At 48.4% G+C, this 270,729-nt stretch overlaps 5 protein-coding genes, 1 long non-coding RNA gene and 1 other non-coding gene across 11 annotated transcripts in view; 4 read left to right on the top strand and 3 right to left on the bottom strand.

Moving 5' to 3' along the window:
* The window catches only part of sde2 (SDE2 telomere maintenance homolog (S. pombe)), a 92,230-nt gene extending 52,230 nt beyond the window's left edge, over nt 1-40,000 (top strand). Inside the window, exons 4-7 of the mRNA XM_038798995.1 lie at nt 374-543; nt 2,553-2,664; nt 7,106-7,454; nt 39,446-40,000. Coding sequence (XP_038654923.1) covers nt 374-543; nt 2,553-2,664; nt 7,106-7,454; nt 39,446-39,661 — 847 coding nt within the window. The 3' untranslated portion in view covers nt 39,662-40,000. The remainder of the gene's footprint in view (nt 1-373; nt 544-2,552; nt 2,665-7,105; nt 7,455-39,445) is intronic.
* On the bottom strand, nt 9,437-19,259 carry LOC119967007 (left-right determination factor 2-like). The gene is made up of 4 exons (XM_038798996.1): nt 18,158-19,259; nt 16,287-16,530; nt 12,668-12,904; nt 9,437-10,456 (listed from the first exon to the last, which is right to left on the bottom strand). The coding sequence occupies exons 1-4, from the start codon at nt 18,450-18,452 to the stop codon at nt 10,135-10,137; spliced, it is 1,098 nt and encodes a 365-aa protein (XP_038654924.1). The 5' UTR covers nt 18,453-19,259; the 3' UTR covers nt 9,437-10,134.
* Nucleotides 40,001-78,185: 38,185 nt separating the features above from the next.
* LOC119967008 (left-right determination factor 2-like) lies at nt 78,186-89,328 on the top strand. Its single transcript, XM_038798997.1, has 4 exons — nt 78,186-79,676; nt 83,656-83,899; nt 85,711-85,947; nt 88,245-89,328. Exons 1-4 carry the CDS (start codon nt 79,373-79,375, stop codon nt 88,573-88,575), a joined length of 1,116 nt encoding a protein of 371 aa, XP_038654925.1. The 5' UTR covers nt 78,186-79,372; the 3' UTR covers nt 88,576-89,328.
* A 14,578-nt stretch (nt 89,329-103,906) lies between these two features.
* LOC119967010 lies at nt 103,907-137,116 on the bottom strand. The gene is made up of 2 exons (XR_005460898.1): nt 136,985-137,116; nt 103,907-104,176 (listed from the first exon to the last, which is right to left on the bottom strand). It is a non-coding gene; the product is annotated as an uncharacterized LOC119967010 (long non-coding RNA).
* On the top strand, nt 107,963-240,142 carry LOC119967009 (CSC1-like protein 1). Of its 3 annotated transcripts, none has more exons than XM_038798999.1 (23): nt 107,963-108,142; nt 140,545-140,738; nt 155,505-155,584; nt 161,087-161,165; nt 164,487-164,524; nt 166,636-166,778; nt 168,855-168,906; nt 172,032-172,140; nt 179,960-180,030; nt 182,391-182,471; nt 188,457-188,580; nt 195,888-196,021; nt 198,686-198,823; nt 208,979-209,132; nt 209,692-209,798; nt 216,303-216,389; nt 218,980-219,045; nt 219,816-219,978; nt 221,905-222,010; nt 228,399-228,566; nt 229,713-229,822; nt 230,624-230,686; nt 239,647-240,142. In XM_038798999.1, exons 2-23 carry the CDS (start codon nt 140,550-140,552, stop codon nt 239,836-239,838), a joined length of 2,454 nt encoding a protein of 817 aa, XP_038654927.1. In that variant the 5' UTR covers nt 107,963-108,142; nt 140,545-140,549; the 3' UTR covers nt 239,839-240,142. The 3 variants fall into 3 exon arrangements, with proteins under 3 accessions (XP_038654927.1, XP_038654926.1, XP_038654928.1); XM_038798998.1 differs by lacking the exon at nt 107,963-108,142 and adding an exon at nt 130,047-130,074; XM_038799000.1 differs by lacking the exon at nt 107,963-108,142 and adding an exon at nt 130,268-130,346.
* Nucleotides 195,197-195,390, top strand: LOC119968104. Its single transcript, XR_005461125.1, has one exon. It is a non-coding gene; the product is annotated as a U2 spliceosomal RNA (small nuclear RNA).
* Nucleotides 240,143-259,243: 19,101 nt separating the features above from the next.
* The window catches only part of LOC119967011 (CSC1-like protein 2), a 235,052-nt gene continuing 223,566 nt past the window's right edge, over nt 259,244-270,729 (bottom strand). For all 3 annotated transcript variants that reach the window (XM_038799002.1, XM_038799003.1, XM_038799004.1), the window contains 2 exons: nt 265,855-265,932; nt 259,244-263,008 (listed from right to left, as the gene is read on the bottom strand). In XM_038799002.1, coding sequence (XP_038654930.1) covers nt 262,853-263,008; nt 265,855-265,932 — 234 coding nt within the window. In that variant the 3' untranslated portion in view covers nt 259,244-262,852. The remainder of the gene's footprint in view (nt 263,009-265,854; nt 265,933-270,729) is intronic.

Raw genomic sequence — 270,729 nt, forward strand, 5'->3', positions numbered from 1 at the left:
GCTGCACTGTCAGAGATGCTGTGTTACAGATGAGAATTTCATTTAAGGCCTGGACTGCGCCCTCGTGCTGTTTGTGGGGGCTTACTGTGCAAAATGGCTGCTCTGTTTCCTCTATCACAACAATGATTCCAGTTCAAAAAGTACATCATCGGATGGAAAGTATTTGATCATGTTCTCAGTTCAGGAAAGGTGCTGTAGAAAGTCTAGACTTTGAGTTCGGATGCTCAAACATGGAGGTTTATTGATGTGTCAGAGAGCTGCACTACTCGTGTACAGTCAGGAATCAACAGCACACGAGAGGAGAAAGGGAAGCCTAACTTGCCTCTGTCATTGTGATGTTGGAGAAACCTGCAACAATTGTTTCTTTGTACAGCATGGCTGAATGGATAAAGAAGCAGGCCGATCGAGAAGCAGAGAAAGAGCAGAGGCGATTGGAGCGATTACAACGCAAGCTCGCTGAGCCCAAGCATTATTTCTCTGACCCACAGTACGAGCGGCAGCTGGATGAGATGTCTGAACGCCTTGAGGATTCGGTGCTTAAAGGTACAGCTATATTCAGAAACTATGCTCTACTGGTGCCCAACATCGCTCCTGTGTTATCAAAAGAACTGTCATTTGGAGTGATTGGCTCATGGGACAGGTCCTTTTCCAAGTCTAATTCTTTTTTTTTTTAAATCTTTTTATTGGCTTTTCTCATATTTATAAACATTTATGTATATACATTGCATTTTTCTTGCCCGCGCTAATTTATTTTATTTTACAGAGAGGTTTGTTTTGTCCTTCCCCATGTGTTACTCTGGCTGCTCCAATACCCCGAAGATTGCCACTATTGGGCATGGCTTCACCCTCACCCCCACAACCTTGGACATTGCCTTGGAGAAGACTGCCCAGAACCCACCAAGCTTGGGGCAAGACCAAAACGTGTGGGTGTGGTTGGCCGGGCCCCTCTGGCACTGCTCACATTTGTCCTCCACCTCCGGGAAGAACCTGCTCATTCGGGTTCTGGTCAGGTGCGCTTTGTGCACCACTTTGAGCTGCATTAGGCTTAACCTTACGCAGGAGGAGGTGGAGTTCACCCTGCTCAGTGCTTCGCTCCATTTTTGTCTGGTCCTGTCCAGTGGTGTTCGAGCTCTACCCAGTAGCTGTCTGTATATTTTCCCACATAGTCCCCCTTCTCGCTGATTGTGCCTCTAGTGTTATGGGCCAGGGTTTAGAGAACCCCAAAGTGTAACATGGCGTTCACCTGACCCACCACTTTTAATAGATTGTGGTATGGGGAGCACACGGCCCACTCTACAGGTGTGGTACTGCAGAAATGGAAAAGTATTTTTTAAAGTAAAACAATGTTTATCCTATGAACTCAAGTTAACCTTTTCAAAACATACAGTGAACATCTTAGCAACCATCAATTCAAATACAACCCCAAAGAATACAACACTAAGTAATCCTTAATAACTTCCCAAACAACATCCAGAAGACAAAAGAAACACCTTTTAACAGAAGCACATCAGGCTTACATTCACTACTGAGAACATTGATAATTCTGAATTCACCAAATGATCAAGAGATAGTCTTTTCATGACAGAGAGAACAGCAGTACACCGGCTTGGTCTGGCTTCAGCTCCGACACTGAAACAAAACCAAAAAGACACAGACACACCCAAGCTTTTCTCAAAGTGAAACTAAAAAGCAGAGCCCGAGCTCGGCTCCACCCACACTCTGACATCACTGCAGTAACATGAGCAGCCAAACATTTCTTAAAGTGACATACTCATAACACTAGTTTTCCTCGTCCAATTCTGAACATTAGCCTTGCTTTGAGAAAGTAGCCGACATGGTGCAGTGCTCAACAGTGGAGGCAAAGCAATTCCTCACAAGTGATCAGAATCAGCCGCTTTTGGAGTGCTCAAAGTGACTGGCCATGACAGGTTGATGTCTGGGATCGCTGAGATGTGGGGATGGATAATCGAGCCTCTCTCCTGACTGGGTGCTGCTATGAAATCTGAGGAGGACACTGAGTTGAAATGGAGTAAAGGAAGCTAAACTATTGAGTGGAGCGGCATTGGTTTCTTTACTTTCAATGGCAATGCTTTGGAAACGTGTCACAACGAGGGCAGCCGTCCGCTGTTTATTTGAGAGTGCTTAAGATTGAAGTGATCCGAGGGCAGCACGGTTAGCACTGCTGCCTCACAGTGCCGTGGACCCGGATTCGACCTGGGCCTCGCGTCACTGTCCGTGTGGAATTTGCACATTATCCCCTCGTCTGTATGGGTCTCACCCCCACAACCCAAAGGATGTGCAGAGTAGGTGGATTGGCCACAATAAATTGCCCCTTCATTGGGGGATTAAAAAAAAGAATTGGGTACTGTAAATGTATAAAAGAAAAGAATAGAATGTGTACTCATGGGCTGGGAGTGATTGCAGATCTACCCCATACTGGACCATTTACACAATTGTACCACAAATTTTAAGAAGTGACATCCTTCCAAGAATCTTTCTCAATGTGCATATCGTTGTCTGTGAACATTTTATAACCCCGTATTTCTGTCCAGGCTTGCAAGCATCTTCGAGTGCTGTGGTGTCAGCAGAAGGTAGCGCCGTTCGAAAACGTGCACACCCTGCCACAAATACAGAAGCAAAGGAGGGAAAGAAAAAATGTCTTTGGTAAATGCACGCAAACTTTCTTTTACCCTTTATCTGCTGCACCTCCCTGCTGATTGCTGCTGTAACTATGCATTTTCCCTCTGCTATCCACGTGCTGGACGGCTGCCCAAAGTGTTTGCGGCCTTTGGGTTTCGGGCCATGTGGGGACGATGAGTAGCATTAGGTTGAGCCAGATTCTGCCCTTGTTTTGTGTTAACCCGCGCCAAAACGTTTGGAACATAGACCAAGAATTGGGGCGGCACAGTGGCACAATAGTTAGCCCTGCTGCCTCACAGCGCCAGGGACCCAGGTTCAATTCTGGCCTTGCGTCACTGCGCATTCTCCCCGTGTCTGCGTGGGTTTCCCCCCACAGTCCAGGGATGTGCAGGTTAGGTCATGGGGTTACAGGGGTAGGGTTGGGTGGGTGGGTGAGTGGACATGAGCTCTGTCGAAGGCTCGGTGCAGACCCGATGGACCGAATGGCCTCCTGCAATGTAGGGATTATATGGTAATTGAACAGCAATCTTCCTGCATGGCACACAGCCAATGAGTGCATTGCTGTGATATTTTTATTTTAGGGGAGAGTACAGAATGAGGTCATTTGGCCCATAATGCCCGCACTAGCACCTTGGAACAATCAATTTAGCCCCATTCCAGTGTCTTGCCCATAATCCTACAAATTAGTCCTCAACAAGTGCAAGTCCAGTTGCTTTTTAAAAGTTAGGAAGGAATCGGATTCCATCATGATTTGCAGGTAGAGTGTTCTAGATTTTAACACTTGTGTGGATAAATTTATCCTCATCTAGAACATAGAACAGTACAGCACAGAACAGGCCCTTCGGCCCTCAATGTTGTGCCGAGCCATGATCACCCTACTCAAACCCATGTATCCACCCTAAAGCCGAAACCCAACAACCCCCCCTTAACCTTACTTTTTGTAGGACACTACGGGCAATTTAGCATGGCCAATCCACCTAACCCGCACATCTTTGGACTGTGGGAGGAAACCGGAGCACCCGGAGGAAACCCACGCACACAGGGGGAGGACGTGCAGACTCCACACAGACAGTGACCCAGCCGGGAATCGAACCTGGGACCCTGGAGCTGTGAAGCATTTATGCTAACCACCATGCTACCCTGCTGCCCACCACTATCTCCAGTTCACTTATTTTAAATCTATCACCTTTGCGAACGAAAACATTTGTCATAGGATCGCGATCAAAATTGATTTTGAAAACCTCTTACTGCTCTCCTCATCTCAAAGATCCTGCTTGTTTTATTGCAGTGTTAATGTAAACCTACTTGTGACACTAATAAAGATTATTATTAAAACAAGCAGGATCCTTACTCTAGCACTTCCCTGTCAAGATCTTTTAACATGGCTTTCACCCCCTCCTTCCCCTGCCAGAAATATTAAACAGTTGCCCTAAATTTAATCCCATCTTTCTGCTGTATTCATAATATCATCCATTTTTTGCTCCATTAATACTAGTCATTCATTAGTATTGACTGTTCTCATTGACAGCATTTTTTGATTAACTGTTCTGTTGACAAGGTGTTAATGGTCGTTTTTCACGTATTGCTGCACGACATCAGTAATAAAGCCACAATCAGCACATTTTGATGAATAGTGTAGAAATAACAGCGCAGGATCAGGGCATTCAGTCTAACCAGCCCATGCTGGCTTTTATATTCCCTATGAACCTCCTTTCAGTTTATTTCATCATGCCCTGTCAGTATACCCTTCATCGAGCCCCGTCAGTATACCCTTCATCGAGCCCCGTCAGTATACCCTTCATCGAACACCGTCAGTATACCCTTCATCGAGCCCCGTCAGTATACCCTTCATCGAGCCCCGTCAGTATACCCTTCATCGAGCCCCGTCAGTATACCCTTCATCGAGCCCCGTCAGTATACCCTTCATCGAGCCCCGTCAGTATACTCTTCATCGAGCCCCGTCAGTATACCCTTCATCGAGCCCCGTCGGTATACCCTTCATCGAGCCCCATCAGTATACCCTTCATCGAGCCCCGTCAGTATACCCTTCATCGAGCCCCGTTAGTATACCATTCATCGAGCCCCGTTAGTATACCCTTCATCGAGCCCCGTCAGTATACCCTTCATCGAGCCCCGTTAGTATACCCTTCATCGAGCCCCGTCAGTGTACCATTCATCGAGCCCTGTCAGTGTCAGTGTACCGTTCATCGAACACCGTCGGTGTACCCTTCATCGAGCCCCGTCAGTATACCCTTCATCGAACACCGTCGGTATACCCTTCATCGAGCCCCGTCGGTATACCCTTCATCGAGCCCCGTCAGTATACCCTTCATCGAGCCCCGTCAGTGTACCATTCATCGAGCCCCGTCGGTATACCCTTCATCGAGCCCCGTCAGTGTACCGTTCATCGAGCCCCGTCAGTATACTCTTCATCGAGCCCCGTCAGTATACCCTTCATCGAGCCCCGTCAGTATACCCTTCATCGAGCCCCGTCAGTATACCCTTCATTGAGCCCCGTCAGTATACCCTTCATCGAGCCCCGTTAGTATACCCTTCATCGAGCCCTGTCAGTGTACCATTCATCGAGCCCTGTCAGTGTCAGTGTACCGTTCATCGAACACCGTCAGTATACCCTTCATCGAGCCCCGTCAGTATACCCTTCATCGAACACCGTCAGTATACCCTTCATCGAGCCCCGTCGGTATACCCTTCATCGAGCCCCGTCAGTATACCCTTCATCGAGCCCCGTTAGTATACCCTTCATCGAGCCCCGTTAGTATACCCTTCATCGAGCCCCGTCAGTATACCCTTCATCGAGCCCCGTTAGTATACCCTTCATCGAGCCCCGTCGGTATACCCTTCATCGAGCCCCATCAGTATACCCTTCATCGAGCCCCGTCAGTATACCCTTCATCGAGCCCCGTCAGTATACCCTTCATCGAGCCCCGTTAGTATACCCTTCATCGAGCCCCGTTAGTATACCCTTCATCGAGCCCCGTTAGTATACCCTTCATCGAGCCCCGTCGGTATACCCTTCATCGAGCCCCGTTAGTATACCCTTCATCGAGCCCCGTCGGTATACCCTTCATCGAGCCCCGTTAGTATACCCTTCATCGAGCCCCGTCAGTGTACCATTCATCGAGCCCTGTCAGTGTCAGTGTACCGTTCATCGAACACCGTCGGTGTACCCTTCATCGAGCCCCGTCAGTATACCCTTCATCGAACACCGTCGGTATACCCTTCATCGAGCCCCGTCGGTATACCCTTCATCGAGCCCCGTCAGTATACCCTTCATCGAGCCCCGTCAGTGTACCATTCATCGAGCCCCGTCGGTATACCCTTCATCGAGCCCCGTCAGTGTACCGTTCATCGAGCCCCGTCAGTATACTCTTCATCGAGCCCCGTCAGTATACCCTTCATCGAGCCCCGTCAGTATACCCTTCATCGAGCCCCGTCAGTATACCCTTCATTGAGCCCCGTCAGTATACCCTTCATCGAGCCCCGTTAGTATACCCTTCATCGAGCCCTGTCAGTGTACCATTCATCGAGCCCTGTCAGTGTCAGTGTACCGTTCATCGAACACCGTCAGTATACCCTTCATCGAGCCCCGTCAGTATACCCTTCATCGAGCCCCGTCGGTGTACCCTTCATCGAGCCCCGTCGGTGTACCCTTCATCGAACACCGTCAGTATACCCTTCATCGAGCCCCGTCGGTATACCCTTCATCGAGCCCCGTCGGTATACCCTTCATCGAGCCCCGTCGGTATACCCTTCATCGAGCCCCGTCGGTATACCCTTCATCGAGCCCCGTCGGTATACCCTTCATCGAGCCCCGTCGGTATACCCTTCATCGAGCCCCGTCGGTATACCCTTCATCGAGCCCCGTCGGTATACCCTTCATCGAGCCCCGTCGGTATACCCTTCATCGAGCCCCGTCGGTATACCCTTCATCGAGCCCCGTCGGTATACCCTTCATCGAGCCCCGTCGGTATACCCTTCATCGAGCCCCGTCGGTATACCCTTCATCGAGCCCCGTCGGTATACCCTTCATCGAGCCCCGTCGGTATACCCTTCATCGAGCCCCGTCGGTATACCCTTCATCGAGCCCCGTCGGTGTACCCTTCATCGAGCCCCGTCGGTGTACCCTTCATCGAGCCCCGTCGGTGTACCCTTCATCGAGCCCCGTCGGTGTACCCTTCATCGAGCCCCGTCGGTGTACCCTTCATCGAGCCCCGTCGGTGTACCCTTCATCGAGCCCCGTCGGTGTATCCTTCATCGAGCCCCGTCGGTGTACCCTTCATCGAGCCCCGTCGGTATACCCTTCATCGAGCCCCGTCGGTATACCCTTCATCGAGCCCCGTCGGTATACCCTTCATCGAGCCCCGTCGGTCTACCCTTCTATTTCCTTTTCCCTCATGGACCCCTGTAGCTTGCCTTTATGTACGTTCAGTTTTGTTTCTTACAGGATGGGGACGGAGGATTTAGAAGAGTCTGGGAGCTCAGATGAGGAGAGCACAGCAGACAGCCATTCCTCTGATGATGCTCCGTTGAAGTCCGAGAGCTCCCTGGAGGGTGCAGATGTGGAGAACGGTAGCATTGACGACGAGAGGGAATCGCTCTCCGGGCCCCGTGTTGATAGCTGTGTGCCGGAGTCAGCTTCATTAAACCAAGTCGAACTGGGACCCAGCAATGAAGCAGAAGCAAAAGTTTCAAGTACACAGGATAGCCACAGGCTTTTAACAGAGAAGGATGTCGGAGAAAGCTCTGCAGACAAGATAGCAGATACAAAAGATGCTCATGCACCAACGGCTAATGTAAGTATTGATAACTTTTACCGTTTCCTAATATTTGTAATGGTGATTATTTCAAGGTAATTATTCCGGGTAATATGATGGTGGATTGAAGAAGCTGTTGTAATATTTTTAAAAGCTCAAGAATCCACATCTTGTATTTGCACAGCAATTTGAAAAATACTTTTATTTATATGGCTGTTTCTGACATTTCACCATCTCTTAAGTGCTTGGCGATTGCTTTGAGATAGAGTGACAGAGCACATGGACCAGCTAGTTTTCATCTTGCACAGCACGGTCCCACAAAAGGCAGATGAGTGGCCAGTTCATTTTCAGTTTTGCGGTTTGAAGGCAGACTGAACTCCCTGCTCCTCCTCGAATAGTGCCCTTTAATCTTTAAATGTCCACATGAGGAACGAGCCATTGGGGCCATGCAGTAAGGCGCGCGCGCGCGCCCCCCCCCCCCCCCCCCCCCCCCAGCTGAAGCCAGGCCCCTGCATCAAAGCAATAGCACCACAGTGTCGGCCTGAATCAATTCCTGGTGTGTGGTTTGAATTTTAGATGATGCAGTGAATATTGATCATTTACACAGATGGTGTATTTATAATGAGACCCTAACAGAAAAAGCTCAGCAGATCAGCTGTGGGGAGAGAGGAGAGGGAAGAGGGTAATGTTTTGGGTTGCTGACCTTCCATCAGACAGGAAAGACGCAGCTATTGTACTGCCGAGTCTGTCTGTCTTAGCAAACTCAGTAAATTTAGCGCGGAGTTGGCATAGGTTGTGTGAAGCTCACAGATGGGGTGCCAGGGAATTAGCTGAATATACAAGCAGTTCTCTGGTAAACAGAAATGGTGGTGACTGGATTAGCTGTCGTGCTGCTCTGCTGGGATGGCTTTGCAGACTCTGCATGTACAAACCTACTGCTGTTTATCATGTGAGTCCAGTTATCTGTTTCCTACACGTGTAGAAAACTGCAACACAGCACAGGGCTGCCATGACTAAATGGCAGACAGGATTTGCCGGATAATTCATTCCTTTCGTTAGTAAAAATGTTGGGGCCACTTGCATGTCTGAAGAATGGGTATAATAGTGTTGTGGTTATGATATCGGGTGAGTAACCCAAAGCTTAATAAAGTTCAAATCTAGCATTGTCAAATAGTTAAATTGAATTCAGTGAATCTGCTGATGTGACCCAGCTCCAGTAAAATAAATGACCCAAAACAAACAATCTGCTGGGTTACAGAGATAGGGAGGAGGCATGGTCTTTGGGTAGGGTGCTCTTTCCAAGGGCCGGTGTAGACTCAATGGGCCGGATAGCTTCCTTCTGCACTGCAAATTGTATGATTGTAAAATGCCAGCATATTCAGTAATGAACTTGAGGGAAAACCATCCACTATCCCTCTGGTCTGGCCTCAATGTGACCATAATCCCACATTATAGTTAGTTGTGTTCAGTCAATCATTTTTCAGACTTTGCCTGTCTTCTGCTGGGTTGTTGTGTGATATCCAGGTGGTTTGAACGATTGTGTCGTTCTGTGCTGTTTGTTTTTAAAATTTAGAATACCCAATTTTTTTTCTCCAATTAAGGGGCAATTTAGCGTGGCCAATCCACCTACCCTGCACCTCCCTTTGGGTTGTGGGGTGAGACTTGCTCAGGGAGAATGTGCCATTCTGCGCTGTTGTGAATTGCCACCATCTGTGTCGCGGCAGCTCTGAAGAAGCTGGACTTGGGCAGTGCCTCTTAACTGGAGGAGTAATAAAATTGCTGATCTTCCCCTCTGTGGGGAGACTTTTATCATCTTTCTTTACCCCTCCGTTATTAAATCTTGCATAGGCGAGTCCATCAGCCATACCTCCTTCCAGTTGGCACGGGTTTCCTTGCACTCTATTAAATAATTTTAGAGTACCCAATTATTTTTTGCCAATCAAGGGGCAATTTAGCGTGGCCAATCCACCTACCCTGCACATCTTTGGGTTGTGGGGGTGAGACCCACACAGACACGGGGCGAATGTGCAAACTCCACACGGACGGTGACCCAGGGCCGGGATCAAACCCGGGTCCTCAGCGCCGTGAGGCAGCAGTGCTAACCACCGCCACCGTGCCGCCCTGCTTTTTAGCACATATTGCAAATTATTATACCGCTGTTTCCCCTTTGATTTTGTAATGTCAACCATTGTGACCGAGGCCAGAGCATGTTTTTGAAGCCTCCCTCCCAACTCCCGTTACCACCCTGTATGTGAAAAAGCTTGAAGAATGAAGGGGCTGGTTTAGCTCACTGGGCTAAATCGCTGGCTTTTAAAGCAGACCAAGCAGGCCAGCAGCACGGTTCGATTCCCGTACCAGCCTCCCCGGACAGGCGCCGGAATGTGGCGACTAGGGGCGTTTCACAGTAACTTCATTGAAGCCTACTCGTGACAATAAGCGATTTTTCATGAGCCCAGGGCAGGGCCAAGAGGGGAAGTTTACTGCTGTAATATAAATCCTGCCTGCCCCTTCGTAACCCTGCAGGAATTAAAAGGCAAACTTGTAACTGAATTTAATGTGATTGACATCACTGTCCTTGGTGAAAAGGAAGAAACAGAAAAGGCAAAAATAGACATTTTCAAGTTAGTATTTACATAAAGTGCTTTGGTTGTGCATCTCTGCATTAGAATTTTAAGCGAAGCGCATTCTCTGAGGAAATATTGATCCACGGAGGTCGCTGTTACATCACTGTGACATTGTCCATGGTGCAGCCACACTTCTCAGTGATCATGTTGGGGAACTCTGCCACCTCGATCTCGGTGTAGTCCCCCTTCTTCACCAGGTACATCACGGGCAGGGAGGCGCTCTCCACCACCGCACAGCTCCTCTCGCCATAGTCGAAGGGCCACTGTGGCTGTTTGCAGCCCCCCACACAGTGAAAGGCCTGGTAGCCGGAGGGCTCGATGATCCAGTACTGCGTCCAGGTCAGCTCCCTGAAGTTGATGAAGTATTCCTGCCTGCAGCAGCTCCCACTTTGCTTTCCACCACAATCCCCAGTACTCCTAGACATTGAAAAAAACAGCAAGAGATTGAGTTGAAAAACTACCTGCCAGGCAAGGCAGCAATAAATCGTATAGAAGGTACTTGTTTTGATAGCTTGATGTTAAATATGAAATAAAGAGTACAATATTTAGTGACTACAATTGAAATTTGCTGTTCTTTGATTTAAGAGGAGGCCCTTTAATACCAAGAAACCCCCAATACACATAAGAAATATACAATAATGGCTGGTTTAAATGACCCAAAAAGCTGTCATTCAATAAGATGCAAGTGACATCCCAAACTGCAGGAGGGAAGATTTGGTAGCTCAGATCTCTTAATTGGATTGTGACTTTGAAATTGCTGCTAGCTAGCTGCCTGCTGCTAAGATTTAATGTATTGTGGAGGACGGTTGAGATTCAGTTTCTCAGTCGGTAGCTGCTGATTGGAGCTGGTCACTAAAGCTTGCAGAGTTGTGTTGCTGTACCGTTTTACTGTAGTTAAACTAAGATGAAGCACATTAATCAATATGAAACCCTGCTGCTCTACAGTGATTAGCTGCTAATCCAGTCCCACTGTGAAAGGTTATTCCATAAAACACAACAGACACACTTTTTAAAAAAAAAACACTTCAGAAGTGAAAGAACCACTTATACGTTTGTATAGGTTTTTTCTACTTCTGCATTTCGGATGAAAGGGTTGACGTACGAGGAGAGATTAAACAGTTTGGGCTTGTACTCACTGGAGTTTAGAAGGATGAGAGGGGATCTAATCCAGGTATAGAAAATACTAAAAGGGATTGTAAAGTAAACAGTGGACCAAATGTTTCCCTCTTTTGGGGCAAACTTGAATAAGGGGGTCACAGATATACAGGTTGAGAGATTTAGAACTGAGATGATGATACTTCTCGCAGAGGATGGTGAAGTTGTGGAACTTGCTGCCCCATAGTGCGGTGGAATCCGAGTCATTAAACGGTTTCAAGAAGGAGATGGATATATTTCTCATTTTTAAAAAACAGGTTGGGGCAGCACAGTGGCCCAGTGGTTAGCACTGCGGCCTCACGGCGCTGAGGTCCCAGGTTCGATCCCGGCTCTGGGTCACTGTCTGTGTGGAATTTGCACATTCTCCCCGTGTTTGCGTGGGTTTCGCCCCCACAACCCAAAAACGTGCAAGCTAGGTAGATTGGCCACTCTTAATTGCCCCTTAATTGGAGAAATGATTGTGTACACTAAATTTTTTTTTTTTAAACAGGTTAAAGGGATCCTGCAGGTAGGTGGATTTCAGACCAGAAAGAGAAAAGCCAGGGCGGCACTGGTTGGCACTGCTGCCTCTTGGCGCCGAGGTCCAGGGTTCGATCCTGGCCCTGGGTCACTGTCCATGTGGGGTTTGCACATTCTCCCCATGTCTGGGTGGGTTTCATCCCCACAGCCCAAAAAAATGTGCAGGTTAGGTAGATTGGCCCCTTAATTGGGGAAAAAAGAATTGGGTACTCTAAATTTATTTAAAAGAAAGAGATCAGCCATGATCTGATTGAACAGCGGAGCAGGCTTGAAGGCTGAAATGCATACTTCTCCTAATTCCTACGTTCCTATGCTCGTTGCAGTCTATCCGTCATTTGGCCCATCGAGTCTGCACCAACCCTCCAGAAGAGCACCCTCCTAGGCTCATTCCCCTGCCATATCCCCGTAACCCCACCTAACCTTGGACACTAAGCGGCACCTAATCCACCTAACCTGCACATCTTTGCACTGTGGGAGGAAACCGGAGCACCCGGAGGAAACCCACGCAGACACACGGAGAAAGTGCAAACTCCACACACAAGCACAAGGCTGGAATTAAACCCGGATCTCTGGCACTGTGAGGCAGCAGTGCTAAGCACTGTGCCACGCTGCCGCCCCACTACAGTAGCTGTTGGAATTTAATTAAATAAAATCTGGAATAGAAAGCAAGTTTCAGTAATGGTGACCAAAAGCAACTACAATGGTTTGACGTCTTAGTTACCATTACTGATTGTAAAAACCCATCTGCTTCACTAACCTGGTCTGGCCTACATGTGACTCCAGATCCCCAGCCATGCAGTTGACTCCTACCTGCCCTCTGACATGGCCTGGCAAGCCACCCGGCTCGCGGGCACTTGGGGATGGACAGCAAATGCAGGCTGGTGGTTCGAGTTGTGTGGGCGACAGGATTGGTTGTTACTCCAGAAAAATGGCTTTAAATGAAGGCATACTCACCCGTAATGCTCGAGGTTGAGAGTGTAGAGGACTAATTCTGGTTTCCCCAGGACTTGGCCAAAGGGGCTCTGTGTGCTGAAGTGCACCAGTTTGGCCAGTTCAGCGGCGTAGCTGCCCATTCGCTCCGCCTCGATCCAGATCTCCAGGTACATGGGCATATCTGCAGTCTTCATCCAGTAGTGCACGGCCTGAGTGACATCAAGGCTTTTCCACCCAGAGTCGAGGATCGGAACCAACCTGCAAATTGCAGCAAAAGCTGTTTAGTCGATTCTTTCCCTCTCGCCTTTCCAGTGTGAAAAAAAACTCAACTGATCAGCAACCAAATCCTGCTCCGAATTACTGAACCAGAGAGAATATCCGATTCATCAAAAAGGATATAAGCAACAATTCAGTATTCCATGTCACACTCTAAAGTTGTGTAGCCGGATTAAGAACATGGGTAAAATAAGGGCGGGAAAGGATTACGTGGCTCACTGAACTTTGTCTGCGTCTCGTTCTGATTTCTGTGGCTTACATTTACCCTTTTGTATCTATGCCAGCACTTTGAAAGCACTATCTAATTAGCCCTACTCCCCAGAACCTGCAGATTTCCTTCCCTCTCAAGTATTTATCCAGTTCTCTTTTGGTTTTTAAAAATAAATTTAGAGTAGCCAATTCATTTTTTCAATTAAGGGGCAATTTAGCGTGGCCAATCCATCTAACCTGCACATCTTTGGGTTGAGGGGGCGAAACCCACGCAAACACGGGGAGAATGTGCAAACTCCACACAGACAGTGACCCAGAGCCAGGATCGAACCTGGGACCTTGGTGCTGTGAGGCAGCAGTGCTAGCCACTGTGCCACCGTGCTGCCCCAGTTCCCTTTTGTGACTTACGAATAAATCTGTTTCCAAGATCCTCTTAACTCACAACACAATCCTCCTCACCTCACCTCTAATTCTTCTGTTTTTAAAAAAAAGTTTATTTTCACAAGTTTATACTTGCAGCCTATTCCCCTTCCACATTTTAAAGTGATTCTCGGGATTTACCTCATGTAAACTATACACTTGTGTATTTTTAAAATACCAGGCCCAGCTTATCATCTTATTTACCTTTGTGTTCTCGCTGTAAATGAAAAGCTGTCTACAGATCTTTCCCTGTAACTCAGGCACAAGCTCTTTCGTCAAAATAAGGTGACATTTTCGGTCTGATTTGTGCTGAGTTAGGTGATCGCTAGGGGCACTTACTGGTCTTGCGTGGCCCCAAGCTAGGAAGGGGCATGTACTTACCCAGAGTTCCAGCTCCTGCTTGCTTTTCCATGACCCTGCCTGTAGACGAGCAAAAACTCTAATGCAAAACTTCTAAATACAAGTTGTGTGCAGGTAGTGGGGAAAACAGATTGAGGAGTGTTCGTGTACTGGATTATGCTCTGTGGATCTTACTGAAGTATGTAAGGAGAAGTGGGACCGAGGACCTTCTCGGGGTATGATTGAACTCTGCTAATCAGACCACTGCTGGTCTGGGGAGGAGAAAATAGAGTTTTACAGTTTGAATGGGGTCTTTTGGCCCAGGTACTTATTTTTTATTTTATTTTAAATTTAGTGTCCAATTCATTTCTTTCCAATTAAGGGGCAATTTAGCGTGGCCAATCCACCTATCCTGCACATCTTTTGGGTTGTTGCGGCGAAACCCGCGCAAACACGGGGAAAACGTGCAAACTTCACATGGTCAGTGACCCAGAGCTGGGATCGAACCTGGGACCTCGGCGCCGTGAGGCATCCGTGCTAACCACTTGCGCCACCGTGCTGCCCTTCCACGGACTTATTGAAAGGGTATCTCTACTAGGTCCCATTCTCATGTCCTGTTTTGAGTATTTCTCCAAAGCCATTTTAAATGTACATGTTCCTACTTTTTAGTTGCTTTCGAAGAGGAAAGTGAATCTAACCTATTCCGGTTGAAGTTAGAAAGCGAGTTGGGACAATGAGGTGCGAGAAGAAAAGGGACAGGAGATGGAGGCTGGTTCGGTCATTGGACAGGAGGTAGCAGAGGGAGTATAACATGGAAAAGTATGAAATCATATCCAGTAGGAAAAGTGGAAACATGCAGAATTTTAATTTGGGTATTCAGAGGGATTTGTGTGTCTTTGTACACGAATCACAAAGTAAATGTGCAGATACAGCAAGCAGTTAGGAAAGCACATTTAATTTAACGTTTTATTGCAAAGGGTTGGAGTGCGAAAGTAATAATCTTTATATGTCACAAGTAGGCTTAGATTAACACTGCAATGAGGTTACTGCGAAAAGCCCCTAGTCACCACATTCCGGCGCCTGTTCGGGTCACAGAGGGAGAATTCAGAATGTCCAAATTACCCCGAACAGCACGTCTCTCGGGACTTGTGGGAGGAAACCGGAGAACCCGGAGGAAACACATGCAGACACGGGGAAAATGTGCAGGCACCGCACAGACAGTGACTCAAGCCGGGAATCGAAGCAGGGTCCCTGGCGCTGTGAAGCCATAGTGCTAACCACTATGCTACCATACTGAGTACTGTGAGCGGTTTTGGCTTACCTGTGGAAGGATAAACTTGCCTTTGAAGGCAAAGTTGTAACAAAGGTTCACTAAGTTGATTCCTGGGAGGAGAATGTTGTCCTATAACAGGAGATTGAGTCGAATGGGCCTATATTTAAAAGAATGAGAGGTGGTCTCATGAAAAAATATAGAATTTCTAAAGGGCTTGTAGGGTAGATGCTGAGAGATTGTTTACCTGGCTAAGGAGTCTAGGATTAGGGGTCACCGCCTCAGACTAAGGGTCATTTTGGACTGAGATAAGAAAGGTATTTCAGGGGCAGCATGGTGGCACAGTGGTTAGTGCTGCTGCCTCACGGCGCCACGGTCCCAGGTTCGATCCCGGCTCTGGGTCATTGTCCGTGTGGAGTTTGCACATTCTCCCCGTGTTTGCGTGGGTTTCACCCCCACAACCCTAAAGATGTGCAGGCTAGGTGGATTGGCCACGCTAAATTTCCCCTTCATTGAAAAAATTAATTGGGTACTTCAAATGTTAAAAAAAGAGTGCAAACTCCACACAGTCTCCCAAAGCGGGAATTGAATCCATGTCTCTGGCGCTGTGAGGCAGCAGTGCTAACCAATGTGCCGCCCTCGGTTCTCTGTTGCAAATACCAATACTAAACCATTGTTTACCATGTGTGCCATTTTCTTTTTTCATTGGTGATCTCAGTGTTATCTTTTTTCAAATTGCACCTGACCTTTGTTCTAATATAATTGTAAAGATTATTTGGCGTGATTTTTGATTCTCTAGCAAGTATTGTATCGTTCAATCCATTATCATCCTTTCCTATTCTTTGTAAACTGTGGGAGACTCAGAGACTCAAAAAAGTGGCTCATCACTTGGGCATCAAGGATGGGCAATAATTGGCAGTGGTGCCCACTATCCGATCATTAATATATTTTTTAAAAAAGGAATTTTCAAAAATTGCCAAGCACAAAATGAGTCATAAGTGATTGATTGAAACCACCTGTGACAGCTTTCATGACAAGTCTTTTTCTTTTAAAAGAACAAAATTGACTTTTGTGGGAAAGGTCTGCCGAAACCAGATTATATTCTCACATTAATCCTGTTCTTACCTGGAGTCTATGAGGGAGGTCCTGTTACTGCCGTCAGCCAAAATCTTGACCCAGTACACACTGACCCTGGCGTTGTTCACTGGCCTGCTGTGTCTCCTGGGAGGGAGCGCTCCCTTGTGGACGCCTTTCTTGAAGAGCTTGAGCTCGGCCATGGTCACCTCACTGTTTTCAGGGATCAGCCCCTTCATATGAAAAACCAGCCTCTGCCTGCTGGGGTCCGAATACAGCACCTCTCCTGTTGTATCTGCAGGAAGGGGGCAGAGCACAGATAAGGTGGTTTGTAATCTCGTTTCCACTCGATTGCCTGAGAATATTAGTCCTCAAAAGATTTCTGAGAATCCACTGTGTGTATTCCAGACAGTGTGAAATCGGCTGTTGCCTTTGTAATACACACAGCTGTGAATCTCACATCAATTTGCAGCTCTAATTGTAAAGCTCTTCCACAACTCTTGCCCCTAGACAAGGCTGTAGAGCTCTTGAATAGGTGGTTTGTTATAAAAACATTGTAATCCTGGCAGTATAGAAAAAGAAACTTAACGTACACACTTATTTTTAAATGCTGAGTAACTTCATTGTTGATGGCTAATTTATGCTGGCAAATTTCAGTCAGAGATCGCATCCTTAACCATTTTGCTGTGGACATCCGTGAGAATACAAGATAAGAGCTAGGAGCAGGAGTCGGCAGTTCAGCCCCTCTAGATCATGGCTGAACTCCCCTCGGCACTTTCTATAATCCTTCAACCCATTACTAATTAAAAATCTGTCTATCTCTTCCTTAAATGTGATCAATGTTCAGGCATCCACTGCACTCTGGCGTAGTGAATTCCACAGGTTCCTGACCCTTTGAGAGAAGTAATTTCTTCTCATCCCTGTTTTCAATCTGCTATCCCCAATCCTAAAACTGTGACCTCCCGTTCTAGAATGCCCCACAAGAGGAAGCATTCGCTCTACGTCTACCTTGACAATACCTTTTATCATATATACCTCAATTAGATCTCCCCTGGGGGCAACACGGTGGTATGGTGGTTAACATTGCTGCCTCACGACGCCAAGGTCCCAGGTTCAATCCTGGGTCTGGGTCACTGTCCGTGTGGAATTTACACGTTCTCCCTGTGCCTGCGTGGGTTTCACCCCCACAACCCAAAGATGTTCAGGGTAGGTGAGTATAGGCTTAAACTACTCAAACTCTCTTCATAAGGCAAACTCCCCCAACTCTGGAATCAACCCAGTGAATCTCCTCTGAACTGCCTTTAATTCAACTACTGAAGCATTCTGAAATCTTTCTCCCCATTTAGATAATAAAAGCTGCCTTTCCATTTTCCGACCAAAATGGATAACCTCACACTTATCAACGTTAAGCTCCATCTGCCAAAATCTGGCTGCCTCACCTAACGTATCTATATCCATTTGTAATGTGGCCAGTTGTGATGCCTTGCACAGTTCAGCAGACCTAGGAACTGATTTTTAAAAATGTCTTCACTCCTTCCTACATTTCTTTCTGCTTCTTAGGGAAGTGATGGGCATTACTGTGGGCTGTGCAGTGAAGGAACCAGGGTGCTGACTTTCCATATCTGCTCAAACTGACTGTCTAACACCCACTATATGTATTGTGAGGTTATGCTGGACTCTTTCCTTGTGTTTATGCAGTGGTGTGCAGTTGACAGTGGGGAGACAGCCACAGCGTAACCCAAGGAATGATCTCCCAGGATACACCCAATATATTCATCCCCCTTCGCTGGCTGCATTTCTATAATATAAGCCATTTCTCAGTGTAAGGCAGTGCCCGTGGGAAAAGTGTGTGTGTCGGTGACGGAAGATGCAGTTAATGTCCTCCGATCCAGAAATAAACCAGTGAATTAAAACCAGTTTACCTGCATTGCCTGGAACTCCTCGTAGGATGCCGGCCAGGCTGGGCAGAGCTCTCCGCTTCCTCTCCTTGTCCTTGTGGAGCTGCACCATGGCGATGTACTTGTTCCTCACGTGAGCCGGGACCACCGTGTTCTCCAGGTCTCCCTTTTCGATCTGCGGCACTTCCCTGAGCCCCAGTTTGTGAAGCATGGCATACTTAATGTTGTCGTGCGCGATTCCACTTACCTGGCTTGCCTGAAGCATGAACAGGACAAAGCCGAGCAGTACAACAGTCGAGCTGCCGTTGGTTCTGGCCATGTTCTTGCAGGGTCTGATATGACTGAGTCTTTCACCACCCCGTCCCTGCCCCCCCTCAACTTAAAGTGCTGGTTGCCTTCTCTTTCAAACTGATTGATGCCCTTGAGTTTTTAAAGGAACCAGACCAAACAAATTGTATAACGAGACCAGACATCAAAGACCATGCAGTCAAAGTCACACCCGTTAAATTTGATTGACACCTTCTAACCCCTGGAAATTGCAAACCAAACTGGAATGGGCTAATTAAAAAACACACAAAATGTTTACAAAGGACTGAGCTAACCCGTGTGAAATTTATAACAAATAGTGACGCAGGAGCGGCCAGCCCTCCAGTACCTTCTTTGCAGTATCACCCCTGTCTGTGCTGTATCTACCCCTTCAAGCATCCGTGATTAATGTGTGATCCTGGTCAGTGAGTGTTCACCAGCTACAAAGAGGGCAGTTGCGTTAGATCTGCCCTATCTGTAACTGATGACATTTGAGTCAGATTTCTCCCATCTGTAACCAGTGTTAACATGCACGCAGTTTTCAGCAAAGTTCCTGGGTTGTGACCAGAAGCCAGAACTTGGACTGTTTAATTTCTCTCCTTAATTAACTAAGGCCAATTGTATTGTCATTGTCTAATTCAGACAAATATGGGAAATTCAGTCGACAGAACAGCTTCGCACTCAGCAGCAGGCACAAAGAACAGAAAGATTTAACGTCAGCGTTCTGAAGAAGTCATACTCATAGAATCTACAGTGCAGAAGGAGGCCATTCGGCCCATCGAGTCGCCACCAGCCCTTGGAAAGGGCACCCCAATTAAGCCCACACCTCCACCTATCCCCATAACCCCACCCAACCTTTTTTGGTCACTAAGGGCAATTTATCATGGCCAATCCACCTAACCTGCACATCTTTGGACTGTGGGAGGAAACCGGAGCACCCGGAGAAAACCCACGTAGACACGGGGAGAACGTGCAGACTCCGCACAGACAATGACCCAGCGGGGAATCGAACCTGGGACCCTGGAGCTGTGAAGCAAGTGTGCTAACCACTGTGCTACCGCGCTGCCCATACTGACTCAAAACATTAACTCTGCTTTTATTTGCCCATACTGTGGTGACCCGTTAGTGACCTTAGCATGAATGTAGCTTACACTACATTCTGCATGCGATTAAATTAAAGGCTTAATTTTGCTGTGTGCACAATTGCATCTTCTGCCTAGGTAGCTGTGATCTGATGGGAACTGGGGAGAGGTAGTTGAAGATGAAAGCTGCTGAATATTTTTATATCAATGCTATGCTGATGTGTAAATATCTTTGCAATCAATAGTGATGAAAATTCACTTTGAGTGCTGCCTTGTCAGTGAGGGGCTGAGAATTGCAGAGAATTATACTGCAGCTACAGTGTTAAAACTGGCCATAGGTTCAACAGATCAGGGCTGGGGTTTATACTTCACACAAGACTCTCGCTACCCTACTTCATATAATCCCATCATCATAACCTTCTATTCCTTTCTCCCTTGTGTGCTTATCCAGATTCCCCTCAAATGCTAGTAACTACTCGTGGTCGAGAATGTGGGGAAGCCAACTGCAGCTTCCATGATATGTCTGACCCAGGAAAGGAGTGGAATATACAGTCACATTCAGCCAATTTATCAGTTGAACGTGGTGCTAATGTTGTCAGACTCTTAATGCTTCATTAAAATAATTAAAAATAGGGCAGTAGATGACTGGCAATGAATTAGGAAGTAGCAAATCAATGTACCATAATTAGAATTGCTGCTTTAGACTGGCTACCCACTGTTTAAATATACATTGTCATAAAGGGAATGGCTTTTGTCAGTCAGGCAGAAATGATCGACAGTGCTGTTAATGAAAGGGTAATAAAGATAAATTCAACACTGCCAGGATCTGAGCTTATCCAACAAAGAGCTGCATAGCACAAGGCCAAGAAGATCCTAGATTGACCTCCAAGCCAGTGTGTGATGGGTTAACTGATCTCATCTGGGACAGCATTCCAAGTACTGTGATTGTCCTCAGAACCACTGGCCTAGCTAAACCAGTGAGGATGGCTCAAGGATGCTGTCTGACTAGGCTTCCAGCCTGGGGGTCACTTGCATTTTGAAACTCCCGGCGTTATTTTCAAATCCCTCCATGCCCTCACACCTCCCTATCTCTGTAACTTCCCCCAGCCCCACAACCCTTTGAGATTTCTGCGTTCCTCGAATTGTGATATTATCTCTGATATTAATAGTCGTCTGCGCTGCTAGCTCTGGAATTCCCTTTCCTTTTAAAACACAACTCGGAACCTCTTTGATCAAGTCTTTGATCATCTGCCATGTACTTCCAGAGGTGGCTTTGTGTCAAATTAAATTTGGTAGTCACTTCTATGAAGCGCCCCGGGGCACTATGTTAAAGGTGATATAAATGCAAGGTGTCCTTGACACTTGGCTGTGGTAAAAGTTATCTTTATTTCTCCATGGGATGTCAATGGCAAGGGCAGCACTTGTTGCCCATCCCTAATTGCCCTGAGCTGGGTGGCCTGCTAGACCATTTCAGAGGGCAGTTAAGAGTCATATGAGCAGGAGTGGGCCATTCAGGCCCTTGAGCCTGCTCCACCATTCAATATGATCATGGCTTTTGCCCATTCTCCCCATGTTTGCCTGGGTCTTTGCCCATTCTCCCCATGTTTGCCTGGGTCTCGCCCCCATAAACCAAAGATGTGCAGGTTAGGTGGATTGGCCACGCTAAATTGCCCCTTAATTGGAAAAAATAATTGGGTACTCTAAATTTATAGAAAAGATATGATCATGGCTGATTCCATGGTGAAATTCAAAGTGAAAAGACACTGATACACCCACTATCCCCATAACCCCATAACATTATTGTTAATCAGAAATCCATCAATCCCTACTTTAAATATATCAATGTTTTAGCTTCCTCTGTAATAGAGAATTCCAAAGATTCACAACCCTTTGGGGAAACAAAATTTCTCCTCATCTTGGTCCCCAGTGGCTTCCCTTATTTTGTGACCACCCCACCCCTGTTCTACTCTCCCCAACCAAGGGAAACCTGTCACTGCATCTCCCTTGTCTATTCCTTTAAGTATTTTATATTACTGGAGTCACGGGTAAGGACAGCAGATTTCCTTCCCTAAAGGACATTAGTGAGCCAGATGGATTTTTACAACAATCCACAATGGTTCCATGGTCATCGTTAGACTTTTAATTCCAGATTTCTATTGAATTCAAATTCCACCATCTGCTGTAGTGGGATTTGAACCCGGGACCCCAGAGCATTACCCTGGGTCTCTGGATTACTAGTCCAGTGACAATGACACCATGCTACTGCCTTCCCTTGTATATTGCAGCCAAAGGTCTGGTGTGGGCGAAATACATGAGATTAGGATCTTTAAAAACAATGGCTCATCACAATGGCCAAAGTGAGACTTTGAGCAGGATGAAGAGAAGATTTAATGGCGGTACTTGAAACATCTTCAATGCAGTGCTGAGGGAGTTCTGCAATGCTGAGGGAGTTCTGCAGTGCAGTGATGGAGGTGCTATCCTTGGATAATATGTTATCTAGGGCCCTTTTTTTTAATATAAATTTAGTGCACCCAATCATTTTTTTTCCAATTAAAGGGCAATTTAGCGTGTCCACTCCACCTAACCTGCACATCTTTGGGTTGTGGGGATGAAACTGATGCAGATACAGGGAGAATGTTACCAGGGCCCTTTCTAAGTGTCCTGGCCAATATTTAACGGGGGCACAATAGCACAGTGATTAGCACTGTTGCTTCACAGTGCCGGGGTACCTGGTTCGATTCCCAGCTTGGGTCACTGTCTGTGTGGAGTCTGCACATTCTCACCGTGTTTACGTGGATTTATTCTGGGTGCTCCGGTTTCCTCCCACAAGTCCTGACCCTCGGTGTACCCGAACAGGCGCCGGAATATGGCGACTAGGGGATTTTCACAGTAACTTCATTGCAGTGTGAATGTAAGCCTACATTAGTGTGACACTAATAAAGATTATTATTATCTGTCAACCACCATCATTTGAAAACAGATGACCTGGCCATCATCTCATTAGTGTGTGTGGTAGATTCTGTCTGTGTGTAGTGCTCATTTTCTAGGGTTTGTTAATTGTGGCTTATGCCACAATATCACTGTGACATGGCAGGCCTAAAAACTACCTCAGTTGGTATGATCAAAGAACATTACAGCACAGGAATAGGCCCTTTGGCCCTCCAAGCCTGCACCGAACATGTTGCCTGTCTAAAGTAAAACCTTCTGGACTTCTTGGGTCCGTATCCCTCTATTCCCATCTTATTCATGTCTTCGTCAATATGCCTCTTAATCATCACTATTGTACCTGCTTCCACCACCTCCACTGGCAGCGAGTTCCAGGCACTCGGCACCCTCTGTGTAAAAAAAAAAACTTGCCTCACCCATCTCCTAAACTTTGCCCCTCGCACCTTAAACCTATGTCCTTTAGTAAATGACTTTTCCACACTGGGGGAAAAAATCTGACTATCCACTCTGTCCACGCCACTCATAATTTTGTAGGCCTCTATCAGGTTGCCCCTCAACCTCCATCGATCTAGTGAAAGCAATCAGAGTTTATCCAACCTCTCCTCATAGCTAATGTCGCTGGTAAACCTCTGCACCCTCTCCAACGCGGCCACATCCTTCTGGCAGTGTGGTGACTAGAATTATACGCAGTATTCCAAATATGGCCTAACTAAGGTTCTGTATAGCTGCATGACTTGCCAATTTTTATACTCAGTGCCCTGACCGATGAGGATAAGCATGCCGTATGCCTTCTTGACTACTTTATCCACGTGCGTTGCCGCTTTAAGTGATCTGTGGACCTGTACATCCAGATCTCTCCACCTGTCAAGACTCCTAAGGGTTCTGCCATTTACTCTATAATTGCCACCTGTATTAGACCTTCCAAAATATATTACCTCACATTTGTGCGGATTAAACACCAACTACCATTTCTATGCCCAAGTCTCCAACCTATCTATATCCTGCTGTATCCTCTGCCAATCTTCTTCACTATCTGCAACTCCACCAATCTTTGTGTCGTCTGCAAACTTACTAATCAGACCAGCTACATTTTCCTCCAAATCAACTACAGAGGTCCCAGCACTGATCTTTGCGGAACACCACTAGGCACAGCTTTCAATTAGGAAAAGCAACCTTCCACTGCTACCCTCTGCCTTCTATGACTTAGCCAGTTCTGTATCCATCTTGCCAGCTCACCTCTGATCCCGTGTGACTTCACCTTTTGTACCAGTGTGCCATGAGGGACTTTGTCAAAGGCCTTACTGAAGCCCATGTAGACAACATCCACTACCCTCGCCTCAACTTTGTCACTTCCTCAAAAAACTCGATCACGTTAGTGAGGCAGGACCCCCCCCCCCCCCCACCTTTCACAAAGCCATGCTGCCCATCGCTAATACGTCCATTTGTTTCGAAACGTGAGTGAATCTTGTCCCTAAGAATCTTTTCCAATAATTTCCCTCCCACTGATGTAAGGCTCACTGGCCTTTGTTTTGCTGGATCATTCCAGCTATCCTTCTTAAACAAAGGAACAGCATTGGCTATTCTCCTGTCCTCTGAGACCTCACCTGTAGCCAGTGATTTCTGTCAAGGCCCCAGCAATTTCCTCCTTGCCTCCCTCAGTATTCTGGGCAGAACTCATCAGACCCTGAGGACCTATCTACCCTCTGAAGGAGCACCCCACTCTCCCACTATACCCCTATAACCTCACCCAACCTGCACATCTATGGACACTAAGGGACAATTTAGTAAGTAGGCAGCAGTGCTAACCACTTTTTGCAGTATCTAAAACTTCATAGAATTTACAGTGCAGAAGGAGGCCATTCGGCCCATCGAGTCTGCACCAGCTCTTGGAAAGAACACCCTACCCAAGCCCACACCTCCACCCTATCCCCATAACCCAGTAACCCCACCCAACACCAAGGGCAATTTTGGACACTAAGGGCAATTTAGCATGGCCAATCCACCTAACCTGAACATCTTTGGACTGTGGGAGGAAACCGGAGCACCCGGAGGAAACCCACGCACACACGGGGAGAATGTGCAGACTCCGCACAGGCAGTGAAACGAGCCGGAATCGAACCTGGGACACTAGAGCTGTGAAGCAACAGTGTCAACCACTATACTACCGTGCTGCCCTAAATTATTTTTAAAATTTAGAGTACCCAATTATTTTTTTCCAATTAAGGGGCAATTTAGCGTGGCTAATCCACCTACCCTACACATCTTTGGGTCGTGGGGGGGCGAAACCCACGCAAACACTGGGAGAATGTGCAAACTCCACACAGACAGTGATCCAGAGCCGGGATTGAACCTGGGACCTAGGGCCCGTGAGACTACAGGGCTAACCCACTGCGTCACCGTGCTGCCCCCAAAAAACTCATGTGTACAGAAGCTTTTGCCAGAAACAAGTGTTTCTCTAACTTGTCTAACAAATGGGATCAGAATACAAGCAGCATTACTTGGCTGCACACACACACAGTAAGTAGTCGCGACATGATTATAAATTCTTGACCTTTTCATTTGCATTACAAAGAACTACTTACAAATCCTGCAATCAAAAAGGATAATCACCACCCTGTGAAAGCCTGCAATCCACATTCCTGCTCCTGGGAATTATCCCTGTCTAACTTGGGAGCTCCTGGAATACACATCCGCTGGGTACACTTGTGTTTGATGAGAGGCTGAGAGACATCAGCAATTGGTCTGGCGTTTTGATGCTAACTTCTCCGACTTGACTTTGGGATGCAGAGTGAAAACTAACGTGTGCAAACAAGTGTCCTGAAAAAGAACCAGCTTGTGCACCATGGTAGGGAGGTTTTCTACTGAGGGGATTTTCACAGTAACTTCATTGCCGTGTTAATGTAAACCTACTTGTGAACTAATAAAGATCATTATTATTATTATTATTAAACCCCTTTAAACAAATGAGTAGGATAGGGTAGATAGATAGAGAATTTATTTCCTGTCGTGGTGGTGTGGGAAATCCAGAACAAGGGGTCATAATCTTAAATTAGGGTTGGATCATTCAGTAGTGAAGATAGGAAGCATTTCTTCATGTAATTACAGTAAGAACACCTGTTTAAAGTCCAACATGTTTGTATCAAACACTAGCTTTCGGAGCACTGCTCCGAATAATTCACCTGAGGAAGGAGCAGTGCTCCGAAAGCTAGTGTTTGAAACAAACCTGTTGGACGCTGTAAGACTTCTTACTGTGCTCACCCCAGTCCAACGCCGGCATCTCCACTTCATGTAAGTGGAAATCTGGCAATCTCCCCCCAAAAAAGCTGATGATCATTTGAAAATTTCCAATAGGAAAACGGTGGCTGGCACAGTGGTTAGCACTGCTGCCTCACCGCGCCAGGGACCCGGGTTTGATTCTAAATTTAGGTGGCGTTTGTGTGGAGTTTGCACATTGTCCCCGTGTCTGCGTGGGTCTCACTCCCACAGCCCAAAAGATGCGCAGGGTAGGTGGATTGCCCACATTAAATGGCCCCTTAATTGGAAAAAGAATTGGGTATATCAAAACATCTTTTTTTATTCTATCCCCTTCACAGTAGAATTCTGAGTACCATTGACAACACTGAGCTATCTCTCAGTTTAAAAAGGTGGAATCAAGACTTCAATAGTGCCCACATCTGCTTTTGAAGCACAGCCTCTGAATGTGGGCATCATGGTAAGGCTGCCAATCATTGACAATCTCTAGGTGGTGCAGCAGTTAGGTTTCCCCCAAGGGGCTATGAGGAAGAACATTTCCAAATTTGGGCTCCATGACAATAATGGGATGGTAAAGGGAGTGAGAAGGTACTGGAGGTTTTTTGCAGGCTTGAAAGTTGACACATTTCAAGGTCCGGATGTGTTGTATCCCAGGCTGCTGTGGGAGACGAGGGAGGAAATTACAGGGGCTCTAACACACATTTTTAATTTCTCTCTGGCCACACGGGAGGTACCAGAGAACCAGAGAACAGCTAATGGGGTCCCACTTTTCAAGAAGGCCAGTAGAGATAAACCAGGGAATTACAGGCCAGTGAGTTTCACATCAGTGGTAGGGAAACTATTGGAGAAAATTGTGAAGGAGAGAATCTATCTCCACTTGGAGAGGCAAAGTTTGATCAGAGATAGCCAGCTTGGCTTTGTCAAACTTGATTGGATTTTTTGAGTTGACCAGGTGTGTAGATGAGGGTTATGAGGTTGATGTCGTTTACATGGATTTCAGCAAAGCCTTTGACAAGGTCCCACATGGGGGATGGATAAAGAAAGGATCAATGGTAACGTGGCAAGTTGGATCCAAAATTGGCTCAGTGATAGAAGGTGGTGGTAGAAGGCTGTTTGTGTGACTGGAGGCTGGTGTCCAGTGGTGTACCACAGGGATCAGTGCTGGGTCCCTTATTGTTTATGTGGTTGACAGTGAAGAAGGTGGTCTTGGGTTACAGAGAGATATAGATGGGTTGGTCAGTGGCAGATGGAATTTAATACTGAAAAGTGTGAAGTGATGCACTGTGGAAGGATTAATGCAATAAGGGGGCACTCAATGAATGGCAGGATACTGTGAAGCTCAAAGGAACAGATGGATCTTGGGGTGCTTGTCCCCAGATCCCTGAAGGTGGCAGGACAGGTTAATGGGGTAGTTAAGGCATTCGGGACACTTCAGTGATGCCATAGATTCTAAGAGCAGGGAGGTTATGTTGGAGCTGTACTGGGCTTTGGTTAGGCCTCGGCTGGAGCACTGTGTTCAGTTCTGGTCACCACGCTAGAGGAAGGATGTGATTGCACTAGAGAGTGTGCAGAGGAGATTCATCAGGATGTTGCCTGGGATGGAACATTTCAGCTATGAAGAAAGACTAGATAAGCATGCATTGATAGGGGCGACATGGTGGAATAAATTGCCCCTAGGTGGGGTTACGGGGATAAGGTGGGGTGGGGGGGGGTGGCCTAGGTAGGGTGTTCTTTCAAAGGGTTGGTGAAGATTTGATGGGCTGAATGGCCTCCTTCACTAATAATAATAATGATCACTTGTTGCCACAAGTAGGCTTCAATGAAGTTACTGTGAAAAGCCCCTAGTCACCACATTCCGGCACCTGTTCGGGGAGGCAGGTACGGGAATTGAACCTGCACTGCTGGCATTGTTCTGCATTTCGAGCCAGCTGTTTAGCCCACTGTGCTAAACCAGCTCCTATAGTGACTATAGGGATTCTATGATTTCTTTGGAGCAGAGAAGGCTGAGAGGGGACCTGATCGATGTGTATAAGATTGAGGGTCATGGGCAGGGTGGATAGAAAGCAGCTGTTCCCCTTAGTTGAAGGGTCAGTAACAAAGGGGCATCATTTTGAGGTGAAATGCAGGAGGTTTCGAAGGGGTTTGAGGAGAAGATTTTTCACTTGGTGGTGGGAATCTGGAACGCACTGTCTGGGATGGTAGTTGAGGCAGGAAACCTCACAATCTTTAAAAAATACTTGGATGAGCACTTGAAATGGCATAACATTCAAGGCCATGGGCCAAGTGCTGGGTAGTGGGATTAGTGTAGGTGAGAGTCGGTCTTCGTATCGCAGCAGGCTTGATGGGCCGAAGGCCTCTTCTGTACTGTGTGATTCTCTGCCTATTCTATATTTACAAACCACCATGGTTTGCCCTTGTGCCTGCTGCCCTTGTTCTTCAAGGCGGGAGAGATCGCAGCAAGTACCTGGCTTGGTCGACTTTATGCCTCCTCCAGCACAGCAATGGATTGTCCTCACTGTTAACATGTGCTGAATCCAGAGTGTTGGTCTGACTGCAGGCAGGTCGAGTATTTGGCACATTAACAATGATGAGAATACCACATGGAGAGACAGATAACTGGCCCTCGCGCTCAGCTTGTATACTGCCAAAACGCGGTGCCCAATTTCCAAAAGACTACATCAGCTAACCAAATAAGTAAAACTGCATCATTGCAGAAAGCCAATGTAAATACTGTAATGAACACAGAAATCTGATTCCCTGGAGTTCACGGTGTGAGGATTAAAATCCTGTGTACAACAGTGAGCCCCATCTATAATGTATTTAGTGTTAGTGCAAGATGAATGTTATACCGTTGTGCTCTCGTAATATTATTGACCCATTGGTTTAGCTCACTGGGCTAAATCGCTGGCTTTTAAAGCAGACCAAGCAGGCCATCAGCACGGTTCGATTCCCGTACCAGCCTCCCCGGACAGGCGCCAGAATGTGGTGACTAGGGGCTTTTCTCAGTAACTTCATTGAAGCCTACTCGTGACAATAAGCGATTTTCATTTCATTTTTCACATGGCCATGAGGCACAGCCTCAAACAGTGTCCAAATACTATTCCACAAAGGTTACAAAAGGTGCAAAAACTCGTGTGCTTACTATTATAATAGGGACCATAAGACGATAATAATAATCGCTTATTGTAACAAGTAGGCTTCAATGAAGTTATTGTGAAATAAGACAAGGAGCAGAATTAGGCCACTCGGCCCATCGAGTCTGCTCCGCCGTTCAATCATGGCTGATATTTTCTCATCCCCATTCTCCTGCCTTCTCCCCATAACCCCTTATTCATCAAGGGGAGGCGGTGGGGTAGTGGTATTGTCACTAGACTAGTAATCCACTGACCCAGGGTAGTGCTCTGGAGTTCGAATCCCGCCAGGGCAGATGGTGAAATTTAAATTCAATTAAAAATCTGGAATTAAAAGTCTAACGATGACCATGAAACCATTGTCGATTGTCGTGAAAATCCATCTGGTTCAGTCATGTCCTTTAGGGTTGGAAATCTGCCGTCCTTACCCAGCCTGACCGACATGTGACTCCAGATCCACAGCAACATGGTTGACTCTTGGCTTTCCCCCACTGAAATGCTCTAGCAAGCCACTCAGTTCAAGGGCAATTAGGGATGGGCAACAAATGCTGGCCCAGCCAGCGACCCCCACATCCCAAGAAAGAATAATGAAAAAAAAAGGACTTGAGGTTCAAACTGGACTGGATTATAGTTTTGAATTCTGAGCACAGCACTTTAAGAAGGATGTGACGGCTTTAGAGAGAGAGTACAGGAAAGGTTCACGAGAATGGTTCCGGTGACGAGGGACTTCAGTAACATCGATAGATTTGTGAAATTGGGCTTGCTTTCCTTATGAGCAGGGAGGATTAAGAGATTTGATAAGAGGTGTTCAAAATCATGGAGTAAACTCATCAAAAGCAAACATAGAACGTGCAGTGCCGAAGGAGGCAATTCGGCCCATCGAGTCTGCACCGACCCACTTAAGCCCTCACTTCCACCCTATCCCCGTAACCCAATAACCACCCCCTTCTAACCTTTTTGGTCACATGGAGCTTTTCCAAGAACCAAAACATTACAAAGCAAATAGCCAATAAAATGGCACTGTGCAATTCCCAGTGCCTTTTTAATTACTTTATCAACCCTACCCTTCCACCTTCATTGATTTATTTTTACTAAGATTGAGAGACATTGATCCTACAGGTGGAAGGGTCAGGACGTCAAGAAGATAGATTTGCGATGAAGGCGAAAGAATCAACAATGTCTCTATAGCAAGTGGTTTAGGGTGTGGAATACACTGCCTGAGAGTGTGGCAGAGGAAGATTCAATCCCATCTTTCCAAAGGGAATTGGATGAATATCTGCAGAATTATACAGGGCTATGAGGAAATGGTGGGGGAATGAGATCAGTAAATTGCTCTCTTGCAGAGTGCTGGCACAGATACAATGGACTGAGTGGCTCCTCCTGTGTTATAACCATTCTGTGATTCCACAACTGTAATACCTTGTGTCGTAAAATATCCCACAGGCCAAGTGGGACTGGATTTAAGTTTAGTGGCAGATTGTGAGAAGGCTTTTAAGGATGGACAGAAACATGACAAGCTGAAGAGGTTTAAGGAGTGAGGACTGGAATGTCTATCTGAAGGCTCCCTTTTCCTCATTTTCTTTTCCCTCTCCGCCTGTTGCCTCCTTTCTGGTCTACGATGCCGTAAGCACCAGTACCCCACCTATCTGGGCCATTCTTTATGTGGGGCTATGGGCAAGCATACTGGCAGGCAGTTCAACTACATGGGCCATCGCAACTCTTGAGTTTAGCCCTATCCTCGGGCGTCGCTGGAAGCATCCGAACAGTTAACCTGTGAATGAGCTGTTTCCATGCTGGTGCTTGACCTTGCAAAGTGGGTGGAATTTGCAGCGTTTACATCTTGTGGCAGTGCTTCTAGGAGCCGCACCCTAAATGGTGCCTGTGTGAGGGTCGGAGCTGCTTTCAGCTAGGCTGACTGATGTACGTAATGCTGCATAACTTGACAATGCTGCAGTCCAAAAAAACAAAATTTTTAGGGTACCCAATTCTTTTTCCCCAATTAAGGGACAATTTAGCTTGGCCAATCCACCTAACCTACGCATCTTTGGGTTCTGGGGGTGAGAGCCACGCAGACACAGGGAGAATGTGCAAACTCCACACGGACGGTGACCCCGGGCTGGGATCGAACCCGGGACCGTGGTGCTGTGAGGCAGCAGTGCTAATCACTGCCACCGTGCTGCCCCCAGACAGGGCTGTGAGGCAGCAGTGCTAATCACTGCCACCGTGCTGCCCCCAGACAGTGCTGTGAGGCAGCAGTGCTAATCACTCTGCCACCGTGCTGCCCCCAGACAGTGCTGTGAGGCAGCCGTGCTAATCACTGCCACCGTGCTGCCCCCCAGACAGTGCTGTGAGGCAGCGGTGCTAATCACTGCCACCGTGCTGCCCCCAGACAGTGCTGTGAGGCAGCAGTGCTAATCACTCTGCCACCGTGCTGCCCCCAGACAGTGCTGTGATGCAGCAGTGCTAATCACTGCCACCGTGCTGCCCCCAGACAGTGCTGTGAGGCAGCAGTGCTAATCACTCTGCCACCGTGCTGCCCCCAGACAGTGCTGTGAGGCAGCAGTGCTAATCACTCTGCCACCGTGCTGCCCACAGACAGTGCTGTGAAACAGCAGTGCTAATCACTCTGCCACCGTGCTGCCCCCAGACAGTGCTGTGAGGCAGCAGTGCTAATCACTCTGCCACCGTGCTGCCCACAGTGCTGTGAGGCAGCAGTGCTAATCACTCTGCCACCGTGCTGCCCCCAGACAGTGCTGTGAGGCAGCAGTGCTAATCACTCTGCCACCGTGCTGCCCACAGACAGTGCTGTGAGGCAGCAGTGCTAATCACTCTGCCACCGTGCTGCCCACAGACAGTGCTGTGAAACAGCAGTGCTAATCACTCTGCCACCGTGCTGCCCCCAGACAGTGCTGTGAGGCAGCAGTGCTAATCACTCTGCCACCGTGCTGCCCACAGTGCTGTGAGGCAGCAGTGCTAATCACTCTGCCACCGTGCTGCCCACAGTGCTGTGAGGCAGCAGTGCTAATCACTCTGCCACCGTGCTGCCCCCAGACAGTGCTGTGAGGCAGCAGTGCTAATCACTCTGCCACCGTGCTGCCCCCAGACAGTCCTGTGAAACAGCAGTGCTAATCACTCTGCCACCGTGCTGCCCCCAGACAGTGCTGTGAGGCAGCAGTGCTAATCACTGCCACCGTGCTGCCCACAGACAGTGCTGTGAAACAGCAGTGCTAATCACTCTGCCACCGTGCTGCCCCCAGACAGTGCTGTGAGGCAGCAGTGCTAATCACTGCCACCGTGCTGCCCCCAGACAGTCCTGTGAAACAGCAGTGCTAATCACTGCCACCGTGCTGCCCCCAGACAGTGCTGTGAGGCAGCAGTGCTAATCACTGCCACCGTGCTGCCCCCAGACAGTGCTGTGAAACAGCAGTGCTAATCACTGCCACCGTGCTGCCCACAGACAGTGCTGTGAGGCAGCAGTGCTAATCACTGCCACCGTGCTGCCCCCAGACAGTGCTGTGAGGCAGCAGTGCTAATCACTGCCACCGTGCTGCCCACAGACAGTGCTGTGAGGCAGCAGTGCTAATCACTGCCACCGTGCTGCCCCCAGACAGTGCTGTGAGGCAGCAGTACTAATCACTCTGCCACCGTGCTGCCCACAGACAGTGCTGTGAGGCAGCAGTGCTAATCACTGCCACCGTGCTGCCCACAGACAGTGCTGTGAAACAGCAGTGCTAATCACTGCCACCGTGCTGCCCCCAGACAGTGCTGTGAAACAGCAGTGCTAATCACTGCCACCGTGCTGCCCCCAGACAGTGCTGTGAAACAGCAGTGCTAATCACTGCCACCGTGCTGCCCACAGACAGTGCTGTGAGGCAGCAGTGCTAATCACTGCCACCGTGCTGCCCACAGACAGTGCTGTGAGGCAGCAGTGCTAATCACTGCCACCGTGCTGCCCCCAGACAGTGCTGTGAGGCAGCAGTGCTAATCACTGCCACCGTGCTGCCCACAGACAGTGCTGTGAGGCAGCAGTGCTAATCACTGCCACCGTGCTGCCCCCAGACAGTGCTGTGAGGCAGCAGTACTAATCACTCTGCCACCGTGCTGCCCACAGACAGTGCTGTGAGGCAGCAGTGCTAATCACTGCCACCGTGCTGCCCCCAGACAGTGCTGTGAGGCAGCAGTGCTAATCACTGCCACCGTGCTGCCCCCAGACAGTGCTGTGAAACAGCAGTGCTAATCACTGCCACCGTGCTGCCCCCAGACAGTGCTGTGAAACAGCAGTGCTAATCACTGCCACCGTGCTGCCCACAGACAGTGCTGTGAGGCAGCAGTGCTAATCACTGCCACCGTGCTGCCCCCAGACAGTGCTGTGAGGCAGCAGTGCTAATCACTGCCACCGTGCTGCCCACAGACAGTGCTGTGAGGCAGCAGTGCTAATCACTGCCACCGTGCTGCCCCCAGACAGTGCTGTGAGGCAGCAGTACTAATCACTCTGCCACCGTGCTGCCCACAGACAGTGCTGTGAGGCAGCAGTACTAATCACTGCCACCGTGCTGCCCCCAGACAGTGCTGCAGTCCTGTTGACATTTGCATTTGTTTGGAGCAGTGAGGCTTTAGGGAATGAATGAGGACAAAGTTAATGTGAAAGGAAGTTGCTAATAACCATCCTTGTCAGATGTTTTGGAGCTTTGGAGCTGTTTATCATATCCTTAAAGTGGTTATCTTTGCACACTTGTATTGATTAGTGTGGCGTTCCACTTTACAAACTCATGTTTCATTCATTCTTGGCATTGGTGCATGTGATTGTTTTTGTTTTAGTTTCTGTTGATCACTGATTTCATATGATTCTCTGGATCTTTATGTCCTGTCTACTGCCTCATTAAACCCCCTTAAAGATTCACCCTCACAGTCTAAGTCCATAGTCTCAGACTGTGTCTTATTAGCTTGTGCCTTAAAGGTGGAATCAGTGCACAATATATACTAGTGTATTCATCAGTCAGATGTCTGAAAACTGTTTCTCTTTCTGTTTCGTGGGGAAGGTGCTTTTTAAAAATATATATATATATTTTTAAATTGCAAAAGTTACAAGGAAACATTCTGCCCAACACCACTCCAGGCTGGTGCTGCCTGTAGGTAAGGTAAAGTTGCCATAGTCCCAGATGACCAGAGGCTGCTTTCCCTTTTGAGGGGGCGAGCTGACTCACTGTAGTGTAGTGGAAGGTGTTTTTAAAAAAAAGAAATTCCAATTAAGGGGTAATTTAGCGTGGCCAATCCACCTACCCTGCACATCTTTGGGTTGTGGAGGTGAGACCCATGCAGACGAGGGGAGAATGTGCAAACTCCACACGGACAGTGATCCAGGCATGGGATTGAACCTGGGACCTCAGCGCCGTGAGGCGGCAGAGCTAGCCACTGTACCACCATGCCACCTGTGAAAGGTGGATTAACCAGATGATCACTATGCCTCAGGTGAGGTGCAAGTTTGAGAAGGTGGGGCCTTCATGAATAACCTCAGCCGGTACAGGAATTGAACCCACGCTGCTGGCCTTGTTCTGCATCACAAATCGGCTATGTAGCCCACTGAGCTAAACCAGCGCTCATACAAGATGAGTGACTCTCCGAAATCTCTCAGTTTTTTAGCGCATGAGGCATTGAGCTGGTTCCCTCCGTGGACCGGTTGCAATGCAGGTCCGAGCAGGCCAGAAAGCTCCTTTGACAACAATACATTGGATTGTCTTGGCTGTACTGCATCAGCAAGGGGAAGTGTCCGTTATTTCTATCATCTAGTTCTTTGATTTTGGTTTAGCACAGGGCTAAAGAGCTGGCGTTTAAAGCAGATCCAGGCAGGCCAACAGCGCGGTTCAATTCCTGTACCAGCCTCCCCGAACAGGCGCGGGAATGTGGCGACTAGGGGCTTTTCACAGTAACTTTATTTGAAGCCTACTTGTGACAATAAGCGATTTTAAGTCTCTTAATTTCTGTATTTCCTCACTGTAGACAGAATTTCGCCGAGTCTTTATTATACTGAAGCCTCAATATCCTTCCTATGGTGTAGAGCCCTATATTCCACACATTGATTGTTAAAAAACATGGGGAGAATGTGCAAACTCCACACGGACAATGTGCAAACTCCGCACGGACAGTGACCCGGGGCCAGGATCAGTCCACACACTGATCTAACTGAAGTCTCATAAATATACATTTATATAGTATAATCATTGCCTTTTTTATATTCTTCAGCTCCATTAGGGACAGGAGAAGGCCATTCAGCCCCTTTAGTCTGTTTCCTTGTTCAGTTAGATCATGGCTGACCCCTATATCTTAGTTCCAGCTGTCTACCTTGACTCTGGTAACCTTCAATATCATTGGGTGGCACGGTGGCGCAGTGGTTAGCACTGCTGCCTCACAGCGCCAAGGACTTGGGTTCGATCCTAGTCACTGTCTGTGTGGAGTTTGCACATGTTCCCTGTGTCTGCGTGGGTCTCACCCCCCACAACCCAAAAATGTGCAGGGCAGGTGGATTGGCCACGCTGTTGCCCCTTAATTGGGAAAAATAATAATCGGGTTCTCTAAATTTATTTTAAATTCGCAGAGGGAGAATTCAGAATGTCCAATTCACCTATCAGCACGTCTTTCGGGACTTGTGGGAGGAAACCGGAGGAAACCCACGTAGATAAGGGGAGAACGTGCAGACTCCGCACAGACAGTGACCCAAGCCGGGAATTGAACCTGGGACCCTGGCGCTGTGAAGCAACAGTGCTAACCACTGCTACCGTACCGCCCAGTTATGCTTCTGACAAAATATACACTTATCAGAGTAGACCGGCTCTCCAAGGGGCTGAGTGTTCTCAGAGAGAGGACTTTGCCAATAGGGCAAAGTTATGGAGCCATTTACGGGTACTTGGGAAATGTTCTGAATTCCTCTGTGTATAGTTCAAGATATGCTGAGGCTTTCACTGTAGGGAGATATTCAGGAGGCATTTAGCAGGCTTCTGTGTGGACCAGTTATAATGCAGAAACCAAGGAGAGCAGAAAGCTCACTCAACAGCATTAGACTGTCTTGGATGAGTTGAACAGGCACAGTGATTGTGTTCCTGCATCAACAAGGGGCAGAAGTGTTAACGCTACAGTCTCACACAAGATGTTTTCTTTTTTAAAAAGGTCTTCATTTAGAAAACTGAGCAAATGATCAGAGTAATATCCCTTGTGTTGGAATGTAACAGAAACTAGCTTTTCCCAAAAGTTCCCCAAATGTGCCAGGGGGTATTTCCGAGCCTCTCAAAAGTGGAAGGATAACAGTAGGCACCCTGTACCCCGGGTGCAGCTTTGGGGAGGGTGATTAGTGGGGGAAACTCGCGAGAGTTTATTCTCAGACTCTCCACTAGGTGGTGGTGTGCACTTCAAGGTTAGTGGAAAGCTCTGGCCCTTCTGATGTGTATAATTCAGCAAAGCTATGACAGCTGGAGAAACTGGGAGCAGCACTCACCAACATGGTTTTTTAAAAAACCTCTGACCCCCGGCACATACTAATTTCCATGTGTTTCTCCCCCAGTCCCATCCTACCTCGATCCCAGACCAAACTTAACTAACTCCCCACAGACAATTGAATTCCGAGCCCCTCTGTGGTCTGTGGGCTCGCCTATTCCCTGAATAGATTACTCCAGGGAAACTGTTGTGCATTATTCTGAAAATTCTTCCACCTGTATGCATGGAAACTCATGATTACACTCGGGAGGGTTCAGAGGAGATTCACCAGGATGTTGCCTGGGCTGGAGCGGTTCAGCTACGAGGAGGGGCTGGTTAGATTGGGGTTGTTTTCCTTAGAGCAGAGAAGACCATACGATACAGGAGCAGAATTGGGCCATTCGGCCCATCGGGTCTGCTCCGCCATTCGTTCGTGGCTGAGAAGGACCTGATTGAGGTGTACCGATTTAAGGTAGCGGGCAGGAGATTTCAAGGAAAGTCTTTTTCACCCAGAGGTTATTTAGAATCTGGGACTCACTGGCTGAAAGAGCGTTAGAGGCAGGAACCCTCAACTTTTAAGGAGCATTTAGATGAGGACATAAAATGCCATAGTTATACAAGGGTGGCTAGCTCGTGAGTCTCAAAGACGGGGATCTGTGCCCCACTCCAGCCCTGAACTCCGGAGTGCAGGGCTGAGAGAGCACTGCAGTGTCAGAGCTGAGAGAGCACTGCAGTGTCAGAGGTCTCTCAGCCCTGAACTCCGGAGTGCAGGGCTGAGAGAGCACTGCAGTGTCAGAGGTCTCTCCAACCCTGAACTACGGAGTGCAGGGCTGAGAGAGCACTGCAGTGTCAGAGGTCTCTCCAGCCCTGAACTCCGGAGTGCAGGGCTGAGAGAGCACTGCAGTGTCGGAGGTCTCTCCAGCCCTGAACTCCGGAGTGCAGGGCTGAGAGAGCACTGCAGTGTCGGAGGTCTCTCCAGCCCTGAACTCCGGAGTGCAGGGCTGAGAGAGCACTGCAGTGTCGGAGGTCTCTCCAGCCCTGAACTCCGGAGTGCAGGGCTGAGAGAGCACTGCAGTGTCAGAGGTCTCTCCAGCCCTGAACTCCGGAGTGCAGGGCTGAGAGAGCACTGCAGTGTCAGAGGTCTCTCCAGCCCTGAACTCCGGAGTGCAGGGCTGAGAGAGCACTGCAGTGTCAGAGGTCTCTCCAGCCTGAACTCCGGAGTGCAGGGCTGAGAGAGCACTGCAGTGTCAGAGGTCTCTCCAGCCCTGAACTCCGGAGTGCAGGGCTGAGAGAGCACTGCAGTGTCAGAGGTCTCTCCAGCCCTGAACTCCGGAGTGCAGGGCTGAGAGAGCACTGCAGTGTCAGAGGTCTCTCCAGCCCTGAACTCCGGAGTGCAGGGCTGAGAGAGCACTGCAGTGTCAGAGGTCTCTCCAGCCCTGAACTCCGGAGTGCAGGGCTGAGAGAGCACTGCAGTGTCAGAGGTCTCTCCAGCCCTGAACTCCGGAGTGCAGGGCTGAGAGAGCACTGCAGTGTCAGAGGTCTCTCCAGCCCTGAACTCCGGAGTGCAGGGCTGAGAGAGCACTGCAGTGTCAGAGGTCTCTCCAGCCCTGAACTCCGGAGTGCAGGGCTGAGAGAGCACTGCAGTGTCAGAGGTCTCTCCAGCCCTGAACTCCGGAGTGCAGGGCTGAGAGAGCACTGCAGTGTCAGAGGTCTCTCCAGCCCTGAACTCCGGAGTGCAGGGCTGAGAGAGCACTGCAGTGTCAGAGGTCTCTCCAGCCCTGAACTCCGGAGTGCAGGGCTGAGAGAGCACTGCAGTGTCAGAGGTCTCTCCAGCCCTGAACTCCGGAGTGCAGGGCCTGAGAGAGCACTGCAGTGTCAGAGGTCTCTCCAGCCCTGAAACTCCGGAGTGCAGGGCTGAGAGAGCACTGCAGTGTCAGAGGTCTCTCCAGCCCTGAACTCCGGAGTGCAGGGCTGAGAGAGCACTGCAGTGTCAGAGGTCTCTCCAGCCCTGAACTCCGGAGTGCAGGGCTGAGAGAGCACTGCAGTGTCGGAGGTCTCTCCAGCCCTGAACTCCGGAGTGCAGGGCTGAGAGAGCACTGCAGTGTCAGAGGTCTCTCCAGCCCTGAACTCCGGTGCAGGGCTGAGAGATCACTGCAGTGTCGGAGGTCTCTCCAGCCCTGAACTCCGGAGTGCAGGGCTGAGAGAGCACTGCAGTGTCAGAGGTCTCTCCAGCCCTGAACTCCGGGGTGCAGGGCTGAGAGAGCACTGCAGTGTCAGAGGTCTCTCCAGCCCTGAACTCCGGAGTGCAGGGCTGAGAGAGCACTGCAGTGTCAGAGGTCTCTCAGCCCTGAACTCCGGAGTGCAGGGCTGAGAGAGCACTGCAGTGTCAGAGGTGCTGTCTTTCAGGTGAGATTTTAAATTGAGACCGCCTGCTTTCACAGGATGATGTAAGATATCCCACGGCACTATTTTGGGGAAGAACAGAGAATACCTCCAGCCTCTCTGGGTCAATATTTAACCCTCGGTCACTTATGACTGAAGCAGATGATCTGACCATTGAGGTCACCTAATCACTCCACACAAACACAGGATTAAATTTGGTGCATTCCTAGTCCCTTGTCCCACATAAATCCCTGAATACATTCGCTGTGTCGTCAGCAAACTGTTCTATTACTCTACAATTCCTTTTTTTTAAATTTAGAGTACCCAATTAATTTTTTTTCCAATTAAGGGACAATTTAGCTTGGCCAATCCACCTAACCTGCACATCTTTGGGTTGTGGAAGTGAGACCCACGCAGACAGGGGGAGAATGTGCAAAATCCACACAAACAGTGACCCAGGGCCGGGATTGAACGTGGGTCCTCGGTGTCTTGAGGCAGCAGTGCTAACCACTGTGCCACCTACTCCACAATTTCTAATGGTCCTGGCTCAAAGCAGATGAATCTACTCTGGTGACAGTATCAATCCTTGCGCAAAATCGAGAGTTCCTAGTGTTTTCCATTTCTGGCATTATACACTGAATTTTGAATTTGTTCAGGAAGCACCAATGACATCCCTTCCTGTGATCCTCATCGTGAGTTTTATTAACTGACTGACCAGTGCTTTATTTTTCTCCCACCCCACCCCTCAGGAGCCTGAAGTGGAGAATTGGACGGTGCTTAACTCTGTGGAGGAGCTTGAAAGTTTAGGACTGGACAGACTCAAGGCTGAGCTGATGACCCTGGGGTTAAAATGCGGGGGCACCTTACAGGAGCGCGCAGCGAGGCTCTTCTCCGTGAAAGGACTGTCCAAGGAACAAATTGACCCAACGTTGTTCACTAAGTCAGCCAAAGGAAAGAAGAAATGACAGCGACAAATTATTATATATTTTTTTGAAGGCTTTCATATTTTCCCGCTGAGGTGGCCTGAATAAATGACAAGTTGAAGAAGAATCAAATTTATTTCCACACCAGAATCCTTGTGGATAAGTGTTTTTGTTCAGGAATTCAGAATCTCCCGAGCTGCCGTCCAGGATGAGAACTGGGTTTTCACAATGAGCTTGTTGACAATTCTGTATCTCAATGTCTCTGTCTCTTCGCTGTGGGCTGGGTTTGGAGCTGGGGTCAGGTGGAAGCTCTGGGTTAAGACTTGTTATGGGGCCATGTTTTTTCATTTTGTTTTATAAAAGTGCTGTAAAGAAGCAAAAGTTTATTTTTCTGTCTTCTGCCTTTCCCATCTCTCCACCTTCAGTGATTCGGTGGTTGTGAGCAGGTTCCACAGGTGCCTGCTCCTTGATGGGTACTTTCCCTATCCGACAGACTGCAGCCTTGCTGGGGTGAGCTCACTGGTTTGGTTTTGAAGGCTTGTGTGGTGATAGGTCAAAGATCTAGCTGACCTCTCCCCGCTGCACGTGGAAATAATGGAGGAAATGGAGATGTAACTTGGGAAGGAATACAACACCTCCTTTTGTATGTTAAAGAAATTCAACAGTGGTTGGCCAATTTCCCCCTTTACCTGTGTCGTTATCCCAAAAAGCCTGCATCTGCGAGTGAGCTGTATTAATGCACAAGAACAGTTCCAGGGTCCCACGTTCAATTCCGGCCTCAGGTCACTGTCTGTGTGGAGTCTGCACGTTCTCCCAGTGTCTGTGTGGGTTTCCTACGGGTGCTCCGGTTTCCTCCCACAATCCAAAAATGTGCAGATTAGGTGGATTGGCCATGATAAATTTCACCTTAGCGCCCAAAAATGTATAGGTTATACAGTAATCATCTTTATTAATGTCACAAGCCGGCTTACATTAACACTGCAATGAAGTGACTGTGAAAATCCCCTAGTCGCCACACTCTTACTCCTGTTCGGGTACACAGAGGAAGAATTCAGAATGTCCAATTCACCTGGCATGTATTTCGGGACTTGTGGGAGGAAACCGGAGCACCCGGAGGAAACCCACGCAGACACGGGGAGAATCGGCAGACTCCGCACAGACAGTGACCCAAGCCGGGTCCCTGATGCTGTGAAGCATATGTGCTACCCTGCCGCCCTAGGTGGGGTTACAGGGCTATAGCTGCGGATTGTGCCTAGGTAGGGTGCTCTTTTAAAGGGTCGGTGCAGACTCGATGGGCCAAAGGGGGCTGGTTTACACAGTCGGCTAAACAGCTGGATTGTAATGCAGAACAATGCCAGCTGCGCGGGTTCAATTCCAGTACCAGCCTCCTCGAACAGGCGCCGGAATGTGGCGACCAGGGGCTCTTCACAGTAACTTCACTGAAGCCTACTCGTGACAATAAGTGATTATTATATTATTATTCTGCACTGTAGGGATTCTACGGTACAGCAGTGGGGAAGGATCCAAATAAAGCTGCCTTGTAGAAAGATTACCTCCTTACAGTGTGATTGTTGTGCTAAATGAATCATAGAATTACAAAGTTTGTTAACTCTACTTAATTTTTGTTTGAGATTGAGGGATGTTTGAGAGCTGTGTTACAGAGAGGCTGAGATGTGATTAAGTTGGTGTTGATTGGCACTTCACACCTCCTTAGGGAGCACTTTGATCATTGAGTTATCGAGATGCTTCAAGAGACCAGTATCACTGCTGGTGTTCACAAGCTGCACCTTAGCAAACTGTCCTGTGTTTACTGAGGCGGACCCCTGGGCACACAGGGAGGGTCTCCCCCAAAATCGGGTTTTATACCAGTGTGACGGGATTGCTGGAGCTACCAGTTTCTGGGCTACTGGGGTCTCGTATGACTGCCGATATACCCATCATCCACTTTGCCAATTTCCCCGCTTTACTTGTGTGTTTATCCCAAAAAGCTGCCTCTGTGCGAGAACTATGATAATACCCAAGAGCAGCTGAAAACTTGCTGACTGATACGGGTCCCCTCCAAACCCACGTTAAAATAACACTCAATATAGAAGCGGCCTTAAACTTAAAACTACGCATTTTGTTTCCGGTTTTGACAAGGTCCCACACGAGATTAATGAACATAATTAAAGCTCATGGTATTGATGTGGATAGAGAGAGGGTTGGCAGTCAGGAAGCAGAGAATGGGAATAAACGGGCCCTTTTCAGAGTGGCAGGCAGTGGGGTACCACAGTGCTGGGACCCTAGCTGTTCACAATATGCATGAATGATTTGGAACAAAGGAATATCTCCAAATTTGCAGACGACACTAAGCTGGGTGGCAGTGTGTGCTGTGAGGAGGATGCAAAGAGGCTGCAGGGTGACTTGGACAGGCTGGCTGAGTGGGCAAATACTTGGCAAATGCAATAGAATGTGGGTAAATGTGAGGTTGTCCACCGGGGGAAAAAGCAGGAAGGCAGATGATTATCTGAATGGTGACTGTTTAAGAAAAGGGGAAGTGCAACGAGACCTGGGCATCATGGTGGGACAGTCGCTGAAGGTTGGGTTGGCATGCAGGTACAGCAAAGAACAAAGAAAATTACAGCACAGGAACAGGCCCTTCGGTCCTCCCAGCCTGCGCCGATCCAGATCCTTTATCTAAACCTGTTGCCTATTTTCCAAAGTCTACTTCCCTCTGTTCCCCGCCCGTTCATATATCTGTCCAGATGCATCTTAAATGATGCTATCGTGCCCGCCTCTACCACCTCCGCTGGCAAAGCGTTCCAGGCACCCACCACCCTCTGCGTAAAAAAACTTTCCATGCACATCTCCCTTAAACTTACCCCCTCTCACCTTGAAATCGTGAGCCCTTGTAATTGACACCCCCACTCTTGGAAAAAGCTTGTTGCTATCCACCCTGTCCATACCTCTCATAATTTTGTAGACCTCAATCAGGTCCCCCCTCAACCTCCGTCTTTCCAACGAAAATGATCCTAATCTACTCAACCTTTCTTCATAGCTAGCTCCCTCCATACCAGACAACATCCTGGTGAACCTCCTCTGCACCCTCTAAAACATCCACATCCTGGTAATGTGGCGACCAGAACTGCACGCAGTATTCCAAATGTGGCCTAACCAAAGTCCTATACAACTGTAACATGACCTGCCGACTCTTGTACTCAATACCCCGTCCGATGCTGTATGCCTTCTTGACCACTCTATCGACCTGCGTTGCCACCTTCAGGGTACAATGGACCTGAACTCCCAGATCTCTCTGTACATCAATTTTCCCCAGGACTCTTCCATTGACCATACAGTCTGCTCTTGAATTTGATCTTCCAAAATGCATCACCTCGCATTTGCCTGGATTGAACTCCATCTGCCATTTCTCTGCTCAACTCTCCAATCTATCTATATTTTTCTGTATTCTCTGACAGTCCTCCTTGCTATCTGCAAGCGGTGAGGAAAGCTAATGGCATGCTGGCCTTCATAGCCAGAGGATTTGAATATAGGAGAGGGATGTCTTGCTGGATTGGATTTTGTTTATTGTCACGTGTACCAAGGTACAGTGAAAAATACTTTTCTGCGAGCAGCTCAACAGATCATTAAGTACATGAAAATACAAGAAAATACATAATATGAAACACAAGGTACACAATGTAACAGATAACGCCGGCATCAGGTGAAGCATACAGGTGTGCAGTGTTAACAAAGTCTGACCATAAGAGGGTCGTTTAGGAGTCTGGTAGCAGCAGGGAAGAACATTACAGCGCAGTACAGGCCCTTCGGCCCTCGATGTTGTGCCGACCTGTGAAACCACTCTAAAGCCCATTTACACTATTCCCTTATCGTCCATATGCCTATCCAATGACCATTTGAATGCCCTTAGTGTTGGTGAGTCCACTACTGTTGCAGGCAGGGCATTCCACGCCCTTACTACTCTCCTGAGTAAAAAACCTACCTCTGACATCTGTCCTTTCTCTATCTCCCCTCAATTTAAAGCTGTGTCCCGTCGTGCCAGACGTCACCATCGGAGGAAAAAGACTCTCACTGTCCACCCTATCTAATCCTCTGATCATCTTGTATGCCTCAATTAAATCACCTTCTTCTCTAACGAAAACAGCCTCCCTCAGCCTTCCCTCATAAGATTTGGGCAGCACGGTAGAATGGTGGTTAGCCTCAATGCTTCACAGCTCCAGGGTCCCAGGTTCGATTCCCGGCTGGGTCACTGTCTGTGCGGAGTCTGCACGTCCTCCCCGTGTGTGCGTGGGTTTCCTCCGGGTGCTCCGGTTTCCTCCCACAGTTCAAAGATGTGCGGGTTAGGTGGATTGGCCAGGCTAAATTGCCCTTAGTGTCCTAAAAAATATAAGGTTAATGGGGGTTGTTGGGTTACTGGTATAGGGTGGATACGTGGGCTTGAGTAGGGTGATCATTGCTCGGCACAACATCGAGGGCCGAAGGGCCTGTTCTGTGCTGTACTGTTCTAATTCTAATCTTCCCTCCAGACCAGGCAACATTCTGTTAAATCTCCTCTGCACCCTTTCCAATGCTTCCACATCCTATAATGTGGCGACCAGAATTGCATGCAATACTCCAAATGCGGCTGCACCAGAGTTTTGTACAGCTGCAACATGACCTCATGGCTCCGAAACTCAATCCTTCTACCAATAAAAGCTAACATACCGTACGCCTTCTTAACAACCCTCTCAACCTGGGTGGCAACTTTCAGGGATCTATGTAGCTCAGATTGTAGCTCAAAGTCCTCTCAGACTTTTTATCTCCTGCCCGATGGAAGAAGTTGGAAGAGTGAGTAAGCCGGGTGGGAGGGGTCTTTGATTATGCTGCCTGCTTTCCCCAGGTACCGGGAGGTGTAGATGGAGTCAATGAATGGGAGGCAGGTTCGTGTGATGGACTGGGCTGTGTTCACGATTTTCTGAAGTTTTTTGTGGTCTTGGGCCGAGCAGTTGCCATACCAGGCCGTGATGCAGCCCGATAGGATGCTTTCTATGGTGCATCTGTAATAGTAAGAGTTAATGTGGACATGCCGAATTTCCTTAGTTTCCTGAGGAAGTATAGGCGCTGTTGTGCTTTCTTGGTGGTAGTGTCAACGTGGGTGGACCAGGACAGATTTTTGGACATATGTACCCCTAGGAATTTGAAACTGCTAACCATCTCCACCTCGGCCCCGTTGATGCTGACAGGGGTGTGTACAGTACTTTGCTTCCTGAAGTCAATGACCAGCTCTTTAGTTTTGCTGGCATTGAGGGAGAGATTGTTGTCGCTGAACCACTCCACCAGGTTCTCTATCTCCCTCCTATATTCTGACTCGTCGTTATTCGAGATCCGGCCCACTATGGTCGTATCGTCAGCAAGCCTGTAGATGGAGTTGGAACCAAATTTTGCCATGCAGTCGTGTGTGTACAGGGAGTAGAGTGGGGCTAAGTACGCAGCCTTGTGGGGCCCTGGTATTGAGGAGGAGGTGTTGTTTGTTTATTCTTACTGATTGTGGTCTGTGTGTTAGAAAGTCAAGGATCCAGTTGCAGAGTGAGGAGCCAAGTCCTAGGTTTTGGAGCTTTGATATGAGCTTGGCTGGGATTATGGTGTTGAAGGCAGAGCTGTAGTCAATAAATAGGAGTCTGATGTAGGAGTCCTTGTTGTTGAGATGCTCTAGGGTTGAGTGTAAGGCCAGGGAGATGGCGTCAGCTGTGGACTGGTTGTGGGATGCGATCGCGGTATGCGATTTGCAGTGGATCAAGACTCTGCGGATATGGAGGTGATTCGCTTCATGATCAACCTCTCGAGGCACTTCATTACGACTGAAGTCAGGGCCACCGGACAGTAATCATTGAGGCACGTTGCCTGGTTCTTCTTTGGCACTGGTATGATGGTGGTCTTGAAGCAGGTGGGGACCTCGGAGCGGAGTAGGGACAGATTAAAGATGTCCGCAAACACATCTGCCAGCTGGTCCGTGCAGGCATCCCGTTCGAACCTGTCGCCTTCAGAGGGTTCACCTTCAGGAAAGCCAATCTGACTTCGGAAGCTGTGACAGTGGATATGGATGTGTTATAGGCTGCTGGGGCACTCAACAGCAGAACGTTGGTTTCCTGCTCGAACCAAGCATAGAATGCATTGAGTTCATCGGGGAGGGGTGCGCTGCTGCCGGAGATGCTGCTCAGCTTTGCTTTGTAACCCGTTATGTTGTTTAGGCCTTGCCACGACCGCCGAGAGTCTGTAACGCTAATCTGTGATTCTAGCTTGGTCTGATATTCTGCAGTTATACAGGGCCTTGGTGAGGCCACACCTTGAGTATTGTGTGCGTTTTGGTCCCCTAGTTTGAGGAAGGACATTCTTGCTATTGAGGGTGTCCAGCGAAGGTTCACCAGACTAATCCTCGGGATGGCAGGACTGACATATGGAGAAAGACTGGATTGACTGGACTTGTGCTTATTGGAGTTTAGAAGAATGAGAGGGGATATCATGGAAACATATAAAATCCTGATGGGATCGGACAGGTTCGATGTGGGAAGAATGTTCCTGATGTTGGGGATGTCCAGAACTAGGGGTCACAGCCTAAGATTAAGGTGTAAACCATTCAGGACTGAGATGAGGAAGAACCTCTTCTCAGAGAGTTGTGAACTTGTGGAATTCTCTACCACAGAAAGCTGTTGGGGCCAGTTTGTTGGATATATTCAAGGGGGAGATGGACGTGGCCTTTGTGGTTAATGGGATCAAAGTGTATGGAGAGAAATCAGGAGTGGGATACTGAATTTGCATGATCAGCCATGATCATTTTGAATGGTGGTGCAGGCTCGAAGGGCCGAATGGCCTCTTTCTGTGCTGTAAAACTCTTGACACTATAGCCATCTCTGCAGCGCATTCTTCCATTTGAAGTTTCTTCTTGGGTGCCAGAGTTGTCTGTGAATGGGAGACACAATTGTAGAGGAGCGCAGGACCTGAATTGATGGGGTACTTATTGCTTAACTGTTATTGTGACTTGCGGTTTGCTGCCTATTTCCAGGTTTGAGCAATAGTGACTTTGTAGGGAAATCATGAGATCAGAAATGAAACCCATTGGTGGAAACAAACAGTCCCGGAATTTAACCACAACTTTTCATAATATACATTCATGATCTGAAAGAAGGAACTGAAGGCACTGTTGCTAAGTTTGCAGATGATACAAAGATCTGTAGAGGGAAAGGAAGTATTGAGGAAGCAGGGGGGCTGCAGAAGGACTTGGAGAGTGGGCAATGAAGTGGCAAATGGAATACAATGTAGAAAATGTATGCACTTTGGAAGGAGGAATTTAGGCATAGACTATTTTTCAAATGGGGAAATGCTGAGGAAATGAGAAGCACAAAGGGACTTCGGAGCCCTTGTTCACGATTCTCTTCAGGTTAACGTACAGGTTCAGTTTCAGTTAGGAAGGCAAATGCAATGTTAGCATTCATTTTTCTTTTTTAAATAAATTTAGAGTACCCAATTCATTTTTTCCAATTAAGGGGCAATTTGGCATGGCCAATCCACCTACCCTGCACATCTTTGGGTTGTGTGGATGAAACCCACGCAAACATGGGGAGAATGTGCAAACTCCACACGGACAGTGACCCAGAGGCAGGATCAAACCTGGGACCTCGGCGCCGTGAGGCAGCAGGGTTAACGCACTGCGCCACCGTGCTGCCCCAATGTTAGCATTCATATCGGGGGGGCTAGAATACAAGACCAGGGATGTACTTCTGAGGCTGTATAAGGCTCTGGTCAGACCTCATTTGGAGTATTATGAGCAGTTTTGGGGCCCGTATTTTTTTTTTTATTTTTTATTTTTTTAATAAATTTAGAGTACCCAATTATTTTTTCCAGTTAAGGGGCAATTTAGCGTGGCCAATCCACCTATCATGCACATCTTTGTTTGGGTTGTGGGGGTGAAACCCACGCAGACACGGGGAGAATGTGCAAACTCCTCACGGACAGTGACCCAGAGCCGGGATTCGAACCCGGGTCCTCAGCGCCGTAGGCAGCAATGCTAACCACTGTGCCACCGTGCTGCCCCCTTGGGGCCCGTATTTAAGGAAGGATGTGCTGGCCTTGGAAAGGGTCCAGAGGAGGTTCACAAGAATGATTCCTGGAATGAAGAGTTTGTCGTATGAAGAACTGGGTCTGTACACGTTAGAAGGATGAGGGGAGATCTTATTGAAACTTACACGATAACTGAGGCCTGGATAGAGTGGTCGTGGAGAGGATGTTTCCACTTGTAGGAAAAAGTAGAAGCAGAGGACACCATCTCAAACTAAAGGGACAATCCTTTAAATCAAGAGATGAGGAGGAATTTCTTCAGCCAGAGGGTGGTGTATCTGTGGAACTCTTTGCCGCAGAAGGCTGTGGAGGCTAAATCACTGAGTGTCTTTAAGACAGAGATAGATAGGTTCTTGATGAAAAAGGGGATCAGGGGTTATGGGGAGAGGCAGGAGAATGGGGATGAGAAAAATGTCAGCCATGATTAAGGCCGAGTGGCCTAATTCTGCTCCTATGTCTTATGGTCTTAACTCGTGTGAAAGAAAGTTTCACAATCGGGTTACGCAAACTTCTGACATATTCCAGTCGCCGATTCAGATTGATGAGTTTTACCCCTTCCTTCCCCACCCAAAACTCTAAGAATAATAAAATATTAAAGTTCTAAAGGTTTTGGCACATAATGAAGATATTCAGTTCATCAGACCAATGTTAACTCCACACTAGAATTCATCACTTCACCAAGGGGCTGGTTTAGCACAGTGGGCTAAATAGCAGGCTTGGAATGCAGAACAAGGCAGCAGCGAGGGTTCAATTCCCGTACCGGCCTCCCCAAACAGGCGGCAGAATGTGGCGACTCGGGGCTTTTCACAGTAACTTCAATGAAGCCAACTTGTGACAATAAGCAATTATTATTATTACTATTATTTATTCCCAGTTCTAGCTCCACACTGGAGCTCTTTCAAACGTTGATTTGGGGGGGGGGGGGGGGGGTGCCTATTTGCCGGCAAGGGAACAGCTGGTAAGTGGGAGTCTTTCAAAAAGGTGTTAACTAGGGGTCAGGGTGAGCACGTTCCTCTTGGAGTGAAGGGTTAGGCTGGTAAAAGGAGGGGAACCCTGGATGACTTGGGATATTGAGGCCATGGTCAAAAGGAAGAAGAGGGCATATGACATACATAGGCAGCTGGGATCAAATGGATCCCTTGAAGAGTATAGAACTTGTCGGAGTAGAGTTAAGAGAGAAATCATGAGATTGTCTCGGCAGATGAGGCAAAGGAAAATTCAAAGGGCTTTTACAGATACATAAGGGTAAAATGGTGACTAGGGAGAGGGTAGGGACCTCAAGTATAAACAAGGTCATCTCTATGCAGACAAGGGATGGGAGAGGTCCTAAATGAATATTTCTCGGCAGTATTTACTGTTGAGAAAGGCCACGAATGTTAGGGAAATTGGGGAAATAAAAAGTGATGTCTTGAGGAGTGTACATATTACAGAGAAGGAGGTGCTGGGAGGTATTAAAGGGCATCAAGCTAGATAAATCCGAGGGCAGTACGGTGGGCAATGAGTAGAATTGCAGTCTCACGGCACCGAGGTCCCAGGTTCGATCCCTGCTCTGTCTGGGTCACTGTCCATGTGGAGTTTGCACGTTCTCCCCGTGTCTGCGTGGGTTTCACCCCCCACAACTCAAAAGATGTGCTGATTAGGTGGATTAAACACGCTAAATTTCCTCTTAATTGGAAAAAAATGAATTGGGTACTCTAAATTTACAAAACAAGATAGATAAATCTCTGGGACCTGATGAAATGTATCCCAGGATGTTGTGGGAGGCGAGGGAGGAAATTGCCGGTCCCCTAACTGAGAAATTTGGGGGCAGCACGGTGGCCTAGTGGTTAGCACAGCTGCCTCACGGCGCTGAGGTCCCAGGTTCGATCCCGGCTCTGGGTCACTGTCCGTGTGGAGTTTGCACATTCTCCCCGTGTCTGCGTGGGTTTCACCCCCACAACCCAAAAATGTGCAGAGTAGGTGGATTGGCCATGCTAAATTGCCCCTTAATTGGAAAAAATAATTGGGTAATCTAAATTTTTTTTAAAAACTGAGAAATTTGAATCATCGACAGCCACAGGAGAGGTGCCCGAAGATTGGAGGGTAGCAAATGTTGTGCCCTTGTTTAAGAAGGGCTGGAGGCATAAGCCTGGGAACTACAGACCAGTTAGCCTTCTGTACTGGGTAAATTGTTGGAAGATATTCTGAGATGCAGGATCTACAGGCATTTAAACAGGCAAGTGCTAATTAGGGAAAGTCAGCACGGCTTTGTCAGGAGTAATTTGATTGAGTTTTTTGAAGGGCTAACCAAGAAGGTAAATGAGGGAAGTGTCGTCGACTTTAGCAAGGCCTTTGACAAGGTACCACGTGGTAGGTTGCTGCAAAAGGTTAAATCTCACAGAATCCAGGGTGAGGTAGCCAATTGGATACAAAATTGGCTTGACGACCTAGCCAAAGTGTGGTTGTGGAGGGTTCAAACTGGAGGCCTGTCACCAGCGATATGCCTCGGGGATCGGTGCTGGCTCCACTGTTATTTGTTATATATACTTTTTTAAACAAAATAGAGTACCCAATTATTTTTTTCCAATTAAGGGGGCAATTTAGCATAGCCAATCCACCTAACCTGCACATCTTTGGGTTGTGGGGGTGAAACCCACGCAGACATGGGGTGAATGTGCAAACTCCACAGGGACAGTGGCCAGAGCCAGGATTTGAACCATGGTCCTCAGCGCTGTAGTCCCAGTGCTAACCACTGTGCCACATGCTGCCATTTGTTATTTTAATGATTTGGATGAGAATGTAGGAGGCATGGTTAGTAAGTTTGCAGATGACACCAAGATTGGTGGCATAGTGGACAGTGAAGAAGGTTATATAAGATTGCAACAGCATCTTGACCAATTGGGCCAGGGGGCAGATGAATGGCAGATTGAATTTAATTTGGATAAATATGAGGTGATGCATTTTGGTAGATCAAATCAGGGGAGGACCTACTCAGTTAATGGTAGGGAGTTGCAGAACAAAGATATCTAGAGGTACACGTTCATAGCTCCCTGAAAGTGGAGTTGCAGGTGGACAGGGTGGTGAAGAAGGCATTCAGCATGCTAGGTTTTATTGGTCAGAGCATTGAATACAGGAGTTGGGACGTCTTGTTGAAGTTGTACAAGACATTGGTAAGACCACACATGGAATACTGTGTTCAGTTCTGGTCACCCTATTATAGGGAGGATATTGTTAAACTAGAAAGACTGCAGAAGAGATTTACGAGGATGCTACCAGGACTTGACGGTCAGAGTTATAAGGAGAGGCTGGATAGGCTGGGACTTTTTCCCTGGAGCACAGAAGGCTTAGGGATCATCTTATGGAGATCTATCAAATAATGAGGAGCATAGATAAGGTAGATAGTCACCATCTTTTCCCAAATGTAGAGGAGTCTAGAACTAGAGGGCATAGGTTTAAGGTGAGAAGGGAGAGATACAAAAGAGACCAGAGGGGAAATTCTTTCAAACAGAGAGTGGTGAACATTTGGAACGAGCTGCTAGAGGCGGATACAATTTTTTTCCTTTAAAAAAGTTGGCACTGGGACTACGGCGCTGACGATCCGGGTTCGAATCCTGGCCCTGGGTCACTGTCCCTGTGGAGTTTGCACATTCTCCCCGTGTCTGCGTGAGTTTCACCCCCACAACCCAAAAATGTGCTGATTAGGTGGATTGGCCATGCTAAATTGCCCTTGAATTGGAAAAAAGATTATTGGGTACTCTTAAAAAAAAAAAAAAATTTTAAATTTAGACAATTACATGGGCAGGGTGGGTATAGAGGGATATGGGCCAAATGTGGGCAAGTGGGACTAGCTTAGTGATAGAAACTGGGCGGCATGGACAAGCTGGGCCAAAGGGCCTATTTCCATGCTGTAAACATCTATGACTCTATGACAGTCCTAGCTCAGGACTATCTACTCCTTTCTGTTCTACCTCTACACTGGAGCTATCTGCTCCAGTCCCAGTTCTAGCCCCACACTGGAGCTATCTACTCCAGTTCTAGCCCCACACTGGAGCTATCTACTCCAGTCCCAGTTCTAGCTCCACACTGGAGCTATCTACTCCAGGCCCAGTTCCCTCCTGGATCTATCTACTCCAGGCCCAGTTCTAGCCCCACACTGGAGCTATCTACTCCAGTCCCAGTTCTAGCCCCACACTGGAGCTATCTGCTCCAGTCCCAGTTCTAGCCCCACACTGGAGCTATCTGCTCCAGTCCCAGTTCTAGCCCCACACTGGAGCTATCTACTCCAGTCCCAGTTCTAGCCCCACACTGGAGCTATCTACTCCAGTCCCAGTTCTAGCTCCACACAGGAGCTATCTACTCCAGTCCCAGTTCTAGCTCCACACAGGAGCTATCTACTCCAGTCCCAGTTCTAGCTCCACACTGGAGCTATCTACTCCAGGCCCAGTTCTAGCTCCACACGGGAGCTATCTACTCCAGTCCCAGTTCCCTCCTGGATCTATCTACTCCAGGCCCAGTTCTAGCTCCACACAGGAGCTATCTACTCCAGTTCCCTCCTGGATCTATCTACTCCAGGCCTAGTTCTAGCTCACTTTGGAGCTATCTACTGGCCCAGTTCTAGCTCCACACTAGAGCTATCTACTCCAATCCCAGTTCTACCTCCACACTGGAGCTATCTACTCCAATCCCAGTTCTAGCTTCCTCCTGGATCTATTTGTTCCTGTCCCAGTTCCAGTGACACACTGGATATATCTACTCCAGGCCCAGTTCCAGCTCCCTCCTAGACCTATTTACTCCTGTCCCTGTTCGAGCTCCCTATTGGATTATTCTCCCCTAATCACAGAACAGAATTTGTAAGCATTCACAACAGGGGATGACAAATCTCAGTTATGCAGATAGAATAGAGGTGTTTGGACTGTTCCTCGGAGAAGAGAAGATTGAGAGATTTTCTGGAGGTACTCCAAATCAGGAGGGGTCTGGGCAAAGTAGATGGGCATGAAAGCATTCTCATTAGAATGATCGAGAACACGAGGGCATCAATTTTTAAGTCTTTGGCAAAAGAAACAGTGAAGACATGAAAACCTTTTCACGCTGTGATGCGAAGGGTCTGGAATGCACTGCCTGAGACTTTGGTGGAAGGATCCCAGAGGAAAATGGGTTATTATTGGAAAAGGAATGTGCAGGGCTAAGGGAAACATCTTGTGATACTATTTTGAGACCAGAGGAGTTCACACCAATGCGTGGGTCCTTGTTGGCTCTGGAGCCTCCCTGCATTTAAACAGCAAATCACATTTCACAACATATTTTTGGCTGTGAAGTGTGTTGAGACACTGAAGTTATGAAAGACTGCAGCACGGTGGGGCAGTGGGTTAGCCCTGCTGCCTCAAGGCACCGAGGTCCCAGGTTCGATCCCGGCTCTGGGTCACTGACTGTGTGGAGTTTGCACATTCTCTCCGTGTCTGCGTGGGTTTCGCCCCCACAACCCAAAGATGTGCAGGCTAGGTGGATTGGCCATGCTAAATTGCCCCTTCATTGGAAAAAATGAATTGGGTACTTTTAATTAATTTTTTAAAAAGTTATGAAAGATATTACATAAATGTAAGTTTCTTCAACAGGTGCGATGTCCGGAATCTGGCTCCCTTGAGCCCGGGATGGCGCCCAGTTTGGGATTTTCCTGGTTTTTGGATTCCCAACCTGTAGAATGCCTGAAACTAGTACAAACTCCGAAATGAGTGCGTCATTTCAAAAATCTGTTTTTTAAAATTTTTTTAAATTTAGAGTACCCAATTATTTTTTCCAATTAAGGGGCAATTTAGCGTGGCACATCTTTGGGTTGTGGGGGTGATGACCTGCCAGCTTCTGTCCTATCCCGTTCATAATTTTATATGTTTCTATAAGATTCCCCCGCATCCTCCTAAATTCTAATGAGTACAGCCCCAGACTACTCCGTCTCTCCTCAAACTAATCCTCTCAACTCCAAATCAACCTTGTGAATCTCCTCTGCAGACCCTCCAATGCCAGTACATCCCTTCTCAAGTAAGGAGACCTAAACTGTACACAGTACTCCAGGTGTGGCCTCACCAGCACCCTATACCGCTGCAACAATTCTGAACTCTCCTGTGTACCCAAACAGGTGCTGGAATGTGGCTTTTCACAGTAACTTCATTGCAGTGTTAATGTAAGCCTACTTATGATAATGAAGATTATTATCATTACATAACCTACCTGCTTTAAACTCCATCCATCTAGCAATGAAGGACGAAACTCTATTTGCCTTCTTAATTACTTGCTGCACCTGCAAACCAACTTTTAATGATTCATGCACAAGGCCATCCAGGTCCCGCTCCACAGCAGCAAGCTGCAATTATTTACCATTTAAATAATAGTCCAATTTGCTGTTATTCCTACCAAAATGGATGACCTCACATTTACCAACATTGTGCTCCACCTGCCAGACCCTTGGACACTCAAACTATATATCTATATCCCTCTGCAGACTTTGAGTCCCTTGCACACTTTGCTCTACCACTCATCTGAACTCCATTTTCCTGTCTGCCCCTGTAACCCTTCCCTATCAAAAATCTACTGTACTCCACCTTGAATAAATTCAATGTCCCCTAGCTCCCACTGCTTTCAGGGGAGAAGAATTACACAGAATAATGACCCTCTGAGAAAAAGTCTCCTTATCTCCATCTTTTTTTTAAATTTAGAGTACCCAATGCATTTTTTCCAATTAAGGGGCAATTTAGCGCGGCCAATCCACCTACCCTGCACATCTTTGGGTTGTGGGGGTGAAACCCACGCAAACACGGGGAGAGGGTGGTGGGGTGGTGTGGGGGGGGGGGGGAGGGTGGTGAGGGAGGGGAGGGTGGTGTTGATTGATACGTGTCATGGGGAACCGCAACTAAACGGGGTCTCACGTCTTCGCCCATGACCGAGCTCGGCGATCTCCCGGCCCTCCTGGTTCCATGCTGCCGACCACATCCAGGGCCCTCTGCTCAGCCATGGTGAGGGGCCGCAAGTCTGGAAGCCCACTCCTATCTTAATAATAATAATAATCTTTATTGTCACAAGTAGGCTTACATTAACACTGCAATGAAGTTACCGTGAAAATCCCCTAGACTCCACATTCTGGTGCCTGTTCGGGTTCACAGAGGGAGAGTTCAGAATTCTCAGCCAGTACGGGAATTGAACCCGCGCTGCTGGCCTTGTTCTGCATCATAAACCAGCTGTCTAGCTCTCCCGCTCCCGGCAGTTGTGCGCTGCTTCCTCCTGGGGGACAGTTCGACACATGCAGCTGATGGCCTCAATGGCCAGGGCACCCAGCCATGGCGGCCGGTATGGGTGCCGCCATTGGTGCAGGGTGAGAGTTCAGCTGCCCTCTGAGTTGGGGGGGGTGTGGAGTTATGGACGTGTGGGAGGGGGGTTAGTGCCAGGGTCACAGTGTTGCCTACTCACCCTGGCTGCCCTAAGCAGGTCATGTAGTTTTTTTCCAGCAGTGCTGGCCAATCTAGATGGTGTTGCCCAAGGCACTGACCACCTCTGCCACCTGCGCCCAGGCACGGTGAACAGCGGCGGCTGGCAGCCTCCTTCCCGGGCTGGGGTACAGGGTCCCCCGCCTCTGCTCCACCAGGTCACGGCCTGTCCCACGGCAGCCTTTACGATTCTCTGCATTTGCGGAGAATCCCGCCCTTAGTCTCCGAAACGGAGAATCCGCCGCCTATCAAAGCCCCTCAGGATCGTGGATGTTTCAATAAGTTCAGTTCTCTTTCTTCTAAACTCAAATGGGTATGGGTATTCAACCTTCCTTCATAAGACAAGCCCTTCACCCCAGCAGTGGCTTCTTCTTGCTGCTCCCACACCCTTTACCTCTGGTGACCTTCAAGGATCTATCCTTGGCTCCCTCCTATTTCCCGTCTGTGTGCCGCCTCCTAGCGACACTGTCAAAAGCACAGTGTCAGTTTTCACATATATGCTGACGAAACCCAGCTCTACCCCACCACCATCTCTCAACTCCTCCATGGGGCTGGTTTAGCACAGTGGGCTAAACAGCTGGCTTGTAATGCAGAACAATGGCAGCGGCGTGGGTTCAATTCCCGTAATGGCCTCCCCAAACAGGTGCCGGAATGTGGCGACTAGGGGCCTTTCACAGTAACTTCATTGAAGCCTACTCGTGACAATAAGCGATTATTATTTCTGAATTGGCAGACTGCTTAGGAACATAGGAATTAGGAGCAGAAGTCAGCAATTCAGCCCTGTGAGCCTACACCACCATTCAATCAGATCATGGCTCATCTCTTCCTGGGCAGCACGGCAGCACAGTGGTTAGCACAGAGTCCCAGATTCGATTCCCGGCTTGCATCACTGTCTGTGTGGAGTCTGTACGTTCTCCCCGTGTCTGCGTGGGTTTCCTCCCGGTGCTCTGGTTTCCTCCCACAGTCCAAAGATGTGCGGGTGAAGTGGATTGGCCATGATAAATTACCCTTAGTGTCCAAAAAGGTTGGGTGGGGTTACTGGGTTAGGGGGATAAGGTGGAGGTATGGGCTTAAGTAGGGTGCTCTGTCCCAGAACTGGTGCCGAATTGATGGGCCGAATGGCCTCCTTCTGCACTGTAAATTCTATGACTCAAATCCACCTCCCCACCTGTTCCTCATATCCCTTTAACCCCTTATAATCAGAAATATATCCATCTCCTTCTTGAACCCATTTACTGATTCGGACTCCACCGCACTATGGGGCAGCGAGTTCCACAGATTCACCACCCTCTGCGAGAAGTAGTTCCTCCTCATCTCAGTTCTAAATCTATCGCCTCTCAACCTATATCTGTGACCTCTCGTTCTAGATTACCCTACAAGGGGGAACACTTTATCAATCACTTTTTAAATATTTTACATATTGCTTGTCCGACATCCAGTACTTGATGAGCAGCAAGTTTCTCTAATCAAGTTTTGTGAAGACCAAAGCCATTATTCCTGTTCGCCGTTGTTTCCACCCCTCCCCTGGCGACGCTCTTGTGAAGTGTGTTGGAACATTTCATTCCGTCAACGATACTATACAAATGTAAGTTTTTGTTAGCACCTCATTTAGACCACCCCTCAAGCTTTTGTACTCAAAGAAATACAAGTCTAGCCTACACAACGGTGTACCATTTTAGGTTGAAACAAGTATGTAACTGTATAAACTGACTAAAGCGACCAAAGAGCCCATCACCTTTGTGTTAAAATGCAGTGATAGAAGTGGATTGTTTTTGTAATGTCCCTTCATCGTTTTGCACAGCCGGTTACCCACTGTTTCCATCTTTTTACTGCAGCCAGCCATGGATTCAGACATCGCTTCTATCCCAGCACGTCAGGCACATGGGGCGCTAGTTTTAATCTGTGCCAAGCTCCTGTCTTTGTGCTTTCCGGTTCCACTTGTCTGCCTATAAAATGGATTAAGGACTGGTCTTTGTCACAGCAGCTTAGTGTGCAATTAGAGTCCAGTCTGTGATTATGTGGGGCTGGGCCAGACAGGCTTATAGTTGCTGGTCAGTTGTGTGGCTTTAAAAGCCAGAGATGAGACATCCTGGCAATATGCAAGTCAAAAGTCAGTCATCTAGAAGGACAAGGGTGAAGGTGACCATCACCTGGAGGTTCCCCCTCCAAGTTACACACCATCCTGACTTGGAAACATATCCCCGTTCCTTCTCTGTCACTGGGTCAAATTCCTGGAACTCGCTCCCTAACAGCACTGTGGGTGTACCTACCCCTCATTGATTGTACTGGTTCAAGAGGTGGTTCACCACTTGTTCCAGGGAAATTAGGGATAGGCAATAAATGCTGGTCTGCCTGTGACAACCCTAAAAAAAGCACAGCGTGCAGCATTCTGGGACAATGAGCTGCAGGATGCCGCTCTCCGGCAGGGTTAGCTGCTGTTGCCGCTCTCCGGCACGGTTAGCTGCAGGTTGCCGCTCTCCCGCACGGTTAGCTGCAGGTTGCCGCTCTCCGGCACAGTTAGCTGCAGTTTGCCGCTCTCCGGCACGGCTAGCTGCAGGTTGCCGCTCTCCGGCACGGCTAGCTGCAGGTTGCTGCTCTCCGGCACGGCTAGCTGCAGGTTGCTGCTCTCTGGCACGGTTAGCTGCAGGTTGCCGCTCTCCCGCACGGTTAGCTGCAGTTTGCTGCTCTCCGGCACGGTTAGCTGCAGTTTGCCGCTCTCCGGCACGGTTAGCTGCTGTTGCCGCTCTCCGGCACGGTTAGCTGCAGGTTGCCGCTCTCCCGCACGGTTAGCTGCAGGTTGCTGCTCTCTGGCACGGTTAGCTGCAGGTTGCCGCTCTCCCGCACGGTTAGCTGCAGTTTGCTGCTCTCCGGCACGGTTAGCTGCAGTTTGCCGCTCTCAGGCACGGTTAGCTGCAGTTTGCCGCTCTCCGGCACGGTTAGCTGTAGGTTGCTGCTCTCCCGCACGGTTAGCTGCTGTTGCCGCTTTCCGGCACGGTTAGCTGCAGTTTGCTGCTCTCCCGCACGGTTAGCTGCAGTTTGCCGCTCTCCGGCACGGTTAGCTGCAGTTTGCCGCTCTCCCGCACGGTTAGCTGCAGGTTGCTGCTCTCTAGCACGGTTAGCTGCAGGTTGCTGCTCTCCGGCACGGTTAGCTGCAGTTTGCTGCTCTCCGGCACGGTTAGCTGCAGTTTGCCGCTCTCCAGCACGGTTAGCTGCAGTTTGCCGCTCTCCCGCACGGTTAGCTGCAGGTTGCTGCTCACCGGCACGGTTAGCTGCAGTTTGCCGCTCCCCGGCACGGTTAGCTGCAGGTTGCTGCTCTCCGGCACGGTTAGCTGCAGTTTGCCGCTCTCCGGCACGGTTAGCTGCAGGTTGCCGCTCTCCGGCACGGTTAGCTGCAGGTTGCCGCTCTCCGGCACGGTTAGCTGCAGGTTGCTGCTCTCCCGCACGGTTAGCTGCAGGTTGCTGCTCTCCGGCACGGTTAGCTGCAGGTTGCTGCTCTCCGGCACGGTTAGCTGCAGGTTGCTGCTCTCCCGCACGGTTAGCTGCAGGTTGCTGCTCCCCGGCACGGTTAGCTGCAGTTTGCCGCTCTCCGGCACGGTTAGCTGCAGATTGCCGCTCTCCGGCACGGTTAGCTGCTGTTGCCGCTCTCCGGCACGGTTAGCTGCAGGTTGCCGCTCTCCGGCACGGTTAGCTGCTGTTGCCGCTCTCCGGCATGGTTAGCTGCAGGTTGCCGCTCTCCCACACGGTTTGCTGCAGTTTGCCGCTCTCCGGCACGGTTAGCTGCAGTTTGCCCCTCTCTGGCACGGTTAGCTGCAGGTTGCCGCTCTCCGGCACGGTTAGCTGCAGGTTGCCGCTCTCCGGCACGGTTAGCTACAGGTTGCTGCTCCCCGGCACGGTTAGCTGCAGGTTGCCGCTCTCCCGCACGGTTTGCTGCAGTTTGCCGCTCTCCGGCACGGTTAGCTACAGTTTGCTGCTCTCCGGCACGGTTAGCTGCTGTTGCTGCTCTCCGGCACGGTTAGCTGCAGGTTGCCGCTCTCCGGCACGGTTAGCTACAGTTTGCTGCTCTCCGGCACGGTTAGCTGCAGGTTGCCGCTCTCCGGCACGGTTAGCTGCAGGTTGCTGCTCTCCCGCACGGTTAGCTGCAGTTTGCTGCTCTCCGGCACGGTTAGCTGCAGGTTGCCGCTCTCCGGCACGGTTAGCTGCAGTTTGCCGCTCTCTGGCACGGTTAGCTGCAGTTTGCCGCTCTCTGGCACGGTTAGCTGCAGGTTGCCGCTCTCCCGCACGGTTAGCTGCAGTTTGCCGCTCTCCCGCACGGTTAGCTGCAGGTTGCTGCTCTCCCGCACGGTTAGCTGCACGTTGCCGCTCTCCGGCACGGTTAGCTGCAGGTTGCTGCTCTCCCGCACGGTTAGCTGCAGGTTGCCCCTCTCCGGCACGGTTAGCTGCAGGTTGCTGCTCTCCGGCACGGTTAGCTGCAGGTTGCTGCTCTCCCGCACGGTTAGCTGCAGGTTGCTGCTCTCCGGCACGGTTAGCTGCACGTTGCCGCTCTCCGGCACGGTTAGCTGCAGTATTCTGCTCTCCGGCACGGTTAGCTGCAGTTTGCCGCTCTCCCGCACGGTTAGCTGCAGGTTGCTGCTCTCCGGCACGGTTAGCTGCCGGTTGCTGCTCTCCGGCACGGTTAGCTGCAGGTTGCTGCTCTCCCGCACGGTTAGCTGCAGGTTGCTGCTCTCCGGCACGGTTAGCTGCAGTTTGCCGCTCTCTGGCACGGTTAGCTGCAGTTTGCCGCTCTCTGGCACGGTTAGCTGCAGGTTGCCGCTCTCCCGCACGGTTAGCTGCAGTTTGCCGCTCTCTGGCACGGTTAGCTACAGTTTGCCGCTCTCTGGCACGGTTAGCTGCTGTTGCCGCTTTCCGGCACGGTTAGCTGCAGTTTGCCGCTCTCCGGCACGGTTAGCTGCAGGTTGCCGCTCTCCGGCAAGGTTAGCTGCAGGTTGCCGCTCTCCGGCACGGTTAGCTGCAGGTTGCCGCTCTCCGGCACGGTTAGCTGCAGGTTGCCGCTCTCCGGCACGGTTAACTGCAGTTTGCCGCTCTCTGGCACGGTTAGCTACAGTTTGCCGCTCTCTGGCACGGTTAGCTGCTGTTGCCGCTTTCCGGCACGGTTAGCTGCAGTTTGCCCCTCTCTGGCACGGTTAGCTGCAGATTGCCGCTCTCCCGCACGGTTAGCTGCTGATTGCCGCTCTCCAGCACAGTTGCATTACCGTTACCCTTTACCATACTGTGCCTGTTGGCATTGGCGCTGGGTTGAGTTGGATTCTGGCCTGGTGCAGATGCTCTGGATGACCTCTCCCATATACTGCTCCGTTCTCTTGCTATGATGTGTTTTTGGCCTTTTCCTAGGGGTTATCCTGAGTTCCACATGAACATTTTATTTATTTTTAATTTAGAGTCCCCAATTAATTGTTTCCAATTAAGGGGCAATTTAGCATGGCCAATCCACCTACCCTCCACATCTTTGGGTTGTGGGGGCGAAACCCACGCAAACACGGGGAGAATGTGCAAACTCCACACGGACAGTGACCCAGAGCTGGGATCGAACCTGGGACCTTGGCGTCGTGAGGCAGCAGCACTGCGCCACCGTGCTGCCCTCACATGAGTATTTTAGCAGAGAAACAATAAGAAGTGGCAAAGGAAACAAATCCTCAAAAGACTCTGAGTTCTTCATTGTCCCAAGAAACACACTAAGATAATTAAAATTCACACTGTGCATGTGGATACGTGGGATCAAAGGATAGGGGGAGAAAGCGGGATTAGGCTATGGAGTTGGATGATCAGTCATGATCATAATGAATGGGGGAGCAGACTCAAAGGGCCGAATGGCCTCCTTCTCCTCCTATTTTCTATGCTTCTATCCCTCGAGACTCCAGGCCCTCCCTGGAGGCTTGGCATCCCCGGTTGTTTGTGCTGCTTTGCCGGGAAGCTGGCATCAACACCCCCCTATTTCCCCACTTTTCCGTCCAAAATTTCCTTTTTGCACTTTCTCTTTTTCACACCTGAATCTGACGCACTTCAAAAGACAAAGATGCGAGGCCGATGTGGGTGTGTGAGCATGATGCAGCGTGATTCACTAGTACTCTGCAAACGCCACACTTCCATCAAAAGCCTAACCGGCCTCAACATTACCTGCTGTTCAAGAGAACTTTGAAGGGAATGAAATCTCCCTCCCCGCCCAGAATAAACATTGATGGGGAGGTGAACCCTTTGGACTGGCCCATAATCTCCAATGCCAACAAAAACGTGCAACCGCACAGCACCTTTAACAGAGGTGATGTGAGGAAGGGTAGACGGCAATGCTGATCAGAGACCTGGGTTTTCAAAGGGACCTCAGGAGGGGAGAGAGAAAGAGGTGGGGGTGTTTCTGAAGGAAGGAATTTCAGAGCTTGGGGCTTTAACACCTGAAGCTGGTTACCAGATATCAGAATATTGAAATTGGGGGGATAAAGATTGACATTGTCATTGGCAATGTGACCTCAATACTTGTGGGTGGGTGTGTGAGCACTAACCTGTTGCACCAGCCTGTTAATCTCCCAGCCGCAAGATTCAGCAACACTGCACTTTTTCATCGACAAGGGAGTCAATGGCTATGGGATGGGGGGGAGGGGGGGGTGGTTAGCACAGTGGTTAGCACCGCTGTCTCACAGCGCCAGGGACCTTGGTACAATTTTGGCCTTGGGTGACTGTGTAGCGTTTGCACTTCCTCCCTGTGACTGCATGGGTTTCCTCCTGTGCTCCGGTTTCCTCTGGGTGCTCCGGTTTCCTCCGGGTGCTCCAGTTTCCTCCGGGTGCTCAGGATTCGTCCGGGTGCTCCGGTTTCCTCCGGGTGCTCTGGTTTCCTCCGGGTGCTCCGGTTTCCTCTATGTGCTCCGGTTTCCTCTGGGTGCTCCGGTTTCCTCCGGGTGCTCCGGTTTCCTCCGGGTGCTCCGGTTTCCTCCGGGTGCTCCGGTCTCCTCTGGGTGCTCCGGTTTCCTCTATGTGCTCCGGTTTCCTCTGGGTGCTCCGGTTTCCTCTGGGTGCTCTGGTTTCCTCTGGGTGGTCCGGATCCTCCGGGTGCTCCAGATGCCCCCCAGTTTGTTGCTCTCTGATACATTGCCGCTTAATGTCCATTCTCCGTTTCTGAGGCTAAGTGCCGGCACGAACGGAGAATCTGTGGGAATTTCACAACAGGAAAATCGGCACAAAGCGCTCACCAATACTGGTGAGGGGCTAGCACTGGTGCCACGTGAAACGCCCGTGGATCGCGCCAAAAACGCCAGGGCACGCGTAAAAAATGGTGGTGGCCGTGCTCGAACCCTATCCCACCAACCGCAGCCCCACAGCTAACCCCCTGGCCACACAGGATCAGTCCCCCGAGTCCTAGCAGAATCCCCCCGGCCAGTAGCACGGATCCCGGACGAGTGTGGCGGCGCTGGACACAGTCCGCAGCCGGCTCGCCGGGTTCCTGACCACTGGTACCACCTGAGCCCCGCGCCGTCGGGAACTGGGCCCATTGGGGGCGGGGTATCGCAGGCGGGCCGGCCTGTCACGTGTCTGGGCCCATTGGGGGAGGAGTATCGCAGGCGGGCCGGCCTGTCACGTGTCTGGGCCCATTGGGGGAGGGGTATCACAGGCGGGCCGGCCTGTCACGTGTCTGGGCCCATTGGGGGAGGAGTATCGCAGGCGGGCCGGCCTGTCACGTGTCTGGACCCATTGGGGGAGGAGTATTGCAGGTGGGCCGGCCCGTCACGTGCCAACAGCAATGCAACGGTGCCTGACGGGCATCCCGATGATGCCAGTTTGGAGGGGACAGAGTACGGTGGACCGGCGCCAAACTTGGCTGCCGCGATTCCGGCGTCGGAATCCATTCTCCGCCCAATCGACAATCCCGATTTCGGAGTCACACTACGGAGAATCCAACCCGTGCAGCTTGGGTGGGGTTACAGGGAGATGGTGGGGGAGTGGGCCTAGGTTGGGTGCTCTTTCAGAGGGTTGGTACAAACTCAATGGGCAGAATGGCCTCCTTATGCACTGTTCGGATTCTGTGGTTCTACTGCGGGGGGTGCGGGTGGCAAGAAGCTGGATTTGGGGCCACAATCGGATCAGCCATCACCTTGTTAAATAGTGGGACAGGCTGAATGGGCCGAATGGCCTACTCCTCCTATTTCCTCTGATCTGACAAGGTGCAGCCACCAATGCTGTATTTCAAAGGGGAACAGAGAGAGCCAGAGTTAAGCATTGGGGCAAAAGGAAAGTTCCCATTCCGTGCAATTCTCTTTGCCCAGCCGAATAAAGAAGAACTTGAGTTTCTTTTTTTTTTTTAAATTTAGATTACCCAATTATTTTTTCCAATTAAGGGGCAATTTAGTATGGGCAATCCACCTACTCTGCACATTTTTGGGTTGTGGGGGCGAAACCCACGCAGACACGGGGAGAATGTGCAAACTCCACACAGACAGTGACCCAGGGCCGGGATTCGAACCTGGGACCTCAGCGCCGTGAGGCGGTTGTGCTAACCACTAGGCCACCGTGCTGCCCCAGAACTTGAGTTTCTAAAGAGCTTTCTGCGCCCACAAGACATGCCAAGGCTGGCGCAGTGGTTAGCACTGCAGCCTCATGGCGCTGAGGTCCCGGGTTCAATCTCGCCTCTGGGTCACTGTCCGTATGGAGTTTGCACATTGTCCCTGTGTTTGCGTGGGTTTCACCCCCACAACCCAAAGATGCGCAGGGTAGGTGGATTGGCCATGCTAAATTGCCCCTTAATTGGAAAAAATGAATTGGGTACACTAAATTTATTTTAAAAAAAGACATGCCCAGATGCTTTACAGACAATGAAGTACTTCTGAAGAACAGTTGTTGTTGTAATATGAGAAAAGGCAACCAATTTGCACACAGCAAACTCTCACAGACTCCCTTTAAACCATATATTAAAGTAAAGACCAGTATCTAGAAATACACGTCACGTACAAAGGGGGTGATATGTGCTTTGAGCACATGGAAAGTCTGGAGTAGTTAATGAGTACTTTGTGGCAGTGTTTGCTAACCGGTGCAGACTCGATGGGCCGAATGATCTCCTTCTGCACTGTAAATTCTATGATTCTATGAAAGAAGATGCTGACAGTGTACCAGCAGCAGCAGAGATGGTCGAGGTAATGGATGGGGTGACAATTGAGAGGCAGGATGTACTGTATAAGGTGCTGGGCCTGGTTTTCCTCCCAGGTTGCTGAGGGAACTGTGGGGTAGAGGCAGTGGTAGGGCGTGCATTCTAACAGAGATTATCCTCCCAGAATTCACTGGACACGCCAGTTCGGCAAGGGACCAATATTGACACCCTTGTTCAAGAAAGGGTATCAGGCCATTTCTGCTAACTACAGGCCAGTTGGTTAAACATCAATGGTGGGCCAGGTTTTAGAAATGATAGGCAGGAAATAATCAACAGGAAGTAAGGTTTGAGTTGATTAAGGAGAGTCAACATGATTTGTGTTTGAAAAATCTAATTGATTTTTTAAATGAAGTTGATGAGTGGAATGCAATGGAACCCGCCTATCTGGGTTTTCAGAAAACAAAGTACCACATGAAAGACTGGTTAACAAAATTGAGGCTCTGGGCGGCAAGGTGACGCAGTGGTTAGCACTGGTACAATCCCGGTCCCGGGTCACTGTCCGTGTGGAGTTTGAACATTGGACTGCACAGTAGCACAGTGGTTAGCACTGTTGCTTCACAGCTCCAGGGTCCCAGGTTTGATTCTCGGCTTGAGTTACTTTCTGTGTGGGGTCTGCGCATCCTCCCGGTGTCTGCGTGGGTTTCCTCCGGGTGCTCCAGTTTCCTCCCACAAATCCAGAAAGACATGCTGTTAGGTGAATTGGACATTCTGAGTTCTCCCTCTGTGTGCCCGAACAGGCGACAGAATGAAATGAAATGAAATGAAAATCGCTTATTGTCACGAGTAGGCTTCAATGAAGTTACTGTGAAAAGCCCCTAGTCGCCACATTCCGGCGCCTGTCCGGGGAGGCTGGTACAGGAATGTGGCAACTAGGGGATTTTCACAGTAACTTCACTGCAGTGTTAATGTAAGCCTACTTGTGACAATAAAGATTATTATATTATTATTCTCCCCGTGTCTGCATGGGTTTCACCCCCACAACCCAAAGATGTCTAGGCTAGGTGGATTGGTCATGCTAAATTGCCCCTTAATTGGAAAAAAAAATAAAAAATTGAAGCTCATTAACTCAGTGTCGAACAGGATAAAAGAATTTGACAGAAGACTGTGCATCATGGGCTGGATTCCCCATTCCGGAAAGTGCTTCTGCCGGAGTAGAATCTCTCCTGGTCTCCACCGGCGCCAGGAGAGGCAGCCCAAAGCGAGTCCCTCTCCGTTTCCATGTACGTTTATACATGGAGGAGAGAATCCAGGATCAGGCCGTCAGTACTGGATTGTGGCGACTGGCCCCCTCCCACCCACAATGTAAATCATGAACCCCCCACCCCCCTGCTGACAGGTTGGGGCACCCTCAAGGCACCCTCCTAGCCCCCTGCTACCACCATGGGAATAATGCCCGTGTGAACCCTGACCGAGAGTCCTGGAGCATCACGGGGGGGGCGGGGGCGGGGGGGGGGGGGGGGGGGGGGGGGTCCACCCCATTGTAAATGTTTCCTCTTCTTTTTTTCGCTGGAGGACGGTATAAAGTGGTGTTTCCCATGGGGACGTGGATAGAAAATGCTGCTTTTCTGATGTATATGAATGATTTATATATTAGATTACAAAGTAAAATTTCAAAAGTGATAATACCAAACATGGAGGTGTGGCAAACAGGATTGTGCCTAATTCTGGTCACCATACTTTCAGAGAGATAGTTAAAGCAAACCTGCTGAGCATGAATTCACTCTGCAAGGCTGGATAGTGCAGCAATCTCGAGGAACAGTCGACACACTAGGCAGCTGCACTGCTTTGTCACTATAGGTCTGTTGGTAATTACTGGATAGGTTCAGCCTGGTGGCAGGCATGAGGGGCTGGATTTTACGCTGCCCAACGCTGGCATTTGCATGGATTTGACTGCGATTAGCGGGTTGGACGCCGCATGCTTCACCCCTTCATGATGCCCCACCCCTCTCCGACGGGAGTCACGTAGGCGTGAATTGGTGCGGGTACTTACAAGCGGGGCCTGGGGCGCCCAGTCCAAAGATGTGCAGGTTAGGTGGATTGGCCATGATAAATTGCCCCTAGTGTACAAAATTGCCCTTAGTGTTGGGATAGGGGGAGGTGTTGACCTTGGGTAGGGTGCTCTTTCCAAGAGCCGGTGCAGACTCGATGGGCCGAATGGCCTCCTTCTGCACTGTAAATTCTATGGCTGTTGAGGTGGAGTGAGAAGGTAAGGAGGCTCTCAGAAATTATCGGGCTTGCTGGGGGGGTGGGGAGGTGAGTAGCGGGAGCGACTTCCTGACAGCTCTGTGGATTCAGGGCGTTCCCCTCGGGATCGGGATGGCCTGGCTCAGGCTGCCATTGCTGCAGTATTTGTTTTAAACTCACCCATTTGGTACAAGTTCCAGGCCCCTGGCTGCTCACTCTGCTGACTGCTCACTGTGTCCTGTAAATGTTCACAGAGCCTCTGGTCATTTGGGAGCCCACCCAGGCCACCCCTCTGGAAACCCTCAGGCCCCAGCTGACCCGTCACCGGGATGGGCGTGGCCAAGCTCACTCAGTGTCACACCAGGTGCTGCCACTCCTCAGCGCCCTCATCAGAAGCTCAGCCCCACTGCAGGGGAAGCAGGGGAATAGCAGAGCTCACCCCAAACAAAGGACACATGTACCATGGCCTTTGGCACCCTCCCTGGCACACTGACCCTCTCAGGGCAGAGGCCTCACCAGTGACAGTATCAGCGAGCCCACTCTGCCGGCCAGCAGCGTCTCCAAGCCCTGCCTGCCCACCGCGCCCCTGCTCCCATCCATCCTGCCCCCAGACAGACTGTCACAACCTGTGTGTCACACCCAGGACCCACATCACACGGCAGCTACACTCCCAGCAGACGCACACTTCCATGCCTCACCCCCATCTGTAGGACCTGCCCACACACAAGCCTCTAACATGGGGGCGATTGGTGGCACACCGTTACCCTCTCCATCACACAACCAGGTGCCACCCTGCTGGTGGGATAATACACGACCCACCCAGTGAGGAGCCCCACAGTAGACCCCACTGTGAGAAACAGAACAGAGGCCACACTGTCCATCGCTGACACCGATTGCAGTAGGACTGGGTAGTGTGGACAGAGGCTCCCCACATCACAGGCCAGGTGCCAGTCACTGATGGGGACAGGACTGCAGTGCGGATGACAACCTATCAAAGGGGACGGTTGAGGGGTGGGGGGGATGTGTTGAGGGCGCAGCTGAAGGTGACCATGTGACCTGGTAGCTTTGAATGGTGAAGGGAATCTCGTCAACAGGGTAGCCTCAGGCGATACGGGAATTGAACCCACGCTGTTGGCATCACTCCACATCGTGAGCCAGCTGTCTAGCCAAGTGAGCTAAACCGGGCCCAATTATGGTATGCTTTAAAAAAAATCCAATTAAGGGGCAATTTAGTGTGGCCAATTCGCCTACCCTGCACATCTTTGGGTTGTGGGGGTGAAACCCACGCAGACACAGGGGGACTGTGCAAGCTCCACAGGGGCTTTGACCCGAGAGGCAGCAGTGCTAACCAGCGTGCCACCCTCAATTTTGGTGGAACACACCAAACTAGCTGATCCAGTGGTTACTGGGCAAGGGCAACAGGTGGGATGTCACAGCTGACCTGCCCTAGAGCTGGGAACCAGGTGCTGGGGTGAGGACAGAGGTGGGATGTCCCAGCTGACCTGCCCTAGAGCTGGGATCCAGGTGCTGGGATCCAGGAGCTGGGATCCAGGAGCTGGGATCCAGGTGCTGGGATCCAGGTGCTGGGATCCAGGTGCTGAGGTGAGGACAGAGTTGGGATGAAAGGATAAAGCTTACCATCTCTAGAAAGTGAAAATCATGGTGTGAGGCCAGCCTGTGAAGCATCTTGGGACATTTTACTATGTTAAAGGCACCTCGAGAGGCAGCGTCGCTCCTCAAGCTGCTGGTGCCTGTGGGAGAGGTGGATGGAGAAAGCTGCATTCATTAAAGAGTTTGGTGTTTTACAAATAAATGCTAGGATTTGCTGAGGTCACCCTGCCGCAGTCAGTCTGGCATCCCCGTGTGTAATGTGGCCTCAATACACACTGCCTCCAACAGCTGCCTTCAGTCTTGACTTTCTCTGTTTGCACTATAAAGAGTTTACTGGCAAATCCTTGCAATGGCAACGGATCAGCACCCGCCTGTGAAGTCAGCAATTCACATTCCTGCTTTTGGAAATTACCCCTGTCTGTTTGGGCAGCGTTCTGGTCTAGGCTGGGCTGGGCTGGGGTGGGGGAGTCACTGCTGGAATATCCGTAGGGGAGGTGGGCTTGATGAGGATGCTGGGAGACAGCAGGACCTCCCATCCCGTAACAGTGAAAGGCAAACACTTGGTGCAAATGAACCCAGTCACACTTTCACTATCAAAGGTTCGCTGTAACCATTGAACTCCAAAGATTCCCTTTCTGCTAATTAACCCCCCCCCCCGCATCCACCCCCAACACCCTGAAAACCCAGAGTGCGTTCTTCTCCATTCTCCACAAGACGGTTTGTCATGGGCACCTTGTTGCCCGTGGGACCGTGGCCAATTGTACCTTGTTTTAGCTTCAAAAGGCTTTGTGTTTAGGAAGCCTTCTCTCCGTGGTTAACCCCACAGACTGGCAGTGCAGCAGTGTCAGAAATGCTGTCTTTAGGTTGAAACGTTAAGTGGAGACCTGTCAGCCTTCTCAAGTGGACATGTCTATTGCGAAGAGTGGGGAGTCCTACCTGGAGTTGTGGATCGATAGTAACCCCAGGCTGTAACTGGCAGAGTATCAGAGGATCAACTGTTAACATAATGGGCCCGCTTCATCCAACAAATGACAATGATCTACCGAATGAGAGCGCAACACGACTGGTAGATGCCGGGAGAAACCGACCACGGGCTCTCCAATAGCCAGTGTGCCTCACGAGATCTACCCAGATCTCACAAGGCGTCAAGATCAGGATCCTGCCCACAACAGGTGGGACCAAGCCTCGCACACCTTGGTATGTTTAAAACCCGTTCAGGCGTGCTGACCTGTGATCTATCCAGCTCCAAGCCTCGCACACCTTGGTATGTTTAAAACCCGTTCAGGCGTGCTGACCTGTGATCTATCCAGCTCCAAGCCTCGCACACCTTGGTATGTTTAAAACCCGTTCAGGCGTGCTGACCTGTGATCTATCCAGCTCCAAGCCTCGCACACCTTGGTATGTTTAAAACCCGTTCAGGCGTGCTGACCTGTGATCTATCCAGCTCCCAGCATCTACCTGCCTCGGCAAGGAGACGCCAGCTGGACACTGTTCAGTACTGGTCCACACAGGGCGGCTTGGTGACACAATGGTTAGCACTGCTGCCTCACCGCTCCAGGGTCCCGGGTTCAATCCGGCCTCGGGTGACTGTGTGGAGTCTGCACGTTCTCCCCGTGTGTGCGTGGGTTTCCTCCGGGTGCTCCGGTTTCCTCCCACAGTCCAAAGATGTGCAGGTTAGGTGGATTGGCCATGGGGGCGGCACGGTGTCGCCGTGGTTGGCACTGCTGCCTCACGGTGCTGAGGTCCCGGGTTCGATTCCCAGACTGGGTCACTGTCCGTGTGGAGGTTGCACATTCTCCCCGTGTCTGCGTGGGCCTCGCCCCCACAACCCAAAGATGTGCAGGGTAGGTGGATTGGCCCCTTAATTGGAAAAAAAATAATTGGATACTCTAAATTTATTTTTTTAAAAGGTGGATTGGCCATGATAAATTGCCCCTTATGTCCAAAAAGGTTAGGTGGGGTTACAGGGATAGGGTGGAGACGTGGACTTCTATGAACAAACGTGAATTCCCTCTGTGGCCGGAGGTAGGCAGAATGCCACCAGTTGTATGGATGCACCCACCGGCCAGACCACCCCCCAGCCCATCAATGGGATGGGCATGGCCCAGCGCAGCCCATGGACCACCAGATGTTGACACAGCCCAGTGCGAGGCAGCGGGGCAGACGCGGAGCGTGCCCCAACTGGCGGACATGCACTGCGGCCGACGGCACCAACCCTGCACAATTCTTTTTTTTCCAATGAAGGGGCAATTTAGCATGGCCAATCCACCTACCCTGCACATCTTTGGGTTGTGGGGGTGAGACCCACGCAGACGGGGGGGGGGGGGGAAAGGTGCAAACTCCACACGGGAATCCAACCCAGATCCTCAGTGCCGTGAGGCAGCAGTGCTAACCACTGCGCCACGGTGCCGCCCTAGGTGGCCCTGTGCCACTGTGCTGCCCTAGGTGGCCCTGTGCCACTGTGCTGCCCTAGGTGGCTCTGTATGCTAATACATCCGCCACTGTGCTGCCCTAGGTGGCCCTGTATGCTAATACATCCGCCACTGTGCTGCCCTAGGTGGCCCTGTATGCTAATACATCCGCCACTGTGCTGCCCTAGGTGGCCCTGTATGCTAATACATCCGCCACTGTGCTGCCCTAGGTGGCCCTGTATGCTAATACATCCGCCACTGTGCTGCCCTAGGTGGCCCTGTATGCTAATACATCCGCCACTGTGCTGCCCTAGGTGGCCCTGTATGCTAATACATCCACCTGGATGTGCCACTGTGCCGCCCTAGGTGGCCCTGTATGCTAATACATCCACCTGGATGTGGACAGAGCCATCAGGATGCCCAGGGAGCAGGATTTGCCGCAATTGCAGTGAATCCCCAGGACCAGCGGGTGATCATTGGGACTTATGTCCCCCTCGGAGCACCGCTGCATGAGGGGGTGCCCTTCATGAACTGAAAGAGGTACCACTCGCTGAGTGTGCACTTGGTGTGTGCCCACTCTTACACTTCATGCATGTCTTTGCCCGATACCCGGGGAGCATGCCTAATGCCTTTATCCTGCCACACTTTTAAAAAATAAATTTAGAGTACCCAATTCAATTTTTCAAAATAAGGAGCAATTTAGCGTGGCCAATCCACCGAGCCTGCACATCTTTGGGTTCTGGGGGTGAAACCCACACAGACACGGAGAGAATGTGCAAACACCACACGGACAGTGGCCCAGAGCCGGGATCGAACTTGGGACCTCGGGCCGTGAGGCTGCAGTGCTAACCACTGCGCCACCTTGCTGCCCATAGATACATAGAATTTACAGTGCAGAAGGAGGCCATTCGGCCCATCGAGTCTGCACCGGCTCTTGGAAAGAGCATCCTACCCAAGGTCAACACCTCCACCCTATCCCCATAAGCCAGTAACCCCACCCAATACTAAGGGCAATTTAGCATGGCCAATCCACCTAACCTGCACATCTTTGGACTGTGGGAGGAAACCGGAGCACCCGGAGGAAACCCACGCACACACGGGGAGGATGTGCAGACTCCGCACAGACAGTGACCCAGCCGGGAATCGAACCTGGGACCCTGGAGCTGTGAAGCGATTGTACTATCCACAATGCTACCATGCTGCCCTAATAATCACTTGATAATCCTAACAAGAATCCATCTGGGGCTGTTTAGCACAGGGCTAAATCGCTGGCTTTGAAAGCAGACCAAGCAGACCAGCAGCACGGTTCGATTCCCGTACCAGCCTCCCTGAACAGGCGCCGGAATGTGGCGACTAGGGGCTTTTCACAGTAACTTCATTTCAAGCCTACTCATGACAATAAGCGATTTTCATTTCATTTCATTTCATCATCATTGGTCTTTCACATTTAGTTGACCTTCTCTAGCATCGACGTTCTGTCTGGGAATGAATCCCAGATTTCTACCGCCCTTTGTGTGAACAGTTGAGCTTTAATTTGAAGATCATGTCCCCTTCTTCTGGATTCTCCACCTGAGGAAACAGTTTCGCTCTGTCAGCCTTATCAAACCCCTTAAACATTTTAACCATATCACTTAAACTGAAGCCATGGCTGTGCAACCCAGCCCATAATTTACCCATTTTAGTCCTGGCTGGGGCGATGGAATATCAAAATTCACCAGGGTGTTTGCTAAGGCTCCTGCTTTCTCAAATGGCCGGCTCACCGCTGTTTTTCGGGAAGTGGGCGATGGGGGCAGGGGCGGCCGGAATGCCTGTTCCTGTGCGAGCTGTGGAGTGGCTGCCTTTAGTCAATCAAGCACAAACTGGTGAGCTTCCTCACCCCTCTGTAAGCTGGTGAACCTGGAGAGATCAAGGTGAGATTTACACAACACTTTCATCCAAAGTTTGTCTGTTTTAAGTGTGGTCACTCTGCATCTTAATAGGAATGAAGGAAGCTGGGAGTTTGACCTCACTGCTGGAAGGCCCAAGGGTGGCAGATATCGCTCCTTCCCCACCGGGAAGCAGCCAGCTCTCCCTCAACACCTCCAAGGCATCAAGGGGATGTCATGTGGGGTCCTTAAGAAGTACAAATAGTGCTCTTGCAGGGGCCTCATGAATAAACACAAGGTTGAGAAATAAGACCAGGCATCACCTCGATGGATCTCAGGCTTAAGAAATCAAAGTGTGCCTATTTACATAAAGTTTCATTGACTTTTTCTCTCCTCACCCTCCTACTGCTACCGTTCCCGCCCCATTTCATCGAGCTCGTCTCCTGACGGTGCCCACTCTAGCTGAGACACGGCTCCTGACGGTGCCCACTCTAGCTGAGACACGGCTCCTGACGGTGCCCACTCTAGCTGGGACACGGCTCCTGACCGTGCCCACTCTAGCTGAGACACGGCTCCTGACGGTGCCCACTCTAGCTGAGACACGTCTCCTGACGGTGCCCACTCTAGCTGAGACACGGCTCCTGACCGTGCCCACTCTAGCTGAGACACGGCTCCTGACGGTGCCCACTCTAGCTGAGACACGGCTCCTGACGGTGCCCACTCTAGCTGAGACACGGCTCCTGACGGTGCCCACTCTAGCTGAGACACGGCTCCTGACGGTGCCCACTCTAACTGAAACACGGCTCCTGACGGTGCCCACTCTAGCTGAGACACGGCTCCTGACGGTGCCCACTCTAGCTGAGACACGGCTCCTGACGGTGCCCACTCTAGCTGAGACACGGCTCCTGACGGTGCCCACTCTAGCTGAGACACGGCTCCTGACGGTGCCCACTCTAACTGAAACACGGCTCCTGACGGTGCCCACTCTAGCTGAGACACGGCTCCTGACGGTGCCCACTCTAGCTGAGACACGGCTCCTGACGGTGCCCACTCTAGCTGAGACACGGCTCCTGACGGTGCCCACTCTAGCTGAGACACGGCTCCTGACGGTGCCCACTCTAGCTGAGACACGTCTCCTGACGGTGCCCACTCTAGCTGAGACACGGCTCCTGACGGTGCCCACTCTAGCTGAGACACGGCTCCTGACGGTGCCCACTCTAGCTGAGACACGTCTCCTGACGGTGCCCACTCTAGCTGAGACACAGCTCCTGACGGTGCCCACTCTAGCTGAGACACGGCTCCTGACGGTGCCCACTCTAGCTGAGACACGTCTCCTGACGGTGCCCACTCTAGCTGAGACACGGCTCCTGACGGTGCCCACTCTAGCTGAGACACGGCTCCTGACGGTGCCCACTCTAGCTGAGACACGGCTCCTGACGGTGCCCACTCTAGCTGAGACACGGCTCCTGACGGTGCCCACTCTAGCTGAGACACGGCTCCTGCCCAACTGATTTAACACATCAGCAGACGGTTCATAAGCTGCTGCTCACTCCCACCGTCCGGCCTGACTAACTGTATTCACCAAACTCCAGTTCCCAATGGTCCGACACTTAAATAACCCACCTGACTTAACTTCATGTCCCGGCTTACACCGAGTGAGGTACTTCATTGGCCAGCAAATATCTGTGGAATTATACGCTAGCAGTGTCAAAACATATCTTTAACTGGTTCCAGGGGCCAGGTTGGTTAAGTCCCACTCCAAAGAGTTGAGCACGGTACAGTACTGAGGGAGTGCTGTACAGTTAGAGATACAAGCTTTGAGATGAGACATTACACTGGAAGATCCCACAGGTGTATTTTGAAGAAGGCAAGTTCTCCCCTGTACCCAGGCCATCATTGATTCCTCAATTAACATCACTAAAACAGATGATCGAGTTATTTAATTTTTTTGAATTCATATACGGGACGTGGGTGTCGCTGGTTAGGCCAGCATTTATTGCCCATCCCTAGTTGCCCTTCAGAAGATGGGGGTGAGTTGCCGCCTTGAACTGCTGATGTAGGTCCAGGAACTGCTGATTAGGGAGGGAGGTCCAGGAGTTTGCCCCAGAGACAGTGAAGGAACGCCGATATATTCCCAAGTCAGGCTGGTGGGTGACTTGGAGCAGAACCTCCAGGTGGTGGAGTTCCCAGGTGTCTACTGCTCTTGTAGATGATGGACAGGCTTTGGGGGGTCAGGAGGTGAGTTACTCGTCATAGAATTCCTAGCCTTTGACCTGCTCTGGTAGCCACAGTATTAGTATGATTAGTCCAGTTCAGTTTCTGATCAATGGTAACCCCCAGGATGCTGATTGTGAGGGATTCAGCGATGGTCATGCCATTGAACGTCAAGAAGCGGTGGTTAGTTCCTCTCTGGTAGGAGATGGTCATTGCCTGGCACAAATGTAACTTGCCACTTGTCAGCCCAAGCCTGGATATTGTCCAGGTCTTGCTGCATTTGGACATGGACTGCCTCAGTGTCTGACGAGTCACAAATGGTGCTGAACATTGTGCAGTCATCAGCAAACATCCCCACTTCTGACCCTATGATGGAAGGGAGATCATTGATGAAGCAGCTGAAGATGGTTGGGCCTAGGACCCTACCCTGAGGAACCCCTGCAGTGATGTCCTGGAGCTGAGATGATTGACCTCCAACCACCACAACCATCTTCCTTTGTGCCGGGTATGACTCCAACCAGCGGAGAGTTTCCCCCGATTCCCATTGACTCCAGTTTAGCTCGGGCGCCTTGATGCCACACTCAGTCAGATGCTGCCTTGATGTCAAAGGCAGTCACTCTCACCGTATCCGTACCTGTAATTGAAAATATCTATGTAAGCATATCACACTGTAGTTAGACCATCCCAGCAGAGGTGACACCATTCACATCAATTGCATATCTCCCAACTCCTCAACCACTGCTGCTAACAAACTCCTTCCCTCCAATAACTGTTTTATAAACTTCTGTATGAACTAAAAGTGATATGGGATAATGTGGGAAAAAGGCATTGATTTTTGAAAAGTTTTATTTTTAAAATAGATTTAATGTACCCAATTCTTTTTTTTTTCCAATAAAGAGACAATTTAGTGTGGCCAATCCACCTAACCTGCACATCTTTGGGTTGTGGGGGTGAGACCCACGTAGACACGGGGAGAATGTGCAAACTCCACACGGGCAGTGGCCCGGGGCCGGGATCGAACCTGGGACCTCAGCGCCGTGAGGAAAAAGGCACTGATGATCAACCAGGATGATATTGAATGGTCTACTCTTCACCTGTTCCTATGTAAGAATTACAAATATTACAAAATTGAAATACATCAGAGAAAACAGATGCAGAAGTTCAAAATGGGGGCTGGTTTAGCACAGTGGGCTAAATGAAATTAAATGAAAATCGCTTATTGTCACGAGTAGGCTTCAATGAAGTTACTGTGAAAAGCCCCTAGTCGCCACATTCCGGCGCCTGTTCGGGGAGGCTGTTACGGGAATCGAACCGTGCTGCTGGCCTGCCTTGGTCTGCTTTAAAAGCTAGCGATTTAGCCCAGTGAGCTAAACCAGCCCCTGGTTTACAGCTGGCTTGTAATGCAGAACAAGGCCAGCAGCGCAGGTTCAATTCCTATACCGGCTTACCCGAACAGGCGCCGGAATGTGGCGACTAGGGGCTTTTCACAGTAACTTCATTGAAGCCGAATTGTGACAATAAGCGATTTTCATTTCATTTCAAAAGGGAGATATGCGGTTTGATGAGAAAAAAGCGTGGTCAAAGAGGAAAGTTTTGAGGAACGGGTTAATGGAGGGCAGCGAGGTGTGGAAATTTAGGGAGGGAATTCCTGAATGAAAGGCCTTGGCAGCTGAAGCCACCACTATGAATGGTGGAGTGATTAAAAGCGTTGGACGAACGAGAGGTTGGAATTATTGAGGCGTAGGGATCTTGGAAGGTTGTTGGGTTTCAGGAGGTTGGGGAAATAAGGAGGGGACAGGCTGTGGAAGGATTTGAAATGAGAATTTCGGTAGGTGAGTGAGCACAGGGGTGATGTGTGATTAATACTGTTGTTATTCCTCACTCTGTGAGTTCCTGAAATCTCTCTTCCAATCCTGTCAACACCTTGTATATATGTATACACAGATATAATTTTCATCAATTGATTGTTGACTAGTATCAATTATCTGACATATTTCTGGCAGTCACAACAATCCATTCTTTTCAAGCAATGAATATGTAGAATCCTGATAGTGCAGAAAGAGGCCATTCAGCCCATCGAGTCTGCATTGACCCTCTGAAAGAGCATCCTACCTAGGCCCAAACCCCTACCCTATCCCCGTAATCCCACCCAACCTGTACAATTTTGGACACTAAGGGACAATTTATCATGGCCAATCCACCTAACCTGCACTTCTTTGAACTGTAGGAGGAAACCGGAGCACCCGGGGGAAACCCACGCAGACACGGGGAAGATGTGCAAACACCACACTGACAGAGGAGGAAAGGAAAGTAGGGGGCAGAGGGGTTTAAGGAGGGCATTCCAGAGTTTAGGACTACAGCAGCTGAAAGCACGGCCGTCAATGGCGGGGCGGTTAAAATCGAGGATACTCAAACAGGCCAGGACTAGAGAAACGGACATTTCATAGAGATTATCATAAGGCTGGATGATCTTGTCCCCAACCGCATGTTTCTTGGCCGTACGCAGCTCGCTGGCGGTGGGATTCTATCTTCCCACCTTTTCCCATTGAAACCACCTCACACCACCGGGAAACATGTGGGTGGGAGTGCGCTGCCAGTGGGAAAAGTGAATCGCAACGGCCAGAGAATTCCGGCCATAGAATCCCTACAGTCCAGAAGGAGGCCATTCGGCCCATCCAGTCTGCACTGACCCTCCGAAAGAGCATTCTACCTCGGCCCATTCCCCTGCCTACCTTGTTTCTATCCCCGTAACCCTGTAACCCCACCTGCACATCCCTGAGCACTAAGGGGCAATTTATCAAGGCCAATCCACCTAACCTGCACATCTTTCAACTGTGGGAGGAAACCGGAGCACCCGGAGGAAACCCACGCACACACGGGGAGAAAGTACAGACTCCACGCAGACAGTCACCCGAAGTGGGAATTGAACCCGGATCTCTGACGCTGTGAGGCAGCAGTGCTAACCACTGAGCCACCTCGCAGTGAGCTCCGCAGTTTTGTTGTGACTATACTTACCTGGATGTACATAAATAGGGAAAGATTAGATTAACATTTAACTGTGTTCCAGGATAACTGCAAGCTAAGTGGAATTAGATCCTCTCATAACTCTTAAGAATACAAGAAATAGTATCAGGCGCAGGACATTCAGCCCTTCAATAAAATCATGGCTGATCTCCCACCTTAGCCGCACTATCCCACATTAATCCACATTATCCATTATTCCTTTATGAGACAAAAATCCAAATATCTCTTTCTTGAATATACTTAACAACAGAGTGTGATGAATGTTATTACCTTTAATTTAAAAAAAAATAAATTTAGAATACCCAATTATCTTTTCCAATTAAGGGGCAATTTAGTGTGGCCAATCCACCTACTCTGCACATCTTTGGGTTGTGGGGGTGAAACCCATGCAGACACGGGGAGAATGTGCAAACTCCACACAGACAGTGACCCAGGGCCGGGAACGAACCTGGGACCTCGGTGCCGTGAGGCAGCAGTGCTAACCCACTGCGCTCTTTTCATGTACTTAATGATCTGTTGAGCTGCTCGCAGAAAAATATTTTTCACTGTACCTCGGTACACGGGACAATAAACAAATCCAATCCAATGATCTGCCATGTTACAGGCCCTATACAAATGTAAAGTTGTTGTTGTGGGACACCACTTCTCTGGGTATGTCCACAAGTCAGTAGGGGCTCCTGGTCGAGCCCCTTGCATGCAAACATACAAATATATGAATTAAGAGGAGAAGTAGGCCATTCGGCCCCTCAGGTCTGCTCTGCCATTGGATGATCGATCTGTTTGTGCTTCAAGTTCCACATTCTCATTGAGCCCTTGATTCCCTTCCCTATCTCCGCCTTCAAAGTATTCAATGCCCCACTCCCCCCCCCGCCTCTCCCGAATTCTGAGGCGGACAGTTTCAAAGTCGCACAGCCCTATCTGAGAGAAAATAATCCTCCTAATTTTTGTCCAGAAAGGGCGTGCCCTCATTTTAAAACTGTGCCCCCTTGTTCTGGACCGACCCGCAAGAGGAAACATCCTTTCCACGTCCACCTTGTCAAGATGGCCCAGGGGCTTATAAACTTCAATCAAGTCACCCCTCACAGTGGAAACAAGCCTAGACTGTCCAACCATTCCTCATGAGACAACCCACTCATTCAGCGTATCAACCTCAACGTCGCTCAACAAACGTGCAGCAGATTTGTCATAAACTGCAGACAGAGAGAGACAGAAAATTCAGCTTGCTTGACCAGACCACCTCTTAAAGCTTCCTAACAGAGAGCGATTGCTAAAAAGCATTTAAAACCTCCGGGAGTAATTTTTTAAATAAAAAATCTGCTTGGGGTTTCAGAGTTGTTAATCCGCAAGGTGAACACAGTGGAAAGGGATAGGTGATTGAGTTAATACTGGAGGATTTCTACAGAAGGTGAAAACTGTCAGTCATTCTGTTTTAAATTGGGAGGGGGTGGCGTCGCAATGCTAAATCTCCTGCCCCTTTGATGTTTCACTGCCTCCTTTCAATTTTTGTGTATCCACCTCTGTCTGGAATGGAGATCAATGCCTGGCGCTCTCTTTATAAGCTGCTGTCAACAGCTCTGGATCAGACTGTGGGACTGTCTTAGTGAAGAGGTGCTTCCCAGGATCTGTGCTGAGGCAATCAGGAATAACGGAAAAGGAGGAAAACCTTCTCCCTGCTCGCCTGTGAGAGGTTGAAGGAAAATCCTCCCTGGTTTTAAAGCGAAATGGTCAGCGGTTGGAATATGCTGTTGGTCGCGGTGCTCTGCTCCTTACTGTGGTCTGTGTTGGCTGATGGGATTCACCACCATTATCATCACCATGTTGAGGAGGTCAAGGCTACAATGCTTGGGAAACTGGGGATGATGGAGGTGCCGCGCCTTGCCAAGAGAGACGCGGAGAACACGGTGGTCCCGGCTCACGTGAGGAACAAGTACATCTCCATGCTGCAGCTGCACAAGGACAAGGAGAGGAAGCGGAGAGCTCTGCCCAGCCTGGCCGGCATCCTACGAGGAGTTCCAGGCAATTTGGGTCAGTTACTCTTTTCCTAATATTCATACCTCTGCCACTGATCACCCTTATTCGGGATGTGGGTGCTCGCGTGTAAAAAGAATAAACCTACGTTTTTACTGTGCCTTTCAGGAAGCCGTTACAGTAAAAACGTGGTGTATTTTTTTGAAGTTCAGCCTCTGTTTTAATGTGGGAGACACAGAAGCTACTTTGTGCATAGCAGGATCCCACAATTAGAAATTAATGATTAGAAAATCTGCTTTTGTGATGTTGGTTGAGAAAAAAATATTGACCGGATAGTACTGGGGATCTTATACATCCGCTTACATGAGCAGATGGGGTTGACGTCTTATCTGAAAGACGCTATCTCCGACAGTGTGGCACTCCGCTCCCTCCGACAATGTATTCTGCCTTCAGATTTCTGGCATGGGATTTGAACTCCCAACTTCTGCCTCAGTGGAAGGAGTGCTACCAACTCAAATTTACATGTAGTGTACGGGGGGGGGGGGGGGGGGGGGGGGGGGGGGGGGCGGTGTCGTCTGAGAGTATGTGTATAGTCCGGGAGTGTGTGTATATTTAGTGTGGCCAATCCACCTAACCTGCACATCTTTGGGTTGTGGGGGGTGAGACCCACGCAGACACGGGGAGAATGTGCAAACTCCACACGGACAGTGACCCGGAGCCGGGATCAAACCCGGGGTCCTCCGATCCGTGAGGCAGCAGTGATAACCACTACGCCATTGTGCCATCCGGAAACAAGGATTATAAGGAGTACATAACTGAGGCTGTTTGAATTCTGTGTCCCTGTGGGTATTACCTCCCCCAGCCAGGATATCTAATCTTTTCGAGTAATTACCCAAGGTTTTCGTTTCCTTTTCAATCTTGCTGACTTGATTTTAAACCCTCGCTTGCACATTCCAATTTTAATATTCCTTTGGGCGAAAATATATTTATGTTTACCCATTCCCTGAGGATAGTTCTCAAACACCTGTCCCTAGTTTCATTTTTTTTAAAAAGATGTTTTGTGACCTGCCAATCCTGACTCAAGTTTGTTTAAATAGTATTGACGCACACCAGAGTGAGTGAGGGGCAGTTCCACTCGTCTCATTAACACAGTGTTGCCTCGCCTCACCCCAAGAAGCCAGATTTGGCACTTTTGTGAAGAAGGATTGCAGAAGGCTGTCTACTTTCCCTGCTGACTGCCCCATTGACTCTCATTGAGATCACTGTGAGGCTTGGATTAAACCAACTCGGTCTAGGCCAAGCAAGTTTATTTTCCAGTGTGGGGTTGCTGCCCCAGTGTAAATCTAATCAACCACTAATAAACATGTTCCACATCCTCAGCCCCAGCCCTGTCTGAAAGGCCCTTTTACAATTATAGCTGTAAATTGTTGAGTGATTCACACGGCCTGGCGCATTACAAAGGCCTCAACAGATTCTGTACTGTCTGCCAATGCACAGTTAACTCTCAGAATTTGATATGATGTCTTCTGAAGACGAGACACGAATATTCCCGGACAATAAAGGTTGGAAACGAGATTATAAGTGGCCGGTCTCGTTTTACATCACAGAAGGAGGCCATTGGGCCCATCGGGCCTATGCTGGCTGTCGAGAGGATTTAAAAAAAATTATACATTTAGAGTACCCAATTAATTTTTTCCAATTAAGCGGAAACTTAGTGTGGCCAATCCACCTACCCCGCACATCTTTGGGTTGTGGGGGTGAGACCCACGCAAACACGGGGAGAATGTGCAAACTCCATACGGACAGTGACCCAGAGCCGGATCGAACCTGGGGCCTGGGCAGTGTGAGGCAGCTGTGCTAACCACTGCGCCATAGTGCTGTCCCTAAGAGGATTTCTTCAGTTAGGCCCACTCCAAGCTTTTCAGCAAAGCCCTGCAAAGTATTCACAAAGTTACGGTTCAATCTGCTTCCCTTTCACACAGTGCGTTTCAGATCATAATTAATGACTCATTTTCCAGGGGCAGCAGGGTGGGGCAGTGGGTTAGCCCTGCTGCCTCAAGGCGCCGAGGTCCCAGGTTCAATCCCGGCTCTAGGTCACTGTCTGTGTGGAGTTTGCACATTCTCCCCGTGTTTGCGTGGGATTTGCCCCCCCCCCCAACCCAAGATGTGCAGAGTAGGTGGATTGGCCACGCTAAACTGCCCCTTAATTGGAAAAAACTGAATTGGATACTCTAAATTTCGATGAAAAAAAAAGACTCATTCTCCTGGCCTCCCCTCTGGTTCTTTTGCCATTACCAAGTGTAGTGCCAGAGCTGAACAACAATACTCCAACTGTGGCCCAGCCAATGTTTTACAAAAGCCAACATGTAACCTTCTTGATTTTACATTCTCTGCCTCTGTTAATAAAATCAAGAATCTCAGCTGCCACCTTTTTTTAAAACAACCTTCTCTACATGTCCTACCACGTTCAGCGATTCATAGAATTTATAAAGTGCAGAAAGAGGCCATTCGGCCCATCGAGCCTGCACTGACCCTTGGAAAGAGCACTCTACTTAAGCCCACACCTCCACCCTATCCCTGTAGACCAGCAACTTCACTAACCTTTTTGGACACTAAGGGCAATTTAGCATGGCCAATCCACCTAACCTGCACCTTTAAGGCAGCACGGTACCACAAGTGGATAGCACTGTGGCTTCACAGCTCCAGGGTTCCAGGTTCGATTCCCCGCTGGGTCACTGTCTGTGCGGAGTCTGCACTTTCTCCCCGTGTCTGCGTGGATTTCCTCTGGGTGCTCCGGTTTCCTCCCACAGTCCAAAGATGTGCAGATTCGGTGGATTGGCCATGATAAATTGCTCTTAATGACCAAAAAGGTTAGGAGGGGTTATTGGGTTATGGGGATAGGGTGGAAGTGAGGGCTTAAGTGGGTCGGTGTAGACTTGATGGGCCGAATGGGCTCCTTCTGTACTGTATGTTCTATGTTCTATCTTTGGGCTGTGGGAGGAAACCCACGCAGACATGGGGAGAATGTGCAGACTCCACAGACAGTGACCCGAGGTGGGAATCGAACCTGGGACCCTGGAGGTGTGAAGCAACTGTGCTCCCGTGCCGATTAGTGTTATAACCCCAGGCCACCCTACTGCTGCATCCCCTTTCAAATTGTACCACATCTACAAACCTGTTGAAAGGCTGGAGAAACAGATTAATAGATTTGTGCCAGGCAAGGCTCTCAAAGGGTGACAGACCGTACAAACAGGAGTAGTCCATTCGGCCCCTCGAGCCTGCTCCCCCATTTAATAAGGTCATGCTGATCTGATAGTTGCCTCAAATCCATATCCCGTTCCACACTTGATAACCTGTCTCCCCCCCCCCCCCTTGAGATCATAGAATGATCAATAGTTCATAGAAACCCTACAGTGCAGAAGGAAGCCATTCGGCCCATCGAGTTTGCACCGACCCTTCGGAAGACCATCCTACCCAGGCCCAATTCCTCACCCCATTCCTGAAGCTCCACCCTGAGGGGCAGTTTGGCATGGCCAACCCACCTAACCTGCACATCTTTGGACTGTGGGAGGAAACTAATCAAGAATCTATCGGCCATCTTCTGAAGAAGAGAGTTCTCAAGAAGACCCTCTGAGTGAAGGAATTTCTCTTCATCTCCGTTTTAAATGGGCAACCTCTAATTTTTAAACAGTAACCCCTGGTCCTAGATTCTCCGACAAGAGGAAATATCCTCTCTACGTCTACCCTTTCGTGACCCCTCAGGATCTTATATATTTTAATCAAGTGGCTACTTAATTTTCTAAACTCCAGGGGATGCAGGCCTGGACTATTAGTCTAGTACGCCCTCTCTGAATGCTTTCAATGTATTTACATTGGAGGGTAAATGCAGATAAGCTTCAGATCTGCCACGATTTAATGGGATGGCAAATCGGTATGAGGGGCAGAATGGCCTACTCCTGTTCCACTTAGTTTTTATACCTTGTTCTCCCTCCTAAAAAAATGTCACATTTTATATTGCTCTGCCCCCTTCCTGCAGATACAACAGGAGAGGTGCTGTATTCGGACCCCAGCAGGCAGAGGCTGATTTTTGATATGAAGGGGCTGATCCCTGAAAACAGTGAGGTGACCATGGCCGAGCTCAAGCTCTTCAAGAAAGGCGTCCACAAGGGAGCGCTCCCTCCCAGGAGACACAGCAGGCCAGTGAACAACGCCAGGGTCAGTGTGTACTGGGTCAAGATTTTGGCTGACGGCAGTAACAGGACCTCCCTCATAGACTCCAGGTAAGAACAAAGCTCCCTTTTGTTTTTCCTCCTTCTCTCTGCCCCTCCTCTCTGCAAAATTAGGCTCACCCCCCCCCCCCCCCCCAACCCACTTTGGTGGGCTCATCATGAGACAGGTTTGGAGTATCAGCCAATGATGACATAGATCATTGAAAGGAGCTCCATATTGACCAAGGGGGCAGGTTTAGCTCAGTTGGCTGGACATCTGGTTTGTGGTACTGAGGAAGGCCAGCAGCGTGGGTTCAATTCCCGTACCAGCTGAGGTTATTCATGCAGGCCCTCCCTTTTCAACCTTGCCCCTTGCCTGAGGTGTGCTAATCCTCAGGTTAAATCACCACCAGTCAGCTCTCCCCCCTCAAAGGGAAAAGCAGCCTATGGTCGTCATAGACTATGGTGATTTTATTGACCAAGGCCCATCTAGTTCATAATAATAATCTTTATTGTCACAAGTAGGCTTACATTAACACTGCAATGAAGTTACTGTGAAAATCTCCTAGTCGCCACACTCCGGCGCCCGCTCGGGTACACGGAGGGAGAATTCAGAATATCCAATTCACCACATCTTTCGGGACTTGTGGGAGGAAACCGGAGCACCCGGAAGAAACCCACGCAGACATGGGGAGAAAATGCTGACTCCGCACAGACAGTGACCCAAGCCGGGAATCGAACCTGGGACCCTGGAGCTGTGAAGCAGCAGTGCTAACCACTGTGCTACCGTGTTGCCCTGATACCCTCATGTTGATAATCACACTGTATAATAATGGTGTTGTTGACCATACATCAATTCTATTATTCAGATTAGAATAGTTCCAGTTTATTTTTTATAACTTTAAGAGTACCCAGTTCATTTTTTCCAATTAAGGGGCAATTTAGCGTGGCCAATCCACCTTGCACGGGCAAACAGGGGGAGAATGTGCAAACTCGACACGGATCGAACCTGGGACCTCGGCGCCGTGAGGCAGCAGAGCTAACCACTGCGCCACAGTGCTGCCCCTCGAATAGTCCCTCGAATGTGAGTTGGGGAACCCCCCCCCCCCCCCCCCAGTAGTGGCGAGATTTGGGAAACAAGTTCAGAGTCATAATCCTTGGATTATTAATGTACTGGAACCCAAAACATTACCGTCAGAAATAAATCCATCTCGTTCACATTTGAATGAATGCTGAGGATTAGGGTGAAGCAGGATAGGAAGAGGCTTTTGAGGAACATAAACAGCGGAGTTCAGTTTGTCATTGTGTAGTTGAGGAGACAATTCGGCCCATTGAGCTTGTGTCAGCCCTTTGAAAGAGTTATCCAATGAATGGCCAGTTTTGCTGTACGGTAGCATGGTGGTTAGCATAAATGTTTCACAGCTCCAGGGTCCCAGGTTCGATTCCCGGCTGGGTCACTGTCTGTGCGGAGTCTGCACGTCCTCCCCGTGTGTGCGTGGGTTTCCTCCGGGTGCTCCGGTTTCCTCCCACAGTCCAAGATGTGCGGGTTAGGTGGATTGGCCATGATAAATTGCCCGTAGTGTCCTAAAAAGTAAGGTTATGGGGGGGGGTTGTTGGGTTACGGGTATAGGGTGGATACGTGGGTTTGAGTAGGGTGATCATTGCTCGGCACAACATCGAGGGCCGAAGGGCCTGTTCTGTGCTGTACTGTTCTATGTTCTATGTTTAGCGTCGCCATTTCCTCAAGTTTGGACTGCACGCAGCTGACTGAAATACTGATCCTGCAGATTTTGTTTGGACGTTACGTTGGCTTCTAAGTGCGGGTTGCTGCCTGCTGCTGCTGTGCTGAGGTGATAACATTTTTGTTCCCTGCTCTGCGACAGGCTGATCCCCATTCTCGACTCTGGGTGGAAAATGTTCGACGTCACCCAGGCTGTCCACTACTGGCAGAACACCGAGGAGAGTATGATGTACCTGGAGGTCTGGATGGAAGCTGAGCGACCAGGCCGGCACGCTGCTGAGCTGGCCAGATTCGTCAGCTTCACATCCCAGAATCCTGCTGACCGGAAGCTGGGGAAACCGGAATTGGTCCTGTACACCCTCAACTTCAACGAGTACGGGTATGTGTCTTTTCCCAGTGCCCTCGCAGACTTTAAAATTTAAATTTAGAGTACCCAATTATTATTCTTTTTCCAACTGAGGGCCAATTTCGCGTGGCTAATCCACCTACCATGCACATCTTTTTATTTTTTAACCAGTATTTCTGGCTTAGCACAGGGCAAAATCGCTGTCTTTTAAAGCAGACGAGGCAGGCCAGCAGCACGGTTCGATTCCCGTACCAGCCTCCCCGGACAGGCGCCGGAATGTGGCGACTAGGGGCTTTTCACAGGAACTTCATTGAAGCCTACTCGTGACAATAAGCGATTTTCATTTTTCATTATTTGTTCTTTTGTTACTCCTCCGTGATTTTTCTGCTGGCTTGCTGCTGCAGTGTCAGACAGATACTAATGTGTGAGATGTCAGCATACTTGCTTATCAAACTCATTTGGAGGCACAATGGTGGAACAAGGAAGCTCTGGCAGGCACCATGTTGAAAGCCTCATTGTTTAGGATGGGATCAATGTCACGCTGACCCTGATTGGGGTGCACCTGGTTTTACTGTGTGCTTTTGCTGTGTGCTGTGGAGTTGGCAGCAATTCAATCCAGGAACTCCCATTTATACTCCCGTCTGGTGCCGCCACTGCTGCTGTCACACAGAAATAATCTGGGATTGAGGGATGGTCAAGGGGATTGGGGATCAGCAGCAATAAGAATGGGCGAGTTTAGGGGTGGGGGGGGGGGGGGGATTTGGGGTAGTGGACAGGATCTTAGTGCTGTTTGGAATCATTTACTTACTGGTATCCCAAGGAACAACAGTCAAACTATTAGTGTGGGGTGTCAGGGAGGGGTATATGAATCAATTTTCCCTCGTGTACTGTCCCCCTGTGGGGTTTGGTCATGTAGCAGTTACATTACTGAACTGACAATTCAGAGATTGTGGGCCCGATCGAACAGCCACACTCAGCCCGAAAGGCAGCTTGCTTGCACAGTGTGGCCAATAGAAGCTGGGAAATGAAAATTGCTTATTGTCACAAATAGGCTTCAAATGAAGTTACTGTGAAAAGCCCCTAGTCGCCACATTCCGGCACCTGTTCGGGGAGGCTGGTACAGGAATTGAACCGTGCTGCTGGCTTGCCTTGGTCTGCTTTAAAAGATCTACCCGGCTCCCGGGATCTACCCGGCTCCCGGGATCTACCCGGCTCCCGGGATCTACCCGGCTCGCAACATTTCGTGGGATCTAATGTGATCTGGCGAGACATTGTGATGCAAATCCAGCCCATTGTGGGCAGGATCACTATCAGGCAAATCTGCATATTAAAGCAAGACAGCTAGTCTCATTTTAATGTGCAGATTCCCGAGGTACAGAAGGCGCTGGGATCTATCGCCTTCACCTCAGAGACCTGGGGTGAGTGCCATTCAGCACTGGTCTCCACTAACAGAATTGGGTCACCCAGGGGATCGGAGGCCCCCAAGTGCAGGCACCTGGGTGCCAGCCTGGCACTGCCAAGGTGTCCAGGTGGCACTGCTAGCTGGCAGGGGCACTGCCATGTTGGCACTGCCAATGTGCCAAGCTGGCAATGTTTGCACAGTGGTGATCAGGCCAGGAGGGTGCCGTGTGTTGGGTGAGCTGGGGGCCCTCCCAAGGTGCATTGGGGTGGGTCAGGGGTCACTATGTGGGCTCAAGGGATTGGGACACCATTGGAAAATGGTGTCCCGGTCCCTCACTACACTGGGGAGTTCCAGTGAGTCAGTGGGGTTGTGTGCGGCCTCAGTCACGCGTTCTCTGCTGAGGTCCCCTATCTAACGCGAGTGCTGTTTTATAGCCTTACGTGACTCAGCGCTGAGTGCCGGGAAGCACGTGGCTAAACGTGCTTGCTATGGAACTTTGTTCCCATTCTGTTAAACTCTGCCCTGTTTGTATAAATCCCACCCTGGATTCAGTAGAAGCGATCGTTGGGAATGATCATGAAATCCAAATGATTCACAAATGTCCTTTCGGAATGAAGACCGCAGCCTGGAATTATGACACCTTGGTCCTTAACTAGCCTCTGGTGTGGCCGAGCAAATTGACCTTATGGATCAAAACTGCTGCTGCAACCCACTTCTCAAAGGGCAATTAGGAATCGGCAATAAATGGCAGCCTGGTTGGCAATGCCCACATCCCAGGCATGATTGAAATAAAAAATACATGAGTCTGTGTGCAGCCAATGGCCTGGATCATGCCGCGAATGGCATTTATTGCTGCAGCAGAAATAAATTTCAGTCACCTTGCTGTAAGATATTTTCTTACAAACCTGCTTCTTTCCTTTTTTTTTAGAGCTGATGGGGACTGTGCTGGGAGCCGAAACCGGAGAAGTGGGAGCTGCTGCAGGCAGGAATACTTCATCAACTTCAGGGAGCTGACCTGGACGCAGTACTGGATCATCGAGCCCCCCGGCTACCAGGCCTTTCACTGCGTGGGGGGCTGCAAGCAGCCACAGTGGCCCTTCGACTATGGTGAGAGGAGCTGTGCGGTGGTGGAGAGCGCCTCCCTGCCCGTGATGTACCTGGTGAAGAAGGGGGACTACACCGAGATCGAGGTGGCAGAGTTCCCCAACATGATCACTGAGAAGTGTGGCTGCACCATGGACAACGTCTCGGTGATTTAACGGCGACCTCCGTGGGTCGATGGGGTGCCCTGACCTTGCTTTGTCCTTTACCTTGGTTCCCCCTTTCCACAAAGGCCTGGCGGACCTATGTTTCCATGGTTACCAACACTTAACGTCCAACTTAGCAACTTAGACCTTGTTCTCTAAGTCGCCTGGGCAACCAGATGTCGGCGGGTGATTTGGATGGGAGTAGTTGGGAGAGGGGAGTTGCCATGATCTAGCCTGGTCCTCCTGAAAGTGGGCAGCTCAGTTGGTGGCGCATCGTAGATTTTTAATCTGCGGCTCTGGGCTTTTGGAATTATCCATATCTTTGTATTCAGTCTCGGGATCTGGCCACCGCCGGCAGTTATTGCTCATTTCTGGTCGCCCTGCAAAGGTGGTGATGCTGTGTCACCTTCATGAACCACCGGTGCCGATTTGATGCAGCAAGCCTGCTCACTAGGCCGCTTCATAGTCGGACACCTTGGTGTGTGGACTGGAGTCCCATCGAGGTCCAAACCAGGTAATCAGGATAGCAGCTTACTCCTTCCCTAAAGTGAGATCAGTGAACAAGTCGTGTTTTTAAATCCCAACAGCTTCCTGGCTACTATTTACTGCAAATTCTCTGAAATAAATCACTATGCCCCCCTGCCAAATTTAAATTCCTTTTTTTAAATATAAATTTAGAGTACCCAATTCATTTTTTTCCAATTAAGGGGCAATTTAGCATGGCCAATCGACCTAGCCTGCACATCTTTGGGTTGTGGGGGTGAAACCCACGCAAACACGGGGAGAATGTGCAAACTCCACACGGACAGTGACCCAGAGCCGGGATTGAACCTGGGACCTCGGCGCCGTGAGGCAGCAGGGCTAACCACTGCGCCACCTTGCTGTCAAATTTAAATTCTCAACTACCACGCTGTGGTTTGACCTCTCCTCCTCCAGGATTATCAGGTCAGATTTCTGGATTATTTATCCAGTAATAGAGCCATTATTCCACCAGACTCGTGGCGCTATCCAGTCCTAAGATGAGATGGGCAGTTATTTAGACAGCACTCTGGGTGTGTCTCGACTGTAAAGGTACGCTTCCCATTCAACTAGAACCTAGCCAAAACACTAGAAGCACTTAATCATATTGGAATCATTCGAAAGAAGTGTCTTTTGAAACATACACGTCACATGGGAAGGCGTAGATACTGAGAAGGGAAAGGCGGCTCGAGAGTGAGGGGTCTGATGTTGAAGTCTTTCGGCAAATGACCTTATTATGGGAGTGGGAAGTGGGAAAATCTCCACTGCTGCACCCACACGTGTATCTGTTGGAAATGCAGATCATAAAATAATGGAGCCCACCGTCCTGCCCACCCCCAGCTATATAGATCTATCTATTTCGGTGATCATGGGGAAAGATCACACAACTTTTACCACATGGAACCAGAGATTTGAGATTGTGTTGTGTCCGTTAAGACCAGCTGAAGGTTGGAGCTTTCCATGTGATTGAAGTGGCCGTTTATTAGAGAAAGAGACAGTTCTGCTGTCTCGTGATGGGACATATTCCTTGGGTATGGAGTCATTGTTGTCATGATGACCACACCGAGATTCCAAAGCATGTATGATATTTGTAAATAAAAAATTAAATAAACTATATATTGAGTCAATCCCAGTGGGGGAAGCGTGGTGTTGTTATATTTCTTTGCTGTTTTTATCCCCTGGAGTCGGGAGGTCATGTGTTTCAAGTCCCATTCCAGGGGTGAGATTCTCCGTTGGCTGACGCTGAAATCGGGGCATACCGTCAGGCGGAGGATAGTTTCCGACGCCGAAATCGCGGCAGGCGTCGGTTTGATGCTGAATCGTGATGCTCCGCCTTCTCAAACAGCGTCAATGCGACTCACGCAGTTGAAACACCGTTCGCATCTCATTAGTGGGCCCATCCGTGAATCTCCCCCTCCGATGGGCCGTGTTCCCGATACGTGTGGTCCACGTGAGCTCCCACAAATCGTGAGCCTGGCGTGGTGGCTGCTGAGAGAGAGAAAGCACATACGGACAATGTCCAGCACCACCATACTTCGCCGTTGGCCAGGGGGACTTCTGCCAGGGCCTGAGGGAATAGTAGGGGGGTGGCCAGGAGGTGGGCTGTGGGATCGGGTTGGACAGGTACACAACACCATTACCGCAGCCGGCAAGGCAACCACATGGCTGTGCATGCCACTGACAGCCCGCTTTAAACCTGGTGCCCTGGGTCGTATAGGTGACCCATCCCGGGGTGCACTCTGACCCCAGCACTCTGACCCCAGCCGACCCATCAGCTGTAATGGTCGCTCCAGCACCACCTGTCCCATCTTTTCGCCCCGATCAGTGTGTGTGTGTGTGTGTGTGTGTGTGTGTGGGGGGGGGGAGTATTTAGTCTAAGCGCAGCTGCAGCTTGTCAGACCTGAGAGTGCCCATCACGGATCCGGCACCGTTTTCCGTGGGTTTTGCTGATGTTCCACGCGGCGCCGGTGCTAGTCCCTCACCGGCAGCAGAATCGATCAGGTGTGGTGCCGATTTGTGAAACTCCACGGATTCTCTGTGGGCATCAGCACTTAGACTCAGAGGCGGAGAAACCAGCCCCAGACATTTGAGCGTATAATCCCGACGGACACACCCAGTACAGTACAGTAAAATAAACAGCAATTACTGTGGACGCTGGAATCTGAAATAAAACTAGAAAATACCTGACAATCTCAGCAGGTCTGTCAGCAACTGTGGTGAGAGAACGGAGCTATCTTTCAGGTCTGGGAGACCGGTTGTCAAAGTCCAGATGGGAAACGTTCACTCCCTTCTCTCCCCACAGATGCTGTCAGACCTGCTGAGGTTGTCCATTATTTTCTGTTTTTGTTTTACTCCCAGGCACTGCTGCCTCTCAGCGCCAGGGACCCTGTGCGGAGTCTGCCCGTCCTCCCCGTGTCTATGTGGGTTTCCTCCGGGTGCTCTGGTTTCCTCCCACAGTCCAAAGATGCGCAGGTTAGGTGGATTGGCCATGATAAATTTCCCTTAGTGTCCAAAGGTTACATGGGGCCACGGTGATAGGGTGGGGACATGGCCTAAGTATGGTGCACCTCTCGGAGGGTCGGTGCAGATCCGATGGGCCGAATGGCCTCCTTCTGCACTGTTGTGATTCTATGGTAAGTTCTGGGAAATGAAAGATTTTCAGTGCTATGGGGAAAGAGTTGGGGGAGTGAGATTATCGAGTTGCACTCTGACTTGCCAACCTTTCTCTCAAGGATTGTTCACTGCACCATCTAGTCTCTTCATTCCTCTCTCCTTTCCCCATGAACTGTGGCCCTCCCGTCTTCCCATCCCATTCCTTCTCATTATCAAGCAAACCTTTCCCAAGTCAGTGAATAGAGGCCATAATTTTTAAAGATCAATTTAGAGTACCCAATTTATTTTGTCCCATGGGCAGCAGGGTAGCATTGTGGATAGCACAATTGCTTCACAGCTCCAGGGTCCCAGGTTCGATTCTGGCTTGGGTCACTGTCTGTACGGAGTCTGCACATCCTCCCCGTGTCTGCGTGGGTTTCCTCCGGGTGCTCCGGTTTACTCCCACAGTCCAAAGATGTGCAGGTTAGGTGGATTGGCCATGCTAAATTGCCCTCAGTGTCCAAAATTGCCCTTGGTGTTGGGTGGGATTACTGGGTTATGGGGATAGGGTGGAGGTGTGGGCTTGGGTAGGGTGCTCTTTCCAAGAGCCGGTGCAGACTCGATGGGCCGAATGTCCTCCTTCTGCACTGTAAATTCTATGAAAAAAAATGAATATAAAACAATAATTATAACCCTTATTGTCACAAGTAGGCTGACATTAACACTGCAATGAAGTTACAGTGAAAAGCTCCTAGTCGCCATATTCCGGCACCTGTTCGGGTACACTGAGGGAGAATTCAGAAATACCAAGTCACTAATAGCACGGGACTTGTGGGAGGAAACCGGAGCACCCGGAGAAAATCCACGCAGACACGGGGAGAACATGCAGACTCCGCACAGACAGTGACCCAAGCCGGGAATCGAATCTGGGACCTTGGAACTGTGAAGCAACAGTGATAACCATTGTGCTACCGCGATGCCAGACTTGCTGAGTTTTAAAAAAATCTTAGAGTACCCAATTCATTGGGGCAATTTAGCGTGGCCAATCCACCTATCCTGCACATCTTTGGATTGTGGGGGTGAAACCCACGCAAACACGGGGAGAATGTGCAAACTCCACACGGACAGTGACCCAGAGCCGGTATCGAACCTGGGACCTCAGCACCCTGAGGCAGCAGGGCTAACCAACTGCACCACCGTGCTGCCCCAGACTTGCTGAGTTTATCCAGCGTTTTCTGTTGTATTATATGAGAGGAGAGGCCAGGGTGGGATGAGTAATCTAAATCTTTAACAGGTCAAGCAGGGGCACAAAAAAAACCCAAGGAAATGAACACTTTAAAACTCAGAGGAAGGTGTAAATTTGAGATCATCAAGAGAACAAATGGAGAGATTAAGGAGTTTTTAAAAAATATGTGAGGGCGTTAAAACATCAATGTATGAATGGCAGATTCCCATCGTTTGGAATGTCTGCAATCACAGGATAAATTTGAAAATGTACCGTCCATTCCAACCCCCCCCACCCCGGCCTCAGCCAATCTGATGGAATTCTCAGTGACCCCCGACATACCCTCGATCTAACCTGAGCTACTCTGATATCTGACTCACACCCAGCCAGTGCATTGCCAGACTTCTGTCACCAGGCTGGAAGGGGAATTCTTCAGAGCAGCATTAGCAGTTGATTTACATCAAAGAATTGTGCAGGAGGAAATGTAATCAGCCCAGCGCATTGAGATCAGGGAACGTGCAGATATTGTTAATGGACAGTCAATGTTTTGTTTTCAGAAAGACAGGGGAATGAGATATCTTGCTGTTACCCATCATTGTCTAAATGCAATACACAAGATTCTCAGCCTCCTGCCTCTCTCTGTGCAGAGTTAACCACCCAGCTATCTGCAGAGTTAACTCACCTCTTGACTCCCCAGTCCAGAGGACAATAAGACATAGGAGTAGATGTGGGCCATTCGGCCCATCGAGTTTGCTCCTCCACTCAATGAGATCATGACTGATTTGATATAATCCTCAACTCCACTTTCCTGCCTTATCCCCCTATCCCTTGATTTCCTTACTGATTAACTATCTCAGCCTTGAACATAATGACCCACCTCTGCAGCTCTCTGCGGTAAATGAGCAATTCTGAAATTATGCCCTCTGGTCCTAGACTCTCCCATCAATCCACTATCTACAAGGTGCAAGTTAGGAATGTGATGGAATACTCTCCACTTGCCTGGATGAGTGCACCTCCAACAACTCTCAAAGAGGCTCAACACTGTCCACGATAAAATAGCCCACTTGATTGGCACGCCACAAATATTCACTCCCGCCGCCGCCGATGAACAGTGGCAGCCATATGTACCATCTGGGGCGACACAGTGGCACAGCGGTTAGCACTGCTGCCTCACAGCGCCAGGGACCTGGCTTCGATTCTGACCTCGGCTGACTGTGTGGAGTCTGCACGTTCTCCCGTGTCTGTGTGGGTTTCCTCCGGGTGCTCCGGTTTCCTCCCACAGTCCAAAGATGTGCAAGTTAGGTGAATTATCCATGCTAAATTGTCCCTTAGGGTAGAAAGATTGGGTGGGGACACAGGGTTAGAGCAGGGATTGGGCCTAGGTATGGTGCTCTTCCGAAGGGTCGGCGCTGACTTGATGGGCTGAATGGTCTACTTCTGTACTGCAGGGATTCTATCATCTACAACATGCACTGCTGGAACTCATTAGGGCTCTTTAGTCAGCACCTTCCAAACCCATGACTGCTTCCATCTATTCTAGAAGGACGGAGCAGCAGACACATGGGAAACATCATCACCTCCTGATCCTGACTTGGAAATATATCGCCGTTCCTTCACTGTCACTGGGTCAAAATCCTGGAACTCCCCCATGGAAAATCCTGGAACATCACCGTGGGTGTACCTACACCTCAGAGACTGCAGCAGTTCAAGAAGGCAGCTCACCACCACCCTCTCAAGGGCAATTAGGCATGGGCAACAAATGCTGGCTTAATCAGTGATGCCCACATCCCGTAAATGAATGAGTAGAACACTCAAACCCATATGGACACTTACAAACTCACACCCATACACTATTACTCATGCACTCATACTTACATAGCCACACACACACAATATACACAGCCTCTCACACACATTTAACTCAAATATATACCGATGTACAAGCACAAAAGCTCACAAACATACTCACATATATGTGCACATGCTCACTCACAAAGGCACACACACCTAAACCTACAGGCACACACATATATACACCTAAACCTACAGGCACACACATATACACAGCTACACCTACAGGCATACACATATACACACCTACACCTACAGGCACACACATATACACACCTACAGGCACATACATATACACACCTACACCTACAGGCACGCACATATACACACCTACACCTACAGGCACACACATATACACACCTACACCTACAGGCACACACATATATACACACCTACAGGCGCTCACATATACACACCTACAGGCACACACATATACACACCTAAACCTACAGGCACACACATATACACACCTACACCTACAGGAACACACATATACATACCTACACCTACAAGCACACACATATACACACCTACAGGCACACACATATACACACCTACGCCTACAGGCACTCACATATACACACCTACACCTTCAGGCACACACATATACACACCCACACCTACAGGCACACACATATACACACCTACACCTACAGGCACACACATATACACACCTACACCTACAGGCACACACATATACACACCTACACCTACAGGCACACACATATACACACCTACAGGCACACACATATACACACCTACACCTACAGGCACACACATATACACACCTACACCTACAGGCACACACATATACACACCTACACCTACAGGCACACACATATACACACCTACAGGCACACACATATACACACCTACACCTACAGGCACACACATATACACACCTACACCTGCAGGCACACACATATACACATCGACACCTACAGGCACACACATATACACACCTACAGGCACACACATATACACACCTAAACCTACAGGCACACACATATACACACCTACACCTACAGGAACACACATATACATACCTACAGCTACAAGCACACACATATACACACCTACAGGCACACACATATACACACCTATGCCTACAGGCACTCACATATACACACCTACACCTACAGGCACACACATATACACACCCACACCTACAGGCACACACATATACACACCCATACCTACAGGCACACACATATACACACCTACACCTACAGGCACACACATATACACACCTACACCTACAGGCACACACATATACACACCTACAGGCACACACATATACACACCCACACCTACAGGCACACACATATACACACCTACACCTACAGGCACACACATATACACACCTACACCTACAGGCACACACATATACACACCTACACCTACAGGCACACACATATACACACCTACAGGCACACACATATACACACCTACACCTACAGGCACACACATATACACACCTACACCTGCAGGCACACACATATACACATCGACACCTACAGGCACACACATATACACACCTACAGGCACACACATATACACACCTACAGGCACACACATATACACACCTACAGGCACACACATGTACACACCTACAGGCACTCACATATACACACCTACACCTACAGACACACCCATATACACACCTAAACCTACAGGCACACACATATACACACCTACACCTACAGGAACACACATATACACAGCTACAGGCACACACATATACACACCTACACCTACAGGAACACACATATACACACCTACACCTACAAGCACACACATATACACACCTACAGGCACACACATATACACACCTACGCCTACAGGCACACGCATATACACACCTACACCTACAGGCACACACATATACACACCTACAGGCACACACATATACACACCTACACCTACAGGCACACACATATACACACCTACACCTACAGGCACACACATATACACACCTACACCTACAGGCACACACATATACACACCTACACCTACAGGCACACACATATACACACCTACACCTACATGTCGTAGTCAATATTTTCCCCGCTTCCGGACTGTGATAGAAAGATGCAAACATGATTCATTAGGTAAGCAAAACTAAGCTTTATTTATGAATTAGAACTGCTAGCAGTAATGGCAGAGACTTGAAGTCGGAAGGCAGTCAAGTACAAACTGCTGCGTCCGTCCCAAGTCTGCGATAATACAGAAGAATAAGACGATTTTTATACATTATAGGATGAAGATAACATGAATACAACTTGGTCAGGAATTTGATCGAAAGTAAAACATAAGTAATAATCGTTACAATGGCGTCACCTTGCTGACCTTTAGGGGACTGGAGTCTCATATCATTATCTTGTCTTTGTTTTAAGAAATGGACAAATTTGTTTACGTACAGGAAGAGACAGTTTTTCAGCTTGGTATGTATTGAGACTGCTTCTAGTCGCATGACGAACACGCCTTATCCTAGAATTTCAGAGTCACCCAGTTCTCAGGTCATGTTGACCTCGGCTGTTTGTATCTGTGTATTTTGCATCTGTGCCTTAGGTTATGTGAAATCAGTTTAAATTCAATTGTACCAAGAAGACTTGACTAGTTTTCCCATTATGCCATTATTTGCTTCACACAATACCACACTCCCCCCTTTTGTCATATCATTTTTTTTTTTTTTAAAATAAATTTAGATTACCCAATTATTTTTTCCAATTAAGGGACAATTTAGCATGGCCAATCCACCTACTCTGCACATTTTTGGGTTGTGGGGGCGAAACCCACGCAGACACGGGGAGAATGTGCAAACTCCACACGGACAGTGACCCAGAGCCGGGATCGAACCTGGGACCTCAGCGCCGTGACCTTTTGTCATATCATGACAACTAGCTAAATAGGTATATCCATGATTCGTTTGAAAATGCATTTACACAAGCAGGCAATAAATCCTATCCCTAGTAGCATTAGTAATAGTAGAATAAAGGCCTTAAAGATCCAATCAAATAATCCATGACCCAACCACCCTAGCCAACCCGGCGGGTTATAGTCGTGAAATTCACTGCCAATTTCTTGAATTTGAGCAGCCTGTCTCTTAATATGGTCGGCCAGGTTAGTGATATTTTCAGAGCCATCTGGAATGTAAGTACAGCCCTCTTGGCCTATGATAGCGCACGTTCCTCCCTGCGAGGCTAACAGATAATCCAAAGCCAGTCGATTTTGTAATGCCACGGTCCGGACAGTCACTAGCTCAGCTGAGACCTCCGCCAGTGCCTGTCCAGTGTCCCTGGTTTCTGTTGCCGTTACGTTTGCCAGATGTTCCAATGCTGAGGCCATGTAGGTCAGTTCGTTGGATGCCTTGCCCGTTCCGTTTTAGAAATAGTTCTTTTTGCTCGCGAGGGGGAGTGCTTAAGGGTGGGTAGGTGATGCATTTGGGGTACGACATATCCCAAAAAGCAGGATCCTGTCCAATCAATGGGGAGCCACGGATATGCTTTAGTGCCGCATATGCAATAGGTTCCATTGTAGGCTGTAAAATCATCAGCTGATGTCATCCAGGGGATTGTATTGGTAGGTTGCACCTACTTTGCCCCATTAACTTTCCTTTCCCTGATTTATTAAAACATATGGAACCTTGAACATTATACGAGTGGACAGTGAGGGAGGGTGGAGTTAAGGCATGATTATAGGTAGGTTGATATGAAGCTGAAAATTTAGTTATGTCATAGCCAGCAGATCTCCATATTTTCATATTCCCCCTATCTCCCCTGATCCCTGTTTGATTTTGTCGTAAAATCCATTCAACTGTCTAGGGTGGTTGGATCCAGGGTCAAACCAGGGTGGGGACTCGCGATTTTTGGAGTTGCGGTAGAGCCGGGAGTGCAGGAGGCGAAAGAGGCCGGTGTCCTGGCCTTTGCGTCCCTAGTAGCCCGTCGAAGGATTCTGTTACAATGGAAGGATGCGAGGCCCCCAAGTGTGGAGACCTGGATCAGTGACATGGCGGGATTTATAAAATTGGAAAAGGTCAAATTTGCCCTGAGAGGATCAATACAAGGGTTCTATAAACGATGGCAGCCTTTTCTGGACTTCCTGGCTCAGAGATAGGTAACTGGGTCAATAGCAGCAGCAACCCGGGGTGGGGGTGGGGGGGGGGGGGGGGGGGGTGCATTATTGTAGTGTTTATTCTGTAACTTTATAGTGTGTTAATTTGCATTGTTGTTAAAATGCTGGGTTGTTCATGGGGATGGGGCGAATGTATATGATTGTTAATATTATTGTTATTTTCGGTATTTTACTAAGGTGCGTCAATGTTGTATAAAATCAAAATTTTTCAATAAAAATTATTTGAAAAAAATAATTTTTTCAGCCTGCCTTGCTGAGATGAATCAAGGCAATATTTAGCAATCTCCTTTGGTCACTGCTGGGCTGAGAAGATCATGTTAATTGTAAACTTGCCAGTTCTGAAGCCACATTAGGATGCGGGGTAGTTGTGTTTTTAAAATTCATTTATGGGATGTGGGTGTCGCTGGTTAAGGGCAGCACGGTAGCATGGTGGTTAGCATAAATGCTTCACAGCTCCAGGGTCCCAGGTTCGATTCCCCACTGGGTCACTGTCTGTGCGGAGTCTGCACGTCCTCCCCGTGTGTGCGTGGGTTTCCTCCGGGTGCTCCGGTTTCCTCCCACAGTCCAAAGATGTGCGGGTTAGGTGGATTGGCCATGCTAAATTGCCCGTCGTGTCCTAAAAAGTAAGGTTAAGGGGGGGGGGTTATTGGGTTACGGGTATAGGGTGGATACGTGGGTTTGAGTAGGGTGATCATTGCTCGGCACAACATCGAGGGCCGAAGGGCCTGTTCTGTGCTGTACTGTTCTATGTTCTATTATTGCCCATCCCTAGTTGCCCTTCAGAAGGTAGTGGTGAGCTGCCTTCTTGAACCTCTGCAGTCTTTAAGGTGTAGGTATTGTCATGTGAGTACCTTTAAGAATTGGGTGTTTATAAATGGGTGTGTATATAAATATCTATAGTGAGAGTACCTTTAAGAAATGGGTGTTTACTACTGCAGTGATGTCAGAGAATGGGTGGAGCTGGGTGGTCTGTCAGCTTTTAACTTTCGTTTTAGGCTGTTTGTTGCAGGGTGTGATTTAGTTTCGTTTTCAGTGTTGGAGCTGAAGCCAGACAGAGCAGGTGTACTGCTGTTCTCACTGCCATCAAAAGACTATCTCTTGATCATTTGGTGAATTCAGAATTATCTATGTTCTCAGTAGTGAATGTAAACCTAATGTGCTTCTGTTAAAAGGTGTTTCTTTTGTCTTCTGGATGTTGTTTGGGAAATTATTAAGGATTACTTAGTGTTGTATTCTTTGGGGGTTGTATTTGAATTAATGGTTGCTAAGATGTTCACTGTATGTTTTAAAAAGGTTAACTTGAGTTCATAGAATAAACATTGTTTTGCTTTTAAAAAATACTTTTCCATTTCTGCTGTACCACACCTGTAGAGTGGGCCGTGTGCTCCCCATACCACAATCTATTAAAGGTTGTGGGTCAGGTGAACTCCATGATACACTTTGGGGTTCTCTAATCCCTGGCCCATAACAGTACACCTACAGTGCTGTTTGGGAGAAAGTTCCAGGATTTTGACCCAGCAACAGTGAAGGAACAGCGATACATTTTCAAGTCAGGGTAGTGAGTGACTTGGAGAGGAACCTCCAGGTGGTGGGGTTCCCAGGTATCTGCTGCTCTTGTCCTGCTAGATGTTAGTGGTCATAGGTTTGGAAGGTGCTGACTAAGGAACCTTGGTGAGTTCCTGCAATACATCGTGTAGATGGTACACAGGGCTGTGAGTTTACGTCAATGGTGGAGGGTTTGAATGTTTGTGGAAGGAGGAGTAATCAAGCGGCTGCTTTATCCTGGATGGTGTCAAGCTTCTTGAGTTGTTAGAGCTGCACTCATCCAGGCAAGTGGAGACTATTCCATTACACTCCTGACTTGTGCATTGTAGATGGTGGACAGGCTTTTTGGGGGGGGGGGGGGGGGGGGGGTCAGGAGGTGAGTTACTCATCGTAGGATCCATAGGGTGTGATTCTGTGATCCTGAGGCTACTTGTTGACGCCGTCGGAAACGTCGTCGCGTTTCTCGACGGCATCAACACGGCCTCAGGTTCAGCAATTCTGGCCCCTACAGGGGGCCAGCACGGCACTGGAGCGGTTCACGCCGCTTCAGTTGCTGATCCTGGCATCAACTGGGTGCCGTGGGGTCCGCGCATGCGCAGTGGTACCGGCGCAAACGCACACATACGCAGTGGTCTCCTTCAACGTGCACATACGCAGTGGTACAGGCGCCAACACGCACATACGCAGTGGTCTCCTTCAACACGCACATGCGCAGTGGTCTCCTTCAACACGCACATGCGCAGTGGTACCGGTGCCAACACGCACATGCGCAGTGGTCTCCTTCAACACACACATGCGCAGTGGTCTCCTTCAACACGCACATGCGCAGTGGTCTCCTTCAACACGCACATGCGCAGTGGTCTCCTTCAACACGCACATGCGCAGTGGTCTCCTTCAACACGCACATGCGCAGTGGTACCGGTGCCAACACGCACATGCGCAGTGGTCTCCTTCAACACACACATGCGCAGTGGTACGGGCGCCAACGCGCACATGCGCAGTGGTCTCCTTCAACACACACATGCGCAGTGGTACGGGCGCCAACACGCACATGCGCAGTGGTCTCCTTCAACACACACATGCGCAGTGGTACGGGCGCCAACGCGCACATGCGCAGTGGTACCGGCGCCAACGCGCACATGCGCAGTGGTACAGGCGCCAACGCGCACATGCGCAGTGGCCTCCTTCAACACGCACATACGCAGTGGTACCGGTGCCAACGCGCACATACGCAGTGGTACCGGTGCCAACGCGCACATGCGCAGTGGTACTGGCGCCAACGCGCACATGCGCAGTGGTACTGGCGCCAACACGCACATGCGCAGTGGTACCGGTGCCAACACGCACATGCGCAGTGGTACAGGCGCCAACGCGCACATGCGCAGTGGTACCGGTGCCAACGCGCACATGCGCAGTGGTACAGGCGCCAACGCGCACATGCGCAGTGGTACCGGTGCCAACACGCACATGCGCAGTGGTACAGGCGCCAACGCGCACATGCGCAGTGGTACCGGTGCCAACGCGCACATGCGCAGTGGTACTGGTGCCAACACGCACATGCGCAGTGGTACTGGCGCCAACGCGCACATGCGCAGTGGTACTGGCGCCAACGCGCACATGCGCAGTGGTACTGGCGCCAACGCGCACATACGCAGTGGCCTCCTTCAACACGCACATGCGCAGTGGCCTCCTTCAACACGCACATACGAGGGTACTGGCGCCAACACGCACATACGCAGTGGTACCGGTGCCAACGCGCACATGCGCAGTGGTACTGGCGCCAACACGCACATACGCAGTGGCCTCCTTCAACACGCACATGCGCAGTGGCCTCCTTCAACACGCACATGCGCAGTGGTACCGGTGCCAACGCGCACATGCGCAGTGGTACTGGCGCCAACACGCACATGCGCAGTGGCCTCCTTCAACACGCACATGCGCAGTGGTACAGGCGCCAACGCGCACATGCGCAGTGGTACCGGCGCCAACGCGCACATGCGCAGTGGCCTCCTTCAACACGCACATGCGCAGTGGTACAGGCGCCAACGCGCACATGCGCAGTGGTACCGGCGCCAACGCGCACATACGCAGTGGTACAGGCGCCAACGCGCACATGCGCAGTGGTCTCCTTCAACACGCACATGCGCAGTGGTACAGGCGCCAACGCGCACATGCGCAGTGGTACAGGCGCCAACGCGCACATGCGCAGTGGTACCGGTGCCAACACGCACATGCGCAGTGGTACAGGCGCCAACGCGCACATGCGCAGTGGTACAGGCGCCAACGCGCACATGCGCAGTGGTACCGGCGCCAACGCGCACATGCGCAGTGGTACAGGCGCCAACGCGCACATGCGCAGTGGTACCGGCGCCAACGCGCACATGCGCAGTGGTACAGGCGCCAACGCGCACATGCGCAGTGGTACCGGCGCCAACGCGCACATGCGCAGTGGTACCGGCGCCAACGCGCACATGCGCAGTGGTACCGGCGCCAACGCGCACATGCGCAGTGGTCTCCTTCAACACGCACATACGCAGTGGTACCGGTGCCAACGCGCACATGCGCAGTGGTACCGGCGCCAACGCGCACATGCGCAGTGGTACCGGCGCCAACGCGCACATGCGCAGTGGCCTCCTTCAACACGCACATACGCAGTGGCCTCCTTCAACGCACCGACCCCGACGCAACATGGCGCAGGGCTACAGGGGCCGGCGCGGAAGAAAGGAGGCTCCCAGCCAGAGGGCCCCAATCGCGGGCCAGGCCACATCGGAGGCCTCCCCCCCCCCCCCCCCGAGTTCAGACCCCCCTCCCCTCCCCTCCGCCACCCCCCGACCCTTCAACGCTGAGTTCCCGCCGACTGAGAGAAGGTGTGAACGGCGCCAGCTGGACTCGGGGTTTTTACGACGGCCGCTTGGCCCATCCCAGGCTGAGAATCGGCGGGCCCTCCAACCATGCCGGCGCCAATGGCACGATTCTCCGTTCTGCGGAGTACCGGTCACAGGGATTCTCCGGCCCGGCCCAGTGCTGAGAGAATACTACTCATAGTCTTTGACCTGCTCTGGTAGCCACAGTATTAATGTGGCTCGTCCAGTACAGCTTCTGGTCAATGATAATCCCCACAATGTTGATTGTGGGGGATTCACCGATGGTAATGCCATTGAATGTGAAGGTGTGATGGTTAGATCCTCTCTTGTCAGGCATGGTCATTGCCTGGCACTTGTGTGGCACGAATGTAACTTGCCACTTTGTCAGCCCAAGCCTGGATATTGTCCAGGTCTTGCTGCATTTGGACATGAACTGCTTCATTATGAGGATTCACCAATGGTGCTGTGTTTGTCTAAGTACACATGATGGAGGAATGAGGGTCTCTGGGAGACTGTCCCCTACACAGAAAAAAATGAGTGAATATACAAATAGTATTAATTAAAATATATATTCCCAGAAATAATTTAAATTAACTCAATCCGTTATTCACAGTTTTATGTGTCATTTTTCATTTTTTTGTGTTTTAATAAGTAAATTTGCTGCACCTGCAAATTCTCCAGATTTTAGGTTGTATCTAATCTTATCCCTGCTCTTCCCAAAGCAGTCAATCATGTCAGGAGGGCATCCGGTTGTGATTCTCTGCAAATCTCCCGACATTCGGAATGTTGAACCAGGAGATGTCACAGCTCAGCCCATCTCTGGCTTGCCCAGCGAGCGCCAACATGCACATTCCCATCAGGGGGGCTGGCCGAGAGGGCATCCCTGAATGATAATAATAATCTTTATTAGTGTCACATGTAGCTTGCATTAACACTGCAATGAAGTTAATTCTGGTGCCCCGCCCAGGGAGTACTGGGCCCACCTGTAGATCCCCCATCCCGGGGGATGAGGTCGGGCACAGAGCAGGGCTCAAATTCTAGACCCCTCCCCCCCCCCGCGGCCCCACCCCTCGCTGCCCTGTACTGCAACAAAGTCTGAACCACTGGCCTCACGAGGAAAGTTTGTAACCCACGTTTTGTTCCCAAAAGCAAGGAAGTGACGCAAAGGAAAACTCCCTCAACTTGGCTCTGAGTAAAAGCAAAACGGGTAGTGAGAGCAGAGAATTCTTTCAGAGAATCAGTTTAGGCACAATAATAATAATCTTTATTAGTGTCACAGGCTTACATTAACACTGCAGTGAAGTTACTGTGAAAAGCCCCTAGTCGCCACACTCCGGCGCCAGTTCGGGTACACTGAGAGAGAATTCAGAATCATAGAATTTACAGTGCAGAAGGAGGCCATTCAGCACATCGAGACTGCACTGGCCCTTGGATAGAGCACCTTACACAAGCCCACACCCCCAACATATCCCCATAACCCAGTAACCCCACCCAACCTTTTTGGACACTAAGGGCAATTTATCATGGCCAATCCACCTAACCTGCACATCTTTGGACTGTGGGAGGAAACCGGAGCACCCGGAGGAAACCCACGCACACACGGGGAGAACGTGTAGACTCCGCACAGACAGTGACCCAAGCCGGGAATCGAACCTGTGACCCTGGAGCTGTGAAGCAACAGTGCTAACCAATGGACCGAATGGCCTGCTATTAAGCTGTAAGATTCTATGGGCGAGGGCTGGAGAATTCCACAGGAGGTTGGAGCAGTGGGGGGCAGAACCTGCTGAGCTGCACCAAAAATGGAGATGAATTTGAGCTGGTCAGAAAGGAGGCCAAACAGTGCTTGCCGTACTGGTGTCAGGCTGGATAAACCGGTTGACTGACAACCATGGGAGCAGAGCCATGGTTTCACCACAATCAAGTCTGACCGTTCTGCAGTGAGACCCAGGGGTGGGGTGGAAGTGATGATGCTGTCGGTGGTCTCACCCGATGATGCACAGATGCCTATGTGGTAGTAACCACTGCTGTATATATTAGGGTATGTATGGTAAGGCCCTGTACTACAGGTACAGGGGGTAATCCCTGCCTGCTGGCTCCGCCCAGTAGGCAGAGTATAAATATGTGTGTTCCCCGTACAGCAGCCATTTCGCCAGCTGCTGTAGGAGGCCACACATCTCAGTGTAATAAAGCCTCGATTGCATCCAACTCTCGTCTCTGTGCAATTGATCGTTCATCACCCTATCCCTCCAAAAGACAATCAACGTCGGTGAAATGGACCAGACGTTGGGTGAAATCACCGCAGGTTGCCCGATTAACTCAAATCACGGCTCCTTGGCGCCGCAGCCTCCGCAGGATATTTGGTAGAGAGCGATCACCGAGGAGACCGTCCCCATTAGTCCCATCAGCCACTGGGGTGACCTTCCCTGCCCACAGGAAGCCCGGTGCCATCCAATGGATGGCATTTGCCAGGTCAGCCAGGTAGCTGATGATGTTGAGAATTTCTACTAGCATCCGAATTTGGTATGCCTGCCTGCTCATATTGTTCGATTCTCTAGGGGGGGTTATTTTGGGGGAAAAAACACATTGTTCACACAAACATACATTCCCCTAGAGTGGGGCCCCTGACTGATTGTCCTCTCGCTCAGGGAGTATTGATATATGTAAACACATGGAACTTACAGCATAGAAACAGGCCATTCGGCCCTGCTGCTGCTTCTGCCCCAGAGGAATGACCTTTCACCCAGCTCTTCATCCAACCCCATCAGCGTATCCTCTTATGGGGAGAAGGCAGGAGAATGGGGGATGAGAAAAATATCAGCCATGATTGAATGGCGGAGCAGACTCGATGGGCCGAGTGGCCTAATTCTGCTCCTGTGTCTTATTCCTTTCTCACTCCTTTGTTCACCTGAATTCTCAACTGCTGTCCCGATGCTCTCCTGAATTCTTCATTGGATTCCTTAGTGATGATCTTAGATTTGTACCTTAACTCCACCCTTGCTGCATGCCCCAAGAATAGATCAGCCATTGAGGACTGAGATTAGGCAAAATTTCTTCCACCGAATGGGTTGTGAACCTTTGGAATTCTCTGCCCCAGAAAGCTGGACTCCCAGTTGTTGAGTGTATCCTGGGCACAGGTTGATCGATTGTTGGATACCGAGCGATTGAAGCATACTTTTTATCTTTTATTCATATTTGGAATATGGGCATCGCTGCTAGGCCAGCATTTATTGCCCTTTCCTAACTGCCCTTGCGAAGGTGGGGGGTTGCCTTCTTGAACTGCAGCAGTTCATATGATGTAGGTACACCCACTGTGCTGTTAGGGAGAGAGTTCCAGGATTTTGACCCAGCAACAGTGAAGGAACAAAGATATATTCCCAAGTCAGGATGGTACATGGTTAGGATTGCATGTGGCGCAGTGGTTAGCACTGGGACTGCAGTGCTGAGGACCCGGGTTCAAATCCCGGCCCTGGGTCACTGTCCGTGTGGAGTTTGCACATTCTCCCCACGTCTGCGTGGGTTTCACCCCCGCAACCCAAAGATGTGCAGGCTAGATGGATTGGCCACGCTAAATTGCCCCTTAACTGGACAAAAAAATAATTGGGCCGTCTCAATTTATTTTAAAAAAGGATGGTGGGGCAGCACGGTGGCGCAGTGGGTTAGCCCTGTTGCCTCACGGCGCCGAGATCCCAGGTTCGATCCCGTCTCTGGGTCACTGTCCTTGTGGAGTTTGCACGTTCCCCGTGTTTGTGTGGGTTTTTCCCCCACAACCCAAAGATGTGCAGGGTAGGTGAATTGGCCTCGATAAATTGCCCATTAATTGGAAAAAATGAATTGGCCACTCTAAATTTAAAAAAATTGATGGTACATGCTTTTTTTCATAGAATTTACAGGAGGCCATTCAGCCCCTCGAGTCTGCACCAGCCCTTACTTAAGCCCCTCCGCTGCCACCCTATCCCCCTTTATCCCCGTAACCCAATAACCCCACCATGCCTTTTTGGACACTAAGTAATCCTGAATGGCCAATCCACCTAACCTGCACATCTCTGGACTGTGGGAGGAAACCGGAGCACCCGGAGGAAACCCACACAGACACGGAGAGAACGTGCAGACTCTGCACAGACAGAGACCCAAGCCGGGAATCGAACCTGGGACCCTGGAGCTGTGAAGCAACTGCGCTAACCACTGTGCTCCCATGCTGCCAAAGAGGGGAGCCTCCAGGTAGTGGGGTTCCCAGGTATCTGCTGCTCTTGGTGTGATCCAGGCTGACACATCAGCAGGGTAATGAGCACAGTCAGAGGAGCTGATTCTCAGACTTGATATTAAACCAAATCTGCCCATTTTGGGCGCATACAAAAGATCCCACAAGAAACATGGAAACAATAGGAGCAGGAGGCCATTCGGCGCTTCAAGCCCACTCCGCCATTCATTATGACCACGGCTGACTCTATGAAGAAGAAGGGAGCTGTTCCAAGTGTGTTGCAAACTAACACCATCACAACTATTTGTGGGATCTTGCTGTGCGCAGCCCAGCCGCCGCCTCCTGTCTGACAACAGTAACTGCAGCTTGCAGGAGCGCCCAATCGGCTGGAAGGCATGAATCAGGGCTGCCCGTCAGTCTTCCTTTCACTTTGAGTGTATGACATTTATTGTGATTTCAGTGGGTGGGGACAACAGGCTCATTGCATCAGTGGAAGCAGAATACGGAAGCGTGAATGAGGCGAGGCAGCTTTGTTACGGTGTGTGGGGCGAGGGGGAGAGAGAGAAAGCGGAATTCAGATTAAAATGACAGCGGGCCGGTCAACATGAGAGATCGGCGGATGAGAGGGAACAGGGAGGTCGTCAATATCAGGTGAGTTTCTCTCCAGAACCTGCTTCCATCGGCGACACGGGGCAAAAAGTAACTCGGGAGCGAGGCTGTGTGTGTTTGTACATGGAGAGTTAGTTAGTGTGCCGGGGAGTTAGTTAGCTATATATGGGGAGTTAGTTAGTGTGCCTGGGAGTTAGTTAGCTATATATGGAGAGTTAGTTAGTGTGCCTGGGAGTTAGTTAGCTATATATGGGGAGTTAGTTAGTGTGCCTGGGAGTTAGTTAGCTATATATGGGGAGTTAGTTAGTGTGCCTGGGAGTTAGTTAGCTATATATGGAGAGTTAGTTAGTGTGCCGGGGAGTTAGTTAGCTATATATGGGGAGTTAGTTAGTGTGCCTGGGAGTTAGTTAGCTATATATGGAGAGTTAGTTAGTGTGCCGGGGAGTTAGTTAGCTATATATGGGGAGTTAGTTAGTGTGCCTGGGAGTTAGTTAGCTATATATGGAGAGTTAGTTAGTGTGCCGGGGAGTTAGTTAGCTATATATGGGGAGTTAGTTAGTGTGCCTGGGAGTTAGTTAGCTATATATGGAGAGTTAGTTAGTGTGCCTGGGAGTTAGTTAGCTATATATGGGGAGTAAGTTAGTGTGCCTGGGTTAGTTAGCTATATATGGAGAGTTAGTTAGTGTGCCGGGGAGTTAGTTAGCTATATATGGAGAGTTAGTTAGTGTGCCTGGGAGTTAGTTAGCTATATATGGGGAGTTAGTTAGTGTGCCTGGGAGTTAGTTAGCTATATATGGAGAGTTAGTTAGTGTGCCTGGGAGTTAGTTAGCTATATATGGGGAGTTAGTTAGTGTGCCTGGGAGTTAGTTCGCTATATATGGGGAGTTAGTTAGTGTGCCTGGGAGTTAGTTAGCTATATATGGGGAGTTAGTTAGTGTGCCTGGGTTAGTTAGCTATATATGGAGAGTTAGTTAGTGTGCCTGGGAGTTAGTTAGCTATATATGGGGAGTTAGTTAGTGTGCCTGGGAGTTAGTTAGCTATATATGGGGAGTTAGTTAGTGTGCCTGGGAGTTAGTTAGCTATATATGGAGAGTTAGTTAGTGTGCCTGGGAGTTAGTTAGCTATATATGGGGAGTTAGTTAGTGTGCCTGGATGTGAGTTAGCTATATATGGGGAGTTAGTTAGTGTGCCTGGGAGTTAGTTAGCTATATATGGGGAGTTAGTTAGTGTGCCTGGATGTGAGTTAGCTATATATGGGGAGTTAGTTAGTGTGCCTGGGAGTTAGTTAGCTATATATGGAGAGTTAGTTAGTGTGCCTGGGAGTTAGTTAGCTATATATGGGGAGTTAGTTAGTGTGCCTGGGAGTTAGTTAGCTATATATGGAGAGTTAGTTAGTGAGCCTGGGAGTTAGTTAGCTATATATGGGGAGTTAGTTAGTGTGCCTGGGAGTTAGTTAGCTATATATGGAGAGTTAGTTAGTGTGCCTGGGAGTTAGTTAGCTATATATGGAGAGTTAGTTAGTGTGCCTGGGAGTTAGTTAGCTATATATGGGGAGTTAGTTAGTGTGCCTGGGAGTTAGTTAGCTATATATGGGGAGTTAGTTAGTGTGCCTGGATGTGAGTTAGCTATATATGGGGAGTTAGTTAGTGTGCCTGGGAGTTAGTTCGCTATATATGGAGAGTTAGTTAGTGTGCCTGGGAGTTAGTTCGCTATATATGGAGAGTTAGTTAGTGTGCCTGGGAGTTAGTTAGCTATATATGGGGAGTTAGTTAGTGTGCCTGGGAGTTAGTTAGCTATATATGGGGAGTTAGTTAGTTTGCCTGGGAGTTAGTTAGCTATATATGGAGAGTTAGTTAGTGTGCCTGGGAGTTAGTTAGCTATATATGGGGAGTTAGTTAGTGTGCCTGGGAGTTAGTTAGCTATATATGGGGAGTTAGTTAGTGTGCCGGGGAGTTAGTTAGATATATATCGAGAGTTAGTTAGTGTGCCTGGGAGTTAGTTAGCTATATATGGGGAGTTAGTTAGTGTGCCTGGGAGTTAGTTAGCTATATATGGGGAGTTAGTTAGTGTGCCTGGGAGTTAGTTAGCTATATATGGAGAGTTAGTTAGTGTGCCTGGGAGTTAGTTAGCTATATATGGAGAGTTAGTTAGTGTGCCGGGGAGTTAGTTAGCTATATACGGAGAGTTAGTTAGTGTGCCTGGGAGTTAGTTAGCTATATATGGGGAGTTAGTTAGTGTGCCTGGGAGTTAGTTAGCTATATATGGAGAGTTAGTTAGTGTGCCTGGGAGTTAGTTAGCTATATATAGAGAGTTAGTTAGTGTGCCTGGGAGTTAGTTAGCTATGTATGGGGCGTTAGTTAGTGTGCCTGGGAGTTAGTTAGCTATATATGGGGAGTTAGTGTGCCTGGGAGTTAGTTAGCTATATATGGAGAGTTAGTTAGTGTGCCTGGGAGTTAGCTATATATGGAGAGTTAGTTAGTGTGCCTGGGAGTTAGTTAGCTATATATGGAGAGTTAGTTAGTGTGCCTGGGAGTTAGTTAGCTATATATGGAGAGTTAGTTAGTGTGCCTGGGAGTTAGTTAGCTATATATGGGGAGTTAGTTAGTGTGCCTGGGAGATAGTTAGCTATATATGGAGAGTTAGTTAGTGTGCCGGGGAGTTAGTTAGTGTGCCTGGGAGTTAGTTAGTGTGCCTGGGAGATAGTTAGCTATATATGGAGAGTTAGTTAGTGTGCCTGGGAGTTAGTTAGTTATATATGGGGAGTTAGTTAGTGTGCCTGGGAGTTAGTTAGCTCTCTATGGGGAGTTAGTTAGTGTGCCTGGGAGTTAGTTAGCTATATATGGGGAGTTAGTTAGTGTGCCTGGGAGTTAGTTAGCTATATATGGAGAGTTAGTTAGTGTGCCTGGCAGTTAGTTAGCTATATATGGGGAGTTAGTTAGTGTGCCTGGGAGTTAGCTATATATGGGGAGTTAGTTAGTGTGCCTGGGAGTTAGTTAGCTATATATGGGGAGTTAGTTAGTGTGCCTGGGAGATAGTTAGCTATATATGGAGAGTTAGTTAGTGTGCCGGGGAGTTAGTTAGTGTGCCTGGGAGTTAGTTAGTGTGCCTGGGAGATAGTTAGCTATATATGGAGAGGTAGTTAGTGTGCCTGGGAGTTAGTTAGCTATATATGGGGAGTTAGTTAGTGTGCCTGGGAGTTAGTTAGCTCTCTATGGGGAGTTAGTTAGTGTGCCTGGGAGTTAGTTAGCTATATATGGGGAGTTAGTTAGTGTGCCTGGGAGTTAGTTAGCTATATATGGAGAGTTAGTTAGTGTGCCTGGGAGTTAGTTAGCTATATATGGGGAGTTAGTTAGTGTGCCTGGGAGTTAGTTAGCTATATATGGAGAGTTAGTTAGTGTGCCTGGGAGTTAGTTAGCTATATATGGGGAGTTAGTTAGTGTGCCTGGGAGATAGTTAGCTATATATGGGGAGTTAGTTAGTGTGCCTGGGAGTTAGTTAGCTATATATGGGGAGTTAGTTAGTGTGCCTGGGAGTTAGTTAGCTATATATGGAGAGTTAGTTAGTGTGCCTGGGAGTTAGTTAGCTATATATGGGGAGTTAGTTAGTGTGCCTGGGAGTTAGTTAGCTATATATGGAGAGTTAGTTAGTGTGCCTGGGAGTTAGTTAGCTATATATGGGGAGTTAGTTAGTGTGCCTGGGAGTTAGTTAGCTATATATGGAGAGTTAGTTAGTGTGCCTGGGAGTTAGTTAGCTATATATGGGGAGTTAGTTAGTGTGCCTGGGAGTTAGTTAGCTATATATGGAGAGTTAGTTAGTGTGGCTGGGAGTTAGTTAGCTATATATGGGGAGTTAGTTAGTGTGCCTGGGAGTTAGTTAGCTATATATGGGGAGTTAGTTAGTGTGCCTGGGAGTTAGTTAGCTATATATGGGGAGTTAGTTAGTGTGCCTGGGAGTTAGTTAGCTATATATGGGGAGTTAGTTAGTGTGCCTGGGAGTTAGTTAGCTATATATGGAGAGTTAGTTAGTGTGCCTGGGAGTTAGTTAGCTATATATGGGGAGTTAGTTAGTGTGCCTGGGAGTTAGTTAGCTATATATGGGGAGTTAGTTAGTGTGCCTGGGAGTTAGTTAGCTATATATGGGGAGTTAGTTAGTGTGCCTGGGAGTTAGTTAGCTATATATGGGGAGTTAGTTAGTGTGCCTGGGAGTTAGTTAGCTATATATGGGGAGTTAGTTAGTGTGCCTGGGAGTTAGTTAGCTATATATGGGGAGTTAGTTAGTGTGCCTGGGAGTTAGTTAGCTATATATGGGGAGTTAGTTAGTGTGCCTGGGAGTTAGTTAGCTATATATGGGGAGTTAGTTAGTGTGCCTGGGAGTTAGTTAGCTATATATGGGGAGTTAGTTAGTGTGCCTGGGAGTTAGTTAGCTATATATGGAGAGTTAGTTAGTGTGCCTGGGAGTTAGTTAGCTATATATGGAGAGTTAGTTAGTGTGCCTGGGTTAGTTAGCTATATATGGAGAGTTAGTTAGTGTGCCGGGGAGTTAGTTAGCTATATATGGAGAGTTAGTTAGTGTGCCTGGGAGTTAGTTAGCTATATATGGGGAGTTAGTTAGTGTGCCTGGGAGTTAGTTAGCTATATATGGAGAGTTAGTTAGTGTGCCTGGGAGTTAGTTAGCTATATATGGGGAGTTAGTTAGTGTGCCTGGGAGTTAGTTCGCTATATATGGGGAGTTAGTTAGTGTGCCTGGGAGTTAGTTAGCTATATATGGGGAGTTAGTTAGTGTGCCTGGGTTAGTTAGCTATATATGGAGAGTTAGTTAGTGTGCCTGGGAGTTAGTTAGCTATATATGGGGAGTTAGTTAGTGTGCCTGGGAGTTAGTTAGCTATATATGGGGAGTTAGTTAGTGTGCCTGGGAGTTAGTTAGCTATATATGGGGAGTTAGTTAGTGTGCCTGGGAGTTAGTTAGCTATATATGGGGAGTTAGTTAGTGTGCCTGGGAGTTAGTTAGCTATATATGGGGAGTTAGTTAGTGTGCCTGGGAGTTAGTTAGCTATATATGGGGAGTTAGTTAGTGTGCCTGGGAGTTAGTTAGCTATATATGGAGAGTTAGTTAGTGTGCCTGGGAGTTAGTTAGCTATATATGGGGAGTTAGTTAGTGTGCCTGGATGTGAGTTAGCTATATATGGGGAGTTAGTTAGTGTGCCTGGGAGTTAGTTAGCTATATATGGGGAGTTAGTTAGTGTGCCTGGATGTGAGTTAGCTATATATGGGGAGTTAGTTAGTGTGCCTGGGAGTTAGTTAGCTATATATGGAGAGTTAGTTAGTGTGCCTGGGAGTTAGTTAGCTATATATGGGGAGTTAGTTAGTGTGCCTGGGAGTTAGTTAGCTATATATGGAGAGTTAGTTAGTGTGCCTGGGAGTTAGTTAGCTATATATGGGGAGTTAGTTAGTGTGCCTGGGAGTTAGTTAGCTATATATGGAGAGTTAGTTAGTGTGCCTGGGAGTTAGTTAGCTATATATGGAGAGTTAGTTAGTGTGCCTGGGAGTTAGTTAGCTATATATGGGGAGTTAGTTAGTGTGCCTGGGAGTTAGTTAGCTATATATGGGGAGTTAGTTAGTGTGCCTGGATGTGAGTTAGCTATATATGGGGAGTTAGTTAGTGTGCCTGGGAGTTAGTTCGCTATATATGGAGAGTTAGTTAGTGTGCCTGGGAGTTAGTTCGCTATATATGGAGAGTTAGTTAGTGTGCCTGGGAGTTAGTTAGCTATATATGGAGAGTTAGTTAGTGTGCCTGGGAGTTAGTTAGGTATATATGGGGAGTTAGTTAGTTTGCCTGGGAGTTAGTTAGCTATATATGGAGAGTTAGTTAGTGTGCCTGGGAGTTAGTTAGCTATATATGGGGAGTTAGTTAGTGTGCCTGGGAGTTAGTTAGCTATATATGGGGAGTTAGTTAGTGTGCCGGGGAGTTAGTTAGCTATATATGGAGAGTTAGTTAGTGTGCCTGGGAGTTAGTTAGCTATATATGGGGAGTTAGTTAGTGTGCCTGGGAGTTAGTTAGCTATATATGGGGAGTTAGTTAGTGTGCCTGGGAGTTAGTTAGCTATATATGGAGAGTTAGTTAGTGTGCCTGGGAGTTAGTTAGCTATATATGGAGAGTTAGTTAGTGTGCCGGGGAGTTAGTTAGCTATATACGGAGAGTTAGTTAGTGTGCCTGGGAGTTAGTTAGCTATATATGGGGAGTTAGTTAGTGTGCCTGGGAGTTAGTTAGCTATATATGGGGAGTTAGTTAGTGTGCCTGGGAGATAGTTAGCTATATATGGAGAGTTAGTTAGTGTGCCGGGGAGTTAGTTAGTGTGCCTGGGAGTTAGTTAGTGTGCCTGGGAGATAGTTAGCTATATATGGAGAGTTAGTTAGTGTGCCTGGGAGTTAGTTAGCTATATATGGGGAGTTAGTTAGTGTGCCTGGGAGTTAGTTAGCTCTCTATGGGGAGTTAGTTAGTGTGCCTGGGAGTTAGTTAGCTATATATGGGGAGTTAGTTAGTGTGCCTGGGAGTTAGTTAGCTATATATGGAGAGTTAGTTAGTGTGCCTGGCAGTTAGTTAGCTATATATGGGGAGTTAGTTAGTGTGCCTGGGAGTTAGCTATATATGGGGAGTTAGTTAGTGTGCCTGGGAGATAGTTAGCTATATATGGAGAGTTAGTTAGTGTGCCGGGGAGTTAGTTAGTGTGCCTGGGAGTTAGTTAGTGTGCCTGGGAGATAGTTAGCTATATATGGAGAGTTAGTTAGTGTGCCTGGGAGTTAGTTAGCTATATATGGGGAGTTAGTTAGTGTGCCTGGGAGTTAGTTAGCTCTCTATGGGGAGTTAGTTAGTGTGCCTGGGAGTTAGTTAGCTATATATGGGGAGTTAGTTAGTGTGCCTGGGAGTTAGTTAGCTATATATGGAGCGTTAGTTAGTGTGCCTGGGAGTTAGTTAGCTATATATGGGGAGTTAGTTAGTGTGCCTGGGAGATAGTTAGCTATATATGGGGAGTTAGTTAGTGTGCCTGGGAGTTAGTTAGCTATATATGGAGAGTTAGTTAGTGTGCCTGGGAGTTAGTTAGCTATATATGGGGAGTTAGTGTGCCTGGGAGTTAGTTAGCTATATATCGGGAGTTAGTTAGTGTGCCTGGGAGTTAGTTAGCTATATATGGGGAGTTAGTTAGTGTGCCTGGGAGTTAGTTAGCTATATATGGGGAGTTAGTTAGTGTGCCTGGGAGTTAGTTAGCTATATATGGAGAGTTAGTTAGTGTGCCTGGGAGTTAGTTAGCTATATATGGGGAGTTAGTTAGTGTGCCTGGGAGTTAGTTAGCTATATATGGGGAGTTAGTTAGTGTGCCGGGGAGTTAGTTAGCTATATATGGAGAGTTAGTTAGTGTGCCTGGGAGTTAGTTAGCTATATATGGGGAGTTAGTTAGTGTGCCTGGGAGTTAGTTAGCTATATATGGGGAGTTAGTTAGTGTGCCTGGGAGTTAGTTAGCTATATATGGAGAGTTAGTTAGTGTGCCTGGGAGTTAGTTAGCTATATATGGAGAGTTAGTTAGTGTGCCGGGGAGTTAGTTAGCTATATACGGAGAGTTAGTTAGTGTGCCTGGGAGTTAGTTAGCTATATATGGGGAGTTAGTTAGTGTGCCTGGGAGTTAGTTAGCTATATATGGGGAGTTAGTTAGTGTGCCTGGGAGATAGTTAGCTATATATGGAGAGTTAGTTAGTGTGCCGGGGAGTTAGTTAGTGTGCCTGGGAGTTAGTTAGTGTGCCTGGGAGATAGTTAGCTATATATGGAGAGTTAGTTAGTGTGCCTGGGAGTTAGTTAGCTATATATGGGGAGTTAGTTAGTGTGCCTGGGAGTTAGTTAGCTCTCTATGGGGAGTTAGTTAGTGTGCCTGGGAGTTAGTTAGCTATATATGGGGAGTTAGTTAGTGTGCCTGGGAGTTAGTTAGCTATATATGGAGAGTTAGTTAGTGTGCCTGGCAGTTAGTTAGCTATATATGGGGAGTTAGTTAGTGTGCCTGGGAGTTAGCTATATATGGGGAGTTAGTTAGTGTGCCTGGGAGTTAGTTAGCTATATATGGGGAGTTAGTTAGTGTGCCTGGGAGATAGTTAGCTATATATGGAGAGTTAGTTAGTGTGCCGGGGAGTTAGTTAGTGTGCCTGGGAGTTAGTTAGTGTGCCTGGGAGATAGTTAGCTATATATGGAGAGTTAGTTAGTGTGCCTGGGAGTTAGTTAGCTATATATGGGGAGTTAGTTAGTGTGCCTGGGAGTTAGTTAGCTCTCTATGGGGAGTTAGTTAGTGTGCCTGGGAGTTAGTTAGCTATATATGGGGAGTTAGTTAGTGTGCCTGGGAGTTAGTTAGCTATATATGGAGAGTTAGTTAGTGTGCCTGGGAGTTAGTTAGCTATATATGGGGAGTTAGTTAGTGTGCCTGGGAGATAGTTAGCTATATATGGGGAGTTAGTTAGTGTGCCTGGGAGTTAGTTAGCTATATATGGAGAGTTAGTTAGTGTGCCTGGGAGTTAGTTAGCTATATATGGGGAGTTAGTTAGTGTGCCTGGGAGTTAGTTAGCTATATATGGGGAGTTAGTTAGTGTGCCTGGGAGTTAGTTAGCTATATATGGAGAGTTAGTTAGTGTGCCTGGGAGTTAGTTAGCTATATATGGGGAGTTAGTTAGTGTGCCTGGGAGTTAGTTAGCTATATATGGGGAGTTAGTTAGTGTGCCTGGGAGTTAGTTAGCTATATATGGAGAGTTAGTTAGTGTGCCTGGGAGTTAGTTAGCTATATATGGGGAGTTAGTTAGTGTGCCTGGGAGTTAGTTAGCTATATATGGAGAGTTAGTTAGTGTGCCTGGGAGTTAGTTAGCTATATATGGGGAGTTAGTTAGTGTGCCTGGGGGTTAGTTAGCTATATATGGAGAGTTAGTTAGTGTGCCTGGGAGTTAGTTAGCTATATATGGGGAGTTAGTTAGTGTGCCTGGGAGTTAGTTAGCTATATATGGAGAGTTAGTTAGTGTGGCTGGGAGTTAGTTAGCTATATATGGGGAGTTAGTTAGTGTGCCTGGGAGTTAGTTAGCTATATATGGGGAGTTAGTTAGTGTGCCTGGGAGTTAGTTAGCTATATATGGGGAGTTAGTTAGTGTGCCTGGGAGTTAGTTAGCTATATATGGGGAGTTAGTTAGTGTGCCTGGGAGTTAGTTAGCTATATATGGAGAGTTAGTTAGTGTGCCTGGGAGTTAGTTAGCTATATATGGGGAGTTAGTTAGTGTGCCTGGGAGTTAGTTAGCTATATATGGGGAGTTAGTTAGTGTGCCTGGGAGTTAGTTAGCTATATATGGGGAGTTAGTTAGTGTGCCTGGGAGTTAGTTAGCTATATATGGGGAGTTAGTTAGTGTGCCTGGGAGTTAGTTAGCTATATATGGGGAGTTAGTTAGTGTGCCTGGGAGTTAGTTAGCTATATATGGGGAGTTAGTTAGTGTGCCTGGGAGTTAGTTAGCTATATATGGGGAGTTAGTTAGTGTGCCTGGGAGTTAGTTAGCTATATATGGAGAGTTAGTTAGTGTGCCTGGGAGTTAGTTAGCTATATATGGAGAGTTAGTTAGTGTGCCTGGGTTAGTTAGCTATATATGGGGAGTTAGTGTGCCTGGGAGTTAGTTAGCTATATATGGGGAGTTAGTTAGTGTGCCTGGGAGTTAGTTAGCTATATATGGAGAGTTAGTTAGTGTGCCTGGGAGTTAGTTAGCTATATATGGAGAGTTAGTTAGTGTGCCTGGGAGTTAGTTAGCTATATATGGGGAGTTAGTTAGTGTGCCTGGGAGTTAGTTAGCTATATATGGGGAGTTAGTTAGTGTGCCTGGGAGATAGTTAGCTATATATGGGGAGTTAGTTAGTGTGCCTGGGTTAGTTAGCTATATATGGAGAGTTCGTTAGTGTGCCTGGGAGTTAGTTAGCTATATATGGAGAGTTAGTTAGTGTGCCTGGGTTAGTTAGCTATATATGGGGAGTTAGTTAGTGTGCCTGGGAGTTAGTTAGCTATCTATGGGGAGTTAGTTAGTGTGCCTGAGTTAGTTAGCTATATATGGAGAGTTAGTTAGTGTGCCGGGGAGTTAGTTAGCTATATATGGGGAGTTAGTTAGTGTGCCTGGGAGTTAGTTAGCTATATATGGGGAGTTAGTGTGCCTGGGAGTTAGTTAGCTATATATGGGGAGTTAGTTAGTGTGCCTGGGAGTTAGTTAGCTATATATGGAGAGTTAGTTAGTGTGCCTGGGAGTTAGTTAGCTATATATGGAGAGTTAGTTAGTGTGCCTGGGAGTTAGTTAGCTATATATGGAGAGTTAGTTAGTGTGCCGGGGAGTTAGTTAGCTATATATGGGGAGTTAGTTAGTGTGCCTGGGAGTTAGTTAGCTATATATGGGGAGTTAGTGTGCCTGGGAGTTAGTTAGCTATATATGGAGAGTTAGTTAGTGTGCCTGGGAGTTAGTTAGCTATATATGGGGAGTTAGTTAGTGTGCCTGGGAGTTAGTTAGCTATATATGGAGAGTTAGTTAGTGTGCCTGGGAGTTAGTTAGCTATATATGGGGAGTTAATTAGTGTGCCTGGGAGTTAGTTAGCTATATATGGGGAGTTAGTGTGCCTGGGAGTTAGTTAGCTATATATGGGGAGTTAGTTAGTGTGCCTGGGAGTTAGTTAGCTATATATGGAGAGTTAGTTAGTGTGCCTGGGAGTTAGTTAGCTATATATGGGGAGTTAGTTAGTGTGCCTGGGAGTTAGTTAGCTATATATGGGGAGTTAGTGTGCCTGGGAGTTAGTTAGCTATATATGGGGAGTTAGTTAGTGTGCCTGGGAGTTAGTTAGCTATATATGGAGAGTTAGTTAGTGTGCCTGGGAGTTAGTTAGCTATATATGGGGAGTTAGTTAGTGTGCCTGGGAGTTAGTTAGCTATATATGGGGAGTTAGTGTGCCTGGGAGTTAGTTAGCTATATATAGGGAGTTAGTTAGTGTGCCGGGGAGTTAGTTAGCTATATATGGGGAGTTAGTTAGTGTGCCTGGGAGTTAGTTAGCTATATATGGGGAGTTAGTTAGTGTGCCTGGGAGTTAGTTAGCTATATATGGGGAGTTAGTTAGTGTGCCGGGGAGTTAGTTAGCTATATATGGGGAGTTAGTTAGTGTGCCTGGGAGTTAGTTAGCTATATATGGAGAGTTAGTTAGTGTGCCTAGTTAGCTATATATGGGGAGTTAGTTAGTGTGCCTGGGAGTTAGTTAGCTATATATGGGGAGTTAGTTAGTGTGCCTGGGAGTTAGTTAGCTATATATGGGGAGTTAGTTAGTGTGCCTGGGAGTTAGTTAGCTATATATGGGGAGTTAGTTAGTGTGCCTGGGAGTTAGTTAGCTATATATGGGGAGTTAGTTAGTGTGCCTGGGAGTTAGTTAGCTATATATGGGGAGTTAGTTAGTGTGCCTGGGAGTTAGTTAGCTATATATGGAGAGTTAGTTAGTGTGCCTGGGAGTTAGTTAGCTATATATAGGGAGTTAGTTAGTGTGCCTGGGAGTTAGCTAGCTATATATGGGGAGTTAGTTAGTGTGCCTGGGAGTTAGTTCGCTATATATGGGGAGTTAGTTAGTGTGCCTGGGGGTTAGTTAGCTATATATGGGGCGTTAGTGTGCCTGGGAGTTAGTTAGCTATATATGGAGAGTTAGTTAGTGTGCCTGGGAGTTAGTTAGCTATATATGGAGAGTTAGTTAGTGTGCCTGGGAGTTAGTTAGCTATATATGGAGAGTTAGTTAGTGTGCCTGGGAGTTAGTTAGCTATATATGGAGAGTTAGTTAGTGTGCCTGGGAGTTAGTTAGCTATATATGGAGAGTTAGTTAGTGTGCCTGGGAGTTAGTTCGCTATATATGGGGAGTTAGTTAGTGTGCCGGGGAGTTAGTTAGCTATATATGGGGAGTTAGTTAGTGTGCCTGGGAGTTAGTTAGCTATATATGGGGAGTTAGTTAGTGTGCCTGGGAGTTAGTTAGCTATATATGGGGAGTTAGTTAGTGTGCCTGGGAGTTAGTTAGCTATATATGGGGAGTTAGTTAGTGTGCCTGGGAGTTAGTTAGCTATATATGGAGAGTTAGTTAGTGTACCGGGGAGTTAGTTAGCTATATATGGGGAGTTAGTTAGTGTGCCTGGGAGTTAGTTAGCTATATATGGAGAGTTAGTTAGTATGCCTGGGAGTTAGTTAGTGTGCCTGGGAGTTAGTTAGCTATATATGGAGAGTTAGTTAGTGTGCCTGGGAGTTAGTTAGCTATATATGGGGAGTTAGTGTGCCTGGGAGTTAGTTAGCTATATATGAGGAGTTAGTTAGTGTGCCTGGGAGTTAGTTAGCTATATATGGGGAGTTAGTTAGTGTGCCGGGGAGTTAGTTAGCTATATATGGAGAGTTAGTTAGTGTGCCTGGGAGTTAGTTAGCTATATATGGGGAGTTAGTTAGTGTGCCTGGGAGTTAGTTAGCTATATATGGGGAGTTAGTTAGTGTGCCTGGGAGTTAGTTAGCTATATATGGGGAGTTAGTTAGAGTGCCTGGGAGTTAGTTAGCTATATATGGGGAGTTAGTTAGTGTGCCTGGGAGTTAGTTAGCTATATATGGGGAGTTAGTTAGTGTGCCGGGGAGTTAGTTAGCTATACATGGAGAGTTAGTTAGTGTGCCTGGGAGTTAGTTAGCTATATATGGGGAGTTAGTTAGTGTGCCTGGGAGTTAGTTAGCTATATATGGGGAGTTAGTTAGTGTGCCTGGGAGTTAGTTAGGTATATATGGGGAGTTAGTTAGTGTGCCTGGGAGTTAGTTAGCTATATATGGGGAGTTAGTTAGTGTGCCTGGGAGTTAGTTAGCTATATATGGGGAGTTAGTTAGTGTGCCTGGGAGTTAGTTAGCTATATATGGAGAGTTAGTTAGTGTGCCTGGGAGTTAGTTAGCTATATATGGGGAGTTAGTTAGTGTGCCTGGGAGTTAGTTAGCTATATATGGAGAGTTAGTTAGTGTGCCTGGGAGTTAGTTAGCTATATATGGGGAGTTAGTTAGTGTGCCTGGGTTAGTTAGCTATATATGGAGAGTTAGTTAGTGTGCCTGGATGTGAGTTAGCTATATATGGAGAGTTAGTTAGTGTGCCTGGGAGTTAGTTAGCTATATATGGGGAGTTAGTTAGTGTGCCTGGGAGTTAGTTAGCTATATATGGGGAGTTAGTTAGTGTGCCTGGGAGTTAGTTAGCTATATATGGGGAGTTAGTTAGTGTGCCTGGGAGTTAGTTAGCTATATATGGGGAGTTAGTTAGTGTGCCTGGGAGTTAGTTAGCTATATATGGGGAGTTAGTTAGTGTGTCCTGGGAGTTAGTTAGCTATATATGGGGAGTTAGTTAGTGTGCCTGGGAGTTAGTTAGCTATATATGGGGAGTTAGTTAGTGTGCCTGGGAGTTAGTTAGCTATATATGGAGAGTTAGTTAGTGTGCCTGGGAGTTAGTTAGCTATATATGGGGAGTTAGTTAGTGTGCCGGGGAGTTAGTTAGCTATATATGGGGAGTTAGTTAGTGTGCCTGGGAGTTAGTTAGCTATATATGGGGAGTTAGTTAGTGTGCCTGGGAGTTAGTTAGCTATATATGGAGAGTTAGTTAGTGTGCCTGGGAGTTAGTTAGCTATATATGGGGAGTTAGTTAGTGTGCCTGGGAGTTAGTTAGCTATATATGGGGAGTTAGTTAGTGTGCCTGGGAGTTAGTTAGCTATATATGCAGAGTTAGTTAGTGTGCCGGGGAGTTAGTTAGCTATATATGGGGAGTTAGTTAGTGTGCCGGGGAGTTAGTTAGCTATATATGGGGAGTTAGTTAGTGTGCCTGGGAGTTAGTTAGCTATATATGGGGAGTTAGTTAGTGTGCCTGGGAGTTAGTTAGCTATATATGGAGAGTTAGTTAGTGTGCCTGGGAGTTAGTTAGCTATATATGGAGAGTTAGTTAGTGTGCCTGGGAGTTAGTTAGCGATATATGGGGAGTTAGTTAGTGTGCCTGGGAGTTAGTTAGCTATATATGGGGAGTTAGTTAGTGTGCCTGGGAGTTAGTTAGCTATATATGGGGAGTTAGTTAGTGTGCCTGGGAGTTAGTTAGCTATATATGGAGAGTTAGTTAGTGTGCCTGGGAGTTAGTTAGCTATATATGGGGAGTTAGTTAGTGTGCCTGGGAGTTAGTTAGCTATATATGGGGAGTTAGTGTGCCTGGGAGTTAGTTAGCTATATATGGAGAGTTAGTTAGTGTGCCTGGGAGTTAGTTAGCTATATATGGAGAGTTAGTTAGTGTGCCTGGGAGTTAGTTAGCTATATATGGGGAGTTAGTTAGTGTGCCTGGGAGTTAGTTAGCTATATATGGGGAGTTAGTTAGTGTGCCTGGGAGTTAGTTAGCTATATATGGGGAGTTAGTTAGTGTGCCTGGGAGTTAGTTAGCTATATATGGGGAGTTAGTTAGTGTGCCTGGGAGTTAGTTAGCTATCTATGGGGAGTTAGTTAGTGTGCCTGGGAGTTAGTTAGCTATATATGGAGAGTTAGTTAGTGTGCCTGGGAGTTAGTTAGCTATATATGGGGAGTTAGTTAGTGTGCCTAGTTAGCTATATATGGAGAGTTAGTTAGTGTGCCTAGTTAGCTATATATGGAGAGTTAGTTAGTGTGCCTAGTTAGCTATATATGGAGAGTTAGTTAGTGTGCCTGGGAGTTAGTTAGCTATATATGGGGAGTTAGTTAGTGTGCCTGGGAGTTAGTTAGCTATATATGGGGAGTTAGTTAGTGTGCCTGGGAGTTAGTTAGCTATATATGGGGAGTTAGTTAGTGTGCCTGGGAGTTAGTTAGCTATATATGGAGAGTTAGTTAGTGTGCCGGGGAGTTAGTTAGCTATATATGGGGAGTTAGTTAGTGTGCCTGGGAGTTAGTTAGCTATATATGGAGAGTTAGTTAGTGTGCCTGGGAGTTAGTTAGCTATATATGGGGAGTTAGTTAGCTATATATGGGGAGTTAGTTAGTGTGCCTGGGAGTTAGTTAGCTATATATGGAGAGTTAGTTAGTGTGCCTGGGAGTTAGTTAGCTATATATGGGGAGTTAGTTAGTGTGCCTGGGTTAGTTAGCTATATATGGAGAGTTAGTTAGTGTGCCTGGGAGTTAGTTAGCTATCTATGGGGAGTTAGTTAGTGTGCCTGGGTTAGTTAGCTATATATGTGGAGTTAGTTAGTGTGCCTGGGAGTTAGCTAGCTATATATGGGGAGTTAGTTAGTGTGCCTGGGAGTTAGTTAGCTATATATGGGGAGTTAGTTAGTGTGCCTGGGAGTTAGTTAGCTATATATGGGGAGTTAGTTAGTGGGCCTGGGAGTTAGTTAGCTATATATGGGGAGTTAGTTAGTGTGCCTGGGAGTTAGTTAGCTATATATGGGGAGTTAGTTAGTGTGCCTGGGAGTTAGTTAGCTATATATGGGGAGTTAGTTAGTGTGTCTGGGAGTTAGTTAGCTATATATGGAGAGTTAGTTAGTGTGCCTGGGAGTTAGTTAGCTATATATGGGGAGTTAGTTAGTGTGCCTGGGAGTTAGTTAGCTATATATGGAGAGTTAGTTAGTGTGCCTGGGAGTTAGTTAGCTATATATGGGGAGTTAGTTAGTGTGCCTGGGAGTTAGTTAGCTATATATGGAGAGTTAGTTAGTGTGCCTGGGAGTTAGTTAGCTATATATGGGGAGTTAGTTAGTGTGCCTGGGAGTTAGTTAGCTATATATGGAGAGTTAGTTAGTGTGCCTGGGAGTTAGTTAGCTATATATGGAGAGTTAGTTAGTGTGCCTGGGAGTTAGTTAGCTATATATGGGGAGTTAGTTAGTGTGCCTGGGAGTTAGTTAGCTATATATGGAGAGTTAGTTAGTGTGCCTGGGAGTTAGTTAGCTATATATGGGGAGTTAGTTAGTGTGCCTGGGAGTTAGTTAGCTATATATGGGGAGTTAGTTAGTGTGCCTGGGAGTTAGTTAGCTATATATGGGGAGTTAGTTAGTGTGCCTGGGAGTTAGTTAGCTATATATGGGGAGTTAGTTAGTGTGCCTGGGAGTTAGTTAGCTATATATGGAGAGTTAGTTAGTGTGCCTGGGAGTTAGTTAGCTATATATGGGGAGTTAGTTAGTGTGCCTGGGAGTTAGTTAGCTATATATGGAGAGTTAGTTAGTGTGCCTGGGAGTTAGTTAGCTATATATGGAGAGTTAGTTAGTGTGCCTGGGAGTTAGTTAGCTATATGGGAGTTAGTTAGTGTGCCTGGGAGTTAGTTAGCTATATATGGGGAGTTAGTTAGTGTGCCTGGGAGTTAGTTAGCTATATATGGGGAGTTAGTTAGTGTGCCTGGGAGTTAGTTAGCTATATATGGGGAGTTAGTTAGTGTGCCTGGGAGTTAGTTAGCTATATATGGGGAGTTAGTTAGTGTGCCTGGGAGTTAGTTAGCTATATACTGGAGAGTTAGTTAGTGTGCCTGGGAGTTAGTTAGCTATATATGGGGAGTTAGTTAGTGTGCCTGGGAGTTAGTTAGCTATATATGGAGAGTTAGTTAGTGTGCCTGGATGTGAGTTAGCTATATATGGGAGAGTTAGTTAGTGTGCCTGGGAGTTAGTTAGCTATATATGGAGAGTTAGTTAGTGTGCCTGGGAGTTAGTTAGCTATATATGGAGAGTTAGTTAGTGTGCCTGGGAGTTAGTTAGCTATATATGGGGAGTTAGTTAGTGTGCCTGGGAGTTAGTTAGCTATATATGGGGAGTTAGTTAGTGTGCCTGGGAGTTAGTTAGCTATATATGGAGAGTTAGTTAGTGTGCCTGGGAGTTAGTTAGCTATATATGGGGAGTTAGTTAGTGTGCCTGGGAGTTAGTTAGCTATATATGGGGAGTTAGTTAGTGTGCCTGGGAGTTAGTTAGCTATATATGGGAGTTAGTTAGTGTGCCTAGTTAGCTATATATGGAGAGTTAGTTAGTGTGCCTGGGAGTTAGTTAGCTATATATGGAGAGTTAGTTAGTGTGCCTGGGAGTTAGTTAGCTATATATGGGGAGTTAGTTAGTGTGCCGGGGAGTTAGTTAGCTATATATGGAGAGTTAGTTAGTGTGCCTGGGAGTTAGTTAGCTATATATGGAGAGTTAGTTAGTGTGCCTGGGAGTTAGTTAGCTATATATGGGGAGTTAGTTAGTGTGCCTGGGAGTTAGTTAGCTATATATGGGGAGTTAGTTAGTGTGCCTGGGAGTTAGTTAGCTATATATGGGGAGTTAGTTAGTGTGCCTGGGTTAGTTAGCTATATATGGGGAGTTAGTTAGTGTGCCTGGGAGTTAGTTAGCTATATATGGGGAGTTAGTTAGTGTGCCGGGGAGTTAGTTAGCTATATATGGGGAGTTAGTTAGTGTGCCTGGGAGTTAGTTAGCTATATATAGGGAGTTAGTTAGTGTGCCTGGGAGTTAGTTAGCTATATATGGGGAGTTAGTTAGTGTGCCTGGGAGTTAGTTAGCTATATATGGGGAGTTAGTTAGTGTGCCTGGGAGTTAGTTAGCTATATATGGAGAGTTAGTTAGTGTGCCTGGGAGTTAGTTAGCTATATATGGGGAGTTAGTTAGTGTGCCTGGGAGTTAGTTAGCTATATATGGAGAGTTAGTTAGTGTGCCTGGGAGTTAGTTAGCTATATATAGGGGAGTTAGTTAGTGTGCCTGGGAGTTAGTTAGCTATATATGGGGAGTTAGTTAGTGTGCCTGGGAGTTAGTTAGCTATATATAGAGAGTTAGTTAGTGTGCCTGGGAGTTAGTTAGCTATATATGGAGAGTTAGTTAGTGTGCCTGGGAGTTAGTTAGCTATATATGGAGAGTTAGTTAGTGTGCCTGGGAGTTAGTTAGCTATATATGGGGAGTTAGTTAGTGTGCCTGGGAGTTAGTTAGCTATATATGGGGAGTTAGTTAGTGTGCCTGGGAGTTAGTTAGCTATATATGGGGAGTTAGTTAGTGTGCCTGGGAGTTAGTTAGCTATATATGGGGAGTTAGTTAGTGTGCCTGGGAGTTAGTTAGCTATATATGGGGAGCTAGTTAGTGTGCCTGGGAGTTAGTTAGCTATATATGGGGAGTTAGTTAGTGTGCCTGGGAGTTAGTTAGCTATATATGGGGAGTTAGTTAGTGTGCCTGGGAGTCGGTTAGCTATATATGGAGAGTTAGTTAGTGTGCCTGGGAGTTAGTTAGCTATATATGGGGAGTTAGTTAGTGTGCCGGGGAGTTAGTTAGCTATATATGGGGAGTTAGTTAGTGTGCCTGGGAGTTAGTTAGCTATATATGGGGAGTTAGTTAGTGTGCCTGGGAGTTAGTTAGCTATATATGGGGAGTTAGTTAGTGTGCCTGGGAGTTAGTTAGCTATATATGGAGAGTTAGTTAGTGTGCCTGGGAGTTAGTTAGCTATATATGGAGAGTTAGTTAGTGTGCCTGGGAGTTAGTTAGCTATATATGGGGAGTTAGTTAGTGTGCCTGGGAGTTAGTTAGCTATATATGGAGAGTTAGTTAGTGTGCCTGGGAGTTAGTTAGCTATATATGGGGAGTTAGTGTGCCTGGGAGTTAGTTAGCTATATATGGAGAGTTAGTTAGTGTGCCTGGGAGTTAGTTAGCTATATATGGAGAGTTAGTTAGTGTGCCTGGGGAGTTGAGGAGTTAGTTGTATATGAGGAGTCAGTTGTATATGGGGAGTTAGTTAGTTACTTGTACATGGGGAGTTGGGGAGTTAGTTGTAATGGGGAGTTGAGGAGTTAGTTGTATATGAGGAGTCAGTTGTATGTGGGGAGTTAGTTAGTTACTTGTACATGGGGAGTTGGTTGTATATGAGGAGTTAAGTTAGTTGTATATGAGCAGTTAGTTAGTTGCATATGGATAGTTTATTGCCACGTTAGCTTGTTGGGTGCACTAACTCCCCAATCGCTAACACTGGGCAGAGGAGAGGCTGGACCTGGATTGCGGCAACTTCTGGCAGAAAATTTCGCAACATTTATTCTCGTGTCCGGGCACCCAAATAAACATAAACGTGGGACTACGATTCTCTAACTGGTGAGAAGGATTGGTTTGAGGACGCCGCCGTCCACTAAAGCGGAAGTGTGGGCGCGATATCCTCTTTGCTGAAGTCAGTGTAAAGTCATTGTGGGAAAGGTCAAACTTTCTGCTGTTTAATGGAAGATCCTGCATTAACCCATTTCGGATAAATATTGATGGGGCATCAGAGAGATTCTACTTGCGAATAGCGCCATGTGATCACCTCTATCCACCTTTGACGGGGAATCAAATTAAAAAGTCTCATCTATAGAGATGGTCCCTCTGACAGTGCAGCATCCCCTCAGCCCTCTGTCAACCTGCTACAGTGTGAACAGAGTTGCCAGACTAGCTGACTCCCTCAGCCTGCTCCTGGTATTGCAAAACCAGGAAATTATTTTTTATTAAAGCTGCTGGGGGAAGACTATTGGACACAAAACACCATGATATGAATGGTGTTAAACAATTATCAATAGAATCCCTATTGTGCAGAAGGAGGCCATTTGGCCCATCGAGTCTACACTGACCCTCCAGGTCCATCCACTGACCCTGTCCTATCCCCGTAACTTAACCTGCACATCCCTGGACGCTAAGGGGCAATTGATCGAGGCCAATTCACCTAACCTGCACATCTTTGGGCTGTGGGAGGAAACCGGAGCACCCGGAGGAAACCCATGCACACACGGGGAGAACGTGCAGACTCCGCATAGACAGCGACCCAAGCCGGGAATCTAACCTGGGACCCTGGAGCTGTGAAGCAACAGTGCTAACCACTGTGCTACCATGCTACTGGGCTGTGGGGTTAAGAATAAAATCAGATCAGCCATGATCTTATTGAATGACATAGCAGGGTGATTGAGTGGCCAAATTTTGCTCCTAATTTGGATGTACTTATGGTACAATTTGCAGATGATACAAAATTTAAATTTTTTAAAGATAAATTTAGAGTACCCAATTATTTTCCCCCCCCCAATTAACAGGCAATTTAGCGTGGCCAATCCACCGATCCTGCACATCTTTGGGTTGTGGGGGTGAAACCCGCGCAGACATGGTGAGAATGTGCAAACTCCACACGGACAGTAAGCCAGAGCCGGGATCGAACCTGGGCCCATAGTGCCGCAGTCCCAGTGCTAACCACTGCGCCACATGCTGCCCAATACTTATCTTTAATAATAATCTTTAGTAGTGTCACAAGTAGTCTTACATTAACACTGCAATAAGTTACAGTGTTTACAAAATTATGAGGGGCATAGAAAGAGTGGATAGTCAGCGGCTTTTTCCCAGGGTAGAGGGGTCAATTACTCGGGGTGATAGCTTTAAGGTGCGAGGGGCAAGGTTTAGAGGAGATGGACGAGGCAAGTTTTTTCCACAGAGGGTAGTGGGTACCTGGAACTCGCTGCCAGAAAGGGTGGAAGCAGGGACGATAGTGACGTTTAAAGGACGTCTTGACAAATACATGAATAGGAAGGGAATAGAGGGATACGGAGATTTTAGTTTAGACGGGCAGCATGGTCGGCACAGGCTTGGAGGGCCGAAGGGCCTGTTCGTGTGCTGTACTTTCCTTTGTTCTTTGAAAATCCCCTAGTCACCACATTCCGATGCCTGTTCGGGTACACAGAGGGAGAGTTCAGAACGTCCGATTCACTAACAAGCACGTCTTTAGGGACTTGTGGGAGGAAACCGGAGCATCTGGAGGAATCCCACGCAGACCCGTGGAGAATGAGCAGACACCGCACAGACAATGACCCAAGCCGGGAATTGAACCCAGGTCATTGGCGCTGTGAAGCAACAGTGCTAACAACCGTGCTACCGTTCCGCCTCACTTGGAAGTGTTGTAAATATTGCGAGCTGTGAGGAAAGTATAGATTTCAACAGGACATAACGCGCTGGATTGCTTTCTCATGGTTGTTTTGAACATCTGCACAGCTCGCTCCGCTGGCCTGTTTGAGGTTGGGTGATAGGGGCTGTTCTCGATTGGTGAATGCTATATGTTTAGGCAAAATGCTGAAACTTGTTTACGGTTGTCAGACGCTACGGGTAGGCCATGGGTGGCACAAATGCGGCACTGGCCTCTTCTGTGGACACCGAGGTTGTTGTCCCCATCTCTTGGATATCCAGCCATATTGAGTGGGCATCAAACAGGATGAGGAACATTCTGCCCAAGAAAAGGCCAGCAAAGACCCTCATCCATGGTCAACCAGGCCAATCCCATGGGTGGAGGTTGGCTGTGGGTGACAACATCTGCTGTCCCTGGCACGTGTCACGCTGGCGCACCATAAGTTCAATATCCTTATCTATGCCAGGCTACTAATTGCACTTTCGAGCCCACATGGGCATTGTGTAATTCTTGCAACCATGGCTCTTTTGCTGCGTGTGGCACTGTCACTCTGGAACCCCAGAGTATGACTCCATCCTCACAACTGAGTTGGTCTTTGTGAGTGAGGTAAGGCCTTAACTGGTCAGATTTATCACAGTGCCATCCAGTTACAATCTGACTGGGTCACGTTGTGTCCAGCTCTTTATGATCTGACTATATTGGCAAAGTGTCATAGAAACATAGAATCATAGAATCACAGAATCATAGAATCATAGAATCATAGAATCAAGAATCATAGAATCAAGAATCATAGAATACAATAGAATCACTACAGTGCAAAAGGAGGCCATTTGGCCCATTGAGTCTGCACCGGCCCTTGCTCCAATAGAGCACCCTATCTAGGCCCAATCTCCAACTCCTAACCCCGTAACCCCACCTAACTTTCTTTGGGCAATTTATCATGGCCAATTCACCTAACCTTCACACCTTTGGAATTTGGGAGGAAACCGGAGCACCCGGACGAAACCCACGCAGACACGGGGAGAATGTGCAGACTCCACACTGTCACCCGAGGTCAGAATCAAACCTGGGACCCTGGTGCTGTGGGCAACAGTGCTAACCACAATGTCAAGAAAGTTTAATGCCAGGATGATCTCATGAGGCACCGGTGGTGGTGTCGGGTTCTTAGAAAGTGGGAACTGACCCAGTTTGAAATTTGTGTGCCTGGCCTTTGCTGAAAGATGTAATTGTAGGCGGCCAACAACAAGGCCCCCCCATTGTACTCTGGCAGAGGCGATTAGAGATATCAACTTGTCTTCACGGAGGAGTCCCAACAGCAGCTTGTGGTCAGTTATTTTCTTTTTCCCAATTAAGGGGCAACTCCACCTACCCTGCACGTCTTTAGGATGTGGGGGCGAAACCCACGCACACACGGGGAGAATGTGTAAATGCCACACGGACAGTGACCCGGGGCGGGATCGAACCTGGATCCTCGGCGCCGTGAGGAAATGGTCAGTTACTATTGAGAAGAGTTGCCTATAGACATACTGGTGAAATTTCTCGACACAGGCCTTCTTTCTCGATCTGTCCATATTTCTGATCGATATCGGAACGAGTTCTGGATGTGAAGGCAATTGGTCTTTCTGAACCATCTTCCATTTCCTGGGATACGATCGCCCTATTCCATATGGTGGTATGTCATTGCAGGTTAAGATGATTGGCTTACCCGGGTCAAAAGTGACTCAATGACTCTAAGGCCTGCTTGACGTGCTGGAGGTCCTGCTCCTGTGGTTCCTTCCAATGCTTTCTGAATAGCAAAAGCAGTGGTGCCAATGTCATTGCTAGGTTGGGAATAAAACAACTATAGTAGTTTACCAACCCCAGGAAGGACTTGAATTTGGCCTCATTCTTAGGTGCCAGGACTTTACTTATGGATCTCGCCTTGTCTTCAAATGGGTCCAGGACCTTTGAGTCCACTTTGAACCCTGGGTAAGCGACCTCACTAACTTGGAAAGGGCACTTCCCGTGCGTCATTCGGATTCCCACATCTCTGAATCTTCCCAATCCCAATGTTCCTGTTATTAGAATCACATCCAGAATTGGGGGCAGGATCGGTCCAAGTCAGCCTGGATTCACTAAATGGAAATCATGCTTGACAAATCTTCTGGAATGTTTTGAGGATCTGACCAGGGGAGTGGACAAGGGTGAACCAGTGGATGTTGTGTATCTGTACTTTCAAAAGGCTTTTGACAAGTTTCCACACAAGAGATTAGTGAGCAAAATTAACGCTCATGGTATTGGGGTAATGTATTGATGTGGATAGAGAGAGGGTTGGCAGACAGGAAGCAGAGAGTGGGAATAAACGGGTCCTATTCAGACTGGTAGGCAGTGACTAGTGGGGTACCGCAGGGTTCAGTGCTGGGACCCCAGCTGATCACAATATACATGAATGATTTGGATGAAGGGATTGCATGCAATATCTCCAAATTTGCAGACGACACTAAGCTGTGTTGCCAATCGGCACCAGAGTCACCAATAATGTTGCTCTTTTTAATGAGTGAAATACTATCCCACCAATCGGCAGCAATAATGTTGCCAAATTAACTAGATATGGCAGTTATTAATGATAATATTGCTTTTCAGAATCACCAGGTATCAAATGATACCACCACAAGGCTTTCCCGGATATCGATCAAAGGACCAAACAACCAGTTAGTCAGTTCAAGTTCAAAGATGGTTTATTTACACACAAGGATTACTTCGACATGCAACACAAAACATTACAAGTTAAACTATGCCTAACAACTACAATAACCTATACTTAGCTTCAGGGCAACCGGCTCTATACAGATGGACAAGGCCTTTGTCCGGATCTTGCGTGGCTGGGTGGAAGAAGTGGCTCTGTTTATGCTGGGCTCATCCGTATGGTAGCGATCGTTGGTCTTGAAGTTGTCTGTCTGGTCGTTGTGCTGCACTTGGGTTGGTATAGGCCGGATCCAAGAGAGATCGAGCACATGGCTGTGTCTCTTCTTATCCCTCTGGGATTTTGTGCTCTTTGGGGCGGTCCTTAGCTTTGGACCCAATAATTCGACAGGCTTCGATCACTGCCTTCGATTTTGGCCAATAAAGGGGCGGGTGCCTTGATGGCTGGGCATGTCCTTAGCGGTCATTGACCTTGGCTGTTTGGGCTTTCTTAGCAAAGGGAGTGGCGGCGGTTAGTCTGTATCTGTATCAGTTCCCTGAGTACTGTTCTTTTGTTCTGGGGAAATGGGCCATTAGAATGCAAACGAGCGGGGGTTTCGATTGCGTCTAGCTATCTGGGTTGCAAATACACACACAAGCTCTGAGTCTGTCTGAGTCCTGGGTTGGCCATAATTCCCATGGTCCTTTGCAGGTGGCAATCTGAGATGGATGCATCTGGGTGGCAGTGTGTGTTGTGAGGAGCATGCAAAGAGGCTGCAGGGTGACTTGGGCAGGTTGGCTGAGTGGGTAAACGTGAGGTTATCCACTTTGGTGGCAAAAGCAGGAAGGCAGATTATTATCTGTATGGTGGGAGTTTAGGAAAAGGGGAAGTGCAACAAGACCTGGGCATCATGGTAGGACAGTCGCTGAAGGTTGGAACGCGGGTACAGCAGGCGGTGAGGAAAGCTAATGGCCTGCTGGCCTTCATAGAATCATAGAATCTACAGTGCAGAAGGAGGCCATTCAGCCCATCGAGTCTGCATCGACCCTTAGAAAGAGCAAGCCCACACCTCCACCCTATCCCTGTAACTGAGTAACCCTACCTAACCTTTTTTTTTTTGGACACTAAGGGCAATTTATCATGGCCAATCCACCTAACCTGCACATCTTTGGACTGTGGGAGGAAACCGGAGCACCCGGAGGAAACCCACGCAAACACGAAAGAATGTTTAGACTCCGCACAGACAGTAATCCAAGCTGGGAATCGAATCTGGGACCCTGGCACTGTGAAGCAACAGTGAGAGGAATTGAGTATAGGAGCAGTTATACAGGGCCTTGGTGAGGCCACACCTTGAATATTGTGTGACATATGATGAAAGACTGGATTTGTACTTACTGGAGTTTGGAAGAATGAGAGGGAATCTCATAGAAACATATAAGATCCTGATGGGATCGGACAGGTTAGATGCGGGTAGAATGTTCCCAATGTTGGGGATGTCCAGAACTAGGAGTCACAGCCCAAGAATAAGGGGTAAGCCATTCAGGACTGAGATGAGGAAGAACATCTTCTCTCAGAGAGTTGTGAACTTGTGGAATTCTCCACCACAGAAAGCTGTTGGGGCCAGTTCATTGGATACATTCAGGAGGAAGCTGGATGTGGCCCTTGTGGTTAATGGGATCAAAGGTTATGGAGAGAAATCAGGAGTGGGATATTGAATTTGCATAATCAGCCAAGATCATAATGACTGGTGGTGCAGGCTCGAAGGGCCGAATGGCCTACTCCTGCACCTATTTTCAATGTTTCTATCCAGGTGCATTGCAACATTCGGGATGCCCTGGAGTAGATTCTGTATTGTGTGTTGGAATATTGCACAGGCAGGGCTGCATGACGGCGCAGTGGTTAGCACTGCTGCCTCATGGCGCAGAGGACCCGGAGCTCGATTCTGGCCCCGGGTCACTGTCCATGTAGAGTTTGCACATTCTCTCCATATCTGCGTGGGTCCCACCCCCACAACCCAAAGATGTGCAGGGTAGGTGAATAGGCCACGCTAAATTGCCCCCAATTGGAAAATAAACAAATTGGATGCTTTAAAAAAAAGGAATATCACACAGGCCAAGGAGATGCCAAAGGGTAATCTGGTGCATTGAAACAGCCCTTTTATGTGTATTAATGGTCCTCTGGGCAAAGATGACAAGATGACAAAGGGTCACCTGGACTCGAAATGTTAGCTCTTTTCTCTCCCTACAGATACAGGGGGCATAGCCTCAAAATAAGGGGAAGTAGATTTAGAACTGAGTTTAGGAGGAACTTCTTCACCCAAAGGGTTGTGAATCTATGGAATTCCTTGCCCAGTGAAGCAGTTGAGGCTCCTTCATTAAATGTTTTTAAGGTAAAGATAGATAGTTTTTTAAAGAAAAAAGGGATTAAGGGTTATGGTGTTCGGGCCGGAAAGTGGAGCTGAGTCCACAAAAGATCAGCCATGATCTCACTGAATGGCGGAGCAGGCTCGAGGGGCCAGGTGGCCTACTCCTGCTCCTAGTTCTTATGTTCTTATGTTCTTATGTTGTCAGACCTGCTGAGATTTTCCAGCATTTTCTCTTTGGTTGATGGTCACGTACCTCTGGGAATCCTCATCCAATTGTAACTGCGAATAGGCATGACTGAGGTTGTGCAGGGCAGCACAGTGGCGCAGTGGTTAGCGCTGCTGCCTCACGGCGCCGAGGTCCCAGGTTCGATCCCGGCTCTGGGTCACTATCCGTGTGGAGTTTGCACATTCTCCCCGTGTTTGCGTGGGTTTCACCCCCACAACCCAAAGATGTGCAGGGTAGGTGGATTGAACAGGCTAAATTGCCCCTTAATTGGAAAACATGAATTGGGTATTCTAAATTTATTTTAAAAAATGACTGAGGTCGTGCCTTGGGTGTATATGAGGCCCCTGCCAACTACGTCTAAAGGTCTTCAATTCTTGCATTTGGACATTTATTTACTTGGGTTGACTGTAATTTGTAATCCTTGCATATTCTACCCAAGCAGGTAGCACAGGGATGATTGAGGCCACCAATTCTGAAAACTGCACAAGTCTGATAATTTCCAATTCTTCCAATTGTTTAAGTCTGGCTTCCACTTTTTGGTGCAAGGCGTAAGGGATGGGTCTCGCCCTGAAAAGCTTTGGTGTCGAATAAGGGCTGATGTAAATCTTGACCGTTACTCCCCTCATTCCACCCAACCCGTTCTGGAGTACATCTTTATGTTTCCATTAGACTTCTTCGAAAACACTACCCAGATTTTGAAGACCTCCAACCAGTTCAATTGGTGATGCCAATCTCTTCCCATGAGACTTGGTCGACATCGCTTGACAATGATCATAGGTAGCTGGGCATCCTGTTGTTGACACTGGCACGTGGTTGTCCTCAGAATTTTCAGGGTCTCCCCCGTATATGTCACCAAGTTGGCCACTGTACTACATGGTAGGAAAGACTGAATTCCTTCCCAAAGGTATTTGAATGTTTGTTCGCCCACAATCGTGGCCAATGTCAAACTCCATCTTTAGTGGTCTTACATTTATTAGAATCAAATCATAGAATCTGAGAATTCCGACATTGAAGGAGGCCATTCGGCCCATTGAGTCTGCACTGACCCTCTGAAAGAACACACTACCAAGGCCCACTCCCCACCCCTATCCCTGAAACCCTGTGACCCCATCCAACCTGCATATCCGTGGACACTAAGGGGCAATTTAGCATGGCCATCCACCTAACCTGCACATCTTTGGACTGTGGGAGGAAATCCACACAGACACGGGGAGAAAGTGCAAACTCCACAGAGACAGTCACCCGAGGTTGGATTTGAACCCGGGACTCTGGAGCTGTGAGGCAGCAGTGCTAACCACTCTGCCATCCCTTAGGACTATCTCATATGGGGCTGTTTTGCTCACGTTCACCAGGTTTAACCTGTACTTTCAGATTCTTCATCTGAATTCCTCGCCACTTTGCTCACTGGCTCTTTTTGATTTGGCACGCTCTGCCAGGCGCGGTAACATGGCCGGATATGGTCCTTCCTGTTGCACCAAAGACAAATGAACTCTGTCATGGCACTATTCCTGGGGGGGTGGTTTTACCCACATTGCTCGCAATCATCTTTTTTTTTTTTTTATATATTTTTTTTAAATTTAGATTAGCCAATTATTTTTTCCAATTAAGGGGCAATTTAGCGTGGCCAATCTACCTACTCTGCACATCTTTGGGTTGTGGGGGCGAAACCCACGCAGACACGGGGAGAATGTGCAAACTCCACACGGACAGTGACCCAGAGCCGGGATCGAACCTGGGACCTCAGCGCCGTGAGGCGGTTGTGCTAACCACTAGGCCACCGTGCTGCCCTAATTGCTCGCAATCATCTTGACTTCTGGGCTCACAACGCAGTTTCTTCCCTGACCACTGACTACGATCCTGTTCCTGGGATGGTGGCTGAACTTTCTCTGTGCCTGTTGACCTGGCTGTGTGCCTTGCAGCTATACCACCCCACAACTGGTTCAGCTCATCCTCTTGCACGCTTTGAAGCTCTGACTCACGCCTCTTGGCGCACTCAGTTGGCCGAGCTATGTCGATTGCCCCGTCTAGGATAATCTTTGTTTCTGCACCTTTGTGTTGCTGATGCCGCATATTAAACGATCGCATAGCATGTCATCGAGTGCTGTGCCGAACTTGCAATGCTTTGCCACTCGGCTGAGTCTGGCAACAAAGGTAGAGATAGGCTCTCCTGGGTCGCTGACTTCCATGACAGCCAAATTGAACTTGTACAGCTTTGGAATGATCGAGGGTGTGGGGTTCAAATGCTCCCTGACCAACATCACCAACATGTCAAATTAATTTGTGTCAGGAGTCTCTGGGGGCATCAAATTCCTTATTTCTTTTTATAAATTTAGAATACCCAATTCATTTTTTCTAATTAAGGGGTAATTTAGCGCGGCCAATCCACCTACACTGCACATCTTTGGGTTGTGGGGGCAAAACCCACGGAAACATGGGTGGAATGTGCAAACTCCACACGGACGGTGACCCAGAGCCGGGATCGAACCTGGGACCTCGGCGCTGTGAGGCAGCAGTGCTAACCACTGTGCCACAGTGCCATCCCTGTCAAATTCCTTATTAGATTGTTGGCCCACAAACCATTATTAAAATAACCTTCTGTTTATCCTGCCCCATTATTTCATTTGCTGTGAAGAAGTAATGGAGTTGTTCAATTCCCTGGCTCTGTGGTCGGATGGGTCAAGCTTCCCAATAATGGGCATTTTTTACTCACCGTTTTATGATGCTGTCGGCGCTTCTCAGCTGCTCTGTTTGTTTTGGAGTCTTCTCCCTTCTCCCTCGGATTCTAATTACTGCGGACCTGTGATCGACTCCGTTTGCACTCATCGTGGTGGCTCGTAGCAATACAAGAGAGATTTTCAGTATAACTGAACAAGGGTTTATTGGTAATCATTAACGGTAAACTATACAGAGGCACCGAGTGACTAAAACAGGTTGTCACTCTCTGGCTCCAAGGTCCACTTTGCCTGGAACCCTGCTCCCAGGGCCCCGTGTGGTGCCTTTTCCCCATTGGTCGGGGTTTGCGCATTCCCATGCGACAGGCCCCGAGCAGGTCACATGGACCACGAGGGCTTGCTCCTTAAAGGTACCACGCCACCACAATGTGCATAACTGGTTGAGGTGGTTAAAAAGACATTTAGATGGGCAGCACGGTGGGGCAGTGGTTAGCACTGCTGCCTCACAGCACCGAGGTCCCAGGTTCGATCCCGGCTCTGGGTCACTGTCCATGCGGAGTTTGCACATTCTCCCCATGTTTGTGTGGGTTTTGCTCCCACAACGCAAAGATGTGCAGGGTAGGTGGATTGATCATGCTAAATTGCCCCTTAATTCGAAAAAAAAATGTATTGGGTACTCTAAATTTATTTTTGAAAAAAGGCATTTAGAATCCTGGGTTTTATAAATCAGAGTATAAGAGTGGGAAGTTACGAGGAACCTTTATAAAACTCTGGTTTGGGCTGAACTGCAGGATTGTGTCCAATTTGGGCATCGCACTTTAAGAAGGATGTGAAGTCTTCAGAGAAGGTGCGGAAAAGATTCCTGAGAATGGTTTCCAGGATGAGGGCATCTGTTTCATGAATAAATCGAAGAAGATGTTTCTATATTACCACAGAAAATAGTCCAGGCCAAAATGTGTAATTTCAAGAAGGGATTGGATATAGGTTTTGGGGCTAAAGGGATCGAGGGATATGGAGGAAAGGTGGGATCAGGGTATTGAACCTGATGATCAGCCATGATCAGAATGAATGGCGGAGCAGGCTCGAAGGGCCGAATGGCCTCCTCCTGCTTCTAATTTCCATGTACGTTTGTAAGCGGAGGTTGAGAGGAGATATGATAGAGGTTTAGACAGGGTAGATAGGGAGAAACTGTCCTTATTGATGGATGCGTCGAGACCAGAGGGTAGAGAGTTAAGGTGATTGGCAAAAGGACCAGTGGCGACAAGAGGAAAAGGCTTTTTATGCAGCAAGTGGTTAGGACACGACAACTGGGGCCTTCATTGGGAATTAGGGGCCTTCATTGGGAATTAGGGGCCTTCATTGGGAATTAGGGGCCTTCATTGGGAATTAGAAGCTTTCATAGGGAATTAGATAAGAGGACGGGGCGATGCGAAAGGGAGGGCAAGTGGAATTAGCTGAGTTGCTCTTTCACAAAACAGTCTTGGATGGGCCGAATGGCCTCAATCTGTGTTGTAATCATTCTGTCATTTAAAAACAAAATTCCAATTAAGGGGCAATTTAGTGTGGCCAATCCACCTACCCTGCACGTCTTTGGGTTGTGGGCATGAGATCTGTAGCCATCTAAGATGGCCACCTGCAAAGGACCATGGGAATTATGGCCAACCCAGGACTCAGACAGATACAGAGCCATGTGTACCTGAAACACAGGTAACCAGACCTGATCGAAACCCCCGCTCGTTTGCATTTGAATGGCCCATTTACGCAGGACAATAGAACTCCAATCAAGCAACCGGTACAGCCACAGACTGATCGGTGCCACTCCCCTTACTCAGAAAGCACAACTGCCAAGGTCAATGACCGCTAAGGACCCGCCCAGCTACCAAGGCACCCGCCCCTTTACTGGCTGAAATCAAAGACAGTGATCAGAGCCCTGTCGAACTATTGGGTCGAAGGTTAAGGACCGCCCCAAAGAGCGCAAAATCCCAGAGGGATAAAAGAGGACACAGCCATGTGTTCTGCCTCTTTTGGATCTGGCCTGTGCCAGCCCAACTACAGCAGGAACAGCCAGCCAGGTTCAAGACCAACGATCGCTACCTGATGGATGAGCCCAGCAGAGACAGAGCCACTTTCTTCAAACCAGCCAAGTGAAATCCAGATAAAGGCCTTATCCATTTGCACAGTGTCGGTCCCCCTGAAGTTAAGTATAGGTTATTGTAGCTGATAGGTGTAGTTTTAAAATTTTTTTTTAGATTACCCAATACTTTTTTCCAATTAAGGGGCAATTTAGCATGGCCAATCCACCTACTCTGCACATCTTTGGGTTGTGGGGGCGAAACCCACGCAGACACGGGGAGAATGTGCAAACTCCACACGGACAGTGACCCAGAGCCGGGATCGAACCTAGGACCTCAGCGCCATGAGGCGGTTGTGCTAACCACTAGGCCACCGTGCTGCCCTTGATAGGTGTAGTTTAACTTGTAGTAGATATTGTGGTTGCATGTTAAGATAACTCTTGTGTATGTAAATAAACCATCTTTTGAACGAACTAACTGGTTGTGTGGTCATTTGATCGATATAAGGGAAGGCTTGTGGTTCACCAACATTATCAATAGAGCAACAGACACAAGCAGACACGGGGAGAATGTGAAAACTCCACACGGATAGTGACCTGTGGTCAGGATCGAACCCAGGGATCGAACCCACGCAGATACCGTGGCCTAGTGGTCATGTCACCAGACGTGGAGCCAGAAGCACAGGGTGGCGCAGGGCCGCAGGTTCATATCCCACCCAAACACCCCAGTCCAGGACACTCGAGAGATCCGACATGGGCTGAAACCTCACTAACCGAAATTATTGGACAGCACAATAGCATAGCGGTTAGCACTATGGCTTTACAGCTTCAGGGTCTCAGGTTTGATTCCCGGCTTGGGTCACTGTCTGTACGGAGTCTGCACGTTCTCCCCGTGTCTGGGTGGGTTTCCTCCGGGTGCTCTGGTTTCCTCCCACAAGTCCCGAAAGACGTGCTGTTAGGTGAATTGGACATGAATTCTCCCTCAGTGTACCCGATCAGGCGCATAGTAATCTGGTTGGACTGAGGAAGTCTGAGGAAGTCTCCCCAGCATTCCAATGGTTTATTTTGCTAATTATTTTCCATCTGTGTCCATCCTCTGGTTATAGGTTGGGCCTCCTACCACTAGAGACAGTTTCTCCTCATTTACTCTACCAAAACCCTTCATGGTTTTGATGATCTCTATTAAATCTTCCATTCACCTTGTCTGCTCTGAGAAGAGCAATCCAGAGCCTCTCTTACGTTGTTGTACATTAAATATGTTTAATTGTAAGTGGGCATTAACTAGGGAGTCATAGGGGCTCCTATTGAGAAGGAGCAGAATGAAACTGGAGCTGGGGTTAGGAGACGCATGTGAGTAATGTGTATCTCTGTGAATAAATGTTTGCGAAAGAGAGTAAAGATTGGTTTCTGTTTTATCCTTTACCACCGTGCTTTCCGTTTCTCCACATTATTGAAATCCCTGATCTCTGCCGTAATTTTGGTGAATCGTCAGCGACGGATAAATAATAGTTATTTATCTTCTTCCAGATGAAATGGTTGGAGGACAGATCTTGCCCACCAGGATGACTTCAGTACCTCGACTCAAGAGCCATGGGGGCCCGCAGAACAGTACATTCAATAACAGCGACTGTTTCAACCTGGAGCGTGGCTCCACAGTGCTGGAGGGGAATAGTTTCGGGGGCATCCCGACAGTGCTGCTAATCTATTTCATCTGTTTCTGGGTAAGTTGACAGATCAGCATTTCCAAGGTGACCCCATGTGCCCCTGTATAAAAGTAGTATAATAATGCAGCAGGTTTGGGAGCACTAGTATCCCCTCCTTCTTTGCAGCAGAGCCCCACTAACCCTCTGTGTCTTGCCTGCCCAGACAAACTCCATGATCAGTTTGTCCAATCTTCAGACTAAAGTCTGGGGAAGGAAGGAAAATTGGAAGGGACTGAAAAATAAGCAAAAACGTTGGCAGCACGTTCATCTTTCCCACCTGCACCTTCCCCGCTGATGTCAAATACAGGGTACCCCGCCTTTTGAAATCCCCCCCCCCCCCTCCCCCCACCAGCCTCCTCTATCAGACACGTCAAGTTCCACTTATGCAAGGCGGCCCAGTAATGCGCCACCTGAATGATACTGAAATCTAACCCGAGCTACAGCAGGACCCCCCCTCTTCGCACACCATCCCAAGAGCGTTCACCGGGAAGATCTTACTTTTTCCAACGTTTAATTTATACCCAGAATGGGCAGCACGATGGCGCAGTGGTTAGCACTGTTGCCTGACGGCACCAAGGACCCGGGTTCGATCCCAGTCCTGGGTCACTGTCCGTGTGCACATTCTCTTACCCTCTAGGCTCGGCCCTGTACAGCCCTCGATAAAAGGCCGAAAACACTTCATTTATTTTCCCCAGCTGCATCACCACCTCATCTGCACAAGTTCCCTGGCCGCTGCCTGCTGTCACAGCTGATGTGCAGGCAGCTGACTCGCCTTTTCACCGTACCGATACTGCCACCCCCCCCCTCCCAGCCAGTGTAGCTGACCCACCACCTTCCCCTTTTGTTAACAGATCAAACTGCCCCTGCAGCTTCTACCTTTCCCCAGTGATATACCTTCAATTCACAGTGAGGCAGAGAGAGCGAGTGAACAGTAGGCTTTATTAGTCATAAACTTGCCTAGCCAGAGTCATTAGTACAGATGAATGCCGCCCACAAGAGGCTGGCCTATATATGGTCCCGGTGTGGGTGGAGCCAGAGGCGGAGCCATACCGGGGTTACAGTACAGTACCTGGAAGCAGTTCATATCACCACTTCCAGGTCATAGGTCACAGGTTATGATATCATGCATGCATTATGGTGAATACATTCTCCACACCCACACTTAGGGCCACCGAGTACCTCTGATTGACATCTACAAACCTTCCAGCAACCTCTCTGCCACTCCTCCCTCTCAATCCTATCTCTGTGGGCCTTAAACAAAATAAATTCTTCCTGAACCACCGCCTTCAATGTCTCCCTGAACGTGGCTGCAGAGACCTCCCCGTTTTGATTGAGTTCAATGTAGTTCTTACTCGCCACTGTCACCTCATTACGGAACTCCTTTTCGGGCGGCACGGTGGTGCAGTGGTTAGCACTGCTGCCTCAGGGCTCCAAGGACCCGGGTGCGACCCTGGCCCTTTGTCACTGTCCGTGTGGAGTTTGCACATTCTCCCCGTGTCTGCGTGTGTCTCACCCCCACAACCTAAAGATGTGCACGTCTTCCGGAGGACGTGTGGGAGGAAACCGGAGGAAACTCACGGGGACCCAATTATTATTTTTCCAATTTCAGGGCAATTTAGCGTGGCCAATCCACCTAACCTAAACATCTTTGGGTTGTGGGGGTGAAACCCACGCAGACACGGGGAGAATGTACAAACTCCACACAGACAGTGACCCAGGGCTGTGATTTGAACCCGGGTCCTCAGTGTTGCAGTCCCAGTGCTAACCACTGCCCCACGTGCCACCCCTCTATTTAGACAATTTTAAAGCATCTGCACAGGTTTAATCAGCACTACTGCCTCCGCCTGTGACAAGAATTAATGATAATTCATGTGAGAATTTTTTAATTTTGAAAATTAACTTTATTGAAGGCATCGTGGGCCGAAGGGCCTGTTCTGTGCTGTATTTCTCTATCTCTCTATCTCTATCTCTATTTGTAAGACACATATTCACAAAACTCCAAAAGTCAACCTTGCCAACAGGTACCAACCCCCTCCGTCCGAGCATCCCACCGCAGTACCTGCCTCCCTTTCCCAACGTATTCCCCCCCTCTCCAACCAAAGTAAACATCCCCCACCACTGACGAGTCAATACCCCTTAAAGAAGTAGATAAACAGCTTCCACCCAGCGAATGGTAAACTTTAAATTTTTTCCTAATGCAGAAACTGTGCCAAATCTCACACCCATACACCGAATTCTGCCAACACATCACAATCTATCTCTGGGCTTTTAGGGCCAATACACTGGTCTTTCTCCCCACCCAAAATCCCGACACTCCACATATCGCCACACACCATCCTCCATCTCAGAAAAGAACCGACTCATAAGACCATAAGACATAGGAGCAGAATTAGGCCACTCGACCCATCGAGCCTGCTCTGCCATTCAATCATGGCTAATATTTTCTCATCCCATTCTCCTGCCTTCTCCCCATAACCCCTGATCCCCTTATTAATCAAGTACCTATCTATCTCGGTCTCAAAGACACTCAGTGATTTGGCCTCCACAGCCTTCTGCGGCAGAGATCCACAGATTCACCACCCTCTGGCTGAAGAAATTCCTCCTCATCTCTGTTTTAAAGGATCGTCCCTTTAGTCTGAGATGGTGTCCTCTGGTTCTGGTATTTCCTACAAGTGGGAACATCCTCTCTACGTCCACTCTATCCAGGCCTCGCAGTATCCTGTAAGTTTCAATAAGATTCCTCCCTCATCCTTCTAAACTCTGAGTACAGACCCAGAGTCCTCAACGGTTCCTCATACGACAAGTTCTTCATTCCAGGGATCATTCTTGTGAACCTCCTCTGGACCCTTTCCAAGGCCAGCACATCCTTCCTTAGATATGGGGCCCAAAACTGCTCACAATACTCCAAATGGGGTCTGACCAGAGCCTTATACAGCCTCAGAAGTACATCCCTCGTCTTGAATTCTAGCCCTCTTGACATGAATGCTAACATTGCATTTGCCTTCTTAACTGCTGACTGAACCTGCACATTAACCTTAAGAGAATCATGAACAAGGACCCCCAAGTCCCTTTGTGCTTCTGCTTTCCGAAGCATTTCGCCATTTAGAAAATAGTCTATGCCTAAATTCCTCCTTCCAAAGTGCATAACCTCACACTTTTCCACATTGTATTTCATTTGCCACTTCATTGCCCACTCTCCTAGCCTGTCCAAGTCCTTCTGCTGCCCCCTTGCTTCCTCAATACTACCTGTCCCTCTACAGATCTTTGTATCCTCTGCAAACTTAGCAACAGTGCCTTCAGTACCTTCTTCCAGATCATTAATGTATATTGTGAAAAGTTGTGGTCCCAGCACAGACCCCTGAGACACACCACTAGTCACCGGCTGCCATTCTGAAAAAGACCCCTTTATCCCCACTCTTTGCCTTCTGCCAGTCAGCCAATCCTCTATCCATGCCAGGATCTTACCCTGAACACCATGGACTCTTAACTTATTTAGCAATCTCCTATGCAGCACCTTGTCAAAGGCCTTCTGGAAATCTAAATAAATCACGTCCGCTGATTCTCCTTTGTCTAACTTGACTATTACCTCCTCAAAGAACTCTAACAGATTTGTCAGACATGACCTCCCCTTGACGAAGCCGTGCTGACTCAGTCCTATTTTACCATGCACTTCCAAATGCTTTGCATCTTTAATAACAGACTCTAAAATCTTACCAATGACCGAAATCAGGCTAACCGGCCTATAATTTCCCATCTTCTGCCTCCCTCCCTTCTTCTTTTTTTAAAAATTTAGATTAGCCAATTATTTTTTCCAATTAAGGGGCAATTTAGCATGGCCAATCCACCTACTCTGCACATTTTTGGGTTGTGGGGGCGAAACCCACGCAGACACGGGGAGAATGTGCAAACTCCACACGGACAGTGACCCAGAGCCGGGATCGAACCTGGGACCTCAGCGCCGTGAGGCGGTTGTGCTAACCACTAGGCCACCGTGCTGCCCTCTCCCTCCCTTCTTAAACATACTCAATCGAACTCTATGCACCACCTTAAATTGGATAAGACTTAACCTAGTGCACGACGAAGACGCATTCACCCTCCGCTGAGCTATCCTCTACGCTCTGGCACCCAACACCAATCTCGCCCCCCACTTGCGCCTGACTTCCTCCCTGGGAGCACACTCCCTCTTCATCAGCTCCCTACATGGGAGCTTATCGGCATCCTCTTTCTTTTAAAAAAATTTAGATTACCCAATTATTTTTTCCAATTAAGGGGCAATTTAACGTGGCCAATCCACCTACTCTGCACATTTTTGGGTTGTGGGGGCGAAACCCACGCAGACACGGGGAGAATGTGCAAACTCCACATGGACAGTGACCCAGTGCCGGGATCGAACCTGGGACCTCAGCGCCGTGAGGCAGCTGTGCTAACCACTAGGCCACCGTGCTGCCCGGCATCCCCTTCCTAACCAAAACCTAACGTGCAGATACCTGAGCCTATTCCCCTTTCGTAACTGGTACGCCTCCTCGAGCTCTTCACGTGAGAATTATTAATAGTGTTTATTCATAGCATCTGTTCCTGGATCGTGACCTCACTTTCTGACTGGGTGATTCTATGTCCCAGGAACCCTCGCTGCTTTCTCTCAGTTTTTCTAATCTCTCCCTTTTGTCCATTTGCTGCTAATCCGTTATCAGGTCAGCAAACAGCTTTTTCCCTGTTTACATTCTCTGAAATGCTATTAATTTCAAACAACCTTATCAGATGTCCTTCCACATGTTTCGGGAACTCTGTTTTCAGTCCCTCCTTGTGTTTAAAACCTCTCACCCTGGTAACTACTATCCACCAATCACTTCTGGATCCTCTCCATGGACTTGGCACTGGAGACACGTGGGCTGCAACATCCGAGCTCCAGGGCATTGTATTGGGGGAGGGGACCCCAAGGTGTGCAGGGGAATTCCACACCTCCCATTTCACCTTAACCCCCTCCAGCGAGGTTCCGTCCTCCACCATCAGCCTCCCATAGATACCCTCATCCACCCTCGCCGGCTCAAACAAGTAGTTGTCCCCGATCAGTACTGTCCTCAACCCTCTCCCTGCTTTAAAGTGCTGCCGTAATTGCCTCCATATTTTTAGCGTAGCCACCATCACCGGGTTCCCCGAAAACTTCCACGGGGAGAGTGGGAACGGGGTTGTCATCAGCGCCCGCAATCCCACCCTCTCACATGACCTGGCCTCCATCTTAACCCAACTGACTCCTGATCCCCCACCAACCCAACACCATCTTCCCAAGGTTTCATTAATATTTACCCAGAAAAAGTTTGAAACCTCTTCCAACTTCTGGGTAACTATTGCACAAATTAGGAACAGGGATAATAGGACCAAGAAGAGGCCATTCGGCCCATCGAGATTGCGCCGCCATTTAGGTAGATCATGGCTGATTACCACTATGGGGGCACATCAGTTAGCACTGCTGCCTCACAGCGCCAGGGACCCGGGTTCAATTCCAGCCGTGGATGACTGTCTGTGTGGAGTTTGCACCTTCTCCCCGTGTCTGCGTGGGTTTCCTCCGGGTGCTCCGGTTTCATCCCACAGTCCAAAGACGTGCAGGTTAGGTAGAGCTATGGGGGTAGGGTGGGGGAGTCGGCCGAGGTAGGGTGCTCTTTCAGAGGGCTAATAGAACATAGAACATTACAGCGCAGTACAGGCCCTTCGGCCCTCGATATTACGCCGACCTGTGAAACCACTCTAAAGTCCATCTACACTATTCCCTTATCATCCATATGTTTATCCAATGACCATTTAAATGCCCTTTAATGTTGGCGAGTCCACTACTGTTGCAGGCAGGGCATTCCACGCCCTTACTACTCTCTGAGTAAAGAACCTACCTCTGACATCTGTCCTATATCTATCTCCCCTCAATTTAAAGCTATGTCCCCTCGTGCTGGACATCACTATCCGAGGAAAAAGGCTCTCAATGTCCACCCTATCTGATCTTCTGATCATCTTGTATGCCTTAATTAAGTCACCTCTTAACCTTCTGCTCTCTAATGAAACCAGCCTTAAGTCCCTCAGCCTTTCCTCATAAGATCATCCCCCCATACCAGGCAACATCCTGGTAAATCTCCTCTGCACCCTTTCCAATGCTTCCACATCCTTCCTATAATGCGGCGACCAGACTGCATGCAATACTCCAAATGCGGCTGCACTAGAGTTTTGTACAGCTGCAACATGACCTCATGGCTCCGAAACTCAATCCCTCTACCAATAAAAGCCAACGCATCGTACGCCTTCTTTTTTTTTTAATAAACAATTTTATTGAGGTAGTTTTTGGCTTTATAAACAGTTACAGACATCATCAGAAAGAAAGCAAAAAAGGCAAAAATGCGCAAACATCCACGTACTTTCAATACTTCCATCGTAACATATTGCACAAGCCCGCTCCCCTCCCACCGGTACTACCCGCCATATTTTCCCTCCTACTCTACTCTACCCCCCCCCCCCCCCCCCCCCCCCGCTGACGCTCACTCTCCCGCAAAGAAGTCAATAAATGGTTGCCACCTCCGGGTGAACCCCTGCACAGATCCCCTCAAGGCGAACTTAATTTTTTCCATCCCCAGGAAACTCGACATGTCCGCAAGCCACCACTCAGTCTTCGGGGGCTTTGAGTCCCTCCACGCCAATAATATTCATTGCCGGGCTATCAGGGAAGCAAAGGCCAACACATCAGCCTCTTTCTCCCCCTGGACGCCCGGGTCTTCCGAAACCCCAAAAATTGCCACCCCTGGACTCATCACCACCCTTGTTTTTAGCACCTGGGACATGACTCCCGCAAATCCCTCCCAGTACCCCCTCAGCTCAGGGCATGCCCAAAACATGTGAACATGGTTCGCTGGTCCTCCCGCGCACCTAGCGCATTTGTCCTCTATCCCGAAAAATTTGCTCATCCGAGCCACCGTCATATGGGCCCGGTGAACGACCTTAAATTGGATCAGCCCGAGCCTAGCACATGCCGTGGTCGAATTTACCCTACTCAGGGCCTCTGCCCACAGCCCATCCTCCATTTCCCTGCCTAGCTCCTCCTCCCATTTAAGTTTCAGTTCCTCTGTCTGGGACCCTTCCTCCCTCATGAGCACCTTATATATACCCAAGACTCTGCCCTCCCCTTCTTCCCTCCTAGATACTATTCTGTCGAGGATCCCCATTGGCGGGAGGCGTGGGAAAGATGGGACCTGTCTACGAACAAAGTCCCGCAACTGTAGGTATCTAAAATCATTTCCCCTTACCAACCCAAATTTCTCCTCCAAGCTCCTCAAACTCGCGAAGCTCCCTTCCAGGAACATATCACCCACCCTTCCCGCCCCTGCTCGCCGCCATACTCGGAAACCCCCATCCATACTGCCGGGGGCAAACCGATGGTTGTCGCAGATTGGCGCCCAGACAGACGCCCCCATCTCCCCCACATGCCTCCTCCACTGGCCCCATATCCGCAGGGTCGCCACCACTACCGGGCTGGTGGTGTACTTGGCCGGCGGCAGCGGTAGAGGAGCCGTGACCAGGGCTTCCAAGCTGGAGCCCCTGCACGAAGCCGCCTCCACCCGCTCCCAAATAGACCCCGTACCCACCATCCACTTCCTTATCATAGCGATGTTGGCCGCCCAGTAATAATTGATCAGACTCGGCAAAGCCAGCCCTCCCTCGCTGCGGTTCCTCTCCAACATCGCCTTCTTCACCCCCGGGGATTTTCCTGCCCAGACAAAGCTCATGATCAGCCCGTTAACTCTTTTGAAGAAGGACTGTGGGATAAAGATCGGGAGGCACTGAAAAATAAACAAAAATCGAGGGAGGATTGTCATCTTTACAGTCTGCACCCTCCTTGCCAGCGACAGCGGGAGTGATCGTACGCCTTCTTAACAACCTTATCAACTGGGTGGCAACTTTCAGGGATCTATGTACATGGACACTGAGCTCTCTCTGTTCATCCACACTACCAAGAATCTTACCATTAGCCCTGTACTCTGATTTCCTGTTACTTTTTCAAAAATGAATCACCTCACACCTTTCTGCATTAAACTCCATTTGCCACCTCTCAGCCCAGATCTGCAGCTGATCTATGTCCCTCTGTAACCTGCAACATCCTTCCGCACTGTCCACAACTCCACCGACTTTAGTGTCATCTGCAAATTTACTCACCCATCCTTCTACGCCCTCCTCCAGGTCATTTATAAAAATGACAAACAGCAGTGGTCCCAAAACAGATCCTTGTGGTACACCACTAGTAACTGGACTCCAGGCTGAACATTTCCCATCTACCATCACCCTCTATCTTCTTACAGCGAGCCAATTTCTGATCAAAACTGCCAAATCACCCTGAATCCCATGCCTCTGTATTTTCTGCAATAGCCTACCGTGGGGAACCTTATCAAACACTTTACTGAAATCCATATACACCACATCAACTGTTTTACCCTTGTCCACCTGTTTGGTCGCCTTCTCAAAGAACTCAATAAGGTTTGTGAGGCACGATCTACCCTTCACAAAACCGTGTTGACTATCCCTAATTAAATTATTCCTTTCTAGATGATTATAAATCCTATCTCTTATAAACCTTTCCAAGACTTTGCCCACAACAGAAGTAAGGCTCACTGGTCTATAGTTACCGGGGTTGTCTCTACTCCCCTTCTTGAACAAGGGGACAACATTTGCTATGCTCCAGTCTTCTGGCACTATTCCTGTAGACAATGACAGGTGTGGATGGGCCGAATGGATTCCTTCTGCACTGTAGGAATGTTATGGTACCCTAGCATCCCTTAATGCCATTAGTTTGCAGAAATATATCGATTTTCGTCTTCTCAATAAAGGAGCCTCCGGGGATTGGATTGGATTGGATTTATTGTCACGTGTACCGAGGAACAGTGAATATTATTGTTCTGTGTACAGTCCAGATTGATTGTTCCATACATGAAAACCAAAATAGGACGTAAAAAATACACAATGTTAAAACATAGGCACAGGCATCGGGTGAAGCATACAGAGCGTAGCGCTACTCAGTAGAGAAGATACGTGAAGAGATCAGATCAGTCCATAACCTCCAGAGAACATGACCACCTCCCCTCAGAGAACAGCAACCACCCCAGAGAACAGCAAACCCCCCCCGGGGGAACAGCAAACCTCCCCGAGGGAATATCAATCCCCAGAGAACAGCAACCCCCCCCCCAGAGAACAGCAAACCCCCCCCGAGGGAACAGCAAACCTCCCCGAGGGAACATCAATCCCCAGAGAACAGCAAACCCCCCAGAGAACAGCAACCCCCCCTCCCCGGAGAACATCAACTCCCCCAGAGAACAGCAACCCCCCCCCCCCCCCGGAGAACAGCAACCCCCCCCTCCAGAGAACAGCAACCCCCCCACCCCCCCTGGAGAATAGCAACCTCCCCAGAGAACAGCAACCCCCACCCGGAGAACAGCAACGCCCACCCGGAGAACAGCAAAACCCCCTCCAGAGAACAGCAACCCCCCCCCCCCCCCCCGGAGAACAGCAAACCCCCCCCAGAGAACAGCAAACCCCCCCCCCCAGAGAACAGCAACCCCCCCCCCCCGGAGAACAGCAAACCCCCCCCAGAGAACAGCAACCCCCCCCCCCCAGAGAACAGCAACCCCCCCCCCACAGAGAACAGCAACCCCCGGAGAACAGCAACCCCCCCCCCCCCGGAGAACAGCACCCCCCCCCCCAGAGACCAGCAACCCCCCCCCCCCCGGAGAACAGCAACCTCCCCCGTAGAACAGCAACCCCCCCCCCCGGAGAACAGCAACCCCCCCCGGAGAACAGCAACCCCCCCCCCCAGAGACCACAACCCCCCCCCCCCCCGGAGAACAGCAACCCCCCCCAGAGACCAGCAAACCCCCCCCCCCCAGAGAACAGCAACCCCCCACCGTAGAACAGCAACTCCCCCCCCCCCGGAGAACAGCAACCCCCCCCCAGAGGATAGCAACCCCCCCCCCCAGAGAACAGCAACCCCCCCTCCCAGAGAACAGCAACCCCCCCCTCCAGAGGATAGCAACCCCCCCCCCCCCAGAGAACAGCAACTCCCCCCCCCCCCGGAGAACAGCAACCCCCCCCCAGAGGATAGCAACCCCCCCCCCAGAGAACAGCAACCCCCCCCAGAGAACAGCACCCCCCCCCTTCCAGAGGATAGCAACCCCCCCCCCCCAGAGAACAGCAACCCCCCCAGAGAACAGCAACCCCCCCCCCCTCCAGAGATACAACCCCCCCCCCCCCCCCGAGACCATCAAACCCCCCCCCAGAGAACAGCAACCCCCCCCGGAGAACAGCAACTCCCCCCCCCCGGAGAACAGCAACCCCCCCCCAGAGGATAGCAACCCCCCCCCAGAGAACAGCAACCCCCCTCCCAGAGAACAGCAACCCCCCCTCCAGAGGATAGCAACCCCCCCCCCCAGAGAACAGCAACTCCCCCCCCCCCGGAGAACAGCAACCCCCCCCCCCAGAGGATAGCAACCCCCCCCCCCAGAGAACAGCAACTCCCCCCCCCCCGGAGAACAGCAACCCCCCCCCCCCAGAGGATAGCAACCCCCCCCCCCAGAGAACAGCACTCCCCCCCCCCGAGAACAGCAACCCCCCCCAGAGGATAGCAACCCCCCCCCAGAGAACAGCAACCCCCCCCAGAGAACAGCAACCCCCCCCCTCCAGAGGATAGCAACCCCCCCCCAGAGAACAGCAACCCCCCCAGAGAACAGCAACCCCCCCCCTCCAGAGGATAGCAACCCCCCCCCCAGAGAACAGCAACCCCCCTCCCAGAGAACAGCAACCCCCCCTCCAGAGGATAGCAACCCCCCCCCCCCCCCCAGAGAACAGCAACTCCCCCCCCCGGAGAACAGCAACCCCCCCCCCCCAGAGGATAGCAACCCCCCCCCCCCCCAGAGAACAGCAACTCCCCCCCCGGAGAACAGCAACCCCCCCCCCAGAGGGATAGCAACCCCCCCCCAGAGAACAGCAACCCCCCCAGAGAACAGCAACCCCCCCCCTCCAGAGGATAGCAACCCCCCCCCCCCCGAGACCAGCAAACCCCCCCCAGAGAACAGCAACCCCCCCCGGAGAACAGCAACTCCCCCCCCCCCCGGAGAACAGCAACCCCCCCCCAGAGGATAGCAACCCCCCCCCCAGAGAACAGCAACCCCCCTCCCAGAGAACAGCAACCCCCCCTCCAGAGGATAGCAACCCCCCCCCCCCCCAGAGAACAGCAACTCCCCCCCCCCCGGAGAACAGCAACCCCCCCCCCCAGAGGATAGCAACACCCCCCCCCAGAGAACAGCAACTCCCCCCCCCCGGAGAACAGCAACCCCCCCCCAGAGGATAGCAACCCCCCCCCAGAGAACAGCAACCCCCCCCAGAGAACAGCAACCCCCCCCCTCCAGAGGATAGCAACCCCCCCCCCAGAGAACAGCACCCCCCCAGAGAACAGCAACCCCCCCCTCCAGAGGATAGCAACCCCCCGCCCGGAGAACAGCAACCCCCCCTGGAGAACAACAATCCCCCCCCCCGGAGAACAGCAACACCCCCCCCCCGGAGAACAGCAACCCCCCCCGGAGAACAGCAACCCCCCCCGGAGAACAGCAACCCTCCTCTCCAGAGGATAGCAACCCCCCCCCCCGGAGAACAGCAACCCCCCCCCCCCGGAGAACAGCAACCCCCCCCCCCCCGGAGAACAGCAACCCCCCCCCCCCCCCCAGAGAACAGCAACCCCCCCCCCCGGAGAACAGCAACCCCCCCCCCGGAGAACAGCAACCCCCCCCCCCCGGAGAACAGCAACCACCCCCCCCCCCCGGAGAACAGCAACCCCCCCCCCCCCCGGAGAACAGCAATCCCCCCCCCGGAGAACAGCAACCCCCCCGGAGAACAGCAAACCCCCCCCCCCCCGGAGAACAGCAACCCCCCGGAGAACAGCAACCCCCCCCCCCCCGGAGAACAGCAACCCCCCCCCCCCCCGGAGGACAGCAACCCCCCCCCCCCGGAGAACAGCAACCCCCCCCCCGGAGAACAGTAACCCCCCCGGAGAACAGCAACCCCCCCCACAGAGAACAGCACCCCCCCCCACAGAGAACAGCAACCCCCTTCCAGAGAACAGCAACCCCCCCCAGAGAACAGCAACCCCCCCCCCCAGAGAACAGCAACCCCCCCCCAGAGAACAGCTACCCCCCCCCCCACAGAGAACAGCACCCCCCCCACAGAGAACAGCAACCCCCTTCCAGAGAACAGCAACCCCCCCCCCCCAGAGAACTGCACCCCCCCCCCCCGGGAGAACAGCAACCCCCCCCAGAGAACAGCTACCCCCCCAGAGAACAGCAACCACCCCCCCTCCAGAGGATAGCAACCCCCCGCCCGGAGAACAGCAACCCCCCCTGGAGAACAACAATCCCCCCCCCCGGAGAACAGCAACACCCCCCCCCCCGGAGAACAGCAACCCCCCCCGGAGAACAGCAACCCCCCCCGGAGAACAGCAACCCTCCTCTCCAGAGGATAGCAACCCCCCCCCCCGGAGAACAGCAACCCCCCCACCCCCCCGGAGAACAGCAAACCCACCCCCCGGAGAACAGCAACCCCCCCCACCCCCCGGAGAACAGCAACCCCCCCCCCCGGAGAACAGCAACCCCCCCCCCGGAGAACAGCAACCCCCCCCCCCCGGAGAACAGCAAACCACCCCCCCCCGGAGAACAGCAACCCCCCCCCCCCCGGAGAACAGCAATCCCCCCCCCCGGAGAACAGCAACCCCCCCGTAGAACAGCACCCCCCCCCCCCCGGAGAACAGCAACCCCCCGGAGAACAGCAACCCCCCCCCCCCCCGGAGAACAGCAACCCCCCCCCCCCCGGAGGACAGCAACCCCCCCCCCCCCCAGAGAACTGCACCCCCCCCCCCCCCGGGAGAACAGCAACCCCCCCCAGAGAACAGCTACCCCCCCTCCCCCCTCCCCCCCCCCCCCCCCCCAGAGAACATCAACCCCCCCCCAGAGAACAGCAACTCCTCGACAAACCATCCTGGGGATTAGTCTGTGTGTGTAATAATTTTCAAATTTATTTCTCATTTTTCCAATTAAGGGGTAATTTAGCGTGTTCAATCCACCTACCCTGCACATCTTTGGGGTGTGGCAGACCCACACAGACACGGGGAGAACGTGCAAACTCCACACGGACAGTGACCCAGGGCTGGGATTGAACCTGGGACCTCGGCGCCGTGAGGCAACAGTGCTAACCCACTGGGCCACCGTGCTGCCCTTAAGAGTTCTTTAAAAAAAAAAAAATTTAGAATACCCAATTCATTTTTTCCAATTAAGGGGCAATTTAGCTTGGCCAATCCACCTACTCTGCACATAGAACATAGAACATAAAATGTAGAAGCAGGCCATTTGGCCCATCGAGTTTGCACCGACCCACTTAAGCCCTCACTTCCACCCTATCCCCGCAACCCAATAACCCCTCCTAACCTTTTTGGACACTAAGGGGCTATTCATTATGGCCAATCCATCTAACCTGCACGTCTTTGTACTGTGGGAGGAAACCGGAGCACCCGGTGGAAACCCACGCATACTTTCATAGATTCCATAGAATTTACAGTGCAGAAGGAGGCCATTCGGCCCATCGAGTCTGCACCGGCTCTTGGAAAGAGCACCCTACCCAAGCCCATACCTCCACCCTATCCACATAACCCAGTAACCCCACCTAACACGAAGGGCAATTTGGACCCTAAGGGCAATTTAGCATGACCAATCCCTTGAGGGGAGGTATAAAGAGCAGCTGCCCTGTAGGCGGTTCTCAGTAGCAGAGCAGTCGCAGGCAGGCATGACTAACCTGTACATCCTTGCACTGTGGGAGGAAACCGGAACACCCGGAGGAAACCCACGCACACACGGGGAGAATGTGCAGACTCCGCACAGACAGTGACCCAAGCCGGGAATCGAACATGGGACCCTGGAGCTGTGAAGCATTTGTGCTAACCACTATGCTGCCGTACTGCCCATGGGGAGAACGTGCAGACTCCGCAGACAGTGACCCAGCGGAGAATCGAACCTGGGACCCTGGTGCTGTGAAGCCACAGCGCTTTCCACTTGTGCTCCCCTGCAGACATCTGTGGTGAACGCATTGCAATAACCATTCACCATATATGTAACTGTACCACGCTGTTGTCCATGAGGGCTCCACCTATGGATCATTGTAAGGTATTACCTGTGATGTATCATGTTGGTGCCTTTGTGGGCTCCGTCCCTGACTCCGCCCCTTGAGGGGAGGTATAAAGAGCAGCTGCCCTGTAGGCGGCTCTCAGTAGCAGAGCAGTCGCAGGCAGGCACTGTTCTAGTCAATTAATACCACAGTTTACTTCAACTCTCTGTCTCGCGTGAATTGATGGCCGCATCAACATCTTTGGGTTGTGGGGGTGAAATCCACGCAAACATGGGGAGAATGCGCAAACTCCACACGGACAGTGACCCAGAGCTGGGATCGAGCCTGGGACCTCGGCGCCATGAGGCAGCAGAGCCAACCCTCTGCGTCACTGTGCTGTTCTTATTAGTTATTTTTATAGCTTTTTACTTTTACTAATGTCCATTTACTTTAAAATGTGTATCTGAAATGCTGAGTTTCTCTTATCCTCCTTTGTAGAATTTTACCATTCAATGGAAACTCTTATTAGATTGAATCTGATTGTCGTTCTGAAGTTTTTTTGCGCAGGACATTTTTCTCCCCCCTGCTGTTGCAATGATTCTCATATTTTCTCTCTTCTAGGTCTTCATTTTGCTGTTTTCTTTACTGAGGAAGACGGCCTGGGATTATGGGCGTCTCGCCCTGCTCTCTAACCCCTCCAGGTGATCATGTTCTCTCCCACCATTAGGGACAAGGAGGGACAGTTTTAAAAAATTTACCTGGCGTGTTGGGGGGGACACTGCCGCCCTCTGCTGGCCCATTCAGTAAATACGCTGCGCTCTGTCCCGGGACCAGTGTCCGTTCTTGGCCGTGTTGGGTTGATCTGGTTGGTGGGAGGGACTTGGCTTCAGTGTCGATGGGGGAAACACCAGCTGAGATTTTGTCTCGGATTCTGTCCGGTGTCTCCCAGTGTGTGTGTGTGTTTACGTGTCTGCGTGTGTACGTTTAGAACCCATAGAGACATTATGGCACAGAAAGAGGCCATACAGGCCATCCTGAAAGGAGAAAAAAGAAACTAGCCGTCCATTTTAATGCCCGTTTCCAGCACCCCAGTCGGCAGCCTGGCAGGCTACAGCACTTCAGATGCAGATCCTGGTACCTTTTTAAATGAATTGAGCGTTTCCCTCTCACCAACAAATTCAGGCGATGAAACTCAGACACTCACCACCCTCTGGGTAAAAAAGATTTTCCTCAGGTTCTCCCCCCCCCCCCCCCCCCCCCCCCCCCCCAGATTTTCCTCAGGTTCCCCCCCCCCACCCCACCCACCCACTAATCTTTCAACCAGTCACCTGAAATTGATGCCCCCAGTTATTGACCCCTCAGCTGGGGTGGAATAGTATTTCCTGTTGGCAACAAAAACAGAAAATGCATCTGTGGAGAGAGAAGGGAGTTGACGTTTCCAGTCTGGATGGCTTTGTCAAAGCTAGCTTTGTCTCAGATTCCAGCTTTTATATTTCCTGTATCCCTATTTAGGCCCCTCTTAACTTTGTACACCTCAATTATGTCACCTCTTAGTCTCCTCCGTAAAAACAGCCCTCGCCTATCCAATCTCTCCGCATAGTTGCAATTTCCAAGCCTTGACAAAACTCTTGTACATCCCGTATGAAGCCGCCAGATTAATGATGTGATTCTATGGTTCCCATAATGTGGTGACCAGAACTGTACACACAGTTCCAGATGTGGCCTCATCAGCATTTTATACAGTTCCATCCTTACATCCCTGCTTGTGCATCTGTGACTGTGCCTCTGTATGTGTGTGTGTATCTGTGTGTGTGTGTGTGTATCTGCGTTTGTTTATGCATGAACTGTCCTGATGTGACTGTATTTATGTGTGTGTAACTGTCCACTATGCTGATGTGACTGTATTTGTATATGTGTGTGTGACTGTCCTGATGTGACCGTGTTTGTGTGTGACTATTTGTGTGTGTGAGTGTGTAACTGTCCACTGTCCTGATGTGACTGTATTTGTATGTGTGTGACTGTCCTGATGTGACTGTATTTGTGTGTGTGTGACTGTCCTGATGTGGCTGTATTTGTGTTTGTGTGTGTGTGTGACTGTCCTGATGTGATTGTATTTGTGTTTGTGTGTGTGTTTGACTGTCCTCATGTGATTGTATTTGTGTTTGTGTGTGTGTGCGAGATGTCCACTGTCCTGATGTGACTGTATTTGTGCGTGTGTGACTGTCTTGATGTAACTGTATTTGTGTGTGTGTGACTGTCTTGATGTAACTGTATTTGTGTGTGTGTCTGGCTTGATGTGACTGTATTTGTGTGTGTGTCTGTCCTGATGTGACTGTATTTGTGTGTGTGTCCGTCCTGATGTGACTGTATTTGTGTATGGCTGTCCTCATGTGACTGTATTTGTGTGTGTGTGTGTGTGTGACTGTTCTGATGTGACTGTATTTGTGTGTGTGTCTGTCCTGGTATGACTGTAGTTGTGTGTGCGTGCGTCCATCCTGATGTGACTGTATGATTGTGTGTCAGTCTGTCCTGATGTGACTGTATTTGTGTGTGTGACTGTTTTGATGTGACTATTAATGTGTGTATGTGTGTTTGTGACTGTCTTGATGTGACTGTATTTGTATGTGTGTGTGAGACTGTCCTGATGTGATTGTATTTGTGTGTGTGTGTGTGAGACTGTCCTGATGTGACTGTATTTGTGTGTGTGACTGTCTTGATGTGACTGTATTTGTGTGTGTGTGTGTGTGAATGTCTTGATGTGACTGTATTTATATGTGTGACTGTATTTGTGTGTGTGTGTGACTGTCCTGTTGTGACTGTATTTGTGTGTGTGTGACTGTCTTGATGTGACGATAGTTGTGTGTGTGTGATTGTCTTGATGTGACTATATTTGTGTGTGTGTGATTGTCTTGATGTGACTGTATTTGTGTGTGTGTGAATGTCTTGATGTGACTATATTTGTGTGTGTGTGATTGTCTTGATGTGACTGTATTTGTGTGTGTGTGATTGTCTTGATGTGACTGTATTTGTGTGTGTGTGATTGTCTTGATGTGGCTGTATTTGTGTGTGACTGTTTTGATGTGACTATTAATGTGTGTATGTGATTGTCTTGATGTGACTGTATTTGTGTGTGTGTGTGATTGTCTTGATGTGACTGTATTTGTGTGTGTGTGATTGTCTTGATGTGACTGTATTTGTGTGTGTGACTGTTTTGATGTGACTATTAATGTGTGTATGTGATTGTCTTGATGTGACTGTATTTGTGTGTGTGTGATTGTCTTGATGTGACTGTATTTGTGTGTGTGTGATTGTATTTGTGTGTGTGTGATTGTCTTGATGTGACTATATTTGTGTGTGTGTGATTGTCTTGATGTGACTATATTTGTGTGTGTGTGATTGTCTTGATGTGACTGTATTTGTGTGTGTGTGATTGTCTTGATGTGACTATATTTGTGTGTGTGTGATTGTCTTGATGTGACTGTATTTGTGTGTGTGTGATTGTCTTGATGTGACTATATTTGTGTGTGTGTGATTGTCTTGATGTGACTATATTTGTGTGTGTGTGACTGTCTTGATGTGACTGTATTTGTGTGTGTGACTGTCTTGATGTGACTATATTTGTGTGTGTGATTGTCTTGATGTGACTGTATTTGTGTGTGTGTGATTGTCTTGATGTGACTGTATTTGTGTGTGTGTGATTGTCTTGATGTGACTGTATGTGTGTGTGTGTGTGAATGTCTTGATGTGACTGTATTTGTGTGTGTGATTGTCTTGATGTGACTGTATTTGTGTGTGTGTGATTGTCTTGATGTGACTGTATGTGTGTGTGTGTGTGAATGTCTTGATGTGACTGTATTTGTGTGTGTGTGAATGTCTTGATGTGACTGTATTTGTGTGTGTGTGACTGTCTTGATGTGACTGTATGTGTGTCTGTGGCAGTCTTTTAAAAAGATTTTTTTTTTAAGAGTGCCAATTCATTTTTTCCAATGAAGGGGCAATTTAGCATGGCTAATTCACCTACCCTGCACATCTTTGTGTTGTGGGGGTGAAACCCACGCAAACACGGGGAGAATGTACAAACTCCACACGGACAGTGACCCAGAGCCGGGATCGAACCTGGGAGCTCGGCACATTGAGGCATCTATGTGACTGTATTTGTGTGTGTGTGACTGTCTTGATGTGACTGTATTTGTGTGTGTGACTGCCCTGATGTGACTGTATTTGTGTGTGTGTGACTGTCTTGATGTGACTGTATTTGTGTGTGTGACTGTCTTGATGTGACTGTATTTGTGTGTGTGTGACTGTCTTGATGTGACTGTATTTGTGTGTGTGACTGCCCTGATGTGACTGTATTTGTGTGTGTGTGACTGTCTTGATGTGACTGTATTTGTGTGTGTGACTGTCTTGATGTGACTGTATTTGTGTGTGTGACTGTCTTGATGTGACTGTATTTGTGTGTGTGACTGCCCTGATGTGACTGCATTTGTATCTGTGTATAGAATACAGAACATACAGTGCAGAAGGAGGCCATTCGGCCCATTGAGGCTGCACCGACAAACTTAAGCCCTCACTTCCAATCTATCCCCGTAACCCAATAACCCCTCCTAACCTTTATGGCCACTGAGGGCAATTGATCATGGCCAATCCACCTAACCTGCACATCTTTGGACTGTGGGAGGAAACCGGAGCACCCGGAGGAAACCCACACAGACACGGGGAGAACGTGCAGACTCCGCACAGACAGTGACCCAGCCGGGAATCGAACCTGGGACCCTGGAACTGTGAAGCCACAGTGCTATCCACTGTGCTACCGTGCTGCCCAATTCGTGTGCGACTGTCCTGATGTGACTGTATTTGTGTGTGTGTGTGTGTGAGTGTCTTGATGTGACTGTATTTGTGTGTGTGACTGTCTTGATGTGACTGTATTTGTGTGTGTGTGTGTGAGTGTCTTGATGTGACTGTATTTGTGTGTGTGTGTGTGAGTGTCTTGATGTGACTGTATTTGTGTGTGTGACTGTCTTGATGTGACTGTATTTGTGTGTGTGACTGTCTTGATGTGACTGTATTTGTGTGTGTGACTGTCTTGATGTGACTGTATTTGTGTGTGTGACTGTCTTGATGTGACTGTATTTGTGTGTGTGACTGTCTTGATGTGACTGTATTTGTGTGTGTGACTGTCTTGATGTGACTGTATTTGTGTGTGTGACTGTCTTGATGTGACTGTATTTGTGTGTGTGTGTGTGTGTGAGTGTCTTGATGTGACTGTATTTGTGTGTGTGACTGTCTTGATGTGACTGTATTTGTGTGTGTGACTGCACTGATGTGACTGTATTTGTGTGTGTGACTGCACTGATGTGACTGTATTTGTGTGTGACTGCACTGATGTGACTGTATTTGTGTGTGTGTGACTGTCTTGATGTGACTGTATTTGTGTGTGTGACTGTCTTGATGTGACTGTATTTGTGTGTGTGACTGTCTTGATGTGACTGTATTTGTGTGTGTGACTGTCTTGATGTGACTGTATTTGTGTGTGTGTGTGTGTGTGTGAGTGTCTTGATGTGACTGTATTTGTGTGTGTGACTGTCTTGATGTGACTGTATTTGTGTGTGTGACTGCACTGATGTGACTGTATTTGTGTGTGTGTGACTGTCTTGATGTGACTGTATTTGTGTGTGTCACTGTCTTGATGTGACTGTATTTGTGTGTGACTGCACTGATGTGACTGTATTTGTGTGTGTGACTGTCTTGATGTGACTGTATTTGTGTGTGTGACTGTCTTGATGTGACTGTATTTGTGTGTGTGTGACTGTCTTGATGTGACTGTATTTGTGTGTGTGACTGTCTTGATGTGACTGTATTTGTGTGTGTGTGACTGTCTTGATGTGACTGTATTTGTGTGTGTGTGATTGTCTTGATGTGACTGTATTTGTGTGTGTGTGTGTTTGTGTGGTTTTGCTTTTAGTTGCGATGTCCTCCACTCCCAGCGCTGTCTCTGCTCATGGCCGCATTTTGGAAGAGGTGTGAGGGCCTGAGAGATTGTTCCCAGCATCCCACCCTCAGCAAACACACTGTCAGTCTGTGCCTTTGAAAGGAGTCAGCGGTTGGTCTACTAAAACAATGTGGGAGTTGGTGGGGTTAAATAATAAAAAAGCTCATCCCGGCACATTACTAAATGGCTGAATTTGAACCATCTTATTTGGCAGTGAACCCATGGACCCACACGGAAGATACCAAAGACTCTCCTCATTCACCTCATCCGGTGTGCAATATATAAAAGATGCTGTAAGTAGCAATGCATTCATTCACGCCCCCACCCCCCCACCACTGACCCTAGTATCCTTCTTTGAAAGATTTCCCCCCTCCCCTCTTTACACCCAGACTGTCTGTGTAACTACTATTATCATATTTGCATTTTCAAGTTTCTGTCTCCCTGTCAACGCTGGCTTATTGGCTTATTGTCGGCGGGCTGTCCGATTGCAGGCCCTTGGATTTGTAACCCCGTAAAACGTGTTCTTGCCCTTTCCCAAAGTGTCAAGGAACCAAAAATAACTGATTTGGGGGTTACCCTTTTCACATCCTCGAGACTCCCCCAAAGCACTTACCAGATGCTGAAGTATTTGTTTTTTAAAATAAATTTAGAGTACCCAATTATAATTTTTTCCAATTAAGGGGCAATTTAGCGTGGCCAATCCAGCTAGCCTGCACATCTTTGGGTTGTGGGGGTGAAACTCACGCAGACACGGGGGGAATGTGCAAACTTCACACGGACAGTGACCCAGGGCCGAGATCGAACTGGGGTCCTCAGCGCCGCAGTCCCAGTGCTAACCACTGTGCCACATGCTGCCCGATATGCTGAATTATTTTTGTAGTGCTGTCACTGTTGTGATGTTGAAAACAAGGCAGCTACTTATGCACAGTAAGATCCCACGAACAGCAATCCTATAATGACCAGATAATCTGTTCTTCCTGATGTTGGTTGAGGGATATATATTAACCAGGACACTCAGGAGAACTTCTCTGCTCATCTTCAAAACAGTGACGTGGAAATTTTTTAATTCAACCTGAGGGAACATATGGGGACAAATATCTGTAGAGGGACGGGTAGTATTGAGGAAGCAGGGGGGCTGCAGAAGGACTTGAACAGGCAAGGAGAGTGGGCAAAGAAGTGGCAGGTGGAATACAATATGGAAAAGTGTGAGGTTATGCACCTTGGAAGGAGGAATGAAGGCAGAGACCATTTTCTGGATGGTGAAATTTTTAGGAAATCAGAAGCACAAAGGGGCTTGGGAGTCCTTGTTCAAGATTCTCTTAAGGTTAACGTGCCGGTTCAGTCGGCAGGAACGGTTGAGGACTCTGGGTCTGTACTCATTGGAGTTGATTTTTAAAAATATAAATTTAGAGTCCCCAATTATTTTTTTCTAATTAAGGGGCAATTTAGTGTGGCCAATCCACCTACCCAGCACATCTTTGGGCTGTGGGAGGGCTGCATGGTGGCGTCGTGGTTAGCATTGAACATAGAACATAGAAAATACAGCACAGAACAGGCCCTTCGGCCCACCATGTTGTGCCAAACTTTTGTCCTAGATTAAGAACAAATTAATCCACACCCCATCATTCTACCGTAATCCATGTACCTATCCAATAGCCACTTGAAGGTCCCGAATGTTTCCGACTCAACTACTTCCACAGGCAGTGCATTCCATGCCCCCACTGCTCTCTGGGTAAAGAACCTACCTCTGAAATCCCCCATATATCTTCCACCATTCCACCTTAAATTTATGTCCCCTTGTAATGGTTTGTAATGCATTGCTGACTCATGGCGCTGAGGTCCCAGGTTCGATTCCAGGCTTGGGTCACTGTCTGTGCGGAGTCTGCACATTCTCCCGTGTCTGCAGGGGTTTCCTCCGGGTGCTCCGGTTTCCTCCCACAGTCCAAAGATGTGCAGGTTAGGTGGATTGGTCATGATAAATTGTCCTGAGCCTCCAAAATAAAAGGTTAGCTGGGATTACTGGGTTATGGGGTTAGGGTGGAGGCGTGAGTTTAAGTAGGGTGCTCTTTGCAAGAGCTGGAGCAGACTTGATGGGCCAAATGGCCTCCTTCTGCACTGTAAATTCTATGTTTGCGTGTGTTTCGCCCCCACAACCCAAAGATGCGCAGGGTAGGTGGATTGGCCTCGATAAATTGGCCCCTTAATTGCAAAAATGAATTGGATACTCTAAATTTCTAAGAAAAAAATCTTTGGGCTGTGGGGACGAAAGACTCACAAACACGGGGAGAATGTGCAAACTCCACACAGACAGTGACCCAGAGCCAGGATCGAACTTGGGACCACTACGCCACCATGCTGCCCATAAGGGGCAATTTTAACATGGTCAATCAATCCACCTACCCTGCACATCTTTGGGTTGTGGGGGTGAAACCCACGCAAACACGGGGAGAATGTGCAAACTCCATACGGACAGTGACCCAGAGCCAGGATCGAACCTGGGACCTCGGTGCTGTGAGACAGCAGAGCTAACCACTGCTCATTGGACTTTATAAGGATAAGGGGGGATCTTATTGAAACTTACAGGATACTGCGAGGCCTGGATAGAGTGGATGTGGAGAGGATGTTTCCACTTGGAGGAAAAACTATAACCAGAGGACACCATCTCAGACTAAATCCTTTAAAACAGAGATGAGGAAGAATTTCTTCAGCCAGAGGGTGGTGAATCTATGGAATGCTTTAGCGCAGAAGGCTGTGGAGGCCAAATGATTGAGTATCTTTCAGACAGAAATCATAGATTCATAGATAGAATAATAGAATTTACAGTGCAGAAGGAGGCCATTCGGCCCATCAAGTCTGCACTGGTCCTTGGAAAGAGCACCCTATCCAAGCCCACACCATCACCCCATCTCCATAACCCAGCAACCCCACCCAACCTTTTTGGACGCTAAGGGCAATTTAGCGTGGCCAATCCACCTACCTGCACATCGTTGGGGTGTGGAGGAAACCCATGCAAACACGGGGAGAACGTGCAGACTCCGCAAGCCGGGAATCGAACCTGGGACCCTGGAGCTGTGAAGCAAAAATGCTAACCACTGTGCTAACGTGCTGCCCATAGATAGAAAGGTTCTTCATTAACAAGGGGATCATGGGTAATGGGGGAGAAGGCAGGTGAATGGGGATGAGAAAAATATCAGCCATGATTGAATGGCGGAGCAGACTCGATGGGCCGAGTGGCCTAATTCTGCTCCTGTGTCTTATGGTTTTATGGGACTTTGTTTTTAACTGCCTCACCTGAAAGGTGTCACTTTCGAGAGTGCAGCACTCCCTCAGTTCTGTGCTGGGCACGTTAGCCTAGATTACCCCCCCCCCCCCCCCCCACTGGAGCTGCCTGACTGAGAGGGGAGAATGCTACCCACTGAGCCAAGGCTGACGGAATCTGGTTAGTCCTAGGCCCACACTGCTGACTGGCTCATTACCGCACACGGAGAGATGGGGTGAAAGTTGCAGCAGAAAGGGCATTTTGCTCAGCTCTCCCGACCCCCTCACCCTCGGTAGGCCGTAGGTGACTGAATCTGGTTGTGATGAACGCTGACTCAATCTGTCTTCATTTGCAGGGCTTTTGCTCGTGGCTGTCAAACATCTTTACTATGAAGTAAGTGCCCCCTGCCTTCCTGTTATTTCTAGAATGAGGCCCATCTCTTTGTTTCCCTGTTGCTACTTTGGGTGTGAAGACCGAATTTGGAATGGGGGGAGGAGCAGGTGTGCTCATTGGTCAAGTAGCAGGTTGACCACCAGACAACACAGATACCCGCCTTACTGGGCGAGGAGTCGTGGCGGGGGTTAGATACATAGATACATAGAATTTACAGTGCAGAAGGAGGCCATTCGGCCCATCGAGTCTGCACCGGCTCCTGGAAAGAGCACCCTACCAAGGTTAACACTTCCACCCTATCCCCATAACCCAGTAACCCCACCCAACACTAAGGGCAATTTTGGATACTAAGGGCAATTTAGCATGGCCAATCCACCTAACTTGCACATCTTTGGACTGTGGGAGGAAACCGGAGCACCCGGAGGAAACCCACGCACACACGGGGAGGATGTGCAGACTCCGCACAGACAGTGACCCAAGCCTGAATCGAACCTGGGACCCTGGAGCTGTGAAGCGATTGTGCTATCCACAATGCTACCGCGTTGCCCAGGTATGAGTGTGGTGATTAGCTGGCTGGGAAACTCCTCTTTCCAGGGTTCGATGCTAGTGGGGTGTTTGGGGGTAAATCCCTAAAACCAGAGTGTGGAAGGTTCAACTGTTCCGATGCCCATGGGAAGTCTAACTATTGATGAAGGGGTTGGGGATCTCAATGTAACATTGAAAAGGAGAGGGAGGGCAGCACGGTGGCGCAGTGGGTTAGCACTGCTGCCTCACGGCGCCGAGGACCCGGGTTCGATCCCGGCTCTGGGTCACTGTCCGTGTGGAGTTTGCACATTCTCCCCGTGTTTGTGTGGGTTTCGCCCCCACAACCCAAAGATGTGCAGGGTAGGTGGATTGAACACGCTAAATTGCCCCTTAATTGGAAAAAAATGAATTGGGTACGCTAAAATGTAATTTTAAAAAAATAAAAGGAGAGGGAAAATGGAGCTCTGCCGCTCTCACCGGATTGGATTGGATTGGATTGGATTTGTTTATTGTCACGTGTACCGAGGTACAGTGAAAAGTATTTTTCTGCGAGCAGCTCAACAGATCATTCAGTACATGGGAAGAAAAGGGAATAAAATAAAATACATAATAGGGCAACACAGGGTATACAATGTAACTACATAAGCACCGGCATCGGATGAAGCATACAGGGTGTAGTGTTAATGAGGTCAGTCCATAAGAGGGTCGTTTAGGAGTCTGGTGACAGTGGGGAAGAAGCTGTTTTTGAGTCTGTTCGTGCGTGTTCTCAGACTTCTGTATCTCCTGCCCGATGGAAGAAGTTGGAAGAGTGAGTAAGCCGGGTGGGAGGGATCTTTGATTATGCTGCCCACTTTCCCCAGGCAGTGGGAGGTGTAGATGGAATCAATGGATGGGAGGCAGGTTCGTGTGATGGACTGGGCGGTGTTCACGACTCTCTGAAGTTCCTTGCGGTCCTGGGCCGAGCAGTTGCCATACCAGGCTGTGATGCAGCCCGATAGGATACTTTCTGTGGTGCATCTGTAAAAGTTGGTAAGGGTTAATGTGGACATGCCGAGGTGCCTGACCCGCGATTGGTGCCCACCGATCGTCGGGCCGCGTCTCTAAAAGACGCACTCTTTTCCCTCCGCCGCCCCGCAAGATCAAGCCGCCATGTATTGCGGGGCGGCAGAGGGGAAGACGGCAACCGCGCATGCGTGGGTGATGTCACTTAGGCGCTGCCGGCTGCGTCATTCTGGCCGCAGCCGCTTTGACGCAAGCGTCAAGGCCCGGCGCGCAAAATTGACGCGCCGCCGCTCCTAGCCCCCCCGGGGGGGGGGGGGGGGGGGGGGGGGGGGAGAATAGGGGGCGAGGAGCGGCCTCCGACGCTGGAGTGAAACATTCCGGGTTTCACTCCAGCGTCGGCTGTTTGTCTCCCTTTGGGAGAATTTCGCCCCTTTGCTTCACTAGCAATAAATAGGGAGCTACCATTGAGCTAAAACTGACACCCCAAGTATCTCGATGACTGAGACATGATAAGGGGTTATGGAAACACAAGTCTTTCTTTCTCCTAGAATGTTCTCTCATACTCTTTTATGTGTTTCCTGCAGGGACGATGAGATACAAGAGCAGTGCGGAGATGATGCCATCCACTATCTGTCTTTCCAACGACACCTCCTCCTCCTCCTGGTCTCAATCAGTGTCATGTCTGTGGCCATCATTTTACCCGTAAACCTGTCTGGTAGTTTGCTGGGTAGGTGAAGTTCAACCGCAAATTCTTTCCCTGATCCCGTCCTTCTAGGATTTGAACAGAAAAGGGGAAATGTCTTCATGCAAATGTGTGTGAATCTTTGGAATGATCCTGCCCAGGAAAGAGAAGGCAATGAGGTGAACTGATTCAAATTTATGAAAGGTTTTGATCGAGTAGATGTAGCGAAGGCGTCCCATGTGGGAGGAGGACCAAAACTGGGGCCACAAATATAAGATAGTTGCTAATAAAGGTCAAAGGGGAATTTAGAGTTCGAACTCCAATGAGCATAGGCCACAACTTGCTCAACTTTTCTTCACAAGAATACCCTTCAGCTCAGGTATTCGTCCAGTAAATCTTCTTTGAACTCCTTCCAATGCAAGTATACCACTCCTCAAGTAAGGAGACCAAAACTGTACACTGTGCTCGAGTTGTGGTCACATCAATGTGTATCTAAACTTCCCTATTTGTATATTCCACAAGAATATACCCCTGATTACGTGCTGTACATGCATGTTACGGTTTTGTGATACATGCACAGGGACATCCGGGTCCACCTCGTCATTTAAATAATATTCGTCTTTACTGTTCTTCATGTCAAAGTGGACAACTCAAATTTTCCCACATTGTATTTTTATCGGCCAAGTATTTGCCCACTTGCTTAACCTTTCTAAATCCCTTTACAGACACTTTGTATCCTCCTCACAACTTGCTTTCCTACCTATAATAAAAACACAAAATGCTGGAAAAGCTCAGCAGGTCTGGCAGCATCTATGGAAAGGGGAATGTTCGAATCCACATGACTCTTCTCCAGAGCTGAGGGAGAAGTGCGATCGTTTTGACTACTATCTTTGTGTCATCAACAAATTTGGCTACAATACGGGTTTTTCCCTTCACGCAGCTTTGACATAGAGTCACCTGGACTCGAAACGTTAGCTCTTTTCTCTCCCGACAGATGCTACCAGATCTGCTGAGATTTTCCAGCATTTTCTCTTTTGGCTTCTGCAGTAATTTTCTTTCTTTCCCTTCATTGATGTAGATAAGAATCTTTATTGTAACAAGTAGGCTTACATTAACGCTGCAATGAAGCCCCTAGTTGCCACATTCTGGTGCCTGTTCGGGTACACAGAGGGAGAATTCAGAATGTCCAATTCACCCAACAGCACGTCTTCCGGGACTTGTGGGAGGAAACCGGAGCGCCCGGAGGAAACCCACGCAGACACGGGGAGAACGTGCAGACTCCACACCGTGACCCAAGCCGGGAATCGAACCTGGGACCCTGGCGCTGTGAAGCAATAGTGCTAACCACTGTGCTCCCATGCCGCCCACAAATTATTTCAAGGGGGCACCTGGATTGTAATTAGCTGAGGCCGTGGTACTGATCCCAATGGCATCCCACCTATTATAGCTTTGAAAATGATCCACTGATCCTAACTCTCTGGTTCCTGTGAGTTAGGCAATCTCTCCCAATGCTAATGGATCACCCCAACACAACCAACCCTCATCTTGTGTAGTAGCCTTTTAGGTGGTATCTCATCAAATGCCTTTTGGAAACCCAAATATGAATACATCTACTTGTTCCCCTTTATGCTCACTAACCTGTCAGCTTTGGGAGTATAAATGCCACTTTGACTCAGTAGGTAGTGTTCTTGCCTCTTGAGTCAGAAGATTATGGGTTGTAACTCCCAGGACCTGAGCTCTTGATCCAGCTGAAGCTCCCCCTGTAGTACTGAAGGAACGCACTCTCAGAGTGCCGTCTTGTCGATGAGACATTAAACCGAGACCCCACCTGAGGTGGTTACAATGGATCCAATTCAATCAAAGTCTGGAGAGTTGCCCTGGTTTTACCAATGATGGCCCCATGCCCCATGAATAAATTAAATCATTGGCTGTAGAGTTTCATAATACAAGTTATTGTTTAAACCTCTCCACCAAGATCTGGTTATTCATTTGCACAGGTTAATGATGGTAATGATTGGTGCTGAATCTAATCACTGCCTCTCGCTGCAATCCATTGTCTGCATTTGAGATGTGATAGAATGCTGTAAAAATACACATAATTTTTGTTTGTTACACCCGCAGATCGAGATCCTGAAAGTTTCGGAAGAACGACAATAGGGAATATAAAGACTGAGTAAGTGTAGAGTTAGGACTGAATGTGGACAATGGTGTTTTGTTGAATGGTATCAGCTCGGCTGACCACTTTTTGTTTCAGTGGGTCATTTGTCATCTGTAAACCCCGGCACTCACTTTTTAAATTTCCTCCCACATTTACATCCACCAACAATAGGCACTGACTGATTGTAGGTTATTCCACTATGAAGGATGTATTCCAGCCAAATCCGTCTGGGAGATCATAGCACGAGTGACCTTAGCTCACTTGGCTGGACGGCTGGTTCATGATGTGGAGCGAGGCCAGCAGAGTGGGTTCAATTCCCGTACCGGCTGAGGTTATTCATGCCTTCTCGAACTTGCCCCTTGCCTGGGGTATGGTGACCCTCATGTTAAATCACCACCAATCACTCTCCCTCTCAAAGGGGAAAGCAGCCTATGGTCATCTGGGATTGTGGTGTCAAGAAGTGCCTCTTAGTGAGCAGCACAGCATGGTTGTGCAGTGGTTAGCACTGGGACTACAGTGCTGAGGACCCCGGGTTCGATCCTGTCTTTGGGTCACTGTCCGTGTGGAGTTTGCACATTCTCCCCGTGTCTGCGTGGGTTTCACCCCCACAACCCCCACAAAGATGTGCAGGGTAGGTGGATTGGCCACGCTTAATTGCCCCTTAACTGGGAAAAAAAAATAATTGGGTGCACTAAATTTATTTAAAAAAAAGAAGTGCCTCTTCACTTTCGGAGTGATCAAGACATGGAACCTACTGCCAGATGAATAATGGAATAATTGGAATTGTTTATCAATTGAATGGAGAATGAGAGAGACATGATGGATGAACCAAGATGGGCTGAATGGCCTTTCACACCCTTGCGTAATGAGTCTGTTTACAATAGGAACAGGAAAACAAATCTCCCTCACCTTCCTGGAACCTGCTGATTATTACACACAGACTAAAAATCAAATCTAGAACCTTCCATGTCTGAAAAATGAGACTGGCAATTCATTTTTTGATATGTGTCCAGAAATGTGGATGACATTGGAAAAGCAATATTTATTAGCTTTCTTTAGTTGCCCTAAATGCATTAAGAGCTAACCGTAGGCTTTGGAGGGACACATAGCTGGACCAAAGAACAAGGAAAAGTACAGCACAGGAACAGGCCCTTCGGCCCTCCAAGCCTGTGCCGACCATGCTGCCCGACTAAACCAAAATCTTCTACACTTCCGGGGTCCGTATCCCTCTATTCCCATCCTATCCATATATTTGTCAAGATGCCCCTTAACGTCACTATCGTCCCTGCTTCCACCACCTCCTCCGGCAGCAAGTTCCTGGCACCCACTACCCTCTGTGTAAAAAACTTACCTCATACATCTCCTCTAAACCTTGCCCCCTGCACCTTAAAGCTATGCCCCCTAGTAATTGACCCCTCTACCCTGGGAAAAAGTCTCTGACTATCCACTCTGTCTATGCCCCTCATAATTTTGTAGCCCTCTATCAGGTCGCCCCTCAACCTCCTTTGTTCCAGTGAGAACAAACCAAGTTTATTCAACCTCTCCTCATAGCTAATGCCCTCCATACCATGCAACATCCTGGTAAATCTCTTCTGCGCCCTCTCCAAAAGCCTCCACATCCTTCTGGTAGTGTGACAACCAGAATTGAACACTATACTCCAAGTGTGGCCTAACTAAGGTTCTATACAGCTGCAACATGATCTGCCAATTTTTATACTCAATGCCCCGGCCAATGAAGGCAAGCATGCCGTATGCCTTCTTGACTACCTTCTCCACCTGTGTTGCCCCTTTCAGTGACCTGTGGACCTGTACACCTAGATCTCTCTGACTGTCAACACTCTTCAGGGTTCTGCCATTCACTGTATATTCCCGACCTGAATTAGACCTTCCAAAATGTACCAGGGTGACATTAATAGACTAATTGTGTTTGATATGGGCTGGTCTTGTCGAGCCCGTATTTCAACATGCCGTTGTGTGATTTGAACCGATGACCTCTGGGTTTGTTGGTCTAGGATTACCAAACCCAAATTGGTTCGGCTTCTTGCTGCTAATCTGATGACACCTGGTGGAAAGTGCCTGAACCTTCAGCACAGAAGGGATTTAAAACAAAATTGATATACAAGCTCTTTTTCTCAACAAAGACTTACATAGCTTGACATAGCTGGGCAGCACGGTAGCACAGTGCTTAGCACAGTTGCTTCACAGCTCCAGGGTCCCAGGTTCAATTCCCGGCTTGGGTCACTGTCTGTGCGGAGCCTGCACATTCTCCCCGTGTCTGCGTGGGTTTCCTCCGGGTGCTCCGGTTTCCTCCCACAGTCCAAAGATGTGCAGATTTGGTGGATTGGCCATGATAAATTGCCCTTAGTGTCCAACAAGGTTAGGTGGGGGTTACTGGGTTACGGGGATAAGGTGGAGGTGGGGTTATCGGGTTACGGGGATAAGGTGGAGGGTGCTCTTTCCAAGGGCTGCTGCAGACTCGATGGGCAGAACGGCCTCCTTCTGCATTGTAAATTCTATGATTGCCAGTTCAATAATGTATAGGCCTTAGGCCTCTCTGCCAGTCCTGCCATGGGCAGATCCTACACTCCCTGCCAGTTCCATTGAGTCCCTACAGTGCGGAAGGAGGCCATTAGGCCCATCGGGTCTGCACTGACCTTCCAAAAGAGCACTCCACCTCGGCCCACACCCCCGCCCTATTCCCGTAACCCCACGCACGGATCACGTCGAATCCACCTAAACTCCACATGGACAGTGACCCAGGGCTGGGATCGAACCTGGGACCTCGTCGCCGTGACACGAAGGGCAATTTATCTTGGCCAATCCACTTAACCTGCACATCTTTGGATTGTGGGAGGAAACCGCAGGCACTAAGAGAACATGCAAACTCCACACAGGCAGTCACCCAAGGTTGGAATCGAACCCGGGTCCCTGGCGGTGTGAGGCAGCAGTGCTAACCACTGTGCCACCGTGCTGCCCCAGGTCCCTGGCGGTGTGAGGCAGCAGTGCTAACCACTGTACCGCCGTGCTGCCCTTGGGCCTGGTGCTGGTCCCCTTGTCGATCAGTCTGATGTTACACCTGAAATTACTGTGCGTCTGAAATGTGATGATTTCAGTGGCCTGAATTCTGTTTTGTGTGGCAGGAATAACTTATTGTGGATTCACACCATTTTTGGAGTGATTTACCTGCTCCTCACCATCTTCGTTCTGAGGCATCACACCTCTAGTATACAGCCCGGTGAGGATGATGTGGTAAGTTAGTGTTTCCAACTCTTTGCTCAGACTCAGAACGTGTGTTCTCGTGGCCTGCCAGTGCTGGCGATGCGAGATTTCATAGCCGAGCCTGTAATTGTCCTTGTGCAAGGGGATTGGTAGAGGTGTACAAAGTTACCGCTGCAGTAAATGGGGAGAGACAGTCCCAGTGGCAGATTGGTTGGCAAACAGATGACACAGGGTGAGTGGTAAAAGAGCCAGAGGTGACATGGGGAACCTTTTTAATGCAGGAAGTCGTTATGATCTGGAACGCACTGCCTGGGAGTGGCAAGCAGATTCTAAAGAGAATTGGGCAAATACTTGCTGGGGATAAATAAATGCAGGACGTTGGGGAAAGAACGGGGAGTGGCATTAATTGGATAGGTATACCAACAGAGATGTTTGCAAGGACTTGGGACTGTAGGAGTTCCCATGGCAACAGCATCCGTTTGGGCGTACAGGGCGTCGGTAAAGCTGAACTTAACTGTGCGAGTTGCTGAGTTCCTAAGCTCAATGAATACTGATTGATGAAATGATGGCGGGTCATCATTTCACGAGGGGCTGGTTTAGCTCACTGGGCTAAATCGCTGGCTTTTAAAGCAGGCCAGCAGCACGGTTTGATTCCCGTACCAGCCTCCCTGAACAGGCGCCGGAATGTGGCGACTAGGGGCTTTTCACAGTAACTTCATTGAAGCCTGCTCGTGACAATAAGCGGTTTTCATTTCATTTCAAGAACTCTATGATACAGCGCTGCCGTGCAAATATCGGAGGCTTCCTTCAATGGAACATTGCTGAATAAGCTAACATTCAATCACTGAATATTTTTTTTTTTTTAAATTTAGATTACCCAATTATTTTTTCCAATTAAGGGGCAATTTAGCGTGGCCAATCCACCTACTCCGCACATTTTTGGGTTGTGGGGGCGAAACCCACGCAGACGCGGGGAGAATGTGCAAACTCCACACAGACAGTGACCCAGAGCCGGGATCGAACCTGGGACCTCAGCGCCGTGAGGCGGTTGTGCTAACCACTAGGCCACTGTGCTGCCCCAATCACTGAATATTGACAGATTTAAAAAAAAAAAATTTAGAGTACCCAATTCATTTTCTCCAATTAAGGGGCAATTTAGCGTGGCCCAATCCACCTACCCAGCACATCTTTGGGTTGTGGGGGCGAAACCCACGCAGACACGGGGAGAATGTGCAAACTCCACACGGACAGTGACCCAAGAATGGTCCACTCCTGCTGCTATTTATTGGAGAACCCAAGTTCAAATCCCACCAGGGGCATCCAGAAATCCCATCAAAATGAATTCACTGGGAATCAGGGGGAAAAACTCTCCACGGGTTTGAGGCTGATAGAGGTCAATCATCTCAGTCCCTGGACATCACTGCAGCAGTTCCTCAGAGTAGTGTCCCAGGCCCAACCATCTTCAACTGCTTCATCAGTGACCTTTCCCCCATCATAAGGTCAGAAGTGGAATTATTTGCTAATGATTGTACCATTCTTAACACCTCAGATACTGTTGCAGTCTGTGTCTATATGCAGCAAGACCTGGATAACTTTCAGGCGTGTGCTGATATGTGCCAAGTTACATTTGTGGCACACAAGTGCCATAGAATCATAGAATACATACAGTGCAGAAGAAGGCCATTCAGCCCATCGGGTCTGCACCGACCCTCCGAAAGAGCCCCCATGCTCCCACCTTAACCCCATAACCCAGTAACCCCACCCAACCTTTTGGACACTGGAGGAAATATAGCATGGCCAACCCACCTAACATCTTTGGACTATGGAAGGAAACCAGAGCACCCGGAGCAAACCCATACAGACACAGTGACAACATGCAAACTCCACACAGACAGTCAAAGAACAAAAGACAAAGAAAATTACAGCATAGGAACAGGCCCTTTGGCCCTCCCAGCCTGCGCCGATCCAGATCCTTTATCTAAACCTGTCGCCTATTTTCCAAGGATCTACTTCACTCTGTTCCTCGCCCGTTCATATATCTGTCCAGATGCATCTTAAATGATGCTATCGTGCCCGCCTCTACCACCTCTGCTGGTAAAGCGTTCCAGGCTCCCACCACCTTCTGCGTAAAAAACTTTCCACACACATCTCCCTTAAACTTTCCCCTTCTCATCTTGAAATTGTGACCCCTTGTAATTGACAACCCCACTCTTGGAAGTCATCCAAGGTCGGAATTAAACCAGGCGCTGTGAGGCAGCAGTGCTAACCTCTGTGCCACTGTGCCGCCCACTATCTCGAGACTAACTCTAGCATCATTCAATGGCATTATCATCGTACGGTCTCCCATTATCAACATCCTGGGGGTTTCCATTGACCACAAATTGAACTGGACTAGCCATATTAATACTTTGGCTACAAGAACAGTTTTGAGAAAAAGAGCTTGGGTGTATCTGTGTTTGCAGTGAGCTGGATCTGCTGTGATCTCTGCCAGGAAAGACTATCTCTGAATCATTTGGGTGATTTAAACTCATAATAGTAATGTCTTGAACCTGATGTGTTTCTGTTTAAAGGTGTTAAGTCCTTTGGAGGTTTGAAGGAACATTTTGAGGGATTATTTAGTGTTGTATTATTTCCGGGGTTAGCTTTGAAGGGGTGTTAAGGGATCCAATGTTCATTTAAAAAGGTTAAGTTGAATTCATGGAATAAACATTGTTTTGTGTTTATAAACCCACGTGTCCATAATTGTAATACCACACCTGGAGACCAAGCCGTGTGCTTCAAAAGCAACAATACATTAAAGGAGAGGTTGGTTGAACTCCATGATACATTTTGGGGATCTGAAAACACCGCTCCCATAACACAAGATACAAGGCAGCAACTCGTCAAAGTTCCTTCGACAGCACCTTTGGAACCTGTGAACCCTCTCACAGAGAAGGACACAATCAGCAGATGCATGGGAACCCGAGCACTGGAGGTTCCCCTTTAAGCCACTCACCACCCTGACTTGGAAATCTGTCGCTGTTCCTTCACTATTGCTGTGAAGGAATCCTGGAGCTCCCTCACTAGCAGCACAGTGGGCGTTCCCCCTGCAACGGTTCAAGTAGGCGACAGACCCACACCCCATGAAAGAATAAAATGGGAACTTGTACCAGTTTGAACTCAGTTTTAAATAAAATCTTGAACTAAACGTGACCAAGAAGCTGATGATTCTTCTAAAACCCAACTGATTCATTCATGTCCTCGAGAGAAGAAAACATCATATTTTGAAATGGTCTGGCCTATATCTGACTCCAGTCAAAAACCAACATGATTGACTCTAAACTGCCCTCGAACAAGTCACTCAAAACCACTACTGAGGAGAGCTGATGCCAATTCAAGTACAAGGTCATTAGCAAATAATCAGCACTTTCTCAGTGTACCGAGAGATGGACAATAGGGGCTGGTTTAGCACAGTGGGCTAAATAGCAGGCTTGTGGTACAGAACAAGGCCAGCATCGCGGGTTCAATTCCCGTACCAGCCTCCCCGAACAGCCGCCGGAATGTGGCGACTAGGGGCTTTTCACAGTAACTTCATTGAAGCCTACTTGTGACAATAAGCTATTATTATTAATAAAAGGGAAGCACGGTGGTACAGTGGTTAGCATTGCTGCCTGCGGCGCTGAGGACCCGAGTTCGAATCCCGGCCCTGGGTCACTGTCCATGTGGAGTTTGCACATTCTCCCCGTGTCTGCGTGGGTTTCGCCCCCACAACCCAAAGATGTGCAGGTTAGGTGGATTGACCATGCTAAATTGCCCCTTAATTGGAAAAAATAATTGGGTACTCTAAATTTATTTTTAAAAAAAATTATTATTAATAAATATTGCGCTTGCCGGGGATGCCCACATCCTGGGAGAGTAAAAAATAATACTGGCTGCTCCAAGGAAGCCCTACCATTGCTGGCTCGACGCCAACCAACCCTCAAACTGTAATATCTGACTGGGCAGGTCACCAGGGCACAGCTGGTGCTTCCAGATGTAAATATCCGAATGAGCAGACTGATCCAGTCTGGATAATAACAGGAAGGGAAATGAGCTGGTTTTTACTCGGATAATAACAGCTTTATCTCAACAACAAAGACTCCTACATCAGACTCCTATTTATTGACTACAGCTCCGCCTTCAACACCATAATCCCAACCAAGCTCATATCAAAGCTCCAAAACCTAGGGCTTGGCTCCTCACTCTGCAACTGGATCCTTGACTTTCTGACCAACAGACCACAATCAGTAAGAATGAACACCAACACCTCCTCCACAATAATCCTCAATACCGGGGCCCTGCAAGGCTGTGTACTTAGCCCCCTACTCTACTCCCTGTACACACACGACTGCGTGGCAAAACTTGGTTCCAACTCCATCTACAAGTTTGCTGACGATACGACCATAGTGGGCCGGATCTCGAATAACGACGAGTCAGAATACAGGAGGGAGATAGAGAACCTGGTGGAGTGGTGTAGCGACTACAATTTCTCCCTCAATGCCAGCAAAACTAAAGAGCTGGTCATTGACTTCAGGAAGCAAAGTACTGTACACACCCCTGTCAGCATCAATGGGGCCGAGGTGGAGATGGTTAGCAGTTTCAAATTCCTAGGGGTGCACATCTCCGAAAATCTGTCCTGGTCCACCCACGTCGACGCGACCACCAAGAAAGCACCTCTTCTTCCTCAGGAAACTAAGGAAATTCGGCATGTCCACATTAACCCTTACCAACTTTTACAGATGCACTATAGAGAGCATCCTATCGGGCTGCATCACAGCCTGGTATGGCACCCAGTCCATCACACAAACCTGCCTCCCATCCATTGACTCCATCTGCACCTCCCACTGCCTGGGGAAAGCGGGCAGCATAATCAAGGATCCCTCCCACCCGGCTTACTCACTTTTCCAACTTCTTTCATCGGGCAGGGGATACAGAACATAGAACATAGAACATAGAACATAGAACAGTACAGCACAGAACAGGCCCTTCGGCCCTCAATGTTGTGCCGAGCCATGATCACCCTACTCAAACCCACGTATCCACCCTATACCCGTAACCCAACAACCCCCCCCTTAACCTTACTTTTATTAGGACACTACGGGCAATTTAGCATGGCCAATTCACCTAACCCGCACATCTTTGGACTGTGGGAGGAAACCGGAGCACCCGGAGGAAACCCACGCACACAGGGGGAGGACGTGCAGACTCCACACAGACAGTGACCCAGCCGGGAATCGAACCTGGGACCCTGGAGCTGTGAAGCATTTATGCTAACCACCATGCTACCCTGCTGCCCAGAAGTCTGAGAACACGCACAAACAGACTCAAAAACAGCTTCTTCCCCACTGTCACCAGACTCCTAAATGACCCTCTTATGGACTGACCTCATTAACACTACACCCTGTATGCTTCATCCAATGCCGGTGCTTATGTAGTTACATTGTATACCTTGTGTTGCCCTATTATGTATTTTCTTTTATTCCCTTTTCTTCCCATGTACTTAATGATCTGTTGAGCTGCTCGCAGAAAAATACTTTCCACTGTACCTCGGTACACGTGACAATAAACAAATCCAATCCAATCCCAGCAGAGGGGAGGAGGAAGGTGGGAGACAACATTGGGGGTGGTGGTGGGGTTGGGGGACGAATCGCTGAGTTTAAACTTTTGCCAACCTGCATCAAAAGAACTTGGATAAGTGCCCGTCTATGGGAAGAAGGTATATAGCCCAAATCACACAAACAGAAACTTTGCATATGTTGTCTGCCTGGTCATTTGGAGTCTTCCTCAGGCATATCAAAGACTCCTCTTCATGATTCTCCACTGCTCAATCTCTGCTTTCCCACAGCTCTGAGAACTTTGCATTCCCCCTCCTCAGGCCTTGTGTCCGTCTCCTACTTCACACCCCACCATTGGAGGCCCTGCCTTCAGCTGTCTGGGGCTGTAGCTCCCGAATTCCCACCCTCTTTGCATCTTTAACTCGTCAAGACTTTTTCCTCAAACATACCTCTTGTTGTAGTTTGAAGGCCTGGTTAGTTATTCCAAAGAGTTACATCTTTGACACACCTCTTTCATGCTGGTCTGTTTCCCTGTAACTAGTGACTTAATCCCTACATTAGGCTGGTGTGCCCATGATAACCTGTCAATGCACACAGAGATTCACCCATCACAACCATCATAAACACACGGCTCGAATGGTTCGAAGTATACTCACTCCATCGTGGGCTTGTGTGATGATTCAACAAGTTGATCAGTGAGCAGCTGACCATATTATTTATTTATCCATTCACAGGATGTAGGCACTGAGACAAATTTCATAGAATCTCGACAGTGCAGAAGGAGGCCACCCGGCCCATCGACGTCTACACCGACCCTCCAAAGGAACAGCCCACTCCCCCACCCCATCCCCGCAACCCCACCCAACCTGCACATCTTTGGGCTATGGGAGGAAACCGGAGCACCCGGAGGGAAACCCACGCACACACGGAAAGGGCAAACTGCGCAGTCACCAAGGCTGGAATTGAACCCGGGTCCCTGGCGCTGTGAGGCAGCAGTGCTAACCACTATGCCACCGTGCTGCCAGTATTGCTGGAAAGGCCAGCATTTATTTATTTATTTAATTTAGAGTACCCAATTCATTTTTTTCCAAATAAAGGGGCAATTTAGCATGGCCAATCTACCTATCCTGCACATCTTTTGGGTTGTGGGGGCGAAACCCTCGCAAACACGGGGAGAATGTGCAAACTCCACACGGTCAGTGACCCAGGGCCGGGATCGAACCTGGGACCTCGTCGCCGTGAGGCAGCAGGGCTAACCCACTGCGCCATCTTGCTGCCCTAGGCCAGCATTTATTGCCCATCCCTAACTACCCTCGAGAAGGTGAGTGGTGAGCAATGTTCTTGCAGCACTGCAGTGTTGTTATGGAGGGAGTTTCCATTGACTGCAAAGGAATGGCGATACAGTGTGTCTGTGTCTGCTGTCTCTCTAGATGGTAGAGGTCACGGATTTGGTTAGTGCTGTCAAAAATGTCTTGGTGAGTTGTGGGAATTGCAGTGAAATAGAAAGTTCGCAGTGGTGTCCTGGCCAATATTGATTGAATCTGTAAAAATTCAATCTGCCCATTATCACACTGTTGTGGGATATCGCTGTGCTCAAAATGGCTGCTGCCTCCACTCTTCAAAAAGTACTTTCTTAGTTTTAAAGGGTTTTAAGGATGTCTCGAGGTTGTGAAAGGCATTATAGAACTATTGGTCTTTGTGTTTGACTGTGTGTACATGCCTTGGTTGCTCATTGTACCCATCAGTAAGGTTCAGCTGATGTTTCTGTGTAAAGCTGGCTCCTTTAACATTCATTATCAGTATTGGCCTTGAGGTTGGACATGAGTGGGCAGCACGGTGGCGCAGTGGGTTAGCACTGCTGCCTCACAGTGCTGAGGTCCCAGGTTCGATCCTGGCTCTGGGTCACTGTCCGTGTGGAGTTTGCACATTCTCCCCGTGTCTGCGTGGGTTTCGTCCCCACAACCCAAAGATGTGCAGGCTAGGTGGATCGACCACGCTAAATTGCCCCTTAATTGGAAAAAATGAATTAGGTACTCTAAATTTATTTTTAAAAACGTGTTTGGGCATGAGTGCTCAGAAAAACTAGTCCAAACAGGCCAATCACCCTCACTTGGCAACGTTGCTGCGACTAACTCAGGCTAACCCGAGATCTGAGAGAAGACAAATTGGTCCAATTGTTCACTTGACATAACTGGAACGATAACCTCAGTGCAATGACTAGCAAAATGTCTGACTTTTATCTGGACATATGTTTAAATCTGCCTCTCTCTTCCCAGGTGAAGCGCACTTTATTTATAACTGGGATGCCGAAGGAAGCCAGTGAGGAGATGATAGCCAGACACCTCAGGTAGGTTGTCTCAAGCCCTGTGCCACTGCCCTGTCCTTATCAGCTTTCTTTCTTTTTTTTAAATATTTACAGTACCCAATTATTAATTTTTTTCCAATTAAGGGGCAATTTTAGCATTGCCAATCCACCTAACCAGCACACCTTTGGGTTGTGGGGGTGAAACCCACGCAGACACAGGGAGAATGTGCAAACTCCACACGGACAGTGACCCAGGGCCGGGATTTGAACCCAGGTCCTCAGTTCCGCAGTCCCAGTGCTAACCACTGCGCCACCGTGCTGCCCTACCTTATGAACTTTAACCAGAGCCGTACTGCAGCCTTGCTCAGCAAGGTATAAACGTGACAGGAGTGGGAGCTGGAACTGTGCATGTGCTGCGGAGGGTGAGCTACTTTTCTGCGATCAAATTACAGGAGGGCCAGAATTGAGGGAGCTTTATTCTGTATCAAACCTGTGCTATACCTGCCCTTGGAATGTTTGATGGGATACCGTAAAGGTAACTTTTAACTCTGCATTTCATTTGTGCTGAACCCATCCTGGGAGTGTTTGATGGGAATGATTAAAGGGTAACTTCATTTGCATCTAATCTGTGCTGTCCATATCCTGGGACTGTTTGGCACCCATAAAAGAATTAATACTGTGGCGAGCCTACAGGTGTTTAGAAAGTACAGGGGTGAAGTACAAATGGAAATGAGGAAGGCAAAGAGAGGATACAAAATATGTTGGGAAGTAAAATCAAACAAAATCCTAAAGTGTGTTACCAAAACATTAAGAGCAAGAGAATAACTAAGAAAAAGGTAGGGCCTTTGAGAGATTTACATGGTAACTTGTGGGTTGATTCAGATGTGGGCAGAATGCTTTGTCTCTGTCTTCACTCAGGAGAGGGTTAATTCAGACATTCTAGTTAAAGAAGAGCGTGAAATATTAGAAGCAATAAGTTTAGTGAGGGAGGAGGTATTGGAGGGTGATAAATCACCAGGGCCAGATGGATTGTATCCCTGGCTGTTGAAGGGTGCCAGGGAGGAAATAATAGATGTTTTGAGGATCATTTTACAATCTGCATGAGATACAGCGATGGCCCAGAGGATTGGAGGTCTGTGAATGTTGCATCATTATTTAAAAAGGGTGCGAAGGAGAGGCCAGAAAATTACAGATCGGTCAATCTGACTTTGGTGGTGGGCAAATTATTGGAAACAATTCTGAGAGACAGGGTGATGCGACCATCAATTCACTCGGAGACTCGAGTCGAAGTAAACAGTGGTTTTAATCAGCTTACAACTTTGCCTGCCTGCGACTGGTACATCACTGAAGGCGGTCCCACAGGTCAGCTGCTCTTATACTCCCTATAAGGGACGGAGCCATGGGCGGAGCCCATACATGCTCCACATCTCTACCTGTGGGTGAAGCCACACAGTGGCCCATAGATGGAGCCCACAGGGTTAATAGCATGGTATAATGCAACACAGTATACTGGTGAATTAATAGTACTTATACATTCATCACACAGGGTGAATTGTTACAAAGGCACAGGTTGATCAGAGATAGTCAAAATGGTTTTGTTAGGAGAGGATAGTGCCTTACTAAATGAATAGAATTGTTATGAGGCAGTAACCAGGAGGATCGATGAGGGTAGAGTAGTGGATGTTGTCTACATGGATTTCAGTAAGGCATTTAACAAGGTCCTATATGGCCAGAAACGTGTGACCTCGGGGGAAGGAGGCAGGTTGGATCTAAAATTGGCTCAGTGACAGGAAACAAACGCTTGAAACGAGGTAAATATGAGTAGGAGGAGGCCATTTGACCCTTTGAGCCTGCTCTGTCATTCATCACGATCATGGCTGATCATCCAACTCAATAGCCTGTTCCGGCCTTCCCTCCATATTCAGCTATCACGGGAGAGTGGATAGGCTGGGATTGTTTTCCTTGGAACAGGAGAAGCTGAGGGGGGGGGACCTGATTGAGGTGTATAAAATTGAGGGGCATAGATAGATGGATAGGAAGGAATCTCCCCTGAGGGTCAATAGCCAGGGGGCATCAAGTTAAGGGAGTCAAGTGAAGTGAGGAAAAGCTTTTTCACCGAGAAGGTGGTTGGAATCTGGAACTAACTGCCTGAAAGGGTGGGATAGGCAGGAACCCTCACCACATATAGATGAGCACAAGGTTGCAGGCCAATCCTGGAAAATAGGAGGAGAGTAGTTAGGTACTTGAAGGCTAGCATGGCGATGATGGGCCGAAGAGCTTCTTTCCGTGCTGTCAAAACGCTATGTCTCTCTCTATGACTGTATGTGGACTCTCCAGTAAGTGAACTGTACCTCCTTCCACACACTGCGTTCTAAGCTATACTCTTTCTCCCCCATTCCCAGGGAAGCCTACCCTACGTGCACTGTCCTGGAAGTCCAGCTCTGTCACGAAGTGGCAAAACTGGTGGAACTGAATACGGAGTGGTAAGAAGCATAAACTGGAAGAACGTGTTATTGACGCAAGCCTTTGTTGGTTTGACAGATTTTACAGCACTGGTGGATTTCTCATGGTCCTCCTGAGCAGCGCTGTACTGTAATGGTCTAGCCGCACCATCCTTTAAGCCTGGCTTTTTAAAAGTTTTTTTTTAAAATTTAGATTAGCCAATTATTTTTTCCAATTAAGGGGCAATTTAGCGTGGCCAATCCACCTACTCTGCACATTTTTGGGTTGCGGGGGCGAAACCCGCGCAGACACGGGGAGAATGTGCAAACTCCACACGGACAGTGACCCAGAGCCGGGATCGAACCTGGGACCTCAGCGCCGTGAGGCGGTTGTGCTAACCACTAGGCCACCGTGCTGCCCTAATGAGAGTATAGTTAATGATAACTGCTCGTCAATTCTTGAGATCAAGAAGTTGCTTGGAAATGTCAGGCTGCATGTCAGAAATGAAAATCGCTTATTGTCACAAGTAGGCTTCAAATGAAGTTACTGTGAAAAGCCCCTAGTCGCCACATTCCGGCGCCTGTTCGGGGAGGCTGATACGGGAATTGAACCAAGCTGCTGGCCTCGGTCTGCTTTACAAGCCCGCTGTTTAGCCCAATGTGCTAAACCAGCCCACAGGATGAAGTTCCCCTTTTTCATAACTGCCGTGATCCCGAGGCACTAGCACATTCTGCCTTTGTATCTATAATTGATATAATGGTGCTTATTCATTAGTGTGTAATGAGTCATCTGTTAAAATGGAGGCGTGTTCCTCGTTCAGGTGAGAGAGGTCAATGGCTGTCACATCGCTCCAGCTGCTCTCCCGTTTAGCTGTGTTTGGCCAGGGAAACTGCGAATTGGATTGACCATCAGTTTTAGGCCGCGAGCCAGGAGCAATCAACAGTTCCAGATTGCTTGACGTGCTAATGGAGCACGAGTCAGCAGATGTTGTTCGGACCAGACTGTCAAACCACACAGTAAAGAATGTGAGAGTGTGTGCTTGTCCCTTTATGGGCCGTAAGTGTCTCACGTCAATGCATCCTGAAGTGAATAACGGAGCGAGCTGCAGATTCAACAACAGCCTGTCTCTGATTGGCTGGCAGGCCAGTTAACCACGTGCCGGTGGGGTGTTGTCTGTGGGAAGAAACATGCGCCACGCTCAAAATGCTCTGCATCTGGAAGAAAGAGTGGGAGGAGGAAGAAAAGAGAAATTGTGAAATAAAAACAGAAAATGCTGGGCAAACCCAGCAGGTCTGGCAGCATCTCTGGAGAGCGAAACAGAGCTCATGTCTGAGACCATTGACCCTTACAGGCTCATTGAATCCCGACAGTGCAGAAGGAGGCCATTCGGCCCATCGTGTCTGCACTGACCCCCTGAAAGAGCACTCCATCCAAGCTTCATCCCCCGCCCCATCCTAACAACCCCCTAATCTAACCTAAACATCTTTTTTGGACACTAAGGGACAATTTATCATGGCCGGTCCACCTAACCTGTGGTAGGAAACTGGAGCACCCGGGGGAAACCCACGCAGACACGGGGAGAAAGTGCTAACTCCACACAGACAGGGCAGCACGGTGGCACAGTGGTTAGCATTGCTGCCTACAGCGCTGAGGACCTGGGTTCGAATCCCGGCTCAGGGTCACTGTCCGTGTGGAGTTTGCACATTCTCCCCGTGTCTGCGTGGGTTTCACCCCCACAACCCGAAGATGTGTAGGATAGGTGGATTGGCCACGCTAAATTGCCCCTTAATTGGAAAAAATAATTGGGTACTTTAAATTTTTTTTAAAAACTCCCCACAGACAGTGACCCAAGGCCGGAATACAGGCCGGGTCCCTGGCGTTGTGAGGCAGCAGTGCTAACCACTGTGCCGCCCCTTCGACGGAGTTTATCCAGTGATGTACCATCAATTCGACTCAGGACACATTTAGGATCCGAACTGTGGCTTTAATCAGCTAGTTATTAGCCCGGCGGTCGACTACAGAGAATGACCGACCGCCGGGAACTCTGGGTATTTATACCCTGCCTTGGGACATGACTAAGTCCCAACCAATCGGACGAGAGGCACATGACCAGCCAGAGCCAATGGGAAGCCAGTGCTCTGCACCAATGGCAGTGCTCATATCCATACCACCACATCCAGCATTTTCTGTTTCTATTAAAGTAGAAATTATGCCCATTGCAGCAAGCAGTGTTTAACTTTCCTACAGATAGAGAGAGCAGATATTTGTGTTGATCTCCTCAGAAAGTTAAGGATGATGTAATAAAGGTGTTCAAAATATAGAAGAGTTAATAAGGAGAAACTGTTGGTTGGCTATCAGAAAGTTTAAGACAGAGGGCTGGATTCTTGCACTCCGCCCATCACAAGAACACCACAGGTGAGCCACGGCCAATGGGATTCACTGCTCGCCGGGCGGACAGGCCCAATTCCGGCCAGTGTTTTTCAAAACATTTGGCCCGGGAACCATTTTTGGGACCTACGTTAGCCAGCCGGCCTTCGTGGCCCACGCCGGCCGACCTTCCCGACCCACGCCGGCCGACCTTCGTGGCCCACGCCGGCCGGCCTTCGTGGCCCACGCCGGCCGGCCTTCGTGGCCCACGCCGGCCGACCTTCCCGACCCACGCCGGCCGACCTTCGCGACCCACGCCGGCCGACCTTCGCGACCCACGCCGGCCGACCTTTGTGGTCCACATTGCCTGAACTTCGCAACTGACTTATCGCTTGCCTGCAGGTGAGCCTGTGTGGTCCTCACCATTTCACTTGCTTTGTCATTCAACGTTACATTTCTGTGAAGGACTACAGCTGATGATTTAGGTTCTCGCTGCATCCTTTGGAAAAAAATCAAGAGGTTTGACCTCGAACTTGCCTTTTGAAGTTTTGAGAGTTTAATCTTTCATTTGCAAGTACCCTGCCCATAATGCACATGGGCATTGCAACCTGATTTGCATTGGCACAATTTATAAATCCATACCTTCAAAATTTATCTTTAGACAGCTTTGTTTCTGATTTCAGCATCTTCTTAATGGGTTGTTCATCAGAGGCCCTGGAGCTCACCCCGACACTGCTTTGTCCGGCCACGGACTCTCCTGTGAAGCTCTCTCCAGCAGATTCAGTTGTGAGATCCTGGCCTGTTTGTGTCTCTGGCCCACTATGCCTATTACAAAATAATCCATCTTCAGTTCTTCACACAATCCTGTTGCTGAGAGCTTCAAAATGGAGGAATCTCTCCTGTAGGATTTTGTGGCCAAAGCACACATGTCAGGAGGAGACGGTACTGGGACAGCGTGCTGACGTCAGGAGGAGACGGTACTGGGACAGCACGCTGACGTCAGGAGGAGACGGTACTGGGACAGTGTGCTGACGTCAGGAGGAGACGGTGCTGGGACAGCGCGCTGACGTCAGGAGGAGACGGTACTGGGACAGAGCGCTAACGTCAGGAGGAGACGGTACTGGGACAGCGCGCTGACGTCAGGAGGAGACGGTACTGGGACAGCGCGTTGATGTCAGGAGGAGACGGTACTGGGACAGAGCGCTGACGTCAGGAGGAGACGGTACTGGGACAGAGCGCTGATGTCAGGAGGAGACGGTACTGGGACAGAGCGCTGACGTCAGGAGGAGACGGTACTGGGACAGAGCGCTGACGTCAGGAGGAGACGGTACTGGGACAGAGCGCTGACGTCAGGAGGAGACGGTACTGGGACAGCGCGCTGACGTCAGGAGGAGACGGTACTGGGACAGCGCGCTGACGTCAGGAGGAGACGGTACTGGGACAGCGCGCTGACGTCAGGAGGAGACGGTACTGGGACAGAGCGCTGACGTCAGGAGGAGACGGTACTGGGACAGCGCGCTGACGTCAGGAGGAGACGGTACTGGGACAGAGCGCTGACGTCAGGAGGAGACGGTACTGGGACAGAGCGCTGACGTCAGGAGGAGACGGGACTGGGACAGCGCGCTGACGTCAGGAGGAGAGGGTACTGGGACAGAGCGCTGATGTCAGGAGGAGACGGTACTGGGACAGAGCGCTGACGTCAGGAGGAGACGGTACTGGGACAGAGCGCTGACGTCAGGAGGAGACGGTACTGGGACAGCGCGCTGACGTCAGGAGGAGACGGTACTGGGACAGAGCGCTGACGTCAGGAGGAGACCGCACTGGGACAGAGCGCTGATGTCAGGAGGAGACGGTACTGGGACAGAGCGCTGACGTCAGGAGGAGACGGTACTGGGACAGAGCGCTGACGTCAGGAGGAGACGGTACTGGGACAGCGCGCTGACGTCAGGAGGAGACGGTACTGGGACAGAGCGCAGACGTCAGGAGGAGACGGTACTGGGACAGCGCGCTGACGTCAGGAGGAGACGGTACTGGGACAGGGCGCTCACGTCAGGAGGAGACGGTACTGGGACAGAGCGCTGACGTCAGGAGGAGACGGTACTGGGACAGCGCGCTGACGTCAGGAGGAGACGGTACTGGGACAGAGCGCTGACGTCAGGAGGAGACGGTACTGGGACAGCGCGCTGACGTCAGGAGGAGACGGTACTGGGACAGAGCGCTGACATCAGGAGGAGACGGTACTGGGACAGCGCGCTGACGTCAGGAGGAGACGGTACTGGGACAGCGCGCTGACGTCAATAGGAGACGGTACTGGGACAGCGTGCTGACGTCAGGAGGAGACGGTACTGGGACAGAGCGCTGACGTCAGGAGGAGACGGTACTGGGACAGAGCGCTGACGTCAGGAGGAGACGGTACTGGGACAGAGCGCTGACGTCAGGAGGAGACGGTACTGGGACAGCGCGCTGACGTCAGGAGGAGACGGTACTGGGACAGAGCGCTGACGTCAGGAGGAGACGGTACTGGGACAGAGCGCTCCAGTCTGATTGCAGAAAGTCAGTCTGTTGTCAGAAAGAGCAATGGCACCATGACCACATCCCAATTGTCCCCTCAATGGTCCTAATTGGCTGCTTATTGTGCCTGGCAATCGGCTGTGCTGACCCCACATCTAGCAAGGTTACTCAGAGGTTGGAATGCACTGGGTTAGTCGATATGCCAAATCCCGAGTTTCCTCCTGGCCCTGCCTCCTACCTGGGGAGGGGGGGTCAGGTAGATTCTGCTTTCTGTGTTGGCATGTGAGGTAATGCTACCTGATTATTGGGTTTGAGATCAATTGAATGACTTGCCCCGCGGTACTGCCTGGTCTGAGGTTCAGATTTGTGGACACTAAGGTGTGGGGAGAGTTGCCAACCCAAGTTGTATATGTTCGAGATTTAAACACGCAGTGTCTCTGCTCCAATCACTTTGTGCCCCCCCACGGCCCCAACCACACCCCCACCACATGTCCGCACTCACGGAGACAATCACAGCCAAACCAACTGGGAAGTAAGGCTCTGATTAGATAGCTCTTGGCCACCCCAATAGATTTTGGAACTAACACATTCGACCACACATTTGCTTTTTAACATCCTAGTGATTTTTCTCCTGAGTTTGGTCGCAGCAGTATCCCGGAGATTAATCTTTAATTCCCAGAGACACCGGCAATACCTGGCTGGGATGGAGGAGCAGGAGGAAGGAAACAGGAAGCCTGTGAGACCTGATGGTCCTACAGGAAGTCTGACCCTCTGAGATGTGGTGTTGTACCCGGCAGGAAGTCTGACCCTCTGTGATGTGGTGTTGTACCCTGCAGGAAGTCTGACCCTGTGTGATGTGGTGTTGTACCCGGCAGGAAGTCTGACCCTGTGTGATGTGGTGTTGTACCCTGCAGGAAGTCTGACCCTCTGTGATGTGGTGTTGTACCCGGCAGGAAGTCTGACCCTCTGTGATGTGGTGTTGTACCCTGCAGGAAGTCTGACCCTCTGTGATGTGATGTTGTACCCGGCAGGAAGTCTGACCCTCTGTAATGTGGTGTTGTACCCTGCAGGAAGTCTGACCCTCTGTGATGTGGTGTTGTACCCTGCAGGAAGTCTGACCCTCTGTGATGTGATGTTGTACCCTGCAGGAAGAAGGCCCAGCGCGGTCGGAGGTACTACACAAACCTGCTGGAGAGTGAAGGGGAAAGAGTTTCCATCAACACAAAGCTTTGTGGCCAGTTTTGCTGCTGCAGCTTCAAAGGATGTGAGCAGGTGAGGAATCATACCAATGGAGTGTGGCAGCAGGCAGGTACCCGGGGGGGGGAGGGCAGGTTCCCGGGCGGAGGGCAGGTACCCAGGGCGGAGGGCAGGTACCCGGGCGGAGGGCAGGTACCCGGGCGGAGGGCAGGTACCCGGGCGGAGGGCGGGTACCCGGGCGGAGGGCGGGTACCCGGGCGGAGGGCGGGTACCCGGGCGGAGGGCGGGGACCCGGGCGGAGGGCGGGTACCCGGGCGGAGGGCGGGTACCCGGGCGGAGGGCGGGTACCCGGGCGGAGGGCGGGTACCCGGGCGGAGGGCGGGTACCCGGGCGGAGGGCGGGTACCCGGGCGGAGGGCGGGTACCCGGGCGGAGGGCGGGTACCCAGGCGGAGGGCGGGTACCCGGGCGGGAGGGCGGGTACCCGGGTGGGAGGGCGGAGGGCAGTCTCCTGGGCAAAGGGCAGTCTCCTGGGCAGAGGGCAGGTACCCGGGCAGAGGGGAGGCTCCCAGCGGAGGGCAGTATCCCAGATGGAGGATACTCCGCCTCTCCTTTTATCCGTCGATCACACCAGGGCAGCTGATGGGATGAAAGTCAATGAATAAAAATTTGGATAAAGCCAGTCTCGGTAATATTGGCCATGAAGCTATTGTTGATTATCAGGAAAATCCATCTGGTTTACAAATGGTCTTTGGCCAAGGGAATCTGCCATCCTTACCTAATCTGACAGACGTGCAGAAGATTTGCCTGAATGTTTGTGGAGCTGGTTTCAAGATGGCCACAGGCGTTTGTTTGATGGTCCTTTCATTAAGTCCAGAGGACACGGTGGAGGCATTGCTGCGGAATTTCTCCTGTGCATGTGTACAATGTACATCTCACTGCAGTACAGGAACATGGTGACAACAGCAGCTCTGTGCATTCGTATTTCTGGTGACTTGCAAAGTCTTTGTTCTCAAACACTCACTGTAATTTGTAGAAGTTTGAGCTGGTCCAGTATTGGATCTCCTCCACAAACGACTTCTTCATAGAGGTGACTTCCAAGGTTTGGGAAGTGCTCAACATATTCCAGAGTCTCTCCTTCAACATGTATGGGAGGTGGAATTTTGGCTGGCTTGGTGTGGGCTGACTAAGTTCTGCTATAATCTCCAAACGTAGACTAGCGGATAAATACAGGGAGGCAGTGGCGTAGTGGCATTGTCACTGGACTAGCAATCCAGAGATCCAGAATAATGCCCTGGGTTCAAATCCCACCACTGCAGAAGGTGAAATTTGAATTCAATCTGAAATTAAAAGTTTGACAACAACAACAACATGAAACTATAAACATAGTGTATAAGCCGTCTCCCTCTCTTACAGGTCCCACCTTTATTAACCCCCTACTCTAAGCTAAACTAACACCCCCCTCCCTCCGCTGACGATTAATTTTCCGTGAAGAAGTTGATGAACGGTTGCCACCTCCGGGTGAACCCTAACAGTGACCCTCTCAGGGCGAACTTGATTTTCTCCAGACAGAGAAAGCTAGCCATGTCCGATAGCCAGGTCTCCGGCTTCGGGGGCTTTGAGTCCCTCCAAGCTAATAGTATCTGTCTCCGGGCTACCAGGGAAGCAAAGGCCAGAACGTCTGCCTCTTTCTCCTCCTGGATTCCCGGGTCTTCCGACACCCCGAAAATCGCCACCTCTGGACTCAGCGCCACCCTTGTTTTTAACACCGTGGACATGACATCTGCAAACCCCTGCCAAAATCCCCTAAGCTTCGGACATGCCCAGAACATGTGGACATGGTTCGCTGGTCCTCCCGCACATTTTGCACACCTGTCTTCCACCCCAAAGAATCTGCTCATCCGGACCACTGTCATGTGAGCCCGATGAACGACCTTGAATTGACTCGACTCAACACGTCTGCCCATAGACCATCCTCTATCTCTCCTCCCAGCTCCTCCTCCCACATGCACTTCAGCTCCTCGGTCTGCGTCTCCTCTGACCCCTTAAGTTCCTTGTAAATGTCAGAGACAGGGCAGCACGGTGGCACAGTGGTTAGCACTGCTGCCTCACGGCGTCGAGTCCCAGGTTTGATCCCGGCTCTGGGTCACTGTCCGTGCGGAGTTTGCACATTCTCCCCATGTTTGCGTGAGTTTCACCCCCACAACTCAAAAAATGTGCAAGCTAGGTAGATTGGACACGCCAAATTGCCCCTTAATTGGAAAAAAATGAATTGGGTATTCTAAATTTTAAAAAAAGTAAATGTCAGAGGCCCTCCCTTCTCCTACCCACCCTCTGGAAGCTACCCTGTCCTGAATCCCCCTTAGCGGTAGGAGTGGGAAGGTTGACACCTGTCTACGTAGGAAGTCCCACACCTGCAGATACCTGAATTTGATACCATCATTTTCACTGTCTGCACCCTCCCAGCCAGTGACAACGGGAGCGCGTCCCACCTTCGAAAGTCGTCCTTCATTTGGTCTACTAGTCAGGCCAGATTTAGCTTGTGCAGCCGTTCCCATTCCCGCACCACCTGGATGCCTAGATACCTAAAGCTTCCCTCTACCACTCTAAACTGCAGTTCCCCCAGTCGCCTCTCCTGGCCCCTCACTTTTCCCCATATTTATACCCCGAAAACCGGCCAAATTCCCCCAGAATTCTCATGATTTCTTCCATCCCCTCCACTGGGTCCGACACATACAGAAGCAGATCGTCTGCGTAAAGCGAGACTCTGTGCTCCCCCCCCCCCCCCCCACCCCCCCCCCCCCCCCCCCCCCGGATCAGCCCCTTCCAGCCCCTTGAGGCTCTCAGCGCAAATTGCCAATGGCTCTATGGCTAGAGGGGGCAGGGGGCATCCCTATCTCGTCCCCCGGTGCAGTCTAAAATAGTCCGATGTTGGCCTATTCGTCTGTACGCTCGCCTGATACAGCAACCTGACCCAGTCAATAAAGCCCCGCCCAAAATCCGAACCGTCCCAGTACCTCCCACAGATAATCCCATTCTAACCGATCAAAAGCCTGCTCTGCGTCCATTACGATCACTACCTCCACCTCCCTACCTTTTGGGGGCATCATGATCGCATTTAGCAACCTTCTTACATTGACCACCAACAGCCTTCCTTTAACTAACCCCGTCTGGTCCTCCCCAATAATGTCCGGAACTCAATCCTAGAGGACAAAACCTTGTTTAGCGTCCACATTCAATAGGGATATCGGCCTGTAGGACCCACACAGCTCTGGGTCCTTGTCCCGCTTCAGGATCAGTGAAATTGTGGCCTGTACATCGTCAGGGGTAGGAACCCTCTTTCCCTTTTCTCATTGAATGTCCTCATCAACAACGGCCTCAATATCCCAGAGAACTTTTTATAGAACTCCACTGGGTACCCGCCCGGCCTCGGTGCTTTACCCGACTGCATGGCCTTCAGACCTTCGACTTTCTCTTCCAACCCGATCGGGGATCCCAGCCCTTCTACCAACTCCCCGTCCACCTTTGGGAAATTCAGACCCTCCAAGAAGTGCCTCATCCCCTCCGGCCCAGAAAGGGGTTCCGACCCATACAGCCTACTGTAGAAATCCCTAAATGCCTTATTCACCCCTGCTGAGTCTCCAATCAGGCTCCCGTCCCATCCCTTACTGTCCCCCTCTCCCTGGCGGCCTCCCTCTTTCTAAGCTGCTGTGCAAGCATCCTGCTGGCCTTCTCCCCATGCTCATAGATCACCCCCCTCACTTCCTCAGTTGCTCTACCACCCTCCCTGTAGTTAACAAGCCAAACTCCGCCTGTAGCCTCCGCCATTCCCTTAAAAGCCCTGCCTCTGGGGTCTCCACGTACTTCCAATCGACCTGCAATATTTCTTTTAACAGTCGGTCCGTCTCTGCTCTGTCTATCTTCTCCCTGTGGGCCTGTATCGAGATTAGCTCCCCTCTAACCACCTCCTTCAATGCCTCTCAGACCACCACTGCCGAAACTTCCCCCGTGTTGTTGACTTCCAGGTAGTTCTAAATACATTTCTTCAGCCGCCCGCACACCTCCTCGTCAGCTAAAAGTCCCAAGTCCAGCCTCCAGTGCAGGCACTGGCTACTCACCTTGCTAACCTGTAGGTCAACCCTGTGCAGGGCATGATCCGAGATTGTGATCGCCGAATACCCCGTGTCCACCACCCCGTCAGTAAAGCCCTGCTCCGAATAAAGAAAACAATCCGGGAGTACACTTTATGCATGTGTGAGTAGAAGGAGAATTCCTTCACTCTCGGCTGCCCAAATCTCCATGGATCCACCACCCGCTTATTGATCAGGATCCCAACCCCTCTAGTCTTCGAGTCCAGTCTCGAGTGAAAAACCGGTCCGACCCAACCTTTCTTTAATCTAATCTGGTCAGTTACTCTAAGTTGCGCCTCCTGCAGCATTACCACATCCGCCTTCAGTCCTCTCAAATGCGCGAACACGGGTGCCCTCTTGACTGACCCATTGAGCCCTCTTACATTCCAGGCGATCAGCCTAGTTGGGGGTCTCATCGCACCCCCCCCCCATTCGCCCATCAGCCATCACCTTTCTTGGGCCAGTCTCCAGCCCACGCCCCGTGACTCCACTGGCCCATCCCCAGGCAGCCTCCGCCCCCGACCTCCTCTCTGTCCCTCAGCAACAGTCCTTCCCTCGTCAGCAGAACATTTTCCCCCCCTTCCCCCCCCCCCAGTAACAGCACAATGTAAATCGACCCCTTTGATAAGCCGAAATTCTGCACCCCCCCCCCCCCACTGCGCTTCTGTGAGCTAGCCCGCTCAGCTAGATTGGTGGTTCCCACCCCAGGCGGCAGACATTCTCCCACCTATTGTCCCCCCCCCCCCCCCCCCCCTCATACACACATATTCAGATGACAAACACATTTTTTTTTTCAAGTTTAGATTACCAAATAATTTTTTCCAATTAAGGGGCAATTTAGCGTGGCCAATCCACCTACTCTGCACATCTTTGGGTTGTGGTTGGGTTGTGGGGGCGAAACCCACGCAGACACGGGGAGAATGTGCAAACTCCGCACGGACAGTGATCCAGAGCCGGCAGATGACAAACAATCCCAACACAATTGCCCGACAGAAAAAAAGACGCTAAAGAAAGAAAAGATCAGGCAAGAGATCCAGTATCTAACAAACACACTTCCATCCCCCAACAGTGCAAATGTAAACTTTAACTCACACAGCTCTGCAACTGGCCCAAAATCAATACAGAAGGTATTACAAATACTGTCCACAGAACAAAAAATGAGAAACTTTTAAAAACATGAACGTTGCAGCAAAGTTCAAAAGTTCTCAGTCCGCCACCAGTCCTTTCCTTTTCGCGAAGTCCAGCGCGTCCTCAGGCGACTCGAAATAAAAATGTTGCTCCTCATACGTGACCCAGAGACGGGCTGGATACAGCAGTCCAAACTTCACCTTTTTCTTAAAAAGGGTCGACTTTATCTGATTTAACCCCGATCTTCTCCTGGCCACCTCCGCATTCAGATCCTGATAGATCCGCAGAATACTGTTCTCCCATTTACAACTCTGTATCTGCCTGGCCCACTGTAAAATACGCTCCTTGTCCCTGTGGAATCTCACCACCATTGCCCTCGGGGGTGTGTGTGTGTGTGTGTGTGTGTGTGTGTGTCTCCCCCCCACTCGCGGCTTCCTCGCAAGCGCTCTGAGCCCTGTCCACCTCCAAGGGTCGGGAGAACGTCCCATCCCCCAGGAACTTCTCGAACATGCCGATATGTATGCCCCAGCGTCCACTCCTTCGGACCCCTCCGGGAGCCCAACGATTCTCAGGTTCTGCCTGCGGAATCTATTCTCTAGGTCCTCCACCTTCTCCAGGAACTTTTGTGCTGGTCTCTCAGCATCCCCACCTCCACCACAGTTTGATGTTCCTCCTGCTCAGCCAGCGCCTTCTCTACTTTCTGGATTGCCGATCTTGTACGTCCAATCTAAGCTCCAGCCGTGCAATTGCCTCTTTAATCGGGTCCAAGGATTCCTGCTTCTGCTTGGCGAAGCCCTCCTGGATAACTTGCATCAGCTGCTCCATTGACCGCTGGGTCGACAAACCAGGACTCCGGTCATCCGCCATCCGCAGTCTGTTTCTGCCTTTACGAGCACTTCTAGTCCTCCTCTCCATGCACCGAAGTGGGAATCCAGAACACAATTGCCTCTGTCATCGGTTTTTCAAATCAAGGTTGGTGAAAAATCAGGGGAAAAGGTCCAAAAGTCCGACCCGAGCGGGAGCCACCAAATGTGCAGTTTAGTCCTTCATAGCCGCCACCGGAAGTCCCTTGAAACCAATGTTGATCATCATAAAAACCCAAGTGGTTGATTAACGTCCTTTAGGGAAGGACAGCATGGTAGCACAGTGGGTAGCACGGTTGCTTCACAGCTCCAGGGTCCCTGGTTCGATTCCCCGCTGGGTCACTGTCTGGGCAGAGTCTGCACGTTCTCCCCGTGTCTGCGTGGGTTTCCTCTGGGTGCTCTGGTTTCCTCCCACAAGTCCCGGAAGACGTGCTGTTCGGTAATTTGGACATTTTGAATTCTCCCTCTGTGACCCGAACAGGCGCCGGAATGTGGAGACTAGGGGCTTTTCACAGTAACTTCACTGCAGTGTCAATGTAAGCCTACTTGTTACACTAAAGATTATTATTATTATTGCTTCTCGGCCTTTTGGCTAAGATCAAGTGTAGTATCTGCTTTGCCTTTCGGCTCAGATCTGGGATGTCTGTCTTGTGGGGACCATGAATTGGATTCAATTTGAATTGGTTTTTGGAGCAGGCAAGGAGCTGGATTAGGGGTTCGCCCCTGATCACACTCTGAGCCCTGGCTTTGTAACTCAGAAAAAGTAATATTAAAAAGAGATTATTATTATGACCTGGTCTGGCTCCAGCTCTTAAATGCCCTCAAGGACAAGCCATAAATTTTGGCCCAACCAGCGATGCCCACATCCCATGTCGCCCCATGAACGAATTAAAAAAAAATTATTTTCAAAATACCCTGGAATATTACTTCAACTGACAGGCATTACTGGATCAAATCTATCTTTTAAAAAAAAATTTAGATTACCCAATTATTTTTTCCAATTAAGGGGCAATTTAGAGTGGCCAATCCACCTACTCTGCACATCTTTGGGTTGTGGGGGCGAAACCCACGCAAACACGGGGAGAATGTGCAAACTCCACACGGACAGTGACCCAGAGCCGGGATCGAACCTGGGACCTCAGCGCCGTGAGGCAGCTGTGCTAACCACTAGGCCACCGTGCTGCCAAATCTATCTTTTTTAGTACATGTCTAAGAATTCTTCTTGGTTGGCAACACCTGAGAAAACTTGTTCTTTTCCGACAGGTGGATGCTTTGGAATATTACACTGAGCTGGAGAATGAGATTCTGAATGAATACACCCAGGAGAAGGCGATTATAGACAGGAAATCACTTGGACTCGCCTTCGTTACCTTCCAGGATGAAGACATGGCCTCCCTGTAAGTCTGGGGCTTGAGCGGGAGAAAGTCAGCAATTAGCCGTTTGATTTTTCCTAAAGCAGTTTTCCACAGCACAGAAACAGGCCATTCAACCCACAGGTCCACGCTTTGTCTAGGATCCACATCCACATTTTTGTTGCTCATCCTAGATCTCCCTTGAGAAGGTGGTGGAGAGCCATCTTCTTGAACCGCTGCAATTGATGTGGAGTAGGTATGCTATGGCGATATATTTCCAAGTCAGGATGGTGTATGCCTTGGAGGGGGACTTGTAGGTGGTGGTGTTCACATGCATCTGCTGATCTTGTCCTTCTAGATGGTAGAGTTCACAGGTTAGGAATGTGCTGCCTAAGGATCCTTGGTGTGTTGCTGCAGGGCATCTTGTGGATGGCACACGTAGTTCATTGGTGATGGAGGGAGTGAATGTTGAAGGTGGAGATGAAGTGCCAATCAAATAGGCTTCTTTATCCTGGATGGTGTCGAGCTTCTTGAGTGTTGTTGGAGCTGCACTCATCCAGGTAAATGGATTCCATCCCACTCCTGCCTTGTGCCTTGTAGATGGTGGACAGGCTTTGAGGAGTCAGGATCTGAGTTACTCACCAAAAGAAAATGCATGGCCAATCTTTGGGTTGTGGGGGTGAGACCCACGCAAACACAGGGAGAATGTGTAAACTCCACATGGACAGTGACCCGGGGCCGGGATAGAATCCAGGTCTTCGGTGCCATGAGGCAGCAGTGCTAACCACTGCGTCACCGTGTCGTCCCTGATGGAGGGTATTCACAGTGCGAAGATGGGACTTTGTCTCCAGAAAATCTGTGTGGTGGTTACTCCTACCAATTACTATCATGGACGGATGCATCTGGGACATGTAGATTGCAGAAAATAAGGTCAAGTATGTTTCTCCTCTAGTTAGTTTCCTGACCACTTGCGACAGACCCAGTTTAGCAACTATGTCCTTTAGGACTCGGCTAGTAGTGATGCACCAAGCTAATTTGGTGATGGACATTGGTGTCCCCCACTCAGAGTACATTCTGTGTCCTTGCCACCCTCCGTGGTGTTCAACATGGAGGATTGACTCATTAGCAGAGGTTTCCTTGCCCATGTTTGACCTGATTCCATGAGACTTCATGGGGTCCAGAGTAGATGTTGAGAACTCCCAGGGCAACATCCTCATTGCTAGAACTAGGGGACACAGTTTAGAAAAAAAGGGTTCACCCATTTAAATCAGTGGTAACTCACCCAGGCTGTCGATAAGATGGATTTCATCAATGACAATGCCATTGAATAGCAAAGTGTGATGGCTAGATTCTCTCTTGTTGGAGATGGTCATGGTAAAAGGTTTCATGGCACTATTTTGAAAACAAGCAGAAGAGCTATCCCCGGTGTCCTGACCAATAATTATTCCTCAATCAACATTGTAAAAACAAGATCATTTGGTAAGGATCACATTGTCATTTGTGGGAACTGTCTACCTCATTCCCATATTACTCCAGTGAATAAACTGCAACAATACCTCTGTGAGCCCACTGTCTACCACATTCCCATATTACTCCAGTGAATAAACTGCAACAATACCTCTGTGAGCCCACTGTCTACCACATTCCCATATTACTCCAGTGAATAAACTGCAACAATACCTCTGTGAGCCCACTGTCTACCACATTCCCATATTACTCCAGTGAATAAACTGCAACAATACCTCTGTGAGCCCACTGTCTACCACATTCCCATATTACTCCAGTGAATAAACTGCAACAATACCTCTGTGAGCCCACTGTCTACCTCATTCCCATATTACTCCAGTGAATAAACTGCAACAATACCTCTGTGAGCCCACTGTCTACCACATTCCCATATTACTCCAGTGAATAAACTGCAACAATACCTCTGTGAGCCCACTGTCTACCACATTCCCATATTACTCCAGTGAATAAACTGCAACAATACCTCTGTGAGCCCACTGTCTACCACATTCCCATATTACTCCAGTGAATAAACTGCAACAATACCTCTGTGAGCCCACTGTCTACCTCATTCCCATATTACTCCAGTGAATAAACTGCAACAATACCTCTGTGAGCCCACTGTCTACCTCATTCCCATATTACTCCAGTGAATAAACTGCAACAATACCTCTGTGAGCCCACTGTCTACCACATTCCCATATTACTCCAGTGAATAAACTGCAACAATACCTCTGTGAGCCCACTGTCTACCACATTCCCATATTACTCCAGTGGATAATACCTCTGTGGATGTAAAACACTTTGAGACATCTGGTCATAAGGCAACATGCTATATAGAGGCGGCTGCAATTTTGTCTTTTAAAAAGCATTGAGACAGTTATATGGGTGAGATGGATATAGAGGGATATGGGCAATTGGGACTAGCTTAGAGGTAAAAACTGGGCAGCATGGACAAGTTGGGCCTGGTTTCATGCTGGAAGCCTCTCTGACTCTATATAAATGTAAATCTTTTGAGAGATGAAACAGGAGGAAACATGTGCGTAAAGGTTGGGTTTGTTGCCAATGCAGTGTGGTATTTTTGTTGCCAGGAGACACAGCGGGAGTAGAAACACCGTTATGGACCAACTGAGCTGAATGGCCTGTTGCTGTGCTGTATATTTATTGCAATGCTGTGTAAAAGTGTGTGTTCTGTTTCTTTAGTGTCCTGAGAGATTTCATCGCCTTCAGGTGCAAGGGCTGTAACTATCAGTGGGAAACACAGCCTTCTTCCTACAGCCAGCAACTCGCAGTTTCCAAGTGGAACGTGAAATATGCACCAGGTCCCAAGAATATTTACTGGTAACGTACAGCATCTCCAAAAAATGTTGTTTCATTTCCACAGTCTCTCCTGCAAACCGTACTACTGTGCCGCCCATCCAATCTGACCCGCTCTTTCAAAGAGCAATCCAGTTAGTCCCACTCAATCATTCTTTCCCCATATCGCTGAAAGTCGTTGACCTTCAATTAATTGTCCAATTTCCTTTCAATTTTTACAGTTAAATATGCCTCCATCAGGCAGTGCATTCCAAATCCTAAGCAGAATCCTAGAATGGTTACTGCGGAGAAGGAAGCAATGGCTGAGTGAGAATATAACTGGACTAGGAATAAAGAATAAAGAACAAAGAAAGGTACAGCACAGGAACAGACCCTCCAAGCCTCGCTGACCATGCTACCCGTCTAAACTAAAATCTTCTATACTTCTAAGGTCCGTATCCCTCTATTCCCATCCTATTCATGTATTTGTCAAGACACCCCTTATAGCCGGGTCTCCGACTTTGGGGGCTTTGAGTCCCTCCAAGCTAATAGTATCCGTCTCCGGGCTACCATGGACGCAAAGGCCAGAATGTCTGCCTCTTTCTCCTCCTGGATTCCCGGGACTTCTGACACCCCGAAAATCGCCATCTCTGGACTTAGTGCCACCTTTGTTTTTAACACTCTGGACATGACGTCCGCAAACCCCTGCCAAAATCCCCTCTTCTTTGGACATGCCCAGAACATGTGGACATGGTTCGCTGGTCCTCATTTTGCACACCTGTCTTCCACCCCAAAGAATCTGCTCATCCAGGCCACTGTCATGTGAGCCTGATGAACTGCCTTAAATTGAATCAGGCTGAGCCTGGCACATGTTGCGGACGTGTTGATTCTACTCAACGCATCTGCCTATAGACCATCCTCTATTTCTTCTCCCAGCTCCTCCTCCCACTTGTGCTTCAGCTCCTCGGTCTGCGTCTCCTCTGACCCCATAAGCTCCTTATAAATGTCCGAGACACACCCTTCTCCTACCCACCCTCTGGAAACTACCCTGTCCTGAATCCCCCTTAGCTGGAAACTACCCTGTCCTGAACCCCCTTAGCTGGAAACTACCCTGTCCTGAACCCCCCTTAGCTGGAAACTACCCTGTCCTGAATCCCCCTTAGCTGGAAACTACCCTGTCCTGAACCCCCCTTAGCTGGAAACTACCCTGTCCTGAATCCCCCTTAGCTGGAAACTACCCTGTCCTGAATCCCCCTTAGCTGGAAACTACCCTGTCCTGAACCCCCCTTAGCTGGAAACTACCCTGTCCTGAATCCCCCTTAGCTGGAAACTACCCTGTCCTGAATCCCCCTTAGCTGGAACTTACCCTGTCCTGAACCCCCCTTAGCTGGAAACTACCCTGTCCTGAATCCCCCTTAGCTGGAAACTACACTGTCCTGAATCCCCCTTAGCTGGAAACTACCCTGTCCTGAACCCCCCTTAGCTGGAAACTACCCTGTCCTGAATCCCCCTTAGCTGGAAACTACCCTGTCCTGAATCCCCCTTAGCTGGAACCTACCCTGTCCTGAATCCCCCTTAGCTGGAACCTACCCTGTCCTGAATCCCCCTTAGCTGGAAACTATCCTGTCCTGAATCCCCCTTAGCGGGAGGAGCGGGAAGGTTGACACCTGTTTATGAATGAAGTCCCACACCTGCAGATACCTGAATTGGTTTCCCCTTGTCAACCCAAACTTTTCCTCAAATGCCCTCATACTTGGAAAGCTCCCCTCTATAAACATATCCCCCATCCTCTCAATCCCTGATCTCCGCCTTAATCGGAACTCCCCCGTCCATACTCCCCGGGGCAAACTGGTGATTATCACAGATTGGGGCCCAGATCAATGCTCCCATTGCTCCCACATGCCGCCTCCACTGGCCCCAAGCTCTCAGGGCCGCCACCACCACGGGGCTGGTGGAGTACCGAGCTGGCGGGAATGGTAGAGGCGCAGTTACCAACACCCCCAAACTGGTGCCCTTACATAAAGCCGCCTCCATACGCACCCATGCCGACCCCTCCCCCACCACCCACTTCCTGATTTGAGAAAGCTTTTGAGTTGAGTTCTGATCTGGCTACCCTTTAGATCACAAGTAAAGTATTTTGCTCTCATAGTAGGATAATACAGTAGTCCCCCGTTATACCGCGCTCCGCAATACCGCGGTTTGCGATATACCGCGGGGGGGCTTATGGACCCCAACTGTCAGTTGTGTCAATTTCAGCGGCCGGCTGATTGTTTCACTGAGAGAGCAGCTTCCCTCTCCGGATCAAAGTGAGCCGGCCGCTGAAATTGACACTGCCTGCTGCTCTCTCCCTCCAATCAGAAACATTAAAACTTAAAAGTTGGATTGGAGGGAGAGAGCAGCGGGCAGTGTCAATTTCAGCGGCCGGCTGATTGTTTCAGTGAGAGCAGCTTCCCTCTCCGGATCAAAGTGAGCCGGCCGCTGAAATTGACACTGTTTTAATTAGATCCACGATGGGGGTTTTAAATTTATTTAAAAATCTATGCTAGCACTTCCCATTGTGAGTCTACGGGGGTCTGACCTCTCCCCCCGCCCCCCGTAGACTCTCAATGGGAAGCGCTAGCATAGATTTTAAACTAAATTTAAAACCCCCATCGTGGATATCCGCGGCTCGGATACAACGCGGGTGGCTGTCTTGGACCCCAACACCCGCGTTATAAAGGGGGACTACTGTAGTATTTAAAGCAGTGCTGACTTGTCAGAGGACAAGGAAGAAGCTGAAACAAACCAGTTGAAACAGCTTTTGAAGACATCCAGCCAGAGTCTGCAGGGATTTTAACAGGAGCCAAATTTGTTCTGGAAAGCAAGTATTACTGTTGATTAAATTGGATTTGTTTATTGTCACGTGTACCGATGTACCGTGAAAAGTATTTTTCTGTATGCAGCTCAACCAGATCATTTATTAGATGAAAAGAAAATACGTAATAGGGCAACACAAGGTACGCAATGTAAATATATAGGCGCAGGCATTGGGTGAAGCATACAGGAGCGTACTAATCAGATCAGTTCATGGGCAACACGGTAGCACAGTGGTTAGAACTATGGCTTCACAGCGCCAGGGCCCCAGGTTCGATACCCGGCTTGCATCACTGTCTGTGCGGAGTCTGCACGTTCTCCCCGTGCCTGGGTGGGTTTCCTCTGGGTGCTCCGGTTTCCTCCCACAAGTCCCGAAAGACGTGCTATTTGGTAATTTGGACATTCTGAATTCTCCCTCTGTGTACCTGAGCAGGCGCCAGAATGTGGCACTTCGGGCTTTTCACAGTAACTATATTGAAGTGTTAATGGAAGCCTACTTGCGACAATATAGTTTATTATTATTATAAGAGGGTCGTTTAGGAGTCTGGTTACAGCGGGCAAGAAGCTGTTTTTGAATCAGTTTGTGTGTTCTCAGACTTCTGTATCTCCTGCCCGATGGAAGAAGTTGGAAAAGTGAGTAAGCCGGGTGGGAGGGATCCTTGATTATGCTGCCCGCTTTCCCCAGGCAGCAGGAGGTGTAGATGGAGTCAATGGATGGGAGGCGGGTTCGTGTGATGGACTGGGTGGTATTCACGATTCTCTGAAGTTTCTTGTGGTCTTGGGCCGAGCAGTTGCCATACCAGGCTGTGATGCAGCCCGATAGGATGCTTTCTAAGGTGCACTTGTAAAGGTTGGTAAGGGTTAATGTGGGCGTATAGGCGCTGTTGTGCTTTCTTGGTCGTAGCGTTTTTTTTAATAAATGTTTTTTATTGAGTTTTCATGTTTTATATATGACAAGTTACAAATTATTAGAGAGAAAAAAAGAAAACACAAAAATTTAACATGTATATTTACAGGTAAGCATCTTCATAACAACAATTGTGGCCGCCCCCTTTAGCCGGCATACATATTTTACATTCCCCAATATGGCCGAGGCACATGTTTATAGGCATTTATTTATAGTTTGGTTTTGGGCCTTAGCTTGCCATCAAACACCCATAACGAGCCCGTAACCCCCCCCCCCCCCCCCCCCCTCCCCCCCCCTCCCCCACCTTCCCCCGATTCCCGTCCATTTTCCCCTGATTCTTGGCCACCCGGCTATTGTACGTTGTACGTTGGCCACAAACAGGTCCCGGAACAATTGCATGAATGGCTCCCACGTTCTATGGAAGCCGTCGTCTGACCCTCGGATGGCGAATTTGATTTTCTCCATTTGGAGAGATTCCGAGAGGTCGGACAGCCAGTCTGCAGCTCTGGTTGGTGCTGCTGACCGCCAGCCAAACAGGATTCTATGGCGGGTGATCAGGGAGGCAAAGGCAAGGGCGTCCGCCCTCCTCCCCAGGAATAGATCTGGCTGGTCTGAAACCCCGAAGACCGCCACTATCGGGCATGGCTCCACCCTCGCCCCCACCACTTTGGACATAGCCTCGAAGAAGGCTGTCCAGAACTCCACAAGTCTGGGGCAAGACCAGAACATGTGGGCGTGGTTGGCCGGGCCTCTTTGGCACCGTTCACATCTGTCCTCCACCTCCGGGAAGAACCTGCTCATACGGTTTCTCGTTAAGTGGGCTCTATGTACCACTTTTAGTTGCGTCAGGCTGAGCCTTGCGCACGTGGAGGTGGAGTTGACCCTATGCAGTGCTTCGCTCCAGAGTCCCCACCCTATCTCCATCCCCAGGTCGTCCTCCCATTTCCTTCTTGTTGCGTCCAGTACGGTGTCGTCCCTTTCTACCAGTCGGCCATACATGTCGCTACAGTTCCCTTTCTCTAGGATACTTGCGTCCAGTAGGTCTTCCAGTAGTGTCTGTCGTGGCGGTTGTGGGTACGTCCTTGTCTCCTTTCGTAGGAAGTTTTTGAGCTGCAGGTACCGTAGCTCATTCCCCCTGGCTAGCCGAAATTTCTCTGTCAGTTCGTCCAGTGTTGCGATCCTGTTGTCCGTGTATAGGTCCCTGACTGTCAGTGTCCCCCCGTCCTGCCTCCACCTTTTGAGGGTGGCGTCAGTCAGTGCTGGTTTGAACCTATGGTTGTTGCAGATGGGAGCCTTGTTCGACATTTTGGTCAGGCCAAATTGCTGCCGCAGTTGGTTCCAGGATTGGAGGGTGGCTGTCACCACTGGGCTGCTGGAGTATTTTTTGGGTGGGGACGAGAGTGCTGCCGTGGCGAGGGCCCGGAGGGAGGTCCCCATGCAGGAGGCCTCCTCCGCAAGCACCCACTCAGCTTCTGGCTCCTGGATCCATCCCCTTACTCGCTGCCCAGTGGTAGAATTGTAGATTCAGGAGGGCTAGCCCCCCCCGGATTTGTTTTTTGTAGGACCCTCTTTGGGATCCTAGCATTTTTACCCCCCATACGAACGCCATGATAAGTTTGTCCAGCGCTTTGAAAAAGGCCTTGGGGATGTAGATCGGAATGGATCTAAACAGGAAGAGGAACCTGGGCAGTACGTTCATTTTGATCGACTGGACTCTCCCCGCGAGGGAGAGCGGGAGTGTGTTCCATCTTTGCAGGTCCTTTTTAACTTCCTCCGTCAGGCTGGTGAGGTTCTCTTGGTCGTAGCGTTGACGTGAGTGGACCAGGACAGATTGAATTTGAAGTTGTGAACAATCTCCACCTCGGCCCCATTGATGCTGACAGGGGTGTGTACAGTACTTTGCTTCCTGAAGTCAATGGCCAGCTCTTTAGTTTTGCTGGCATTGAGGGATAGATTGTTGTCGTTATAGCACACCGCTCTGTCCTCTATCTCCCTCCTGCATTCTGACTCGTCGTTGTTCGAGATTTCACCCACTATTGTTGTGCCGTCAGCAAACTTGTAGATGGAGTTGGAGCCAAATGTTGCCACGCAGTAATGATTGTATAGGGAGTAGAGTAGGGGGCCAAGTACGCAGCCTTGCGGGGCCCCTGTATTGAGACTGTCGTGGAGGAGGTATTGTTGTTTATTCTTACTGATTATGGTCTGTTGGTCAGAAAGTCGAGTATCAAACAAAGCAAGAAAAGTACTAGCCAACATTCACAGGTCAGTCAGCATCTGTGAACAAACAGATCCATTCAAATTTCAAGTGTGGACACTTGTTCAGAGCTGTAAGAAATGACAGATGAACAGTGTTTTAAAAAGACCATAATGAATAGTTACAGAGTGATGAGTGTAGGACCAGGGTGATGGCGTCTGCTATGGACCAGTTGCAGCAGTATGCGAATTGCAGTGGATCAAGGCATTCTGGGAGTATGGAGGTGATATGCTTCATGACCAACCTCACGAAGCACTTCATTACGATCGATGTCAGGGCCACCGGACGGTAGTCATTGAGGCACGTTGCCCGGTTTTTCTTCACACCGGTATGATGGTGGTCTTCTTGAAGCAGGTGGGGACCTGAGAATGGAGTCGGGACACGTTGAAGATGTCCGCGAACACATCTGCCAGCTGATCCGCGCAGGCTCGGAGTGCACAACCAGGGGCTCCATCCGGGCCCATCGCCTTCCGAGGGTTCACTTTCAGGAAGGCCGATCTGACTTCGGAAGCTGTGATGTTGGGTATGAGTGTGACCAGGGCTGTTGGGGCAGTCGTCAGCGGATTGATGGTTTCCTGCTCGAACCAAGCATTGGATTCATCGGGGAGGGGTGCACTGCTGTTGGAGATGTGTGCCATTGAGGAAGGATGAATTGAGAGCAGTATGTTTTTTACATTTCTTGTTTAATTGGGAATAGAGACAGTAATTAAGGGTATTGGATTTACCGTATTGAGTATTATTTTTTAAGGGTTAATTGAAAGCTATTTTCAGGTGTCAAGTTAAAGAGTTTAATATTGTGTTAGTCATAGCGTTTTGTTTCAAAATACCAAATCCTTACTACTTTGTGCAGTCACCCCTGGAGGGCATTATCCTTTCTGTGCAGTCTCCGAACTGGTGTCGATTCAGTGACTGTGGAGGGGCTAGCACCGGCACCACGTGGAACACAATCGATTCCAACCAAAAACAGTGCGGGATCCACCGGGTCTGTAATTGACACTCGGGAGGCTGACAAGCTGTAGCCGCATAAACACACTTCACTCCCCACACACACCATCCCAGCCAACAAGATGGCACTGGTTGTGCTGGAGTGCGCCCATACAGCTGATGGGTTGGCTGGGGTCAGAAGGCACCTGGGGGGGGAGCTGGGGGGAACACCCATATGACCTGTGGCCCTAAGTTCACAGTGAACCATCAGCAGCATGTACGGCTGCCTTTCCAGCTGCGGCAATGGTGTCCCGTACTCGTCCACCCAGACCCCACAGCCCACCAAGTGGCCACTCTTCGCTACTCACCCGGCCCTGGCAGAAGCCCCTCGGACAGCGGCACAACTGTCAGAAAGCTGTGGCGATGTTGGACACGTTCTGTACCCCCTTTCTTTCCCTCAGCAGCCACGATTTTCAAAAGCTCAAGTGAACCGCGCCGTCGGGAATTCAGCCCATTGGAGGCGGAGAATCAGGGAGGCCACAGAGAATACCGGGTCAGGCCCGCTAATGATATGCAAATAATGTTCAATGTACGTCCATTCCGGAACGCATTGACGCTGCTGTCGAGGTGAAGGAGAATTGCGATTTGGCGTCAAATTGGCGTCGCTGCGATTTTGGCGTCGGAACCTATTCTCCGCCCAATCACATTTCCTGATTTCGGCGTCAGCCAATGGAGAATCCTGCCCCTAATATTGGGGTTATGGTCCAGTAGCGTAGCCACTGATGGGTCTGGTCTGAGATTGTAATCCACCTCATGCACACATGGTCACCAGGGGCACTGGAGATGTCCCTGATTCCCCACATATTGCAGGAGGAGTATTGCATGAGCCCGAGTTCTCCTGCCATACCCTTGAACTGAACTCTTAGTTCCCCCTTAAAGTTAGCGTACAGATTATTCATGGGACCTTCCTCTACTTTTAACACTAGCTACTCCAAAACTAACGTCCCTGAAAGAGTTAAAGGAGGAAAGAAATACCCACCTGATTGCTATTCACCAATCAGCTGCCTCCGCCGCTACATGTCACTTTGAGCTGGGCTGCTGGCTGACCTCGCTGTTTTTGTTCTGGAGTGCTCTGCTCCACCCCTCACAGATCAGCTCCCAATTATGATCTCACCAACTACAAGCAAGCATCCCTGACAACTTACCCTTGAACTCCCCGTTTTCACCCTGCTGCCTCACGGCGTCGAGGTACCAGGTTCGATCCCGGCTCTGGGTCACTGTCTGTGTGGAGTTTGCACATTCTCCCCGTGTTTGCGTGGGTTTCGCCTCCACAACCCAAAGATGTGCAGCATAGGTGGATTGGTCACGCTAAATTACCCCGTAATTGAAAAAAAATGAATTGGGTACTCTAAATTTATTTTAAAAAAGGGAAGAGCAGGGGTCCTAACTTTACACCCTTCTTTTTTTGACGGGTATAACATTTACAATTCTCCCGTCCTCTGGCACCACCTCCCAGTCGAAGGAAGATTGGAAAATTCTGTCCAGATGCTCCATAGTTTCTAGTCCCATTTTCTTAAGTATCCTTGGATGCATCTCTGCTGATCCTGTTGCCTCAACTTTCAGTCGAGACAGCTTATCCAATACCTCCTCGTTAACTTAGTGTCTGAACCACCTCACCAAGGACGGCAGTTGGCGCAGTGGTTAGCACTGGGATTGCGGTGCTGAGGATCCGGGTTCGAATCCCAGCGCTGGGTCACTTTCCGTGTGGAGTTTGCACATTCGAACATAGAACATACAGTGCAGAAGGAGGCCATTCGGCCAATCGAGTCTGCACCGACCCACTTAAGCCCTCACTTCCACCCTATCCCCGTAACCCAATAACCCCTCCAAACTATTTTGGACACTAAGGGCAATTTATCATGGCCAATCCACCTAACCTGCACATCTTTGGGCTGTGGGAGGAAACCGGAGCACCCGGAGGAAACCCACGCACACACGGGGAGAACGTGGCAGACTCCACACAGACAGTGACCCAGCGGGGAATCGAACCCGGGTTCTTGGTGCTGTGAAGCAACAGTGCTACCCACTGTGCTGCCGGGCCACCCTTATTCTCCCCATGTCGGCGTGGGTTTCACCCCCACAACCCAAAGATGTGCAGGTTAGATGGATTGGCCATGCTAAATTGCCACTTAATTGGAAAACAAATAATTGGGTACTTGAAATTTAAAAAACAAAAAGAAAAAAAAAATTAACGACCTCACCTCCTCTTTCATATGACCTGGACAACAATATCTTCTTTGTTATAGTCAGATGCAAAGTATTCATTCAATACGTCAGCCATACACCCAAGCATTAATCCCCTTTCTGTCCCTAAATGGCTCCACTATTACTCTGACCACCCTTTCACTATTTATATGTCTATAGAAGACATTTTGACTCTCTTTAATGTTGTCAAGTCTTTTTTCATACGTTCTCTTTGTTCTCTTATTTACAATTCCCGATATACCTTCAATTCACCGAGAGGCAGAGAGAGCGAGTGAACATTAGGCTTTATTAGTCATGAACTTGCCTAGCCAGAGTCGGTTGTACAGATGAGTGCCGCCCACAGGCGGCCGGCCTATATATGGCCCCGGTGAAGGCGGAGCCAGAGACGGAGCCCTACTGGGGTTACAGTACAGTACCTGGAAGCAGCTCGTATCACCACTTCCAGGTCATAGGTCATAAGTTACAGTATCATACATGCATTATGTGAATACATTCACCACACATCTGAACCATCTATATTAAAAAAAAAAATATCCTCATGTTGCTTGCCCTTCTTTGTCATTCACCACAAACTGTTTTACGGTTACTGACCCTTCAAGCATTGGAGCCGATTCACTTAATTTAAAAACAGATGGGTACAGCAGCTCAGCGGTTATATTCATAGTCAAGTAATCCAGTGACCTGGACTAATGATCTAGATTGGAGACAGGGATTGGAGACAAATGCCACCAGGATAGCTAGGGGATTATAATTCAATATTAATTAAAAAGATCTGGAATAAATTATTATTCGTGATGGGACCCACATAACTATTGAATGGTGTATGACTCAGCTTTGTGAGCGAGGAGTGTGGGAGGATATTTCAGCTATTGATTAGGAGGGAGAAGTTGTGGATGTGGATGGGAAGCTGCAAAGATTTTGGTGGATTTTGGGCGTATGCTTTGTGTTGACTGGGACCCTTGTTCTTAATGTTATGCTTTCTCTTGTTCGTCAACAGGGAGAATATCTCTGTCCAGGGAATTCAGTGGTGGAGTCGCTGCATCTTAATAAACTTCCTACTCTTCATTTTGCTTTTTTTCCTCACCACTCCATCGATTGTGTTGTCCACCATGGACAAGTTCAATGTCACCAAGCCCATCCATTACCTCAACGTAAGTAAGGCTGCTCTTCTCTCTCGTTTATTCCCCCATCCAGTTTTCCCTCCTTCCCTATTGAAGGTGCTGGTTCCCAGTGTCTGATAGCAGATACTGGGTACCCCGTTAATGGAGAGATATCCCCAACAAAACCCATGTGGTTTCCATCATATATACTTTAGAGCTGGAGTTACTGGTTGATGGAAATCACCTTCATAACCATTCCCGATATATTCTGATGCTGCCCTATTTAGGGTCAGCTACCCCTCCTTAGCCTCAGGTTTGAGTCTCCTACTCTGTTGGGATCAGTGCTACAGTGAGCCATCCGGGGAGCCTTCTGGCTTCTCTTTGTGCTGTTCCAGATTGCAACTGTAAACACCAGAATCCCTCGTCAACTCCAGATTCAAGCTCAAACATAACTTCCCAGTAATGGGATTTGAACAGCCTACCTTCGAGCCTTGGAGGTAAATGCTCTCTTATCTGTGCCTCCGAGCTGTATCCGCTTTGCTGAATTGATTTTATATTGTCAAATAACCGTTACCTGTCTCACATCCCTTTTCATTGCTTTTAAATGCAGAATCCTATCATCAGCCAATTCTTCCCCACACTTCTGCTGTGGACCTTCTCGTCCCTCCTGCCCACGATAGTGTACTATTCAACCTATTTTGAGGGTCACTGGACAAGGTAGGAAATCTGTAATCATGCATATATGTAAGAATTCCTTTCCTTTTCAATATATTTCTCTTGTTGCTAATCTTAAGTAAAAAACACTATGATGGAACCATCAATTCTACGGACACGTGCTTGTAGGATTAGAATAGCGGTTTTAATATACTTACAACAGAGCCAGCCTATTCTCCATTGAACTCTTGATGAACTGCTGGCTGGCTCTGTGGCACGGATCTTTATACAGCAGCTCCAGGGGGAGGAGTTATGGGTGGAGCCAAGGGAGGAGCCCAGTACAAACTCTCGAGTACTCACAGAGCTACTGCCCCGGTGGTCAGGTAGTGCAACTGCACTTATAATATCGGTACGTATATACAATGGGAACAGAGTGACATTGGTAACTTATAATACCGTGTGAATCACATTCACCACAGACTAATTTAAATATTTCCCCGACTTCAGTTCCCCCCACACCTTGCTCTCCTAAAGGTGTTGACATATTGCGGGGGATGGGCCATCCAACCAGGGCACATTTGGTCTTGGATGAGAGCAACACACTTAAGGTGTCTATAGGAAAAGACCCTCGGGTCCATCCAGTCTGTCTCACACAGTCCAGCCTGCCTCACACAGTTTTAATATTTAGTGCATCCCGATACAGGGGGATGGGAACCAGAGCTACGGATCAGAGGATAAGGTAGCTGTTGAACAGGCAGAAATAGTATGCACCTACTATAATAGTATGCAGCGAGTCTGTGAGGAAGGATAGACAGTTGATAGGGAAAAGTTGCACTCAGTGGAATGGGTTAAAGTGTGTCTGTTTCAATGCAAGGAGTGTCAGGAATAAGGGAGATAAGCTTAGAGCATGGATCAGTACTTGGAACTAGGATGTTGTGGCCATTACGGAGACATGGATTTCACAGAGGCAGGAATGATTGTTAGATGTTCCGGGGTTTAGATGTTTTAAGAAGAATAGGGAGGGAGGTAAAAGAGGAGTGGGAGTGGCACTGTTAATTAGGGAGTGCATCACAGCTGCAGAAAAGGAGGTAGTTGAGGAGGGTTTGTCTACTGAGTCAGTATGGGTGGAAGTTAGAAACAAGAAAGGAGCAGTCACTTTATTGGGAGTTTTCTACAGACCCCCCAATAGCAGCAGAGAGAGATAGAGGAACAGATTGGGCGGCAGATCTTGGAAAAGTGCAGAAGTAACAGAGTTGTTGTCATGGGTGACTTCAACTTCTCGAATATTGACTGGATCCTCCTTAGTGCAGATTGGATGGAGCAGATTTTGTCAGGTGTGTACAGGAAGGATTCATGACTCAATATGTAGATAGTCCCACTAGGGAGGAGGCCACATTGGATTTGGTGCTTGGCAACGAACCAGGCCAGGTGCTAGATGTCTCAGTGGGAGAGCATTTCAGTGACACTGACCACAACTCCTTGACCTTTACCATAGTCATGGAGAGGGATAGGAACAGACAGTATGGGAAGGTATTTAATTGGGGAAGAGGAAATTATACTGCTATTAGACAGGAGCTGAGGAGCATAAATTGGGAACAGTTGTTCTCAGGGAAATGCACAACAGCAATGTGGGGGTTGTTTAAGGAGCACTTGCTGCGAGTGCTGGATAGTTTCGTCCCACTGAGACGAGGAAGGAACGGTAAGGTGAAGGAGCCGTGGGCGACAAGAGAAGTAGAGCTTCTAGTCAAGAGAAAGAAGGAAGCTTACGTAAGGTTGAGGATGCAAGGATCTGTTAGCACACTGGGCTAAATCGCTGGCTTTGAAAGCAGACAAGGCAGGCCAGCAGCACGGTTTGATTCCCGTAACAGCCTCCCCGAACAGGCGCCGGATTGTGGCGACTAGGGGCTTTTCACAGTAACTTCATTGAAGCCTACTCGTGACAATAAGCGATTTTCATTTCATCTGGCACGGCTCTAGAGGGTTACAAGGTAGTCAGGAAGGAACTCAAAAATGGGCTGAGGAAAGCTAGAGGGTGGCATGGAAAAGCCCTGGCAGGAAGGATTAGGGAAAACCCCAAGATGTTCTACACTTATGTGAGAAATAAGAGGATGATCAGAGTGTGAGTAGGGCCGATCAGGGATAGTGGAGGGAACTTGTGCCTAGAGTCTGAGGAAGTAGGGGAGGCCCTAAATGAATATTTTGCTTCAGTATTCACTAGAGAGGGACCTTGTTGCTCGTGAGAACAGTGTGAACCAGGTTAATAGACTCAAACAGGTTGATATTAAGGAGGAGGATGTGCTGGAAATTTTGAAAAGCATCAGGATAGATAAGTCCCCTGGGCCTGACGGGATATACCCAAGGTTACTACGGGAAACGAGGGAGGAGGTTGCTGCGCTGTTGGCGATGATCTTTGAGTCCTCACTCTCCACTGGAGCAGTACCGGATGATTGGAGGGAGGCGAATGTTGTTCCTCTGTTAAAGAAAGGGAATAGGGAAATCCCTGGGAATTACAGACCGGCCAGTCTTACGTCTGTGGTGAGAAAAATATTGGAAAGGATTCTGAGCCACAGGGGGCTGGATTCTCCGAGACATCGCGCCGAAATCGCGAAACGCGATTGGCCGGAGAATTGGCTCCGACGCTGAAATCGGGTCTGGCATCGGTTTCGCCGGCCCCAACAACACGATGAAATCGCGTCGGTCCAGAGAATCGCCTCAAGTGCCACGATGACCGATTCTCCGGAGCCTCGGCGATTCTGCACCTTGGATGGGCCGAATTCCCGACGGCCCGGTTCTAACCACCTATACAAATTTTGACGCCGGCGTGCTGGCTGAGGCGGCTGCGGCAGGAGGTAGGGGTTGGCGTGAGGGAACCGCAGGCTCCCGAAACAGACACGGGCCGTGCTCTCTGCGGGGGAGGTGGGGGGGGGGGAGTGCGAAGGGGGGGGGGGACAGGCCAAGCAGTCGGGGAGCCCACGCAATAAGCGTCATTATGGTGGCCATCTCGTGGGCCACCCAGCCCGGCCCCTGGGTGAACGCAGGGTTAACGGCCGTATGGATGGGTGCCACCCCGCCACCCCACTCACCCGGTGACACCCACCAGGGGGAACAGCCAGGGCACACTGACGGCAGCTCCCAGTGAGGGCAGTGCCATGAAACGGTGGCCCTGGCAGCAGGCACGGGAGCCAGGTACGGGGGCACCGATGGGGCGGGGGACATGCGTGGCTGGGGCGCACGGAGGCACCCGAGATGACCATGTAGCCCATGGCACCTGGTTGTGCATGGGTCCATGCGCCATAGTAACATTTTCTTCCCTCACCCCCTGCAGATCATAAATTTTTAAAAATAAATTTAGTGTACCGAATTCATTTTTTCCAATTAAGGGGCAATTTAGCGTGGCCAATCCACCTACCCTGCACATCTTTGGGTTGTGGGGGCGAAACCCACGCAAACACGGGGAAAATGTGCAAACTCCGCACGGACAGTGACCCAGAGCCGGGATCGAACCCGGGACCTCGGTGCTGTGGGACAGAAGTGCTAACCACTGCACCACGGTGCTGCCCTCTGCAAGTTATTAATATAGATTATAAACAGTTAGGGCTCAAGGACTGAACCCTGTGGCACCCCACCAGTTACATCCTGCCAAACAGAAAAAGATTAATTTATCCCGACTCTCTGCCTTCTATCAGTTAGCCAGTCTCCTAACCGAGCTGATAAATTACCCCTAACCCCACGTGATTATACCTTGCGTATTAACCTTTTGGCCGGCACCTTATCAAATGCCTTCTGGAAGTCCAAATATACTACATCTACAGGATGTCCATTATCCACTTGCATTGTTACATCTTGAAGAACTCTTAGCAAATTAGTCAAACACTATTTACCCTTCATAAAACCATACTGACTCTGATGGATTGCATTTTGACTTTCTAAATGTCCTATTATTGCATCCTTAATAATGGATTCTAATAATTCCCAATGACAGATGTTAAACTGACTGGTCTATAGTTTCTTACTTTCTGTCTCCCTCCCTTTTTGAATATGGGCATTATATGAGAGTTTTTCCAATCCACTGGAACCTTTCCCACATCCAGGGAATTTTGGAGTATTATAGGTCATTGATGAAGCAGCTGAAGATAGTTGGGCCTAGGACACTACCCTGAGGAACTCCTGCAGTGATGTCCTGGGGTTGAGATGATTGACCTCCAACCACCACAACCATCTTCCTTTGTGCCGGGTATGACTCCAACAAGCGGAGAGTTTTCCGCCTGATTCCCATTGACTCCAGTTTAGCTAGGGCTCCTTGAGGTGGCATTGGAGCACAGTGGTTAGCACTATAGCGTCACAGAACCGGGGTCCTAGGTTCAATTCCGGCTTGGTTCACAGCCTGTGCGGAGTCTATACGTTCTCCCCGCGTGTGTGCATGGGTTTCCTTCCACAAGTCCCGAAAGACGTGCTATTGGGTAATTTAGACATTCTGAATTCTCCCTCTGTGTACCCGAATAGGCGCCGGAATGTGGCGACTAGGGGATTTTCACAGTAACTTCATTGCAGTGTTAATGTATGCCTACTTGTGACAATAAAGATTATTATTGTGACGCCATCCTCGGTCAAATGCTGCCTTGATGTCGAGGGCAGTCACTCTCACCTCTGGCATTCAGCTCTTTTGTCCATGTTTGAACCGAGGCTGTAACGAGGTCAGGAGCTGAGTGACCCTGGCGGAACCCAAACTGAGTGTCCGTGAGCAGGTTATTGCTGAGTAAATGCTGCTTGATAGTGCGGTTGGTGACTCCTTCCATCACTTTGCTGATGATGGAGAGTAGACTGATGGGGCAGTAAATGGCTGGGTTGGATTTCTCCTGACTCTTGTGTACAGGACACACCCGGACAATTTTCCACATTGCCGGGTAGGTGCAGTAGCTGTACTGGAACAGCTTGGCCAGGGGTGTGGCAAGTTCTGGAGCACAAGTCTTCAGGACTATTGCCAGAATATTGTCAGGGCCCAGAGCCTTTGCAGTATCCAGCGCCTTCAGCCATTTCTTGTTATCACGTGGAGTGAATCGTATTGGCTGAAGACTGGCGTTTGTGATGCTGAGGTTGGATTACCCACTCAGCCATTCTGGCTGAAGATTGTTCCAAATGTTGTAGCCTTGCCTATTGCACAGATATGCAGGGCTCCCTAATCATTCAGAATGGGGATATTTGTGGAGCCTCCTCCTCCAGTGAGTTGTTTAATAGTCCACCACCATTCACGGCTGGATGTGGCAGGACTGCAGAGCTTAGACCTGATGTGTTCATTGTGGAATCGCTTAGCTCTGTCTATTACTTGCTGCTTATGCTGTTTGGCGCACAAGTAATCCTGTGCTGTAGCTTCACCAGGTAGACACCTCATTTTTCGGCATGCCTGATGTTGCTCCTGGCATGCTCTCCTGCACTCTCCATTGAACCAGGGTTGATCTCCTGGCTTGGTGGTAATGGTAGAGAGGGGGATATACCGGGCCATGAGGTTACAGATTGTGCTGGAATACAATTCTGCTGCTTCTGATAGCCACAGCACCTCATGTATGCCCAGAGCTTTGAGTCTACCCCATTTACTGTTCGAACTCTATCCCATTCAGCACGGTGGTAGTGCCACACATGATGGGAGGGTATTCTCAATGTGAAGAAGGAACTTTACTCTACAAGGGCTGTGTGGTGGTCACTCCCACCGATACTGCCATGGGCAGATGCACCTGCAGCAGGCAGATTGGGGAGGATGAGGTTAGGTATGTTTTTCCCTCTTGTTGGTTCCCTCACCACCTGCTGAATCCCAGTCTAGCAGCTACGTCCTTTAGGACCCGGCCAGCTCGGTCTGTGGTGGTACTACTGAGCCACTCTTGGTGATGGACATTGAAGTCCCCCACCCAGAGCATATTCTGCACCCTTGCCACCCTCAGTGCTTCCTCCAAATGGTGTTCAACATGGAGGAGCATTAATGCATCAGCTGAAACGGGGAGGGGGGGGGGCAGAACATGGTAATCAGCAGGAAGTTTCCTGGCCCATGCTTAACCTGGTGCCATAGACTTAATAGGTGCCCGAGTCGATGTTGAGGACTCCCAGGGCAACTCCCTCCCAACACTGTGCTGCTCGTCACCTCTGCTGGGGTCTGTCCTGCCGGTGAGACAGGACATACCCAGGAATGGTGATAGTGGTATCTGGGACATTGTCTGTAAGGTATGATTCTGTCAGTATGACTATGTCAGGCTGTTGCTTGACTGGTCTGTGAGACAGCTCTCCCAATTGTGACACAAGCTCCCAGATGTTAGTAAGCAGGACTTTGCAGGGTCAACAGGGTTGGGTTTGCTGTGCCGTTTTGGTTTCCACTGCCTGGGTCGATGCCGGGTGGTGTGTCCGGTTCATGCCTTTGTTTTTGAACTCAGGTCCCCAGAGGATTACCCTGGGTCTCTGGATTACTAGTCCAGTAACAATACCACCTCCTCACCCAAGGAATGGAGCCCTGGAAACTTCTCAGTGATTGGCCCACTTTTCAAAACTCTTCATTCATCTTTTTGAAATTGTTGTTTTCTACAGGTCTGCAGAAAACCGTGTCACCATGCACAAACTCTACAGCTTCCTCACTATAATGGTGCTGATACTACCATCCCTGGGCCTCTCCAGGTAAGGACTCCATCAAAGCTGGAACAAAGCTTTATCAATGCTTTATCAAACATTCATTCTGGAGATATGTGCAATGCTGCATTTATTATCCATCCTCAGTGAATTGATACAGCTCAGTGGCCAGCAGAGAGGGTGGTTAAGAGTTAACCACGTCAATGTGGGACTAAAGTTGCATGTAGACCAGACCAGTTAAGGGCCAATATCACTTTAGATGATGGTTTTGTGTCAACAGCCCATTTAACAAATGCAGTCTGTGCTGGTATGTCCTGGGTTGCTGTGACACCTTGCACATCTTGAGAGGGAACATTGGTAAGGACAGGAATGTCTCCATCCTTGAAATCCATTAGAGAACCAGTTTAATTTTAACCACAGTTTGACAGGTTTACCGTCACTTTTACTGCTACTGACTTAGTTCTCTTTAAAAGTCTGGAAATAAGTTCACATTCACAAACTAAAATCCTCGGTCCTAAGGTCAGTTTACATAATGAGGAAGCTGTTCATTGTATGTGAAGCATATTGGGGTATTTGAGGTGTGTGAAAATACATCGCAGAAATGCATTAAAAAAATGACATTAAAAAATAGTAAAGGTATGAAAAAGAGAGAGAAGAGAGAGTAAACGTGGCTCCTTCCGAAGCAGAGTCAGGAGGAATTATAATGGAAAACAAGGAAACGGCAGTCATTTAAAAAATACTTTGCATCTGTCTTCACATTTGTATAAACCACAAAATAAAGAGGAAATCGAGGCTCGAGTGAAGATGAGGGACTTCAAAATATAATAATATTAGTAAAGAAAAACAACTGGATGAATTACTGGGACCTAAGGTTTTAAACAGATGTGGCTGCAGAAATAGGATGGATTAGTTGTGATCTTGTTGCTTTCTCGAGGTTCCATAACGGTTGCCGCAGATGACGAGGTACCAAATATAACACTGCTCTGCAAGAAAGGGAGAGGGGCAGACAGATAGACAGCTTGCGTGACATCAGGAGTGGGGGGGGGCACGGTGCTGCCTCAGGGCGCCGAGGTCCCAGGTTCGATCCCGGCCCCGGGTCACTGTCCGTGTGGAATTGGGCACTCTAAATTTAAAAACAAAATCTGCAATGAAGAGAACACAACCAGGCTGCAAAAGGATTTAAACAGGTAAATGAATGGGTAAGAATGTGACAGATGGATTATAATGTGGAGAAATGCAAAGTTAGCCACTTTGACAGGAAAAATAGAAAAGCAGAATATTTTTTAAAAGAACAAAGAACAATACAGCACAGGAACAGGCCCTTCGGCCCTCCAAGCCTGCGGCGAGCACGTGCCCTATCCAGACAAACCGCCTGTAGAGCTGAGGATTTGGGTGTGAGAAATGTTGCTATTTAAAGGGACTTGGTAATTGCTGGGAGGATGTCTCCCCACATGGGGAATCTATAAATCGGGGATACAGTATAAAATTAAGGGATCTCCCATTTAAGATGTAGGCGAGGAAGAATTTCTTGTCTGTGGTTATTAATCTTTGGACTTTTCTGTCCCAGAGACCAGTGGAGGCTGGGTCATTGCATATATAAGGCTGAGTTACAGGTTTCTGATCCACAAGGGAGTTGAGGGTTATGGAAAGTAGGCAGGTAAGTGGAGTTAATGCCACCATCAGATCAGCCATGGTCTTATTGAATGGCGGGGCAGACCTGAATGGCCAAATGGCCCACTCCTGCTCCTATTTGTTACGTTCTTAGGTCCTTGTACATGAATTACAGGAAGTTTACTTGCAGGTAAAGAAAGCAATGAGAAAAGCAAATGTTAGTCTTTTTGATAAAGGGATTGGAGTTTAGAAGTGAAGAAGTCTTACTGCAATTGCATAGGGTCTTGGTAAGACCAAACCTGGGCTACTGTGTATAGATAAAAGCAATTTACGGCGGATGCTGGAATCTGAAACCAAAGGGAAAATGCTGGGAAATCTCAGCAGGTCTGGCAGCATCTGGAGGGAGAGAAAAGAGCTGACGTTTCGAGTCCAGAGGAACAAAGGGTCACCTGGATTCGAAAGGTTAGCTCTTTTCTCTCCCTACAGATGCTGCCAGACCTGCTGAGATTTCCCAGCATTTTCTCTTGGGTATAGACTTCATCTCCCTGTTGAAGGGGAATATACCTGCCTTACAGGGAGTGCAGCGAAGGATCCCCAGCAATGTTTCCTTTAACATCGGTTTGCTGCGAGCAGTTGCTTGTTGTAGTGCGCTGTCTCTTTAAGATTGATGCGTGTAAGTGAAAAAGGATGCTGATTGGGCCAGTCCTGTTTGTGCTCTGTGTGACCCCATACCTGCGCAGTTCAGAAGGAACAATTGTTACTACACCAAGTCTTGGCTGGATGTAATTTTCCAATGAGGAGAGAATGAGCCTCTTGGCTCGATCCTCAAGCTTTTATTCCTTCTTCCAAAGTGATATATTGGACTCAAAACGTTAACAATGTGTCTCTCTCCACAGGTGCTGTCAGAGCTGCTTCAGCACTTTGTTTTTAAAGTTCCAGAAGCCGCTGCATTTTGCTTTCATCAATTCTGTACTGTTGACTGGCATAACTATATCTTAACTGAGTTATCATTTCCTGTGTGTTCCAGTCTAGATGTCTTCTTTCGATGGCTGTTTGACAAGAGTTTTCTGGAGCTAGCCAAGGTTAGATTTGAGTGAGTATTCTGCCCATGCTGTTTACCTGCAGCAGGAATAAGTGATCCATAGTGGAAAAGATGAATTTATTTGGGGAGATGTGTTTGAGATTTATTGGAGTAAGTTTGTGAGATGAAGATTTTTAAGGATGTGTGATTGGGTAAGGCATTTTTGAGAAATGGGTTTTTGGTATGGGGAATAAATTTATAAAGGATGGGTGTATATACACACGGGATGGATGACACATAGGTTCATGGGGACTATGTATACACGAGAGATGAATTAATGGAAAACGTACAAGGGGTTAGATTATGGGACAGGGTATGCGTGGTGGGTTTATAGATCGAGTCTGAAGAAGTGGGTATATTTCTTTCAAACCCCTCCATCCCCATAGCCAACAGCCCCTCTCCATGACCCTGATACCACCCTCACTTACCTACGGCTTGGATCTCACTGATCCTAGGATTTTCCTGGTTGCGTTTCTGGGCAGCATGGTAGCACAAGTGGATAGCACTGTGACTTCACAGTGCCAGGGTCCCAGGTTAGATTCTCCGCTGGGTCACTGTCTGCGCAGGGTCTGCACGTTCTCCCCGTGTCTGCGTGGGTTTCCTCCAGTTTCCTCTCACAGTCCAAAGACGTGCAGGTTAGGTGCAGACTCGATGGGCCGAATGGCCTCCTTCTGCACTGTATGTTCTGTGTTCCAACCAGTCACTGATGCTGGTGGAGCTCTATCACAGAGCTGTTTGATTGTAGCTCTCCACGAGACAATGTCATCTTATTCTATTTCCAGATGCGTGTTTCTCCCTGATCAGGGTGCCTTCTTTGTGAATTATGTCATTGCGGCTGCCTTCATTGGGAACCCGATGGCTCTTCTGCGTTTCCCCAGTCTGCTGCTCTACGCGGTCAGGATGTTCATGGTCAAATCAGCTGCAGAGAAAAAGGTCATCAAACAGGTGGGTCCTAGTCCTCTCTGTAGGTTTGCCAATGAGTGACCTTCATTATGTAGGGCCACAGTTCTTTTGTGAAACTTAGGAACAGAAGTAGCTCATTCAGCAACCACCCCTCTCCCCCCCACCGAGCCTTGTAAATAACCATCTCCTCCTCGCAACACCTCCAATTCGCAAGCTGCCAAATGGAGAATCCAGGTGTTAATCAGTCCCGTTACTTGTCCAATACTTTCTACTGTTGCCTATTTTTCGGCCTCGGTAATTGGGCTTGATGCGGTCATTTTTCTACTCATCTTTCAATTAACTCCATCCCCATGAAATTTCACTTGCCTCCTTTATTTTAATTAAAAAAATAATAATCTTTATTGTCACAAGTGGTAGTACATTAACACTGCAATGAAGTTACTGTGAAAAGCCCCTAGTCGCCACACTCCGGCACCTGTTCGGGTACACAGAGAGAATTCAGAACGTCCAAATCACCTAACAAGCACATTTTTCGGGACTTGTGGGAAGAAACCAGAGCACCCGGAGGAAACCCACACAGACACGGGGAGACCGTGCAGACTCCACACCGACAGTGACCCAGCAGGGAATCGAACCTGGGATCCTGACGCTGTGAAGCAAGTGTTAACCACTGTGCTACCGTGCCAACATATTTCCATCCAAAGCTCTTTCACCTCTGGCATACTCCATGAGTCCATACACGGTATGGTAGCACAGTGGTTATCACTGTTGCTTCACAGCTCCAGGGACCCAGGTTCAATTCCCGGCTGGGTCACTGTCTGTGCGGAGTCTGCACGTTCTCCCCGTGTGTGTGTGGGTTTCCTCCGGGTGCTTCGGTTTCCTCCCACAGTCCAAACATGTGCAGGTTAGGTGGATTGGTGATGATAAATTACCCTTAGTATCCAAAAAAAGTTTAGCTGGTGTTACTGAGATAGGGTGGAGGTGTGGGCTTAAGTAGGGTGCTCTTTCCTAGGGCAGGTGAGGACTTGATAGGCCGAATGCCCTCCTTCTCCACCGTAAATCCTATGATTCCATGATACAAACCTATGAAAACAGAATGCAACTAGGGTTCTTCGGAAACCCATCAATAGCTTTTCCGGTGAAACCTTCACCAAAATTGGGACATTGAGGTTCCAAATCACCATTGAGCACTCGCGGATAAAGTACTTACATTGGTGTTACATGTCTCAGAATATTGAAAAAGTACATTAATTACTTTGATAAGCAGTGACTTATGCAGGTAAATGCAGAATATAATATATGCACTGTAAGGTTCCAAAAACAGCAATGAGATAAATGATTAATCTAGTTCATGTTGGTTGAAGAACTGCTGAACATGATACATTGAGATCACTCTGCTGATCTTCCAGACTAGTCCTGTGGCATCTTGTTTAAGTCTCATTCAAAGAATGCGGTGTCTCCTTGTACTGCAACATCAGCTCAGATTGTCCATTGAACTCTTGGAGGGGGCTTCATGGGTTAGATTTTCACCAATGAAGTCAAGCTGTATACAGTAGAATAGTCAGATGGAAGGTAGGGTGCCTTCTCCTATACCTGTTGCATATCTCTGTCTTAACCTTGGGGATGTGCATTCTCCATTGTACCAATCACCCTCTGAGTGAGGTTACCAACTTGCACTAAATTAGTTGCAGTCCTATGTTGTAGGAATTGTGTTGACTGTATTCTACGTCACATCACAGCTCCAAATCCATGGCTTTCACCTTGGCTATTTGGACTAGATTCTAACTCAGTGCATTTAAGGGGAAGGATATGTTACTAAGAGTGAGATGACATAGTGTACGAAGAGGCTCATATGGATCTTAAATGGCAATATAGATTAATTGGACCAAATGTCCTAAAATTCTGATGTATCCCAATACTTCGCAGTCAGTTTTAAAAATCTTTGATGTACATTTCATTGCCTTTTAGAATCAAGCATATGAGTTTGAGTTTGGAGTGAATTACGCTTGGATGCTGTGTGTCTTCACAGTGGTGGTAGCTTACAGCATCACCTGTCCCATCATCGTTCCCTTTGGTAAGGCTTGCTGACTGTTCTACGCAACAGAAATTCTATTACTACAGTTAACTTTCTACAAAAGAAAGCAACAAACTTACATTTCGGTAATGTCTTTTACAATCTCCGGAGGTCCCGAAGCATATAGCATGAAATACTTTGTGAGCATTGGATTTAGGAGCAGCCCTTCAAGCCTGCTTTCCCCATTCAGTAAGATCACGATTGTGGTCTCCATTCCACTTTCATGTCTGCCCCCCATAACCCTGGACTTGTCCATTAAAAGTCTGTCTTGCTGCTTTGAATAAATTAGTCAAAAGGAAAAAGGATAGGTCTGAGCATCTAAAAACTGACGAAGCACTTGAGGAGCACAGTGAAAATAGGAAGGAACTTAAACGTGGAATTAGGAGAGGTAAAAGGGGCCATAAAATGTCTTTAGCAACCATGTTCAAGAGAATGCCAAGGCTTTTTATGCATATATTAGGAGCAAGAGGGTCCCACTCAAGGACAATGGAGGAAGGTTATGCTTGGAACCACAGGATGTGGGTGAAATCTTTAATGAGTACTTTGTATCAGTATTCACCAGGACATGATGGATGTTGAGATCAGAGATAGGTGTGTGAACACTCTGGAGAATGTCAATATATCAAAGGAGGAAGCGTTGAGATCCTAAATTGCATTAAGATAGACAAGTCCCCGGGGCCGGATGGGATCTATCGCAGGTTACTGCGGGAGGCAAGCGGAAAAATAGCTCAGGCCTTAACAGATATCTTCATATCCTCTTTGACCAGACTGGAGAATAGCCAATGTTGTTTCCTTGTTTAAGAAAGGAAGCAGGGACAATCCAGCAAATTATAGGCCGGTGAGTCTGACATCAGTGGTGGGGAAGCTTTTGGTAAAGGTACTGAGGGACAGGATGTATGCACATTTGGAGGAAAATGGACTAGTTAGTGCCAGACAGCATGGTTTTGTATGGGGAAGGTCATGTCTCACGACCTTGATTGAGGTTTTTTTTGAAGAGGTGACAAAGAAAATTGACGCGGGAAGGGCTGTGGATGTATTTTATATGGACTTTAGGGGCGGAATTCTCCGAACCCCCGCAGGATCGGGGAATCGTCTGGGGCCGCCGTAAATCCCGCTCCCGCCGTGGCCGGAATTCTCGGAGAATTCCGCACCTTTGGGGAAGCCCGGCGCCGGAGTGGTTGGCGCCATTCCGCTATGCCGGGACCCCCGCCCCGCCGGGTAGGGGAGAATCCCGGCCTAGGAAAGTGTTTGACAAGGTTCCAAATGGCAGACTGGAACAAAAACTAAAATCACATGGGATTCGGGGTGGGCTGGCTAGATGGATACAGAACTGGCTTGGTTATAGAAGACAGAGTAGCGGTGGAGGGTGTTTTTCAGAATGAAGATCTGTAGCTAGTGGTGTTCTGCAGGAAACCATGCTGGGACCTCTGTTGTCTGTCGTATATATAAATGACCTGGAGGAAAATGTGGGTGGTCTGATTAGTAAGTTTGCGGATGACACGAAGATTGGCGGAGTTGCTGATAGTGCCGAGGATTGTCAGAAGATACAACAGGATGTTGGAGACTTGGGCACACAAATGGCAGATGGAGTTTAATTCAGACAAATGCGAAGTGATGCATTTTGGAGGATCAAATCTAGGTGTGAATTATACTGTAAATGGCAGAAACGTTAGGAACCTTAGGAACATTAATATACAGAGGGATCTGGGCATCCAGTTCCACAGTTCCCTGAAAGTGGCAGCACAGCCAAGGTGATTAAGGAGGCATAATACCATAAGACATAGGAGCAGAATTAGGCCACTCAGCCCATCGAGTCTGCTCCGCCATTCAATCATGGCTAATATTTTCTCATCCCCATTCTCCTACCTCCCCATAACCCCTGATCCTCTTATTAATCAAGAACCTATCTAACTCTGTCTTAAAGACACTCAATGACTTGGCCTCCACAGCCTTCTGCAATAAAGAGTTCCACAGATTCACCACCCTGGTGAGGGGCTGGTTTAGCTCACTGGGCTAAATCACTGGCTTTTAAAGCAGACCAAGCAGGCCAGCAGCACGGGGGCCTGTTCGATTCCCGTATCAGCCTCCCCGGACAGGCGCTGGAATGTGGCGACTAGGGGCTTTTCACAGTAACTTAATTGAAGCCTACTCGTAACAATAAGCGATTTTCAAATTTTCATTTCATTTTCTCTGGCTGAAGAAATTCCTCCTCATCTCAGTTTTAAAGGATCGTCCCTTTAGTCTGAGATGGTGTCCTCTGGTTCTAGCTTTTCCTAGAAACATCCTCTCCACATCCATTCTATCCAGGCCTTCCAGTATCCTGTAAGTTTCAATAAGATCCCCCCTCATCCTTCTAAACTCCAACGAGTACAGACCCAGAGTACTCAACCGCTCCTCATATGACAAGTTCTTCATTCCAGGGATACAAAACCTCGGTAAGGCCACATTTGGAGTACTGTGTGCAGTTCTGGTCGCCTCATTTTAGGAAGGATGTGGAAGCTTTGGAAAAGGTGCAAAGGAGATTTACCAGGATGTTGCCTGGAATGGAGAGTGGGTCTTACGAGGAAAGGTTGAGGGCGCTATGCCTTTTCTCATTAGAACGGAGAAGGATGAGGGGCGACTTGATAGAGGTTTATAAGATGATCAGGGGAATAGATAGAGTAGACAGTCAGAGACTTTTCCCCCGGGTGGAACAAACCATTACAAGGTGACATAAATTTAAGGTGAATGGTGGAAGATATAGGGGGGGATGTCAGAGGTAGGTTCTTTACCCAACACATTCTCCCCGTGTTTGAGTGGGTTTCGCCCCCACAACCCAAAGATGTGCAAAGGTAGGTGGATTGAACACACTAAATTGCCCCTTAATTGGAAAAAAAAATGAATTGGGTACACTAAATTTATTTTTAAAAAAAGGTTCTTTACCCAGAGAGCAGTGGGGGCATGGAATGCACTGCCTGTGGAAGTAGTTGAGTCGGAAACATTAGGGAACTTCAAGCGGCTATTGGATAGGTACATGGATTATGGTAGAATGATGGAGTGTAGATTAATTTGTTCTTAAGGGTAGTACGGTAGCATTGTGGACAGCACAATTGCTTCACAGCTCCAGCGTCCCAGGTTCGATTCCCCCCCGGGTCACTGTCTGTGCGGAGTCTGCACATCCTCCCCGTGTGTGCGTGGGTTTCCTCCGGGTGCTCCGGTTTCCTCCCACAGTCCAAAGATGTGCAGGTTAGGTGGATTGACCATGATAAATTGCTCTTAGTGTCCAAAATTGCCCTTAGTGTTGGGTGGAGTTGCTGGGTTATGGGGATAGAGTGGAGGTGTTGACTTTGGGTGGGGTGCTCTTTCCGGGGGCCTGTTCAGACTCGGTGGGCCGAGTGGCCTCCTTCTGCACTGTAAATTCTATGATAATCTATGATTAATCTAGGACAAAGGTTTGGCACAACATCGTGGGCCGAAGGGCCTGTTCTGTGCTGTATTTTTCTATGTTCTATGTTCTATCATTCTTGTGAACCTCCATTGGACCCTTTCCAAGGCCAGCACATCCTTCCTTAGATACGGGGCCCCAAAATATTCAGAATACTCCATATGGGAGCCATATACAGCCTCAGAAGTACATCCCTGGTCTTGTATTCTAGCCCTCATGGGATGAATGCTAATATTGCATTTGCCTTCTTAACTTCTGACCGAACCTGCACATTAACCTTCAGAGAATCGTGAACAAGGACTCCCAAACCCCTTTGTGCTTCTGATTTCCGTAACATTTTCCCATTTAGAAAATAGTCTATGCCTAAATTCCTCCTTCCAAACACATGGCATGCTTGCATTCATCAGCTGGGGCATTGAGTACAGGAGTTGGGAAATCATGTTGCAGCTATATAAAACATTGGTTAGGCCGCAAGTATACCGTGGAGTAATGTTCTGGTCACCACATTATCAGAAGGACGTGGAATCTTGGGAGAGAGTGCAAAAAAGATTCACCAGGATGTTGCATGGTCTCGAGGGTGGTGGCTATAAAGAGAGGTTGAATAAGCTAAGCTTGTTTTCACTGGAAAGACAGAGGCTGAGGGGAGGCCTGATAGCGGTCTACAAAATTATGAGAGGCGTAGACAGGGTGGATAGTCAGAGACTTTTTCCCAAGGGTGTAAGTGTCAGTTACAAGGGGGCACAGGTTCAAGGTGAGAGGGGGGGAGTTTAAGGGAGATGTGCAGGGTACACAGAGAGTGGTGGGTGCCTGTAACGCTGCCAGAGGATGTGGTGGAAGCAGGCACATTAGCAATATTTAAGAGGCATCTGGATGGGGACATGAAAAGGGAGGAAAGAGAGGGATACGGACTGAGTAAGGGCAGAAGATTTATTTTTTAGTTAGGGCGTCATGATTGGCACAGGCTTGGAGGGCCGAAGGGCCTGTTCCTGTGCTGTACTTTTCTTTGTAAATAACACAGCTTCTGCTTTTAGGGGAAGAGAATTTTAGACTCATGACCTACGGGGAGAAAACATTTCTCCTAATCTCGCTCTTAAAAGGGTGACCTCTTATTTTTAAACCATGTCCTACTAGTTCTAGTCTGCCTCACAAGAGCAAACATCTCTCAGCATCCACCCTGTTCCCTGTGCATCCACCCTGTTCCCTGTGCATCCACCCTGTTCCCTGTGCATCCACCCTGTTCCCTGTGCATCCACCCTGTTCCCTGTGCATCCACCCTGTTCCCTGTTGAGTCCCCTCGGGATCGCACACGGTTCAATAAGATCATCTCATTCTTCTAAACTCCAATGGCTCGAATGAGTCGAGTGAACCTTCAAGTAAGGAGACTGAAACTATCCACCGTACTCCAGCGGTGGCTTCACCAAGGCCTTTTACAGCTGCAGTAAAATTTCCCTACATTTATATTCCAATCGCCTTGCAATCAATGGCAACATTCCATTTGTGATTCATGCACCAGCACATCCAGATCCCCTTGTACCAAGTTTTGCAATCTTTTCTCTATTTGAATAGTATACTGCTTTCCCGTTCTTCTTGCCAAAGTGGACAAGTTCACACTTTCCCACATTATACTCTATCTGCCAAATCTTTGTCCACTTATTTAACCCGTCCAAATCTTTTTGCAGACTCTCTCCCACTTTTGAGTACAGTCAGTATTGTGATATATGTCTCCCTATATGTACACAGTAAGGTCCCACAGCCATGGAAACATAGACACGAGGAAGGAGTAGGCCATTCGGCCCTTCAAACCTACTCTGCCATTCAATAGGATCATGGCTGATCCTCGATCTCAATGCCTCATTCCCGCTTTCTCCTCATACCCCTTGATGCCATTAAAATATTAAAAAACGTATCTATGTCTTGAACATATTTATTTGCTTGGCCTTCACGGTCTTCTGTGGTCGGGAATTCCACAGGTTCACTACCCCCTTTGAGCGAAGACATTTTTCATCATCTCAGTCCTAAATGGTCAACTCTGTACTGTGAGACCGTGTCACCTGGTTCCAGATTCCCAGCGATAAAATGACCAGATAGTCTGTTCTTGTGATGCTGGTGGAGGGATAAATGATGTTGAGGATTCCAGGGAGAACTCGCCTGCTCTTCTTTGAAATTGTACCTCAAGACGTTCCATCCACTTGAGGGGCAGACACGGCCTCCGCCGCTGAACATATTCTTTTGAATGACAGCACCTCCCAGACTGCAGGACTCCCTTGGTACTGCAGCACAGTGTCAGCGTGGGTTATGTGGTCATGCCTGATTCAGAGGCAAGAATGCCAGGAACTGAGTCTCGTCAGAAACATCCCTGGACCAGGTAGGAGGAAATGAAATCTGCCAGGTTCCCCACTCAGTCCCATCTCTCATCTCGGATGGAAAGTATAATCAGGTGGGGAGAGCCTTCTCCCTAATAGCCATGTGTGCAACCCACTTGACTGATAGATCTCGTTAAACACGTCTCACTACTCAGTAGTGTGCTAATGTCTACTACCGAGGAAGATCCCAAGATCAAACCCTGCCCTCAGCTGGGCTGCAGTGGCAGTGCTCTGGTTGCCCTCAGTGACTTGGAGCAGGGTAGGATGGGAAAATAAATGCTCAGGTAGCGTGCACATTCCAACTTTCTGCAAAGTGTGTGTAGGTGTATATATGAGGGGGTCAGCTGAAGACGAGTGCAGATAGTTAAAGAGCTTGCTGCTGTTTGCTGTGCTGGCTTGTAGTTGAATATGTGAATAGTTGAACTGGGAGGCAAAACTGCTGCTGGTGTCCAGAGCCCGAGTTTCCTGCGTGAATTCAAACTTGTGGCTGGCCAGGCCCCGGGGGGGGGGGGGGGGGGGGGGGGGTGATCAAAGGTTGTGCCATTCTTTGTCTCCTGTGACCAACATTTGCTTTTGTCATGGTTTTTCCTTTGGACCACAGGCTTGATCTACATGCTGCTGAAGCATATGGTGGATAGGTACAACCTGTACTATGCCTTCCTGCCCGCAAAACTCAACAGGAGGACACACGTTGACGCAGTCAGACAGGCTCTGGCTGCACCCATTATCTGCCTGTTCTGGCTGCTGTTCTTCTCTGTACTGCGAGGAGGTAAGCAGGTTTCTCTCTCTACTTCTCTTCTGGCAACGCAATAGCCTACTGCGCTGTATCCTCACACGGCCTTCCCGAAAATGCTCGTTCCTCAATGTATGCTCCAATCCCAGTCCAGCGGGGAATAATAGTACAGTAGGGCTGTGGGTGTGTAATACACAACTGAATAAATAAAAAAAATCTTTGGTCACCAGTCTCACTAATCCCAAAATACTTTAGTCCTGAGAAGCCATGATAGCCATCTGTTTCAGGGTTCAAAAATATTATTTTGTGGGATGTGGGCGCCAATGGCTAGGCCAACATTTGTTGTTCATCCCTAATTATCCTCCAGGTGGTGGGCCTTCTTTAACCACTGCAGTGCATCTGGTGTAAGTACATCCACAATGGCGTTAGGATTTCTGACAGTGAAGGAATGGGGATATATTTCTAAGTCAGGGTGGTGTGTTGCATGGAGGGGAACTTGTACGTGGTGGGGTTCCCATGCTGTCCTTATCCTTCTGGATAAGAGAAGCCAGAGGTTTAGAAGGTCAGAGCCTTGCCTATTTGCTGCAGTGCAACCTGTAGAGGCTCACACTGCTGGCACTGTGTGGCAGTGATAGAAGGAGTGAATTCTTAAGGTGCTGGATGGGGTGACCATTAAGTGGGCTGTTTTGTCCTTGATGGTGTCCATCTTCTTGAATGTTGTTGGAACAGCACTCATCCAAGAGTGTATTCCATCACACGGCTAATTTGTGTCGCTTTGGACAGGCTTTGGCACGATTCAGGAGGTAAGTTACTTGCTACAGAATTCTCAGCCTCTGACGGTATTTATACAGCTAGTCCAGTTGTGTCTCTGGACAATGGTAAGCTCCAGGAGGATGATGGTGGGGATTCTGAGATTAATATCGATCAAGGGAAGATAGTTGCCATTCTCTTGTTGGAACTGGCCAGCAGCCCAAGTCTGAATGTTGTCCTGGTCTTGCGGCACATGGGCACATACAGTACGAGGAATCATTAATGACGCTGAACACTGTAATCATCAATGAGCATCTCCACTTTTGCTAGAAAGATGAAGTTACTGGAGATGGTGGGTTGAGCTTGAACAGACTGTAGCTGTTGACTTTCCTGTTGGTTGTTACTGAATGTCTCTCTCTCCCTCCCAAATAGGGCTGTCTGCACCAACATCTATCTTCACCTTGTCTGTGGTGGTGATCACCATTTTCCTCTGCATGATTTTCAGTTGCCTTGGCTACTTAACGTACTTCACTATTGTCATGGTAAGTCAAGAAATGTCATCTCCAACAACCCCCCCACCTGATTAGCAATCTTTAGCTTGATTCTATTATCCAGAATTGTCAGAGGACCCAGGGAAAGGGTTCAAAAGGAGACGGCAGTGCTCCCACAATGTCGGACTGTGCATCAGGTCCTGGCTATGCTGGATTAGTGCTCTGGTGAAAGCTACTTCTGAAAGTGAGTCAGGCCAGGTTCAATGGGTTGCCCTCTAACTTACTAGACTTCCCCCATCTGGCTGCCTGGACATACGAGATTGTAAATTTCCAAGTGCGACTGTAGTTGCTGGAATTAACAAAGTAGGAAATTGAATACCACAATAGATACAATTGGCCTAAGGGGAAAAAAAATGTTGCAGGGCTGATGCTCCTTGAACATTGGATGTGGACGACAATGCACATCCCACCATCAACCCGCATGATACCGTGCGGGTTGTAGCAGTGGGCGGGCTGGTACATCATGCTGTCGGTTGCCAGAATAGAGGCGAGATATCGTCTCCCATTTGATGTCCCACCAATTTTGGCATGGAACATTTATGCAGCCACAGCAGGCACGTGCGCTGTACTTTGCACAGGTGAGACTGAAGCACATGGAGATAGCAGGGCACTGACCAACTGTAGTCAGAGTGCAGATTTAGTCAGGTAGTCACTCGGTGCCCTTTTCACATTAGTGTTCCAGGATCCTTGCGGTGTTGGACTGTCCAGGTCAAGTGCAGTCATACCCATTTACCAAGACTATATAGCTGTATGACTAATGGACAATGACTGATTAGCGTCCATTATTTTCAGGGTATTAAAGCGCCGACCAAAACAACTGAAGCAGAAGTGACAGCCTCTCCCTGGCAATCAAATGTAAGTAACAATGACCATGATTGGTTTTAATAAAGACAAGTGTGGATATGTAAGGATAAGTGTCCTAGAACATAGAACAATACAGCACAGAACAGACCCTTCGGCCCTCGATGTTGCGCCGAGCCATGATCACCCTACTCAAACCCACGTATCCACCCTATACCCGTAACCCAACAACCCCCCCCCCCCCCCCTTAACCTTACTTTTTAGGGCACTACGGGCAATTTAGCATGGCCAATCCACCTAACCCGCACATCTTTGGACTGTGGGAGGAAACCAGAGCACCCGGAGGAAACCCACGCACACACGGGGAGGACGTGCAGACTCCGCACAGACAGTGACCCAGCCGGGAATCAAACCTGGGTCCCTGGAGCTGTGAAGCATTTATGCTAACCACCATGCTACCGTGCTGCCCCTGTCCTGTAACCCAAGGCTTTTTTGTAATAATTAGAGGCAAGGTTGAGGAGGGGAAGATATAATATTTGAAACTTTCCCCCTGGCCAATAACCAGAGGGGCATAGATTTAAAAAAAAATTAGAGTACCCAATTCATTTTTTCCAATTAAGGGGCAATTTAGCGTGGCCAATCCACCTACCCTGCACATATTTTGAATCGTGGGGGCGAAATCCACGCAAACACAGGGAGAATGTGCAAACTCCACACGGACAGTGACCCGGAATCGAACCTGGGACCTCGGCGCTGTGAGTCTGTAGTGCTACCACTACGCCACCGTGCTGCCCACCACTCGGGACTTTCTTAAGGATTCTCCTAACTGCAGGGAGCTGGCAGGGCCCCGGAGTGGTTCTCGCAGTTCTGGCTGCGGATACCTGGCCCCGCACTTCTGGTTGGGAGTTTGCGCCTGCACACGGCGGCGGCCTGCAGCGGCCGCCCCTGGTACAAGGTGGACTTGGACCACAGAGCGGCAGCAAAAATAATGTAGGCGAGTGCCAGCAATGCCTGATCGGCCCCCCCCCCCGGGCTGTCCATGAGGCCCACCCAGCTCGGTGAATGATCTGCGGACTCAGTCCACTGCCGCCACCAGTCATTCCCGGCGGCCAATATGCAGTTAGAAGCACGTCGTCGGGAACTCGGCCAGTTTTCCTCGGAGAATCGCAATGTCAATGGCTCCCTACCTGTGCCACGTAATTCACGCGTGCGGATTGGATTGGATTTGTTTATTGTCACGTGTACCGAGGTACAGTGAAAAGTATTTTTCTGCAAGCAGCTCAACAGATCATTCAGTACATGGGAAGAAAAGGGAATTAAACAAAATTCAAGAAAATACATAATAGGGCAACACAAGGTATACAATGTAACTACATAAGCATTGGCATCGGATGAAGCATACAGGGTGTAGTGTTAATGAGGTCAGTCAATAAGAGGGTCATTTCAGAGTCTGGTGACAGTGGGGAAGAAGCTGTTTTTGAGTCTGTTCGTGCGTGTTCTCAGACTTCTGTATCTCCTGCCCGATGGAAGAAGTTGGAAAAGTGAGTAAGCCGGGTGGGAGGGATCCTTGATTATGCTCCCCGCTTTCCCCCGGCAGCGGGAGGTGTAGATGGAGTCCATGGATGGGAGGCTGGTTCGTGTGATGGACTGGGCGGTATTCACGACTCTCTGAAGTTCCTTGCGGTCCTGGGCCGAGCAGTTGCCATACCAGGCTGTGATGCAGCTCGATGTGATGCTTTCTATGGTGCATCTGTAAAAGTTGGTAAGGGTTAATGTGGACATGCCGAATTTCCTTAGTTTCCTGAGGAAGTATAGGCGCTGTTGTGCTTTCTTGGTGATAGCGTCGATGTACGTGGATCAGGACAGAGTTTTGGAGATGTGCACCCCTAGGAATTTAAACTGCAAACCACCTCCACCTCAGCCCCATTGATGCTGACAGGGGTGTGTACAGTACTTTGCTTCCTGAAGTCGATGACCAGCTCTTTAGTTTTGCTGGCATTGAGGGAGATAGTTGTCATTACACCACTCCACTAGGTTCTCCATCTCCCTCCTGTATTCTGTCTCGTCGTTATTCGAGATCCGGCCCACTATGGCCGTATCGTCAGCAAACCTGTAGATGGGGTTGGAACCAAGTTTTGCCACGCAGTCATGTGTGTACAGGGAGTAGAGTAGGGGGCTAAGTACGCAGCCTTGCAGGGCACCGGTATTGAGGACTATTGTGGAGGAGGTGTTGGTGTTCATTCTTACTGATTGTGGTCTGTTGGTCAGAAAATCGAGGATCCAGTTGCAGAGTGTGGAGCCAAGTCCTAGGTTTTGGAGCTTTGATATGTGCTTGGCTGGGATTATGGTGTTGAAGGCGGAGCTGTAGTCAATAAATAGGAGTCTAATGTAGGAGTCCTTGTTTTTGAGATGCTCTAGGGATGAGTGTAGGGCCTGGGAAATGGCGTCTGATGTGGACCGGTTGCGACGGTATGCGAATTGAAGTGGGTCAAGGCGTTCCTGGAGTATGGAGGTGATGCTCTTCATGATCAGCCTCTCGAAGCACTTCATTACAACTGACGTCAGGGCCACCGGGCGGTAGTCATTGAGGCATGTTGCCTGGTTCTTCTTTGGTACCGGTATGATGGTGGTCTTGAAGCAGGTGGGGACCTCGGAGTGGAGTAGGGATAGGTTAAAGAGTCTGAGAGACTCCCGAGCGATTCTCTGGGGGCCGCAGAATCACAGGAGCGGCGTCTGACCAGATTTTGGCATAAACGCCCATACTCCGCCCCCCGCGCCGATCCTTATTTTGGCGGGGAGAATCCAGCCCATGATTTCCCTTTGAGAAAACCATGCTAACTATCCTGGATTAATCTTTGCCTCTCCACGTGGAGATTAATTCTGTCCCTCAATATTTTTTCCAGTAGTTTCCCTCCCACTGAAGTTGGACTCACTAGCCCGTAATTTCCTGGTCCGTCCTTACTTCCCTTCTAGAATAATGGCACCACATTAGCTGTGCTCCAGTCCTCTGGTACCTCACCTGTGGCCAGAGATTGGACAATTTATCTGAACTGTAGCAATCTTCCTCCCTTGCCTCCCACAGCAAGCAACCTGTGATACATCACATCTGGCTCTGGGGACATTTCCACTTTTAGGACCATTAAAACTGTAATACCTCTCCCTCTCAATTTTTTCCCCATACATTGAGTACAAATTATTTTTTTTCCAATTAAGGGACAATTTAGCGTGGCCAATCCACCTACCCTGTATATATTTTTGGGTTGTGCAAGTGAGACCTATGCAGACACGGGGAGAACGTGCAAACTCCACACGGACAATGACCTGGGGCCGGGATTGAACCCGGGTCCTCGGTGCCGTGAGGCAGCAGTTCTAACCACCGCATCACCATGCCGCCATACCTTCTTGATGTTAAGTCGATCACAAATCACAATGCACCTCCCTGATTTCTAGTGCAGTAAACACAGATGCAAAAGTACTCATTTAAAACCTCACCTGTATCTTCCAGTTCCACACACAAATTGTCAACGTGGTCCCTAATGGGCCCTCCCCTTACCCTGGTCAACCTCCTGCTCTTAATATACTTATAAAACAACTTTGGATTTATCTTTATTTTACCCACCAGTGCTTTTTCATGATCCCTCTTTGCTCTTCTAATTTCTTTAAGAAACCCCCTGCCCTTTCTATATTCCTCGAGGGCTTTTGCTGTTTTAGCTTTTGGTATCGGCCATAAGCCTCCCTTTTTCCTTATCCAACCCTGGCTATCTCTTGACATCCAGGTTCTCTGGACTTATTGCTCCCACCGTTCACTATCATGGGAACATGTTGGCCCTGTACTCCGTTTGCTTTTTGAATTAATCCTATTGCTCTGCTCTGATGTAGGTTTCCCTAAGAGTAGCTGCTCCCCGTTAGACACTGTCTTATTTTATAAAAATTGGCCCTCCCCCAATTAAGAACCGTAATTTCCAATCTATCCGTGTCCAATTTCATAAGTAACTTAAATTTGGTGAGTGCGCTTTACACTCAATTGGCTCTGTTTTATTACTTAGCTCTAGAGTCGCCAGGTATCTTTATGATATCACCACGAGGTTCAAGTTCAAGTTCAGATCAATGACTCAATACACCAGTTAGTAAGGTTCAATCAAACACATTTATTATTACACAGTAAATCGATACTTATGCAACTAATACTAGCGGACTAAACTATTCCTACCACTATGAGCCAATACATATCTTTGATAAGGGAACCCACTGGATCAGGGAACAATGGCCTCTTGTTCTGTCCTGAGACTGCAGGCTTCCCAGTTGGTACGGGCTAAGGGGTCAGGAGTGTCTATTCTCGTAGTGAGCGTTGGTTGGACACTTACTTGTCGCTGTAGCTGTTGGCCAGGCCTCTCCTCCTCACGGTCAAGTTCTTAGAGAGCTGCTGCAAAGGCGTTCTGTTGGGAGGGCCGGCTAAGAGAGCGAACTGGACTTGGGACCTGACTTTTATAGGTCCCAGGGGCTTCGCGCCCTTTTGGGCGGACCCCGAGCTTACTGTGAATCGATTGGATCTCATACCAATCGATTGGTATGAATCCCCCCAATACTGAGGCTGTCCCTCGATCGCGGGGCGGTTCCTCCTGGCTTGTTTGTCTCCTTTGTTTCAGACTCCCGTTGGCGCCGGGAAGTCTGGCCTGCTATAGAAGGTCCCAAATGTAGCTAATGTTGTATCCATTGTTCCCGGGGATCGCTTCATTAATATGCAAACTGCTGGTTTTGGTTCTGTCTGCTTTCTTTGCAGGCAGAATACACAGGGAGATTCTGCAACCTGCTTGTCTTTCTTAAAGTGTCCAATTTTCCCTGCATGCTTTGTAAATCACCATTTTGAGTCGGGAAGTGGCCAACTTTGGTGGCTACACACGAGAGAGGAATTGAGGAAAAATCTTTTCACCCAGAGGGTGGTGGGAATCTGGCATTCTCTGCCTGAAAGGGTGGTAGAGATGGGAACCCTCACGACATTTAGATGAGTACTTGCAAGACCACAGCATAACATGGGAGCACAGCATGGGAGCAGAATAGATAGGTGCTTGATGTCTTCTGAAGACACGACATGCTGCAAAGATGTATGGCTATGATTTTTGTAGATGGATAAAATCTATTTAACATTAGGGGAGACGGTGGTGTTGAGGTACTTTCATTGGACTAGTAATCCAGAGACACAGCTCCATGATCCAGGTTTGGAATCCCAGCAGCGAAATTAAAATCGAATAAAAATCTGCCAGTGAAAGGTGACCGTGGAACCATTGTCAATTGATTTAAAAATCAATTTGGTTCACCAATATCTTTTAGGGAAGGAAATCTGCCATTTTTACCTGGTCTGGCCTACATGTATACTCCAAACTCACAGCAATATGGTTGATTCTTAAATGCCTCCTGAAATGGTCTAACAAGCCACTCAGTTCAAAGACAATTAGTGATGCCCGCATCCCATGAATGAATTAATGAAAGTGTTCTTGGGCACAACTTTGACAATAGAACTGGTGGAAACAGTGCGGATGGAGCAAGTTCCATTGATGAAAGTGTTGCACAACGGAGTTGAGCGCAAAATTACAGCTCAAGGAATAAAAGGGATGGTAGCGACATGGATGTGAAATTTGCTGAGGATAGCTGTTTGGAAGGTTTGTAGTGGAGTTCCCTGGGGTTTGGTGTTAGAACCCTTGCTTTCCTGATATATATTTAATGATCTGAACCCTGTTGTACAGTACACAATTTCAAAACTTGCAGACAATACAAAATTGGGAAGCATTGTGACCCACGATGAGGATAGTTAGAACAAGACAAACAGGTTTCTGCAATGGGCAGACAGGTATTCAATATAATAGAATCCCTTCAGGATAGAAGGCCTATTGAGTCTGCACCGACCCTTCAAAAGGCCACCCCACCCAAGCCCAATCCTCCTCCATGTAACCCCGTCTTAAGGGGCAATTTATCATGGCCAATCCATCTAACCTACACATCTTTGGACTGTGGGAGGAAACCCACGCAGACACGGGGAGAACGTGCAAACTCCACACAGTCACCAGAGGTCGGTATGAAATAGAGAAGTGTGAAGTAATTAACCTTGGTAGACAATATGAAATAAAGGGTACAATTCTGAGGAGGGTGCAGGAGCAGAGGGACCTGGGTGCACATGTGCATAAATACTGAAGGTGGCAGGACAGATTGAGAGACGGTTCAATTCCCACACCAGCCTCCCTGAACAGGCGCCGGAAAGTGGCGACTAGGGGCTTTTTACAGTAACTTCATTGAAGCCTACTTGTTTCTATATATATCAATGATTTGGATGAGGGAACAAAATATAACATCACAAAGTTTGCAGATGATACCAAGTTGGGTTGGAGGGTGAACTGTGATGAAGATGCAGGGATCCTACAGCATGATCTGGTCAGGTTGGGTGAGTGGGAAAATCATTGGCAGATGCAGTATAATTTGAATAAGTGTGAGGTTATTCTCTTTGGAAGCAAAAACAGGAAGGCAGATTACTACCTGAATGGTTGTAAATTGGGAGAGGGGAGTGTAAAGCGGGACTTGGGCGTGCACCAGTCGCTGAAGGTAAGCATGCAGCTGCAGCAGGCGGTAAAGAAGGCTAACGGTATGTTGGCCTTCATTGTGAGAGGTTTCGAGTACAGAAGCAGGGACGTGTAATTGCAATTATACAAGGCCTTGGTGAGGCCACACCTAGAATAGTGTGTGCAGTTTTGGTCTCCTTTTCTGAGGAAGGATGCTCTTGGATGAGTGCAGCAAAGTTTTAGCAGACTGATTCCAGGGATGGTGGGACTGTCGTATGAGGAGAGATTGACTAAGTTAGGATTGTTCTTGCTGGAGTTCAGAAGAATGAGGGGGGGAATCTCAGATTTATAAAATTCTAACAGGTAGATGCAGTGAAGATGTTCCTGATGGTGGGTGGATCCAGAACCAGGGGTCACAGTCTGAGGATTCAGGGTAAACCATTTCGGACAGAGATGAGGTTTGTAATAATCTTTATTGTCACAAGTAGGCTTACATTAACACTGCAATGTAGTTACTGTGACAATCCCCCAGCCATCACATTCTGGCGCCTGTTTGGGTCACTGAGGGAGAATTCAGAATGTCCAATTCGCCTAACAGCACGGGCTGGATTCTCCGGTCACCGATGCTGAAATCGCATTTGGCCGGAGAATCCAAGTTAATGACCAAATCAGGGGCGGCGCAGCTTTCACGATGCTCCGCCCCCTCCAAAGCGGCTTACTCACAGAGTATGCCGCGCCATGTATCAATGCCTCAGGACATTGCTTGAGGCCCGTCCCTGATGCTCCGCCCCTGACCTGCCGAGTTCCCGACGGCGCGAGTCTCACATGGTCGCAATCCGTTGGGACATCAGCGTGGCGGCTGCAGACTCAGTCCAGCGCTACCACAGTCGGGGGAGGGCCGATCCTCAGGCGAGGGGGGGGGGGGGAGAACATTATTCGAGGCTGGGGCACTGTGGGGGGTGGTCTGCGGCACACGAGCTGGCCAAAGGGGGGTTCTATTTTGCGAGCCGGGCCTGAGGGCAGCGGCTGCCATGTAACACAGTGCGGCCGCCGCCGTGCGTGGCCACGGACCCGGTAATTCTCCAGGGTGTATCGGCAGCTAGAGCCGGGTTCTCTACACTTCTGACATGCTAGTCCCCAACAAAATGGGGAAATCAGTGGCCATTTTGCTCCAGTTTTTCTGGCGTAAAACGCCACTGTTCCCACGCCGGCGTTGGGACACAGTCCCAGAATCGGAGAATCCAGCCCCATGTCTTTCGGGACTTGTGGGTGGAAACCGGGGCACCAGAGGAAACCCACGCAGACACAGGGAGAACGTGCAGACTCTGCACAGACAGTGACCCAAGCCAGGAATTGAACCTGGGACCCTGGAGCGGTGAAACAACAGTGCTACCCACTGTGCTACCGTGCTGCCCATTTCCTCACCCAAAGAGTGGTGAGCTTGTGGAATTCATTGCTTCAGGAAGTAGTTGATGCTAAAACATTGAATATATTCAAGAGGCGGCTAGATCTAGCACTTGGGGCGAATGGGATCAAAGGTTATGGTTAGCAAAGGGGAGACAGCAGGATTACGCTATTGAGTTGGATGATCAACCATGATCGTGATAAATGGTGGAGCAGCCTCGAAGAGCCAAAAAGGCCTCCTCCTGCTCCTACCTTCTATGTATCTATGTGTTGAGACACATAGGATTCTCAGGGGGCTTGACCAGGGTAGATGCCAGGAGGTGGTTTCCCATTGTGGGAGTGTCGAGGACCAGAGGGCATAATCTCAGAGTAAGGGGGTCACCCATTTAAGACAGCGACAAGGAGGAATTTCTTCTCTGAAGCTAGTGAATCTGTGGAATTCTTTCCCACAGAAAGTTGCAGAGGCTGGGTCATTAACTTTGTTCAAGGCTGAGATAGACAGATTTTTAATCAGTAAGGGAAATCGAGGGCTATGGGGATGGGAAAGTGGAGTTGAGGATTATCAGTCATGTTCTCATTGAATGGTGGAGCAGAATCGATGAGTGTACTCTTGCTCCTTTGTCTTATGGCCTTTGTGGAGTTGTGTGAATGATTTGAATAATGGGCTGTTCCTCTTAACTTCAAAGGTGAATGCTTTGTGGTGCTAAACAATACAAGGCCACCATATCCTTTGATCCCTTTACCCCCAGAGCTATATCCAACTCTTATATAAAAAAATACAATCATGGGGGCGGGGGGGGGGGGGGGGGGGGGGGGGGGGTTGGACGATCAGCCATGATCATAATGAATAATGGAGCAAGCTTGAAGGCTGAATGACCTACTCCGGCTTCTATTTTCTATGTTTCTGTCCCCCAGAGCTCAGAGAAGGATGAAATAAGTCTGCTGCTAGAGCAGTCTGGCAAGGACTGAATCGTATTGGCTTGTTCAGTCTGGGCTACAAATGGGGGATGGCAACACACATCACTTTTAATAAGCTGACGTTCTGATCTTTGATTCTTACAGGCCTACATCCCAAGAGTTCTACGTGTCCCCAAAACTGAAAACAGCCAACTTGACTGCCACAATCAGCCATCATATGGTGCAATGGGGGATAGCAATCGGCTAACAGAAGAAGACGACAGCACTCCCCTTCCGGACAATGTTGAAGATAACAAACAAATCTATTTGGTGGATACTGGAGCTAGTGAGATCTAGAAATCTGCCTCAGCTTTAGAACTACATTGTAAAGACTAGCCACTGTGGTATTGTTTGGTTTTGTTTATACACAAGAGGAATGAACGTCAAATGGCCCATTTACATAAACTTGAATCCTCAATAGCCAATGTAAAGAAAAGAAAACTTTGTTTTGCTAATTTCCTTTAAATACTCTTTTTTGAAGGGGTGTCAGGGTACATTACCCTTTCATTGCTGTCTAATGGCACAGGTTTAACAGGTTTGTTAATGATTAGTGCCATTACAGAATTTATCTATTTAGGACTTTAAACAAAAATCTATTTCCTGGTTCGGAGTTGTGAAGCAGTTATGGGTTAAGGATTTTTAAAAATTATTTTTAAAAAAGTTTCCAATTGAGGGGCAATTTAGCGCGGCCAATCCACCTACCCTGCACATCTTTAGGTTGTGGGGACGAGACCCAAGAAGACACGGAGAGAATGTACAAACCCCACACGGACAGTGACCTGGGGCCGGATCGAACCGGGGACCTCAGTGCCGCGAGGCAGCAGTGCTGCACTACCCTGAAATGTGCAACTCCACCACAACATTTTTTTTTTTTAAACAAGCAATTGGTTCATTTCCTCTGACTTTGTTCGTGCTATTTTAAATTAAGCCAATGCGGGTTGCCGCCAATACCACCTCCTCTTCATTCCCCTCAACCCCGGATAGAACACTTGACAGAAGTTGTTCAATTTGAATCATGTTACAATAAAAGGGCAAAGGGTAAAAAGGTAAATGGGATAGAATATTGCTACCTTTTTATGAAGGCATATGAAGTACTGATTAGGCAAATCTGCAGTCCTCCAATGTCAGTCAGGATACGACTCGAAGCAGAAAAAGGTAGATTTAAAACTGACTGGTTCAGTTGATGTTTAACTTAGGAGAGGCCTTTCATTTGATGTTCATTGACCACAGTGACTAGTTTTCAGAGCTACATTTAACCATCCAGCACTAATCATGTAACATGTGCATTTACCACAATGAAAGAATCGTCAAAATGTTCACTGGCCATCGATACAGACAGCTGCAAGACTCTGGGATGCAAACGTGCATGTTGAGAGATAGATGGAGTTTGACAACCAGAGGCTGCCATTAGTAATATTTGTAGAAGCTATTTTCTGTTGATGGGGAGCAGCAAAGAGGAAAAAGAATGTTAAGTTCTGGAAACTGAACACTTTCTCAAATGCTTTCTCTCAACATCACGCACTCTCAAGTCAAGTGTGGGATGAGTTTGCTTTAAGGAGTCAAGAAGTAGCTCATGATCAACTTTGGCTGGGTATTCCTGGAGTTCTTACTTCCAGCCATGACCCCACATATCCACCATCAGTCACCTCGTGGCATACCACCAAAGAGGACATGAAAAATATTTGCTGGTAAAAATCAAGGAAAGCCAAAAGTTATTTTCTCAGTACATTAAGAACAAAAGGATAACTGAGGAAAGGATGGGGCCTATCAGAGATGTACATGGTTACACCTAGAGGGTGGTGTGTCTAAAATTTACTGCCTGGTTTGGTGGTGGAGGCAGAAACCCTCAATTCATTTCACAGGTGCCTGGATCTGAACCAGAAGTGCTGTAAGGCACTGGAAGATGGGATTTGAATGGGCAACTAGTTTTTTCTAAATTTTCTATTTTTCGATTTCTGGGCGGATCCACTTGTAGAAATCAAATGTTTTTTGCTATTTATTGAATATGTTTAAACTCTTTGCAAGTTTCACAAGATGTCTATTGGGTCAGTGTCAAAACAGGAAATCAGACACTAAATAATTTGATTATGACATAGAAATCCTGAGACTTCCCTTATTGGATTCCCTTGAAATATGATCAAAAAGGTTGGCCATATTTTTTCTCTAATGGCAAGACGTTCACGTAGCTCGTGTCCAGCACACATCTCATCCCACACCAAATTGTTAGGTGCAATACAATCTTTGCATAAAAAATAGAGTGAAAGTTAGATAGTCACCAACCTCCATCCCAAAATTTACAAGTAGTTAAATGCCTTTTGATTGACCTCAGGCATTCTCAGCCACTATAAATTGCCTGGATCTGTTTATGGTTAGCAACTGGCTTAAAGGGACAAGAGTAGAATAGTAGCACATCACCACAAGTGTGGTCCAGAGTAGACTACTCATGAGCAACTCCAGACAGGATCTGCTAGTTTTGGAATCCTGTTGGAAAGAAATGAGAAAAGCAACGCTGATAGAACTGCACTAAAACAACTGGTTTGCACATATCAACTGATAGAACCAAATATCACAGGTCTAGCATATATTGTATAAACATGCTACCTACATCCAACATAATTGTAGACTAGAAGTTACAGCTTTGCATTGTATTTACAAATTTTTCCGATTTATCATTGGAATTTTGAGGGTTATCTGGTTGGCAATAGAACTCAGGCAAAACATTTTGCTTTGCCACACTCCCTGGCACAGGTTTTAGTGTGGATCGCAACTTGCAAATAAAGCAAAATCTGGCTCATTTGCCACGATGCCACCAAAAATCAAGCTTTGGTCTACGTTGGTATCGAGACCTTTTGCCCAATACTAAACAAATGTGCCTTTGTAGAACTTGCTAACTACTATCCACTAAGTTTTGTGAGTCGTTTGGCAAAGAGGTGGAGGAGTTTGGATCGGTGGCAGTTGTGAGAGGAGCAATGGTGTGGCAGGGTGTGAGGAAGTGGGGAGGCTGCAGAAGGACGTGGACAAACTAGGAGAGTGGGCAAAGAAATGGCAGATGAAATACAATGTAGGAAAGTGTGAGGTTATACACTTTGGTCGAAAGAATAGAGGCTTCAACTATTTTCTAAAAAGGGACCTAGTTCAGGATTCTCTCAAGATTAAGGTGCAGGTTCAATTGACAGTTAGGAAGGCAAATGCAATGTTAGCATGCATTTTGACAGGGCTAGAATACAAGAGCAGGGATGTACTGCTGAGGCTGTATAAGGCTCTGGTCAAACCCCATTTGGAATATTGAGAGCAGTTTTGGGCCCCGTACCTAAGGAAGGAAGTGGTGGCCCTGGAGGAGATCCAGAGAAGGTTCACAAGAATGATCCTGGGAATGAAGGACTTGTCATAATGAGGTGCAGTTTGTTATGGGAGAGGTGTTTTCAGAACCCCAAAATGTATCATGGAGTTCAACCAACCCCCACCTTTAATGGATTGTTGCTTTTGAAGCCCACGGTTTGTTCCCCATGTGTAATATTACAATTATGGACATGTGGTTTTTAAAACAAAACAATGCTTATTCCATGAACTCAAATTAACCTTTTAAATAAACATTGGATCTCTTAACACCCCTTAATTCAAAGATAATCCCGAAAATAATACAACTCTACCCAATCCTGCAAACTGTTCCTTTACACATCCAAAAGACTTAACAAATCCTTCAAACAGAAGCACATTCGATTTATATTCAATATTGAGACCTTTTTACAATTCCGATTTCACCAAAGGATTAAGAGATAGTCCTTCATGGCAGAGATCACCAGCAATGTAGCTCACAGCCACACCCAAGCTTTCTTAAAACTGAAACTAAAACTTCCAAAAACCAGAGCTCAGCTCCCCCCTGTGACACCACTTCAGTAATATGATCAGCTTCATTTCTTAAAGGTACATTTCTTAAACATCCATTTCTTAAAGGCACTCTCACATGACAGGTTGAGGATTCTCGGTCTGTACTTGATGGAGTCTGGGCTAACCCATCCTTCCAGAGTGAGGAAGGAAAGCTTCCTTTAGATCAGGGTTTTTTCAAACGGCGAGTGGGTCACGGGCGGTTGTCAGGAGGGTCATTGCGTTCCTGATCGTGGGACAGGCTTTTAAATTGAGAATGCCGGCTATTGTCGGCTTTTAAATGCAAACTATGCAGTCTTTCCAGCAGAAGCGGGAGAGCAGGTCACATGCCTGACACATACACTGATGTTGCGCACCCGAGCAGTTATTAGAGGGGAATGTATTTCGATTCGAGCCCACAGGGATAAAACTGAGTGGTCGGAGCTGGACAGGTTGGTAGGAGAAATCTTACAGGTGGACAGGAGATATTCAGAGTCTCCAAATGAGGAGCTCCTGAAGGAGCATCAGACTTCAAATGGAGTTTGGGCTCCTTTCCACAGGTAAGGCGGAGGGTCAGCCGAGGAGGGTACAAGGGGCAATATACGAGTATGGGGAGAAAGCTAGCAAGATGTTGGTGCATCAGCTGAGGAAACAGGAGGCGGCGAGAGAAATAGGAAAAATAAAGGAAATGAGGGGAAAGATGGCAACAGACCCGGGGGCGGTGAATTAAGTATTTTAGGAATTTTACAGCCAGCTATACGAGTCGGAACCCTTGGTTGGGGAGGAGGGCATGAATCAATTGCTGGGGAAGCTAGAATTCCAGAAGGTAAATGAGGAGCTGCTGGAGGCCCTGATTGGGCTTGGGGAGGTGCTAGATGGACTGGGGGCGATGCAATGGGGTAAAGCCCCGGGACCTGATGGATTCCCAGTGGAATTTTATAAGAAGTTCTCTGGGTTACTGGGGCCGCTCCTGGTTAAGACTTTTAATGAGTCCAAGGAGCTGGGAGTACTCCCCCCAACGTTATCATAGGCATCAATTTCTCTCATCCTGAAGCGAGACAAGGATCCGGAGAGCTGTGGATCGTACAGGCCAATTTCCCTCTTGAATGTAGATGCCAAATTATTGGCAAAGATCCTGGCCACTCGAATAGAGGACTGTGTCCTGGAGATAACTGGGGAGATAAAGGGCAGGCACCTGACATCTAACATTAGACGGCCTCTTAATGTAATTATGATGCCAGTGGAGGGGCGCGAGGCTGAGGTGGTAGTCGCTATGGACGCAGAGAAGGCTTTCGACTGGGTGGATTGGAAGTACCTATGGGATATTTAAGGCACGCTTGGGTTTGGGCAGGGATTTGTGGAGTGGGTCTAGCTATTGTACCCAGCCCGGTGGCAAACGTAAGAACTGACAAGAGTTCGATCGGAATACTTTAGTCTATGTCAGGGGACAAGGCAGGGATGCCAGCTATCCCCATTACAGTTTGCCTTGGCCATAGAACCCTCAGCAATGACCCCGAGAGCAGCGCATGCCTGGCGGGGTATAGCGAGGGGGGGGGGGGGGGGGGGGGGGGAATGCAGCCGATTTGCTGCTTTATATCACGGACCCGGTTTTTGGGGGGGGGGGGGGGTGGGATGACCGGAATCATGGATGTAAAAGGATAATTTGGGCGATTTTCAGGCTAAAAGTTGACTATGGGAAAGAGCGAGATGTTCATGATCCAGGCATGGGGGCAGGAGACTGAAGGAGCTACCTTTTAAAGTGGTTGGGAGGAGTTTTAGGTATCTGGGGATTCAAGTGGCAAAGGATTGGGGGCAGCTTCACAAGTTAAATTTGGGCAAAGCAGTAGATCAAATGAGAAGGGATTTCTGTAGATGGGCCATGCTCCCACTGACACTGGCGAGGAGGGTTCAGACGGTGAAGGTGACGGTCCTTCCGAGACTGCTTTTCGTTTTTCAATATCTCCTGATTTTTGTCCCAAAGGCCTTTTTCAGAAGTATGAATGCGGCGATATTGAGGTTTATATGGACAGGTAAAACCCCGAGAGTAAGGAGGGCACTCCTGGAACGGACTCACGGAGAAGAGTCCAGAATTGGCAATATTTGGGGTGTCGGAGGATCCGGGGGCAAAGGAGGTAGGAGGGAGGCCGATATCCTGGCCTTCTTCTCCCTGGTGGCCTGGAGAAGGATCTTGCTGTGATGGAGGGACTCGGAGCCCCCGAAGTCAGGTGCGTGGGGCAGCGATATGGTAGGGTTTCTAAGTCTGGAGAAAATCAAGTTCGCTCTGAGAGGATCAAAACAGGGATTCGCCCGGAGTTGGCAGCCGTTCATCGATTTCTTTGACAAAAATTGAATGTCAGCAGTAAGGGGGGAAAAGGGGGGGGGGGGGGGGGGGGTGAATAGGGATTAGGGTAATGTTAAATAAGGACAGGGAATTTAGTATACGGATAACTGGGGACAGGGCAGAAGTGGGGACGTGGTTTATTGTTCTATTGGGAGGTATTTTGCGCGTCGATCCGCGTGGTTATTTTAGAAATGTCAACATGTTAAATTGTGAAAATTACAAATGCTTCAGTAAAATATTTTCTTAAAAAAAAATGTTGCGCACCCTGGCCAGGATTCTCCGAAATCCCGGCCAAGTGTCGACGCCGGTGTAAACACCGGAGTTGTGCGTGCTGGCGTAAACACCGGAGTGGGGTACGCCGGAGTCAACAGGTCTCCTAGTCCAGCAAATCACCGGTCTTCAGGGGACTAGAATGGCGCCGGAGTGCTGTGCGCTGCTCCAGCGCTGTAAGGCGGCCCTGCACGGACCGCGCGATGGCAGTCTTCTACGCCGGCACATGGTTGCCGTCTCTGCGTCAGCGCATGGTTGCCATCTTCTTGTCAGCGTGGAACAACATGTCGGGGACCTTACAGCGGGCTGCGCGGATGGAGGTAGGCCCCCTCCAGATTGCCGGCCTGGACTCCGTGGAGGACACCCTGGAGTCAGATCCCACCACCTCCACCAGGACGCCCACGGGTCCGACCTCCAGCCGGGTGGTTCCAGGTTGGAACTACGCCAGCAGGACTTCGGCCCATCGCCCGCAGAGAATTGCTGCGGGGGCCTGTTTCAGTGGCCCCCGACCAACACCGTGGCAACAACACGGACGTGATTGGCGCCGATTCTCCGGTCGCCGGAGAATTGCGGCCCGGTATCGGAGCGGCGTCGTGGAAATTTCCCGCACCCCCGGCGATTCTCTGACCTGGCGTGGGCTTGGAGAATCCTGCCCCCTGTATGTCCGTGCTTTCGACACAAAATCATGGAGAAGAGATTTCTCCATTTTCTAGCTGTGAGCAAGCAAGGCAACAGGCTGTGAAGAACTGAAGAAACATTGCTTTGTTATAAGGAAGAGGGGGCCAGAGACAGAAACAGGCCAGGATCTCAACTGAATCTGCTGGAGAACACTGCTCAGGATAATCCACAGCAGTTAGAGCAGTCCTAGTGAGAACTGTATACAGATACAGGGCCTCTGGGGAACAGCCTATGAAAAAAACAGAAATTGGGAACAAAGCAGTATGAAGATGGTTTCCTGAGGTATGGCTTCGTTGATTGTGCCAAAGCAAATCAGGATGCAAAGTCCACGTGTGTTATATAGGAGTTATATATTTTCTCAAAGAATGCAGCGAGAACTTAAAAAGGAGGTTTAGATCGGTTAACCGGTGCAGGCTGCGAGGGTCGGCCGGCTGGTAGAAATGGGTCCCGGGGAAAGAAGTTTGAGCACCTCGGTGTGGCCCAGCACAAAATTTTCCAGCATCAATTTCACTTAACACTTTGGGACACCTTTGAGCAAGACTGTTACTCTCCAGATGCACTCAGGTCAGTTGTGTGTGATTAAAAGTCTCTTTTTATTTGTAACTGTGTGCAGATAAACACAGCTGTAAAAAGAGAAATGAAATGAAATGAAAATCGCTTATTGTCACGAGTAGGCTTCAAATGAAGTTACTGTGAAAAGCCCCTAGTCGCCACATTCCGGCGCCTGTTCGGGGAGGCTGTTACGGGAATCGAACCGTGCTGCTGGCCTGCTTTGGTCTGCTTTCAAAGCCAGCGATTAGCCCTGTGAGCTAAACAGCCCCTTAGAGTTATTTGGAGTAAAGGAAAGACTCTCAAATGAAATACCAGCAGGAGACTATTTCTTGCATTCACAACCAAAAAGTGATTGCAAACTATGATGTCAGAATCATTTGCCCCACCCTTACCTCTACCAGGGAGTTGGACAGCAGTTTGGAGTCCAACATGCAAAGATCTCTCAAGCAATTCAGAGTGAATTTACACATAGGAGGCACTGCCTCACAAGTAGATCACACAAGCCCTCCTGTGCACGAGATTTAGAGGAAGCATGTGTATACTCAACAATACTTGGCACCTCCATATCCAAGTCTACATGGCTGGTTTAGCACACTGGGCTAAAGAGCTAGCTTTTAAAGCAGACCAAAGCAGGCCAGCAGCACGGTTCAATTCCCGTACCAGCCTCCCCGAACAGGCGCCGGAATGTGGTGACTAGGGGCTTTTCACAGTAACTTCATTGAAGCCTACTCGTGACAATAAGTGATTTTAATTTCATTTTCATACATTTGCAAGTACACAACTGACAGGGACCCAGTGCACCCTGGATTTTCGGTGATTCTCCTGTACCTAGGGAAACTCCTGAGCTTTGACATTGCAGCGTGTGGCAAATTCCATGCAGGTTCTGGGCAGGTCTCCCAGCCACTCCTGCCCACACTTCTGATGGTCAAGGACCGATGGAAAATAGTCCAGCTTGGGAATTTAAAAAATGTGCACTGAGAATAAATCGAAACTAGTTCTCCTAATGGTCCTGAAAGCAGCTTGCTGACACAGCAACATATTCCCCCAACTCCTCCAAAGCGCTGTTACCATAGCTCAGATACTGTGGAAGACATGAGCAACATGTTGATTTGGGAACATTCACAAAATAATGATCTTCAAAAATTTTTTTTTTTTTTTTAAATGAAAGAGTACCCAGTTATTTGTTTTCAATTAAGGGGCAATTTAGCATGGCCAATCCACCTATGCTGCACATCTTTGGGTTGTGAAAGTTAAACCCAGGCAGATACATGTAGAGTGCAAACTCCACACGGACAGTGACCCGGAGCCGTGATTCAAACCTGGGTCCTCAGCAGTGCTAACCACTGTGCCGCAAAATAATGATCTTTGATAGATCCAGAAGCTGACATTGCTGCAATAGCGAAAGGAGGCAATGGCACTCGAGAACTAATTTCACAGATCAACCACATTCAGCTGCTTCCTCAATGACCTTTCTTCCATTGCAAGGTCAGAAGTGGGGATGTTCGCAGATGACTGCACAATGTTCAGCACCATTCATGACTCCTCAGACACTGAGGCAGTCCATATTCAAATGCAGCAAGACTTGGACAATATCCAGGCTTGGGCTGACAAGTAGCAAGTTACATAGAACATTACAGCGCAGTACGGTCCCTTCGGCCCTTGATGTTGCGCCGACCCGTGAAACCATCTGAAGCCTATCTGACCTACACTATTCCATTTTCATCCATATGTCTATCCAGTGACCACTTAAATGCCCTAAAGAAACTGCCTCTGACATCTGTCCGATATCTACCACCCCTCAATTCAAAGCTATGTCCCCTCGTGTTGGTCATCACCATCCGAGGAAAAAGACTCTCACTGTCCACCCTATCTAACCCTCTGACTATCTTATATGTCTCTATTAAGTCACCTCTCAGCCTTCTCCTCTCTAACGAAAACAACCTCAAGTCCCTGAGCCTTTCCTCGTAAGACCTTCCCTCCATACCAGGCAACATCCTAGTAAATCTCCTCTGAACCCTTTCCAAAGCTTCCACATCCTTCCTATAATGGGCTGACCAGAACTGCATGCAGTACTCCAGGTGCGGCCGCACCAGAGTTTTGTATAGCTGCAGCATGACCTCGTGGCTCCGAAACTCAATCCCCTACTGATAAAGGCTAGCACACCATATGCCTTCTTAACAGCCCTATTAACCTGGGTGGCAACTTTCAGGGATTTATGTACCTGGATGCCGAGATCTCTCTGTTCATCTACACTACCAAGAATCTTGCCATTAGCCCAGTACTCTGCATTCCTGTTACTCCTTCCAAAGTGAACCACCTCACACTTTTCCGCATTAAACTCCATCTGCCACCTCTCAGCCCAGGTCTGCAGCTTATCTATGCTAGTGCGCTATTAAAAGAGCAACTTGTAACTCACTCCCAGTGAGCCAGAGAAGACACAGCCAGAGTGAATTTGGGAATTTGAAGCTAGTTGGGAATTTGAAGCTGGTGGGGAGGAGGTGCTTTTTAACCCTGGGAAGTGACTGGTAAGTAATTTTTCTTTTCATTGGTATATTTATTAATTTTTTCTTCGTTTTTTTTTGGAATTGTAGTTGGGTAAGTTAACCGAAGGTTTAAGTCATGGCAGGAGATCCCTGACCCATGTCATGCTCCTCGTGTGCGATGTGGGAGCTCAGGGACACGTCCACTGTCCCTGGCTCCTTCACGTACAAGAAGTGTGTCCAGTTGCAGCTCCTGTTAGACCGCTTGACGGTTCTGGAGCTGCGGATGGACTCACTTTGGAGCATCCGCGATGCTGCGGACGTCATGGATAGCATGTATAGCGAGTTGGTCAGACCGCAGGTGGAAGTTACTGAGGGATATAGAAAATGGGTGACCAAAAGACAGAACAAGAGTAGGAAGGCAGTACAGGTGTCCCCTACGGTCATCACCCTGCAAAACAGATATACCGCTTTGGATACTGTTGGGGGAGATGGCTTACCAGGGGAAGGCAGCAGCAGCCAGGTTCATGTCACTGTGGCTGGCTCTGCTGCGCAGCAGGGCAGGAACAAAAATGGCAGGGCTATAGTGATAGGGGCCTCAACTGCAAGGGGAATAGACAGGTGGTTCTGCGGATGCAATCGAGACTCCAGGATGGTATGTTGCCTCCCTGGTGCAAGGGTCAAGGACGTCTCGGAGTGGCTGCAGGACATTCGGGGGGGGGGGGGGGGGGGGGAGGTGAACAACCAGTTGTCGTGGTGTACATCGGCACCAATGATATAGGTAAAAAACGGGACAAGGTCCTACAAGCTGAATTCAGGGAGTTAGGAGTTAAACTAAAAGGTAGAACCTCGAAGGTAGTAATCTGAGGACCTGGGTTCGAATCCCGGCCCTGGGTCACTGTCCGTGTGGAGTTTGCACATTCTCTCCGTGTCTGCGTAGGTTTCACCCCCACAACCCAAAAATGTGCAGGATAGGTAGATTGGCCACTCTAAATTGCCCCTTAATTGGAAAAAATAATTGGGTACTCTAAATGGAAAAAAAAAGGATAGATAGGATGAATGGGTGGCTCGAGAGATGGTGCAAGAGGGAGGGATTCAAACTCCTGGGGTATTGGAACCGGTTCTGGGGGAGGTGGGACCAGTACAAACCGGACGGTCTACACCTGGACAGGGCTGGAACCGATGTCCTGGGGGGGGGGGGGGGGGGGGTGTTTGCTAGAGCTGTTGGGGAGGGTTTAAACTAATGTGGCAGGGGGATGGGAACCGATGCAGGAAGTCAGAAGGTAGTAAAACAGGGACAGAAACAAAAGGCAGCAAGGGGGAAAGTGTAAGGCAGAGGAGCCATAGTCAAAAATCAAAAATGGCGACAGTACAAGGTACAGTGACTGAGGGAAGCTCAGTGAATAGGCCCAGTATTACTAAAATGAATAAAACGGGAAGTAGAAACATAAATGGTAAGCGACGCGGCAGGTTGTTACATGAAGATATGAGTTCAACGACAAGGAAAATTAGGAGAAAAGTTAAGAGGAGATATAACTTAGGAGAGGTTACTGATCGAGGTGTTAAGATTCAAAACAGAGGTATAAAAGCCAACATAAGTGTACTTTACCTGAATGCTCGTAGTATTGGGAATAAGGTAAATGAGTTGATGGCACAAATCATCGTGAAGGACTATAATTTAGTAGCCATTACTGAAACATGGTTAAAGGATGGCCACGACTGGGAGTTAAATATCCAAGGGTATCAAACTATTCGGAAGGACAGAGTGGATGGTAAGGGAGGTAGTGTAGATCTGTTATTTAAGGATGACATCCGGGCAATAGTAAGGGATGACATCGGTCCTATGGAGGATAAGGTTGAATCCATTTGGGTGGAAATCAGGAATAGCAAGGTGAAAAAGTCACTGATAGGCATAGTTTATAGGCCATCAAATAGTAACATTATGGTGGGGCAGGCAATAAACAAAGAAATAACTGATGCATGTAGAAATGGTAAGTAGTTATCATGGGGGATTTTAATCTACATGTCGATTGGATTAACCAGGTCGGTCAAGGCAGCCTTGAGGAGTTTATAGAATGTATCCGCGATAGTTTTCTAGAACAGCATGTAATGGAACCTACGAGGGAACAAGCGGTCCTGGATCTGGTCCTGTGTAATGAGACAGGATTGATTAATGATCTCATAGTTAGGGATCTTCTCGGAAGGAGCGATCACAATATGCTGGAATTTAAAATACAGATGGAGGGTGAGAAGGTAAAATCAAACACTAGTGTTTTGTGCTTAAACAAAGGAGATTACAATGGGATGAGAGAAGAGCTAGCTAAGGTAGACTGGGAGCAAAGACTTTATGGTGAAACAGTTGAGGAACAGTGGAGAACCTTCCAAGCGATTTTGCACAGTGCTCAGCAAAGGTATATACCAACAAAAAGGAAGGACGGTAGAAAGAGGGAAAATCGTCCGTGGCTATCTAAGGAAATAAGGGAGAGTATCAAATTGAAGGAAAAAGCATACAAAGTGGCAAAGATTAGTGGGAGACTAGAGGACTGGGAAATCTTTAGGGGGCAACAGAAAGCTACTAAAAAAGCTATAAAGAAGAGTAAGATAGATTGAGAGTAAACTTGCCCAGAATATAAAAACAGATAGTAAAAGTTTCTACAAATATATAAAACAAAAAAAGTGGGTAAGGTAAATATTGGTCCTTTAGAGGATGAGAAGGGAGATTTAATAATGGGAGATGAGGAAATGGCTGAGGAACTGAACAGGTTTTTTGGATCGGTCTTCTCAGTGGAAGACACAAATAACATGCCAGTAACTGATAGAAATGAGGCTATGACAGGTACATAGAACATAGAACAGTACAGGCCCTTCGGCCCTCAATGTTGTGCCGATCCATGATCACCCTACTCAAACCCACGTATCCACCCAATACCCGTAACCCAACAACCCCCCCCCCCTTAACCTTACTTTTATTAGGACACTACGGGCAATTTAGCATGGCCAATCCACCTAACCCGCACATCTTTGGACTGTGGGAGGAAACCGGAGCACCCGGAGGAAACCCATGCACACAGGGGGAGGACGTGCAGACTCCACACAGACAGTGACCCAACCGGGAATCGAACCTGGGACCCTGGAGCTGTGAAGCATTTATGCTAACCACCATGCTACCCTGCTGCCCCATGGTGAGGACCTTGAGATGATTGTTATCACTAGGGAGGGAGTGATGGGCAAGCTAATGGGGCTAAAGGTCGACAAGTCTCCTGGTTCTGATGGAATGCATCCAAGAGTGCTAAAAGAGATGGCTAGGGAAATTGCAAATGCATTAGTGATAATTTCCCAAAATTCTCTAGACTCTGGGGTGGTCCCGGCGGATTGGAAATTAGCAAATGTGACACCACTGTTTAAAAAAGGAGGTAGTCAGAAAGCAAATAATTATAGGCCAGTGAGCTTAACTTCGGGAGTAGGGAAGATGCTGGAATCTATCAAAGGAGAAATAGCAAGGCACCTGGATGGAAATTGTCCCATTGGGCAGACGCAGCATGGGTTCATAAAGGGCAGGTCGTGCCAAACTAATTTAGTGGAATTTTTTGAGGACATTACCAGTGCAGTAGATAACAGGGAGCCAATGTATGTGGTATATCTGGATTTCCAGAAAGCCTTTGACAAGGTGCCACACAAAAGGTTGCTGCATAAGATAAAGATGCATGGCATTAAGGGTAAAGTAGTAGCATGGATAGAGGATTGGTTAATTAATAGAAAGCAAAGAGTGGGGATTAATGGGTGTTTCTCTGGTTGGCAATCAGTAGCTAGCGGTGTCCCTCAAGGATCAGTGTTGGGCCCACAATTGTTCACAATTTACATAGATGATTTGGAGTTGGGGGCCAAGTGCAATGTGCCCAAGTTTTCAGACAACACTAAGATGAGTGGTAAAGCAAAAAGTGCAGAGGATACCGAAAGTCTGCAGAGGGATTTGAATAGGTTAAGTGAATGGGCTAGGGTCTGGCAGATGGAATACAATGTTGACAAATGTGAGGTTATCCATTTTGGTAGGAACTGCAAAAGGGATTATTATTTAAATGATAAAATATTAAAACATGCTGCTGTGCAGAGACACCTGGGTGTGCTCGTGCATGAGTCGCAAAACGTTGGTTTACAGGTGCACCAGGTGATTAAGAAAGCGAATGGAGTTTTGTCCTTCATTGCTAGAGGGATGGAGTTTAAGACTAGGGAGGTTATGCTGCAATTGTATAAGGTGTTAGTGAGGCCACACCTGGAGTATTGTGTTCAGTTTTGGTCTCCTTACCTGAGAAAGGACGTACTGGCGCTGGAGGGTGTGCAGAGGAGATTTACTAGGTTAATCCCAGAGTTGAAGGGGTTAGATTACGAGGATAGGTTGAGTAGACTGGGACTGTACTCGTTGGAATTTAGAAGGATGAGGGGGGATCTTCTAGAAACATAAAATTATGAAGGGAATAGATAGGATAGGTGCAGGCTGGTAGTTTCCATTGGCGGGTGAAAGCAGAACTAGGGGGCATAGCCTCAAAATAAGGGGACGTAGATTTAGGACTGAGTTTAGGAGGAATTTCTTCACCTAAAGGGTTGTGAATCTATGGAATTCCTTGCCCAGTGAAGCAGTTGAGGCTTCTTCATTAAATGTTTTTAAGATAAGGATAGTTTTTTGAAGAATAAAGGGATTAAGGGTTATGGTGTTCGGGCCGGAAAGTGGAGCTGAGTCCACAAAAGATCAGCCATGATCTAATTGAATGGCGGAGCAAGCTCGAGGGGGCCATATGGCCTATTCCTGCTCTTATGTATACAAGTGTCAGACAATGAGCATCTCCAACAAGAAAGGATCTAACCATTGCCCCTTGACATCAAATGACATTACTATAGTTGAATCCCTCACTATCAACATCCTGGGGTTTACCATTGATCAGGAACTGAACTGGACTAGACATATAGATACTGTGGCTATTGGAGCAGGTCAAATACTGGGAACCCTGCGGCAAGCAGCTCACTTCCTGACTAGCCTAAGCCTGTCCACCATCTACAAGGCACAAGAGTGTAATGAAATAGTCTCCACTTGCCTGGAGTGCAGCTCCAACAACACTTAAGAAGCTTGACACCATCCAGGACAAAGCAGCCCCCGCTTGATTTCAACCCCTTCCACACACCATCCACCACCTATGCAGTGGCAGTCATGTGCACCATCTCCAAGATGCACTGAAGCAACTCATTAATGTTCATTAGGGTGCACCTTCCAAACCTACAGCTACTACCATCTAGAAGGACAAGGGCATCAGTTAACTGGGAACACCAGCACCTGGAAGTTTCCTTTCAAGCCACGTACCATCCTAACTTGGAAATATATCTCCATTCCTTCCCTGTTGTTGCGTCAAAATCCTGGAACTCCCAAACAGCACCGTGGGTACACCTACACCTCAGGGGCTCCAGTAGTTCAAGGAGGCAGCTCACTACAACCTTCTGAAGGGAAACTAGAGATGGGCAATATATGCTGGCCTAGCCAGCGATGCCCGTAGCCCATAAATGAATTTTTAAAAACGCGGATCAATTATCAATTGAGCTGTTGTGGGTACACCGAACCGCACCTGCTGTATACTTCCCCAAAAGATGCAAGCATGACTGACAACTGCAATAATAAATAATTTACAATTAGGCTCCACCATATCAACAAAAATATTTTTAAAACTACATTTCAGTGACACTGACTGGAGATGCTGATTTTTAAAAAACTGATGATAATATACAAGTTAACTACAAATGGAGGAGGCATCCTGTAAAGGAACGACCCTCCGGGCCCTGGCCACAGCAGCACTCCCATCTTCCTCAACAAGGTACACAACGAGCCTAGTGGTAGCGGCCACGCTGAGAACGTGGACCCAGTTGAGACAGCACTTCGGGATAACCAGAATGTCCCTCATGACCCCCATCTGTGGCAATTACAGATTCCCCCAGCCATGCTAGATACCACCTTCAAAAGATGGAGGCGGGACGGGGGCATACCGACGGTCGAGAACTTCTACGTAAGGTGCGAACTGGCAACACTGGATGAACGGACGAGGAAGTGGAAACTATCAAGAGGACAGGAACGGAGACACTTCCAAATAAAGCACTTCCTCCGCAAAGAGACAGTAGGGTACCCAGGGCCCCAGAAAGCACACTACTAGAGGACCCGATGGGCACAAGCAGCGAGAAGGGGGGGGGGGGGGGGCATGTGGGAAAATATAGGGACAGCTACTGGACAGAGCCCGAACACCACCGGATGGGACCAGACAAAAATGGGAGGATGAACTGGAGACAGAGGTAGGATGGCGACTCTGGAACGAAGCACTGAGCAGGGTGAACTCCACCTCCTCCTGTGCAAGGCTAAGCCTAATGCAGCTCAAAGTGGTGCACAAAGCGCACCTGACCATAACCCGAATGAGCAGGTTCTTCCCGGAGGTGGAGGACAAATGAGAACGGTGCCAGAGGGGCTCGGCCACCCACACCCACACGTTTTGGTCTTGCCCCAAGCTTGGTGGGTTCTGGACAGTCTTCTCCGAGGCAATGTCTAAGGTTGTGGGGGAGGGTGAAGCTATGCCCAATAGTGGCAATCTTCGGGGTATGGGAGCAGCCAGAGTTACACATGGGGAATGGGGCCAAAGCCCTTGCTTTCGCTTCCCTAATCGCACGCCGGAGAATCCTGCTCGGCTGGTGATCGGCAGTACCACCCAAAGCTGCAGACTGGCTCACTGACCTCTCGGAATTTCTCCACTGGAGAAGATTAAGTACGCCATCCGAGGGTCAGAGGAAGGCTTCCTGGATACTTGGGGACAGTCCGTTGGCCTGTTCCAAAACCTGTTCAAGGCCAGCAACAAGGAATAAGCCAGGGAAAAAAAAAGAAGAACCAAAGGACTGTGCAAAATGGGGAAACCACAAGAGAAGAGGAAGGGTGCTGAAACTAATGGGGGGGGGGGGGGGGGGGGATATCATAGACTGATCCAGAAGGCAGCAAAATGTACATACAGTTAGTCAAATGAAGGACAAAACAAAACTCTGTAAAATAAAGCAAATGTATATAAGTAACAACAGTTTATAAATATGAGAAAAGCCAATAAAAAGATTTTCAAAAAAATATATACCTAAGTTACCGTGTGCATGATATGGGAGGAATAATTTATAAATTATGCATTATCTGAGGACAGATATTTAAGCGTGCAAAATTCCCTGGCGTGTTTTAAAACAGTAGCTTTCTCTTCCCTTCCCTGACAAAATGGAAGTTCAGTCATCCCTTTCAACTTTGATTGAAAGTACTAACTTTTTGCAGCTCCATCTCAAGCTGATCACATGCCTCGCAGCCCTCAAAACGGCATCGCCATCGCATTGTGAACTAGGATTAGAATGATCTAGCTAGCGCCAGATATACCAGTGCAGTGTCCCCCAAAAAGGTAAACTGGTTAACAGCATTAGTAGTGAAGAGTGGTCATAAGGGTGTCATTAAGAACCTCAATTGATTCCTTTCCTTCCCACCTGGGAATCGGGGTGGGGATGCTTCCAATACCAAACAGGATGATTCGGGGGAAAAAGGTGATTCATAATGGCTGGCTCAAGAAAAACACAAAGGCAGTCCCACAAATATTTTGCCTGCACTCCACCTCACTGAGAAAACTTGTTTACATAGTGCACATCAAAAGGGATGAAGTTAAAAAGATCGGAAGGCGGTGATCAGGGGACCTTTAAAAATACAGGAACTGCGGCCATCACTAGTTTAAATTTAATACCAATATCCTTTAAACAAAGGAGTGCGAGGTATAAGGGACCCAGCTCCTACACACAGAAACATTAGTCAATTTGGATTCATGCTGCTGTAGTGAGATTCTGATAAATCACTTTTTTACCCATCTATGCTTCCTCCCAAAACATGCACACTCTTAACTGGATTATCCTATCCATCTGAAGGGCCGAGGGGAAGGGGATGTCTTAACAAACAGGAACCCGCAGTTGGGAGGCTCTTTCAGATCAGAAGAGTGTAATCACCAAATACAGATTTCAACAATTGGTGAATGGAGTTCCGAGAGGCACGTCCAGCAATATAAAAATGCAGTGTTGATCAAATTTCTATATTAGGAAATTATGTTCAATAAGTCTCTTAATTTACCTTTTGGTACATTAATATTTGGTAGGCAATACATTAAAGCAATTTCATTCCACAAGGTTATGGTTTTAAAGAGGGGTCTGATGCACCTGGGATGCACTCATCGAGTTCTGGTTTTCACAAACATCTATTATTCCCTCCCATTCCTTCCTCGGCAATTGGGCTTTCTACCCTCTTGTTCAATTTCAGCACTGAGGTGCCAGGCCAAGGGGTTAGGGCTAGTAGATGAGGCAACTTGTTGCTAACACAATGTCCAGTCTAAAGCAGATACCTAAAGCAGAGCCTATAAACAACACAGCCAGCAATTGCTCAACTGCATTATCTTCTATTGGGTCAGCCTCCTAGCGCGCAAACTGCTTTTGAAAATTATATGAAATAATATTAACTACATTCTGAAGGTAGATAAGTCGTCGAGTTTTAAATTTATACATACTTGGGTAAACTTAGTGTTTTTCATTTAAGGGACATGGAATATTTTTTGACCGAGCCGCTTGTCATTTAAATATTAGAAAAAGCAGTGTGTCAATAATGATAATAAATCATTTAAATTAAGAGGCAAAAGGAAGGGATGTGCGTCTGACCTGTCATTGCAGACATATAGTAAACCTGATAACAAATAAACAGTAAACCGGATAACAAATAACGGGCAGCACAGTGGGTAGCGCTATTGCTTCATAGCTCCAGGGTCCCAGGTTCGATTCCCGGCTTGGATCACTGTCTGTGTGGAGTCTGCACGTTCTCCCCGTGTGTGCGTGGGTTTCCTCCCACAGTCCAAAGATGTGCAGGTTAGGTGGATTGGTTATGCTAAACTGCCCTCAGAGTCCAAGACGGTTAGGTGGGGTTACTGGGATAAAGGGGATAGGGTGGCAGCGGGGGGCTTAGATAGGATACTCTTTCCAAGGGCCGGTGCAGACTCAATGGGCTGAATGGCCTCCTTCTGCACTGTAAATTCTATGATTCTATGATCTTACTTGAAGAGTAGAGGAATGCTATTAAGACTGTTTTTTTGGCTCGTCTACTAGACAAAACCTTAAACCCTAGTACATGAAGACATTGTTAGAAGGTGCTGCAGAGCCTATAAACAACACAGCCGGCATTATAAAGAGATATTACTCTGCTGCCCATGTACGAGTGCAGTGGTGTGTTTTCAATAGATGTATTTCTGAATATAATACTAATGTTTAATGAGCACTTTCTGGATCATAACACTTTTCTAATAGCTTCATAGTACGATAATAAAAGCTCCAAAAATCTCTTGGGCATTTTGAAGGTTGTAATATGGTTATTTCTTTCATGGATTATAATGGGACACATCAGAAACCAAATGGGAATTAGAACAGACTATGATAAAGGAGTCATTCATTTTGTGGAACAGGAAACATCACTTTAATTCACAATGGATCAGTGCCAACCAGGAAATCATCCACTTCTTTCTTGACCATGAAAAGCAGACACCTTCTATAAAATAAAGTGCAATACTAAGTTTGTTTATATATTATAAGAAAACAATCCATCTACAATACTATGCAAGAGTTTGAAAATGCCAACTAGCAAACAGCAATAAAATCACAGTGTGCATTAATTGTGTTTATGCATAATTGTATTGATGAGAGATGCCAGTACTGGGAGAATTAAACTTTTCATTTGCACCCAAATACAGCATTAAGTACTTCCAAGGTAGGCAGAGCATAAATTAGGTAAAGATGTTGCCACCTCATTCTAACAATTCATTCTTAATCTGAACCCAAGGGAAATCCCTTACTGTATTAGCATCAGCCTAGGATTATATACATGATTCTTTGCTGTACCAGGTTAGCCCAGTCATTGCAGGCAAAACAGACTGCATATCTAACCCTTCTGGAAAGAAAAAGTCAATGATGGTTTAGATTTAGATTCCAGTCACATGAGAATTCAGTGCTCAAGGAACGCTGTGCCTATGGGGCACCTGCCTTGATATATTTTTTAATTCTTACACAAGTATCTAGAACATTAATAAATTGTTTCAATTAACTATTAATATTATATGACTTTACTGCAGATGATGTCACCAGTACCACAGGACGGATGTAAAGCAATTTGCAGACCTCTATTAATTACATTATATACACAATACTTGCACTTGGTACACCCAGCTATGTACATGTAACCCTAGACCAAAACAACATCAATTACTTAAATGCATTTTAATGAACCCATGATGTACTCGTATTTTAGGACTTGTGTGAAAGCACATAACAATTAAGGTCAGTTCATAGAGGGCATGTTAAACAGCCGATTGTTCTCAGATGCTAATCCCTGAAATCAGTACAAACAGGATTATACATTCTGAAACTCTCAATAATTAAATTTCTGGTGAGGGCATTCTAATGGTAAATGATAAAGTTATACAGTACTATCAAATCACTTCAGATAAATGTATGTCCATTTACTCCCGTTATATAGAACTCTAAAGCACAAATATATCCTCCCAAATGCAACATATCATGCACTGGGTGCAGGAAATGCACTGTTAAATGCCCCCCAGGGACAATGACATATGTGGAAATCCAATGGCTTGTGCAAAATGGGCCTGTATGTGTTCCCATGTCTTATGAATTGCATTGATTAATGGTTACAGAGTTGGGAAGAAAAGTAACAATTTACAAATTTGCCTGCTATTTTAACAGACTGCACAGAAGTTGCAAAGTGTCTCGGCAAAATGGGCTCTGTATTTAATTAGGATTGTACTCTGCCAAAATTCAATCCAAAACTGGACTTGAGAAGTTATGAGAGACAATGCCTCTCAGTCAACTACAAAAACACATAAATCCTAATGACTAGCATATAGCTTCTTCTGTTAATTCTGAAAATAGCAAAGACAACATACCCTCCTTGATCCTAAGTACATAGAAAATTGTATAAATGGAGCATAAAGTTTAATTCTCCATCCAACTAACTTTAAAAAGACCCTCAGGCCAAACAGTAGTTAATATAAATGAAAGAATGCAAACCTTGTTCGACAATAATGCACACTTCCACCAAGATCAAATTGCAAATGAAATTTTGACAGGAAGGAAAGTACAACTGGTGAATGGGTTAGGGCCCTGCTATAAAGGAATGTTACATTTCCTGTTATCATCGCACATCCAGACAGACAAAACACGGATTCACTTTTATCCTTTTTGTAACCTGTTTGAGGAGGAGTGGAGTCTCCAGTAGTGTCAGCAAGCTGAGATTTCAGCAAAACATTATCTCATCAGCTAGTAGATGTGATGAATGAAACACAATTATATTTGTGTGTAGAATGACAATAAACATTCCAGTCACCAGAGAGAGGAAAGAGTAAGAGATGGGAATAATCTATTTTAATTATGATTGTTTCTTTTAGCTGCAACTTGATCATAACCAATAATAACCTTACACTGAAAGTGGCTCCCTACCATACTTTCAGCCTTGGTTGAGGATACCCTTGCCAAGACAAGCTCACCTCTACCTGTACTGGTTTTAGCTGGTAGATAAAGTGGATTATGTTTTAATAAATTAAATTATACCTGCTCCTTGGTCTAGAGTTATTTTCTTCAGCACCTGGAAGGTGCTATCAAACAGCAATGACTTACTTTTACATGCACTGTAGCGTGGAAACAGGAGAATTGACAAACCCAGCCTTCAGTCCTGGTCCTCATCAGCCAACCCACTTTTCGGCCCCTGTTACCTTGTAAGTGAGCACATTTCGGCTGTTGAGTGTGCTGCTCAGTTAGTTTTTTCAGTTAGCCCTATCCAGAATCACAGATAAAAACTTTTGCTCAATAATCAACTGGAAATGCTGCATGAACTTTTAGTTTGGAAATCATTTTAAATACATTGAACACATCAGGTGGTTCAACCTCCCCACTACTGAACATATCAGACTAGAATCAGGCTCTTGGATAATGAATAAATTCATAATTAATAAGCCCCGCCCTCTACCAAAGCATCCTGAAAAATGACTAAAATACAAACACCATAGGAAGTCTGTAATTTCAGCATGGGATCGTCAGGCAACCCCCTGTTCATTTAAACAGATCCACGTGACAAATTGTTTGAACTACATAATAACCCGCTGACCCAACAATTCATTACTTTTTGTGTCCATTTCTTTCTGCACTTTGTATGCAGAAAACTTTGCATTCTTTTAAGTTTATACTGTAACTGCATTTGTAACTGCACTTTAAAACAAAAGTCAGAAAATGTTCGGCGCAGCAGAAAGCACGGATCTCGAACCTGGGGTGAAAATGCAGGATTTCTACAGGCCACCTCCTCCTACATAACCTACAAATTTACACAGATGACACCCGGCACCGAGAACACATTAAAATTGGTCCTGTTTAATCACCATTACTGATCCCTTTTCAAACTTTTAAATTAAACTGCATACTTACAAATATTCCAACTAATCAACCAACTTTACCATCCTTACTTGTCTATATGATTTGAAATGGAAGAAGATTAATTTCACCTGGAATTCTGTAACACTTATTCTCTTTCACTTCATAGGATATAGCATATCAAACGTCATTCTTCCTCCCTCTCTCAAACCCATCCCTCTCCCAGCATGTGTGCTTATGTAATCAGGCTCACTTGTTCATTCCCTACTCTGGTGGCAGGCGAGTTGAAGGTTTTCCTAGGACTAATGTTAGAGATGCTGCCAAATTTCTTACCCCTAGTATATGTATATGATGGCAGAATGTTTATAGTCGGGCAGGTAAAAATGCGTAGCTATTTTCTCTACAATCCCCACACATCTCATCATATCCCAGTTCCGCCGTGTTCCTCACAACGGCAAAACAAATACAGGAAAAGTTCAGCAAATTGCATCATACTGGTGTAGGTTACACAGCACAACGGGTTAGTAATTACAGTCTGGAGTTTCAATGAACCAGTGGTGCCATAGTTCCAAGGTCCTAAACTGTGCAGTCTGAATCATTTAAAAAAAAAAGTCTTCATCAAATTCCACTAATGGTGAACCTCGTTTTCAATTAGACCGTCTTCACAGGACTGGAACTCTCCTTCAGCGGTCACTTCCCTGGTACCCTTCTGTGACGTCGGCTCGTCGCTCTCATCTCCCGCGGATTCAGATTGAGGATCCTGCAATACCTGGGCAATGTATCTCTGTATATGAAAATTAGCACAGGTTAGCATTTCATTAGTTTACAAAGTAGTCAGTCAGAGCACATAGAGGGAGTCTGGAACACATGCAACCCCCCCCCCCCCCCCCCCCCAGACAAAGTAGCATCTTGCATTAATAGTCTCTTTCTATGCCAGTTTAAAAAAATTTCTTGGAAGATATACGGAGGCAAAATTTACTGCATCTGACAAAGGAATGTGAATTGCTGCACGGCAAATTGCTGGAAGTGGATAAAATGGAATAAGCTCTTCCATCGGGCAGGAGATACAAAAGCCTGAGAACACGCACCAAAATTCAAAAACAGCTTCTTCCCCGCTGTTACCAGACTACCCTCATGAAGACCTGAACTGATCTCTCTACACTCTTCTCTACTGAGTAGCACTACACTCTGTATGCTTCACCCAATGTCTATGTATTTATCGTATGTCCTATGTTTCTCATGTATGGAACGATCCGCCTGGACCGTACGCAGAACAATACTTTTCACTGTACCTCGGTACACGTGACAATAAATCTAAATCAAATCAAAATTGGAAAATGTTGGAGATGCTCAAGAGGTTTGTGAGCACCTGTGGAGGGAGAAACATCAACTGCTGAATATTCCCAGCATTTACATTTTTATTTCAGATGTTCAACAACTGTATTTTGCATTTCTGGAAGATGATGGAAATGTTAAGTGAACAAGGCAAGCAACTGTGAGCCTCCTTAACCAATCAGTTTGAAGAATTGTTAATAATAATAATAATAATAATCTTTTATTGACACAATGTATATTAATGATTTAGATGAGGGAATTAAATGTAAATGGCAGATGCAGTATAATGTGGATAAATGTGAGGTTATCTAGCAAAAATAGCAAGGCAGATTATTATCCAAGTGGCTACAGATTAGGAAAGGAGAATGTGCCACAAGATCTGGGTGTCCTTGTACACCGAAAGTAAGGTAGGTGCAACAGGTGCTAAAGGCAGCAAATGATATGTTGGTCTGCACAGCGAGAGCATTAGAGTGCAGCAGCAGGGATGTCTTGCTGGAGTTAGCTCTCAGAGATAAAGGGGTCAAAGGACATGGGGGGAAAGCGGGAACATTTTACTGAGTTGGACGATCTGCTCTGATCATAATGAATGACAGAGCAGGCTCAAAATGCCGAACGGCCGCCTCCTGCTTCTATTTTGTTTTATGCTATTCAACAGAATAAATGGGCAGTGAAATGCACATGTTTATGTGTGGTTTATGAAGGAATTGCACATTTTGGACAGCAACTACCTGTGTTTAACTGCACACCCTCAAGTTGCTGTCGAACATAAATAACAATATGTGCAATTAGCCTCACTATTCTTTTTTTTTATAACAGTAAATTCAAACAAATTAGTTCTAATATTTATACTAGTTCTAATCACATTCATCTTCATTATTTTTCAGATACTCCAGTCATCCCCTATTTATTTTTAAACTATGCCATAATCTCTTCCTCAAGAGTTAATTGTAGTCAATCATTGGTTTCTATGGAACCCACAAGAAATAAACACTTTACATTAATATGTTGTTTGTCCTCCACTGTGCTTCCCTGCCCCACATTGCCTCCTGATCCCCCCCTAAAGTAACCTTCCCTTTTAACAAGTACAAACATGAGATGAAGCATTCTCTTAATCTCACAATGTACTGTCCCCTGCTGTACCATTTAGTACAAATTAGAAAAATGATTCAGATCCTCACGCTACTCAACAGTCTTAACTATATGACTACAGATCAGAGTTGAGCTGAGCCCAAGTATCTCCTTCTAACCAGGTAAGCAGAGGGGTTTAAAAAATCATCCAGGATTTGGATAACCAGGGAAACATCTACTTCACGAAACAGTGACATGGGCTGCAAACCTATTAAGGAATGGAGGGGGGGGGGGGGGGGGGGGGGTGGAAGATTTTGTGCTTGATTGCTATGCCACAATTCAAGGCAAACATTTAGGATAAATTTGAATAAATAGTTTAAGCAGGAGATGATTCAGGCTATTCAGGAGAGGCTGTTTGAAAAAAGAGCCAAGATATAGACCATGCTAATTGGCTTCATTTAGTGCTGTAATCTATGGATCCCAAGTTCTGACCTGCACGTTACACAGGGCACAAATAAATGTATTTTAAAAAAAAAGATCTAATTTTGCTCTCAGTTAAAGGAAAACCTTGAAAAGCTATGCGGGAAATTTTGTATCATCATAGCAGCAGGAATGATTAGCCGCGCTACGTGGTGGTGCAGTGGGTTAGTCCTGCTGCCTCATGGCGCCAAGATCCCAGGTTCGATCCTGGCTCTGGGTCACTGAAAATATGAAATGAAAATCACTTATTGTCACAAGTAGGCTTCAAACGAAGTTACTGTGAAAAGCCCCTAGTCGCCACATGTCCGTGTGGGTTTGCACATTCTCCCCGTGTTTGCGAGGGTTTCACCCCCACAACCCAAAGATGTGCAGGCCAGGTGGATTGGCCACGCTAAACTGCCCCTTAATTGGAAAAAATGAATTGGGTACTCTAAATTAAAAAAAACAATCGTAGCAGCAGGAATTAATGCATTGCCGCATCAAAGTGGAGAAAGCAACAGCCATATATTATTGTGCCACTGCAGTAGCAATTAGCCTGATATAGGATTTTGGAACTAAAAATCACAAAAATATTTAACAGCACACAAAGCACAGGAATATCTGTGCACCAAATGAACTTCTTCTAGAACACTCCAAACGGAGACCCTGAAACAAGACAAAATGCTCAGCTTTTAACTGCTGAAAGAGCAACAGTTAAGGCACTGCAGTTACAGGTGGTGTATAGTGACAGATGAAAAGGTAACTTACTGTAACCTTTGGTGGGGATGAAGTGCTTTCCCGTTGTCCGTTTGTTTCAGCAGCACCATCCACTTCACTGCGATCAATCTGAAAGTGAAATCAACATCCATGAGAAACCGTACTAGATATGTCACTGTGCCAATCAAACCCACTGGAAGCTTCCTGCTCCTATCATGCTGCATTAATATTTCTTGATCCCCAAAGATAATTGAACCAAACCTCCAGAATATTCAGGTATCTTGAGCAAAACTGAAGTCAATGGGAATCAGGGGAATAACTCGCCGCTGGTTGGAGTCATACCTGGCACAAAGGAAGATGGCTATGGCTTTTGGAGGTCAATCATCCAGGTTCCACGATATCACTGCAGGAATTCCTCAGTGTCTGAGGCCTAACCATCTTCAGTTGCTTCATCAATGACGTTTCTTTCGTCATAAATTGGGATGTTCACTGATGAATGCTCAATGTTCACCAATCGTGACTCTTCAGATACTGAAGCAGTCCATGTCCAAATGCAAAAAGACCCGGACAATATCCAAGCTTAGACTGACGAGTGGCAAGTTACATTCACTCCACACAAGTTCCAGGGAATGACCATCTCAGACAACAGACCACAAGACTTCAGAGCAGAAGTAGGCCATTAGGCCCATCAAGTCTGCTCCACCATTCAACGAAGACATGGCTGATCAGACTCTTCACTTTCTCCTCAACTCCACTTTCCCGCCTCATCCTCATAACCCTTGGTTTCCTTAAGGATTAAATATCTGACTATCTCACACTTGAACATACTTAACGACCCAGCCTCAGCAGCTCGCTATGGTTCCACAAATTCACTACCCTCTGGGAGAAGAAATTCCTCCTCATCTCTGACTTAAATGGGCAACACTTTACTCTGAGATTTTGGCTTCTGGTCCTAGACTCTCCCACAAGAGAAAACATCTTATCAGCCTTTACCCCGTCAAGCCCCCTGAGAATCCAATGAGCCCAACCTACTTAACCTCTCCTCGTAACAAAATCCCTCCATACCAGGGGTCAGCCTAGTGAACCTTCCCTGGACTGCTGCCAAAGCCAGTGCATCTTTCCTTGAGTAGATCAAACTATTCACAGTACTCCTTTGCCTTGTATAGTTTTAGCAAACGTCCCTATGTTTATACTCCATTCCCTTTGAAATAAAGGCCAACATTCCTTTGCCTTCCCCAATACCAGCTGAACTTGCAGGCTAGCCTTTTGTGATTTAGGCACAAAGACCTTCGATGTTGCAGTTTACTGCTGTCTTTCTCCATTTAAATATATTGTTATTACAGTATTATTATTAATAATCTGTGGTTACAGCAGATGGCCGACATCTTGGTCAGCCTGAAGCGCTGTCGTAGTTGGCCCTACATTTTCATTCTGGCTGCTACCACTGCATTAGACGTGTATTTCGTCGAGGGGGATGGGAGTGCTGCCGTGGCCTCCTCGTTTTCGTGCACCTACTCCCTCACTCTTTCCGCTGTTGCTGCCCAACAACAGTAATATTGCAGGTTTGGCAGTGCCAGGCCTCCCTTACTTTTCCTTCTTTGCAGTGCTGATTTGGGGACTCTTGGATTCTTGCCCCCCACACAAACGTCATAATTAAGCTGTCTACGTTTTGGAAGAAGGCCTTGGGGATGAAGATCGGTACGGACCCAAACAGGAAGAGGAACCTCGCAGCACTTTCATTTTGATCGTCTGCACTCTCCCCACCAGGGAGAGTGGGTGCGCGTCCCACCTTTGTACGTCCTTTTCTACTTCCTCCACCAGGCTGGCCAGGTTCCACTTGTGGATCTGGGTCCAGTCTCTGGATATTTGGATCCCCAGGTATCGGAATCTGTTTTGAACGGGAGTCCCTCCAGCTCTGCCCCTCCCCCGTTTGGGACACTCAATTTTGCCTAGGTTGAGTTTGTAACCTGAAAAGGTTCCGAACTCTTTCAGGATCTGCATGATTGCTTTCAGCCTTTCCTGTGGCTTTGAGACATACAGGAGCAGGTCATCCCCATAGAGTGAGACTCTGTGCTCTCTGTCTCCTCTTTGGATGCCCTTCCAGCTTTTTGCATCCCGCAAGGCTATTACCAGGGGTTCGGTTGCTAGTGCAAACAGGAGCGGGGACAATGGGCATCCCTGCCTTGTGCCTCTTTGTAGCTGGAAGTATTCAGAGCTGGTGGTATTAGTTCGAATGCATACAGGAGTCTCACCCAGGCGGTGAATCTGCTCCTAGCCCACACCATTCCAGTACCTCAAGAAGGTATTTCCATTCGACTCTGTCGAAGGTCTTTTCTGCGTCCAGCGGGACAATCACCTCTGGTGTTCTCTCCCCAGGCGGGAGGTCATTATTAGGTTCAACAGCCGCCTGATGTTCACAGTGAGTTGCCTACCCTTGACAAAGCCCTTTTGGTCCTCAGCAATCATCTCCGGTACACAGTTCTCCAGCCTTTTAGCCAGGACATTTGCAAGTATTTTCACATCCACATTTAACAGCGAAATGGGTCTATACGATCCATATTCCGGCGGGTCTGTGTCTTTTTTGGGTATCAATGAAATTGTGGCCTGCGCTAGTGTAGGAGGCAAAGTGTCAATTTCCAGCGAGTCTGCGAACATGTCCTTTAGATGTGGGTCCAAATTTTTTATCGAAGTCTTCCAGGAACCCGTCCGATCCCAGTGCCTTCCTCACCTTCATGGAGCTGATGCTCCCCATGATTTCTCCCAGATCTATTGGTGCTTCCAGCTTCCCCAGTCTGTCCTCCCACACAACTGGTAGTTCCAGTCCGTCTAGGAACGGTTTCATCCCATCGGGGGGGGGGGGGGGGGGGGGGGCTCGGAGGTGTACAGCCCTTGGTAGAAGGTCTCGAATGCTTGGTTAACCTCTTCTTGTTCTGCTACCAGTCTGCCTCTTCCGTCTTTTACCTGCGCTATTTCCCTCGTGGCTGCCTGCTTTCTCAGCTGGTGAGCCAGTAGGCAACCAGCCTTTTCTCAGTGTTCGTAAAAGATCCCCCATGTCTGGCGGAGTTGGTACACTGCTTTCCTGGTGGATAGCAGGTTAAAGTTCATTTTTAACTTTTTTCTCTCCTCCAGCAGCTCTACGGTCCGGGCCTCGGAGTATGAGCCCTAACCTGCTCAATCTCTACTCATATGTCAATCCTGCCATCCCAGGTGATGGTCTGGTAAGTCTTTGCTTCACCTGCTCCATAGCAAGAACCTTCCACAGATAAGGAGACCCACCCTCAACTTGTTCGAATTGCATTGACACATCTCTGTAAGCTCCTCACCCTTCCACCTAGCTTTGTCATCTGCAAATGTGAAGATATTTAATTTAGTTGCTTCATCTAAATTATTAATACATAGTGTGAATAGCTGGGGTCCTAAAAATCCCTTTGCTCTTCCACAAATTCTAGTCTCTTGCTGTTAACAAAATATTTTGCTGGATCACTGTCCGTGTGGAGTTTCACATTCTCCCCATGACTGCATGGGTCTCACTCCCACAACCCAAAAAGATGTGCAGGATAGGTGGATTGGCCTTGCTAAATTACCCCTTCATTGGGGAAAAAAAAGAATTGGGTAATCTAAATATGTAAAAAAGAAAAAAAAAAACACGAAATATTTTGATTTGTGTTTCTCAAAACCAAAGTGGATGGTTTCACACTTAACTTAAAATCCATCAGCCATAGTTTTGCCCACTCAGTCTGTCTGATCAACAAGGTTGCTTTGACAGGACAGAATGTCTCTCTCTTGAAACTTCATGCAAGAACAACAAGAGCAGAAGTGTCACTGGAACTATCTCTGGATCTGTAAAGACTTAATTACCTGCAAATGCTCGCATTCTAAGCATTGTCTTGCATCTTTGAATTTGTCTACATATATGTTTCTGGAACATACCTCTTCATTCACCTGAGGAAGGAGCAGTGCTCCGAAAGCTAGTGTTTGAAACAAACCTGTTGGACTTTATCACAGGAAAGGTTGTCCCAAACCGTGGTACATTGGTGAGACCATGCAGATGCTGCGACAACGAATGAACGGGCATCGTGAGACAATCACCAGGCAGGAATGTTTCCTTCCAGTCGGGGAACACTTCAGCAGTCAAGGGCATTCAGCCTCTGATCTCCGGGTAAGCGTTCTCCAAGGCGGTCTTCAGGATGCGCAACAATGCAGAATCGCCAAGCGCACACACGAGTGCGGCCTCAACTGGGACCTGGGATTCATGTCGCGTTACATTCATCCCCCAACATCTGGCCTGGACTTGCAAAATCCTACCAACTGTCCCGGCCTGAGACAATTCACACCTCTTTAACCTGGGGTTACCCCTATCTCTGGATCTGTAAAGACTTAATTACCTGCAAATGCTCGCATTCCAAGCATTGTCTGGCATCTTTGAATTTGTCTACATATATGTTTCTGGAACATACCTCTTCATTCACCCGAGGAAGGAGCAGTGCTCCGAAAGCTAGTGTTTGAAACAAATCTGTTGGACTTTAAACTGGTGTTATAAGACGTCTTACTGGAGCATTTGTCAGCTCCAGTTCATCTCCAAGTCACCATCCACTGCAGTCTTTGGTCATCTGCAAACTTGGGAGGTAAAAATAACTATGTTTCTCATCAAAGTTAAATATGTGGTGAAAATCGATAACTCTAGTATAGATTTCTGGGGAATGCCAATGAGAGGACAAGTTCTCTATCTCTACTCTGTCTCCTATTTACCAACCACAAGTTATAGGTCACCACTAATTCCTTGTGTTCCAATTAATGCCAATAACCCGCTGAAGAACCGTATCGAGTTTCTCCTGAAAGTCCATATAGACAACATCCACAGACATTCCTCCATTTACTACGCTCCAAACATTCAATTAGATGAGTGAGACATGTTCTTCTCATCAC

Source organism: Scyliorhinus canicula, chromosome 6 (genome assembly GCF_902713615.1).
Source record: "Scyliorhinus canicula chromosome 6, sScyCan1.1, whole genome shotgun sequence".
Lineage (NCBI taxonomy): Eukaryota > Metazoa > Chordata > Chondrichthyes > Carcharhiniformes > Scyliorhinidae > Scyliorhinus > Scyliorhinus canicula.

Bases quoted from the DNA above. Each gene is read 5' to 3' on its own strand.
- LOC119967007 (XM_038798996.1), bottom strand. From the start codon at position 18,452: ATGGCCAGAACCAACGGCAGCTCGACTGTTGTACTGCTCGGCTTTGTC. The intron at 16,531-18,157 runs GTAAACTGGTTT...CCCTTCCTGCAG, and splicing joins AGGAGTTCCAGGCAATGCAG to ATACAACAGGAGAGGTGCTG. The intron at 10,457-12,667 runs GTGAGTATGCCT...TTCAATGTCTAG, and splicing joins CTCAACCTCGAGCATTACGG to GAGTACTGGGGATTGTGGTG.
- LOC119967008 (XM_038798997.1), top strand. From the start codon at position 79,373: ATGGTCAGCGGTTGGAATATGCTGTTGGTCGCGGTGCTCTGCTCCTTA. The intron at 83,900-85,710 runs GTAAGAACAAAG...GCTCTGCGACAG, and splicing joins ACCTCCCTCATAGACTCCAG to GCTGATCCCCATTCTCGACT. The intron at 85,948-88,244 runs GTATGTGTCTTT...CTTTTTTTTTAG, and splicing joins CTCAACTTCAACGAGTACGG to AGCTGATGGGGACTGTGCTG.
- LOC119967009 (XM_038798998.1), top strand. From the start codon at position 130,047: ATGTGCAGACTCCACACTGTCACCCGAG. The intron at 196,022-198,685 runs GTAAGTCTGGGG...CTGTTTCTTTAG, and splicing joins GATGAAGACATGGCCTCCCT to TGTCCTGAGAGATTTCATCG. The intron at 209,133-209,691 runs GTAAGTAAGGCT...TTTTAAATGCAG, and splicing joins AGCCCATCCATTACCTCAAC to AATCCTATCATCAGCCAATT.